Here is a 288358-nt window from a genome sequence, read left to right as displayed (position 1 = left end):
AATTCATCGAGGTATTACAAAGTTTGGGACTTTTTTTTTTTTTATCACAGAAAAGTAGAATCCAAGGTGGCTGTTTCCTGGGAGGATAATGTAGTCTCCCTAAGCAACAAAAAGGCCCTTTCCCATCTGTCACAAACCATTTTAGCAATTGAGAAGGATTCTGACAGTGTATGGAATACCGAACTCTTCTATTTGAAAAGCAAACAATTAGTTAATAACTTTGTGTATCGGGTGTTGGAATGCTCTCTACTAATTTTGAGCAGTAGCTGCCTTAGTGGAGATCAGGTCAGGTCCCAACACAACGATCATGTGAAGGCAGGTCCAAGTACTAAAGTTGGAAAAGGGCCAGTGAGGACGGCGACCGTTGGAAACTGACATTTAAAACTTTATAAATGACGGAAGAGGTGGTAGGATCTCATCACAACCTAACTGAAGAGGCAAATGGATGAAGATGTAATGTTGCGTGTAGAAGAAGCATAGTTATAGTTAAAGATTAAATTATTAGACTAAAAACATATTATAACAATTGGAAATATCTCTTTTATCCACAAAATATATCATAAATAGACTACCAACATTTAAAATAGCATAGTTACTGTGATCCCTAGGTCATAACACTCCATTCGCCTCTTCAATTGTTCTCCATGAGCAACTCAGAATGGAAGAATACAGTATATATAGTATCCATATAAGTGTGTGTATATATATAGAGAGAGAGAGAGAATGAGAATAGAAAGGTATCCTGCGCACTGGATGCTGGTAGTGTGGCAGGGAGTGCTGCAGGTAGTGAGGTCACCATGACCTAATAGGAGAATAGTATAGCAAATCTACTGTGCTCAATCCCTATCTGTGGCATGTGTAAATGTAATCAAAAATCTGATGAGAACTGGAATAGTTGAATATCTTTATTGGGAAATGTTATACAACTATTGATACCTCTAAATCTCTATACCCAAATGTCGCTGTTTAGCGCTACAAGTCGCCTAAGAAATAATTGCTTTCTAATCCAACTGTGGTTCCAAAGCACAAAAAGTTATATTGATCAATGAAAAGTATAAAGCGCTGTGATCTAGACAATTAGTGCAAAAAGCAAGTATATACAAAGGTACAAGCCGATACATACGCGTGCGCACTGGTCCCAGTATACAGTCGTCTATCCAGAAGCCTGTGGTCATCCAAGCAGAATGGCTGTATACTATAATCAGTACTCAGGTTATATACACCTTACAGAACAAAGAAACTAATTGACAGATTTCCATTGGGTCTTGCTCCTGGACATTCTGGTACGATGCAGGTCATAAGAGTTCATACAGCGTCAGTAGGGGTATGTCCCAGTTCCTCAGACGTTGCTTTGTGTGGTTTTCCCGCCGAAGAACTGGTTTAAATTAGTCAAAAGACATTACATACAGAAAAACATTCTAACCACTAATTTCCTATAATTCATAACTTGCAGGCGCATGATGCGATCTCCTTGCCGATTAGAACCGGAGATCTGCAAATAAACAGTGATTTAGAACGGTACCAAACATGACATGTCTACTAGCTTATGTACCTTAAATATCATATACATTACATTTCACAACATAAGTATTTGCTAATAAAACCTCTAATATTAACCTTAATGCTTGGGAACCTTGTATAAGTGATTGCATGTGTGAGAATATTGTGTAAATTCGCTAGTATGCGTTGTGCGTCTATGTGTTTTGTGCTTTTCTGCTTTCATGTACAGCGCAACTATGCGTTGTGCGCCTTGTAAGTTTTATATGTATTTAATGTGCGTATAGGTTTTGACTGGACTTTCAACATTATGTGGTAGCAAAACAGACACACGATGCTAGTAATCAAATATAGCATCATACACAATGGTATCATGCTGAGGACACAAAACGGCGTCGCCAGATATTCATTTACAAGATTTGGTCTCAGCCAATCATCCGGCTTCGACAGTCCACCCTTTGATAGCAACCAAAGTGCTATCACACTTAAGGCTTAATCTATTCAGTCATGCACTATAAAATATTATTTAAATGTTATATTATAGGATGGCACAATTTGGTCATCAAACCATCAATAATGCACCCTGGGGAGGGACATAAAACTACCCTATACGCACACCGTGGATATCTGAAGATTATGGGAAAGATGTGGGGATGCACCTAACCTATAAAGGAAGCCTTGGAGGGGATAGGGACTTCATTATTTAAGATGTTTAAATAACATTTGATAATATATTTCATGCATGGCTAAATCTATACATCATCTGATGGTACACTCTAATTCAGGATTGTAATGCAGTTCTTCATTTACCTTGGTATTCATACTATTACTACTAACCACCATCATAATTTCATTCTCCCGGTTTACCTTAGTATTACATTTTCCACACTTCAACACAGTAGGAACACATTGACACATAAGCCAATTATTAAGATGACAATCAATATGAGGATCAGGAGCTTACCTACACTAGCAACCATTTCCTGGACCCACTCTCCTAGACTGGAGAACCATTTTACAGGGTTCAACCATGAGAACCACTCTTCTACCTTTTCCTCAACCTCAGTCAATGAGGTATTATGGTTCTTTCGAAATTCCCATTTCAGCTGCAGAGTCTCTTCCATCTTCCGGTCTATCACCTCTTTGGGATCACTAGTATTATTTGTGATGTAAGTGCAACACTTGACACCAATTTGGGTGGCCAGAGTCACACAGTATCCACCAGTTACAGCTGTTAAACAATTTAACACTAGTCTATGTTGCACAAGTTCTTTTTTATAGGCCTGTAACTCCTTACTAGTGTACCTGAACGTGTCATCATACATCTCGGTGATATTATATATTAATTTAGCAAGGTCTTGGATGTATCTAAAATGTAAAGTACCCCGGCTGTCGAAGTCAGATAGTTGAGTATGATCACTGTACAAATATTATCTTGACGGTTTAGTCGTCTATGGTCTGATGACTAATTGCTTGGATGCTACTCTGCGTCAGTGCAATTCCAATACGCACAAATATATATATATATATATATATATATATCACTACAGGGTTTGGTCACAGTGTGGAAGACAGGTTTAATATGTATGTCTGTGGGTGTTTGCATATGTTTTGAGAGACTCAGCATACTGATACAGTATGCCTGGAACAAATAATTAAAAACGTAACACAGTCTAAATGCAAGGTTGGGAATCATTGTCTGGAACCTGCAGATCATTAACAATTGAATACCTTTTTGTTCGGTGCTGTTTTGGTTCATAGGAACTGACACCTACACTTTAATTAAGTGGAGAGGGTTCTGTCGCAAGCTACCAGACAATGCGGCAACAGCAAACAGCTGGGGGTCTCCCCTGCTTACAAATAAACCTTTATTTACAACTTAGAATTTGGTTCAGGCAATGTCTAAATATTAAAATAATGCCAGTAAATAGATAAAGCTAGGGATATATATATATATATACACATACATAATCCATCACAAATACACTGAATTACATAGCACACACACTTACACATATGAGATGTGTAACCATGTAAGTCTAACTATATGCACACACCCACATCTACACACAACGCATACTAGCGAATATACACAATTACTGTATCTTACACTCACATATGCACGTACTTATAAAAAGGTTCCTTCACAGTAAACGTGATATTAGAGGTTTTATTAATGAATAATTATGTTGTGAAATATATGTATATGATATTTAAGATACAGAAGCTACTAGACATGTCATGTTTGGTACCATTCTAAATCCCTGTTTATTTGTAGATCATTGTTTCTATTGGCAAGGAGATTGCAGCATGCATTCACAAGATATGGATTATAGGTTAGAATGTATCTCTGTATGTAGTGTTTTTTATTCTTCGGAGGGAAACCTACACAAAGAAGCACTTGGAAAGCTGATCCATACCTCTGATGACACCATATGAAGTAACCAATGAACAGAATGACAAGGAGCAAATGCCAATGGAATCATGCCAGCTCGTCTCTATTGTATATGTGATCTGTGTGGTATATAGGCTAGGGCTCTGTGAACTGTAAGGGCGTCATTCTCTCTTACTAGATGGCTGCAGGCTTCAGGATTGATGGCTGAGTACTGGATTCCAGAGCGCTAGCATATGTATCGGTTTGTACCTTTGTATTTACTTGCGTCGCCAGATATTAATTTACAAGATTTGGTCTCAGCCAATCATCCGGCTTCGACACAACCTACTGACACAACTGACGAGCAGTGTATGTAATGTGCAACCCTGCTTTATAGCACCATAACAGGGTGTGAGGAACAATGGGGGTAAAAAAAAGTTTCCACACTGGATAGAGAACTGAACAATGGTAACCTCTGGTCTGCGGTTTAAACAGTTCCTGTAGTATAGGAGAAAGTCACTGAATCTTCACAGAGCTGTTGGGCATCTGTGTGCCTTAAAGTTTCTGTGTATGTGTTGTGGTAAGTATAGTCTCCAGGTGAAAGAATGGTGGTCGCTACCCGGAGGGTAGAGGAAAGTTTAAACAGTACCTTAATGGAGTGCAGTAAGCGGCATCCCGCTTATCTGCTGTGCGTTCTACCTGATCCTGTGATGCTGCTTGGGGCTGCAAGACATGCAGTGGTGGATGGCAGTGTCGCCAATCAGATGTGTAGGTGCCATCTGGTGTTGAGTTTCAGCTGGTTTCACTTCTCAGGCAGAGCTGCTGCCGGCAGTTCTTTTTGTGGCAGTTACCATCAGGGCTTCGTTCTGGTGAGAGTGTCCACTTTTTGGATGGTGCTCGCTGCACCTGTCTCTAGTGCAGGACTGTATCCCCAGGCACACACCGCTTGCTTGGGCTCTGCTGGGCTTGTTAAAAACGTCTGGTGTCTTCCAGGTCTTGGTCACGTGACGCATATGCTGGTCATGTGTCCCCGCAATTTGGATGTTCAGAATGCAGGCGGCTGTAGCAGCACTTTCACAGGTGTGTGTGGTTTGGCGATTGTGCCATCCAACGCGTTACAGCCATGGATGGCATTCCTCTGGGGGTATAAGTTAAAAAAAGGGGTTGAGTGCAGTAGACTTGCTATACTATATATATATATATATTTATATTTATTGTGTGTATATATATATATATATATATATAAATAAATAAATATCTGACAGGCTTAATCCACGGCACTCAACCATCTGGGGTGCCCTTGGCATGTGACCACACCGTCTAGATAAAAAATATACAAACATATATAATTTGTGGTGAGAGGGGTGGTCTATCACCTAAATTGCCCACTTCCTTCTAGGATCAGCTCCATCCAAGGGAGGCTGGAGTGAAGACTGTGCGTTCTGTATTAGCAGTGGAGGTGTGGAATTCCAGGTTGTCACAGTGGGAGAGGGAGAGTAAAAAAAAGACCGGCACATTCTGCAGCTGCAACAGAATATGTAATTCTGTGTATTTTCCGGGTCACCCAGAGCCAGCAGGAAGTCAGCAGCACAGGAAGGGTTTAAAACTCTCACACACCTGATGCTCCTTGCTCCTGATGCTGGACAAACTGGCCAGGCAATAGGCCTGGGCTGGTGAATAGTATTAGGGTGCCAGGACCTGGAAGGTCCACAGATATTGTAACTATTGACTGATAAGTACAAGGAGTGCTGGGACATTTACTTTTATGTTTGTTTGCTTATTTTCTGTTATGTGCCTGTGTGTATCCAGGCCTATGCTCACGCATGCTAAAGTGCAGTGTTTGCTGCCATTACAAGCCACTGGCTGTCTGGACTGCTGTGTTGCAGTGCAATCGCTAGACGCCTACGGCGTAGTGAAGGATATGACCAGGCAAAGCTTTTGGTATACGTGAGTAAGGTTGGTGAACCCGAAAAACTGCAGTTATATTAAGGACATTGTGTAACTTGCTGTGCACTGAAAGAAAAGTTGTTTGTGTGTGTACTGAAAAAAAAAGTTACTTTCCTTTTTTTTTTTTTTTTTTACTAAGGTGCTTTAGACATATCAAATGCTAATTAGTATGTTAACCAGCTAATGCAATTTGTGTAATTAACTTCACCTGTTGACTGAGCAAAGCTCACATGCATTGCATTTCTGAAAGAGAAAAAACATTTTTTTCTTCTTCAGGGTCCACAGGGATATCATGGGGAATATTATGGTTGGAGACCAGGCACCAAACCGTTAAAGCTTCAGCTCCCAAGATGCCTTGGGTCCTCCTCCATATATACCCCGCCCCTAGCCATAGGACTTCCGTTGTTCATTTGGTGCGGCAGGATCAAGATGCACCTTTGTAACGGGACTGCTCTGGCAGTCCTAAGCTTTTATGATTTATTTTCTTATGTTTGAGTCAGCAGTACTCAGCGTCTGTATTAAGGCACAGATAATGCGACTCCATCTACCTCCGCCGGGCCGCAACATCAGTAACTGGGCTGGTGATTTTTGTGGATCGCTGCTGAGCTTGCTAGCAGCAATGCTGTGACCCAGACTGCAACCAAACCCACGGAGATGTCAGGTAAGGCAATGTCTCGCTTACGGGGAATCACGTGCGGCGGTCCTGCTGCTGTCAGGGCCCCAGATTATCTGCGTCCTCACTACACCACAGGGGGACTTATTGTCTAACGCTGGGGATCGGCAGCAGACACTTCTGCTGTCACGAGGCCAGTGTACCCGGCTGGTTAACGCAGCTTAGGGAGGTAGGTGCTCCACTGGCAGCTCCTCCCCCGACCCAGACGCAGTCCCTACGAAGGGTTTAGCATGTCTGGGTTGCTCCGCCTACCCTGAGACACTCATGGTAGTGCTCTATATCTTACCATTCCTTTGTGTAGTTGATTTAGAGTCGATTGCAATTTTATTACATATGCATTGTATGTGACTTTGCTAGCTGCTATATTGACACTGTACTTTATTTCTGTCTTTCAGTTATAACTATCGCTGTTATTCTCTCCATCCTCTTGAGGTGGAGGTCTATCTCTCAGTACTTCACATTCATTAAGATTTTATGAAGGCTGTCACATAACATTGCAATTATTGCCTTTATTTTGAACATGTCAAAAGATAAAGGGATACAAGAGGGGGAACCCTCTGTGCTGGTTTCATGTAAATCATGTATGGCTTATTTGTCCCCTCAGGACATTAAGGATGGTTTGTGTGTTGTCTGTCATAAAGAGCCCCCTAACCATGCCAGTTTACCTGTCCCTGGACAAGAGCCTTCTTGGGTATCCTCTTTGTCCTAGGTAATGAAGCAGTTTGTGGATCGTATGGCTGCTCCCACTGCCTCCTTGGATGGGGTGTCCACAGCATGCTATGTTTGCACCTCCTATGCATTTTTCCTGGAAGGATGTTGATGGCCATTCTAGTCAAAGTATGGCACCATCTAATGTTGATAGCAGACCGGTAGTTACTAAGGCGCCTCAGCTTTTTATCAGTCTGCTCAACATATGGATTCAGGTGCATCATCATAGGATTCAAATGATGCACAAGGTTCCTCTTCAGAGTCTAGCTCGGGGGAGGAGGAACATCCGTCCACAGTGGATGTTCCTTCTTTGCTGAAAGTGGTTAAATCAATCCTAGACATTCAGGATGATGAACCAACTCATAATAAGAAGGCTCCAGTGTCTAAGCAACACCGGAAGGTGGTCAAAATGGAGTATCCTGAATCTGAACAGCTCACTGAGCTTATGGATCAGGCATGGGTAACCCTGACAAATGTTTTTATGAAAATAAGAGAATAACATCGTTGTATCCTTTCCCGGCTTCTGTATGTACCAAGCAGGAGGTACTTTAATCAGAAATGCTATTCCGTCTGCATCTTCCCTGAAGGATTCCATGGATAAAAAGATTGAAGCGTGTCTTAAAATGATTTTTTCATCATCTGGAGTTGTTACTCGTCCAGCCTGGGTAGCCAAAGTGGTTGAAGAATGGATGGGAGCATTGGAAATTCTTTACCAAATGCTACCAGAGAACAAATGATGTATATCTCCCATATACGGGAAGCAGCTTCCTATCTGGGAGGAGATGCTGTAGATACTGGAATTTTAGCTTCTAAAGCATCAGCAGCTTCAATAGTGGCACACAGGGCCCTTTCGTTAAGATCCTGGAAAGCTGATACAGGATCAAAGAAGGCGCTGAAAGTTTTACCTTTCTATGGAAAAGTCCTTTTTGGAGCAGAGTTGGATAAAATAATAGCTACTTTGATGGCTTTAAAGTCAGCAGGTCTGCCATCTACGGTGACTATAAAGTCTAGGCAGGTTTCTTTTCGGTCCTTTGGTTCTCAGCTTTCCTCTGAGACTTATAGTTTTAGCAAAATATCAAGACGACAAACTAAGAGGTCTGGGCTGGCAAGACGTCCAGCTACTAAGCCGGACAACAAACCCTCTGATGGGGCGGACCTCCTCCTCGGGGATCACAGGGTGGGAGGTCAATTTCTTCAGTTTGCGGATTGTTGGCGTTAAACAACAACAGATGCCTGGGTCCGAGAAGTGGTCTCTCAGGGGTATGTCCTCACTTTCAGGTGGCATCCTCCTCAGAAGTTTTTTTCACAGATCCCCCAACAGATGCGGTCAAGGCCTTGGCTTTTGAGGAAGCCATTCACTCCCTGCTGCAGGTGGGGGTAATATTCCAATCTATTTCTGGTTCAGAAACCGAATGGGGCTTATCGCCCTATACTAAATCTAAAAACCCTCAACAGGTTTATCCATGTACCCAAGTTTCACATGGAAACTCTCCGATCAATTATTTTGGAAATGGAGCTGGGGGATTACATGGTTTCTCTGGACATTCAGGATGCATATCTGCATGTTCCTATTATAGCATCCCACCAGCAATTTTTACGGTTTGCTGTCCTTCAGCAACATTACCAATTTCAGGCTCTACCCTTTGGCCTATCTAAGGCTTCCCGGGTTTTTACCAAAATCTCAGGTGTCAGGGAGTCAGAATTCTGCCATATCTGGATGACCTTCTGATAATGGCACAGACTCCAGTTGTTTTACAAAACCATCTTCTACTCACCATAGTTTGCTTACCAAAGCATGGCTGGATCATTAACTGGAAGAAATCATCACTTTTTCCAACACAGCAGATGGTACATTTGGGAGCTCTTCTGGATTCTCGGGCACAGACAGTGTTTCTGCCAGAGGACAAGATTGTGGCCACATCATTGCGAATACGCAAGCTGCTTCGAAAGCGAAAGGTATCCATTCTGCTAGCAATACAGGTTTTTGGATCAATGGTATCCACCTTCAACATGGTGGGGTATGCTCAGTTCTATTCCAGGGTACTGCAAAGATTGATTCTCTCCAAGTGGAATGGACAGTATCATCGAATAAAGTCCCAAATGATCCTTCTTACTCCAGAGGTTTGTCACTCCCTCCTGTGGTGAGAAAGTATAATTTGAACAAAGGGCACCCATTCTGGATTCCAAATTGGGTGCTGCTCAACACAGACGCCAGTCTTCGCGGATGGGGAGCAGTGACAGGTCATTACACCTTTCAGGGAAAATGGACAAATCAGGAAAGTCATCTGCCAATAAACATTCTGGAACTGCAAGCAGTATACCAAGCACTTGTCATGGCAAAGGACCTGCTCCAGGGCAAGCCAGTCCAGATCCAGTCTGACAATGCGACAACAGTGACATACCTCAATCATCAGGCAGGCACAAGAAGTTTTGCAGCCATGACAGAAGTGACCAAGGTTCTGATTTGGGCAGAACGTAATTTTTTTCCGCCCATCTCGGCATTATTCATACCGGGAGTACTCAATTGGGAAGCAGAGTTCCTAAGTTGCCAGGACATACACGCCGGAGAGTGGTCTCTCCTTCCAGGAGTGTTTCAACTTCTGGTAAACAAATGAGGTCTGCCAGAGAGAGATCTTATGGCCTCACTTCACAACCACAAGGTCCCCAGGTATGGGTCCAGGTCCAGAGACCCATCAGGAACCTTTGTGCGCATGCTGGCAGTAAGATGGGACTTCAAGCTGGCATATCTATTTTCTCCAATATCCCTCCTCCCAATAGTTCTCAGGAAATTCAAGCAGGAAGGCGGAACAGTAATACTGGTGGCTCCAGCTTGGCCCAGATGTCATTGGTTAACTGACATACAGAATCTGTCAATGGACTGTCCGTATCCTCTTCACTGTGGCAGGATCTCCTAATGCAGGGCCCCTGCCGGCATCCGGAATTACCTCATCTGGCTTTGTCAGCATTGCTCTTGATTCTTCCATCCTAAGAGCAAAAGGTTTTTCCAATCCTTTAATTCAAACGATGCTTAGGGCACGGAATCCAGCCTCTGCCCACATCTATTACAGAGTTTGGCATTCTTTTGGTCAGTGGTGTTCCCACAGAAGGTATAATCCTAAGGTCTTTAGGATTTCCAGGATATTGGCTTTTCTCCAGACGGGTTTAGACCGTGGTCCCCGCCTGGCTACTTTTGAGAGTGCAGTTTCTGCACTGTCAGTCTGGTTCCAGAGGAAGATTGCCTCATTACCAGATGTTAGAATTTTTCTCCAAGGAGTTCTGTGGGTTTAGCCCCCTTTTGTTCCAACGGTAGCACCGTGGGATTTGTCTTTGGTTCTTAAGGGGCTTCAAGCTCACCCATTTGAACCTCTAGACTCTGTAGATTTGAAGTGGTTGACAGCGAAGACACTATTTCTTCTTGCTATCTCTTCTGCTTGTAGATTCTCTGATTTGGCAGCGCTTCCTTCTCTCTCTCCATTTTTGATTTTTCACCAGGATAAAGCTGTTCTTTGTACAAAGGAGTGTTCCCTTCCTAAGGTAGTGTCCCGTTTTCATGTAAATGAAGAAATTGTAGTTCCAGCTTTTCAGGCTCCAGACCTTTCTGTAGGTGAAGCCTCCCTGGATGTAGTTCGTGCTCTCCGTATCTATGTGGAGTGGGTAATGCGGTCTGTGCCACCAGGTATACACAAGCAGCTGACGCTGTAGTGCAGCCTGTGCCGCCGAGTTGACACAAGCAGCAGATGCTGTAGTGCGTACTCTGGACTCCTGCCCGTGCCGCCTGAATGACATGACTGGCAGAGGACAGATTTGCTGACCGTGCCGCCTGTATGATACAAATGGCAGGTAGATAAAAAGCAACACGGTGCCGCCTAGATGACACAAACGGCAGAACAACACTATAGGAGGCAGGAAAACTGGAGCTCAACTGGAAGACAGGAGACAAAACCAGAACCAGAAACACAAAAACTCTATCACCGGCACTGGGGCAGTGTTAGCGCCAGCAGGATATAGATGCAGGAGCCAATCTGGACTGATTCCAGGATGATAGACAGGAGGAAGGTGGACACTCAGCAAACGCTTGCCCGTCATTCGCTTTGCAAAATATTAGCAGTGCGGCAGCTTGTGATAGCCTGGTTATGATCAGACAAAAATATTGGCGGAGGTGTTATACCCAATACAGATGTTGCCATGGATGTGCTGGAAACCGCCACCCCTCAGTTTCCTAGGGGCTGCTCGCTTGGCCCTACAGACGTTCCACTGGCAGACGCCTTGTCAGCAAAACAGCAAAAAGCGAAAGCCTTAGTTTGCAATAATCAGGGTGTGTTTTCTACCCTGCCAGGGCACACTGCCTTAATAGAGCACAAGATAATTACACCGGGAGGAGTGGGCGTAAAGCAAAGACCATATCATATTCCCGAGGCACAGTGACAAGCTATCCGGCAAAAAGAAAGTCCGGTCTCTGTACTTCTCGCTAGACCACTTGAATGTCGCAATGGTTCTTGGAGGGATACGTTGTCCATGGAATGGCGGGAAAAAGTACAACCCAGCGTCCGAAGAAGACTATATGTCACTTTGTCAGAGCGTGCCACATTCAGGGAAAATAAAGGATATACGTCTGAGAAGGGTGAAGTGAAGTATCAGCCGGGGATAGTCGACACAGAATCATGAACATCTTCTCTAGAGGAAGTAAGGAGACTGAAGGTTGTCAGCCGTCACCAAGGAATATGTGCACTTCCCCAAGATTGGAAAAGCGAAAGGGTGGATGTGTGGTGAGAAGAGTGGTTTCTCCCCTGAATTTCCCACTTTCTTCTGGGATCAGCTCCCTCCAAGGGAGGCTGGAGTGAAGACACTGCGTTCTGCATTAGCAGTGCAGGTGTGGAATTCCAGGTTGTCACAGTGGGAGAGGAAACGAGACCTGCAGCTGCAAAAGAATATGTAACTCCGGGTTTACCAGGTCACCCAGAGCCAGTAGGAAGTCAGCAGCATAGGAAGGGTTTAAAACTCTCGCACACCTGATGCTCCTTGCTCTTGATGCCAGACAAGCTGACTAGGCGATAGGCCCAGGGGCTGGTGGTTAGCATTAGGGTGCCAGGACCTGGGAGGTCCACAGATATTGTAACTGTTGACTGTTAAGCACAAGGAATGCTGGGACATTTACCTTTATGTTTATTTGCTTATTTCCTGTTATGTGCATGTCTGTATCCAGGCCTATGCTCACGTATGCTAAGGTGCAGTGTTTGCCATTAAAAGCCACTGCTTTACCAAGTACATGCCTGTCTGGGGTCCTCATTTCTATACCCAGTGTTACATGATAAAGATATATAGATATTTATGAAGAAATTATAAATCACTTTCACTTTTCTAGAGTGTGCACACTTGTTTCTAATTGTTTCCCCTGTTATTTAGTGTGCATGTGATACATTTGGCCCAATAGGAAGTAATGAGGAAGTTGAGTTAAATTTTGCACTCAATTTTAATGGGTATCTGAGGTTCGATATTGGAAGGGATTTCATAAACTGAACACAATGGGCCTGATTCAGAGCCGTTCGCTATTTGTGGTCGTTCATTCAAAAACAAGGGGTGGCTATTCAAATGATCCGTTCGCAAATTGCAGTCTGTTCCCACCTCTAAGTCTGAACGAGCGAGCAAAACATACGCTCGTTTTTTTGATAAAAACGCCCCCTGGCCGCACGCACCATACGTCATGTCCGCTATTTATTAGATTAATCGAGTACATCGTACAGCGTATGAACTGCTCGCTATTCTTGTGGTTGGTGTTTTCAACCGCTATTTTGCGAGCAGTTCTGAGTTAAAAAAAACCAAGTGACGTGGTCAATGACGCTGCTGTATTAATTATGCACTCCCTTAAAACGCCCGTTTTGACCTTTAAGCACGCCTGCGTTCGGATCTCCACTTCCCGTTTTCAAGCACCTTCCCCTGTTACCACCCACATATGCCTCATTCTGTCACTCAAAATAGCAGGCCCTCGCTATATTGCGTACCAACGATTTTCGGCCGCACTGACTGGTTCACGCATGCGTACTAAAAACCGTACGCATGCGCAGATGTGCGAACATCGCTCGGAACGAGCGTACTGCCGCTAGCGAGTGGCTCTGAATGAGGGCCAATATCCCTTCTTAAAATCGACCAAAATTTGATTTGAAATTCGAATGCAAAATCGAATATTAGTAAATTAGGGATTTTGCAGTTCAATTTAAATTCAATTTCAGTCGATTTTTATTGATTCATAAAACTAAAACTGAATACCAAATTGTACTTTAGTAAATTTACCCCCTGGACTCTGAACTATCTCTTGTAAGATTTGAATAAGTGGGTAAGATGTGGTGGCGCTGCCTTTGGTTCCACTCAGGGAGTGAGGTGAAATTTAGAAAAAATACTTATCTGTTGGTACCAGATTCTTTGTATTTGGTTGATCCTCATGTACGTGAGGTTCCTCGTAGCATGTAGAAAAATGAGATAATAACACAACATGTGTAGTACTGATATTGAAGTGAAGCTATTTTCATAAAGATTATTCTACAAATCTCTTTATTTATTTATTTTTATGTGATTTTAATCTCTTTCAGGAAAGATATCTAACGTACCAAAGTTACAAGTAGATGGTACGTGGTAAAACTTTGAAAGGTATCTATATGTGCCCCGCACTTAATATTTTTCTTCTGGATAAAAAAGTGTAGAGTGGGGTTGGCGTACCCATACTTATGCCACATATGATGTTTTCAAGCACATATGGGTATCTTTATCTCTCTATTTCCTCCCAAAGTAGGCCCAGCACCTAAAGTGCGCTTCAACAGACACGATGGATAGAAAAAAGTTGGCGTACCGGTACTTATGCTGCAGATGGTGTTTTCAAATATGTAGAGGTTTCTTTATGCGAGTGGCTTCTCTCGAAAAGACATCCTCCATGATAAAGCGTCATTTTATTGTATGATAAAAGAATAAAAACTTTTTCTATCTCACAACAATAGTTGGATATTAACAATCTATGATATAGATAGCGAGGCAAGTGCAAAAACAATAGGTCCGGTTCCTATGTTGATGTGGAATTAAATAAAAGAAGCACTTACCTCTGAATAAGGGTACAGCACAGGGTCAACCAATCTGAGCTGCCAAACCAACGCGTTTTGAAATGTATAACGTCTTTATCAAGGTCCTGGGAGATTGTGTTTATGCCTGAGTTAAATAGTCACTTGCGGTTAAGCCAAGATGATGGTACTTACGGTTCCAGTCGGTGCGTGTCGTTCCTCATTCAGGTATTTCACTTTAAGTATTGTTCCCCACAAGATCCTGTTTGTCTTTTACTGTGACACAGACTCACTTCCTTATCTTTATCTTACCACCTGCTCCTCTGTGCGTTAGACTGCTGTGGTGTTCGGATCTGATGCGCATGGGGGTGGTAGGGAAATGTAGTTTTCCTTACTCCCTGTAGTTCTATTCCAAACAGGAAGTCCGGATCTTTCTATCATGCGCAAGGATGGTAGGGAAATGTAGTCCTTCTTATTATCGTGTAGTTCTGTTTGGACAGGAAGTCACATTTTAGTTTCCTCTGCAGTGGTTGTAGGGAAGATGGAAAATGTAGTTTTTTCAGTCAGCATGAATATCTAGAGGGAAATGCAGGTGTTTAGATGAATTTCTTACAGCACAACAAAACCCATGGATTTTTTCTTGTTATTAATCTGCTTGAAATTTACTCTGCTTTGTTTTATATGTTCATAATAATTATAAATAAGAATACATTTCAATAATTACATAAGAACTATAAACTAATAAAAGTTCATAAAAACATTCATGAAAATATTTTTAAACCTGCACAATGGAAGAATATGTATATAAACAATATATAAATATAAAAAACTAATGCTCTATTAAAAGTCTTTAATATGGGAGACACAATGTAAAATCCTATAAAAACCACTTGAGCTCAAAGTCCTGATTTAAGCCTCTGGGATTGAGGGTTTTGAGATTAAAAATGGTTTTCATTTCTGTAATAGCTAAATTTCTCTCTATATTCTTGTCTCTCCATGTTGCTTTTATGTGGTGGAGTCCCACAAACTTCTTAATTTCTCCATTTGAGCATTGGTGTGTGTCGTTCAGAAGTGATTGGACAGGTGATGCATTTGAATTCCCTTAATATGTTTCTTATATGCTCGGCTATGCGAGTTTTTAATGGTCTCGTAGTGCGTCCTATGTATGCCAGTCTGCATGAACACTCCACCAGATACACAACATTAGATGTGTTACATGTGATGAAGTCCCTGATTTTAAATTGGACTCCATTTACCTGTATTTCGTGACTCCTCGATGATCCTGCATGCAATACACATGACACAATGGTGGAACCCTTTGGTTCAGATCGAATGTTTGGAAGGGACAGGTAACATGCTTTTCACTAAATGATCTTTTAGATTTTTAGCCTTCCTATATATGAAGGTGGGTCTATCCAGAATCACCTTTCTTAAGATCGGATCCTTTTGAAGAAGATACCAGTGTTTTCTAAATAGAGTCTCAATCTGTTTATGCTGTGTGTCATACCTAGTGATAAGTGACCATTTTTGTTTCTCTTTTCTTCTATCTTTCTTCTCTTCTTTTGTATCCTCTTGGCCATCAATAAGTGTGACTCTTTCTCTTCTTAATGTTTTCTCTTCAGCTTTGTTTAGAAGATCCGAATTATAACCCTTCTCGACAAAATCTTTCTTCATTATGGCTAGTTGTTCCTTGCAGATTGCTTCCTTACTGCAATTTCTCTTTATCTAGAGGAATTGACTCTTAAGTACTCCTTTTAGCCAAAGTGTATGGTGTTGGCAGTCAGTAGGAATAAATGTGTCTGTATCTGTTGATTTGTGGAAAGACTTGGTATGAACCGTATCATCCTCTATATATATATATATATATATATATATATATAATGAGAGATCCAGAAAACTAATTGGGTGACCGTGAATTTTATGTTCATATCGTTGGTGTTGAGTGTAGAGAAGAACCCGTCTAAACTTTCTTCTCCGGTCCACAACAGAGTGATATCGTCTATATACCTGTACCATTTTTGGAGACTTGTGCCCCAAGCTACACATCAATAGATGTGAATATCCTCCCAATAACTCATAAAGAGGTTCACGTAGCTTGGGGCAGATTTTGTCCCCATTGCAGTCCCAGTTCGCTGCATGAAACGCATTGGTTTGGGAGCTTAGATTGGGGGACCCTGTGCTGTACCCTTATTCAGAGGTAAGTGCTTCTTTTATTTAATTCTACATCAACATAGGAACCGGACCTATTGTTTTTGCACTTGCCTTGCTATGTGTGCAGCACAGACCCCTACAACATACAGTCTGTCTATATCATAGATTGTTAATATCCAACTATTGTTGTGAGATAGAAAAAGTTTTTATTCTTTTATCATACAATAAAATGACGCTTTATCATGGAGGATGTGTCTTTTCGAGAGAAGCCACTTGCATAAAGAAACCTCTACATATTTGAAAACACCATCTGCAGCGCAAGTACTGGTACGCCAACCTTTTTCTATCCATCGTGTCTGTTGAAGCGCACTTTATGTGCTGGGCCTACTTTGGGAGGAAATAGAGAGATAAAGATACCCATATGCGCTTGAAAACATCATATGTGGCGTAAGTACGGGTGCACCAACCCCACTCTACACATTTTTATCTAGAAGAAAAATATTAAGTGCGGGGCACATATAAAGATACCTTTCAAAGTTTTACCACGTACCATCTACTTGTAACTTTGGTACGTTAGATATCTTTCCTGAAAGAGATTAAAATCACATAAAAATAAAGAGATTTGTAGAATAATCTTTATGAAAATAGCTTCACTTCAATATCAGTACTACACATGTTGTGTTATTATCTCATTTTTCTACATGCTACGAGGAACCTCACGTACATGAGGATCAACCAAATACCAAGAATCTGGTACCAACAGATAAGTATTTTTTCTAAATTTCACCTCACTCCCTGAGTGGAACCAAAGGCAGCGCCACCACATCTTACCCACTTATTCAGTTTGACAAATTTTCCTCAGAGACCAAAAGGTCTTAGTAAGACGTAGGCTGCAGTTTATGTTGTGTAGCGCCATCCTTTTCCTATATATCCATTTCATCTTTTGTGAGATGTCCATATTATACTTGGAGACTACTGGTGCTCTGCATTGTATATGACCGTTTTTTTGTGTGTGTATATACGGTATGTATATAATATAAATATATGTAATATTAGACTGGAGAAATCACACATGCCACATTTAATGTATTTTTAGGGTGCAGGGTCAGCAGCAATCCATAACACCAAATCCAACTTTAGCAAAGTGATCAAACAGGAACCAGGAGCAGCACACCAATTGAAAAAAATCAGGGTAAACATGCCATCTTACAGGTCACATAGCACAATACTAAGCATGGAGCATCCCGCGTGAATAAAATTTTCATGAGAAAGATCGAGGAGCCATGCTCAAAAACCTAGCGTGTTCATATAATGTGTTATAAGACTGTGCAAATGGTGATTTATTAGGTGTTCTCACTTTATTAGGTGTTCTGCGGCATCACTTCTGGCACCTGGGAACCATTGTGTTTTCCCTGGATGCCAATGCGATGCACTTTGCTGCAGTTGGATTTGATGTTATGGATTGCTGCTGACCCTGCACCCTAAAAATACATTAAATGTGATGTGTGTGATTTCTGCTGTCTATGATTTATATATACAGCTGCCTGTGCATTGGAATTGCTCCATGGATTATGGTTTACTAGTACAAAATGCCAAGTGATTGAAATGTTTGCCTTTTTTTGCTCATCTAAAGGACTCTTTTTCCACTTATCATGGAACCTAATATTGGGGGGATATCACTGGCATCAAGAGATTTATGGATAAGGATGTGTCAAAAATCTTGTTTGCTAATACGGCCCAAATGGACTTTGATATGGATAACCTGGCAGAGATGTATCCTGACCTCATTATATTGCGTAAAAGGATGGTGGAGCTTGAGTTACATGGCTTGACACTGTCACAATATCTCAAAGAGGGGTTGATTAACAGAGGTTTTAGAATACGTAATCAGCCTACGCTGGGGCACAATAACAAGGATGGTGCATGATTCTCAACCAATGCCGTTTTGACCTTACAGTTCTCGTAGTACAACAGGTTAGCTCTTTCGAATGTGTCAAGATGGAAATTGCGGCATGTGAGATTGGTGGTTTTGAGGTTATGAAAACAGACAGAATTGTGGATTGGTTGGCCAAGACAGCTATCGCGCCAGTCTCCGGATGCGTGTGTCCCTGGTGGTTGGGTGATGTCGCGGATACCTAATGGAATGCAGGTGTCCTGTGAGGGCTAATTTACATTGAGTAGGAGGGTATTTAAATTGGTCTCTGCTGCAGTCCCTTGACGAAGGTGGCAAACGAAACAGCTGTTGGGAAACACTGGGTTTTGAGCATGGCTCCCCGGTCTTTCTCTTGGAAATGTAATTCACGCTGGATGCTCCATGCTAGGTATTGTGTCATGTGATCTTTAAGATGGCATGTATACCCTGATTAATTACTATTAAATACGTGGCTTTTTTCAATTGGTGTGCTGGTCCTGGTTCCTGCTTGATCACTTTTCTAAAGTTGGATTTGATGTTATATATCTAGATAGATATAGATATCCATAAGTGTGGAAACATCCTTATAAAAAGGAAATGAGTAAGGAAATATTAATCCAGTGTCTACACATATGATATGAGAGTAGGGGAAAACTCTTTAGGGTATGTCACCAGTATAGCGACCATCATGAAGTCGCCCATCTTGGATGCAACTCTAATTTTTTAAATGGGAATGTAGTCGTGACATATCAAGCAGATGCAGAATTTCATAAGAAAAACAATGTTCTTCGTTTTAACGTATCTTTATTCATTCTTGAGTTTTAACTGAGTTTTCTTTTGCAGGTAGTGACATTAATGACAATGACACTAACACAAACAGAATGTGTTAAGATTGTCTTGATATCTGGAGAACAAAGCACACGTGCTATTCCAAATGATTTTAACCAACCTCACCCAAATAGGCCCCCCATTACTCACAGTGCAGTTGCCAAACTCCTTGTCCTATTTAATGAAACCGTATCAATTGCAGATTAACCAAAAAGTGGACGACCAAAAACTGTTACAGATGAAGCAACAACAAATGCTGTGCTGGCATCATTTTCAAAGAGCCCGCAATGTAGCACTCATCGTCTATCTCGTGAATGTGCAGTTAGTCATACGGCCATTTTGAGAATTTTGTCTACACATAAATGGCACCCCTACAAGAATCAGAGGATGACCCAGATCGTTGGATGGAGTTTGCACACTGGGTAACACAGCAACTTCAACTGAACCCTCATTTTCCACAACAGGTATTGTTTAAGTGATGAGACAAATTTCTTAGTCAATGGTGTGGTAAACAAACAGAACCACAGGTAGTGGTCAGAGACAAACGCTCACTGGATGGATGCCTGTAGGGTTGTAGCCTCGGAAAAACAGTCGGTTTGGTTTGTGGGGTACCCGTATTGTGGGACTATTCTTCATTGATGGAACATTAACAGCAGCACATTAGAGGTTGTTAGATGAAGAGATTTTTACCTCATTGAGGATGGGTCATATCCTAATTTCTTCCAGAAAGATGGTGCCCCACCTCATTATGGATTCATTTCAGGGAATATCTTGATGTGTAGTTTCCCCAAAAGTGGATTGGCCGAAGAGGTCCAGTCTAGTGGCCACCAAGATCCCCAGATTTAACTCCGTTGGATTTCTTTCTGTGGGGTTACCTGAAGGAAAAGGTTTATGCTGTGAAGATCGTTATCATCTGAAACAACAAATTGTTGATGCTTGTGCTCAGATTCAGCCAGACATGTTGGTCAAGATTCATCAGGAATGGGAAAAGAGAATAGCCTTAACACTGCAACATGGTGGATAACACTTCGAACATATCATATAAACTTTGTTAAAACTCAATTAATAAAGATACGTTAAAATGAAGAACACCATTGTTTTTGTTATGAATATCTGCATCTGTTTGATATGACATGATTGCCTTCCAAATTAAAATAATTAGAGTTGAATCCAAGATGGCTGACTTCAAGATTGCTGCCATACTGGTAACATACCTACTCCCATATCATATGTGTAGACACTGGATTAATAATTCCTTACTCATTTTCTTTTTATAAGGGTTTTGACACATGGACCACCCTGTATGTATATAGGGCCTGATTCACTATGCTTGCTATTGCGATCGCCGCTGCGATTACGCATGCAGACCAGCTGTAAAAATATGCTAATGTCTGCAATAGCAAAGCCAGCATAGAGACGCCCACTAACACTGTTGCACGTCCGTAATACCTTGCAGTGCTGCGTATTCATCGGGAACATTGAGTAACATTGGCCCCTCACGCACAATTACAACAGGTCTTACCTTACTCAAATTGGTAACCTTGTTGCACGCAGTGAGTATGCCATCGCAGTGGCTAATTTATGCACACCCATGCAACGGCGTTCAAACAGACAGGCATGTCGGCGTTTCTCCAACCACTCCCCCATCACCATCCCCAATTGCTGACATCCCGTCCCTTGATCTGCGATGGCTTTGTATCGGCATAGGTGATCGCAATGCCAACTCGCGCACGCGCACTGTGGTGCATGCGCTGTATGCACCATCAACCGATCTGCGTATGCTGTTGCAGTTGTGAGCCATAATGAATCAGGCCCATAGCCAGTAGCTGTAAACCAATCTTATTTTATATATATATATATATATATATATATATATATATATATATGTTATAAGGGCATAGTCGTGCCGGTATATTAAGGCTGACTAGAAAAATACGGAACTCTCTCATAGAGCACTTCTGAGGTGGGACATGGTGTTTAAGGGGCTACACCTCAAAAGCTATTGGAGGTAACTAGCTGACACGTACCACTGTCACTCGTTGCTGCATGCCAAATTTAAAAGAAATAGAAAATTAGGTTTTGGGAGTAATTTAAATTTCCAAATGTCAGTTTTTTTTGGACACTCTCAATTAGGACCACTTTTCTGCTGTTCTCAATGGTCCTAATTTTTTGGCGGCGGTGCGGGCGGCAGCAGACAGATGCAGGCTTGGATCAGGAAGATCCATGATGCCTGCGTGATAAAAATAAACACAGATGCACGGATGCTGAGTTTTAAAAGTGTTAAAATAAAAACAGCATGCCAAAGCACTGGGCGGGCTTTGCGGACCCAGTCCTGGTTGTGCTAAATACAGGGGACAAACTATGTAGGGGTCCCCCATATTAAGCACAACCAGTACTGTACTATTCAGAACCAGTCCTGGTTGCCAAAATAGGGGGGACAAATGACGTAGGGGTCTCCTGTATTCAGCTCAACCAGCACTGGGCTCTGAGACAGTTCTGGAAATACAGGGGGAAAAATGCATAGGATTCCCCTGTATTATTAAGAACCAGCACCAGACTTTTTCTAGCAGGGTGCTAATGCCACAGTCAGGGGAGCCCTTTTACTGGGTTCCCTCAGACGAAGCATCAACCCTGACTAATAGTCCAGGCCGGAGATCCCTGGGGAGCTGGGGAGCCCCCAATAAAGGGGTCCCCCTCTCCAGGGCACACCAGGCCTAGGCTGATAGCCGGGGGCTATCACCAGCACCCTTGGAGCAGTGGGTGCTGGGTTGATTTGTACATATATGTTCTAATAAAGTTTCATGGTGTGTATGTGTGTGTGTCCTGTCTTTTTTTATTATATTTCTTTTGCAGTGGAACTACAGGTACTAGCGGGCCCATAATATTCCACTTGCTGGTACTTGTAGTTCTACAAGTACCAGTATGCGGAGGAGGCTTTCTGGGACCTATAGTTCTACTGCAAAACACAATATTTTAACTCTTTACTTGCACCACATTTTTACACAAATCAACCCAGCACCCACTGCTCCAGGGGTCCCGGGGATACCCCTGGGCTATCAGCCTTAACCTGGGGTGCCCTGTATTGGGGGGGTCCCCAGCTCCCCAGGAATCCCTGACCTAGACTGACTAGTGGTCAGGGTTGAAAAAGTCCAGTGCTGGTTCTAGATAATACAGGGGAACCCTACTAATTTTTTTCCACTGTATTTCCAGAACCAGGATCGGCTCAGAGGCCAGTTACGCTGAACATGGGGGACCCCTACATTAGTTGTCCCCCATATTTTGGCAACCAGGACTAATTCTGAATAGCCCAGTGCTTAATACGACCCCTACGTCATTTGTCCCCTGTATTTAGCACTACCAGGGCTGGGTATCCAAAGCCATTTTTTTTTAAACACAATGCGATCCATACAAAGGAGAAGGTGAGTATGGATTTTTTTTTTACAGGTACCCATGGATTCTACTGGTGAAGAGGACCGATGAGCTACAGGGATACATAGGTGAGTATGTGAGATAGTGTGTGCGTATGTGTGTGTACATGTGTGCATGCATGTATGTGTTAATAAAGTTTTACTTTCTACGGTGTTGTGTTTATTTAATATTGCTTTTGCTGTGGAACTACAGGTACCAGTGGGCCCATAATGCCCCGCATGCTGGTACTTGCGGTTCTCCAAGTACCCACATGCGTGGGAGGCTTGCTAGGACCTGTAGTTCCACAGCAAAAGACAATATTTTTAACTATTTAGTTGGACCACACTCTACATAATCAACCTGGCACTCACCACTCCAGGGGTGCCGGTGATAGCCCCAGGCTTTCAGCCTAGGACTGGGGGGGGGTCCCCAGCTTCCCAGGGATCCCCGGCCTGGGCTGACTAGTGCTCAGGGGTAATGTTTCTGCCTGTTGGCCCAGTGAAAGGGTTCTCCTGGTTGTGGCATTTCTCCCCACTAGAAAAAGTTTGGTGCTGGTTCTGGAATTTACAGGGGGACCCTACTTTTTTTTCCCCTGTATTTCCAGAACCAGGACCAGATCAGAGCCCAGTGCTGGTTGTGCTAAATACAGAGGACCCCTACATCATTTGTCCCCTGTACTTAGCTCAACCAGCACTGGGGCTCCAAAGCCCGGTGCTTGTTGTTATTTTGTGCGGGGGGGGCACGCCATTTTTATTTTTACATGTTTTCATTTTTTAAACACAGCAGCACAGACGGATCTCACTGATCCGTTCGTGCATCTGTGTTTATATTTATAAATGCATACATGCAGGCATAACGGATCTCCTATGTGTGAGTGTGCATGTATGTCTTAATAAACGTTTAATGTCACACAAGTGTGTTCTGTGGTTTTTTAAATATTTATTTTGCTGTGGAACTACAGATACCAGCAGGCCTGTAATGCCTCGCATGCTGGTACTTGTGGTTCTCAAAGTACCAGCATGCGGAAGAGGCTTACAGAGACCTGTAGTTCCACAGCATAAGACAATATTTTTACTATTATCAATTGCACCACACTACATAATCAACCTGACACCCAATGCTCCAGGGGTGCCGGGGATAGCCCTGGGCTAGAAGCCTAGGCATGGGGTGCCCTGGAGAGGAGGACCGCATTATTGAGGGGGTTTCCACCTCCCCAGGGACCCCGGTCAGGGATAATACTTTGCCCCGGGGGACCTGGTAAAAGGGCTCCCCTGGCTGTGGCATGACCACCCCGCTAGAAAAAGTTTGGTGCTGGTTATGGAAATTACAGGGGAACCCTGTTCATTTTTTCCCCCTGTATCTTCAGAACCAGGACCGGCTCAGCCCAGTGCTGGTTGCGCTGAATGCAGGGGATCCCTACATCGTTTGTCCCCTGTATTTTGGCAACCAGGACTGATCCTGAAAGCCTGGTGCTGATTGTTATAAATACAGAGGACCCCTATTTTGTTTGTCCCCTGTATTTTCACAACCAGGACTGGCTGTGAAAATCCTGGGGCTGGTTGTGCTTTAGGAAGGGGGGGGGCATGCCATATTTTTTTTTTAGATTTCAAGGTTTAATTTTATTTAACACAGATGCATGGATGGATCTCACTGATCCATCCATGCATCTGTGTCTTATTAATTTTCTTTTCTCAGATGCATGCTGCACGGATCGCACTGATCTGTGCAAGCAGTCAGCAATATTTAGATCTTGCATGATAGTTCTTATGTCAAAATATTCTGTTTAAGCACCATATCGTTTCCTGGAGTGCCGGGGAGAGTTCAAGGGATGTCATATCATGAGCACATGTTCCCTGTATAGGGGCCTTAAGAAGAAATTCAGGGCTGGGACCCTTAGCGCCAGTGAGCCCCTCTGTCCCCCACTGCTGCCCCTGTGCACTGCTCTGCACCGCCGCTGCTGCCCCTGTGCACTGCTGCCACTGCCCTGCATGCCTGCAGCCTGCCCCCTCAGTCATCTCCCTCTGCACCCCTGAAACACTCCTGTGTGCTGTCTCCACCACCAGCTTTAGTTTACCAAATTGTTGCTCTTCTCCCCTGCAGGTGGCCTGATTTGCTGCTCCCATCCCTTATGGTTAATGAATTATAAAAAAAGCAATGAAATTCCATAGACAAAACACCTTGTGGTTTCACATGTACCACTGAATCTGCAGTTAACCACAGGGTGTGATGGCATACCATATCTGTATTCCACAAGGAACACGTCCATTAAGGCATCAGTCTTAATGATCGAATTTCATTGCTTTTTTAAGTTTCAGTGGCACAAATTTATTAGGTTTTGTGAAATTTCAGATCATGTCTAAGAAGCCCTAATGGGACATGTGAAACCGTAAGGTTTTTCGTCTATGGAATAAATATATACAGTATATGTATATATATTCGCCAACAGAAAACGACACTAGGAGACGGCATATATGCAAAAAACTTGTATTGACTTGTAACGTTTCGGAGCTATCGCCCTGTTGTCAGGACCAAAACTAGTGATAAAGTAACAAAAGACATAACACTTACCCACATAAATAGCTTCTCCACCCACCATATCTGTACGTTGTTGTCCCAGCACTCTATTACCGGGAGCACCACATCCAAGGGCAGACTTCTGGTAACCATCGCGGCAACACACCAGCTTGCGATCCACCTGGTCCATTCACGTGGTCACCATAGAATCCTCCTGTACATCCCGGACACGGGAACTGGACAACAAGAATAGATAAAGAATTATAAGATAGATTGAAAACATAACAGGATAGAACCCGGGATGACGCATCAATATACATATATAAATATGGCTTATATCAAACAAGAAACACCTATACGTAAATACATCCCAAGGTGCAGCCTATACCAAAATGGGAGTTATAATGAATGCCAGTTAATTTTATCACTATTCTCTTTGGAGCCATAGTACCTAATCTAACAATCCACCTAGCTTCTTTAATGAGCAACATCCTTGCACTATTGCCCCCTCTTAAAGATAGGGGTACATGATCAATGTACTTCAAGGAATCTACGGTATGAACCTTCTCTTTAAAGTGATGTGCTACTGACTGGTCTACGTCTTTGCTAGCCAGTGTCATCCTTATGGCCGACCTATGTGCAGCCATTCTATCACTAAATTTGCGAATGGTTTGTCCAATGCAGTGCAAACCGCAGGGTCAAACGATGACATAAATGACATATGTAGTGTTACAAGAGAGCACATATCTGATGTCAAATACCTTCTCACAGTGAGGGTACTTAAATGATTTGCACGCCACTGTATAGCGGCAAGTAGTACAGCTGCCACATCTGTAGCATCCTGGAGCTTTATAATACACATTAATATTATGGGGTCTATTTACTAAGCAGTGTTAGGAGAAGTGAAAAGTGATAAGGTGCCAGCCAATCAGCTCCCAACTGCCAGATATCTCACAGGCTGTGTTTGAAAAATCACAGCTGGGAGCTGATTGGCTGGCACCTTATCACTTTTCACTCTTCACTTCACCTAACACTGCTTAGTAAATAGACCCTATGTGTTTGTGGAGAAACCTATGTGTGCATGTCCTGAAGACGATCCCGCTGTGGACTGAAACGTCAACTTTTTCTGTCTTAAAGATAAGTAATAAAGATGTGATTTTAAATCTTTTACTACAATACCTAGTGAGTGCCCTCCTACTCTGTTTGTTATGTGTTTGGATACCTTTTGCTTTTGCTTTGAGTGCAGACATTGATATATTTTTGCATCCGAGGTATCCACAACTCCAGCACACTGTGCATTGCTACTCTCCGGGCGCTTCATTTGAACACCAACAGTCTCCTTTTGGAGCTCCCTGCCATCCGGCAAACGGCAGCCGCTTACCGCTCACCATCTACAGTCCTGCCCTTCTTCTTACAGGAGCTGGCATATCCCTGGCTGCGGGCTTTACGATCCAGGACAAGCTGAACCAGGACGGACATTCACGTGGAGCCGGCAATTTCCTGGCTGTGGCTATACGATTCAGAAAAGCTGAACCAGGATAGACATTCATGAGTTAAATGCTGCTTTCTTACTATCCTCTCACAAAATTTACCATTACAAGTGCGGACTATTGTTTCACACTGGGGCGCCAGTTGTGAATTACATACAGTAGCGGAGGTTGGCTGCTAAGGTCACTTGTCCGTGGGACTTTTACTATCGCCTGTAGCAACAGTGTCAGTTGCATTTTATAGACAGCCTGTGTTGTGGAACCTCAGTCTATTGTTACATTAGTAACTTTTTTAGTCAAGTATCTCTTATTTATCACATTATACCTGATACAGGTTGTTTGACACTGAATCCATTCATCATCTGCATGTGGTTTATGTTTTTATTTTCATGTATGTGTGTTTTTATATGTTTTTTGATGTCTCATTAAATATTCTTATTTTTATGGTTATAAACCTCCTGTACAATTCACAGACAGCAAACCATTTCTGTATTATCAGTAGACCATCATATTCACAGTGTTTAGCGCAGTAAGATCTGTTCCTATTGCTTTTTCTTTAAAGACTTTGATCTCTGGGGTTCTAACTAAACCCACATTACTTGCAGCAAAACTGAGTTTTATTTTTCAATCAAAGTTTAATTGAGCGCCGAGAATTGCAGTTTTATTACTCCTGTTTTTTTATTCTTCCCTTATATAAGCCCTTCATTGTCTGGCACTTCCAAAGACTGACAGTAGCTGCTGCAAGTGCCCTCACAGACATAAAGTGTAATTGCAAAAGGTGCGGCACTCCTGGTATTTGTAATAAAAAGCCATTTAAGCAGATCAACGTTTCAGTTTATGAAAACCTTTTGTCAAGGTAAAGAAACCTCAAAATTACATACCTTATATACACTAGACTGCACCACAAGTGAAGCTGTCTCCCCGGAGCCGGGACCGTTCTCCCGGAAGAGCATAAAACCCCTTCAGTAGCCATACCTGGAAGTGCCGTGAGTTAGGGCGGAAGTGGAGATTTCTGCCCACACTTTACCCAAAAATAAGAAAGTTGGCCCCTTGCGGGCTCGCTTCGTTCGCCACGCTGTGGGCACGGTGGCTCACTTTGCTCGCCACATGACTATATTCCCCCTATATGCCCCCTTGGATGGTAGGGAATAACATTGGACACTGGCAGATTATGTCATCGTACATCTATGGAAGGGGATCTATCTCTTCCCCCGCTCTCCCACCCGGCGGCTCATTTGGATGATATCACGCGCTCAGTGTGTGCTAGGTGCATCCGAACGTGTCACCATCATCAAGGCTACAATGTGTAAACAACATATAATCCGAATCTGTTCATACTCATAAGATATCCAGACGGAGGTCACATAGCTAAACAGAGCCATTACAATACTATAGCTTACTGGAAAACATAACAGCATATTCACAAGAAACTTGCATAAGACAGATTCTCATTTAAATACTCGGGAGGGTGGGTGTTAAGGTTAGGCTGTTGGAGGGGAGATGTTAGGGTTAGGCTACAACCATGGGGGCTAAAGTTAGGCATCGCCGAGGGTGATTAGGGTTAGGCACCACATATATATATATTAGCTACAATTTATACTTATGTTTGTTGTTTGGTATCTATTTGCAAGTTTCTTTGTGTTTGTTTTGTTTTCATGTCACTATGGAGTGATGAGTGAGGGGCTCCTACTCCTACTAATTCTTTTTTTTTATCACCTCGATAGTTGACCCTGTCTAGCTCCTTATGGCAGCTATTTCAGTTCCCTATCTCTGATCTGTTTGTTTGTCCCGTTTAATCATCAGAGCCAATTAGAGTTGGAAACTCAGATGGCTGACTTGGAAACTCGCTACAAGATACTAATCTTTTTAGAGAACTACTTCAGATGTGAGATGAATGGAAAGTTCTGATTAAACCTTAAACAAATTTTTATGTCAATGGCGACAGAATTTTAACTGTTTTTAACACTGTTGGGTCTAATGTGATCCCTCCTTGGTCACTAACTATTGTCCAATAGCAATATTCAATACAGATCTAAGCCAAATTAATAATAATACCCTCTCTGATCAAATAGGACCAGACTGGGTTTGTTCTTGGTAAGTAATCTTCAGACAATACCTGCCATGTTTTTAATATTGTGGAATCTTTCGCCATCTCTGGGGATCAGTTACTGTTGCTTTCTTTGGATGCCGAAAAGGCATTAGTTAGATTGCATTCGGGTTACTTGACCTCTGTTCTACAGTGTTTTAGGGTTGGTGATAGGTCACTAACTTCTATATTGGTCCTAGAAGACTAATCCATCTGCTTGGATTTTGGCAATTTTATTCTCACCTCTGCTCTTTCAGTATCTAATGGCACCCTTCACGGATGTCTGCTCTCCCCCCTGATTTTCGAGCTTGCTATTGAATGCTTTTCTGAAAACAGTTTGGACTACTGCTGCTATAGAAGGCCCACGGCTGTCTGGATCGTCCCATAAAATTTGTTTATTTGTGGACAATGTTTTAATGTGTCTTTATTAACCTTAAGTCTTCCTTACTGTCCCTACATGAAGTTGTAGAGGAATATTCTAGGGTATCCTGCTATAAGTTGACTACCTTCCACATGTTAGCCCTCCCGATAAATTTTTCCTCAGATCTGTTGAAGAGGATTCACAACACATACCTGGCAGGATAGAAGTCTCACTTATCTCGGGGTCTAAATTCTAATACGAAGTGAAGAGATGGTGTCATGTAACTAGTTCCCTCTTTTGGGGAAATTAACTCTCCTTATGGCTGACTGGATGTTTAAGGAAAGTTTGTGGCTAGGCCATATAGCTGCATTTAAAATGGTTCTGCTTCAGTTAATGTATTTATTTTGCACTATACCGAAGTTACTTCCCTTGTCCCTCTTCACTAAATTTTATGCTATATTAACCATGTACGTTTGGAAGCCTCGCTTAGCTAGGCGTATTATGAGAAGGGGTGTTTAGTGTTTCCATACATGGAACTCTATTAAATGGAATGCATTTTGTGCCAGTTTAGAGACTGGGTTGTTATTAATAACCCTGAATCATGGATTCCCTTAGAGCAGAGCTTGTCCCATATGTTTTTATTGACTGATTTACTATGGTTACCCTTGACAAGTGGATATCAATTGTTATCTCATTCTGCGACCGGTTTGGCCTCTCTTACTGCATGGCATAAAGTCATTTTTAGCTTACCTACTATGGACCTTACACTGGAAGGTATAGCTACTCTAATTCCTAACTTGAGGTTTGATCATTGGAAGGTAAGTGGGGCTACCACGGCACGCTCCTTCCCTTTTCTCAAATTCAGGACAAGTTTTCGATCTCCTCTAGGGATTTTTAAAAGTATCTACAATTGTGTCATCAGGTGCAAATGGGATCACAAACATTAAGTCACCCCAAAATATATCCTTGAGAGATTTGCCTTAGCTGGGTTCAAAAAAAGTTATTTCCTGTTAGTATAGCCTATTACAGGCCAATAAACATATTTCAGAGCAACTTCCTGTCCTATTGAAATGGTATGCTGGCCTACCCAGGTCCCCCTCTAAGGGTGAATAGAGCTCTGTTTTTTGAACTGATAAGCTTCATAATATCTGGCTTCCTCTTTCTAACAAATTGTAGCCACCACCAGTGAGCCAGTGAATCCACGTACTGACTATACCTACAGTGACTTTCCATTGCAAGCACTATCTGCTAATCATACGCAGGAAAGGACAGTTCAAGCCGTGATTAACCGATAGAGCACTTCCAATAGGAAGCCACAAGTTTGCCTTTCCGACAACTCTACCTGGCTTCTAGGGGCTGCAGCTGAAGCAGTCCCTAGAAGCTGGTGTTTGGGCAATTGCACCAGTCCCACTGCTGATTGTGCAAATATGCCAGTCCTGGCATCTGCCAGATCAATTGCGCAGGTGCCAGAACTGTTTTCGGACTACAGCATGGGCAGCCCCCCTTACCCAAGAGGGTAGGAGCCGGTGCTGTTTACACCTATGATCCGAGGTAAAACTGCCACCTTGCTTGATTAAATTCAAGTGTATGAGAATAAATTTCCAGACACAGATGTTAACTTGCGCTAGTAGTGTAATCAAATGAATATCAATTAAGACAGGAATATTATCACTAAATGAGATATACTTCAATACACATTTATATTTATCTAAGCGCCTAATTGTCACTTTTTTCTGTATGTTTTTGCTCACCTTGTTTTTACTCCTTGGTGGAAATATAGCCACACTTATGCAAACTGAGGAGCACAACAACTTAGCAGGGTTTCATGCCAATGGCAGAACTAGCAAGTGGTGGGACAATGTGTAAAATATGTTCTGGGCCCACCCTACCCTCCCCCCACCCCCCCACTACAGAAAAACAGAGGCAGTACCTTGTTGCACTGAGTGCCTGTGGCTGTGCAACATCACAGTACTACATCCCCCCCTATATGCTGCACTATACTACACTACATCGCTGCACTATATCACTACACTGCATCACCCTAACTACTGTATATGCTGCACAACATCACTACACTACAATGCATCACTGCACTACATAATGATACATCTCCCCTATACGCTGTACTATATTACCACACTACATCGCTGCACTGCATCCCCCCTATATGCTGCACTATACTCCACTATATACTACAGTACATCGCTGCACTATATCACTGTACTGCATCACCCTACCCTACTGTATATGCTGCACAACATCACAACATTGCGCTGCTGCATTACTACACTACATCACCCTATATGCTGCTCTACATCACTACACGACATCACTGCACTACATCATGATACATCTTCCCTATACGCTGTACTAATTAACACACTACATCGCTGTACTACATCCCCCTTATATGCTGCTCTACATCACTACACTACATAACTGTACAACAACCTTCTATAAGCTACACTAACATCACTGCACAACATCCCCCCTAATATGCCGCACTACATCACTACAGTAAATCCCTCCTACAGGATGCACTACAACACTAAACAACACTACTCCTTCGTTACGACATGCAGTGACTGGTCGATTGTCGTACTACAATTAGTCACTCAGACTCAATATTAGTACTGATAATGCCGCTTTCTACGGCCCTTTCATTGCCGCGGGCACTGGTGCAGTTTACAGGCTGCACCGCCAGTAGTTCTGCCCCTGCTTCATGCTTTGCACAGTAAATGTGGGCATATGTGTGTAAAAACATGACAATTATGATTTAACTAAGGAGTGGATGGAGCATGAAAAGTAACTGAAAAGTAATTGTGTTTTATATTTATTTGTGAAATGTCATACCTGTTATATATTAAAAATGTAACGCTTAACTATATATTTATAAAGTATTGTACACACACACGGACACATGCATGTCAATGAGAGCTCCCTGTCTTCTCTACTTAATGTGCTCTGACAGCTGGACAGTAATAATTAAGGTTGCTTGGTTACTGAAAATTACAGCCAATGTTAGCATTGTGTAAAAGAGGGATGGGTCTACCCTCAGGAAATTGAGTTGTGATCTATAACTGGGCAACATGGTCATCCAGAGGTGCTGAAAATGAGGAGCTGGTTGTTGTCCAAACTTAGTAAGCAATATTGTATAACAAACAAAATATTTAATTGATTATAAAATATACTTGTTCTAGACCTTTCACACAATGTCCATGTTCATTTAGGCAATATATATATATTTGATATAATTTTAAATAGGTAATTATGTATATATATATATACAGTATACAGTATACAGTATTTATATATATATATATATAGTTACTATATCCTATATATTTAACATTTGTGTAATGCAAGCCTTTTTAAATTTGATTAAAAAAATTATACAAATATTGTAAATGACTAATTATAAGGTAAAAAATAATATCTGCACTACAAACATATCCAATTACATTTCTTAATTACAATATACAGTAGTATGAAGCCATCTTAAATTGTAATACTATTAAACATTTCATGAAGCAATATTACAAAGTGTTTTTTTTCACAACAGTAACTAGTGAGCAGGGCTGGTTCTACAGATCTTTGGGCCTGATTAAGAGATATACGTTCATTGGACGATGAACATACATCTCTGATTGTTAGGGGTCTGCATCTGCGCAGGACCGGTTCTACTCATGTGCAGAACAGGTCCTGTAATCTCGCTTGCAGATCCCCCAAGCCGCAGCATGATTGACATGTTGCAGTGTTTGGGTGCAGAGCGGGGCTGTGCCTGGTCACTGTTCCCAAAACTGGGGGTGCTTTGCCCCCTTTTTCCTGGGAGGGACGAGGCCAGGGTCTGCGTTGATGGATGCAGATTCCTGGCCTCTTACATGACCAGCACCTGGTTATGCTGCGGAAAGCTTCAGCTCTCGCAGCCTAACCAAAGGAGCAACATTGGTTGCGATGGTGTTCTGAGTCTGCGATGTCCATTGTAGTACAAGGATCGAAAATTCACCATGGAGGTGTCTGACATCTTCTGCATTTGCATTGGAGATGGATGGATTTGCATAGCCTGTGTGCGGCTCGGAAAATCCGTCCATCTCTGAATCAGGCCCTTTGTACGATCCTCCTTTATAATACTACCACTGCTTACTATCAAGCATTTTCACTGCACAAAAGTGCATTTAATTATACTAAAAGCCATGATATTAAGCTATTATTAACTCTCATTAACACCAATTAAAATACACACATTACAGCTCATCCTGCAGGGGATTCAAACTCCAGAACACATGGACCACAGTCAGAAATTTGGCTGGTGAACTATATCTAATTATGTAGTACAGCATGTGCCTGCATCATGGTAATTATAACCTTGACTCAATCCCATTGTATTAAATTATAAAACACTACCCCCCACCCACCCACCCCCGACTAAATCCATACCCAGCCCTGGATTAATTCAGCCTGTCTGGTCATGTAAAATCCAGGCAAAATACTGCATGGGTTTCCCCCTTTTTTGCAATGAACCAGCCAGCGGCTTACGCCATAGCAAAGGAATACACAGCGTCCCCCACTGGTAATAATCCAGACGCAAGCGCAGTGTGACTCTGATGCATGCGCAGTACAAAATAAACTTTGGGCAACATTTGGAATTGTGTCCACCTTTGAATCAGGCCCACAATGCTATGCAGGGGACTTGAACTCATATACTGCAGTCAGACACTTAACACGTAAGCTATTTTTTCCTATCTAGCAAGCCTAGTAATTCTAACTATATGTAAACTAGTGGTAATTTTTACCTTAGACCACTGCATCTAAACAGATCTAGGAAGTGTGTGGCTGCAGATTAGTAGGGGGAAACAGGGACTAACTGGTTACTCTGTACCTCCTTCTAGCATGCAGCTGTAAACTTCATAGCTGCCAAGGTCTAAGCTAAGAAAAAAACTATCTTACATATAGATAGAATTACTGAACACAAAGGACAGACAGAAAAACTCTTTCTGGAGCATGCTTAACATAGATTGGTGTATATGTTAAAACATAACTTTTATTGGGTATAGTTAATAGGTTTATAACAGACAAAAAGTATCTAAAAATAAATCAGATGTATGATATTCTCATCTGAGAAATGACAGTAGCCAAATTAATCTATAATATGGCTAATAATAATATATGATTATTCAACAATAATTTGTTGTCTCTTGATTAAATACTGTATATTCACTCAGACATATTCTGCTGGTATATAATCATTGTTATACGCTTGGTATTAACAAAATCCTAAAATTTGAAAATAGAAAATAAGTATTAAGTGCAAAATTGCTTAATGATGTTACTTAAAGGGAAACTAAACTAATTTGTAGGAGTTTATGTGGTATTCTGTGCAATCACAAGGAAAAGGGATTAATTGCCTGATAATCGTGGAGTTTCATAATCACAGTGGTATCATATTTCTAATGGGCAGCACAGATGGTGTAATGGTTAGTACTGTCTCACAACACTGAGTTTGTAGGTTCAATTCCCACTACGCTCCCTAACTGTTGAATTTGTATAATCTCCCTGATCCCTGACCCTAGTGTGTATGTGTGTGAGCATGTGGTAGGGAATATAGATTGTAAGCTCCACTAGGGCAGGGACTGAGGTGAATGGCCAAATATTCTCTGTAAAGCACTGCGGAATATGTGTGCGCTATATAAATAACTGGTAGTAAATAATAAAATAATAATAATGAATATATCATCATCATACAGGTTAATTTAACGCAAACTGTAGAATCGCTTACAAAATCCTTGCAGTGATATTTTTCTGGTAAATGGCTAAAGCTGGCTACACAATGACAGCTATATTGGCCGATCAATTGATCGGCCAATGTATCTGCTGCCTGTCGGGCACCGAATACCCGCGATATGTCGGTGAATGTTGGTGACATATCGCATTATCTGTGCTGCATAGCAGATGGACAGATATGTCTGCAGATGTGTATGGGCGGTCAGCAGACCTCCCGTACACACACAGCGGCAGCCGTGAGGAGGGGGGGTGGGACACACCCCCTACCTGCCGGGACATGCCCCCTGGTCACTGGGACTTGCGGGCAGGCACAGATGATGGTTGTTCAGTGTGTACGAACAACCATCTGCAGATATATCTGTATAGTGTGTACCCACCAAAGTTAGTTTTTCAGTTCAAAAGGGAGCTAACCAGATAAAACCTTAATAGAATTAATAGTTGATCAATAAGTACTATAACATAGTTGTTTACATATACATATATCATATTAGCACATTCATTATGTCAAATAAGTACCATGAATTTTCAAAAAACATCCAAGATACCTTAATCTGTCACATGCCATTAAAATATGTGACAGTATATATAAGTAACTGGCAGCCTTTTCTTTACTTATTTTCATGATCAGTCATCAGAGTGTGCATCAATGTTTCATTGTTTTGGCATCATTGTCACAGAAGCCAAACAAAATAGCCATTTAGTGTGCAAAGAGATACATAACAATCAGCAATTATCCCTTATTAATACAAATACAAATAATATAGTTAGAATTACCAGGCTAAATAAACAAGAGCAAATAGCTGATGTGTTAAGTGTCCAACTGTGGTACACATGGTTGTGAGCTTGAGTTCCATGCAGAAAATGCTGAACATTGTATGTTTTATTACAGGAGGTTTTAACTGAAAGTTATTGTTAACAAGATGTACACATCTCCTGTTTGTTGGGCTAAGCTGACTCAATGGGATTTCTCAGAAACATCATAGATGGTCTCTGCTAGAGAGGAACGGCCCATCTAGCATTTGCCAGAACTGCCAGATGGTCAGTCTGGCTCTGGGGCATAGTACGGGCCCAGGGAATACCAAACATTCCCTCAACCATAGGAGGATTGCAGAATCTAGTGTGGGGTGGAGCTGTGTTAGCTAAGTAACTCCCCTATGCCTGTAGGAGTATTTTCCCATCACACCTGGTGCAGTTTGCTGGTAGAAAAATGCTAAACAACCTCATTGGTAGTGGAAAGGTATAAGCAATATTATTTATTTATGAACAATTAATTATATAGCGATTACATATTCTGCAGTGCTTTATAGAACATTTGTCCATTAACATCAATCCCTGCCCCAGTGGAGCTTACAATCTATATTCCCTACCACATGTACTGTACACACACACATATACACAAAGGATTAATTAACCAATTGACCTACCAATATATTTTGGGATTGTGGGAGGAAACCCACATACCTGGAGAAAACCCATGCAAGCCTGAGGAGAATACACAAACTCCACACAGTTAAGCCTGTGGTAGGAATCAAACCCAAGAACTTGGTATTGAGTCAGATATTCATAATAATTTAATTTATTGTTTAAAAACACTATATAAAATTGCTGCATAGAGAAGCACAACCATGCACGGTAAATCCAGAAAGTAAAAATCGTTTGCACTTTCCCTGCAGGTCATTCACCCTCCCCAATTCATGGGCATGCAGTCTCCCAAGTGAGTCTTTCCAAATTTGATATACCATTAAAGCATGTGTATGGTGATGTGAGAAAGTGTGAAATGTTCAATAATGGACGAACAAACGTGCATGGTGAAGATCGACTGGGACGCCCATCACTTATCACAGTTTTGTATGGGAAGTTTTCGATCCACCTAATAGTCCTGACCTTTCACTAAGTTCAATGAGTTCTTGTGTGGAAAATGTTTTGGAAGTGATAATAAGTTGAAGCTTGCAGTCAACAACTGGTTCAATGGACTGGAGGCAGCCTAGTACAACAAGGGGATTACAAACCTTGTGGACAGATATGATAAATACTTATATGAAATAGGTGATAGTGTGGAGAAATAGACAAAAATACTCTGTTTGAAAAAAAAACAAATGAACAAAAAATAGTTTTCTTTCTTTTTTTTCACAGGCAAATGCTGGGTACACACTTAAGAGACCTAGCGGCTGGCTGACCGTCTCCACATAAAAAGGGACCGATTTGGTAGGCAGACACACTTACCAATCGGCCACTCTATATGTCTGGTCAGACATCACAACTGGGCGGGCATTTAAATGACCGCCCAGTTATGATATCAGTGTCGGCAGTTCCTGCGGCCAGTGTATGGGTCAGTCGGTGGGTCACCCGTACACACTGGCAGATGTGCACGATATCTCCAAGATATTTTGCATCTGCTGTGCTGCATGACCGACACGATATATCTGTGAATGACGTCGCACACGGATATATTGTGTGCACACACGAGCCGCCACAGTTAACAGTATATAGTTTGTCGGCTGTATGAATGATATATCACATAGTGTGTACCCAGCAAAATGGTCTTTACTTTCTGGATTACCCTCATATGAGCAAGATACAATGTATCCATGTCATGTCTAGGAAGGCCGCAACATAAATGAAAACAATTAACACATATAAACATTGACAGAGGCAATTTGAAATAAATTGCCACTCTCTTTTTCAGTGCAGAGGAATATTATCGAGCTCTAGGATGAATAACCCAACATTAGAAGAGTCCTCCTGATCATAGATAGTGTGCAATCAGTTACGAGCAGCAGACAATCATAACAAATATATCAATCCTCTGCTGAAGTATTCTGGCCCGGATGTAGATGGGACTCACAGACAATTTAGGATGCATTGAGATTATAATGTGCCTGAACCAATGGAAATATGAAAGCCCTGCAGCTGTGGTAAACCTCATGGATTATTTACCGTTGCCATGTCAGCACTAGGAGCCCAAAGGCTGATTTAATGTATGTGGTGATATAAAAAGTAAAATATTAAATTCTCAACAGTCACAAGCAATAATCTATAAGAATAATAGGATCTGGTCAGGATCTTGCTTTTAATTAGGGATGTGCAGGCTTAGACAGGTTAAAATGTTCCCATCAAGTTCGGATTTTTCCCGCAAAAAATCGGGTCTCGGAGAAAGGCAAAACGTCAACTTTCATGGAGAAACATCATCTTCCATGGACTTTTGTCCAGGAACGATGATGTTTGTCCATGAAAAATCCAAATTTGGCGGGAAAATTTTAACCTATCCAAGCCAAGCACATCCCTACTTTTAATACTTGCCCAGACCCCTGTAGATGGAGTGGGGATAGATAACACATGGAATAGTCCTATGAACCGTTTATCAAATTTCTGTGATGGCCTTTTGAGATTCATCAATTTCATAAATAGCCATTCCTTATTGACATTGCTAAAATTACACCATATCTCTTTGAAATTCTTCTTTAAGTGCTTTTTAATATATTGAAGAAATTGATGTCATTGTTTCACTTCTGGAACATACATCTCATATAGGACCTGATTCTGAGATAAACCCTTAAAACTCGTACAGTACATGGGTGCGTACAGACAAACATATGCAATTAAGACACACAGTATCGAAAATGTATGGAAATGTGCTGGATTTTCCTCAGCGACGACTGGAAGTTGGCTATTCTGATGCAAGGAGATGAGCAGGGCAGGGGCGTTGATCGTGGGGAGGACGGGGACAGGTATTACTTGCCCGGGTTTCTGATTATGTGTAAGCGCTCTGTGGTACTACTGATTACCAGATATTGATTTATATTTAGATAACGTGGTGTGTTCTTTATGTAGATTTATCTTATTTAACTTCGAATCCCAGTGTTGAACAGTCTTTCTATATAATTGTCTCTTTATCAATTAGTCCAAAAGCTGTAGGTAGGGTGTTCTTATATATGAAAGTCCTTTATACAAATGTCCTCTATGTAAAGAAAGGTCCCATGGGCAATAACTTGGGGCTGGTTGTTCCTATATTTGATTTGGCTCCTTAGATTAATTCCCAGATGTCTTGTGTCAGCATGTTATTATCTACGTCATCTCCACCACCTCCACTGTTGTTGCACATACTGTATGAGTACAGTCACTCCACCCCAAATACAATACGCAGGGTCAGGAACTTAGGACACTATTATGCAATGACGATTTTAGGTAAGAAATGTCAACCTTACCCAGATTCTGTCGTACTGCTGCTGGTCCATGGTTGACTTTTGACCCTTGAAAAAGTCCCCAACGGGGACTTATCTACATTATCTACATATAAATCAATATCTGGTAATCAGTAGTACCACAGAGCGCATACACATAGTCAGAAACCATTATATTTCTAGAGGTGGGGACCACTCTTACGTGTAGAGCAGCTAGAGTTACTAATCAAACCCTAGTGGCGCTAGCCTATATTCATTAAATAATTACTTGCCCGGGCCAATTGAGGGGACCCAGCAGGGGCCCGGGTCAGCGACCTCCCCCTATGCTCTGCCTACTAACGCTGGCTGTGTCTGTATAGCAGCACAGCAGCACATCAGGCAAAAAGAGAGAGCAGAGAATGCTTCAGCAGCGGTCTCCTCTCACTGCCCGATGTACCACTGTACACAGGCGCAGCACAGGCTGTTTAAGAGAGGAGAGGGCCTGTGTGCTATCCTTTCCGGCAGCGCAGTTGCCAGTAGCCTCTGGCTTTGTGCCAGTCTACTGTGCATGGGCAGGTTTCTGGGAACATGGTACCAAGCAATGTTTCTGGCGACATCTTTACTGCGCAAGCACAAGTATTCAATAAAATGACCACTGCACCATTTTCCCTGTGATTTCAATTTGCAGTGCCAGCTGACACGACAGGACTCCAGAGTGGTAAGTATAATTATAAGGGTGCAGGGCTGGTGCAAATTTTGATGGTGTGACCGATGTTGCCGTCAAATATTACATCACCCAAATATATTTAAAGTGCCTGATTCAGCGTTGAATGCTAATGTCTCCACAGCTACTATGTGAAAATATGCAAATGTCGCAAAAGCTGGAGATGTATTGAGACTCCCACCTGTGGTTTTGCAAATCCAAGCGTAAAATGTCACAGCATCTACGTCCAAAGACGCAGCATCGATCGCAGATCATTAGATTATTGCAGTCTCGAGTAAGCCTATGGTCCAGCAAAATGGCCATGGAAACTAAGATGCAGGAGCCATATTCCTTGTGTATGGGATCGCAGTCGCAGGGTGTGACGTACAGCCTGGTGCTAGTCATTGGAAAATAAGATGAACCATGTGCATTTTGCCGCCAATGTGCTTTGGTCCTCTCCGTGCAGAGTTGCGGCTGTGATCTTTGCACCTTCAGCAGCGGCGAGTGCCAATGACTGATAAGCATAGGGAAAGATCTATGCATACCATCTGCCATTCTTTCAGGCTGGAGTCCATAAAATATATGAAAAAGTATAAACATTACAATAGCCAGTTTGTACCTTAATGTTTATTTTTATTATTTTTTTATTTGACCTTATTTGCTAATTTATTTATATTTTTTTTCCTGTCTAACATCTAACTCAAAGACCATGTTCCACATATTGTGTATTTGCCAGCGCTCAGTATTACCTCTAAATTGTTTATCCATTTAAGACTGAGCAGCTCTATAACATAACATTCACAGGAGCGCAAACCACCTAAGATTCTCTAATTAGCAGTTTTGGATGGCTTTAATCTTAGCAGTATTCATATTTAGACCCCTAGATTACACAATGGGCCTGATTTAGAGTTGCACGCTATGCTAATATGAGCGCAATTTATTGATGTTTGATGATAGTGCACATACATTGGAGGTGTGCTGCATATGTGTCCCAATTGTTACAGCACTGGATGCAGGGAAGTGTGGTTTTTAGTGGTCGTTCCTGGGATGTAACTGGGTGGCTAGGCAGACACAGGTGTGTCAGTGACAGTGGGTGCATCTAAAGATAGAGAACCGCTCACACATACTCTGATGGAGATACTGTGCCTGTCATAGGGCTTGATCAAGTTTCGATAGTGTGGCCGAGGGATTTCCATATGCTCAAGATGCTTTAAGTGGGAATCTCAGTTTTGAAGAAATCGGCTGTGGCATTAGCATAAAGAATGCATGTGACTCAGAATCAGGTGCCTTAAGAATTGTCTTTATTCCCATGTGTGTATGCGCATGAAGTACTGTACCTGAAATGAGGTTAACACTACTGACAGAAATAATAAAATAAGGCAAACCTTTTTATGTCCAGATGGGAGGAATCCCATGTCTGGTGAGGGCATGGCTGGTGCGTGAGTCTGGTGCATTGGTGACGTTACATAGACGATATATAGTTTGTGTGCAGAGGAAGTGAGAACAGGGATTTTTGCTATTACCTTAATGATAATACCCTTGATACTAAAATCACTTTCTCCATCAGCAAAAATGAAGTTCATTTCCTGGATCTGAAAATTAACATCATCAAAGGAAGGGTTGTCACGAGCAATTATGTTAAACCAATGGATTGTAACACCTATATTGATATAAAGAGTAACCATTTACATCAGTGGCTTAATAGTATTCCTAAAAGTCAACTATTAAGATTACGGCATAATTGCTCCAAAGATGACATATATAAAGAACAGGCTAACACCATGATTAAAACGTTTGTCAAAAAGGTTGTAAACAAACCACTTTACAAAACACTTTAGAGGAAGTGGGTACTGTGGATAGAAACCAACTACTAAAACCCAATAAAGAAAAGGACAAAATTAATGACAATTCTACTTTTCAGCTAGCTTTTAATACACAATATAATAAACATCACAAGAAAATCAAAGGTATCATTAGAAAAAACTGGGGCGTCCTTCTAAAAGATTACATTTTGAATAAAATATTACCAACTAGACCTAAGTTCATATATAGGAAGGCTGCAATTATATAGAACAACCTAGTGTCCAAGCTGACAACTTACGTTTCCTTCCAAGGAACAAAGGATTTTTCAGGTGTGGGGACTGCAAGATGTGTGGGCCATGCAGTAGCCACAGTCTAAGATTACTGAATTTATGACCAGTAGGAAAACAATAGCCATTAGTGATTTCCTTACATGCCACACTTGTTATGTAGTATATGCCATCAAGGGCACTTGTGGCTTACTATGTATAGGGAAGAGACAACTGAAGGTTAGGTTAGCGGAACATGTCCGAAATATCACCAATGGCAATAAAAATCATCCCTTCTCATTGCATTTTAAAGAGAAACACAACCAATCGCTTCACTGGGATTTCTTTATTAAAGATAATTGGTGCCAAAGATAGGTATATTAGATTAGCCAAAACTGAGATGCGCCTCATTCATGATTTGAATACACTCAAGCCAGCCGGCCTTAATCATGAATTTGGGCTTAGATGGTTTTTATAGTGTTTCATTCTCTGCCAATATTATATACAGAGGTACCCACACTTTTCATATATCTATTATGCATTAGTATGGTTTTATATTACATTGTTTTATATTATGTTTTTATAGGTTTACATTTTTGGAGGAGGGTATTATTCCCCCTGCTCTACAACTGTTTAGCAATTTTGTTAAATAGTATATATTTCTTTGTCTCTAGGTTATACCTGTGGCTATTAGTAACATTGCAACCACTAGATAAACATCACAGTGCTTTCTGTGACATCGTTAATATCCCTGCTGTGGCTGCTAGTAATATTGCAGCCACTTGGTAAACATTACAATGCTTTCTGAGACATCGTTAACAACCCTGCTTATGAGGTGCTGAGCTCCCATTGTATAATCTTACCATGCCGTTTGGTAGATGGCTCTTGACGGAGTTATATACCACGGTATATTTAAAATGCCATTCGCAATGTACATATATCTAGATGCCCGTCCATGACATCGCTTAAATATAGGACCTACTGATCCCTCTCCCATGTTAGTTTTTTATGATCCCAGTATATCAGCATTACTGAGCGCATCTTTGGTCTCCTGGCAACTGAGGTAGTTGTTAGGTGGCACCGTATACCATTGTTCGGGACGGAGCCACATATTGCGGTGATGCTATTTGGTCATCATCTTTGATCGAGATATATAAGTAAGCCTGCACGGAACATTTCTGGCATATGGGATGTAACAATCTTTTAGTAAAGGTTTCTATTGCATCAGTATATCAGTTGGTAATGGTGCGTTGCTTAGCTGTCGGCTGGTGCTAAGCACCTTGATATAATTTTTGTGAAAACTTCATCCATTAGTGACAAAATGGTGACTATACAAACGTGGCTTGTTACTGAGGACGGGATGTACTAACCTTGCAGTGTACAGCCCACCAGTCACCATAAAAATACTAAACGCATATGTACTAACATATGCAATTAGTATCGCAAAGGACAGCTCTAAGCTGCCGCTGCCGGGTGAGGAGGTCTCTGCAGGTCTCCTCCCCATCCTAGCTGGGGAGCTTCCTGCTGGTGACCTCTGCAGGAAGCCCCGGGCTCCTCTTCCTCCCTGCACCCGGAAGAAAATTATTAGAAGGAGGTGGGGACCCAGGAGGAGCCTGCAGGAGGATGAAGTAAGGAGGGGCTAGCAAGGAGAGGTGCTGGGCGACTGTGGCAGGGAGCAGGATGCAGTAAGAAGCCCATAGGCTTCTACAGGGTATAGCCAGAAAAACCTGGCATTACCCTCTGCATCGAATATCGGGCGGCCGGGGCTTAGTACATATGAAAATGCGGTAAAACCCCTGAAAACAGGGTTTTTACCGCATTTTTCCTTTAGTACATCCTGGCCTGAGAGTGTTGAGTTTTGTTCTTATCCATTACACTGTCTGTTTTATGGATAAATTTTTATATCGCAATGTTTTTTACACATTGGTAAAGGATTTGTTTTTAACTTATGAATAACTTGTGTATGTTTGATACAATAATATAGTGTCATTACTGCGCTAGTTTAAAAAATATATATATCTCTGTTTGGAAGACGGCAGAAACAGATACCAGTCAGAACTTATTTTATAAAAACTAACATTTAATCACAAAATTATATAGTAACAGTAATAATAAGATAATTACAATAATAAAACTTTGTGGTTGTATCTAATTATTCATATAACTGGAAAAAATGTCCCAAATAAGTTTTTAGCAACATTTACTACTCCTGCGGCAAGATTCTTTGATGCTATAATGATATTCAAAACAAATTCTAGAAAAAAGTTTAACTAGCCATAGGGCTATAATCCAGAGCTGAAACACTTTTTGGTGCCCTGTGCCAGAGAGAGCATTGGTGCCCCCCATTTTTTAAATAGGTTCATAAGATAGTGTATCTGAAAAGGGGCCAGGAGATGCTGGGAATAAAAGAATAAAAGAAGAGAGAATAATAATAAACAGGGAAATTGTCAGGCCCAAACAGTGCCCCCTGCCCTGCGGTGCCCTGTGCCATGGCACAGATCGCACTACCCTAGTTATGGCCCTGCTATAATCAACTGTATCCAAAGTCCCAGATGACATAAAAGGATATAGAGATTCTCAATAGCATGCCCACATTGTTATACTTATTGGCTTAGGTGCATTAATAATTACCCCATCCTGGTTATATACTGTCTGTCTAGCAGCAGTCCAGATTACAGAGAGCAGCATCTCTAGTATGTACTCACAGTGTACTCATAGCTCATCAGCTTGAGACCGGAGCGTGTGACCCACTTCTCCAATAAATGTCCAGGCTGCTGGAACCACAAAGGGGAACTATCTGGGTTACTAACGCGTTTCACCTCTGACAGGCGGAGGCTTTCTCAAAGAGTGAAGGTACCCTGATTAAATTGGCCATATATCCCCCATGTCCAGAATCCAATTGGATGATTCTGTTCATTAACTTTAATGAGCTCAGGTGTGTTGATGACACACCTGGGTTTAGATCCCAAGCTGCTAAAGACTGCTTCACATAAAAAACTAGTGCATTTACTTTTTCCATAATATAAAAATCTTCTTACTAATACAACACTCAATAAATCCATTTATAATACCTATATAGGTATTATATATGGATTTATTGTGTGTTGTATTAGTAAGAACACACCTGAGCCCGTTAAAGTTAATGAACAGATTATCCAATTGGATTTCGGATCTGGAGGATATATGGCCAATTTGATCAGGGTACCTTCACTCCTTGAGAAACCCTCTGACTGTTAGAGGCAAAATGTGTTAGAGAACTCTGATAATACCGGTTCCCCTTTGTGGTTCCAGCAACCTAGACATTTATTGGAGATGCGGCTCACACTGGACATTTTTACGCTGAAGCGCATGGACAGCTCTTTCCCAGGGCCGGTGCAAGGTTTATCGGCACCCTAGGCATAACTGCATCCTACTGAACCGCCCCCCCGCCACCGCCACCAATACCCACTTTCCAGCCTGTCAGGTGAAAGTGAGGAAGTGTCATCATAGTTTCAGAGTTGCCACCTGATATTAGTACAACAAGAATGTCTCTCTCAGACACATCCTTAATATTGTGATGGGTAGACTCTGTGCCCCTGACTGGGATATATTTCTGCCGTCTTCCAAACAGAGATATATATATTTTTTAAACTAGCGCAGTAATGACACTATATTATTAGTTCTTCTTATTTCTGTCGAGTTACCACAGCTCACCTTATTCACTGCAGCTGTACATGTGATCTTTTAAGTGGATTACAGACACTCTGAATTATTTGTCATTGTTTTTTATTTATATCATTATAGCACCATTAGTTATAGACATTTATGTTTGATACAAGTCTGATATGATCATGTATACACATTATTTAAGAAAGATGACATGATGTATTTATTCACATTATTTTAGAAAGACACTCATCTTGAAAAAGGCGTAGCAGCGCGCTGAAACACATTGAGGAATGTCTTTTTTTTACTGATTCATGTGGTGCCCTGTCCATTTGTATGTCATACCCACGAGCCTGGACTGACCCGCGTTCCATCTTCCAACTGCAGTGGGAGTAGCACATTTCCATCCTTCGATGGTATGGGCATGTTTATTAATAAAAGCATACATTTATATACCTATCATACTATAGCTTTGTTCTATTTTATTTTGGTTTACTGGGAAGTATATTCCATTATATGAAGAGCCCAAAGCGCTGGTATAGAAGATAAAGATACCTTTATGTGCATGTGCTTTGCTGATAGATGTAAGCATCCATGTAAGAATTTCCACACAGCATTTTATCCATCCATGTCTGAGTGATATCTAAGGCGCTGTGGTTACCTGGAGCTGGGAGAGGACCCACACACACGATCATTCTACTATGTGCACACATGCCTGGGGTGCTGTGCCTTTGTGTGACATTATTACACTATTGTGTTTTTATATTTTATTTTATGCTTTGGATGATCACATCTGAGCTATTGGACATTCGCTATAAGGATTTATGACAACCATTTGGAAGAATTCTTAGCGCAAGTGAGGTTGTAAACTTTTTTCTTGTTTATGATATAAGTTGGTGTCTTATTGTCAACCTGTGCTGCTTTGAAATGCAGCACCGTTGGTGTTATTCCTTTTTTATTTCTGCTGTAATAAATCAAGGTTTATTCGGAACATAAAGGGTGTGGTACAGAAATGGTCAGGTTTAATCAGAGCATTACTGAACAGTACTTGAATATGCAGATGCTTGAAATATGCAGATAAACAGTCACTGGAAATAGACAGTTCTAATTGCTGAGAAACACAATCAGTTCTTGAAAATAGGTAGAAGGGGTACAGGCTGAACCGGATGGAACCGGACTAGACGCTCACAGCAGTACTTGAATACCAGTGACGTGCGGTGAGGTCAATAACTGGGAAGCCACACATGGAGATGGGTCTGAGTGCTGGGTACCTGTCTCATCCCCTACTCACTGTAACTCTCCCCTCACTACACTAAGCTTCAGTGTCCATTTATTCTACTACTTGCATCACTGTGTCTTCTCTTGCTGCTACATTTCCTGGTAACATGACACATCCAAAGTGTCCATCAGTGCTCAAGGCACGCCCCCCCATACTCAGAAGCATGTCTCTTTTAGCTCTCTTTCTGTGCAGTTTACAGCCTGTGGTGTGGCCCCACCCTCACCTCTGCAAGCAGTGTCTGACTATACAGAAGCGAGGCTGAGCTGTTGCTGCCTCATCTCTCATCTCCCTGCAGTCCCAGGGAGCTCCACAAATCAGGTGAGTGTTAATTATAAAAATGATTACAATAAACAAAGTTATAAGTTATAAATATCTTCTTTGTATTCTAATAATTTTTATATCAAATCTCAGGAGTATGACATGGGTGGCTCTGCCTGGATACAAGGTTATAAAAGCTGGACCAGATGGTACCGAACTGGATGCTCACAGCTTGAACACAGGTTGAAGATGTGCTGGGTGGATCGAGTGGAACCGGATTGGATACTCACAGCAGTGCTTGGACAAAGGTAGAGGTTATGCAAGCTGGACCGGATGCTCACAGCAGAGCTTGAATACAGATTAAGGGCTGGATTAAGGGGGGGCAACAGGGGCGGTCATCCCTGGGTCCCCACACACGGAGGGGCCCCCACACAGGGTTGGTGTGGCACTGCAGAGAACAGGTGTCCAGTGGCACCTGTTCTCTGATTGAGGCTCACTGCCATGATCCGGTGTTACTGTATGCAGCAGCACAGTCATCATCATGGTGGTGTCATCATCAGATTCTGCTTTTCCCGTATACCAAGAGATAACATGGAAGACATAGTATAGGCTTCATCTTCTCACCAGGAAGCAGGAAAGACACTCCTTATCTGATCTCTCTCTCTCTCTCTCTCTCTCTCTATATATACAGGTTGAGTCTCCCATATCCAAATATTCCAAAATACGGAATTATTTTGGCATGACCGAGATAATGAAACCTTTTGTTTTTCGGTAGTTTAATGTACACAAACTTTGTCTAAGGCACAAATTAGTAAAAATATTGTATAAAATAACCTTCAGGCTGTGTATAAGGTGTATATGCAACATAAATGAATTTCATTTCTGTACACAAACTTTACTTGAGCCACAAAATTATTGAAAATATTGTATAAAATAACCTGCAGGCTGTGTGTATAAGGTGTATATAACACATAAACGCATTCTGTGTGTATATTTGGGTTCCCGTTCCCAAGATATTTCATTATGATATGCAAATATTCCAAAATACAGAATATTCCGTTATACAAAATACCCCTGGTCCCAAGCATTTTGGATATGGGAGACTCAACCTGTATATATAAATTTATGCATACTACCGTCTTGCAGAGTGTTCAAATTGACATCTACTCGCAGATGATTCGCAAATGTGGTCAGAGTGCATGTCTCCTGTGTAGTAATTTAGGTGAAATGTTAGCACCACACAGGAGAATCCCACTCTGCCCACTTTTGCAAATCATCTGCAGTCTGGGTCAGAATCTGCCTCTGCACCCAATCGCCAGAGCTATTCACTTTTATCGATACCTGATTTAAAACTCTATTCAATCCTACCTATACCTTCTAAAATCCTGCCTATACTTTCTAAAATTGTCGCAATTTTAGGAATTGGCAATACAATAGGCAAGTTTGGCATGATTCCATTGGTTATTCTTAAAGGTGTTTCTGTTACAGGATAGTTTATTGGACAATTTCAAATGGACACAAACAACTTCCAACCGCCCTCTGTGTCCTTCTTCCCGTTGCATGCTAACCTAAGCTGCTAACATTACAGAGTACATTTTAATGTTTTAACTCTCTATAGTCCATAGTTTGCAGACGCAGGTTCTGATCTTCTCACCAATGGTACCGGAAATCTGTGGAGACACAGTGGATCAGTACAACACCAGACACGGTCTGCTTACCATGTACTAAACCTTAGATATCAAATAACCTTTATTACACAACATTAATAATCACTGAATAAACCTTGAATATTACACTTTAATACTAGGGAACCTTTCATGTAAGTTTGCAGTTTGTAAGTATTAGGGAATTGGGAAAAGACGCTAGTTAGCGTTGTGCGACTATGTGTTTTGTGGAGTACATTATGGTACATGTTTTGCAGGGATAATTAGTTTATATGTTTTAGCGACTATCTGTATTTATGTGGTGAGGACTTTTAACTTCTTTCTATTGCGTGGGAATTGCACAACGCTAAATAATAGCATTGCCGTATGTACTTATAGTGGCGAGTTTCCCTAAAATGGCGCTGGACGGCCAGCCGCAAAATGGCGTCTCATTGCCATTTGCAAAATGGCGTTGCGCAGATCTAATTTTAAACCGATCCTGTCTCAACCAATTATCCGGCTTCGACACTTTTCATATAAAAAGCAGAGGCTCATACACTAAGGGCTAGAACCTGATGCTGATTTCAACACTCTGCATTGCATATACCTAGTAAGACATCTCCAATTAGCTATTCTTGGCAACTTTTAATTTTTCATTATTTATTTCATTTTTTATCATACTAATATTTTTTTTGCATTATTATGCTGCCACTTTGTATACCACCTTGATATTTTGATTCATTGATATATTTTTTGGGTACTGTTTTCCCCTTTTGATTGGATCATTTTTTTAAATATTTAAAAAAGTATTTATAAACTATGATCATTCTCATACTTAATTGCTGGGTACACTACAAGGAAAAAGTTTTAGAACATCCCTATTTTCCAGTTTTTTATTGACATTTACGCAGTTTAATTCCTCAATGTAGTCTGAAATGAAAGAATAGAACAAAGATAAAACAGACATAATAGAATTTTATCTAAATGGTTGACTCATCAAAGTGGCCACCGTTTGCAGATATAAACACATTGGAGACTTTCATTCTACAATGGAAATCAAATATTGTTTGGAAAGTTCTTACCAACACTGTTGCAGAAGTTCCCCCAGATTTAAGTCTGGAGATTGTGCTGACCATTCTTTAAAGCCTATCATCTTATTATATTCCTCGAAGGCAGTTCTGACAGAGGGCCTGATTCAGAGACAGTTGCAAATGCCATCGCAGCTGCAAACCCATATGTAGCAGACGTGTAAAAATATGCAAACATATCGGCCACTGATATATTTACTGAGACGCCTACAGTCAGCATCTCACATCTGCCGTTTTTGCCCGAGGAAGCAACCATCGGATGTACAATGGTGAATCATTGAATGGCTAAGTAACCCTCTAGCCGCGCAGAATGGCCGTCGGAAGTAAGACACCAGAGTCATTTTTATTGCATACAAGATTGCAGTCCAATCCCCCCCCCCTCCCGAAACGGTAGTGACATGTATGCGTCTGAGTCACCACCACCCTCTGTTGCTGCCCACAAACGGTTCCTGTCTGTCAATCACTTTGCAAATAGATCCTCATTGCGTCCACCGTCACAGGACCATTGCAGCACTTGCACAGTGCGACTGATATGCAAGCGTAGTACTCCAAAAAAAATAGCCATTTGCGAAACAGCGTCATTGTAACTGTCTCTGAGTCATGCCTCTACCCTAGAGGTATGTTTTGGGTCATTATCTTGTTGTAGGCTATTGCATGGCACTGCAAAATGCTGTAGTAGCACTTTCAGTTCAGGGTACCAGTCAGTTTGTGTAAGTTGCAGACTAAGGGTTCAGCCCTAGACTATCATATCAGTGTTACAGGGATTAATTTATGAAAGGGTTTATTACAGTTACTTGGTGATTTATTTACCCTGTGGTGTTTCGCTATTAAATGCATCACCATTTTACATTTTGGGCTTAAACATGTTGGGTAGCAGTTGCTTTTATCAGCTGCCACTTAGTAAATAAACCCCACACACTGGGGATCTATTCTTACGCCTACACTACAGCGTACAAAAAGATTTCAAATTTTGATTCATCAGTTCTTAAGAGCTTTTTACCATTCTTCTCTTCAGTAGTCCACTAGTGGTGCTTCATGGCCTCCTTTTCCTTGCCACCGAACAGCTGTAACATCTTAGCCCATGTTTTTATAATACTGAAATGTACAATATTTTCAGTACATAAAATGTTTGCCTTTCAACCTCTAACAGTTTACTACTTACTGTACCTTTGTACCATTTTAGGTTATACACTGGACTTGGATTCAATTAAAACTGGAAAAATAGTGGTGCTCTAAAGCTAGTGTGTGTATAGTAGATAGATAGATAGATAGATAGATAGATAGATAGATAGATAGATAGATAGATAGATAGCAGGGGCGTTTTAAGAGAGGAAGGAGCTCATGTGCAGCCTCTGTTTGGGCCCCCTCCTCTCTGACTGCGGCTCAGCGGCACTGAGCGCTGTAGATTCTGGCTTCAAGCCAGAATCTACAGCGCATGAGCGGGTCTCTGGGAAAACAGCACCCGCTCCTACTTTCCCGGGGACATCTTTTCTGCGCATGCCAGATCACTGGGAAAATGGCTGCCGCCATTTTCCCAGTGAGTGTTTGCTGCTCTACAGTGTTGGTCCGGCGCTGCGGAGCAGCACTTCGGGAATCGGCGGAGAGGTAAGTATAATTACCCATGGGTGCAGGGTGTGCGGTGTGGGCCCCCCTGGACCCGAGGGCCCGTGTGGCCCGCACACCCTGCAGCCTTTATAGATACGCCCCTGATAGCTAGATAAGATAGATGGCCTCCTATTTCGTGTAGCTTTCATAATATAGTGTTGGAGCCTTGATAAGGCTAATTTAGTCCCTGAAAGAAACCTGGACTATTTACAATCTGTACGCAGCATCTTTTTGTGCTGCTTTCAGATAAGCTTATTCCATACTTGCCGACATTTGAGTTTTCCTCCCTGGGAGAAGCCCGGGGAGGAGAAGCAGGTGGTAGGTGTTGGGGGCGGGGCTGGATGGGTCACGTCATTAAGTCCCGCCCCTCTTGACAATTTGCCGCAAACGGTGTATATATAAATGAGGGGACGGGGCCAAACACATTTCTCACAGAATCGCATCATTAGGTCACGCCCCCTATTCGCGGTCCGCAGGAAAATTCTCATTATTCTGCCCACTTCATTAGGAAGTGGGCAGAATGCAGTAGAAGTGCCTACCCTTCCAGGGAGCCTACCCTTCCAGGGAGCCTCCCGCGACTTCCGGGAGGGTATGTATGTATGGCTTATTCACTGTTTTTATGTTTTGAGCAGTATATGGTTGCTTTTAGAATTCAATATATTTGAAAACTTCATATACTACACTATAGAGACTATAATTCCCTTTGAAATTAGTAGCTGTGCTCCAGTGCCGTAGCTAGCGCGCCTGGTGCCCGATGCAGGTCACGCTCCCTCCGCATGATGTCACGTGGAGGGGCGTCGCCTGCACCCGACTTCGGCAGCGGGTGATTACAGCAATGCTCAGAGCATCCTCAGGATGCTCTGGGGTGCTGTAAGGGCAGTATTGTGACCGTCTGGAACATCCCAAGGACGCTCCAGGCGGCACTGCTGCAGAGATTCTGCTAGCCAGATGCAGGAGCTGTGGGTGAGCGGCAATGCCGGCCACAGAGCGCTGCGCTCTGTGTGGCGGCACCGCTTGCACACCCCTAGTTATGGCCCTGCTGTCTCTGATTGGTCAAGTGTTTGGATAGCAATTCTGATTGTTTGTTCACCACATGTAGGGTTTAATTCTTACTAATCACAATGGCTGTTCTCACACTCTACATAAGGTGGATATGGGGTGCGCTCTTAGATGGATGCTTACAAGTGGATGGCTTTGGGAGCAGCTATGTGAATAAGGGCCTGATTCAGAGCCGGACGCTATTTACGCTCGCTCGTCCAGAAAAAGGGGCTGGCTATTTAAACTAACCGTTAGCTCTTTGCGGTCTGTTCACGCCTCTATGTCTGAACGAGCGAACAAAACATGCGAACGTAATTTTGAAAAAAACGCCCCCTGGCCGCTCGCATCATACGTCATGTCCGCTATTTATTAGATTAATCGAGTACATCGAACTGCTCGCTATTCTTGTGGTTGGTTTTTCCTACCACAATCATGCGAGCAGTTCTGACTATAAAACAACCAAGTGACGTGATCGATGACGCTGCTTTAGTAATTATGCACACCTTTAAAACGCCCGTTTTGACCGTTTGGCATGCCTGCGTTCGGATCTCCACTCCCCGTTTTCAAGCACCTTCCCCTGTTACCACCCACAAACGCCTCCTCCTGTCACTCAAAATAGCAGGCATTCGCTATTTAGCGGGCACACGATTTTCGGCCGCACTGACTGGTTCGCGCATGCGTATTAAAATCCGTACGCATGCGCAGTTGTGCGAACATCGGTCGGAACAAACGAGCAGCCGCTTACGAGCGGCTCTGAATCAGGCCCTGAGGTCACCGTCCTCACAATAGATTTACAGTAAAAGAGAAATAACACTAACTGCTAGGGTATAAGTTTGATAAGGATATCCAAGGTATGTGATTATTTTAAAATAATCCTAAAATAATATGTACACGATTAGGGTTTCTAGGAAATGGTTCCCAATAAGAAGTTCTAATCAAAATATTTTAATTAAAATGTTTAATAAAAATAGCCATTCTGATTGGTTGTTCCCCATGTATAGGGGTTAATACTAATCAGAATGACTGTTCTCACAAGCTTACCAATCAGAGGGCAGATATTAATTTTAATGCAAATAACAAGTGCTAAGTTCAGCATAGTTTTATGTGGTTTCTTTTTTTTTTGGCAATCTAGGACATGGATGCTAGATGGATCAAAGAGGAGTGTTATTTCCATAAAATACTTTTACCTTCAGTGTGTGTGTATAGGTGTCTTTGTTTTAATACTTTTTACAGGTGTATTGCAGGACCCAGGTGCATTATCCCACACCCACTGCTAACCAGGTGTGGGAAGAACCCTACTAGAGCCATCAGCACAGGGCTGGTTTCTCCTACTGTAGGGACATCCTATATTTCTCATTGTAGGCAGATTCCGTAGAGAGTCCAACACTGTGCTGACTAGCCTAGGGCTGGTTGAACAATAGCGTGGGAGCCATATATTGTTTGGCCCCTTGCTATAGTCACATTAGCCCTGGCTGGTAAAGCCTAATGCTGGTTCTAGCAAATTTAGTGGATCGTGCAATTTTTGTCACCCCAATTTTGCTAATATCAACCTATGCTACAAGGGATAGTGCTGGTGCCACTTTTGGGGGGGACCTCATTTCACTCTTTACTTTACATTTTTTTTTAACAAAAAACATTACTCATCCATGGATCCATGTTATACAGGCAGCTCTTTATCATTAAATATTTGCGGCATATTCCCCGAAAACATAATTTTTTGCGGCATAACTGCGAATATTAATGCCCAATGTATGAAGGAGGTCTGCTGCGGTCCTTCCATTTCCGATAGCATCCGTAACCCCCATTGGTTTCTATGGGGGATGCAAATCTGTCAGCTATACCAATTCCAGAGTTTGGCCTCCGCAGCTAACGCCATTTGAAGATGACGTTAGCCACTGTAGCCTATACACTACACTTCGCAATATTTACCAGAAAAAGATTCCCCTAGAACCCTCTCTGGCAATGGCCGCCACACAGTAAACCGCGCATGTGCCGGAGTCCTGGTAGAGGAGTTAAGAGACCGCTCATGCAGTCACTTCACTCCAAACACATCCCAGGGACAGGCTCCTTTTGGAGCCCTTGCACTACATGTGGTATTTGATACACTTCGGTAGTATTATCAGGGCAAATGCAAGGTTTTTCTCGGCACCTAAGGCAAATCTTCATCGCACCGCCCCCACCACCTATAACCACTACCAAGCCCCTCTGGTGAAATGTGGAGGCAACATCTTATAAGTTCCACAGCCCCTACCTGCTTTGAGTACAAGGATGTCGCTAATACCCCTTTTCCACCAAAATTCCGGGTCTGACCAGGAGTTGGAACAGGGTTCCTATCCGGATCAGACCCGGAATTTAGCCGGCGCCGACTCACAATGCAGTCGGGTCTGCTGAGACCCGGCTTTTCCAGCGTGAAAGTGGACGCTTTTAGATGACGTCATCTCCAAGTGCCACTGAAGCCGGACCAATCGGCTGGCTTGCGGTGCACTGCAGGTCATCGTGACCCGGAGTGCGCCGTACACACAACAGGGTTTCACGGGCTACGCTACGCTATTTACCTGGGTTGGATTGCCGGGTCACTCAACCCGGCGATCCAACCCTCACCCCTTTTACACCAAGGAACTGCCCGGGTTAACCCTGCAATAACCCGGGTTTTAGTTCCGGTGTAAAAGGGGTATAAGAGACGTTCTTAATAATGTGATGGACAGACTCAGTGAAGCCCCCCAGATCCTGGCACACTAAACCTGCCTAATGGCAGAGTAGCCCTCAGCAGCCCCAAAAGAAACCTATTGGGGCTGCTTTTGCCGGCAGAAGTCAGACTTCTTTAAAGATCTGTCCCTGCCGGGTAGGCTGGTGAAACTTTATTGTTAAACCAGTAGTAGATCAACTTCCCGTGCTTTTCAGTCATTTAGGGGCCCATTTATTATTGTATATTTGCGCCTTAATCCCCCAAAACACTGCAACCCTCCCCGGCAATCAGTGGAAAATGCAGGATTTCTAGATGAGGGTTTCCAAATGCTTGACTTTAGAGCGAGTATGGCCAGTCCATGAAGAGGGCATAATTAGCACTTAACCAGCTTTAATATGTATCACACATAGTGTATTGTGTGTCATAATACCAGCATATACAGGACCAGTGATCACAGTAAGCCATTAAATATGGCGGTAGGGCCATCGTGTCTGAGTTGAATGTTTTCATTTCAGATGTGGGCTCCATTCCAAAACACTAGAGCAAGTCTGGGCATCTGGGGGAGCAGCAGAAGAACCTAGCACTGCCCTGGACATATATGTACATATTGATCTTGTCATGCACTGAATAATGTATTAATATATGGTATTAATAATTAACCCTATTGATGGTCTATAGCAGTGCGCCCTTGACAGTGCATGTTTTCCAGATCTCCTAGCTGGTACACAGGTGTATGTTAAAAGATCCACAGGTGGTGCTAATTATTTAATTTGTGATACTGAGAAGGACATGCAGCACTAGAAAACTTCTATATTACTATTTCTATTGTGGTTATGGTGTAGGCTGGGGAGGGAGGTTTCCAGGCAACCCGGAAACCCCCTGCGTTTGCCTACGGCAATGGCGGTCACGCATGTGCAGTCAGCGGGACTGCGCATGTGCAGCAGTCCTGGTTGATCTGCGGGCACATCGCGGGGACAGGCTACTTTAGGAGCCTCTATTCCTGCGGGCGCTCATAGGCAAACGCAGGGGGATTTCCGTCTGCCTGGAAAAAGCCCCCTCCCCAGCCCACACCACAATAGATATAGTAATAGAATAGAATTTTACTAGTGCTACATGTTCTTCACAGTATCACAAATGTAATAATTAGCACCACCCGTGGATCTTTTAACTTGTATCAGTCAGTAATAAATAACCTGTGCACCAACTAGGAGATCTGGAAAACATTCACTGTTAGGGATATGCTGCTATAGAGCCCAATATGTACATATGTCCAGGGCAGTGCTAGGTTATTCTGCTGCTCTCCCAGACTCCCGGACTTCCTCTAATGATCTGGAATGGTGCCCACATCTAAAATAAAACCATTCAGCTCAGGCAGGATGGCTTACTGCCTCATTTAATGGCTTACTGTGAACACTGGTCCTGTATATGCTGGAATTATGACACACAATATACTTTGTATGACGCATATTAAAGCTGGTTAAGTGCTAATTATGCCCTCTTCATGGACAGGTCACACTCGCTCTAAAATCAAGCATTTGGAAACCCCCCTCTAGAAATCCTGCGTTTGCCACTGGCGCTGGATGATGCATTCCAGCTCTATGATCGCATTTTGCAATGCATTCATGGTCACTAATGACATGCTCAGATCGCATTGCAAATGCGATCATGAATAAATGGCCATGATGTGTGTGTGTTTATGTGTGATTTGGTAGCAAGCTGCTAAACTGGACTCTCAAGGCAAAAACTATGTAAATGTGTACATATGTACTACTCTTTTTTAGCTATATATGATATGGCAACTTGCAGACATGCTTCTGTAATTTATTTTAGGCTTGTCTTTAGTCCAGTTTAGCAGCTAGTTCACCCTTGATAAAATGCCTTCTGGCTTCTTCTACTAGCGTTAGTTCCTGGCTGGTGTCCACCAGATGACAGTAGAGCAAGACCCGGGAAGCTGTATGCGATGCAGTTTACTCCCTCCACTAACAGCCCCCTCCCACCCTAGCATGTACTGTACATAAATCACACTTACCGAGTACTCAGTCAGAGAGGACGTGCCCCGAAGAAAAAAAAGACAGAAAAGGATAATACATAAAATATAGCAGAAAAGGAAGAAACTGAAGTTACTAAACCAGGAGGAGTGCTCTGAATGGGTTTTTAACAATATATCTGTTAAAAAAAATCAATGGATGCGAACAAGAAAATGGACATTATATATGCACCAAAGTTTCAAGAATGAGCCTCGATGAGAATTATTCCTCGTTTAACAATGAGTAAAGGACTAACAAAGGAGAACGCAGGATTTGCTCACATGAGTAGTCATTAATGCTTCTTTCTGACCCTCCTGGGTAAAGCTTGTTCCCTAAAACTGATCCTAAAACACACCCTGGATCACTTTATTCCTAGTAACTAGAAGTTATACCTGTTCTGCAAGTTTGAAAAGATATAGTTTGGAGGAAGCTTCGGATGGAGATTATTTTGTGGCTTGGGCTATGTTGGTTTGCGCTGTTGGATCCCTACTGGGTGAGAGCCAGGACCCCGAACACTAAGGCAGGTCTTGAAGAGGAGCCGGTCTACGGAACACCCAAAGCTCCTGTTCCTACAGAGCAACCCCCAGTAGCTGACCGGTGTAGAGGTTACTATGATGTAATGGGTCAGTGGGACCCACCATTTAACTGCAATGCCAGCAGTTACTTGTACTGCTGTGGTACCTGTGGCTACCGCTTTTGCTGCCAGTTCAAACACGGGAGGTTGGACCAAAGTATGTGTTCCAACTATGACACCCCAAACTGGGCCAACACAGGAAAGCCACCTGCCCGAGGTGAGGACTCGGTTGACGACCCGAGCAAGGACAAGACCAACATGATTGTGTATATCATATGTGGTGTGGCTGCGCTCATGGTGCTGGTGGGAATCTTCACTAAATTGGCTGTGGAGAAGACGCAGAGGCCTCAGACGGATATGAATGTGTCCAGGTAAGGAGAAAGTAAACGCGGCTCTAGTGGGGAAAGGAAGAAAATGTTCTCACAGTTAATAAATTCTGTTGTGGGTTAAGGAAAACTATTGTAAGTGATTAAATCTAGGGAGTAATAATTCCAGTGATAACTGATAAAGCATTGCAATCATTTATTTATTTATTTATGTACATGTTGTTTTTTACGCAATGAGAACGTGTCTTTTTATTATTAATAAACACTTGCAACCAACAAGAAGCCTAGAGCTGTGCAGTCAGCTGGTGCATTGTTTAGTTACAAACCTAAATTCTGTTCATTTGTTTATACTCGTATGATTCAGATCGTCCTCTCCTACACCAGACTGCAGCTTCATTCGTGTATAGTAGCTCCAAATACAGTAATAGTCCACCAATGGCACAATGATCAGCATCTGCCACAAATAATGGTATGTCCTAGAGTGCTAGATAGTTTGGTACTCGCAGGGTTCTAAGTCAGGTCAGATGTTTAGTTCATTTTGCCTAAATCTAACAATATAGTGGCAACATACTCTAGTACAGTATATATGTTATATGTTAACATACGCTTCCAAAGCAAATGGCACCTGAATAATTACCAGGTTCGGATCATTAGGTTTAGGGATGTTTTCCTGTTTTCAAATGGAACATTGATAATTATTGATAAAATCAATAAATAAAAATGTAGTTTTCTTAAAACCACATGTGCACTTTTTGTAAAAATGTTAAAAATTGTTTATTTTCTTAAAGAGAAGGGAGAATACACAAAGGGCTCTATTCCGCAAGAAAGACAATGTTGCCCCGAATATTAAAATTTTTATCAATTATGAAATTTTATGGCCCCTATTCAACATTTTTTTTATGTAGGGACAGCGGTTGCATTAACACGCTGTCCCTGGGATGTTGTTTTGTTTTCAGGATTTAGAAAACAAAACCTTCTGATTCTTCTCCTGCACATGCTCAGTCATGCGTTTGTGAATTTTCTCCGTCCCTGCTTTGCTGTGACCGCTGAGGGTAAGTCCAACGCCAGCTTGTCAGAGGTTTACAAATAAATGTTACATATAAATGCACATAAATATCAAATGTATACAGACTAATATAAAGCCTATGTACACATTTAAATAAATGTAGACAGTTTTGACAGGCTGGAGATGGACTTACAGTCAGCGGTCACCTCAAAGCAGGAACGGAGTTTCAAGATCCTGCAAATTTCCCTCTGTTCCTGCAGTTTTCGGGATAATTAAGGATTTTCTTTATATAATGACATTCTGAGATGGAATTATATAATGTAAACGTTTTTCGAGTAATTTAACGCTTTTTGCTTTGCTGAATAGAAAGAAGCGTTAAAGCACTGTAGAGAGCAATGGCTGTACTGCGATACTCTGCAAGATGGGAATTAATGGAGAAGAAATACTTAAAAAATGTGGAAATACTTAAAAAATGCAGAAATGACAGTTTCCGCATGTTTTAAGTAAGAAAAAAAATCATTGCTGAATAGACCCAAAAAGTAGAGGGAAATGTCACTACAAAATAAGTGTAATTGTTGTTTGTGCAGAAATGTCTACTTAGAATACCTAAAAGAGCATTTAACATATTGATTTTTTTTTTATAAATTTGAGAAATGCAGATCATTTTTCAGTTTTTAAAAGCATGAGAAGAATTAATGTAGGAATGGTTGCTGAATGCTGAAGTGGTTCTGATACGATGTACATGTATAACATATGCATATTCACATGAACTGCAGCCAATGAGGTTACAGCTTCTTGGACGCTAATTAATTGGTTACCGCCACACTGTAAATATTATTGGGGTAAATACTATTGGGTTCGAATAGGTAAGGAGGTAGTTGCCTTTTTATACATAAATGGTACTATCTATCGATCGATCGATCGATCGATCGATCGATCTGTCTATCTATCTATCTACCCACAAACATACAAGTATATCTGTATATGCATATATATATCTGGAAGCAGCAGTGCTTCCAGCAAGGGGAAGTATGCATAGTGAACTCAGCTCCTCAATGGATAGGACGGGTTCAGTACCAGAGCACTGACAGCTTTTCTCTTCCCTCAGGCTGCATCACAGTAGAGGAGAGCGTCAGGATAGAGAGGAGGGGGATATAGGGAGAGATATGCCTAGGGGGATATAGGGAGAGATATGCCTAACTGACTAGGATTGCATGATGGTGCACAATCCATATAAAGGGAAATGCCATATTTTTACCTTAAACTTGGTGTTGTAAGGGCCCCTATGTAACACCCAATGGTGAAAAATTCATATAACATATGTAACTTTGACAAGGAAGATGCCCCCCCGCCCCCAAAGCTCTCAGCCCCACAGCAGCTGCACCCTTTGCACCTATGGTAGTTACGCCCATGGTCATATACATTCATCAACGGACCAAATGATTATAGTACATACTTTACATGAGACTATGGACCTCATTCAGAGGCGGTCGCACGGAGCGATTGGATGTAGCGAGCGATGTTTTTTTCAACTGCGCATGCGTATGCCTGGTAGTGCGCGTGCGCAAGCCTGTCTTCCCGACTGCAATCCTTTTGCTCACTAGTTAACAATGTAACAGGTGTTAATCGTGCTGACGTAGGTTGCCGCCTGCGACCGACTCTGAATTAGGCCGTAGAGATAGGAGGTGTGCTTTCATTGTTGTGGGTGTTTCCGCGCTTACGATGTGCTTTGCGACTGAGCACTCGTTTTGCATATTCTCGGTCACTTTGGGTGCGACCGATCGCTCCTGAGCGACCGCCTCTGAATGAGGGCCTATATGTAGCTACAATTACATGTTGCTATACAAATGACATCTGCTTCAGGACAGAGGGCCTGATTAAGAGATGGATGGAGTTTTGATGCACACACAAGTGGTCAATGTTTTCAGACTGTGTATGCATCTGAGCCACACCACCGTGCATGTGTCCCATTGGCTTCTACCGGGGGGCTGGAGAACGAATTTAGGCGCAGAGAGAGGCAATTTCAGTAGATTTCTCTGGGTGGTTTTAGTTGATGGCTAGCCAGATGCAGCTGTATTGTGGTCAGGGCCGCCATCAGAGGGGGACTGCCGATAGTCCTGGGCCCGAACTCTCTGGGAGCCCGCCCGCTCCTACCCCGCCGCTGCACAATAGCCATGACTCCAGTGAGTAGCTGACAGGCCCAGCCCAGGGACACCCTCCCGCTCCACCTCCTACCGATGCTGTTGCCACTGCCGGACACTCGGGTGCCTGCCTGCTTGCTCCTTTTACAGTCCGCCGCGTGCTACTTCTGTCAGTGGCATAACAAGGGCGGGATGAAAGCTGCACAGGAGCCCAGCTCTCCTTCCTAAAATTAGCCAGCGCCGAAGATCTCTGCAGTGTTCACTGCAGACCAGGCAGCTGCACCTAGCTCTCGGCAGTCGGCAGTGTTCCGCCCATGATGTAATCATGACGCAATGACAATGCCTCAGAGGAGCCGCCCGGGTTTTTACAGAATGAACTGGAATGCTTGGCAGGTAAGTAGGCTACAGTCCTGAACCCTGGGGAAGTATGATACAAATCGCGAGTGGAGGAAGGAGAGCCCTATCCGGAACATACAGGAGGAGGGGAGCAGAGTACACATTGCGGCAGTTACAGACGGGGAGGGTGTGTGTAAGTGCGTGTGTGTGTGAGGTAACTAAGGTAAGTGTCTGGGGGTGTGGTGGGGCCGGGGCTCGAGGGGCCCTGCCTATTTTGTTTGTCCTGGGCCCCATATTTTCTGATGGCAGCCCTGGTTGTGGGCAGCGATTACGTCTTTGCACTGTCACCGGCGGCCATGTTAAGACATAATCTGGTCTCCAAAGAGCTGGTGTGACTGATAGTGTTTATTAATGCTCACAGCAGCAGATTAGCGCTGTAGCCGGTGGGCATCTTTGTATGAAGTCAATCAGCCACAGCATTAGCATGAAGATGCAGTCACGGCTGCAATAGCGTGCACCTCTGAATCAGGCCCAGAGAAAGAGAGGGGAAGGGCAGGGAACAAATCATTGTCTCTGCAGTGCTTAATGCTCAGCTGCGATGTTCCATGCTTTTGTTCATTTCATTGGACATAATAAAGTAACTTCACATAGCCTACATAGCCTACTATAATTATAACTAGCAACAGTGAGTGACTGTGCCATTATCCTGTGGGAAATTGTTCTTATTCCTGAAATACAGGCGTCAGCTACATTTTTCACGATCCTGCATAGTTCACTTTGTAGACCTATAAAGACAAATCGTAATAACGTACTTTAATTTACATTTATTTTCTAAAGTGTTAAAGTAGATTAAGTATAATATGCTGGAAAATGGCATATAGGGTAAATTTACTAAACTGAGAGCTTTTAGAAGTGAGTTTTAAAAGTGATGTTGCCCATAGCAACCAATCAGATTCTACTTAACATTTAACTAGCACCTTCTAGAAAATAATAGTTAGAATCTGATTGGTTGCTATGGGCAACATCACTTTTAAAACTCAATTCTAAAAACTCTCACTTTAGTAAATTTACCCCTGAATTTCTGTATATAGTCTCTGGTATTATACATGTTTAAATCTATTATTATTTTTAAAAATGTACATATGTTTCTTAATGAAAGATGGTGATTATGGGGGCCATTTATAAATAATCTCATACTCAATGTGATCTGGGCACGATATTTGCAGCCATGATTGCATTGCAATCTGCGACAATGCCACCTGAATATATTAAATTGCATACAGGGACAGAGATTCAGAAAAGAACCCATCCCTGCGATGTGTTCGGAGAGAAGTGACCGCATCAGCAGTGAGTATGCATATATACATAGAATGTGACAGAGGGGCAAATCCTGTGCTTTCCTGTAAGTGCGGTGTATACTGTAATGTGTTGGCCTAGTGATGTTTTGTTGGTATTTGAGGAGATACTACTGTATAGAGGGATTCGGTATATTATGTTGACATGGTAAAATGTCAACATGGTCATTATATCTACAGTCAGCATGTAAACACTGATGAAATGTTGACATGATCAGAATGATGACATTGTGTTTTTAGTAGAGATGAGCGGGTTCGGTTCTCAGAGAACCGAACCCACCTGAATTTTGCAGATCCGAGTCAGATCCAAGGCTGGCTCGGGTTTTCCCGCCTGACTCAGATCTCAAAGCGAGGCAAAATGTCTTCATCCTGCTGTCGGATTCTCGCAGGTTTTGGATTGTATAAAGGTTCCCCGCACTCGCCGCCATTTTCATTCTGGCTGTGGAGAGTGAAGAGGATGCAAGGGAGGGGGCTGTGTGGCTGTGCTATGCATAGGGGCTGGCTGCTGTTGTCATAGGGGCTGTCTGGCTGTTGTCCATAGGAGCTGGCTGCTGTTGTCCATAGGGGCTGGCTGGGCTGTGCTGTGCTGTGCTGTTGTCCATAAGGGCTGTGTTGTCTATACTTTATAGGAGCTGTGCTGCAGATAGAAGAGGGGGGCTTCAGTGTTCCTGTGTCACTGCAGTCCATAAAGGGGTGCTTCTGTATTGTCCAGAGGGTGCTCTGTCCATCAGGGGTGCTCTTCACCCCCAGTGTGAAAAGAATTAAAATAAAAAGTGTTTTTTTATTCTGTGTGTGGGTGTGTGCGCGTTAGCCACACTTATCAGCAACATAGCCGCTCAGGGGTGCTGCCTGTGTTTTTATCAAGGGGCTGCTGCTTCTTTCAGGGGAGCTAAGTGGCAAAAAAATTGTAATAAATTAATAAAAGTGTTTTTTTTCTGTGTGTGTGTGCATGTTAGCCACACTTATCAGCAACATAGCTGTGCAGGGGTGTGCCTGTGTCATTTATCAAGGGGCTACTGCCTCGTTCAGGGGTGCTCACCCCCCCCAGATTAAAAATAAAAAGAGGAATTAATCAAAGTGTTTTTTCTCTGTGTGTGTGTGCGGCCGCACGTTTGCCGCACTTATCAACAACGTAGCTGTGCAGGGGTGCTGCCTTGTTCAGGGGTGCTCTCCCCCCCCAGTGTAAAAAAAAAAAGAGAAATTAATCAAAGTGCTTTTTTTCCTGTGTGTGTGTTCGCGCGTTAGCCGCACTTATCAACAATGTAGCTGTGCAGGGGTGCTGCCTGTGTCATTTATCAAGAGGCTGCTGCCTCGTTCAGGGGTGTTCTCCCCCCAGTGTAAAAAAAAGGAAAATAACTAAATCAGTGTTTTTATTTTTCTGTGTGTGTGCGCGCGCGCGCGTGTTATTCACACTTATCAACAACATAGCTGCACAAGGGTGCTGCCTGTGTCATTTATCAAGGGTCTGCTGCCTCGTTCAGGGGTGCTCTTACCCAGTTTTAAAAATAAATATATATTTGCTTGGTTGTGTGCATTAGCCACAACTTAGCTGCGCTATAATTGTTTGTTGACACTGCTGCAAGACCGCAGTGAGTATGGAGGACAGTCACATAACAGGAGAGCAGGAACTACATACCAGGCCATTCAGGCCATGTAAAATCAACTTTTACCCTGTTAAAGAAAAAAAATCTAAAGCTAAGTTAGCTTTAGAGAAACAAAATATTGGCAATATGCCATTTACTACATGAAGTGGCAAGGAAAGGATAAGGCCTTGGCCTTTATTTATGACTGGTGGTTCTAGTTGTGATGATTTAAGCCCTTCTGCTTGTAGTAGAGGTATAAAAATAACTTAAATTGTTAAAACTTTTTAAGCTGGGAATCCACTATACAATTTTCTGTCAGATATCTGTCCAATCTGGCTGGTTGGAATGAAAACCTGGGAGCAAATGACAGTTGAACATATGGTTTTAAACACTGAAAAAAAAGACACAAAAAATTGTTCAAATTGGTTAAATTTGTGTGTTTTTAACCAATTTGTCTGAACAACCATTTTTGGCTATTTTCCAGTGTTTGTGAGCAAATGGACGATTGTCATGTGCTCCCATACATTACCAGGGTTACATTCCAACCAGCCAGATTGAACAGATATCTGACAGAAAATTGTATAGTGGATGTCCAGCTTAAGACACAAGGAACCAACTGTGTGCTCTGAAAAGTCACTGATCCCCGAGGAGAGTCCAAATGTGTCCACGGTTGCCATGTGTGAACCTGACCTTTCTAATGCTGTACTTGAAGAGGATCCTTCCACCATTGGTGTGCCCTCTGCAAATGTGGGGATGAGCAGCACAAGTCAACATGCTTATTTAGAAATTGAGGATGCTTCTGTGGAATTGCACTAGGAGATGAGGTGGATATTTATGAAGTTGGCGATAACAAGGACGATGAGGATGTTGATGATGATGAGGATGTTGATACCGAGGATGTTTGTGTAAAAACTGTAAATCAGGCAACAGTTGCCCATGGTGGAAAAAATCCCATTGTTGTCATGCCTGGGCAAATGACCAAAAAATCCACTTCTCATGTGTGGAATTATTTCCGCCCAAAACCGGACAACCTTTGCCAAGCCATTTGTAACTGTTGCCAAGTAACAGTGAGTAGATGTAAGGACCTTAACCATCTAGGAACCTCCTCCCTGGTATGTCGCTTGCAGCGCATTCATCAAATTAAAAAGGTTTTTTTAAAATTCAGAAACTTTGGCTAAAAAAAAGTAACAACAAACAGTCCAGTGTCACCTAGCTGCTCCCTTCTATCTGGATCCCAGAGCCTGCAATCTCAACCGCCAACACCTACATCATCATCAACATCCTCAATCGTGATCAGAAGTAGTCTTGCATCCAATTTCATAAGAATGACTGACTCCTCTCCTATCCGTGGTTCCTCAGAAGGATCCTTGAGTGCTATGCCTGTTGCTGCTGCTGGGGGTGGATCCTCATCCCAGAAAGGGCCCAAGAAGACTACTACTATTAGGAATTTAAAAAAACAATTGACTATTAAACAATCATTTGATAGAGGCAGCAGTTCTTGCTCATGATCAAAAGAAAGCCAGAAAAGCCACGTCTTGGGTGTGGAATTACTTTAACCTAAATCCTGACAACAGTTGTGAAGGCATCTGTTCCATTTGTAAAGCCAAAGTTAGCAGAGGAAGGGACATTAACCATCTAGGCACCTCCTCCCTGTTACGTCATCTGCAGCAAGTTCATAGAATTTGTTTAACAAAATTATAATAATTTGTAAATTAATAACTAGCAATCCAGTATCAGCTACCAGCAGTTTGGACCACCTCATGCAATCTCCACCACCAACACCCTAATCATCAACCTCCTCCTTAATAATTGAAGGTAGTCTTTCCAAAAAATTTTTGTGGGGGCCCATACAGTTCAGCCACAAAAGTGTCAGTCCTTGTCGCTAAAGTACTTGGTTTGTTAAACTGTGCATGCCCTTTTTAATATCCCACATGACAGTGGGTGCGAAGGACAATTCCTTCTTGCACCTCTTTTCTTTACATTTTGCACATTTTGGGGCATTACCGACTGACATTATTATAGTTTATTAAACTACCACCCTGTCTGCCACTGCTGTGTGGCAATTTTTAATAGATCCCCTACTGTATATTTTTTTAAACGGCCGTGTGTTTGTGCCACTGCTCTGTCGCTTACTTTAGCCAGCCAGCTCGCTGCAGCCTTTGGCTTATATTGGTGAAAAATAGTGAAATCAATATTGTGAGCTGTGAGGTGGTTAAAAATGTCTAGCAATGCCTGAAAATTATTGTTATTAAGGTTAATAATACTGTAGGAACAAAAACACTCCCAAATTATGTGGTTTTAGCTGTTTATATCATTTTTTGGAAATAAATACAGGTCCAAAACCAAAACCAAGGGTGGTTTGCAAAACCAAATCCAGAGTCAAAACATTGAAGGAAATACAGATCCAAAACACGGGGATCCGGCGCACATCTCTAGTTTTTAGTCTATACCTAACGCTAATCCTAACCCCTAACCCTAACTCTAATCCTAACCTCTTATCCTAACCACAATACCTATCCCCTAACCCTAATCCTAACCTCATACTAACCCTAACCCCTAACCTCTTATCCTAACCCTAACTCCTATACCTATCCCCTAACCCTAATCCTAACCTCATACTAACCCTAACCCCTATCCCCTAACCTCTTATCCTAACCCTAACTCCTATACCTATCCCCTAACCCTAACTCTAATCCTAACCTCTTATCCTATCCCTAACCTCTATACCTATCCCCTAACCCTAATCCTAACCTTTTATCCTAACCTTAACCCCTATACCTATCCCCTAACCTTAACTCTAATCCTAACCTGTTATCCTAACCCTAACCCCTATACCTATCCCCTAACCCTAACTCTAATCCTAACCTCCTATATCTATCCCTTAACCCTACTCTAAACAACCCTAACCCCTAGAACAGTGTTGGCTAACCTTGACACTCCAGCTGTTATGGAACTACATAACCCAGCATGCACTGCTACAGTTTTGCTATTAGGGCATGCTAAAACTGTGGCAGGGCATGCTGGGATATATAGTTCCACAACAGCTGGAGTGTCAAGGTTAGCCAACACTGCCCTAGAACTATCCCCTAACTATAATCCTAACCTCTTATCAGGACCGGTTCCAGGGGTCTGAGCACCCTGTGCCGGCTCAGTTAATAGCGCCCAATACTCGCATGCGTCCGAAAATGGGAGCATGGCCTAATTACCATAGGCCACGCCCCCTAAGGGATGTTATTTGGAGGCGTACCCGCATGGCATGCCTCCAAATAACGTCAGGCTGGGGGTAAACCCAGCACTTCGTCACAGCTGGGCTTCCCCCAGCCCTCTCCCGGCACTGAATGGATGCCGCACACATGTGCGTAGCATCCATTCAGCTACTCCGGGGTCCGGCACTGCCGCACAGCTGTGGCAGTGGGGATCCCCAACATCCCGATTTGATTACTCGCGGGCCACTTCGGCCCACGGGTGGAACAGCGGGACAGGACTGTTCCACTGAAATCGGGTTGTTTTGGAGAGGTGCGCCCTCTATGGGGTGGCGCCCCTGTTCGACCGCACTGGTCGAACACCCCAAGAGCCGGACCTGCCTCTTATCCTAACCCCTCTACCTATCCCCTAACCCTAACTCTAATCTCTTCTCCTAACCCTATCCCCTATACCTATCCCTTAACCCTACCTCTAATCCTATCCTCTTATCCTAACCCTAACCACTATACCTATCCCTTAACCCTAACTTTAATCCTAACCTCTAATCCTAACCCCTATACCTATTCCCTAACTCTAACCCTAACCTGTTATCCTAACCCCTATACCTATCCCCTAACCTATTATCCTAACCCTAATGCCTAAACCTATCCCCTAACCCTAACCTCTTATCCTAATGCTAACCCCTATACCTATCCCCTAACCCTAACTCTAATCCTAACCTCTTTTCATAACCCTAACCCCTACACTTATACCCTAACCCTAATCTCTTATCCTAACCCTAACGCCTAAACCTATCCCCTAACCCCAATATCTGTCCCCTAACCCTAATCCTAACCGCTTATAGTAACCCCATCTCCTAACCCTAACTCTAAATCCTAACCCCTTATCCTAACCCCTATACCTATCCCCTAACCTATTATCCTAACCATATCCCCTATACCTATCCCCTAACCCTAATCCTAACCTCTTATCCTAGCCCTAGCCCCTATACCTATCCCTTAACCCTAACTTTAAGCCTAACCTCTTATCCTAACCCCAACCCCTATACCTAACCCTAACCTTTTCCTAACCATAACTCCTAGGTATTCAGTCGGGAAGCCGGCGGACCTAATCCCGACAGCCGGCAACCCGAATGCTTAATCCCGGCGAGGGTTAAATGACAGGCATCTAAATGTAGACGCCTGTCATTTTACTGGCGCCGGGAGACCGGCGCCCAACATCCCGATCGAAGGGACGCCGGGCGCCGAGCGTGGATAGCCGCGGGAGGGGGAGGGTTAGGTTTAGGGTTCCTGGGGGGGATTTAGGGTTAGGCATCCCTCGGGAGTTTAGGTTTAGGCTAGGGGAAGGGGGGTTAGGCACCCCCAGGGAGGACTTAGGGTTAGGCACCACCTCGGGGGACGTAGGTTTAGGCGGCGGGGAAAGGGGGGTAAGGTTTAGGCACTTAGAGGGGGGATTAGGGTTAGGCACCCCTAAGGGAGGGTTAGGGAGGGAATTAGGTTAGTTAATACTTACCTTAGGGACGATAGGGATTTTCACCCATGTCGGGCAGCCGCTATCGGGATTCCAAAGGCGGTAAATCATACCGATTCCAACCCCAACACCTATACCCTAACCTCTTTTCCTAACCCTAATGCCTAAACCTATCCCCTAACCTCTTATCCTAACCCCTATACCTATCCCCTAACCCTAACCACTTATCCTAACCCTAACTCCTAAACTTATCTCCTAACCCTAACTCTAAATCCTAACCTCTTATCCTAACCCTAACCACTCTACCTATCCCCTAACCCTAACTCTAATCCAAAACTTTTATCCTAACCCTAACCCCTAAACCTACAACCTAACCCTAACTCTAATCCTAACCTCCTATCCTAACCTGAACCCTTATACCCATCTCCTAACCCTAACTTGAACCCCTAAATCTAACTCTAATGGTAATGTCTACATCTTGACAATGTCAACATTTTACAGGTGATTGTTAAAATTTCAACATTTAATATACAATGTCAACATCATAACTATCAACATTCTGGTGTTCACAACATAAATGTTGACATTGGGGCTGATTCAGAAACTCATTGGTTTGCGTACAACTCAGATGTTTGAAAATCTGCAGCACCCCGATTGACAGGCTGTGGCCATTTGGGGGCAGAGCTGGGGTAGCTCCAGCATTCTAGAAATGGAGGGGGCTGTCGGCCCTGTTTCCTGGGCGTGCTGTAGCCAGTGGCTGCGTCCTTTTATGCAACTTCACTGACTTCAGCTTGGTGTAAACACTGGCCATCCTGAGTAACCCGATGCTCATGATCACAGAAGCCAACAGGAGCCGTCTTATTACACAAGATGCCTTCCGCAGCATTTGCATATTTTAATACAGCAGCTGCTTGTGCTAGTAGCATACAACTCTGAATCAGGCCCATTGTCAATGTAGGCAAACTGACTGCATGCCCTATAGAGGTACAGGTAAAGTAGTTATGTGGGCAGTTTAGTTAGCCATGCATATGGGTGCAAATAATTTGCTAATGAAAAATGTTTTTCTTAACATTATATGATTAAGTTTACATACTGTATATTTCATGCTTTTGTGCACATACTGTAGTAAAAAGTTGTACAATCAACTTTAAAAGAAAAATTTAAAACTTTTACACAGCATGTGAAATACGGGTTCCAGTCAAACTCCCTGCAGTTGGGCTGCTGGAGCTTAGAATGCCTGCGCCGGAATCCCAACACCTGTCAGAATCCTCGCGAGTCACGCTGACATCCTGATGGTATGTACTGGGGTTAGGGGGTGCATTAGGATTAGGGGTTAGGGTTAGGCATTGGGGGCAGGGTTAGGGTTAGGTACTATGGGGGAAGGGTTAGGTTTAGAGTGCGGGAAGTTGGATGTTAGGTTTAGGCACTAGGGGGGAAGGTTAGGTTTAGGCACGAGGGAGGGAGAGTTAGGGGTAGGGAGAGGGGGATGGTTAGGATACTGACCGACAGGTGTCAGTATCCTAACCTTGTTGGGATGTCGGCGTTGGCACTCTGACCACCAGGATCCTGAATGCCGGCATCCCATACCCAACCCTGAAATACATCTGCTATCATTTATTTTAGAGTTTAATATGTGTTGGAGAATAGATTGTTCAATAGGTGATATTGATTTTTATTATTATTAGCACAGAGAGGGGTTTATTTCTGATTCTTATGTTCTTATATGTTTAAATGAAAACAATATATATATATATATATATATATCCAAATCAATAGGTCCGGCTCTCCCAGGTATCAGTTAATATGCCTTGGTGCCTGCATTTAAAAATTAGTTACTGATCGGTAATATGCAGCACTCATAGGACTTGTGAGAAATATTTATTCCAAATTAGACAATTTGTCTAACTTTTGAATAAATATTTCTCACAAGTCCTGAGTGCTGCATATTATCAATAAGTAGATATATATCTATATCTGTATCTCTGTGTGTGTAATAAATATATATATATATATATATATATATATATATATATAAATCCAGAAAGAACGGTACTCAGAGATATTAATTGATGGCAACAAATACTGTGTATTGGGTCTACGACCGTTTCTGGGCCAAAGCCCCGTCTTCAGGACCACAATAGTTACAAAAAGGTAACTGTTGTGGCAGCTGTGTGTTTGTTATAGCAGCCGATGAGAGTCAGACAGACGGAGTGAGCCGGCAATGCATAGGGGGGGACCACTAATGGGGGCACTGCATAGGGGGGGTGGCCGCTATTGGGGGCACTGTATAAGGGGGGTGTTACCAGGGCACTGTATAGAGGGGCGCTACCAGGGGCAATGCTTAGTGGGGACTACTACTGGGGCACTACTACTGGGGCACTACTACTGGGGGCACTACTGCAGAGGGGGCACTACTACTGGGGCCACTTCAGAGGGGACACTACTACTGGGGGCACTACGACTGGGGCACTGCAGAGGGGGCAGAGGGGGCACTACTACTGGGGGCACTACTGCAGAGGGGACACTACTACTGGGGCCACTGCAGAGGGGGGACTACTACTGGGGGCACTACTACTGGGGCACTGCAGAGGAGGTACTACTACTGGGGGCACTGCAGAGGGGGGACTACTGGGGGAACTGCAGAGGGGGGACTACTGCTGGGGGCACTGCAGAGGGGGGACTACTGCTGGGGCACTGCATAGGGGGGACTACTACTGGAGGCACTGCATAGGGGTGCCCAAAGCATATTCTTGCATCTGGGCCCACCACTCTCTAGTTCAGCCCCTGCCGGTGGTGGCTTTGCTTGCCTGGGTTTTTTTTATCTGCAGAGGGGTGGTCTTTCTGGGGGTTGGTTGCCTGGAGAAGGGGGTTAGCTGCTCAGCAATGTGGCTGTGGGAGGGTGGTTTACCTGGGGTACCCCGTTAGTGGTGTGGCCATGGGGGTTGGTTGACCGGGGCGTAGGTGCTCAGTGATGCTACCCTGGGGGAAGCGGGGGTCTGGCTCCTACACTTTCATCCTGGCTCCTAGGTTTTAGAAAAATTTGTCAAGCCCTGTATAATGGTTAGCATTGTTGGCAAACATTAACCCTAGTGTGTATGCGTTGTCGAAGCCGGGTAATTGGCTGAGACCCAAATTGTAAAATTAACATCTGCACAACACCATTTTGCGCTGTCCGCCCGACGCCATCTTGCGGCGCCTACACGATACCTTCGTGTAAGGCACTATGCTATGTTATGATTATTAGAGTCGTGCGTCTGCCATTGCCCCAGGTTAAAAGTCCTCATTATATAAATACATTTACTAAAACATATAATATGAACAACCCCGCAAAGCACGTACCATGCTGTACTCCACAAACACATAGAGGCACAACTCATACTAGCGTCTTTTTTTAATATCCCTACACTTACACATTGCACACTTACACAGAAAGGTTCCCTAGCATTAAGGTTAACATCCAAGGTTTTATTCATTATCAATTATGTTATGGAATGACTGTATTTGAGATCTAAAGTTTAGTACATAATAAGCAGACCATGTTTGGGGTCATTCTAAATCACTGTTTATTTGCAGATCTCCGGTTCCATCGGCAAGGAGATCGCAACATGCGTCTGCAAATTATGAATCATGGAGAGTTAGGTATTGAAATGTACTCTGTAATGTGAGGTTTACTAGCCAGTTTAGACTTGTTCTTCGGCGGGAAAAGATACACAAAGAGCTGTTGGAGGGCTGAACCCCTACTGTACAAACTGACCTATGAACTGCATCGTTACAGAAGAACCAAGAGGAAGAACCAATGGGATTATGCCAACTCATTTTCATTGTATTGCTACTCTCTGTAAGGGTACATATACGGATGCTCTATTTCCAGTAGTGAGTCAGCTTGTTCCTTGTGATGGAGGCTTCACCTTTGATGCCGGGAAATCTGGATCCAGAGCGCCTGTGTATGTATCGACTGTACCTTGTGATTGTATAATCTGTTTGCGCTAATTGTATATAGATCACAGCGTGTAACTAAATGCTTTTATGTGAATAATATCTTTTTGTGCTTTGGAACCACAATCAAAGTCTGGAAAGCAATTATTTCTTGTGCGACTTATAACGCTAAATAGCGACATTTGGGTATAAAGATCAATAGGTATTCATAGTTGGGGGCTCGTAGAGTGAGATCATGCTACCAATTTACACGGTAACACACGGTTATCGGTCTCTCACCAAAGGGTGGAGGCACCATACGCAGGAAAGAATGCACTGCCTTCGAAAACCTGCTACCACTTGATGCTGAGAGACCGCTATACGTTATTGTGTGAGTTCAAGGAGCACTGATTAGAATCCAGGGACAAGGAAGGAAAAAGTTTGTTTTCCTTCTTTGATAAAGTTTTGTGTTAAAAGGGAAAGTCGCACAATAGCGTACGCATATTTCCTGTATTGCTGCCACGTGTTCAACCAGTCATTGTATGCATAGCGTGATTGCTTGTTAAACCTCTGAATTATACTGCTAAATTAAGGGAAAAGGTTTTATTTGTTTTCTGCGCAGAAAAGGAGTGTATGATTGAAACATGTGATTGCAAAGTGGAAGCTACTGTCTGGTAAAGCCTAAGTGTGAAGTGGAGGCTACTGTCTGTTAAGCCTAGGTTGAAACTCGGTAGGTGCCTGATGGGGCCGTGCAAACTACTGGGCCAGTGTACAAAGCAGGTACATTGTGGTTATCGAGAAACTAAGGGGTTTCTTGGTCCAACACCCATTAATCGCAAAGTCCATTGATCAGTTAGGTTCTTTGGGCAATGCGATCGAACCGCATGGTTATATAAACCGTGATCGTGAAGTGGGTTGTTGTTGGAGTGAAACTGCTGGCAAGGTTAGGAGTTATTGAAAATTCGAGATGCTACCAGCTGGGAGTAACTCAAAGTAGGAAGCGAGTGGTGATTCTGCTCCTCGTTGTGCAAGCCGACTGTAATGCCAGGCGTGCCTACTGTGCATAACAGGAGGGAGTGCGTGAACGTAGCTCACTGAAAATCGTTCACCAATCGAAATTCTCTAGAAATTGCTAAGCGTTTTCTCAGATGGGTGCGAAGCAATCTCTGGAAATGGTCGATGATGTGCTGCTGATGGAAGGGCCGGTTGGTTCGGCCAGGTATGTTATGTTTAATAAGTATGGTGCGTATGCTATGGCATACTGTGACAAATGGGTCAAAATGACCAAGAAATGTAGAACACCTTCTATTAAATGGGTAGCTTTGAATTGGAGGTCTGAATAATGTTAGAGACAGTATATGTTTAGAAAAATCTCTAAAGAACAGGGTAAAGTTTAATGATTGCTTGAAGTTGTGGCAGCACGAGGGGAACATGTGGCTTAGTAGTGTGCACCCGATGCAAGCTAGCATCGCACGCATGACGCAAGGGAGCACGCACGCGATGCTAAATGGCGTTCTATGTGTGCCGCAAAGTAGCACGCACGGAAAAGTACCGTTGCCGAAGGTAATGTTAGTAGCTCACGCACAATACCACCGCCCTATGCGGATGGGGTGAAGGTACAGTCGTTCTCAAAAATCATAAAAATGTAACAAGTAACTTGTACCCTCTCCTGAGTAACTATAAGGAACATGTTTATGATGTAGATGATGAACCTGTTGTAATGTCAGCTCTTTCCCATGTTGCCCAAATGTTAAATGTACCATCACAGCAAGCACAGGTAGCTGCCCTACTAGTACCAGAAATGGAGGTAGCCCCACCAGTGCAGGAAGTATTAACACCCGCTGTAACAGTAGTGGAGATTGCTAATACCATATGTAGTAGCAATAGGCTGAACCCTCAAACAGTTAGCAAGGCCAAAGGTAGCAGTGTGGCAGGCATCCATCCCGTCCGGACAATAACTGTTCCCAATGGGAATCCGGACGCACATGGTGTAGTGGCCACAAGGAATGTAGCGATGCATTGTCCATGGACAAGAGCAGAGCTACATTCCATATTGACAGATTTCCCCGACCCTAGGAAAGAACTAGCAAAGTGCCAGAGATTTGTAAAGGATTTAGGTAATGCTCATGAGCCAACCAACAAAGATTGGCGAGTGGTATTACAGGCATGTCTTCCACACAATACCGACGTGAAAAAGTTTATCACGGCCTGTGTATTGGATAGAGATAGTCCCATAACTGATGAAGGCAATCAGGACAACATAGCCCGCATTGTCACTAGGGATGTGCAGGCTCGGATAGGTTCGAGTTTGCACGTTGAGTTCGGATTTTTCCCTCCAAAAAAACGGAACTCAGAAAGAGGCAAAACGTCATCTTACATGAACGAACATCATCATTCCTGGACTTTTGTCCAGGAATGATGATGTTCGTCCATGTAAGATGACGTTTTGCCTCTTTCTGAGTTCCGTTTTTTTGGAGGGAAAAATCCGAACTCAACGTGCAAACTCGAACCTATCCGAGCCTGCACATCCCTAATTGTCACCCAGTTGGCCGTCTATATTTCCCAGTAGTAGTTAACTGGAGTAAGACTTTTACAATCATACAGAAAGAGAGTGAGTCTGCAGCAGATTATTTCACTAGGGCACTGCAGACTATTACCCAATACACAGGTATAGAGGATGTAAAAGACAACACACATAACAGGGAAATGACAATCACAGTGCTTATGGATGGTCTTAAAGACACTCTAAAGGCCAGGGTTCAGACCTCACTTCCTGGTTGGAGGGGAGGTACGGTAGACACACTCAGGGAATCTGCAATTCAACATGATAAAAACATCCTTGGGAAGAGAGAAATGCAGAGCGAGAAATGTCTGTTAGTATTCAAGCTCTGGAAGGAATACAAATAACACTGCAGCACTCTTATCACACACAGCCACAATACACTCATGCCATACAACCTCCAAACCCTTATCCCCAGACACAACCACAATCTTTTCACACTCCCCAACCCACACAACAACAACCTTTCAATAAACGTCAACCACGAAGGTGTTATAGATGTAACAAGGAAGGGCACATAAGTAGGTTCTGTAAAGCTAGACCGTGGGAAACCCCAAACCAGGGAACACCAAGATACCCACAGAAGGGACCCCCACCACAACCAGGGCATTTCCAGCCATCACCTGCTCACATCGTAGCAGTGAATGCTTTACTGGAGGAAGACAGTCAGCTCTAGGGGTCAGGTCACACGTGTAGTCTACAGCCAGTCAGGTTAATTGGGAGTACTAGGGAAGAACCTGTAATGACGGTTGATGTAGCTGGTACTAAACATTCTTTTCTTGTAGACACAGAGGTGATCAGATCAGTGATAAAATCTAATTTACAGGTGACCAGCAAGACAGTACCAGCAATGGGTGTAACGGGTAAAGTGCCACATTATCCTTTAACCAAATCTGCAGAGGTTACTATTAGTCCATTGCATACTAGGCATTCCTTTCTCCTGGCAGCAGCGGCCCCTACTAACCTACTGGGAAGGGATTTGTTATGTAAAATGGGATGTGTCCTTTATTGTACCCCTGATGGTATATTTTTAGATATCCCTGAGAGAGTCGCACACGAGGTGAGGGATATACTGGACACTCCACAAAGGTTAATGCTTCACTCTACCATCCTAGAGCAAAGTCCATCACAGGTAAAGGAGATGTTATCTCAAATACCGGGTTCCCTTTGGACCAAAGATGGACAGGACACTGGATTAATGGCAAATGTAGCTCCTGTAATGATCAACTTAAAGGTGGGAAGCCAGGCTCCAAAAATCACTCAGTACCCTTTAAAACCAGAGGTGGAGCTAGAAGTGTATCCCATAATTGAGAGATTGCTCCAGCAGGGGATTTTAGTCCGTACAGCTAGTGTAGCCAACAGTCCCATCTTTCCTGTGAAGAAGAGTGGTGGGAGGGGTTATAGGCTAGTACAGGACCTCAGAGGGGTTAATAAGGTAGTTGAGAGCCAATTCCCTGTAGTGCCAAATCCAGCTGTCATTCTCAAGCAGATCCCTCCAAATGCAACCCATTTTACTGTTATTGACCTTTGTTCTGCCTTTTTCTCTGTCTCTCTTCATCCTGACAGTATTCGCCTTTACATACAAGGGGGTACAATACACATGGACATGGTTGCCCCAGGGCTTCATAGACAGCCCCAGTATCTTCTCCCAGGCCTTACACGACTGTTTACAATCTTTTCAACCTGCCAATGGATCTGTTCTAATACAATATGTAGACTATTTGTTGTTGTGCTCTGATTCATTTATGTCATGTTTAAATGATACTAAACTTTTGTTGCTTCATCTCTCGCAAACACGGCACAAGATTGCAAAGGACAAATTACAGCCATGCCAGACCAGGGTTAAATACTTGGGACACTGCCTAACTCAGGGGCTACGACATCTGACTACTGACCGAATCCAGGCCATACAGACCATGACACTGCCGCAAAATCAACAGCAAATCCGTACCTTCTTGGGAATGTGTGGATACTGCAGAATGTGGATCCCAGGTTTTTCTATTTTGGCTTTACCATTGCAGGACTTAGTTTATTCCTCAAAACCAGATTGTGTCATACACACTGAGGAAACAGAGCAGGCTTTCCTTAACCTTAAGGATAGTCTGACAAGAGCACCTGCATTGGGAATGCCTGATTACGAAAAACCTTTTGAGTTATATTGTACGGAAGCTGATGGTTGCGCAGCAGGTGTCCTCACACAAAAACATGGTGATGCCAGTAGACCAGTAGCATACTACAGTGCCCAATTGGATGCTGTGGCAAGATCACTCCCAACGTGTTTAAGAAGTGTTGCTGTAACCGCTCTTCTGGTAAATAAGAGCGAGGACGTAGTGTTAGGGCATGATATGACTGTCTATACACCCAATGCAGTATCTGCTTTGTTAAATTCAGCCCAAACCAGACATGTCTCCTCAGCTAGGTTCACGAAATGGGAACTAGCCCTGATAGCACCTGCAAACATCACCATAAAGCGGTGCAATATACCTACCATATGTGCCTCGGGATGTACAAAGGGTGGAAGGTAAGTCGCTGTCTCTGGTGGAAGGAGAGTTTTGCGGGGATACTGATATACATGACTATGGATTATTTGAATCAAAACTTTACAGCTAGGCCTGACATACATGACGTACCATTAGAAAATGCAGAGTTGACATTTTACATGGATGGGAGTTGTCATAGACAGACTGACACTGGAGAGTTATGTACAGGTTATGCTGTTGTAAATGATGAGGACGTTATAGAAGCCGAACCCCTTGGTCCACCTCACTCGGCCCAAGTGGCATAGCTAGTGGCACTAAGAAGAGCCTGTGAGTTGGCAGAAGGCAAATCTGCTAACATATACACTGAGTCTAGGTACGCCTTTGGGGTCGTACACGATTTCAGAGCTCTATGGCATCTTAGAAATTTTATGATTGCAGCAGGCACCCCAGTTGCACACTCAAAACATATAAAAGGACTATTGACAGCGATTCAAATGCCAAAGGCAGTGGCCATCATTAAGTGTAAAGCCCATACATGTGATGACAATCCGGTATCACTGAGCAATAATAGAGCAGACGAAGCTGCCAAATGGCAGCAGGGTTAAGAATGAATACACAAATTGATCAAATGATGTTTCAGGCAATTGACACGTAGAAGTTAGTTGAGATGCAAAATTTGTGTTCCATTCAGGAAAAGGCAGTTTGGAGATCAAAGGGATGTGGACAGGAGTTCTCTGGACTCTGGAGAGATGGACAAGGTAAGCCAGTGGCACCCAAGGCATACTATCAAGCTTGGCTGAGGCAGTGCACGGTCTGACTCAGCTGGGAAAGCAAGGTATGTGCAAGTTGGTCAGGGCGTATTGGTGTGCACCAGGTTTCTCTTCCCAAGCCGAAAAAGAGGGCAATGTCCTGCTTGACATGCTTGAGGAAGAACGTTGGAAAAACAATACCAACCGAGCCATCCCATATCCCTCCGACAGACGGACCTTTTCAGATAATACAAATTGACTTCATCCAATTACCACCCTGCAGGAACCTCAAATATGTATTAGTTTGTACAGATGTGTTTTATAATTGGGTAGAGGCATATCCAGCTGCTACTAATACTGCTGCATTTACTGCTTTAAAAATTGTTCAGGAATTTGTATGCAGGCATCCCTAGAATCATAGAAAGTGATAGGGGTACTCATTTCACTGGTGATGTCTTCCAGAACATGTGTAAGTTGATTGGTATTAATAGTAGACTTCACACCCCTATTGACCGTAAGCCAGTGCCAAGGTGGAGAGGGTAAACGGTACTATTAAGAACAAACTGAGTAAGATCATGGCTGAAACTGGATTAGGTTGGCCAAAAGCCTTACCGCTAGTCCTTCATAGCATCAGGACAACTCCTAGACCCCCTCTTAATTTGTCGCCCTTTGAGATACTGTTCGGGAGACAACCTCATCTGATTGTAAGTCCACAGGAAAACTTGAAGAGTAACAACGAGGTTACTGTAAAGTATCTTATAACAATGAGTAAACAGTTGAAACAGCAACAGCAGAAATTTAAATTGTTGTCACCTGATATGCCAGAAACAAACTGTCATGCTGTTGAACCTGGAGAATTTGTTATGATCAGAAATTTCTTACGTTCAGGTTGTCTGACAGATCGGTGGGAAGGTCCGTATCAAGTGTTGCTGACAAGTAAAACATCCTTGAAAGTGGCAGAGAGAGATACCTGGGTCCATTCCACTCACTGCAGAAAAGTCAATCAACCAGTGGAGATACAAGGCAGAGTCGAGGCAACTAACGTAGACCTGTCAATTGCAAGCTTATTCCGGGAGAGTTAAAGACTGCAGTGAGATACCTGAGCTAGAGAAATTTGCAGTCCACTATTCCAGCAATGGAATGGCGGGCTGGGTTTGCGTTCCTATTTTCTTCCAGAATTCTCATCTTCCTTGTTTGGTTCGGGATGTCCTGTTTCTGTAATGGTGGGCAGATGATGGAGGGAGAGGTCGATGGTGATATTGATGAAGTGGAGTCAGGAGAGGGAGCCATACATTCACAAGGGCGGTATCTGACCAAACTCAGTACAGTAATTGCTAAGAGATCTGTTAGCCTGGAAACTTGGAGACAGTGTGAAGTGTTATCGTCTGAGGAATATTGTATGTGAGTTTTGTGGGTCCCTAGTCGATGAGAGATGCATCCAACGGTGCCAGCCTAAGTATAACCAGTATTGGGGTGGGTATCCTTTAGAGGATTATCATACCATGATGGGCAAAGTTTTAAACCAGACTGACTGTTGGGTGTGCTCTCACATGCCTCAGGGACAGCATAATGTAGGGTTAGTGCCATTTCCATTAAATGTCTCTGAGGTTTTAGAATTGCAAACAGGGAAGACGCTGGATGGAAAATTTCTTATTTCCAAACCACCTCATTTTAAACTCCACCAGTACCAAGTAGATAGATCACTTTTGTGTTTGAACATCACCAACTTCAACAAACCAGGAAGTTGGGAGGTGACTGGGAATAACCAGACGATGACCTTTTCACTAAGAGCTGATAATGAACCTATACATTTTTAACTTTTACGAACAATTAGATTAAGTAGGAGACACTTCCGGTATTGGTATACACGTAGTGACACCAAAGAAATGGTTGGTAGGGTACCAGAAGGGTACTGTGCCAGTTTTATACAACCAGAAATGTGTGTTAGTCAGATGGGAGAACCTGAGATAGGATCATTTGCTAGGGAAATGTGTTTGATGATTATGATGCATTCTATTACTTACATTCTCCCCAATGTTGTGTATTTTATATGTGGAAGGAAAGCGTATAAGTGGCTCTCTCCGAGTTCAGAAGGTTTATGCTACCTGGGAAGGGTACTTCAAGAGGTTATGACCCTTACACATGGTGAAATGCTTGGTACCCATAAGAATACACCATTTCCATATCTTCATACACAGTATGACCACCGAGACAAAAGAAGCATGATACCTGGTGATGTACATAAAGCCACACAGTTGATTAGTGAAACAACTGGCTTTCAAGTTTTAGTAGCATTGGATCCCACCAGGATCACTCGGGGTACTTTAAATTTTAGATATATACAAGATCTTGCCAAATTGATAGATAATATGACCGATATGTATGAGACATTTAGGTACACAGGTAAGGAGTTACAGGCCTACAAGAAAGAACTTGTGCAACATAGGCTAGTGTTAAATTATTTAATGCCTGTCACTGGAGGGTACTGTGTGACTTTAGCCACCCAATTTGGTGTCAAGTGTTGCACGTACATCACAAATAGCACTAGTGACCCCAAGGAGGTGATAGACCGGAAAATGGACAAAATTCTGCAGCTAAAATGGGAATTTCGGAAGAACCATAATGATTCAGTGGCTGAAGTAGAGGAAAAGGTAGAAGAGTGGTTCTGTTGGTTGAACCCAGTGAAATGGTTCTCCGGTCTAGGAGAGTGGGTCCAGGAAATGGTTGCGAGCGTAGGCAAGCTCCCTGATCCTCATACTTATTGTTATCCTAGTAATTGGCTTATGTGTCAGGAGTGTTCCTAATGTCTTGAAGTGTGGAAAATGTACAAGGGCAAACAGAGAAACAGATGATGGTGGTAAGCAATGATATTATGGATACCAAGGTCAAGGAAGACCTGTATTACAACCCCGAATTAGGGTGTACCATCAGATGATGAAATATAAAATCATATGGTCATGCATGAATGTTTTGTTAAAGTTATTTTCAAACATCCTAGATAATGTAGTCTCAATCCCCCCAAACTTCCTTTATAGGTTCGATGAGATCCCACATCCCGCCAATGATCCCTATAGATCCGCATATGGCGTATAAGGGTTGCTCTACCCTCTTGAAACGCATTATTTAACGGTTCAGTGACCTACTTGTGTCACACCATTTATAACCTTGTATAATACATTATTATGCATGACTACAAAAGGTTAAGATCAGAGTGTGATAGTGTATTGTTTGCTATCAAAGGGTGGACTGTCGAAGTCAAATAATCGGTTCTGATCGTTTGTAATTATTATCTGATGATCTAGTCATTTATGGGCTGATAAAGAGTAAAATTGGACTCTACTCTGCTTTGGAAGCAAGCCGATGCGCACAAATGCATATATATATATATATATATATATATATATATATAATGATTTGGAATGGAAGCTTGATAATTACAAATTTAACCGTACATTACGACGCAAAGAGTTCTTCCAACACCAACCTCCTACCATACAAGATCCAGCGATGCACCAGCCTTTACCACCACATATAGGTCCGCCTTCTACCTTCGATCCCCACTCATCAAATGCATCTATCAAAACCTTTTCTAGGCTTATGGACGATGCAGTACAAAAATACAACACTGCTCAAAAAAAGATTTTCCATAATTTAACGCCAGTGGAACAACAGGCATTAAAAAACTTGTCTAAAAGAACTGACATAACCATTCGCCCGGCAGACAAGGGTGGAGGAGTGGTAGTCCAGGACCTTACAGATTATATCAAAGAATTGGAAGGACAATTATTGGACTCTACAACGTATGACAAACTACCGGGAGATCCCACAAGTAATTACAAAAAGGAACTGGATTCCTTGCTAGCTGAGGCCGAATTAAATAAGACACTAGCTTCCAAAATTGTCAAATCTTTAACCACGGTTAATCCCAAGGTCCCTTTAATCTATACAGTCCCAAAGTTACACAAGGACCAACAAAAACCGCCGGGCAGGCCTATCATTTCGGCCCGCGGTTCCCTATACCAGCCCATTGCACAATACCTAGATCGGCTCATACAACCCCTTGTGATCCAACAAAAAACTTACCTTAAGGACACTACCTCGTTTTTGATCAAACTAAAGGATCTCACTGCCATACCTACAAATGCATTGTTGTGCACAATGGACGTAAAGAGTCTTTACACCGTTATCCCTCAGACAGAGGGTCTACAAGTAGTGGAACGGTTTCTACTTAATCATGCCTTCGATCAGTGTAATATTGCCTTATACATTAAACTACTAGAATTGACATTAACGCGCAACTATTTCTACTTTAATGGATCGTTCTTCAGACAGAAGAAGGGATGCGCGATGTGATCGAATGTAGCGCCATCGTTCGCGAACATTTACATGTTCGAGAAAGAACATGAATTATTTTTCTCAGATCCCAAAATTTCCAAACATATTTTTACATACACACGGTATATAGACGACCTTTTTCTGATATGGAGTGGCAGTGAGGATCAGTTGATTGCTGTCATCAACAGGATTAATGAAGACAACACTCCGATTAAATTTACCTTTAATTGCAGTCCAGCCTCAGTACACTTCCTTGATGTATGTATTACCCTTAATCAGGGCACCATATTTACTTCAGTGTACTCAAAAGAAACGGATAGAAACACTCTCTTGGTCTCTAACAGCTTTCATCCGCCAGCTCTTAAAAATGGTCTTGCCAAGTCCCAGATGATGAGGGTGGCTAGGATCACCAACACCTCCACTCAGATGGAGATTGAAATAGACAAAATCATTCAGAAGTTTCAAGCCAGGGGATACAACAAGGGTACACTTTTAAAACACAAGCAGGAGGTACTGATGACTAGAGATCAATTACTATATCCAACAGCAAAATCCACCAAGAGGGACAGCATCCCATTTGTTACTGAGTTTACCCTCAGCAGTCCGGTGGTTTCTAAAGCTGCGAAAGCTCTATGGCCGATAGTGCGCACAGACAAAGATCTCATTATCTACAACCTCCCTCTCATCAGTTACAAGAGAGGTAGAAACCTTAACGACATTTTGGTGAAGGCAGACATAACCTCACACTCTCTAACGTCCACTTCAAGCGGCATTATATACTAAAAACCTGGTTGTTATCGTTGCGCCTCTTGTGTCACGTGTAGCTATATGGTACCCTCTAATTGTTTCAGTCACCCTCACACTGGGAAGAAGTATTATATACAGCACGGTGGCTCGCCATTTCAAACTTGCCGGCCACCCACTTAATAGTTTACGATACAAGATCATAGATCACGTTGCCCCTTTATTATTAGGAGGTGATCGAGCTAAACTTCTGCGCCTGGAAACCAAATGGATTACTTTATTGGACACAGTACACCCGCGTGGACTTAACGAGAAGATATCCTGGGCATCATGTGTTTAAAAACATAATACATCTTACACTGTTGCCTTCTTCTGTTTGACAATAATCAACAATCCATAGCATAATTTAATGCTCCGATATCGTTGTTGGGACTTCTTATGAGTTGATCCGGTCCTATGTTTGTCAGTCAAGGATGTATACGTTTTATATTGAACAGTAACCTTGGAAGGGGGATTTGTTATATATATTTAGCATGTCTGCATCACAGCTGTTCCATCTATCTATGCTTACACCATATGTTTTTAATACCATTTTTAGTATGTTCAAGCATCCATTCACTTTGCATTGTTTCACTTTGTCCCCCAGCGCTTCCCTCCGTGCGCAGCGTGAGCCGCTCACATTGTGGTACTGTATTTGTCAGTTTCCATGGAGACAGCTTTGGCACTGCCTCCCTTTCTTCTCTACCCGACGCCGCTTGATGACGTCACACAACAAGCGACTCCCGCCGCACGGAGGCGCGCTGCTGGACCAGAGACCTCATTTGGTGATCACTAGATTTAAGGTAAGCACGCACTTATCTCTTGTTATTCACACCTTGATAAAAAGGCCGTTGGGGCTTTGAAACGTTGGTTCATGTTGGATTAAAACCACTAACTTGTTTTACCAAGTCCGGACGAGTGCCGCCTATTTTTGTTCCACGGAGCAGGAGACATGCCATATATAAATCTTTAGGCAGGCACCCCGGCAATTCACCTATATATTGAGTGCCCGTCTACATGCTACTATATATATATATATATATATATATATATATATAATTCAAGATTTAGCCAAGTGTGTGAGAAGCAGGAGTATGTCTGAGAAAAGTAATTAAAGATACACAAAGATACTGTGAGTGGTTTTGCATATAAATTGAGAAGCTCTGCATACAGATACAGTATGTCTGTGGCAATTGAAATATAACCCAGACACTGATATGCACAATTGAAGTGTTCTGAATGTAGAGTTAGAAACAATTATCAGAAGTTTGAATATCATTAGGAATTGTTTGCCTTGTGTCCAATGCTGATGTGGTTAAGTTGAACTAACAATTGTATTCTAAATAAGCATAGGAAAGCCTTTGTTAAAGTTATCAGACTTCTTGCCAAAGCTTGCTCCACCTGTGAGAAGGGCAAACTTAATTTTATATGACCTTTTGTAATTATCTTCAGACGGATATAATAGAATAAAACAGTTACTGGATGAAGCTAGATATATGTATATTAATATATATATATATATATATATATATATTAATCCATGACACATATTCAGACACACATTAACGAATAAAACACATACAGCACATGTTTGCATGATACACCACACATGCACACAGCGCAGCGTTTGCGCTGCGTTCAGACGCACAACACACACTGCTGAATTCCTGTAAATATCTCACTATTACTTATGCAAGCACATATAGAAAAGATTCCCTAGCATTAATAGGTTTTGTTAGACAATCATATTGGTATAAAGTGTACATATATGATATTTAAGGTATACAACATGGTAGACATGGCATGTTTGCTACTATACTGACACCCTGTTTATTTCCAGATATTTGAGTCTATCGGCGAGGGAGTCGCATCTTGCGTTCGATGGTTATAGATCATAGGAAATTATTGGTTAGAATGTATACTCTGTATGTAGTGTCTTAAACCAGTTAAAGAAAGGCAATGTAATCTCAAGACATTGTTGGAGAATTGGGACATACACCTAGTGACAACATATGAACTGTCCTATGAACTACAGCGTACTACAAAGACCAAGAGCGAGAACCAATGGAATTATGTTTGTCTGTCTACATTGCTGTTATCTGATCTGTAAAGTATATAGCCTGCTTGCTGATCCCAACATACAGTCATTCTCTTTGAATGACCACAGGCCTCTGGACTGATGACTGTATCCTGGGACCAGTGCGCACGTGTATGTATTGGGCTGTATCTTATTTTCTGTATTTAATTGTCTGCGCTAATTGTGCTAGATCAAAGCGTGTACCTTTCTTTTTGAATGTATAAGAATTTTTGTGCTTTGGAACCACAATTATTGTCTGGAGAGTGATTATTTCTCTCTAGCAATTTAGGGGTATTAATAAAGGTGTATGTGGACACATCTTTATGTGCTTTGGTAGCTAATGGTCTGTCCACCTGTAACATCTGTTGAAAGGTGGGAGATGTATGAGCCATAATCTGAATAGAGTGGGTAAAAATATCCATCCAGGAAGAATGCATAGGTGGCACCGACATAGCAAGTTGTAATGGCTGTGGGTTCCCCATGGTAGGAGGCAGCTAGCAAATAATCCACTAGCTGCGACCTAATGTGAGATAAGGAGGACACCCAAGGTGGCTCCTGTACAGGGACTGGTAAGTTGGGCTGTTGTGGAACAAACTTTTTGCACACAGACCATCCTGCGCAAAATCCTAAGGGGACAAGCCCACTGACAGGATTTGCAAGAAACCAGCACATGGGCCGCAGCCTCCTACTTCTTCAGAAGACATGAAAATAACTAGCAAGCAGTACACTATCAGTGTAAGGCTAACCAGGGCTGCCATCAGAAATTGTGGGGCCTGGTACTGGCAAAATAGGCGCCCCCCCGGGATGGATGGATAAGTATGATATCAATTGGCATGTAAACCAGTTTAAAAACTGCTATAAAATACATATACCAAATTATATATATATATATATATATATATATAAAATCTCTGACATAAAAATACACTGTAAAAGCTGGATCCACATACAAGGCCAAAAGGGAGGGTAAGTGTAGGACACAGGGAAGGGAAAGGCTGGCTGGGCAAGGGAGAGGGCGTGGGGGGGGACAGGGTAGGCTGGCCTGACTGGGGGGGACTGGGCAGGGAAGGCTGAACTATGGGGGGGCAGGGAAGGCTGGCTGAACTATGGGGGGGCAGGGAAGGCTGGCTGAACAATGGGGGGGCAGGGAAGGCTGGCTGAACAATGGGGGGGCAGGGAAGGCTGGCTGGACAATGGGGGGGCAGGGAAGGCTGGCTGAACTAAGGGGGCGCAGGGAAGGCTGGCTTAACTATGGGGAGAGGTACAGGGCAGAGAAGGCTGTAACGGGGGGGGGGCAGTGCAGAGAAGGATGACTGGACAAGGGTGAGGCACAGGGCATTGAAGGCTGGCTGGAACAGGGGTGGACAGGGAAGGCTGGCTGAACTATGGGGGGAGGTACAGTGCAGAGAAGGTTGTAACAGGGGGGAGGGGGCAGTGCAAAGAAGGCTGGCTGGAATGGGGTGGACAGGCTGGCTGGAATGGGGTGGACAGGCTGGCTGGAATGGGGGGGTAGCACATGTCAAGGTCAGGGAGTACCTGGTTAGTGGTGTGTTCAGCTGGCTGCGCTGGTGAAGCCAACCAGTTAGAATCCACGCTGGCTGCTTTTGAAGAATGGAGAGAGATGGGGTCCCGGGTGGTAGCGGTTCTGCAGCGGCAGCCAGGACAGCAGAGATAGAATAGGATGCTGACTTTTGCAGCTAATTGCGCGGGGCCGCGAGCCAATCAGCTCGCGGACTGGCGGCCAATCAGGAGCGGCCGCTACAGCCGGTTCGATTGGCTGCCGTTCGCGATCTCACTCAGGCTGGCTGCCTGGCTTGCAGCTGCCCTGCTTATATTTTCCTCCCTGCCATCACTTGCTGCTGCTGCAGCTGCGCTGCTGCCCGGGCCCCCCTCTCTACCCCCTCCCTCCGGGCCCGTGACTCGAGGCCCGGCGGGGCCCCCCTGATGGTGGCCCTGAGGCTAGCAAATGCAATTGTGACACCCTTCAGAAAAATAAATAAATGTGCAGTACTATTTTTAACCCCTACACACCTGCTAGGAGGCTTGGAGTTGCAGCTCCATCCGCCCCATTGTTAATCCATTGTTTAAACAGTGCATCTTAATGCCGGGGACACACTAGATAATGTCATCTGATCCAGTGGATCGGATGACATAACAGGCACATCGGTCAGTGTATACCTACTATGTCACTCCAGCGCATCGTCAGCGACATTGCCCATCGGGCCTGCATGCAGGTTCAATGGGCAATATCGACAGTGGGGGCTATGCTGTCAATTACAACATGGCCCCCGCCGTCGCTGCCAGCAACTGCAAGTGTGTATATACGGGTCCCGCTGCTCACGATATAGCACTGGGTACACATTGTTTAGTGCTGATAAGTAAAGCTGTCTTGTTATTTGTTATCCATTGTACCCTCACGCCCTTGCTTCGCTTGTTAATAAATGTTACCACATACATGCCTGCTCTCCCGGGAATCGCGGGAGGCTCACAATTTTTTGGGCAGGGCTAAATGGTGCATATCACGGGGCCTAATGCAGTCTATCGTCTGGCCCCGCCCCCCGAAGAGGAGAGCAGCAGGTCCCCTCCTGCTGTTGCCAGAAAGCTGCCCAGGAATGTCGGCAAGTATGTGTTAACATTGCCCAGTGGCCTGATGGGAAAGGTCCTTTCGGCGAAGGGGATCTAAATGCCACCCTTATTATTGCCCACCCCTGGTAGGAGGCCACTACATGAAGCCTCAGTAAAATAGGTAACTCCAATATAGGCAGGGCCACGGAAAGGATAAGCCATTACTTATCGGCCAGTCTCTGGACTTGCCCCCCAAGCTAAAAGTTGCCAGCCAGCCCCTTCTGTGTTCTGCAATGTGTTTTCATAATTTTAATGAGCTGTACTTTGCTGGAAGCTTAAGGTGCATACACACGTAACGATTTTGTAACCAACGATTACTTGTCAGATTATCTGCCAGATTTTCATTTGAAAAGTGAACGATTTTTTGAAGTGTAATGAACGATTTTTACAACGATGAATGAAAAATGTTCCTTCCCTTAATGAAAATCGTTATGTTGGTCAGTCTGATATGTACTACAAACTACATACAGGAGCGCGCTTGAACGATTTTCGTTCATCATTATAACTCAGAAACTGAAAGATTTTTTGAACGATAACGACGTCATTATAGTTAAATCGTTCAAAAAATCGTTACGTGTGTACGCACCTTTAGAGTTTAAAGTTAAAGCTAGCTACGTTAATGTTAAAGGCAGGGGTTGGCTGACAACTTGTATGGGGAACAAACAAATCCGGCTTTTCTTTAAAATAAAAAACACAACAGAAAACATATACATTTGATATATATATATATATCCAAATGGGAAAATCACACACACTTTCAGCAAATATTGGGTTGCTGCAATTACATAATGTAGTAAATATAGTCACCACCAACCTCAAATGAGATAAAAAAAAAGAAACCAGCACAGCACACCACTTTCTTAATGCAAAAAAGTAATAAAGTGTATTTTAAAACACAGCCATGTCATAGTGCGTGTCACATATGCAATGTAATCAGGCCAATAGAAGACTTATTAATTCCTGGTGACCATATGCAAGGATGCATTATAAGCTTGACCACCATTTCAGTGGAAATCATGATCAAGATTCCCACCTTCATCATGATTCCCACCAATATGGGAAGATGTGCATATCTTCCCCCATTGTGCTCCCTAACCTATACTGTACATCTCATTCCCTATTCCACACTATGGGGCATATTCAATTAGTGGCGAAAAGTCCGAATCCATGAAAAAGTATCGCGAGTGATGTAATTTCGCCACCTGAAAAGTTTCCTCCGTATTCAATTCTGTCGAATTTTGCACCCTTGGGACAGTCCCCCAAAGGTAAACTGCATCAAAAAAAGTTTACAATACTTTAGTTCACCCCAAAAAAGTACTTTCATTTGGGGGGCAAAAAAGTCCAAAGTTGGGGGACAAACTTAAAAACTAGCGAAATAGACTCCAGGGGACCCCCAAGTATGCCCCAGGTGTTTTTAAGTTTGCAGGTGGTTGTGGCAGGTGTATTTTTTACGTTTTTTAAAACTTCACTTTAGCAACTTTAAAATATGCTAGCACCCTTTTTCATCTACCTCAAATTTGCTGGGACTGCTTATTTTCACACAAAAACCCTGCTAAATGCTATTCCTCACCACTTATGCAAAGACGCTAAATAGCAGCTATTGAGATCATTTAAGTACCCCAAATACCTTCAGCAGGCCTATTCGGGGGTATCTACAGTGATCCCCAATGTCACTGCATCTTTTGGGGGGTGTCAGGCTGATTTCCCCAAATCTGACAGTACTTTTCGCATGTTACAGTTTCGCTGGGTCCCTTTTTCACGGATTTCTTATTGGATACGGGGATAAGTGGGGACGAGTGCAATACTTTTTCGCATTGAAAACCAGTGATGTCGGCGAAAAGTCCGGCATGCGAAAAATACGGGACTTTTCATGGCTAATTGAATATGCCCCTATGTATTTCACTCCCCCATCCCACACTGCACACCCCATCCACCATCACACACTATGCACCCCATCCCCCCCTCCACGCTTCACTTACCTACAATGCCAGCCAGAAATGGAAAGGCTCCCAGTGCTGTTTACTGTCACATACTCAGAGAAAGCCCTGCTCACTGACAGCTGGCTCCTCTGAGACTGACTGAAGTCCACTGCAGTGCTACTGTCTGTGTCATCATTCTGCAGGGACTGTGCTGAGCTTGCTGTCCACCTGTAAATTTGTCATTTAAAGTTTTTGTTTTAGTTACTGATTGTATTTCACATTTCCAAGGCTGGTGCAAGGTTTCTCGGTATCCTAGGCAAAACTTCTGCCTACTGCTCCCCCATCACCATTACCACCATCAAATACCTACTATTCAGTCCCTCAGGTGAAATTGTGTAGATGGTATTATAGAAGTTCCAAAAAAATATGTTTAAAAACACTGCATGACATTTGTGGGGACCCTATTCAGGCTTTATATAATATATATGGACCTGGGGTTCTAAGATGGCACTAACCCATGGAGAAAGCAAGTAAGACAATGCGAGAACCAACAGGCAGGTTGGTCAGGGTGTTGATCATGACCTGGGCTGGGCACTCCTACAGCTTCTCCCACCTCCGGCTCTGCTTGTCCAACATGCAGCAGCACCACCAGGGCCACAGACCCCTGGCCATCCCTAAGCCAGCAGCAGGCCCCCCTTTTGGCACCAAAAAGTGCAGGGTAGCAATGCCAGGTGCAGGGGGGAGTAGCCACGCATGCTGGAGGCCTGAAGGGCAGGTAGGGATAAGGTACAGCAGCAAGCAGCAGGCACAGTCCCTCCTTCGGCAGCGGCACAGGCAGCAGCTGTCGATGGAGGTGACCTTCCTATGGGCTCAGTGGCAGCAGCAATCAGCACTGGTGTACGCTACACTTCTGCCTCTGGGCTATCCGCATGCATAGGTTGCCCCTGATAATTTTAGACCCCATAAGGACCTTAAGCAAGACACCAATATGGGGCCATCATTCTCCGGACCAGCCACCACCACTGCATACACCCTCCCCCCCAGACTGACTACCGATAACAACACCAACTCCACTCCCAAACTGCCAATGCTACCACAAAAGGAAACAGAGGACACTAGACATAGCGATGGATAACAAATTATTAACAAATATTAATATAAATGCATAAGTGTGCACTGTAAAATGAAAAATAAAATATCTGTGTCACTAATCTTATGATCTGAGCCGTATATTCCTGTAATGTATGTTAATTCAGGAAATGTATATGTACTTATAATGTATTCAGTAGATAAAGGCTTATCTTAGGGTACTTTACAAGCATGAACACAGGATCTTAAACATCTTTGCCCTCATTCAAAATATATTATAGCACTAGTCTATAGGTCAGCACTAATTCCCGACTGCTAACACCTACCCCCACTGGAACAGATGCTGCTAACACTCTGCCCCCAGGACCTGCTACTGCTGCAGACACAAGCACCCCCCGGACCCTCCCTCAGGACTGTCCACCGCTAACAAGGGAGTAGCCTCTGTTGCTAACAGCCCTCCTCCCAGGACCTGCTGCCGCTGTTGACATTCTCCCCACTCCACGGACCGGTGGACCTGCTACCACCGTAAACTCCCGCACTGCCCATAACCAGCTTCTGCAAACACGCCTGCTACCCCAGGACATGCCACGGCCGCAAACACCCCTACACCTTCCTTACCATACATTCTTGTATATACTCCTGTGTCCTCTGGAATATCATACTTATTTAACCACTTAACTGACAATTTTTTTCCAAAAACCGCTCAGAAATCATCGATTTGTTTTGTATTTAATTAGGTTTAAAAAGTACTTTTTAAAGTATATTTAGATATTTTAAAAAAATATACCTAGGAGATCTTTTGCATACCCTCCAACCCCTCTGTCCATAGGTCCCCATTGTAACTTACTGTCCCACCCCACATCAAAAATAGACCCCCCCAGTGTCAAAAGATCCCCTGCATTAACAACACCTACCCTCCTAGTTATGATAGGTATATGTCACGACCAGGGTTTCGCGGCGTGGAGGTTTGCGGTCCTTACCGGTGAGGGTGCTGTGGCACGGTCCTTCTGGCGGGAGAGCTGGCGTGTGGAGACTGGCATTGAGTGTACGCAGAGGTTTGCCAGCGTTGGGCCATCCTGGCAAGGGTAAGTATAGTGGCGTCTCCGCATCACAGCTGTCTGGGTGCCACCATGTTGTCTTTGGCCATGTGACATAGCAGGCCAATCGTCTGTGGGTCACCTGCTCTCTCTGGCCTACCACATTCCGTTACTGGGTACGTAAGGGTGTTTGGAGTGCCCTGTAGCTGCCAGTGCAAAGTGTTTACAGCATCAGCTGTGAGAGAGAGTTCTCTGCACTCCTGTACCTTAGACTTGTGCTCCGGTGCTTGCCCTAGCTCCTTGTCAGCCTTCGGCTCCCTGCATAGCCTGCATCGCTCTGCCTTGCCTCGCACTCCACCGGGATCAGCACTGCACCTTCCACCAGACCCACTCCTGTCTGAACCTGGCTCCTCAGTTAACCCATTCCTGTGCAGCCATCATCACAGCATTACCGGATTCTCCTTTCAGTCATCACAGCATTACCGGATTTCCCTTTCAGCCATCATAACAGCATTACCGGATATCCCTCTCAGCCACTATTCAGCATACCAGGATATCCACTTCACTCTTAGGGGTAAATTTACTAAAGTGAGAGTTTTTAGAAGTGAGTTTTAAAAGCGATGTTGCCCATAGCAACCAATCAGATTCTAGCTATTATCTTCTAGAAGGTGCTAGTTAAATGTGAAGTAGAATCTGATTGGTTGCTATGGGCAACATCACTTTTAAAACTTACTTCTAAAAACTCTCACTTTAGTAAATTTACCCCTTACAGGCTATCTGGATTCCCTTCATCCATCTCTGTCACTGATCTGGACGTTCGTTTATTCCCACTCACTATAGTTCTCTGCTGCCATATATATTAGTTTGTTTATTACTGGACTTTAGTTTATCTTATTGTTCAATTCTACCAACATTCACATTAAACAACCCACCTTTCAGTTTAAACCTGTTCGGGTGTCTACTCCTGTTACCACCCTGGGTCCACAACAAACACAGGCCCTGATTCAGAGCCTGACGCTATTTGCGCTCGCTTGTCCAGAAAAAAGGGGCTGTCTATTTAAATTAACCGTTCGCTCTTTGCGGTCTGTTCACGCCTCTATGTCTGAACGAGTGAACAAAACATGCAAACGTAATTTTGACAATAACGCCCCCTGGCCGCTCGCATCATACGTCATGTCTGCTATTTATTAGATTAATCGAGTACATCGGACGGCGTATGAACTGCTCGCTATTCTTGTGGTTGGTTTTTCCTACCACAATCATGCGAGCAGTTCTGACTATAAAACAACCAAGTGACGTGGTCGATGACGCTGCTTTAGTAATTATGCACACCCATTAAACGCCCGTTTTGACTGTTTGGCACGCCTGCGTTCGGATCTCCACTCCCCGTTTTCAAGCACCTTCCCCTGTTACCACCCACAAACGCCTCCTCCTGTCACTCAAAATAGCAGGCATTCGCTATTTAGCGAGCACACGATTTTCGGCCGCACTGACTGGTTCGCGCATGCATATTAAAATCCGTATGCATGCGCAGTTGTGCGAACATCGGTCGGAACGAACGAGCGGCCGCTTACGAGCGGCTCTGAATCAGGCCCACAGTCTCTAACAGTATACACATACATATATATGTGTGTATATACAGTGCCTTGCAAAAGTATTCACTCCCTTTGCATTTTTCATGTTTTGTTGCCTCACAACCTGGAATTAAAATGGATTGTTTGAAGATGTGCATTATTTCATTCACAGAACATGCCTACAACTGTGAAGTTGTGTTTTTTTTATATTGTGAATCAAACAACATTTAGTGCAACATAACAGAAAACTTCAGCGTGCATAACTATTCACTCCCCTAAAGTCAGTACTTTGTCGAGACACCTTTTGCGGCAAATACAGCTGCAGGTCGCTTTGGATAAGTCTCTATGAGCTTGCCACATCTTGGTCCTGGGATTTTGGCCATTTCTCATGGCAAAACTGCTCCAGCTCCTTCATGCTGGATGGTTTCCGCTTGTGAACAGCAATCTTCAAGTCTGACCACAGATTGTCAATTGGATTGAGATCTGGGCTTTGACTAGGCCATTCCAACACATTTAAATGTTTCCCCTTAAACCACTCGAGTGTTGCTTTAGTAGTATGCTTCGGGTCATTGTCCTGCTGGAAGGTGAACCTCCATCCCAGTCTCAAATCACAAGCAGACTGAAACAGGTGCTCAAGAATATCCCTGTATTTAGCACCATCCATCTTTCCCTCGACTCAAATCCGTTTCCCAGTCCCTGCTGCTGAAAAATATCCCCACAGCATGATGATGCCACCACCATGTTTCACTGTGGGGATGGTGTTCTTGGGGTGATGGGATGTGTTTTGTTTGCGCCAGACATAGAGTTCCTTGGTGGCCGAAAAGTTACATTTTAGTCTCATCTGACCAGAGCACCTTCCTCCATACATTTGGGTAGTCGCCCACATGCCTTTTGGCAAACTCAAATCGTGTCTTCATATTTTTATCACTAAGTAGTCGTTTTTTTCTGGCCACTCTTCCATAAAGCCCAGCTCTATGGAGTTTACGGCTTATTGTGGTCACATGCACAGATACACCAGTCTCTGCTGTGGAACTCTGCAGCTCCTTCAGGGTTACCTTTGGTCTCTGTGCTGCCTCTCTGATTAATGCCCTCCTTGCCCGGTCTGTGAGTTTTGGTGGGTGACTCTTGGCAGGTCTGTTGTGGCACCATGTTCTTTGCATTTGATGATGATGGATTTGATAGTGCTCCGGTGGATCATCAAATATTTCGATATTTTTTTATAACCCAACCCAGAATTGTACTTCTCAACAACTTTGTCCCTGACTTGTTTGGAGAGCTCCTTGGTCTTCATGGTGTGATGCCTCTTACTTAGTGGTTTTACAGAGTCTGGGGCCTTTCAGAAAAGGTGTTTATACTGACAGATCATGTGACACTTAGATTTCACACAGGTGGACTTCATTTTCACTAATTCTGTGACTTCTGAAGGTAATTGGTTGCACCAGAACTTTTGAAGGGCTTCATAGCAAAGGGGGTGATTACATATGCACTTGCCAATTTTCAGAATTTTATTTATAAAGATTCTTTTTTAAATATATTTTTCTCATTTCACTTCATCAAATTAGACTGTTTTGTGCAGATCCATCACATAAAATTCAGATAAAAAAATAAATAAATTACAGATTGTAATGTAACAAAAAGGGATATATATATATATATATATACATACGCACCGCTTAGAGAGGAGGGCTGTGCGGGCTGGGGACAAAGAAGATACACAGGGCAGCCTCTGACAGGATAGGGAGGAGGTGCTGGAGGAAAGCCACGATGGTGGCAGGAGGTGGGGACGCTGTCGGCTTCCCGGGTCGGGGACAGAGCAGCAGCCACGCTGCTGCAAAGGTAAGTGACAGCGTTGGGGGGGAGGAGGCAGTGGGGGTGCCGCCAAGATAGAGCAGGCAGCCACACTGGGAGAGGGGTTATGTCGGCTGCCTGATCACTGCTGCCACAGTGATCGGGACACAGCTGCAGCCATGCAGCTGCTGCTACCCGACTGCCTGCGGCCGCGCACGGTGGAGGTCTCGCTGGGTGCCCAATCACTGTGGCCAGCAGTGATCTGGACATATAGGTGGGGAAGCCGCAGGTATATAGGGACCAGCAGGTCCCTCTGACATAGGCGGCTGTGGGAAGATTATCTTCCAGCAGCCGCCTAATGGCCGTTTCTGACTGGGCGTCACCATGACATCCATGTCAGTTCAAGATAAGCCTGGTGTGGGCGTAACTGTTACTCCAATGCCAGGCAAGTTGTTAAGCTTGTCAGCTCCTCTCCATGTGAAAAACACAGTGACAGTACAGTGTGCAAGAGTGAGGCTGCCAGGGAGTCTTTGGCAGCCTAAGCGGGCTACCACCCAAGTCCTGGTGCACCTTTGTCAGTTGCCTAAAGCTGCCTAATGGAAGCGCCGGTCCTGCACATTTCTCTGAGAAGCATTTTAGTCATAGGGCTTGATTCAGCAAGGACCACAAGTGCAAAATACACACACAGCCGGTCGATGTTTGTGTTTTGCACATGCGTATGCATCGCAGTACGTGTTCGTGAACTGCTCACTGCGATCGGGTAAGGGATCGGTGTGTACGCAGAAACATCGGAGATTGATTGACAGGAAATGCCGTGAGTGAGAGTGTTGGGGGGGGGGGTAGTAAGACACTGGCATGACACGGCATTCCATTTCTGTTTCAGTGGCGTGCATATATTAGCCACTGCGATTGCATATGCAGCCTAGCGTCTCACTGCGTGTAGGAAGTTTAGCTAGATCTGCGGCAAGGTCAGGTCAACCACTATTTTGCGTTGGCAATCGATTTTACTCAATATTACCGATGTTTTTAGCAAAAGGTAAGGCATTATGTAGTGCTGGGTGTCTGCATTTTGTGCTGTAAAAGCAGTGTGAATTCATTCATTCATTCATTAGCATATTTTCGCAGCAGACGGGTGTGTACGATTGCAGATTTGCGTTACAACCTGAATCAGGCCCATAATCTGTGGTTTCTTTACTCTGTAAATTCACTTAAATGCAACATCACTACAAATATTAATCCTGAATCATCATAGTAAAAATTTACATCATACATTAAAAATTAACAGACTCAATTTCACCACATGCCCTTTAAGAGCAGTCAGTTAGGCTAAAGATTTAGCAGTGTCTACTTAGTCTGCATAAACTACTTCACAATGAATTACATGTAACTAGCTAGTTGGGAAAACAGTACAGGTTGAGTCTCCCATATCCAAATATTCCGAAATATGGAATTTTTTTTGGCTTGACTGAGATAATGAAACCTTTGATTTTTGATGGTTCAATGTACACAAACTTTGTCTAAGACACAAATTATTAAAAATATTGTATAAAATTACCTTCAGGCTGTGTGTATAAGGTGTATATGAACCATAACTGAATTTTATGTATGTACACAAACTTTGAGCCACAAAATTATTGAAAATATTGTATAAAATTACCTGCAGGCTGTGTGTATAAGGTGTATATAAAACATAAATGCATTCTGTGTGTATATTTGGGTCCCATTCCCAAGATATTTCATTATGATATGTAAATATTCCAAAATACCTGTGGTCCCAAGCATTTTATATATCGGAGACTCAACCTGTAAAACATTTGAGGCCTACACTTACTGTAACCACTGTATTTAATTATAGCTAGCTACCTAACCTGCAAAATAATTAACACTAATTCAATAAGAATTGAACTGATTTGTTATACAAATATGCATACCTTGTATTTCAGTTTTGCTCAATGCACAAGTTTTTAGCATCTCCTGGAAATAATCTATTGTGGATTGCCATTCCTAACACAGAAAATGTCTTTTGCTGTTAAAATCCATCCTAACGTGGACCAGGAAGTGGGTGGTACCCTACCATATATGAAATATGTGGGTGTTGGGGAAGTGACTGCAATACCAGCCAGAAACTATAAGGGGGAGCAGCTGAGCACCACACACACACACACACACACACACACACACACACACACAGGTGAACATTTTAGTGGGTGGGATGCAGTCAGGAAGCCAACAGTTTCAGTGCTGACTACCGGCTTCCCGACTATCTAATCCCGGCAAGGTACAAATGACAAGCGTCGAAATCCCTACGCCTTTCATTAGACCTATGCCGGGAACCCAACATCCGGCTTACCAATCGAAGGTAAGCCGGGCACGGACAGCCATGGGGGGAGGTTTAGATTAGGGGCTCCCCGGGGGGGACTTATGGTTAGGCACCCCCCCGGGAGATTTAGGTTTAGGCTGCGGGGAAGGGGGGTTAGGTTTAGGCACTTAGAGGGGGGTTGGGGTTAGGCACTTGAGGGGGAGGTTAGGGTTAGGCACCCCTAAGGGAGGGTTAAGGTTAGGGGGTAAAAAAAGGTTAGTTAATACTTACCTTTTGTAGCTTCGGGATCTTCACCCCTGCCAGGCTTCCGCTGTTGGGATTTGAGCGTTAAATCATACCGATTTCATAGTGGGCCAATGCTAAAAACCACACCAGCACCTTTAGAATACCTCTTGTATTCATTTGAAAGGGTTTCCCTTATGGGGACCAGCTTTTTGGTCGCCACACCCACGACGTATATATAATAGTCAACACATTTGACACTGTGTAAAACTTTTTTCAAAATTGTCAATTATGTTTTTATTATCAAATTATGTCAATAATACCTATGTACAGTTCAGTATAATTTTATTGACAAATCTGCAGAATTGTTAAAAAATATATACATAATCATGTTTAAATAGCTATTATTTACATAATTTGATAGTAAAAAAAAATCAACAATATTGGGGGTATTTTTGAAAAAAATATTAGCCAGTTAAGTGGTTAAAAATGCAGCTGGTAAATGGTAATGGTAGATATTAGTCATGTTGATTCTAATATGTAAATAATAAGCTGTATAAATTTTTGGAAGATCTTTCTTAAGCTGGGTACACACTACACTTCATTGTTAACGATTTGGCCGATTCCGACGCATCAGAATGACAAATCGTTAATATTGTGCAGTGTGTATGCACTACATTGTGTAGTGCATTCTCCCGTGGGGTCGTCAGCTGAATCTCCTGATCTTTTGTACATGCAGTAAAATCAGGTGATGCGGCTGACGATCCCATGGAGTGCTATGCAGCGGGGACCGGCATATCAGGTGGTCGGACACTGGTTCGCCCAGTGTGTACGGACCACCTGATAATTCGGCCCGTCGGCATCACACATGTCGTTTAGTGTGTACCCAGCTTTACAGAACTCCTTACGGCTGTGATTGGCCCCCCCATAGGGGGAATGAGTACCTCCAGAAAGCCGGATGAATTTGTCATCAATGGTATCTTTAAACCCACTGGAATATATGGCTCAGAGTGGTGGGTTCACCAGGTCAGAAGACTGGATCAGCGTAATAGTTGCCCACAGACTGCAATTCAGAAAATTAGCAATATAAAAATAGCGCTCCTCTCCTGATCGCAGCCTAGTGCCTGCTACACTACACAAATCGAAATAATGGTCTTAATAATACCCATCAGTGGCCTTTCTAGGGGTGTATGGGCTGCACCGGGTGACACCATCCAAGGGGCTGACACCAAAATAGCAGAGCTGCTTTTGGTGTAACCCCATTGGATGGTGTCACCAAGCAGAGCTGCAGTGGTGATGGATGACGCGCGCATACGCGTGTTATGCACACTGTGCTGGAATAGGCTTCCCAGCAGCTCCAGGAGCACTAAGCAAGCCCCCAGCTTGATGAGGATGAGGGCATGACACGTGGTCACACCCCCAATATGGCACATATCACACTACTCGCTACACTATTAACAGTAGGCCCAAGCACATCCTATGTGCCTAGTAATTGGCCATAGACCTAACCTCACACCTCTTTTTACCATTTGTATCAGAGGCGTCACTGAGTGTGGTAACATGCGGTGCGGCACCACCAGTCCCATCGCTTGTGCAAATGGGGGTGTGACCTTGTGCCAGTGAGCTCACACCCCTATTTGCGCAAGTCCATGTGTCACCACACTCGGTGATGCCTCTGATACCAATAATAAAAAGAGGTGGAAGTATAGGTCTATGGCCAATTACTAGCGACATAGGATGTGTTTGGGCCTACTGCTCATAATGTAGCACTTGATGTCCTGGTCTATTGCCCTCAGAGTGGCTCTTGCAGAGAAGGTAGGCATACTGTAGTTTCTACCTCCACATAATTACGGCTGGGTCTTAATAACTAAGCGGTAAGGCCCATAAACATTGGTGGCCAGTGAGGTCCCTAAGATAACAGGTGTAAGATAAAACAAGTGTCCACTAGGGCTTTACCTGTTCCCGATGATGGAGCCTTCTCTCATGATCTATCTGACCCCCTGGGGTAAATTTACTAAGATGGGAGTTCTATTTAAGAAGTGATGTTGCCATAGCAACCAATCAGATTCCAGGTATTATCTTCTAGAAGGTGCTAGAGAAATGAGAAGTAGAATCTTTTTCAGTCATCACAGCATTACCGGATTTCCCTTTCAGACATCATAACAGCATTACCGGATATCCCTCTCAGCCACTATTCAGCATACCAGGATATCCACTTCACTCTTAGGGGTAAATTTACTAAAGTGAGAGTTTTTAGAAGTGAGTTTTAAAAGTGATGTTGCCCATAGCAACCATTCAGATTCTAGCTATTATCTTCTAGGTGCTAGATAAATGAGAAGTAGAATATTATTGGTTGCTATGGGCAACATCACTTCTTCATATCTCATCACACATAGTGCTCTCATATCTCATCCCCTATTGTGCCCTCCCATCCCCCAATGTGCCCTCCCATCCCCATCTCACAATGTGCTCTATCATATCCCACAGTGCCCTCCCATCATTGAAGTCCGTATTCTGATCCATATTTAAAAAATACTGTACTGCCTTAATCCCATAATCATAGCTGATACTTGTGTAGAGACTTTCCACATCACAAGTTATCAACCATGTGTCATCATCAAGGATAACGTCTTGGATTTTGTTCAATACATCAGATGTATCTCGGGTAAAGGATGGTAAACCCAAAACATAATCCTCAAATGGGAATCTAAGAATTTACTTACATTTTCAGTAAGGCTACCCATCCCGGAGACTATCGGTCTCCCGGGTGGGTTGTTCTCATTTTTATGGATCTTGGGTAGTAGATACAAAGTAGGTATCTTTGGATATTCTGTTTTTAAGAATTCATAATCTCTTTTTGTTATGATACCTTCATTTTTAGCTCTTAAGATGATTTTATTGTACAATTCCAAAAAGTCATTGGTAGTGTTAAAGGTTAAACGCTTATAGCATGAATGATCTTCCAATTGTCGATTCAGTTCTTTCACATATTGCTCTCGGGACCACAGGACCACATTACCCCCTTTATCCGAAGGTTTAATTATTGTGTCTTCCCATATTTGCATTTCTCATAATGCTCGTCTTTCTTCTCTTTTTAAATTATGGTCATTTTCCATAATCCTTTTGCTCTATTTCTGGGTTCTCATGTAAATTTTATGCACTCATACAAACACATGTATTTTTGGGCTGTATTCTGAAGATATTAATGATGTGAAATAAAAGATAACATCAGCCATTTATTGTGACATGATAGAGGCAGACACATGCACCGCAATTAGTTTTTAATCACATTTTCTTTATCTTTGTGACACACCTATATATTTTTTAACCAATTTTCGCTGTTCTTCCTTTGATATTCGATATTAATTCTATAATAATAAATGTTAAGTTTTATTAATTAGTGCACCAACTACGACATTTCATCTTTCCTCTTTTTGTTTTTGAATATAATATAGATGTCTGTGGTAGCACCCCTCAGTTACACTATTTGATTCCTATAATATAGTATATGAGGGTTCTTGCCTTCTCTTTTTGGAGAAGAAATATATTTTCTCTTGTGCGACTGTAATTGCTTTACAGGCCTCCCACGAATAGGCCTCGCCCCTCCACCCGGGCCCGGCTGTCAGCGTGACTGCATGCATACCCATGCGCGGGCGCTCGACTCGCACCATGTGTGGCGCGATTTGCCGCAAAGATACAACTGGTCATATCTTTAGTTCATTCCTATAATTTCCTTGTACATATACTGTACATACCCTCTAATAGTATATAGGTAATATAAACCATTCAAGCAGATTGTTAGACACATAGCAGACTATAGCAAATTAGAATTTTAACTAATCATTCTGTTTGGTAGATGGAGATATTTAATCTTATCGACTATTACCTTATAGTTTCACACATATACATTTTTATATACCCTTTGTTTTATATTTATGCATTCTGATATATACAGTGTAGTTCAAGTCTATACTTTTATAAGGACTCCACAATCACCTATAATTGATTTGATTTTTCACAGTAATACAATCTACTACACACTCCTATTTTTGATCTAGTTATATTGTTTGTAACACATATTCTTTTCACTTTATTGATATAATCTGAATCATATAATATCCATTTTCAGAGTCATCTTCCTTGTCTTTATACTGATATTACTGGTATATATATTTTTATTAAATATTCAGTTACACTATATACTATACTCCTTGTATAATTTTTTTTTTTTTATAAACACTTCATAATGTAATATATTTTGTAAGAATTATATTTTAAATTGTTTACTCATTTCACATCTTTGACTCACTGTCTTATATTGTTACTCCCTCACTTTTCTTTAATACACCTTGATTCACATAACTATACCTATGTTAGTATTGCTTGTTTTACTATATTAATAATATACACATTATAACATGATATCTTATTATAATAGATTATTCTACATGGCCATCATTTCATTAAACATGAATCTGTTAATACTTATCGAACTAACACTCTATGGTAGTGTTTACTTATTTTTCTTTCTTTCCCTACATACCTGCCCACCCAGTCCATTATAGGCTGTATATATTCAGTAGGAGTGGCTAATATGGCCCCATTTACCCTCTTCCATACCAACTAATAAGACTATCTTAATGTTGGTTTTAATAAGCCAAGTTTATGGTCAGTTATTTACAGGGCTATTTTTCTGGAAAAAAACAGGTTCAGGAACTGTGGGTGGAGCTACTGGGGGTGGAGCTATAAAAAAAACAATTATTTATATATATATATTTATATAGTATTTAGAAAAGAAGGCAGTCAAACGGGCCTTTAAAATAGAACTTATCTTATGGAAAATACATTTTGGCCCAGGACATTAAATCATAGCTATTGATTCCTACTTGTTCCTGCTGAAAATTATCACTGGTTATATACTCAGGCTCATCTACAGACCAATGTTAATCTTACATACTCAATTGAACAAGTGGTTAGCTCATCCTTACCTACAGTACTATCCGGGAACCTCTGGGAAATTCCTGGATTTTCAGATAGTCCCTTGGGCTCCTGGAAGAGTGGGTGAGTCAAGAGCTCTCATTTTCCAGAGATGGACTGAATTGCAGAGCTGCATACAAGCAACTGCAGCAGGAGGTGTCTATAGCAAACAGTGGCATAACTAGGGTTTGAGCAGGGCACATGCGCTGGGTGCCATGGCAGGACCAGCGGTGGGGGTCACCGGCGGCAAGGGCATCCTACCCGCTGCTTCCCCCCACCGCGCCACCACTGCTGCCGCCTTTGCGGCCGTATCGAAGATTTTGATGTCACTTCAAAGAGCGGGCTAGTGTGCCTGCTGGTGCTGGCTGGGCTGCCTGTAGAGGGAGCTGCAGCAGAAGTGCACAACCCCTCCAAGGCAGTCTTCCCATATTGTATCCATTCCTGACAGCTTCCACCGGGTGACAGATTCTTCCTTCCCCAGCGCTTTCTCCGCACCGGAGCAAGTGTGTGTTAGTTTTTATTGCCACAGGGGGAGGGACTGCCATGAGGGGGGGCGGACTGCTGTGGGGGGTGTCTGTATAGGCTTTGTCAGTGTGTGTATGTGTCAGCATGTGTGTGTGTCAATGTATATCTGTGTCAGTGTGTGTACGTGTCATTGTGTGTAAGTGTGTGTGTCTGTGTCAGTGTGTCTGTGTATCTGTGTCAGTGTGTGACAGTGTGGCTGAGAGATCATGTGGGGGGGAGGTGATGGTGTGGCTGAGAGACGAAGCGGTGGGAGGTGATAGTGAGCTGAGAGACAACACAGGCAGGTGATAGTGTGCTGAGAGGCTACGGAGTGGGAGGTGATAGTGTGCTGAGAGACAACACAGGGGGCAGGTGATAGTGTGCTGAGAGATGACACAGGGGGGAGGTGATGGTGTGCTAAGAGATTACCAGGGGAGAGATGATGGTGTGGCTGAGAGATGATGCAGCGGAGGAGGTGATGGTGTACTGTGAGATTATGCAGGGGAGAGGTGATAGTGTGCTGAGAGATGATGCAGTGGGGGAGGTGATGGTGTGGCTGAGAGATGATGCGGTGGGGAGATGATTGTGTGCTGAGAGATGATGCAGAGGAGAGGTGATGGTGTGGCTGAGAGATGATGCAGTGGGGAGGTGATGGTGTGCTGAGAGATGACATGGTGGGGAGGTGATGGTGTGCTGAGAGACATTACGATGGGGAAGTGATGGTGTGGCAGAGAGATGTTATGGTGGGAAGGTGATGGTGTGCTGAGGGATGATGCAGGGGAGAGGTGATGGTGTGGCTGAGAGATGATGCGGTGGGGAGGTGATGGTGTGCTGAGAGATGATGCAGGGGAGAGATGATGGTGTTGCTGAGAGACGATGCAGGGGGAGATGACATGGTGAGGAGGTGATAGTGTGCTGAGAGACGACGTGGTGGGGAGGTGATGGTTTGCTGAAACAATGCGGTGGGGAGGTGATGGTATGCTGAGAGACAATGCAGGGGGAGATTGTGTGGCTGATAGACGCAGGGGAAAGGAAGTTACACAGGGGGAACGAGTCTTGTTGAACTGCTGTTGTATGATAACCTTGTTAATATTCCTACACAAACAGGCATCATCCGGATGATGTGACCTACATGAATAGTGAATACTGACTAAAGAATGCGTCTTTCCATGGAGGATACAATTCTTCAGAGGTTCCACATTGTGAGAAACCACCATATAGGTAAGGTGCATATGAAATGTAAAGGAATGTTCCCAGAGTGACGAGAAATGGGTGGCGTGTCATGTTGGCACCCTCAATTTTCAGTGGCCACACCCGTTCGGCATATTTCACTTTGTTGTTGGGGGGGGGGGGGGCGCTGTTCTTAAACTTGCCCTGGGCTCCACAGACCCTAGTTACGCCTCTGAAAGGAAACAGACCTCTCCTTGCTGCATCTGCGATCCAAGCACTGTGACTGAGGTCACAGCCTGGGATCACCATTGCGACCAACAGTTGCGATGGTTGCCCTTTTGGCCAGGCTGCAGCAGCTGAAGCTTACCGCAGCCTGACCGGTTCTTGACAGTTTGTGAGGCCAGGAAATCTACATCCACCAACTGTTAATTATAACAAATCCATCTTCAATTCAATGTAGTGTAATTTTACAAAAATATTAAAAATGTTTAAACACAGAATACCATAAAAATTCTAACTTTTATGATATACTGTAGTGATGGTCATCGATAGCTGTACTATCGCCATTTAAACCGTCGCTAGAAAACCATTGATGGATAGGGGATGCCATTGATGGAAAGATCACTTGCCATCGTCCATAAACCATACCTAGTATGCTGTGTATGAACTTGAACTTTAAACACTTTTGAACTATTTAAGATAATTGGTCAGCCCTAATTGCAGGCCCGGTATCCATAGCCTTGATCGATACAGGATTTGTATAATCAAAATTATTGATAAAATTAGTTTTTACAATAATACCAATATTAAGAAAATAATATAAAAATAAAAATTAATTTTCCAGATGTACCGGAATATTGATAAGTATTGATGATCATAAATGGCTGGGGGAAAGAGGCACTACAGGTTGAGTCTCCCATATCCGAATATTCCGAAATACGGAATATTTTTAGCATGACTGAAAAAGTGAAACCTTTGCTTTCTGATGGTTCAATGTACACAAACTTTGTTTAAAGCACAAAATTATTAAAATACAGTATAAAATAACCTTCAGGCTCTGTGTATAAGGTGTATATGAAACAAATTAATTTCATGTATGTACACAAACTTTTATGCACAAAATTTTTAAAAATATTGTATAAAAGGACTGTGGGCCAGATTCAGACCCGCTCACAAGCGAAGGATGCTCGCAAGCGGGTTGATGTTGGCCGCATGCGCACGACGGAGGGAGCTCCGTCGTGCGCATGCGCAAGACCCGGTGAGGTACGAGGAATACGTCGCTCGGGGTCTCGCACCAAAGGGGGCGTGCTGTCGATGGTAACTGATAGCACGCCCCCTTTGGTGGCCGTGCCGGGGGCGTGGCTGCCAGACGGAGGCGTTCCCATGGGAACGCCTACCGTCTGAGTCCGGCCCCACTGACATCAGTAGCGATGTCAGTGGGAGTGATTCTTGCTCTGATAGAGCCAAAATCACTCCAGGGCTTGCGGCAGCGAGACCCTACCGCAGGGTCTCGTTGCAAGCCCGATGGTCGCGATGGTCTTGACGTCCAAGAGGCCGCTCCATTTTTAGGGAGGAGGGCCCTGATTCAGAGCGAGCGCTCTGGTCAGAGCGTTCGGCTCTGAATCAGGCCCTGTGTGTATAAGGTGTATGTAACACATAAATGCATTCTGTGTTTAGATTTGGGTCCCATTCTCAAGATATCTCATTATGGTATGCAAATATTCCAAAACATGGAATATTCTGTTATCCAAAATACCCCTGGTCCCAAGCATTTTGGATATGGGAGACTCAACCTGTACTATGTTTATATTTCCCAAGTGGCTGCTCCTCTGCAGCCACCGGGTATACATACTGGAGGCAGGCTGGGTTTCCCCGGTGGCTGCCCCTTTGCAGCTCCTGGGTACACTCAGTGGGGGCAGGCTGAATTTACCGGCAGCTGTTCCTCTCTGCAGTTGCTGGGTGGGAGTTGCTGCCGGGCTGCTCGATTACTGTGACCAACAGTCTATCAGCAGTCACTGTGGTAGGAGCACTGGATGCAGAGGCACCATGCTGGGCTTTCCCTGACATGGTTGCACTTTCTGGCAGCTACCCACTGGGTGTTTCTGACTGGTCGCATCAAATGCAACTATATCAGGGAAAGCCCAGCAAGGCATGGTTGCATCTGATGAAACCATGCTAGGCAAGTGGTGAAATTAACATAAACATCAAAGTTAACATCATACATCACTGAAGTGCCCACAGTTCATATTATGCCACACAAAATGAAGTAACTCCAGTTCATATTACACTACATAGCATTCAGTAACTCCAGTTCATATATTATTTCACACAGATCTAAATGCCTCAAGTTCATATTATACCACACAGAACTGAGGGCCTGATTCAGTTAGTGCACTGCTGATTCCCGATGTTCAGGAATCTGCACAGGCACCTGACCCGTTATGCGCATGCGCAGAACTGGTCTGTGAGCCTGCACGGAAACTGGTGACAGACTGTCAGTGATTGACAGTCTGCTGCCGTTTGGGAGAAGGGAGAGGGCGGAGATAGCCTCCGTTACCTGAAACGGAGGCGTGTCACTGCTGTTGGGGGGGGGACAGGCCAGGATCTCCGTCGGCTAATGGAGATGTCCTGGCATCTTCCTTGCAGCTGCAACGGCCATGGGGTACCGCAGCCGGCTGATGGTTCACAGCATATTCAATGCTGTGTTGGACAATGCTGCTCGGATACATAAAGCAGCAGGAGACATGCCTCCTGCTGCATTAGCATATTAGCACAGACGGAATAGCTAAGCTGCTTGCGAGCAGCTTAGCTATTCCGACTGAAGCTGAATCAGGCCCTAAATGCTTCCAGTTGAACATTATGCCAAATGGTAATGCCCACAGTTAATATTATGCCAAACAGTGATGCTTCCAATTCATTTCATGTCAAACTGTAGTGCCCACAGTTTATATTAAGCTGAAACGTACTGCCCCCAGTCATATTGCCAAATTGAAGTGCCCATAGTTCATATTATGCTCCACATTAGTGGCTACAGTTCATATTATGCCAGGGCTGGACTGGGAATCAAAATAGGCCCTGGCATTTAAAGCACACAGGCCCACCTTGCATCAGCATCTGGCTCCTGGCATAGACCCCTCCCCTTACTATTCCTGTCTCCACCCGCTTCTTAATCTATGCTGTTACAAATATAATTAATATTAGAACAACATACATGTTATGCAGCATTCTCTGTATTGAAATACACACAACAGAGCACATCTTGCAGGGGATTCAAACGTGCCATAGAGATTTGGTATTTGATTGCTTCTGTTAGGTAATGGTGCATACACACGATCAGATTTCTCCTTCAGATATGAACGATAACGATTTAAAAATCGTTCAGTCGTTCATATCTGAAGGAAAATCGTTCATATCTGAAGGAAAATCGTTCATATCTGACATGCCTGAACGATGGACGATCAACGATGCGCGTTCCCGTTTGTCAGATAACGATATCTGACATCTGATGGGTTTGCAGTCAGACTTGGACGATTCCATTCATTTTAATGCAGTCAAAAATCGTTCAAATCGTTCAAAACTTTGGTAAAATCGTTCAAATCGTTCAGTCGTTCATCTGACAAATCTGACAAGTCTGACAAATCTGACCGTGTGTATGCTCCATTAATGGAGCGTACACACGGTCAGATTTGTCAGACTTGTCAGATTTGTCAGATGAACGACTGAACGATTGAACGATTTGAACGATTTTACCAAAGTTTTGAACGATTTGAACGATTTGAACGATTGAACGATTTTTGACTGCATTAAAATGAATGGAATCGTCCAAGTCTGAATGCAAACCCATCAGATGTCAGATATCGTTATCTGACAAACAGGAACGCGCATCGTTGATCGTCCATCGTTCAGGCATGTCAGATATGAACGATTTTCCTTCAGATATGAACGACTGAACGATTTTTAAATCGTTATCGTTCATATCTGAAGGAAAAATCTGATCGTGTGTATGCACCATAAGCTCACACCTATTCTTTGTGTAGGTCACACACAAAGAATAGGGAAGCATTTTCCCAACTGATCAAGCCCTAGCTTAGCAGTTGTAGAGGATTTTATAGTGTTCACTATAGGATTTTTTTAGGGCAGGGGTGCTGAACATAGAGGACAACACATCTGTGCACACCAAAGCAGAGCCATAATTACACATTTTAGTGCCCTGTGAACATAAAAAGCATTGGTGCTGCCATCCATAACAGAAGCAGGGAGAGCCAGCGCATGCTGAAAAAAACCAGGTGCGGTCTACCTTGGAAGGGGCATGAACACACAATAGTACCCACAATTTAAGTTATGCCACACAGTAGTGGCCCTTAGGCACATTACACTGCACAGTAGTGCGCCTTATTCACTTTATGTCATACAGTAGTGCACCTTATTCACATTATGTCACACAGTAGTGCCCATTATTCACTTTACGTCACACAGTAGTACCCCTTATTCATGTTACGTCACACAGTAGTGCCCCTTAATAATGTTACATTACTGCCATGGCCAAAAGTTTTGAGAGGTACACAAGTATTGGATTTCACAAAGTCTGCTGCTTCAGTTTTTATGATGGCAATTTGCATATAGTCCAAAATGTCATGAAGAGTGATCAGATGAATTGCAATTAATTGCAAAGTCCCTCTTTGCCATAACAATCCCAAAAACATTTCCACTGCATTTCAGCCCTGCCACAAAAGGACCACCTGACATCATGTCAGTTATTCTCTCATTAACACAGGTGAGAGTGTTGACGAGGACAAGGCTGGAGATCATTCTGTAATGCTGATTGCGTTAGAATAACAGACAGGAAGCTTTAAAAGTAGGGTGGAGCTTGAAATCATTGTTCTTCCTCTGTTAACCATGGTTACCTGCAAGGAAACACGTGCAGTCATCATTGCTTTGCACAAAAAGGGCTTCACATGCAAGGATATTGCTGCTAGTAAGATTGCACCTAAATCAACCATTTATCAGATCATCAAGAACTTCAAGGAGAGAGGTTCAATAGTTATGAAGAAGGCTTCAGGGCACCCAAGAACATCCAGCAAGCGCCAGGACCATCTACTAAAGTTGATTCAGCTGCGGGATCGGAACACCACCAGTGCAGAGCTTGCTCAGGAATGGCAGCAGGCAGGTGTGAGTGCATCTTCACACACAGTGAGGCGAAGACTTTTGGAGGATAGCCTGATGTCGCAACAAAGAAGCCGCTTCTCTCCAGGAAAAACATCAGAAACAGACTGTTATTCTGCAAAGGGTACAGGGATTGTACTGCTGAGGACTGGCGTAAAGTTATTTTCTCTGATGAATCCCCTTTCAGATTGTTTGGAGCATCTGGAAAAACACTTGTCCAGAGAAGCAAAGGTGAACACTACCATCAGTCCTGTGTCATGCCAACAGTAAAGCATCCTGAGATCATTCATGTGTGGGGTTGCTTCTCAGCCTTCTCAGCCAAGGGAGTGGTCTCACAATTTTTCCTAAGAACACAGCCATGAATAAAGAATGGTACCAAAACATCTTCCAGGAGCAACTTCTCCCAACCATCCAAGAACAGTTTGGTGATGAACAATGCCTTTTCCAGCATGATGGAGCACCTTGCCATAAGGCAAAAGTGATAACTAAGTGGCTCGGGGAAATTTTGGGTCCATGGCCAGGAAACTCCCCAGACCTTAATCCCATTGAGAACTTGTTTTCAATCCTCAAGAGGCGAATGGACAAACAAAAATCCACAAATTCTGACAAACTCCAAGCATTGATTAGGCAAGAATGGGTGGCCATCAGTCAGTATGTGGCCCAGAAGTTGATTAACTGCATGCCAGGGCGAATTGCAGAGGTCTTGAAAAAGAAGAGTCAACACTGCAAATATTGACTCTTTGCATAAACTCTAATTGTCAATAAAAGCCTTTGACACTTATGAAATGCTTGTAATTTTACTTCAGTATAGCATAGTAACATCTGACAAAAAGGTCTAAAAACACTGAATCAGCAAACTTTGTGAAAACCAATACTTGTGTCATTCTCAAAACTTTTGGCCATGGCTGTACACAGTAGTGCACCTCATTCATGTTACGTTAAGTACCCCTTATACCACATTATGCCATACAGTAGTAGTGCCCCTTATAACACAGTAATGCCCTTACACATTATGCACCCCATCCCTCCAGCAACCTCTCACCTTGGCTCCGCTCCTCCTTTGTCTGTCCAGCAGTCTATGTCCACCCCTTCAGCACGCAAATTTTGTGCCAGATCGCCAGCGCACCTGCTTGAAGCTGCAGACATGGGGAGACAGCGCCACCAGCATTAGAATCTGGCGCTGCTTACCAGCCAATCAGAGCTTGTGGACTGGCAGCCACTACTAATTGGCTGCCGGTCTGTGAACTCCAATTGGCTTGAGACTGGCACCAGATTAAAAATGACACCTCTGACACCTGGGCTCTTAGATTAGACTTGGTGGTACTGGCTGGACCAGCCCATCTGGCCATCGGCCCTTCTGACATTTGCCAGAACTTCCAGATGGGCAGTCCAGCCTTGTATTAGAACTCACTTTTTATATTATGCCAAGCAGTAGTGCCCAGCATTTATGTTATGTAAAAATGGAAAGTAATTATACAAGCTTGTGGCAAAATTAATTACTGTGAGATAAGAGCTTTGATGAAAAAGACAACTCAAGAGTATGAAAGCAAGTGGATTTGCCAAACACTACTTTCTGGCCATATATTGCCAGATGGGCAGTCCAGCCTTGTATTAGAACTCACTTTTTATATTATGCCAAGCAGTAGTGCCCAGCATTTATTTAATGTAAAAATGGAAAGTATACAAGCTTGTGGCAAAATTAAATACTGTGAGATAAGAGCTTTGATGAAAAAGACAACTCAAGAGTATGAAAGCAAGTGGATTTGCCAAACACTACTTTCTGGCCATATATTCACAGCCATATATTTTAGTTTCTCCAAATTCACCAACATATCACAAAACATACAGATATTGAATTCATGTTTTCATAATCGAAGCGGTGAGTGGACGAAGGTAACAGTGCATGTTTTCCAGATCTCGTACTTGGTGCAAAGGTGTATTCATTACTGTTACCCACTTGTTAAAAGTTCCACGGGTGGAGCTAATTATTTCACTTGTGATACTGAGGAGAACATACAGCACTAGTAGAACATTTTCTTATATACTATTTCTAATGTGGACATGGTGTGGGCTGGGGAGAGGGTTTCCGGACAACATGAAACTCCTATTGTGTTTGCCTATGGTTTATATTGGTGAGATGTAACAAGCATGTGCCACTGGTGTTCTCCAGATAAAGTTTCTAGCTCAAATGGGCACTTGTAATATGTAGGTAATCTACTATTATTACTCTCCTCTCAGGCCGATCTTTCATTAACAATAAATCATGAACTATGCATTGCTTTTTCAGATTTGTGGTCTTCACTGAGCCTTCTTTGTTTATTCTCCTCTCTCATTATGGGGTCTATTTACTAAGCCTTGGATGGAGATAAAGTGAACGAAGATAAAGTCCCAACCAATCAGCTCCTAACTCATTTTTCAAACACAGACTGTGAGATGGCAGTTGGGAGCTGATTAGTTAGGACTTTATCTCCGTTCACTTTATCTCCATCCAAGGCTTAGCAAATAGACTACATGCCTCCAAAGAGGTCTAGGATACAAGTTCCGCCACAGCTTACCATCAGTGGTCCGAATGCTACACAGGGCGTTAGCTGTCAAGCCTCTGTTAGTGCAGCTGCTTAACTGTGCTTGGGGGAGCCTCTAGCCTGTTATTGGACTCTGGTGTGGACCCGGACTCTAATGCTCCACTCACTGTTAAACCTCTGTGTCAAGTGTTGTCAGTCTTTAAGACAGATCTCACTCAGGACCTCATGGCAGTTAAGTCCGACTTGTCCACAATTGGCGGGCAAACAGATGATTTGGAATGTAAGTTGGATGAACTGGTCATCTCCCATAATGACCTTATCTCTACTCATGACCACCTGCAGACTGAAATGGAGGTATTTCAAACAAAAACATAAAGCCAGACATGAAGGACCGTTCGCAGAGATACTATATCAATTTCCAGGGAATTCCTGACTCCAAGTCAGAATTTCAGGACTATGCTATGTTGTTTTTTCTATAAATTATTTCCTAGTGTTGAGGATAAGGATCTCCTTATAGACCATATTCACCGCCATCCTAGGCCTTGGTGAGTCTTGAGCTCCCTCCCCAAGGATACTTTGCTTTGTGTCCATTTCTTCCCGGTTAAAGAATGCATCTTACAAGCTGCAAGGGTGGCTGGGGAGACCAACACTCTGGATGGCCTTTAACTTTTTCTCATCTTCTTTGCCATGACCACCTCTAAATGCATGGATCTGGACTTGTATAACAGTGGGTTTCATTCCAATCAAAGTGAATAGTTTTTACAATGTAACCAATTGAGTGAGTACAAATGAACACACTTTATTACAAGTAACAAGCAAACAATTAACAAACAACACACGCTTGTCCTAGTATTCAGACAACACTGGTAATTCATCATCTTCATAAGATGTAGTTCAACTGGGGAGCCCTCATTCCACAACACCCAGGTCTTTACATTGTAGGCACCTTACTGCAGTCTCAGGTCCAGACACGAGCTGAAATGCTTTTGTCTAGATCTTGAATTGGGTGTTGCCGTCCGAATATTAAGCCCATATTAGTTGCATACTGGATACCAAGCACTGGCTGGTACAACATAGCATGGACCATTCTTATCTCTTGCACATGCACAGTAAGCACTAGCATGTACCCAAGACAAAGAAATACAGTTATGACATGTCCTAGGATGTCTAGAGTTACACTATGTTCCAAAGCCCCTTTGTCTAGTGATAAGGGGTAGTTCTTTCCTTTTCCTTGCTTGTTCTGTTTGTTTGTAAATGCAGGCAATTGCCTGTTTAAACCTCATATATCGGAAGCAAATATTCTATATTTTTATCATCTAACATCAGGGTATTATTATTATATATGAACTTGCAAAGTGTTGCCCTAGATTATATACCTTTTTGGATCATTAGGATAATTTCATTTGAATAAAGACATTACACACCAGATATGGTAAGGTAAATGTGTATTTAAAATAATCAAATCTATGCTTATATAGTTCATATACATAAAGTATATCAGAAAACAGTATTTAAACTTCACAATGTTAGTCAAAATACAATATAAGATATAGAGATGATAACAGAGAGAATGAGCGAGAGAGAGAGATGATTGTAAGAGGTATGTATATTGTGTTTTGATTATGCATGTTTATAGGGGATAAGAATTATTCTTGCAATATGCAGATACTATACCTATTAGTGATATGTGGAGCTCATCGCACCTAAAATAACACTTAAGGGTGTGTGTGTGTATACAGATATACAGAGAAATGTAAGAGGGATGTGAAGACCGCATGGATCCTATTGTTTACAGGACTCATGTTGGCAGCCATTTTCCTTCAGACTCCATTTTGAATATTAGAAAAACTCCCATAATTCTGTAGAGCTGTAATATCAACTTAATACATCCAGTAATTTACCTAACTTCATCAGACATTTTTTGCAATACTATTATAACTATACATTATATAGTATGCCAGAATGCATAACATAAGCTGATTCCAATGTCTAACAATATCATCTTAATACAGCTAGCAGTCACTATATTCAATGGGGGAGGGGAGAAGCCGTGGACTTCCTTTGTTCAAAGGCCTAAACTCCCATAAGACTAGGGGTCTATATACTGCGAAGCAGGAGCTGGCTAACGCAGCAGTTACTAAAAATAGACCGGCCAAGGAGGGTGAACGTTAAGTCACCCTCTCGGCGGTAACAGCTGAGACTCCCTTCCCCTACAGCCCTGTGTTACTCACCATCTCAGGGCTTCGGCCGGCAGCAGCAGCGACTTTTTTTTTCAACAAACTTTATTTACAAACAGCCAACCTGACACAGCTCGAGTGCTGCTTCTCCAGGGAGGAGAAGCAGATACCGGCAGTTACAGGAGGCGATATCAGCGCTGGAGAAGTCAGCAGATGGTAAGTGACATCCCTGGGACACTTAGCACTGCAATAGGTGTTTACGGCAGCGCTAAGTGCCCCAGGTGCAGTGTGATATTGTAGCACTGCACTTAGCGCTAGCATGCTGCAGGCAGAGAAAATTCCTTTAGTACATACCAAAAAGTGGTATGTACAGGGATTTTCTCTCCCTTTAGCATTTTTCCCCCTTTTCTCCCTTTAGTAACTAGACCCTTAGATCTCTTTAAATCATCTATCCATCAATGATCATAATTATAATAACTATAACAAACCTTATTTGAACTGTAAAACACCAATACTGTCTAAGATTATATCTATTATCACAATACTAATAATTTACAACTTCCAATTGAACTAAACACATGGTTCCATGCCTTCTCAGAAAGAGAACAGCACATGGAACCTCCATTTTCCTTCAACACAACCGCAATCACCAGCTGACATCAAACTGAAATATATATTCTACAGCAAACAGCTCCATTCTAACTCTAACCATACAATCCCTTCCAAACCCAGTCAGCATTCACAACTCCCATTGAACCAAGCACAGGTTTCAAGGCCTTATCCCATAATAATACAAAAACTTCATTCCGAATTTCCTTACTGCATGCTGCACGTTTAACCATCAACAATACATATAATAGACCAAACTCCACTATAAATTACTTTACTGTATGCTGCCCACAAAATGCCACAACAAATACTATAGAATCTACTGCATGTTAACAGACTTATGAATTTCTTACCAAATCACTACAAACTTGCTACATTATTAAATCAATCCTTAAACATGCCATTTAAACCATTTTACACATATTTCCTATGCTACCGGTATGCCATTAATCCATTAAATATATTTCTATCTAGTCAGATACTTAGCATATATTGAGAGGATAAATCTCCATGCCTCCTGGTGATTGAAGTTGCATCTTTGCAGCCTTCTGAGGGGAAGTCTGCTGTCCTTCGTGTCTCTCTGCAAGTGTGTTTGTCTCTGCCTGTGTACCCATTGTCTATTATTTTCCCCATCCTCTTTCTCACCTGTGGAGTCTTGCCTATAAAAGGGCATTTCAACTTGTCTGCAAGGATCTCATGCCCAGAGGACACTTTTGATCAGTTGAAACTAGTGGTAGTACAACAAAAGGTCAGAGCCATATGTGTTGAGAATATGTGTGAGCTAGCTATATGTATTCAGGGGCATAGAGAGCGCCGCTTGCGGACTAAATGCCGCCGGTCTATATCCCGACAACTGAAGCTCGACAGTGGACTTAAAATATGGGGTACTTAAGATGGGCGTCTATCTTAATCCTGACACCGGAATACAGAAAGACGCTGGACTGATCGAGGTTAGTCTGGGCATCTTAGCACTTAGCCGTGGGGGGGGATGGTTAGGCTTAGGGTCTCCCGGGGGGACTTAGGGTTAGGCTTAGACTAGGGAGAGGTTAGACGCCACTGGGGGGGAAGTTAGGATTAGGCACCCCCCGGGAGGGTTAGGTTTAGGGTGCAGGAAGGAGGGTTAGATTTAGACACCTCCAGGGGGTGAAATTTAGGGTTAGGCACCACCCTGGGAGTCTTAGGGTTAGACACACCTAAAGGAGGGTTAGGGTACTTACCAGCCCTAGTCGGGATCTTGTCCTGTCGGGATTTGAACCGCCGGTATTTCATACCCATTCCCCACTGGGGATTTCAAGTGAAACTGATACTGTTCAGTACTAAGGGTCAACATACACCATTTCCTTGTTGGATGCTGGAGTCAAGCTTCTTTTGGATTGGGACATTACTGTCACACTGCCTTTGGCCATTGGGAAGCATGGAACAAGCAAAAAAAAAAAATACCCAAGTGCGTATAGACAGGCACTGAAATGTGTTGCTTTCCTAGCAGCTACTAAGAAAAAGGGGGAGTCACTCCATAAAGATACAAAATCACATGCAAAAGAACAAGTAGCGCTGGTGATATATAGATAATATGTATGACATATAAACTGTGGTATTGAATATATAAAAGAATTTATTATAAAAAAATGCTGCTGATTCCACAATAGGATATAGACAGTCAGCACATAACATTAAATCATGAATTCTCACCCATAATCTCAAGTCTGTAATAAAACTTTCATATAAGATCTTAGTAGGGTACCATCGATGTTGCATCAAATGGGGACTGTTCTTTAGATGTTATCCCTGGCTGCCGCTAGAGGAATGTCCCTTAAGATATTGTAATCCAATTAGTGGGTCCTCAAATGGTGCGGTCTCCTGTATAGTACAATTTACTGCTTGATGATATGCCTAATTGCCGCTAGAGGAATGTCCCTTATGTATGGTAGTTCCAATAGTGGGTCCTCAATTCATGCGGTAGCTGGGCAGCAGATTCCTGGATGCAGCACAATGATGTTTCTCATATTACTTAGTCCTCGGCTTCAAGGACTAGTGTGGTGGATAAGCAGCAGTAAGAAAGTAGTCTCCCAAATCGCTGAGTCCTTAGCTCCAAGAGCTGCTGGAGTGAAAGTGATGGTACAGACGATGTCCCGACAAAGATCTATGAAGTGGGGTGATATCCAAGAAAAATCCTGACGCATTTCCCTGCGTCTAGGCGCAGCTTTATCAAAGTTTTGATAAAGCTGCGCCTAGACGCAGGGAAACGCGTCAGGAATTTTTCTTGGATATCACCCCACTTCATAGTTTCTTGCCTTTTTCCTTTACTGCAATGTTTTCTTTTTTTTTCTCCCTGCTTACTATGTTCTGTATGTTGGATTTCCCATGTGTACCCTTCGCTTTCCTCTTTTTTTTTCTGTTCGAATAATTTGCTTAATTCTTAATGAAAATTATTGATGATAAAAAATATTGACCCTTAATTGTTAGTTTAAAGTGAATTGTTTAAAGGTAAGTTTGCAGGGATGTTTGAAAATTTGGATGCAATTTTAATGCAAGTCTGAGGGAACTATTCATCATCGGAGGCCGCATGGCCTCCGCTGATTAAGTATTGATCTTGCTGCGAGAGATACTTAAGTATCCAGCTTGCAGTGGGGGATAGTTTACACCGGAACAAAATCATCATTGCTTCGGTGCAGGGACAGCTGCACCGAAAAGCAGCTGTCCCCTCGGTTAGTATCGCAGCTACAGATGTAGCTATGTTACTTACTCCTCCCCGTCGGCATGGCTACATATGCATGAACTGAGGTCACACATGCGCACAGCCGCCAGGGAGTCCGTGAGAAGGCAGTGGAGGGATCCCCTTTTCGCATCCCCGGAACTCCTTCCCATAGGAAGGAGATGGCACTTGTTCTTGTGAGCAAACTCTGAATACTTTCCAGTTTTCGGAGTTTGCTGAATATCAGGGGGTCCTATCGGGCCCCTGATGACGAATTACCCAGTAACTAAATTATGCAGAAACTAGTGTTTCTGCATGGTTACTGGGCCATTTATCGATGATAAATAGGCCCGTGAGAGAGGAAACTCCACAGTGTTGGTGCAGCCTAGAAAAATTACCTGGAATAAGTGAGGATGAGAAGTGCAAATCTTGGACACAGCAAGTTTAGACATGGGAAGAAAGTGTACATTTTGCAAGAAAAATTAGTCTAGCCCAGAGGCTAGACCAATCTCCGCTATAACAGTCCAGGTTTTAAGGATATCCATGTTGAGTCCAGATGGTTAGATCAAATTGACTGAGGTATTAATTAAGTAATCTATTCTCAAACATAGATATCCTTAAAATGTGGACTGTAAGGGCAGAGTTTGGGAACCTCTGGTCTATACACTAATATTCATAATAGATTTTAGGATGAATGTGTGGTTAGGGGACCACCAGTAAGAAAGGAATTGCAATAGTTAATGTGGGAGATATTGAGAATTATTTGTACCTGTTTTAATGCACCTTATATTTCCATCCCCATTATTGGCACTTGATATGCACTAGCTTTGTGAATACAGATTGTGGGCCTCGAACAGGTGATTTCTAGAATGTCCACTGTGACACTTGCAGTCTGGGTATATTCCAACTCATCTACTGAATTATTGAAGAGATAAATGCATTAAGAACTGTAAAGCGCAATTGAATATGCTGGTGCTATATAAGTAACTGTTAAAATAGAAAATTGTGTTTGTTAATTATTAAGTGATTTACTGTATTAAAATACATATTGTGATTTTTATTGACTGAAGAAGAAGGGATTTTCTATGATAGTCGGCTGTTTTTTTTTTCCTCAAAAATTATAGTATATCAAAATTATAATATATCAATATCTTGCGTTTCAGCTACAGTGTTATTACAGTGAATGTTTCTAAAATCCCACACTGTAATGTAGGTAATATGCCATGTCTTTTGTGATAATAGTTTTGTGATTTTTAATGCTTAATTTTTAGGTAAATTTTTAAGTGTTTGTTCATGTTTTGGTGTTTTAATATTGTTTTTTTTACAAGGTATTATTACGTTTGTTATATTGTTTTAATATGTTTTTTTACAGGGTTTTATTGTTTGTTATGTTGTTTTAATGTTTTTTTTTACAGGATTGTAATATGTTTGCTATGGTATTTTAATTAGTTTTTTTTACAGGATTGTAATATGTTTGCTATGGTATTTTAAATTTTTTTTTTTACAGGATTGTAATATGTTTGCTATGGTATTTTTTTTTTTTTTACAGGATATTATATTTGTTTATAGTGTTGTAATATATTTGTTTAAAGTGTTGTAATATATTTGTTTATGGTGTTGTAATATATTTGTTTATTGTTTTTTAATATGTTTGAGGTGCTTTCATATTTTCTAGGTATTTAATAGGTGGACCGTGACATTGGTGGGTAGGTGGCTGGCTCACATTGGGGGACAGGGTGTATAATGCATGACCCAGCCACTGCACGCCTCATATAAGTGTGCGATGGCTGGGTCATGCATTTATAGGGGGACAATGGGTGGCTCACATTGGTGGGCTGTGTTGGGTAAGTGGATGGCTCACATTGGGGGACAGGGTGTATAATGCATGACCCAGCCACCGCATGTCTCATAAGCGTGCGGTGGCTAGGTCATGCATTTATAGGAGGACAGTGGGATGCTCACTTTGGTGGGCAGTGGATAGGTGGGTGGCTCACATTGGGGGACAGGGTGTATAATGCATGACCCAGCCACTGCAGCAGCAAATTACAGGGATCTGCCAGTGAAGTTACGCGACGTACGATGAATTGTTAGTTAAAATGTACTCATGATCGGCACCACATTGTGTCCCAGATTGGTACGCGCATCGGCATTGTGATCGTGAGTGGAAACTCATGATTTGGGCATATTTTACATGATTGTCATCACAATTTGTCGAAATCGGGTAAATCGTGTAAAAAATCGCCAAGTGTGTAGTCACCTTTAGATCCACCAAGATGCATTCTAAAAAAGCTTTCAGTAATTTGTGTACCTCTGTCACTCTCTATTACCTAAAGTACTTCATATATACAAATTACTTCTGCAATTTATTTCCTTTTTTCCTATTGTTCTTTTGTGTTTGCTACCTTGCAAAACCATAGTCAATTTGACAATAGGTCTGAGCACAGAACATACCCAACACTTAACTAACCGGATGAAATCAATCTTTAGAAGAGATGAGCGGGTTTGGTTCCCTGAGAACTGAACCCACCTGAACTTTGGGGATCCAAGGCAGATCCGAGTGGGCTCGGGTTTTCCCACCTGACTTGGATCTGAAAACGAGACAAAACGTCATCATCCCGCTGTCGGATTGTCACGGGTTTTGGATTCTATAAAGGTCCCATGATCGCCGCCATTTTTCATTCCGGCTGTGGAGCGTGAAGAGGGAGGGAGCTGGGATCTGTTGCTGATGCTGACCATAGGGGCTGGCTACTGTTGTCTGTATAGGAGCTGGCTGTTGTCCTGTCCATAAGGGCTGGCTGTTGTTGTCTATCCTGTCCATAAGGGCTGTTGTCTATAGAGGGGCAGGCTGGGTGTTGTCCTGTCCATAGGAGCTGGCTGTAGTGCTGTGTTGTCGAGGGGGTGCTCTGTCCTTCATGGGTGCTCTTCATCCACCCCCAGTGTGAACATTTTTTTATATTTTTTTCTGTGTGCATGTTAGCTACACTTGTCATCAGCGTAAAGCTAAGTCACCTTTAGAGAAACAAAAAATTGGCAATATGCCATTCACTACACGAAGTGGCAAGGAAAGGATAAAGCATTGGCCTGTATTTATGATGACTGATGGTTCTACCAATTTAAGCCCCTCTGCTTGTAGGAGAGGTTAAAAATATTAAAAATTGTTAAGACGCATAAGACACTGGAGCCAACTGTGTGCTCTGAAAAATCACAAATCCCGAGGAGAGTCCAAGTGTGTTCGCTGTTGCCATGTGTGAGCCTGACCTTTCTAGTAATTCTGTACTTGAAGAGGATCCTCCTTCCACCATTTGTGTGCCTTCTGATGTAGAAATCGAAGATGCTTCTGTGGCATTGCACGAGGAGGATGAGGAGGATATTTATCTAGTTGGCGATAACAACAAGGATGATGAGGATGTTATTGATGATGAGGATGTTGATGGCAAGGATGTTTGTGTAAAAACTGTAAATCAGGCAACAGTTGTTGTTGCCCATGGTGGGAAAAATTCCATTGTTGCCATGCCTGGGCAAAGAACCAAAAATCCACTTCTCATGTGTGGAATTATTTCCACCCAAATCCACACAACTTTTCCAAAGCCATTTGTCACCGTTGCCAAATAACAGTGAGTAGAGGTAAGGACCTTAACCATCTTGGAACCTCCTCCCTGTTACATCACTTGCAGCACATTCATCAAATCGGAAAGGGTATTGAAACTTTGGGGATAAAAAAACAAATGGCAATCATCCAGTGTCACCAAGCTGCTCCCTTCTATCTGGATCCAAGCGCCTGCAATATCCACCACCAATACCTGCATCATCATCAACATCCTCATTCTTGATTGGAAGTAGTCCTGCATCCAATATCATAAGGACTGACTCCTCTCCTATCCATTGTTCCTCAGAAGGATCCTTGAGATTTATTCCTGGTGCTGCTGCTGCTATAAGTGGATCTTCATCCCAGAAGGGGACCAGGAAGAAGACTACTTTTAGTAGTTCAGGAAGTTCAACCAAACAATTGACTGTCACACAGTCCTTTGCATTGGCGAACAAGTGTGACGGCAAACACCCAGCTGCACAGCGGATTACTGACACCATAACAGCTATGCTGGTATTAGATGTGCATCCAGTGTCCGCCATTAATGCAGTGGGTTTTACCCAGTTAATGGAGGTTCTGTGTACCCGCTACAATGTCCCTTCTAGATTCCACTTATCTAGAATAGCAATTCCCAATCTGTACAAGGGCATTAAAAGAAACCTTATTAATGTCCTCCGAATTGCCATTATATCCACTTAACCACAGATATGTTGACAAGTGGGACAGGGTAAACTAAAGATTACATGACTGTGACAGCCCTCTGGGTAGGTGTATTGCCTCCAACAGTGCAAACAGCAGCAGCAGCTAACAAACAACAGCTCGTTCAGAGGCAGGCTACTCTGTGTATCACCGGTTTCAGTAAGAGGCATACCGCTGAGAACCTATTAGAGAATCTCAGGGAAATCATTCCAAAATGGCTTACCCCACTTGGACTCTCCTCAGGATTTGTGATTTGTGACAGTGCCCGCAATATTGTGCGAGCATTACATGTGGGCGAATTCGATCACATCCCATGTTTTGCTCACACAATAAATCTGGCGGTGCAACATTTTGTAAAAAAAGACAGGGGCATGCAAGAGATGCTCTCGGTGGCCCAGAAAAAGGCCATCCACGGCTACACTACGGCCTATGACATAGGCAGAGGAGCAGGAATGCACCTTAGTCAGGTGCAGTGGATAATAATTTCTGTGTTGTGCAAGGTTCTCAAACCCTTTGAACTTGCCACACGTGAAGTTATTTCCGACACTGCTGCTTGAGTCAGGTCATTCCCCTAATCAGACTTTTGCAAAAGCAGCTGGAGAAACTGAAGGAGGAGCTGAAATGGAGTGATTCCGCAAAGTATGTGGGACTTGTAGATCAAGCCCTTCATTCGCTTCGACAGGATCCAAGGGTCGTCAATCTCTTGAAATCAGATCACTATATTTTGGCGACCATACTTGATCCTAGGTTTAAGTCGTACCTTGTGTCTATCTTTCCGACAGACAAATCTGAAAAGATGCAAAGAGCTGGTGGTGAAAAAATTGTCAGCTCAAGCATAATGTGACACGGCAGCAACTCCTCCTTCAGTTTCTGCAGCTGCCAGGAAAAAAATAAAATTTTCCTAAGAGACCCACTGCTGTTGGTGATGCAGATCAGTCAGCAAAATCTAATGACATCTGGTTGGATCTGAAAGAACTGCCTACAATGAGTGACATGTCTATCGTGACTTTGTCTGATACGGTCACCATTCAGAGAATGGTGGATGACTATTTTAGTGATAGCACCAAATAGGCATGTCAGACAGTCCGTTTCATTACTGGCAGGAAAAAGAGGCAATTTGGAGTCCCTTACACAAACTGGCTTTGCTGTACTTAAATTGCCCACCCTCCAGTGTATACTCTGAAAGACTTTTCAGCACAGTCGGGAAGCTTGTCATTGATCGTCATAGGAGGTTACTTCCCCAAAATGTGGAAAAGATGATGTTCATCAAAATGAATTACAAATTCCACGAGAAAGACCTTTACCAGCACTTAAGTCCAAAAAATACAGAAGCATCTGTAATGGTGGATTCCAGCGGGGATGAATCAAATTGTGTGAAGAAGAGGAGTATGCACACATTGATGGGGATGACGATGATGACATCTAATCTAATGTATTGTAAAGCCAGTTTGTGTATGGGATCATTACCACCAATGTCCACTTCATATTGGCAGCTTGTTTTGTGGGGGGTCCAAACAAACCAATCATTTCAGCCACAAGTGGCAGTCTCTGTTGCTGAAGTGATTGGTTTGTTAAACTGTGAATGTCCTGTTTCATATATACAACATAAGGGTGGGACTTGTAGATCAAGCCCTTCATTCGCTTCGACAGGATCCAAGGGTCGTCAATCTCTTGAAATCAGATCCCTATATTTTGGCGACCATACTTGATCCTAGGTTTAAGTCATACCTTGTGTCTTTCTTTCCGATGGACATAAATATGAAAAGATGCAAAGAGCTTGTGGTGAATAAATTGTCAGCTGAAGCGTAACGTGACACGGCAGTATCTCCTCCTTCAGTTTCTACAGCTGCCAGGAAAAAACTAAATTTTCCTAAGAGACCCACTGCTGTTGGTGATGCAGATCAGTCAGCAAAATCTAATGACACCTGGTTGGGTCTGAAAGAACTGCCTACAATGAATGACATGTTTACCGTGACTTTGTCTGATATGGTCACCATTCAGAGAATGGTGGATGACTATTTTAGGGATAGCATCCAAATAGGCATGTCAGACAGTCCGTTTCACTACTGGCAGGAAAAAGAGGCAATTTGGAGTCCCTTACACAAACTGGCTTTGTTGTACTTAAGTTGCCCACCCTCCAGTGTGTACTCTGAAAGAGTTTTCAGTGCAGCCGGGAACCTTGTCATTGATCATCATAGGAGGTTACTTCCCCCAAAATGTGGAAAAGATGATGTTCATCAAAATGAATTACAAATTCCATGAGAAAGACTTTTACCAGCACTTAGGTCCAAAAAATACAGAAGCGTCTGTAATGGTGGATTCCAGCGTGGACGTATTCATATTGTGTGAAAAAGAGGAGTACGCACACATTGATGGTGATGACGATAACAACATCTAATCTAATGTATTGTAAAGCCAGTTTGTGTATGGGATCATTGCCACCAATGTCCACTGCGCATTGGCAGCTTGTTTTGTGGGGGGTCCAAACAAACCAATCGTTTCAGCCACAAGTTGCCGTCACTGTCGCTGAAGTTATTGGTTTGTTAAACTGTGAATGTCCTGTTTCATATATACAACATAAGGGTGGGTTGGAGGGCCCAAGGACAATTCCATCTTGCACCTTTTTCCTTTCCATTATGTGATGGTTGGGGCATTGCTGTCTGACATTTTTAATGTTATGGTTTATGAATGTCCAGAAATTGGAATGGCCACAGACAGCATCTCCTGCATGCCCCTTTCATTTTTTTTTAAAGAAAATTCTGAACCAATTGCTGCTTGTTGTGTCAACCCAACGGCACAAGTCACACAATAGTGACATTCAGCCAAGGGTTCTCATCTCTTAAGGCTGCTACATGGCCCAAAGGCCGCATCCTGCTTCACAGCCCAAAGGCCACCTGTCGTCACTCCTCACCAGTCCTCAAGGCTGTAATGGTCGCAACTTGCCAAGAGTTCCAGGCCTCGAGACTGTTGTAGGACTAATCATAGCTCTGTCCACTACTACTCAGCCCGGAGGCTGCATCAACAATTAACTATCAACTATCAATTCTTCAGCCAGTGGCTGCACCAATGATCAATTCTTAAGCCAGGGGCTGCACCAATGATCATTTCTTCAGCCAGGGGCTGCACCAATGATCAATTCTTCAGCCAGGGGCTGCACCAATGATCAATTCTTCAGCCAGGGGCTGCACCAATGATCAATTCTTCAGCCAGAGGATGCACCAATGATCAATTCTTCAGCCAGGGGCTGCACCAATGATCAATTCTTCAGCCAGGGGCTGCACCAATGATCAATTCTTCAGCCAGGGGCTGCACCAATGATCAATTCTTCAGCCAGGGGCTGCACCAATTATTAAGTATCAACTCTTCTTACTTCAGCCAGGGGCTGCGCCAATTATCAACTATCAATTCTTCAATCCTCAAGGGGTACCCCAACCATCATCTTTGCACAGTCCTCAACTCTATTTATCACTCAGTTATGAGCCAGCTAGCTGGATGCAACCATTTGGCCCTTAACTAAAAAATCAATATTGTAAGCTGTGAGGAGGTCAAAATTGACTGGAAACGAGTGGAAATAAATGTTATTTAAGTTAATAATACCGTAGGATCAAAAAAGGCCAATTTTATGTGATTATAGCTGTTTTTATGATTTTTTTAAGCAAAAATCCAGAACCAGAACCGAAAAACAAAACACGGAAGTGAGGTTTTGGCAAAACCAATCCAGATCCAAAACCAGGGGTGATCCAGATCCAAAACAAAAACACGGGGGTCAGCGCACATCTCTATTTTTAATGTTGCTGCTTGTCTCATTTTCCTCTCCCCTCTGCAACCTGCTTCACTGGCACTCATTCCCACTCAGAATTCAGTACAAACTACTCATGTAACATGGAGTTACTCCTCCTCTCCCTATATCTCTAACCTCATCTCTCTCTACACGCTCCCCTCTGCTTCTCCTATAAATTCCTCCCCTCTACCCTGGTCATGTCATTTCACACTTGCTTCCAAGTTTTTGCATGTGGTGCCAGCATCCAATGGATCTCACTCCCTTGCATAATGTCTCTCAACCAGTCTTATGAGCCCAAAACATGCCCATAAAATGTATTTTTTTATTAAGTGCACCAGCCCCCCTTATGTAAAAAAGTGTGCATCACACTCTTACTCATATGTTAAAGGTGCTAATTATTTTAGTTAATATCAAGTATATTAGTGTCCCCACTGCAGTAGTTGGAAAATGTAGTTGTCTTTTAATAGTGATACAAACTTTCTGTCTTAATATGGGTACACACCATACTTACCAACATTCCTCTGCAGCTTTCCGGGAGCAGTAGGAGGGGACCTGCTGCTCTCTTCGAGGGCAGGGCCAGACGATAGATTCAATTAGGCCCCGCCCCTTTACAGAAAACATTCGCAATTCGCGGGTCCATGTGGAGGGGGCAGGGCTAAATGATGCAATTTGCGCCATTAAGCTCCACCCCTTCCCTATGGACCCAAAAATTCCAGGTAAAATTTCCCCATCCTGCCCACTTCATTAGGAAGTGGATGAGATGCAGGAGATATTCCTACTCTTCCGGGGGTGCGGGGGGTTACCCTAAATATTGTGAGCCTCTCTGCGATTTCCCGGGAGAGTAGGCATGTATGGTACACATGGTATGATGTAAGCAACGTTACGATCTCATTAAAGATTTCCCTTGAACTCTCCCCGGCAACTCCAGTGCAGGATTTGCAGCAAAGCCTGCACGATGTACACAAGATCTATCATGCACGATCTAATGAATTGCATATTCACTAGATTGTGTGCAATAGCCGAAAGAGGCATACACGGATCAGGGAGAACCTTGATGCATGCATCTGTGTGTTAAAAAATAAATAGACACAGATGCACAAACAGATCAGTGAGATCTGTCCATGCATCTGTGTAAAAAATAAAAACCTGTGTAAAATAAGAAAAAAAACCCAGCACAACCAGCACTGGACTTTGAGCTGGTCCTGGTTATGGAAATACAGGGGACAAAAAAGTGTAGAGGTCCCCTGTATTATCCATAACCAGCATCAAACTCTTTCTAGTGGGGGAGTAATGCCACAACTAGGGGAACCCTTTCACCGGCTCCCCTAGCCAAAGCATTACCCCTGACCGCTAGTCAGCCCAGGCCTGGGATCCCTTGGGAGTTGGGGACCCTCCCAATAAAGGGGTCTTCGTCTCCAGGGCACACCAGGCCTAGGCTGATAGCCCGAGGCTATCCCCGGCATCCCTGGAGCGGTGGGTGCCGGGTTGATTTGTGTAAAATTTGGTGCAAGTAGAGAGTAAAAATATTGGGCCTGATTCAGAGCCGTTCGTTAACAGCAGTACGCTCGTTGCGTTCCGATGTTGACTAACCGCGCATGCGTCGGTGTAACACTGCGCATGTGCGTACGGCAGATTGCAAGTTTTTTTTGTCTCGTTCATCAAATAGCGTACAGGAAGTGACATGTCAAATGTGATTGACAGAACAGGGCGTTTTTGGGTGTTGATGGGGGAGGAGATGGAAAAACGCAGGCGTGGCGAGGTGTTTTTGGGGCGTACATACATTAACAAATGCGAACGTCAAATGTGTTCGTACCAACTCATACGTCACTGGATGATCCTCTTTCCCTTCAAAATGCTCGCACAGCTTAGGGTCTGGATAACTCGACCACATTGGCGATGGCCTTCTCCTCCGTCCCGGCACTCCACGATGTAGCATCGATTAATCACGGCTTGTCTGAAAATCAATTAGTGTTGGATTGAAAATCGGCTTGGTATGTGTTTGGAAAGCAGTTTTTTTGGATAGCACAAAACCGAACGCAGGTGGAAATCATAGCTGCTAATGTCTGGATTACACAATCAATTAGCGTACATTTGTGGGGGTTTATTTTGGCCTCAATTTGTGGTTTTTGGACTATTGTAACAATAATGTCATCATGTTTAGGTTTTTGGGCTCATTTTGTTTTTGCAAGGTGATTTTGCATCCTTAGGTAATGTTTTAAACGTTCCTTAAAGAGACCTTTTTTTCCAATGTAAAATGTTTTTGTTGAACGTTGTTGCCTTGTGGGCCCGGATTAAATGTAACCCATTTTGACACTAATGTCAGAATACAAAGTCGTACATTTGATGTAAATTTATTGCTATCCACAAAAAAAATCATGCACATATTTTACACAAACATTTTTGGCAGTGTTCATTCCACAATATTTATTAATTGTGCAAACAATACATTTTTGGTAAACGTAAATCAAAAAATGAAAAACAATTCACAAGAAAGGAGTGGGAAGTTTTGGCCAGAAAGGAATATGAGGCAAGCACAGAAGGAGTGTGGGAAAAGTAGCCAATGCTGTCAACATTTTTTCGCCCGTTTGGCTGGGGGAGGGAGGGCGCCAGACCGGGTACGGGATGTCATCGGGCTGGCCTGTCCAGAGGCAGATGTTGTGGCCTCTGGACTAGGCACAGGGCTAGGCACATTTGGAGGATTGGCTGATGTTGTGCCAGAGGTGGAGGATCCTGATGTTACGGCAGGAAGGGAGGTCGGCTCCACCATGTGCTGGCGAACGAGCTGCTCCAGGGCATTGGCGATGCGGATGTTGGCCCTGGTATTTTCCGCCAGGGCCTGACCAATGGTCACGTTGGCCGCAGCATTTTGCTCCAGGGCCTCAGCCACCCGTACCAGACTGGCGTCCATCCTCTGCAGAATCTCCGTATGGAAATCCGATTTAAAATTGAGTTCTGTGAGGAAGGACACTGCCTGCGAGGGGGATTGCCCTGGACTGGCTTCTGCAGGGTCCTCAGCTGGATGTACTGGTTCCTCCCCTGCAGAGCCAGCAGAAATTCTGCGGCCAAGGCTCCCCTCTGGAGCAGACTCGTCCGCCTGTGTCTCTGTTTGAAAAATGAGAAAAGAGTCGCATTAGAATCTACATATTGGCACAATAACATTTCAGAGTTGGTTACATCACAATATTTACCTGGGACAACATGAGGAGCCGCAAAGTCTGGCATGTCCGTATCTATCTTGGACACGCCAAACACCTCCACAGGCTGCACACACCCCTGTGCTAGCTCTTCTAAATCATTTAACTCCAATGACACAGGGGTGGGACCCCCACCTGTCCCCCTTGCATGCCTAGCCCTGTCCGCCAGTTTTTGCTTTAGGCGATATTTGAAGTCGGCCCATCTGTGGGTGAAATTGGAACCATTATCCTTTTGTTTAAAATGGGTTTTGGTTTTAGGGGGGGGCAAGTGTTTACTTACCGCCGTTTGACATCCCGGGCTAGACGGACATAATCACCCACCCTATTGACAGCAACGGCTACCTCTTCCCACATTCTCCACTTCTGGCTTGCACTCATATTCCTGTCTGCCTGTGGCAGGATGTCCACACACTTCTGAATCAAAACCTCCATCTCCTTTCTTGTGAATTGTGGCTGCCTTTTCTTTTTGGCTGCTTTGCCCGGAATACTGGGCCCGGCAGCCTCTTCCATGTCATCCTCCTCACCTATTTGTGTAAATTTGGAGAATTGTCAACTTCACAACTTGCACAATATTATGTTTCTAATTAATCATTGAGTCAAAATGCCTGAAATACTTACCGCCAGACTGTTGTCCATTGTTTCCCTGGTCTGTAGCCATGTCTGAGCTCCAAACAAGAAATACACCAGAATGTTTGGTTTGGCTCGTGACGTATTTATACATGCGTCCTCATTTTTCGGCCGCATCATTGATTGTGCGTTCCTATGATCCGTCCTTAATTTGTGCGGAAACCAAACACTATTTATGGCTTGGGGCGTCTCGAGTCGAGGTGGCGTTTTTTGATTGTTGGAGGTTACGTTGGTTGGAATTGATTGTTGGCGGGTTTTGGAGTTGGCATTGGTGGAAGTAGTTTATTTTTGATATATTTGCTTTTTTTATTTCCGTTCGCATTTTTTCAGTTGGATTTCTTTTTGGCGTTTCTTGTTTTGGTAAGTTTTTGGAAGTCTAACTTTGGTTCAATTTGTGTCTCCTTCTGTTTCTGAATTTTCTAAAGTTTTTTTCTCGTCATTTCATCTCTCTTAGGTTTTTTTTTGGCTCTGCCCCAAAGACCTTTTGATCCGGAATCTTATATATTATCTCTTGGTAAGTTCATTTGTTTAATTGTTTTGTAAATGTTCATGTTTGTCTTTACGCAACTTTGGGTGGCCTTACACTTGTTACCTTTGTTTTTCTAACTCCGAAATGTTTTAAAATTGCTTTTTTTTTGTAGCTGCGTATTTTTTAACTTGTATTTGCGAACTAATTAGCGCATTTTTATTAGTTTCTATTGTGACTTGTATTTGCGAACTAATTAGCGCATTTTTATTAGTTTCTATTGTGACTTGTATTTGCGAACTAATTTGCGCATTTTTATTAGTTTCTATTGTGACTTGTATTTGCGAACTAATTAGCGCATTTTTATTAGTTTCTATTGTGACTTGTATTTGCGAACTAATTAGCGCATTTTTAAATACTTATTCATCCCGTTAAATTGTTTTCCCTTTAGCATTTGTTGCTTACATTTGGCCCCAATTTGACGTAGTGTGCACAATGTCGTTTTGCTCTTTGGCCAAATGTGTGTTTCTCCCCTTTTATGTTTTGTCTTGGCCCAAATTTGGAAACAGAAATGCCCAGCATAAAATGATGTATATTTATGTTGTGATTATTTCCAGTTTGCACGTATCATGACAATACCCCGGCATGTAAGCATCAATAGATGGTATCATCAAGCTAAGTTTTTTTTTTTTTTTAGGGGGGGGTTAAAAAGCCTTACAGTCCAATCTTGCAATTTCAGGTTGATCTGGGTCGGATTGTTCTGGCCATGCTCCCGGAAGCCGACCAACCTCAATCTCGTCCCAGGCGTAGGCATCGTAGGCGTGCAAGGCCCCAGATATTTCGAACACGTGTCACCCTTTTTGGAATGCCCGATGATGAGGTTTTAAGACGCTACCGTCTTCCTCCCAAAATCATCATAGACACTCTCTCATTAATAGAGAGTGATCTTGAGCGGCAAATTGACAGTCCTACAGCAATACCACCACTTACGCAATTTATGGCGGTGTTACATTTCTGTGCCTCAGGATCGTTTCAAACAACGGTGGGAATAGTGGCGGGCATCTCACAATCCTCCTTTTCCCGGATCCTGAGGGCAGTGATGGAGGCACTTTTCAAGCACCTCCATCATTTTATTCAAATGCCTTTGGATATGGGTGCCCTTAGTGTGGCCAAGGCCAATTTTTACCAAATAGTTGGCTTCCCACACATCATAGGGGTTGTGGATGTGTGGGAAGCCAGCTATTTGGTAAAAATAGCCAGCCACATACCACTTCAGCCTCCAGCACGGCTGGAGGCCATATTTAGAAACCGGAAACACTATCACTCCCTGAATGTAATGGTGGTATGTGATGCCTCCCTCCAGATCCTGTCCCTGAATGCAAAATTACCAGAAAGTGCACATGACTCCTTCGTCATCCGGCAATCAGGGATATGGCACAAATTAACCAACCTACAAGCTGGTGATGCGTGGCTTCTGGGTAAGTGGAGACCTTTAGTACATAACAATGTTAAGCTTCATACAGAGTGATCCTGATGTTGTCTATTCTTTTTTACAGGAGACAGTGGCTACCCTTGCACGCCCTGGCTGCTCACTCCTTATTTGGCTCCCACACCAGGGCCACAAAGTGTGTTTAATGCCGCACTTACAGCCACCAGGCAAGTGGTGGAGCGCTGTATCGGCCTTTTAAAAGGCCGATTCAGATGCCTCCACCGCTCTGGTGGCGAGCTCATGTATTTGCCGGATATGGTTTCGAAAATTGTGGTCCTGTGTGGGATATTTCACAACATCGCCATAAGGAGTGGTGTCCCAATGCAGCCAGAGGATGCCTTACCTGAGGATGGCCCCCCCGAGGTTGGTCGGAGGTCAGTATGTGGGGGGGCCATACGCGATGATGTGGTGGCCAGATTTTTTAGGTAATTATTGTCAAAACAACAGTGTTTATACCCAATGTGGTACGGTTTGTTTGAGAACATCTAATTAATTTTTTTTTTTTTCTCCATCTTCTGTTTTTTTCCATAATGTTTGGCACTCCAACGATGACTACTTCCTGCTACCCTTAAAAAACCTGTATGTGGAAATTTTGGGGATATATTATGGAACCCATATTGCAACGCCATATTTGTGGAATCATGTTGGCATGGTCCTTTGTCAACCAGTTCTTGATTTGTTGTGTTTTTTATTTGTTTTTTTGGTATGTGTTGTATTTATGATTATCACTGTGTGTTTTGTTTGTGAGTGACCACTTTGATTTTGGAGTTATGTTGTGAATAAATGTCTTGAGAGTGTAATGTTGTACCTTTTTTTGAACGTTACAAGCAAGTGTAACCAGGTTCACACATGTTACATTTGCCTAAGGGGTAATCCAGTAATGATGCAAGTTGAGCAAAAATGTAATATGTTTTCCGGGTCCAAACTAACACCCAAAGGAATCCTGTACAATCAGTTGGCTTCGTAATATCGGCCTAAGCAGCTTGCACCCCAAATAGGAACCTGTAAAATGTAGTAATATCTAATTGTGACTACACCAAAAAAGGGAAATGAGATTGTTACTGTTAGGTGTTTCTTGTGCCTGTTTTCCATAAAAATACAACACACAATCTTAGTGACAAAAATTGCATATCCTTGCCGGAAGAGTCTACTTATGTCAGTGTAAACAATCTCTGATTTTGCAACAACGAATGAGACAGAACGTTAATTTGCAAATATTAATTTATTTAAATTTAGCACAAAAAACAAAAAAAACTAGTCCCTAAGGAGGACCGACATATTGTCAAGGACCACCAGCAGACAAATTATATTTTCCCGCATACGGGCCACACAGGCGGATAATTCAGCCCTACGCCTCTGTTCCTCTGTGGGTTAGAAAAGGGTGGGGATTAATACAACAATAATGAAAGCACATTAAAAAACAAGCCAAAACAAAAAACCAACAATCAATATATTTGGCAACAAAGCATAATTACACCATTAAAACCCATCCCCCCAAAATAGTGTAGCCCAAAAATACAAGGCCAATAAACAAATTCCGACAGGTGTGATATGTGTATGGTGAAATCAGCAGTAGCAGGTAAAGGCAACCCGAAAAATCAGCAAAAGTCTACCCAAAAACTCAAAAAAGGAACGACACATGATTACATACAAACAGTTTGTGGCGAAAAAGAAACAAAAACACAAACATACCGTTAGAAAAAACGGCAGCTCCAGAAGGCCCTCCCTCGTCCTCCTCGGAGGTGCCTCCATTCCCCAACAATCTGGGCGGGGTAATTTCAGAATCCAGGGAGGGGGTAATTCGAAGAGGGGTGGTTGGAGGAGAGGGGGAATTGGGACGGAGGGGAAGGAGCCCAGAAATATCCGCCTGAGGGTCTTGGCAGGCTGGGGAGGAGTGGGAAATAGGGGAATTTGGGGTTGTGGAGGGTTGGCTGGGGGTTGGGGAGAGTGGGCGTGAGCGCTGTCTGGGATGACGATGACGCCGTAGTCTTCGCTGTGCCCCTAAAAGATGTGAAGCAAATTGTGGTTAGTTTCAAACCAAATCCGAGAAAAACACTATTTTATGACACCAAAAAAAAAAAACCATGGCCATGCAGATATGAGTACAATGCATAAATAGGACATACATGAAAAACATGGCCATGCAGATATGAGTACAATGCATAAATAGGACATACATGAAAAACATGGCCATGCAGATATGAGTACAATGCATAAATAGGACATACATGAAAAACATGGCCATGCAGATATGAGTACAATGCGTAAATAGGACATACATGAAAACATGGCCATGCAGATATGAGTACAATGAATAAATATGACATACATGAAAACATGCACACGCAGTTAGGGCCACAAAGACAAACATGAAAACCACAGTCCATAAAACTTACTTTCTGCGATCTGCATGCGAAAGCATGCCAGCAAGCGGGGCGTCCGCCGTTGCAGGTCCGACCACCTGCGCTCCAGCTGGCCGATCTGGCGGCGTGAGCCAAAGGAGCGCAGGCGGGCCCGTACCTCCGCATATGCGGAACGCTTTTCGCGGTTGGTGATGGGTGGAGGCTGGCTGGTGATCCGCCTATCCATCACCTCCGTTAGCACCAGCAGCTCGCGCCTGGTGAATGCAGAGGCTCTCATGATGGCAATGGTGTATTTGTTAAAAATCATTTTTAATAAAGTGCCAAAAAAAAATATGATTGGTTAATGTATTTGGGTAATTAACAGGACCAATTCTATTGGTTAGTGTATGAGTCATGTGTTCGACAGGGCCAGAAATCTCTTGAGAGTTATGATAGGCTTGATGCAGTGACATGCGTAAGCAAATTTAAATAAAGAAATGAACCCCGGGAAATATGCGGGTAGAAAAACAAATAGAACAATTGTTTAATTGGGGCTAACATGTATTTTGACAAATAAAAGCGAATGTTTAAGCCGTACGTATTCTGCGGGTAAACACAAACACGGACAAGATTAAAGTTTATTGCATTGTGTTAAAAAAAAAAAAAAAAAACAATTAAGCTAATTGATATATTGATTGGCATGATACGATTGAGGGAGGTAGGCAGAATAAACGAGCAGTTAATCGAAATCTGACAGTCCCACTTCCGGGTTGTACTTGTGCGTGCGTTCCCTTCAAGCCATTTTGGGGATGTACGCTCGCTATTTGGCACGCTCGTTAGTTAGAGGAGGGGTCGCTTGAGTTTGGGGAGGATGTTTGGCTGCATTCGAAAATACGAGCGAGTGCTTGAATTAAATTTTTTTTTTTACGTACGCCGAACGTACAAACGGCCACTTGCGTCCGGGTCTGAATGGTCCCAGCAAGCCTCCCCGCATGCTGGTACTTGGAGGACCACAAGCATTCAGGGCATTATGGGCCCTCTGGTACTTGTACTTCCACTGCAAAAGAAATATTAAAATAAACACAGTACGCACACACCATAAAGTACAAGTTTATGAACACATACATTCAATGCACTCTCACACTCACTATCACTCATACTCACCTAGTATCACATGCACACTCACTATCACTCATACTCACCTAGTATCCCTGAAGCCAATCACGTCCACTTCTCCAAGTACATAATCCATGGGTACCTGTAAAAAAAATTCCATACTCACCTCCTCCTATGCTAGGATCATGTCCTCTTCTGTCCATACAGGCATCCAGGTTCTTTGCAAAATAAGAAAACTAACATCCCAGTACAGCGGACATTAATAATAATAATAATAATAATAATAATAATTTTATTTATAAAGTGCTTTTCTCCCATAGGACACAAAGTCGCTTTACAGACATCAGAAAACATGGTACATTGTACAAGGATTTGGTGTTGCAAAAAAATAGAAAACCTCACCGAGATAATTAAAATCAACCGAAACCTAGAGAGCACATTAAGCATATTGCAGGGTTGGTGCAGATATTTTGGGATATAACTTCCATGGGTTATATATTCCACCCACAAAGGCACCAAATGAGGCAGCCGTCTTGGGCACATTAGTACCATCCTCTAAGGATGGTACTACCCGAATGACAACTCAGCGGCGGGATGTCACTATAGAAATCCCGATGCTGAGCACTCATTGGCTAAGAGAGGTGAGCTTTCCCCTCTCAGCCAATGAGCGGTTCCCACCATTGACACGGAAGCATAGACAGTGTAATGGTTAGCATTACTGCCTCACAGAACTGAGGTCGTGGGTAAGATTGCCACTGCGGCCCTAACTGTGCGGAGTTTGTATATTCTCCCTGTGCTTGCGTGGGTTTCCTTCGGGTACTCTGGTTTGCTCCCACACTCCAAAAATATACTGGTAGGTTAATTGGCTCCCAACAAAAATTAACTCTAGTGTGTATGTGTGTGAGCATGTGATAGGGAAAATAGATTGTAAGCTCCACTGGGGCAAGGCCTGATATGAGTGGCCAAATATTCTCTGTAAAGCGCTGCAGAATATTTGTGCGCTATATAAATAACTGGTAATAAATAAATAAATAAATTGACTTCAATGGTGAGAACCGTGAAACTAACCTTGCGGTTCTCACCATTGTCTTCAATGGTGGGAACCGCTCATTGGCTAAGAGGCGGGAGGCTTGCCTCTCTCAGTCAATGAATGCTCAGCACCAGGATTTCTATAGTGCAATCCTGCGGCTGAGTCATCATTCGGGTAGTACCGTCTGTAACAGACAAGCGATACTGGCTCAAATCACATCTGCATTCACTGCAGGAGGTACAAGAAACATATCCAGCAGGACAGTGCAGCGTTCTTTAGCTTCCAAGAGATATGGAAGCAGAAGACCCACCAGAGTGCCCCTGTTAACAGTACAAAACCGGACACAGCGCCTCACCTGGGCTTGTGACATTGCTAATTGGACCATGGAGGACTGGCAACATGTTGCATGGTCCGATGAGTCATGGTTCTCGTTGTTATGGGCTGATGGGGTGATTCGGTTGTGGCACAAACCATAGGCCAAGGACCCTAGTTGTCAACAAGTTGTTCCATAATGTGGGACGTGTTTACATGGCATGGGTTGAGTCTGCTTGTTGCATTGCTTGATGATCATTTGCAGCCCTTCATGGACTTCATGTACCCCTACAACAATGAAATATTCCAGCAGGATAATGCACTGTGTCATCAGTCCCATGTTTTCCTGAATTGGTTCAAGGAGCATTCTGGAGAGTTCTAACGAATGGTGTGGCCACCACGTTCACCCAACATGTGGTAGAGAGGTCCATTTGCACCTAAAATCCTGCACTTACAAATATCAAGAAGCTTTGGGAATATATCCAGATGGAGTGGGTCAACGTCTTTCCAAAGGCCTTCCCTCCACTTGTGGAATCGATGCCACATCGAGTTGCAGCACTTCACCGAGCTAGAGGGGGTCCTACACAATACTAGGCACCTATCCCATGACTTTTGGCACTTCAGTGTATTTAGCAATATGGACTTTTATATCTTTCCACAGAATTATACATTTAGCACCCCCCTCTTTTTCAATCTCTCACAACATTCCATAGTACATTTTTATTTGACTCATTATGAGCAATATTTAACAAATTCCACATAATGCCCTAAAAATAAGTATCCCTAATTGTGATGTGGAATGCTTTATCAGCATTAGGAATCAGATGCCGAGACACATGCTCCGATGAGATCCTGTGTCCGCGAATACTGAAGAGTAAAGTGATCTCTTTTGCAATCACTTTACTTCATGGTTCAGACCTGGACATGCCACTGCACATATAGATTGCACTATGGCAATGTCTGCAAACATTGTATGGAGACCAGGGATGTGCGCCGACCCACGTGTATTGGTTTTAGATCTGCATTTCCTTTGATGTTTTGGATCTGGATTTGGTTTTGCAAAATCGCCCTTGCTTGTTTTGGTTTTGGATTTTCTTTCAAAAATGTATAAAAACAAGTAACATCACATAATTTGGGCTTTTCTTTGTTCCTACAGTATTATTATACCTCAATAACATTAATTTCTACTCATTTCCAGCCAATTTTGACCACCTCACAGCTCACAATATTGTTTTCATCCAGTTTAGGCCCAAAAGTTGCACCAACCTAGCCGGCTGACAGTGGGTGGCACAAACACATGGCCGTACAACCCCCAACATGGCACATAAGGAAACATATGTTTTCATTAATCAAGAGGCTTGAGGGAGACCTGACCAGATGTCAAAATTTGGTTTTGTTGACTCATCTGCATCACCAGTGGGTCTTTTTTTGGGAAAGTTTAGTTTTTTCCTGGCAGCCGCACTTGCTGAAGAAACTGAAGGAGGAGCCATCGCTGCATCACGTGCCGCTTGAGCTGACAATTTCCTTACCAACAGCTCTTTGCATCTCTTCAGATCTGTGTCCGCTGGGAGAAAAGACCTTCATGTATGACTTAAGCCTAGGATCCAGTACGGTCGCCAAAATGTATTGATCAGATTGTAAGATCCTGTATCCTGCCAAATAAAGTACTTGATCTACAAGTCCGACATACTTAGCAGAATCGCTTTGTTTCAGTTCCTACTTCAGTTTCTCAAGCTGCTTTTCCAACAGTCTAATTAGGGGAATTACCGAACTCAAGCTGGCAGTGTCTGAACTCACTTTTTGGAGGACACTAATTAAGTTCTTTTTAACGTCCCTGTAAAGGCTGGGAATTGCTTTTCTAGTGAAGTGGAACCTAGATCGGATTTGGTAGTGGGGACACAAGACCTCAATTAACTGTCTAAAACCCACTGCACTAATGGTGTATATCGGAAGCACATCTAATACCAGCATAGATGTTATGGCGTCAGTGATCCATTGTGCAACTGTGTGACTGCTGTCATACTGGCTCCCCCTTGCAAAGGATTATTTAACAGTCAATTGTTTTCTAGAATTACTACTAGTAGTTTTCCTGGTCCCCTTTTGGGATGAAGATCCACTCCCAGCATCAGCAAGAGCATGCGTAGCGTTCCAGGGTTCTTCTGAGGAATCCAGGATAGGGGAGGACTGAGTTAGCCTTATTAAATTATATTCAGGACTACCTCCAATCATGATTGAGGATATTGTTGATGAAGGTGTTGGTGGTGAAGTTGCCAGGTGCTTGGGTCTAGCAGAGAGAAGGGAGCTAGCTGACGCTGGACTGCTTGTTGTTAATTTTTAGACAAAGTTCCTGAATTTTGCAAACACTTTTGATGGATGCACTGTAGATGAAATAACAGGGAGGAGGTTCCTAGATGTTTAGGGTTCCTACCTCTACTTACTCTGGCATGACAACAGGTACAGATGGCTTGAAAATTGTTGTCCGAATTTGGTTAGAAATGATTCCACTTAAGAAGTGGATTTTATGGTTTTATGCCCAGGCATGACAATGGTCTTTTCCTTATCATGGGCAACAACTGTTTCCAATGGGGCCTGATTTACACAAACAACATCCTCATCATCAGCATCCTCATCATCAACATCCTTATTAGTGTCAGCTACATAAATATCCTCCTCATCCTGGTGCACTTCCACAGAAGCATCCTCAATTTCTACATCAGAAGGCACACAAATGGTGGAAGGAGGATCCTCTTCAAGTACAGTATTACTAGAAAGGTCAGGCTCACACATGGTAACAGCGAACACACTTGGACTCTCCTCGGGATTTGTGATTTTTCAGAGCAGCATGTTGACTTGTGCTGCTCATCCCCACATTTGCAGAGGGTGCACACATTGTGGAAGGAGGCTCCTCTTCGAGTACAGTTTTGGAAAGGTCAGGCTCAAACATGGCACCCGCCGACACACTTAGGGCTCGATTCAATTGAACGCAAATTAAAAAGCGTTGGGAGCGAGCTCCCAGAGCTGTTCAATTCTGCGCGCTGTCAAGGATTTCTTCTCGCACCCCTCCAAGTTCTGACAAAATCTGACAAAATTACAGGCGCAATGCTGTTTTCTGCACTAAGCATGGCGGAAACAGTATTGCGACAGGAAATTTAGTCGGAGAATGCACATTCTTGTGACTAAACACCCTGTTTATGGTGTGAGGGGTGGAAGAATGGGCATTCACTGACCTAACAGGTTGCAGAATTTAATAGCTTCGGGAGCTCCCTCCCGGCACTATTTAATTTGCTTTCAATTGAATCGAGCCCTTAGACTCTCCTCAGGGATTTGTGACATTTCTGAGCGCGCAGTTGGTTCCTGTGCCTTAGCAATTTTCATTTTCCTGAAATGTCTACAGGGAGAAGGGTTTACGTCATCATAAGAAGCAGAACCACCAGTCATAAATAAAGGCCAAGGCCTTCGCCTTTACTTGCCACTTTGTGTGGTGAAAGGCATATTGCCAATTTTATGTCTTTCTGCAGCTAACTTTCCCTTTGTTGTTTTTTTCTTTACCAATGTAAATGATTGGTTCTTTGATTTTAGAACTTAAGTTCTGTATTCCCTTGGGCATCGGCTTTAGTAGATGACGTAGACAGACTAGTATCGTTATGACGGGTGGCACTGGCAGCAGCTTCAGCCCTAGTATGTTGTTCCTGCTCTCCTCTCAACTGATCACTCTACATATCAACAAACACAAATTAAGTGGGTTACAAACACATCAATTTGTACCAATTTTAAATATTACACTGCAGTATCAATGACCTACAGTGTCACAATATTTTTTATGAATAAGAAAAGAATAACACAATGCGCTACCACTTACAGTGTCACAAGATTTTTTATGAGTAAAAGACTGCGCTACCACTTACAGTGTTACAATATTTTTTATGGATAAGAATAACACACTGAGCTACCACTTACAGTGTCACAAGATTTTTTAAGTATACTGTAAAACACTTTGCTACTGTCACAGTTTGCTGGACATCTCTTACTGGGTACGGCAGCACTGGTTTCCCGGTGAGCAGCGGGCGTGGAGAACACAGCACACGCTGGCGACAAAGCCTCCCCTGGCTCTCTGTTACATCCCTCGGCGGGCAGCAAGCGAGGAGACCCTGGCGCTTGGTGCTTCTGGCTCCTGCTTTTGTGGCTGTGTGCAGGTTGCCGCGTCTCCCCTAAGAGCACGCCCTCCATTCTGCAAGATTATTTAAAGGACCAGGCATGCCAAATGTGATTCACGAGATTTGAACTCCTCCCTATAGAGGGAGTCTCTGGCAACTGACAAGTGCCAGAGCAGAGGCTCCAATACCAACTCCAGTGTTCCTGTGCATTTCATGTTGTTCCATTCCTGACCTTGGCTTGTTGTGACTCCGTTTTCGTCTGATCCCTGGTACTTCATTAGATATCTGGTTGTGACCTCGGCTACTCCCTGTGACCCGCTAACGTCTGCTCCCTGGTACTGTTACGTCTGTTTGGTTTGACCCGGCCTGTCGACTACGCTTAAGTCCTCTGCACTCCATCCAGAGCTCGCCAGCACCTGTATAGGGAAACCTTGCCTGAGGGCTGCAACCTGTGTGTCGGACGCAGCCAAGTCCATACCTTCTTGCGAGGGTCCCTGGTGAATACCGCCGGCACATTAGACTCCATGCCTCAGGCATAGGTCACGTCAATTCCCTAAATACGGGCCGCATCTACAATCCATCCAAGAGTTGTGACAGAATACTCTGGCTAAAAACATGGATGCTGCTGGTAATCTGTCAACGCAAGACCTACTTGAGAATCTACTTGGTAGAGTCAAGAAACAGGAACAAGACCAGGATCAGATTATGCAGTGTCTGCAGACCCTAATGCAATGAGTCGGTGCCGCTCATCTGCCTCCCGTACAATCTGTCCCACCTCCTATGGTGACTGTACAAGCTGCAGGTGCTTCCGCACCATTACGCTTTCCGAATCCTACAAATATGATGGTAATTCCAAAGACTGTCAAGGATTCTTGAACCATTGCTCAATTCAATTTGATATCCATGCGGCAAATTTCCCTTCAGAAAGGATGAAGGTGGCTTACTTGATCTCGCTACTGTACGGTCAGGCATTGGCTTTGGCCTCACCATTGTAGGAGACGAGTGATCCCCTAGTCAGCAACAGCGCTGAGTTTCTGAAAGCTTTTCTGAAGGTCTTCGATGAGCCTGGGCGAGTATCCTCCACAAGGTTGGCCATTGTGCAGCTGAAACAGGGAAACCAATCTGCAGGACAGTATGCTGTGCAGTTCTGAACGCTTGCTTCTGAGTTGGGGTGGAACAATGAAGCCTTGGTTGCCACATTTATGCAGGGGCTGTTGGATCACATTAAAGATGTCCTTGCATCTAAGGAATTGCTGACTTCCTTGGATGACTTAATCTCCTTGTGTATCAGAGTAGATCTTCACCATAGAGAGAGAGCACGTGAAAGGGAACAGTCTCGCCGCTTCACCTTTAAGCTTGCTCCACATTTCACAGCACCTACTGAGCCCCCAGAGGAACCCATGCAGACTGGGAAGTCTCGCCTTCCTACCGCAGAAAGGGATAGGAGGTTTAAAAATAAACTTTTGTTTGTACTGTGGCGAACCCTGTCATCTTCTCTCTGGCTGTCCAAAGCGTCCGGGAAACGAGGAGGCCTAACTGATCAAGGGGTGGTCAGGTTAGGTGCGTTTCACTACACCCCAAAAAATAGTGTTACTTCCCAGTTTTCCATCGATGTAACTCTGGTCATGGGAAATTCAGCGGAAGTCATCAAGGGCTTCTTAAATTTGGGTGCCAATGGCAATTTCATTACGGCTAAGAAGGTCCAAGAGTTAAGGATTGCAAGTATGCCGCTGTAAAACCCCCTTTGCATCATTGGAGTGGATGGGAATCAACTTCCTACGGCTACCATTCACTTGCGGACGACAGAAGTCACCATGCAAATAGGGGTTCTTCATCGAGAATTTATAACATTCTACATTCTACCATCAGCCGAGAGTCCGATCATTCTAGGTCTTCCCTGGCTCCGCAAGCATGCTCCTGTTCTAGGTTGGAAGGAATCTCAAACCCTGTCATGGGGTTCTCAATGCCGTGGGTCCTGTTTATCATCTGTTAAACCTCCACACCGTGTCATTCAAAGCTCAATCGTCTCTCCAGAAGACCAACTTCCATGTCCATGTCAATCCTTTAGAGACATGTTCAGTAAAAAGTCCGCAGAGATGCTTTCTGCTTACCGAGAGTGGGATTGTGCTATAGACTTCCTACCTGGGAAGTTGGTGCCCCATGGAAGAATTTTTCCCCTTTCACTTCCAGAGTCCCAGACTGTAACCGAATACGTTAAGGAAAATCTGGAGGGTGGGTTTATCAGGGAGGCTAAATCATCCACCGTCGCTGGTCTGTTCTTTGTTAAGAAGAAAGATGGAGGTTTGAGACCATGTGTTGATTACCTGGGCCTGAATACAATCACCATTAAGGACCGGTATCCTCTACCACTTTTTGGAAACAGTCCAAAATATAAAACTAAGGGATCTACATTACTCGCTTCTATATTAGAGATGTGCGCCGACCCCCATGTTTTGGTTTTGGATATGGATCTCTCCTGGTTTTGGATTGGTTTTGCCAAAACCTCACCTCTGTGTTTTGTTTTTTGTTTTGAATCTGGATTTTTTAGTAAAAAATCATAAAAACAGCTAAAATCACATAAAATGGGTCTGTTTTTGTTCCTACAGTATTATTGACCTCAATAACATTTATATCCAATCCTTTCTAGTCAATTTTGCCCATCTCACAGCTCATATTGTTTTCATCCAGTTTAGGCCTGCAATTTGCACCAAGCTAGCTGGCTGACTAAGTCAAGCAGCAGCAGTGAGTGGCACAAACACGTGGCAGTTCAACTTCCAACATGGCACATCAGGAAACAAATGTTTTTATTATTCAAGAGAGGCCTGAGGGAGTTGGAATATGTACGTAGTTGAAGGCAGGGCAGGGACAGGAAGGGTTGATTGGTAGTAAATTTTATTTAAATTTTTGATTCCGATGAAAATTTATGAGGGAGAAGGGGTGGGGAGGAGGCATTTACATAAAAATATTTGACACATTCACATCAGTCCTTGCCACAGAAAAATCCTTGAGCGCCATGCCTCCTGCTGCTGGGAGTGGATTTTCATCCCAGAAGGGGACAAGGAAGAGTGCTTTCCAAAAACAATTGACTTAAATAATCCTTTGCAAACCTTCTGTAAAGGCATTTCCCATCCTGTACAGGGACATTAAAAAAGTTAGTGGCCTTCAAACTTCCGTTGTTCCCACTGTCCACTTAACGATATCAGATATGTGAACAAGTGGAACAGAGCATTAAATGCAACATTTCAGATTTAAGGTTTAAGTCTTATGTTGGGTCTTTCTTGGGAATTCTTGAGCGCTATGCCTGCTTGCTGGGAGTGGATTTTCATCCCAGAAAGGATGAAGACATTGTTTTTTCTTCCCAATGGACACAGATCTGAAGAGAAAGAGATACATGTAAATAACTACTGGCAGGAAAGAGGCAATTTGTGGTAATTTTAGTTTTACTAAAGTTTCTAAAAATGAAAAGTGTTCATGTTGCCCATAGCAACCAATCAGATTGTAGTTATCATTCTAGAAAATGAAGACAGGATCTGATTGGTTGTTATGGGCAACATGAACACTTTTCATATTTAGACACTTTAGTAAATAAATATACCCCTTGGAGGCCCTTGCACAAAAAAACTTTACTTGAGCTGCCCACCTTCCAGAGTGTACTCAGAAAGAGTATTCAGCACTGCCGGGAACCTTGTCAGGGATCGCCCCGAGACTACTTCCCCAAAATGTGGAAAAGATGATGTCCATCAATATGAAATACAAATTCTACAAGAAAGACCTTTACCGTCAATTACGTGCAAAAATTACAGAGGCATCTGTAATGGTGGATTCCAGCAGGGACAAATTAATAATGTGTGAAGAAGATTATGGATACATCACCCCAGATTATACCATCACCCAAGCCTATATAGTCATCCCATCTGTGTTGTGTAATAATTACAGATGTGCTCCCTGTTAGATTGGGGATTCATTGTCCACTTTAGTTGATGTGAGCTCCATTTTTGTCCAAATCATCACCACACCTATTGATTCCTATAAGTCGCTATTTAGCGCTGCAAGTCGCTTAAGAAAGAATTGCTTTCCAGTCCAATCGTGTGGTTCCAAAGCACAAAAAGTTATTTATTTATGTAAAAGGGATAGCACGATGTAAGATTTAACAATTAGAGTAAAAAGCAATGAAAATAGTACAGCCCGATACATACGCGTGCTCACTGGTCCCATTATACAGTCATCAATCCAGAAGTCTGCGGTCGCAAGAAGATGTGTACGCTGAGATTGGGACACAGCCTATATACCTTATAGGTTTCAGAGTTCACAATGGGACAAATTGACAGGTTCTCATTGGTTCTTGCTTCTGGTCAATCTGGTCATTGGTCAGTTCATACGGTGTCATCAGGGGTATGGCTCATTCTTCCAACAGTCACATTGTGTAGCTTCCCGCCGAAGAACTGGTTAGTGCTGGCTACAACACTGCATACACATAAAAACATTCTATGCAATAACTCCCTATCATCCATAACTAGAAGACGCATGATGCGACTTCTTTACCGATAGAAACGGATGTCTGCAAATAAACAGGGATTTAGTATGATACCAGACATGACATGTCCACTGTATTCTGAACCTTAGATCTCGTTTAAGTACATGTTACATCATAATTATTAGCTAACAAAACCTTTAATAACCATTTTATGTGTATGCGTTCATATATGTGCGTCTGTGTATTGAAATAGCAAATGTGCATATGTATGTATGTGACTACGCATATGAGCGTCTATGTGTATGTATATATATATATATATATATATGTGTGTGTGTGTTATGTGCATCAGTATATGTGTGTTGTGGATTCGCATTTGTGCGCATTGGATTGCGCGATACAAAGTATCGTCCTAGTAACACGTCATCCGACCATAGACGACTATATCATCAGATAATAATTGTAAGCGATCATATCCAATTATTTGACTTTGACAGTCCACCCTTTGATAGCAAACATAAAACTATCACATTCTATTCTTAACCTTTTTAGTCATGCATAATAAATTAGTATTCAATGTTCTAAATGGTATGACACAACTTGGTCATTGAACCGTCAATAATCCGTTTCAAGAAAGGGTAAAAGAACCCTTATACGCCATCTGCGGATCTATAGGGGACCATTGGTAGGATGTGGGACCTCATCGAACCTATACAGGAATTTTGGGGGGAATTGAGACTACATTATCTATGATGTTTAATGGAACATTTACAATACATTTTATTATACATGACCAAGCCCTATTCACATGTTATTATCTGATGGTACATTCAATTTCAGGATTTTAATGCAGGTCTTTATCCATCTTAGTACCTATACCACCACCACTCACCACCATCATGATTTAATTTTCACAGTTATCCTTGGTGGTACGTTTTCCACATTTTATCACAGTAAAGTATAAGAATAAGGAGCTTACCTATACTAGCAACCATCTCCTGTACCCACTCTCCCAGACCGACGAACCATTTGACAGGGTTTAACCACGAGAACTATTTCTATACCTTTACCTCAGTCTCATACAAAGAAGTATTATGGTCCTTCCAAAATTCCCACTTCAGTTGTAGGATTGCATCCATTTTCTGGTCAATCACCTCTTTGGGGTCACTAGTATTATTGGTGATGTACGTGCAACACTTGACACCAAGTTGGGTGGCCAAAGTCACACAATATCCACCAGTAATAGCTGTCAGGTAGTTTAACACTAGCCTATGTTGTACCAATTCTTTTTTATAAGCCTGTAGCTCTTTACCCGTATACCTGAAAGTGTCATGTGATGTTGTCTATTAGTTTAGCCAGGTCTTGGATATATCTAAAATTTAAAGTTCCCCTAGTGATCCTGGTGGGATCTAATTCTACCAAAATTTGGAAGCCAGTTGTTTCACTAATCAACTGTGTGGCTATATGTTCTTTACCAGGGATCATATTTCTTTTGTTATGAAGTTCATACTGCGTGTGTATGTACGGAGGTGGTGCGGTTTTATGGATACCAATCATTTCATCATGTGTAAGGGTCATGATTTCTGGTACCACCCCTCCAAGTTAACATGAACCTTCAGAGTTTGGAGAGAGCCACTTGTACGCTTTCCTTCCACATATGAAATACACATTATCTGGGAGCACGTAAGAAACAGAATGCATCATTATCATTGAACACATTATTCTGATAAAGAATCCTGCCCCCCTTTCCCCCATTTGACTGGTACACATTTCTGGTTGTATAATATTTGCACAGTACCCTAATGATACTCTGCCAACCATTACTTTGACGTAACTACGCGTTTACCTATACCGGAAGCATCTCCCATTTGCAATAATTCTGCGTACAAGTTCAGAATCGATAGGCTCATTATCAGCTCTGTGTGAATAGGTCATTATCTGATTGTTCCAGTTCACCTCCCAATTTCCTGGTTTTCTGAAATTTGTGAGATTTAAGCATACCAGGGATCTATCTACATTGTACTGGTTGAGTTTAAGACTAGGGGGTCTAGATATATTATATTTATTGACCACCGGTCTTCCCCCATGTAATTCAAGTACCTCTGCTAACTTTAATGGGTATGGCACTAATCCCGAATAACTCTGTCCTTGAGGTACTTGTGACCACACCAAACATTCTGTTTGGTTAGAACCTTACCCACTAAGGAATGGTAATCCTCTATAGGATGTCCGCCCAAATACAGATTACTCTTGGACTGGCATCGTTGGATGCATTTCTCATCAACTAGGGATCCACAGTACTCACAAATACAATATTCCTTAGACAATAGCCTCTCACACTGTCTCCGAGTTACATGGCTAACAGATCTCTTAACAAGCCCTAAACTGAGTTTGACCATAGGTTTCCCTGATCGTTTTATTGCTCTCTCTTCCGACTCCACTCCATCGACATCACTATCGGCCTCCCTCTCCGTCATCTGTCCTCCGTCACAGAAATAAGACATCCTGAAACAAATAAGAATAAGAAGCACCCTGGAACAAAATAAAGAAACAGAAACAGATCGCCACTCCATTGCTGGAATAGTAATCTGACAAGGCATTGGCTAAGGTGTTTTCACTGCAGTCTTTAGTTCTCCCGGAACAGGCTCGCAATCGACAGGTCCACGTTGTCTGTCTCGACTTCGCCTTGTACCTCCTTTGGGTGGTTGACTTTTCGGCAGTGAGTGGAATGGACCCAGGTATCTCTTTCTGCTACCTTCAAAGATGTGGTACTTGTCATCAACACCTGGTAAAGACCTTCCCACTGGTCTGTCAAACAACCTGAGCGTAAGAAATTTCGGATCATAAGATATTCTCCAGGTTCAACATCATGATAGTTTGTTTCTGGCATATCAGGTAACAACATTTTCAGTTTCTGTTGCTGTTGTTTCAGCTGTCTACTCATTTTTATAAGATATCGCACCCTAACCTCATTATTACTCTTCAAATCATCCTGTGTACTTATAATCAAATGAGGTTGCCTCCCAAACAGTATCGCAAAGGGGGACAGATTAAGAGGAGATCTGGGAGTGGTTCTGATGCTTTGGAGGACAAGCGGTAGGGCTTCTGGCCATCCTAATCTAGTTTCAGCCATGATCTTACTCAGTTTATTCTTAATGGTACCGTTCACTCTCTTCACCTTCGCACTGGCTTGTGGTCGGTAGGGGGTGTGAAGTCTACTATTGATTCCCATAAGCTTACACATGTTCTGGAAAACATCACCAGTGAAATGAGTACCCCTATCACTTTCTATGATCCTAGGGATACCGTATCTGCATACAAACTCCTGAACAATCTTCTTAGCAGTAAAAACAGCTGTATTAGTGGCAGCTGGCTATGCCTCTACCCAATTAGAAAATACATCAGTACAAACTAATACATTGAGATTCCAGCAAGGTGGTAATTGGATGAAGTCAATTTGTATTACCTGAAAAGGCCCGTCTGTCGGAGGGATATGGGATGGCTCGGTGGGTATTGTCTTCCCAACATTTTTCCTCAAACAAGTCAGACAGGACATTGCTCTCTTTCCAGCTTGAGAAGAAAAGCCTGGTGCACACCATTATGCTCTGACCAACTTGCACATACCTTCTTTTCCCAGGTGAGTCAGACCATGCGCTGCCTCAGCCAAGCTTGGGTAGTATGCCTTGGGAGCAACAGGCCTACCTTGTCCATCTCTCCAAAGTCCAGAGGACTCCCGACCACATCCTTTCGATCTCCAGACCGCCTTTTCCTGTAGGGAACACAAATCTTGCATTTCAATTAATTTCTGTGTGTCTATTTTCTGGAAGACCTTCACTTTGTTAGTTGTTATGTTTATGCGTCACCCTGCTGCCCATTTGGCAGCTTCATCCATCTGTTATTGCCCATTGACACCGGGTCTACTTCGAATGTGTAGGCTTTGCATTTGATGACAGCTACTGCCTTTGATAACTGAATTGCTGTCAGAAGTCATTTTATGTGGTGTGAATGTGCTACTGATGTGCCTGCTGCTGTCATAAAGTTCCTAAGACGCCAAAGAGCCCCAAAATCATGTACTACCCCGAAGGCGTACCTAGAATCAGTGTATATATTAGCTGATTTACCTTCTTCCAACTCACACGCTCTCATTAATGCCACCAGTTCAGCCACCTGAGCTGAGTGGGGTGGACCAAGTGGTTCAGCTTCTACAACATCCTCATCATGTACAACAGCATAACCTGTGCATAATTCTCCTGTGTCTGTGTCTATGGCAACTACCATCTGTGTAAAACGTCAAATCTGCATCTTCTAATGGTGTGTCACGTATGTCTGGTCTTGCAGTAAAGGTCTGATTCAAATATGCCATACAATCATGTGTGTCAGTATACCTGCAAAACTCACTTTCAACCAGAGACTCACCTTCCTCCACCCTTTGTGCATCTCGAAACACATATGGTAAGTACGTTGCTGGATTTAACGTATTGCACCATTTAATGGTAATATTTGCAGGTGCCATCAGAGCTAGTTCCCATTTCATGAACCCTGCTGACGAGACATGTCTGGTTTGGGCACAATTTAACAAAGCAGATACTGCATGCGGTGTATAAACAGTTGTATCATGCCCTAATACTACATCCTCACTCTTATTTACCAGAAGAGCAGTTGCAGCTGCACTTCTTAAACACGTTGGGATTGATCTTGCCACAGTGTCCAATTGTGCACTGTAGTATGCTACAGGTCTGCTAGCGTCACCATGTTTCTGTGTGAGGACACCTGCTGCGCAGCCATCAGCTTCCGTACAATATAACTCAAAGGGTTTCTCATAATCTGGTATTCCCAAGGCAGGTGCTCTTGTCAGACTATCCTTAAGGTTAAGGAAAGCCTGCTCTGTCTCCACAGTGTGTGTGACACGGTCGGGTTTTGAGGAGGAAAATAAGTCCTGCAATGGTAATGCCAAAATAGGAAAACCTGGGATCCACATCCTGCAGTATCCACACATGCCCAAGAAGGTACGGATTTGCTGCTGGTTTTGCGGCAGTGTCATGGTCTGTATGGCCTGAATTCTATCTGTTGTCAAGTGTCTTAGCCCCTGGGTTAGACAGTGTCCCAAGTATTTAACCTTAGTCTGGCATGGCTGTAATTTGTCTTTTGCAACCTTGTGCCCTGTTTGTGAGAGATGAAGCAACAACAGTTTAGTATCATTTAAACATGACATAAATGAATCAGAGCACAACAATGCAGTACTGGACACCCCAATGCCAGGTTTTGTATCCATGTAACGTTTGTTTAGATACTAAACTTTTTTCAAACATGTTACTGTAGGATCCGTGGCGACTAGGATTAACCTCTCACTGCCAATGCATTAATTGCTTTTGCGGACACAGCATGTTTGATATTGTGTAACAGCACAGCATTATTTACTGACAAGTTGTTAGGATTTGCGGTTAGCTTATCATCTTGATGGTAGTTCCCAGTCTTAGTGTTACTGGGATACTGCATCATGTCCTGTCCTTTTTCTGGCTTTTTGCAAGTAGCTGGAAATCCTGTCTTGTCTGTGTCCGTTCATGGCCTGTCATTCATGTCTGTCTGTGTGTTGTTTCATGTGTTCACTATTAACTAGCTCTCTCTGCAGAGCTCAGGTGCACACATGCCTTTGATTAGGAAGTGCTCTCTCTTTATTAGGAAGCAGGTTCTGATTGGACCCTGCTTCCTTTAAGTTTCAGCCAGCCTTTCACTTCACTGCCGGTTATATTGCCTGACATCCGGAGAGTGTTTGTGCTCGGAAGTCTGAATCCTTTGCCGGTCTTACCTTGTTCCACAGTTCCTGTATGCTGAGTTATTCTTCCAGTATCCTGCACCTGTCTGCCTGTTTAGGATTAGTCTGTGGAATATAGCCTGCTGCTGCCTGTGGACTTTCATTCCAGAGTCCAGCCTAGCTGTGTCAGTCTGCTTCCAGCCTGTGTTCCTGTCATGCCAGAGTTCATCTGTCTGCCATATTGCTCCAGACACACCTCAGCCTGCATCTCATCTCGGCTCTCAAGCTGCGTCTCGGCTATCATAGCTACACCAAGTAGCATCTGTGCTACCACCAGTCTCCATATGGCTTCCGAGCCGAATCTATTAGCCCCTGTGCTGCCAACATTCATCATACGGCTTACTAGCTGCTCCAGCGCCGCAACATCGGCACAAGTACTGCACCATCGCCACAACATCGGCACAGTTGCCGCACCATTGGCTCTCAAAGCCATTTCCAACCCCTAGGCTCTTTATCTACGGCTATTGCCGCAACATCGGCACCATCGCCGCAACATCAGCACTATAGCCGCACCATAGCCCGCAAGTGCCGCACCTTGAACTTGTTGCTTCAGCCACTGGTCCTGCCACTTCATTGTTCATTATCTGTCTAGTCTTAGCTTGTGTTTTGTCTGTCTAGTTCTTATATGTAACTTGTCTGCCCAGTCCTTGTTTTGTTTTTCTGTCACTGTTGTTGTAGTCCATTCTTGTCTAGTCTTGTCTTGATATCCTGCAGTATTGAGTCCTGGCCATTCCTGCTGTGCTGCCTGCTTAGGTTGTCCTCTCGCTTCTTGCCTGACTACCCAGCTGCACCATTGCCCCTAGACATTCCTGAGACCTATCATCTGCCGCTGCTAGAGTATCCTGTCACTCACGTCAGTCCCTGTACTCATTATTTGCAGCCTCACTCCAGCTAGTACCAGTACAGGAAGCACTGCCACTCCTCAGCAGTCCTGCAGTCTCTCATTGGTTGTGTAAGCCTCTACTGCTGGAGGCGTAAATCCAGGCGGCCACTTAAGTACCGGTGTGTAAATAAAGCACTAAGGGAACAGTGGGTGGCTGTTAATGGTAGAAGATCCTCTCTCTGGCTCTAGAGGTCTTACACAACCGTGCGAGTATCGTAACACAAGTACACTACGGCAATTGGGACTACCCTTTCGCTGCCAGTGTGTGATATGCTTCTGAGATATGCTCTATCAGGTACAATCTGGTATCATCTAAACAACATGTTATTTATTATCAGCTATGAATGAAAATTATGTTACATCTATCAATCGATTTAAATTACCCCTTTTTTTCCTTTGTGGGATTTACCCATTTATTACTGCTACTTGTACTTGATGTTTAGGATTTACCCATTTCTATTATTATTATTAGCGATCTATGAGGCCATTTGTATTGAACTTCTACTGTTTGCACCAGTCAATTGTTTATCTGGGATATCTTGTTCATACTAATGATAGACAGATGGTCGCTTTCAATTAAGATTAATAATCAGATTCTTATCTGACGTATCATTTCGTTTTGATATATGATTTAACTAATACGTTTCTCATGCCATTTATCATGATTGGGTGCCAAGACTACATCCACTGTTGAGATATATACCTTTGATTTAGATTTTGATTAGCCTCTACTTGTATTATTTAATTGTACCAATGCACATCATTTATGAGGTTTTTCTTTCACATTATTTTGTTATGTGACCAATCATTCTGGATATATCTCGCATCATATTTTACTTTTATATATATATCTATTTTCTAAGAGGTTCTCATACCAACCTGATGATTCTCTCATTGGTTGTCCAAGGCCCATTGGGTATGACAACTAACAGCAGAAATTGGGGTTGAAGACGGGGACCTCTCTTAAACATCCTTTTTTTCACGGGACTACTACACCAGCAGATCTCTCACTCCTCCTCCTCTGCAACAGTGCATGAGACTGAGCAGCAGAGCCTGGTTGTAGAATCTTTAGCACCCACTTATTGTTAACTTGCATTTCCTTTACTCACTATATTTTGTAATCAGAGCATTTCAATGCAAATTGGATGTGATATATTTATCAAGTGATTATTTACTCCCCAAACTGGGTATCTCCTACCTTATCTCAGGTTTTATTTTATGATTACTTACCTGTCTTTCCCATTGGCCCATATCTTAAACCTTATATTTCACTATATTGTTGTCCAATACCATTTGGAATGACAGCAAGTAGTAGTGATTTGGTTACAAGATGGACCAGTGTTGACTACTCATTCTAGGGGTCATATTACTAGGAGATCTCTCACTCCTATTCCTCCACTTTTTGAAGTGTGAAAGGAGCAGCAGAGCCTGGTTTTGAATCTGGTACCCCTTTTCTTTCTATCCTTTCATTTTGCTGGTAACCCAAGCAGGGTGTTATAAGATCGTATTGATATTACATTTATTTTGTACAATTAACATCATTTGAACCTGGTGTTTTTTTTAAATACATGTTTCATGTTGTATTGTCTATTATATGTTTTTTTTCTGTATTTTGCCTACTGTATCTGGGTTATTTTAACCAAGATTTCTTTATTCACTCTTTCACTACATCTGTCAAATCTTTGACATCGTTGTGAGTCCTTTTACTCTGATAGGTTAGATGATATTAATAAAAGTTTTGTTTTAACTATTGTATTTCTCAAGCTTTTGGAGTGCACCACTATATAGAGTCTCTTAGGTTTAAGTTTCTTTTGATTTATACCTTTTGTTTTTCGTAAACCCTTGTATTACTCTAGGTAGCACCACCACCCAGTATTACTAAGATACTACAATACCGTAATTTATGTCAGAGGTGGCTATAGCATTTTTTGTTTTTTCTTGCCTATGATAATCTGTTAATCTGTGCGGTGAATATTTGTCCCCTTTTACCCTGTCCCTTTTCTATTTTCACAACAACAAATAGTCTTAAACAATGTATTATGCATATTCAGCATATCTTCAAATCATAATCAGTTATAACTGCAATATTATATGTGGTTTACTTGCGATGTAATACACAGATAATACAGTAGAACACACCACCTGTTATAACTTACTCAGAAGTGAATTCCTTAACTGCTGTATTGCAAGGATTTTCCAGAAGTACATACAAACTCCACACACAAATTTTTCATATGAAGCACATACAAATTATACACAGAGAACTTTCATCCACAATTTCTTTAACAATAGAGCCTGCTGTTCAGTGTGACTTCAGTCCTGTGAAAATACTCTTTTTGGAAAGAAATCTATTACATAACCTAGAATCCTAATTTTGGTCAATACTTGATCAAAGTAAACCTCCTGTTAAACAACAAATGGATCTATTGTCTAGACTTCCCAGTAGATCAAAGAAAAACCTGTTCTTATTAACATATATAGTAACTATTCTGACTTCAGTTCTCAATCTCAATATTTACTGTAAACAAGGACACCTGATCTTACCAAAATGCACAATGACTAAGACTGTGGGCCTGATTCAGAGCTGAACGCTCTGACCAGAGTGCACGCTCTGAATCAGGGCCCTCCTACCTGTTTTTGGAGCGTCCTCATGGACGCTCGCATAGCTGTGGGTTACCACCCACAGCTTATGCGAGCGTCCATGATGATGGTCGCGATGGTCAAGACCATCGTGACCATCGGGCTTGCGATGGAGACCCTGCGGTAGGGTCTCGCTGCTGCAAGCCCTGGAGTGATTTTGGCTCTATCAGACGGTATCAGGCCGGCTTCAGACGGTAGGCGTTCCCATGGGAACGCCTCCGTCTGGCAGCCACGCCCCCGGCACGCCCACCAAAGGGGGCATGCTATCACTCAACATAACCAGCACGCCCCCTTTGGTGCGAGACCCGGAGCGACGGAGAGCCCTCCCTCCGTCGTGCGCATGCGCAGTGGGGCAACATCGACCCGCTTGCGAGCGTCCTTTGCTCGCGAGTGGGTCTGAATGACCCCCTGTGTACACTTAACACATACAGTACATTCAAATTATGTATGTAAAACATCCACTATGGTCAGAATCACCTTTTAATGTGAACATTCCAAAATTATGAATGATTGCCCCTTTATGGCCATGATACACTTAATCTCACTAATTTCAGCCGCTGCCTTTTCCTGTCTCTGTGGAACATCTAGCATATGAACAGCATGAGCAATGGCTGAAATTACAGTGGGTTCATCATCTTCTACAACAACATTTTCCTTAAGGTGACTTAAAAAAGGATATGTTACTTGTTACTAATTTTTTTATTTTTGGTATCGGCTGTACTTTCACCTGTGGCTGCATATGGCGACGGAGGTGTGCATGCGCTCTCTTCTTTATGTGCGGTAACGCTACCTTGCAGCTTGGGTACGCTACTTGGCAGCATGAGTACGCTGTTTTGCGGCGTGCTGCTTTGCCACGTGTGTGCGCTACTTTGCCACGTGAACACGCTACTTTGCGGCATGTGCACGATGCCATGCGGTGTGGGTACACTGCTTTGCGGCATGCACACACCACCTTTCCACGTGTTCCCCCTCATGCTGCCACAACTTTAAACAATCGTATTTTACTCTTTTCTTCAAAGATTTGACTAAACATAAGTTATCTCTAACATTACTTAGCACCTCCGAATCGAAACTGCCAAGTTTGGGAAAGGGTTTCATACATCCTTTGGTCATCTTGATCTATATGTCGCAGTACGCTGTTGCGTATGCGCCATACTTCACATACATTATATACCTTGCCAAACTCGTCGGCCCTTCCATAAGCAGCATCTCCTCGACCATCCCTACCGACTGCTTAGCTTGGTGGACGAATTCACAAGCTGTGTCCACTCACTTCCTCCCACTGTGCAAAACTGACCGCTAAGCATTTTTTTTTAAGTTTTACGCACACAATGAGGAGCAGAAAATAGCCTATGCAATTATTCTGCCTTCAGGACAAACTTACAAGCTACAGTATACCTGCTGTGTATACTACCTACTCGGTAGTAGTTGTGCCTCGTCAGACACCTACCAGGTCTCTCCTGTCTCGTTCCAACAGTGAAGAAAAACCTTTTCCGTTTTTCTTTTTCCTTATCACATCACAAGCATACGTTCACATTCATATACCTTTGTTTTCTGGCCAGAAAAATGGTTTCCCTAGTGGGAATACCTATTCATAGTCTTGCATCACTTGTTAAAACCTATCTATCAAAATGATTGCTTAAACATGTGGCAGTAATACAGGGAAGACGCATACGCTATGTGCGAATCGCCTATTGCAGCACAAAAAATTACAATAAAAGAAACAGACTTTTATCTCTTGTCCCTAGGTCCTAGTCAGCGCTCCTTATATCACACAACATGGACATTCGGTTTCACAACATAGAGTACTAAACAGGTTTTAAACACATTGCGTTCTTATCCGTATATGACGCGTCCACCCTTTGTTGAGGAACCGAAATCCGGTCGCTTCACACAATTTGTGGTAGCGTGACTTCAGCTGCGAGCCCCCATCTTTTGTTTCCTGTAAGTCACTATTTAGTGCTGCAAGTCGCTTAAGAAAGAATTGCTTTCCTGTCCAATCATGTGGTTCCAAAGCACAAAAAGTTATTTATGTAAAAGGGATAACACGATATAAGATTTAACAATTAGAGTAAAAAGCAACGAAAATAGTTCAGCCCGATACATACGCGTGCGCACTGGTCCCAGTATACAGTCATCAATCCAGAAGTCTGTGGTCGCATGAAGATATGTACGCTGAGATCGGGACACAGCCTATATCCCTTAAAGGTTTCAGAGTTCACAATGGGACAAATTGACAGGTTCTCATTGGTTCTTGCTTCTGTTCAATCTGGTCATTGGTCATTTCATACGGTGTCATCAGGGGTATGGCTCATTCTTCCAACAGTCACATTGTGTAGCTTCCCGCCGAAGAACTGGTTAGTGCTGGCTACAACACTGCATACACATAAAAACATTCTATGCAATAACTCCCTATCATCCATAACTAGTAGACACATGATGCGACTTCTTTACCGATAGAAACGGATGTCTGCAAATAAACAGGGATTTGGTATGATACCAAACATGACATGTCCACTGTATTCTGAACCTTAGATCTCGTTTAAGTACATATTACATCATAATTATTAGCTAACAAAACCTTTAATAACTCTGGTTATTAACTATAATGTGTGGGAACCATTTTATGTGTATGTGTTTGCATCTGAGTATTGAAATAGCAAATATGCATATATATGTATGTGAATACACATATGAGCGTCTATGTGTATATATATATATATATATATATATATGTGTGTGCATTATGTGCGTCAGTATATGTGTGTTGTGGATTCGCATTTGTACGCATTGGATAGCACGACGCAAAGTAGCATCCTAGTAACACGTCATCCGACCATAAATGACTATATCGTCAGATAATAATTGTAAGCGATCATATCCAATTATTTGACTTTGACACACCCCCTACACATCTTCTGACCTGGGCTACAGGAGAAGCAGCTGCACTCTGGAATACGGTTTCATGGAGTTGCCCCTCTGACTCACTGAAAGTTAGGTAGAGGGGCCATGGGTAGGGAGTAGGGACACTATAATCAGAGAACTCAAATTTAGCTGCTTTATTCCATTTTTTAAACCATATCCTCTATTTTCACCTTTGAAAATGTTTATGCAAATCTCAGCAGAGGTGTTTGTGATGCCATGCCTAACGAGCACACGCACACACACAGAAAAAAAAACACATTGATTAATTGATTGATTAATTAATTTTTTGGGGGCACTTGGGAGGGAGAGTACCCGAACGAGGCAGCAGCCTCTTGATAAATGACACAGGCAGCACCCCTGACACACACACAAAATAAGATTGAGTGAATTAATTTTTTTTCGGCACTTGGGAGGGAGAGCACCTGAACGAGGCAGCAGTTTCTTGATAAACAACACAGGCAGCACCCCTGACACACACAAAAAAAAGATTGATTGACTGACTGATTTATTGATTGAATTAATTTTTGGGGGGCACTTGGGAGGGAGAGCACCCAAACGAGGCAGCAGCCTCTTGATAAACGACACAGGCAGCCAGCACCCCTGCTTATGTACGATGCTGATAAATGTGGCTAATGCGCACACACAAAAAAATTGTTTTTATTTTTTCACTGTTGGTGTGGCTAGCACGCACACACAATTTTTTTTTTTTTCACACTGGTGGTGTGGCAGGCTAACACGCACACACCAAAAAAATTTTTATTTTCACACTGGTGGTGTGGCTAATATGCAATTACGCACACACAAAAAATTGTTTTTATTTTTTCATTGGTGATGTGGCAGGCTAACACGCACACACCAAACAATTTTCTTATTTTCACACTGGAGGTGTGGCAGGTTAACACGCACACTCCAAAAAAATTGTTTTTATTTTTACACTGGTGGTGTGGCTAATATGCAGTTACGCACACATAAAAAATAGTTTTTAATTTTTTCACTGGTGGTGTGGCTAACACGCACACACAAAAAATTGTTTTTATTTTTTTTACACTGGGGGTGAAGAAGAGCACCCCTGATGGAGAGAGCACCCCTGGACAACACAGCAGAACAGCCAGCCAGCCCCTATGGACAGGACAACAGCCAGCCAGCCAGCCCCTATGGATAACAGCCAGCCCATATGGACAGGACAACCTCAAACAGCCAACCCCTATAGACAACAACCAGCCAGCCCCTATGGACTACAGCCAGCCCCTATAGACAGGACAACAGCCAGTAATAGCCAGTCAGCCCCTATGGATAACAGCCAGCCAGCCCTGAATTATGCAGCACAGCTCCCAGCACAACCTAGTAGTAGTCACAAGACACAATGCACAACAACAGCCACACAGCAGCGCAGCACAGATCCCAGCTCCCTCCCTCTTCATTCTCCACAGCCGGAATGAAAAATGGTGGTGATCGCGGGACCTGTATAGAATCTAAAACCCGCGAGAATACGACAGCGGGATGATGACGTTTTGCCTCGTCTTCAGATCTGAGTCAGACGGGAAAACCTGAGCCGACTCAGATCTAACTCAGATCCCCTAAGTTCTGGTGGGTTCGGATCTCTGAGATCCGAACCTGCTCATCTCTATTCTATATTACTGTTTATAAGGAGAAATTTCAAACTATGATAGATTTATTTGGACCTATTTATATGACAGAAACTATTCATCACCTGTCTTTGGAGAGTTGTAGCCCTTAAAATGAATGTGTTTCCCCAGTGCCTAAGCCCACTCTAACTCAAATACATAAGTGGTTTGTTCCATCTGTTTGGAAGAATAAACCCCTAAGAATGTGTTCTATAAATGTAAGATGTGCCACCTATAATTGTGGCAGAGGCATCTTAGATGTTCCTCCCTTGTTATAGATGGGCTGTTGATAGATGGGTGGCCCTGCACAGTCTTACATACATACACTGGCTGGAATTACCTGCCCCAACACTGATATATTAAACTGTCCTTTAAAATATTTCTTTATATTACTGAACTACAGTATGTGGCTGCATTAATTTCTTTAGTGAGCAGTAGTACTAGAGACAGTGCTGTGTGATATTTTGCCATTGCTTTCAAGATGCTTCCAATTAAGTGCGTAGCATGACACATTCACACATGTTAATACCGCCGGCCACATGGCTGCTTGGTTCGATTCCCGGCGGCACCTGGCCGACCAAAGCAGAGTTCCCAGCAGCGGAAGCCCGACAGCACTGGAAATCCCGATTGTCGATAGGTAAGTATTGGGTAACCTAACCCCCTAATCCTAACCCTCCCTTAGGGGTGCCTAACCCTAGCCTCCCCCCAAGTGCCTAACCCTAATCCCCCCTCTAAGTGCCTAACCCCCCCTTCCCCGCTGCCTAAACCTAAGTCCCCCAGGGGGGTGCCTAACCCTAAGTCACCCCCAGGGGTGCCTAACCCACCCTCCCCCTAGCCTAACCCTCCCGGGGGGTGCCTAACCCTAAGTCCTCCCGGGTGCCCTAAACCTAACCCTCCCCCCCTGCGGCTGTCCGCTTGTGGCGCCCGGCATCACTTCTATCGGGATACCGGGCGCCGGTCTCCCGGCGTCGGGGAAATGTCAGGTGTCTGCAACTAGATGCCCGGCATTTCACCCTCGCCAGGATATGACAGTCGGGAAGCCGGCTGCCGGTATTAAGGCAGCCGGCTTCCCGATTGTATACCGTAATGTTTATGCATTGTGGAGTGCATGAGCAACAGTGTTTAATAAAATGAAGCTCAAACATCCATGATTATAGAGTTGTGTGCGTACCCTCATGTTTTGGTTTTGCCAAAACCACCCTCAAATGTTTTGTTTTTGGATCTGGATTTCTTTAAAAGATTGATAAAAACTAGAGATGTGCGCCGACACCCGTGTTTTGGTTTTGGTTTTGGATCTGGATCTCCCCTGGTTTTGGATCTGAATCTGGTTTTGGATTTTTTTCCTTGGTGTTTTGTTTTTAGGTTTTGGATCTGTATTTTTTCCAAAAATTGATATAAACAACTAAAACCACATAATATGGGCCTGTTTTTGTTCCTACAGTATTATGAACCTTAATAACAATCATTTTCAGGCATTTCTAGGCATTTTTAACCACCTCACAGCTCACAATATTGATTTCACTATTTTCACTAATATAGGCCAAAGGCTGCAGCGAGCTGGCTGGCTAAAGTAAGCGACAGAGCAGCGGCACAAACGCACGGCAGTTTAAATAAATATAGGACATCTATGAAATAATATGGCAGAAGCGGTTAGGATGGCAGTTTAATAAACTATAATAATGTCAGTCGGCAATGCCCAAAATTGTGCAGAAAGAGAAAGAAAAGAGGTGCAAGATGGAATTGTCCCTCCCACCCACTCTTATGTGGGATATTAAAAAGGACATGCACAGTTTAACAAACCAAGCACTTTATCCTCTAGGGCTGACACTGTCGTGGCTAAAGTCCTTGATTTGTTTGGGCCCCCACAAAACATTTTTTGGAGGGACTACCTTCAATTATTAAGGAGGAGGTTGTAGATGAGTGTGTTGGTGGTGGAGATTGCATGTGCTGGTCCAAACTGATGGTAGCTGATACTGGACTGCTTGTTATTAATTTACAAATGATTATAATTTTGTTAAACAAATTGCATGAACTCATTGCAAATGATGTAACAGGGAGGAGGTGCGTAGATGGTTAACGTCCCTTCATCTGCTAACTTTGGCTTTACAAATGGAACAGATGCCTTCACAACTGTTGTCAGAAATTAGATTATGTAACCCTGGTAAAGGATTAAAGTGAGTAGGGTATTGATTAAAATACATGTATATTTATTGTTAAAAGGGGATTATCTACACAGTCATATGCAATTAATTTATGTATATGTTCTGTGGTAAAATGCTAATGAATTCATGTGAAATGTGAAAATATGTGAAATATATATTTTTGGTACTTTTTTCTCTGTGGTTAGGATGTGCCCCAGTGTGTGGGGTGGGATGCACCTGGACCAGGCTTGCCTACCCTCCCGATTTGGTCGGGAGCCTCCCGAATATGGGGTGCCGCTCCCGACCCCCCGGAAAGGCAGACAAGCCAATATTTTTGGCATTGTGAAGAGGGGGCGGAGCCACGATGACGCGATTGTGAGGCTCCACCCTAGCTCCACCCCTAAAACCGCGTCAGCACCCGGCCACACCCCCCACTGTGCACAGACATTCAGCTCCCTCCCGGAAGGAGGGAACTGAATGTCGGCATGTATGACCTGGACTGGAGAGGAAGGGGCTGAGAGTGATTTGGTTCCTGTCAGAAAAAAAGGCCCCATTTAGAGAGTGGTAGATGAGAGCTGTCAGTAGTAGCTGAGAGAGAGTCTGCTGATCCATCCCATAAGTGCCTGCCCCCCTGTGTCCCAGGCAGCAGGTGAGCTGTGATATGCTGCTGGGTACAGGGGGGCACAGCCAGAGAAAAGCTGTGGAGGTCAGTGGGCAGGAGTACTCACCCTGCTCTTTGAGATGTCAGCTGGTGCAGGGCAAAGTGCTCTGTGGCGGCCATTGTCCGTGAGCATGGAGACTGTGTGGGAGGAGCAGAGGCATGCCCAGAGCCACAGCAGCAGTAGTGGTGAAGCAGTGAGGCTTTGCAGAGTCCTGCTGTATAGCATAGTGGAGGCTGATGTCGTGCACTCACAGGCAGCAGCCAGCTGTTTCTAAAGAGCCGGACCTCCCTCCTTCAAACATAGCTGCTAGAAGAGCATCTCATGCATGTGAGCAGCGGCAGTAGTGCTGAGCCCAAAGTGAGAAGAGTAGTTACACTACACTCACTTGGAAGCTCTCTAGTCTCACAGATATCATACATAGTTATAGGAAATAATAGATGCAGAAGTGTTACATAAGAGACAAGAAAGGCAACTCAACAGAGTAGAACTGACTATGGAGCAGCTGGAGCATAAAACCTACTACCTCCCATGTACAGTACTGTAATATCTTACCATAGGAAAAGTTTGGGGGAGCAGGTTATTCATATGTACAGCGCCTAAGGATTCCAAACACTGACTTAGATATCTCTTATTACTTTAGTTATTTAGCAAAGTAACTACCTGGATAGAGCTATTTCAGTGACCGGCATTTACAAGTAATGTGTTACTGGGATAATTATTACTTGTAGAATTGGAAGAAATATAACGTTAACTAGTGAAACTTATAACTAGAATGCTGTAGCCGTAGTTTTTACAGCAGCCAAACTAGAGACTCTTCTGCTGCTAATTACAAGAGATACTTCTTATAAGAAAAGGATGAGCAGTAACTCATTGCACTTTCACATCAGTGGTATAACCACTTTAATACTTATATACTGAGGTTTGGGAGTGTGATTATCCATTATAACTTCAATGAAGTTATTCATCTGAAATACAGTTACAACACTTATTGAGACTATAATATTTATTGGAAATGATATAATTGCACACGTCAGAGAGGGAAGTGACATTGTTCATTTATATTCTGGAAAATAATATACAAGGAAGTGCAATTAATTAACCCTTCTGGAGGATAACTGTTGTAAGAGTCTGAGACTTCTCAATTTGTTAGCAGTATAAGACATCTGGACTTTATTATAGGTAAAAGTGAGGGTTACACTTTGATGTAAAACACTGTTATTGTATAAGCTGTGGAGGGTGAATCAGAACTAACATAGTAATATCCATATAGTTCTCATCAATAAGATGATTACAATGGTCTCACCCTCATTCATCCCATTTGTATATAAGCATAGCAAATATTATGGTCATTGATGTAAAGTCTTGGAATAAAACACTGTTATTATATTTAGCATTTGCTATAAATTTAATGTACTGTATGTAACTTTAAAATTGTTTTCTATATTTATGCATACTTTGTTGTATTGCTATGTATGTGTAAAGCATTAACCATTATATTTGCTTGTCAGTTTATGATAACTTAGTAGATATATAAAGTGTTAAATGTATCTACTCATGTGTTTGCTTACCTCGGAGAGTGTGGAGATTATAATATATCATATGATTTTAGGTAAGGTAAAGAAACATACTTACCTCAGGCTTATCCAGGCAAGCCTTAATACTACATACTATCCAAGCCAATGCATAATAGGGTTTTCCCAAGTAGGCCCAGACTACTATTGATACTTGGTTGGAGGCACTGAATTGATAAAGAAGAGGTACCCCACTTAACATGAGTTTAAGGGTGGGTAAAACAAGATTACATAGGAGTTAGTAACCTGGTGTCCCTTTAGAGGGTAAAGGGGGGTTACAATTAAAATAATTCCACACCCAAGATGTGGCTTTTCTGGCTTTCTTTTTATTACAAGCAAGAACTGCTGCCACTGGTGGCTGATTTACGCAAACAACATCCTCATCATCAACATCCTCATTAGGGTCAGATGGGAAACATCTTCCCATCATCCTCCTTTTGCACTTCCTCTACACTATCATCCTGATTTTCTAGCACAGCCGTCATGGTGTCAGTTATCCGCTGTGCAACTGGGTGACAGCTGTTATACTTACTTGCTCTATCAAAAGATTGTTTAATAGTCATTTGTTTTTTTTTTAAATTACTATTACTAGTAGTCTTCTTGGTCCCTTTCTGGGATGAAGATCTACTCGCAGCAGCAGCAACAGGCGTAGCACTCAAGGATCCTTCTGAGGACTCACGGATAGGAGAGGAGTCACTAATGCTTATGAAATTGAATGCAGCAGGACTACTTCCGATCACAATTGAGGATGTTGATGATGCAGTTGTTGGTGGTGGAGATTGCAGGCGCTTGGGTCTAACAGAGAGAAGTGAGCAGCTAGGAGACGTTGGTATGATTGTTACGTTTTTAGCCAAAGTTTCTGAATTTGAAAAACACTTTTGAATTTGATGAATGCGCTGCAAGTGACGTAACAGGGAGGAGGTTCCTAGATGGTTATGGTCCTTACCTCTACTCACTCTTGCTTGGCAAACGTTACAGATGGCTTGACAACTGTTGTCCGGATTTGGGTGGAAATAATTCCACACATGAGAAGTGGATTTTTTTGTCTTTTGCCCCGGCATGACAACAATGGGCTTCTTCATACCATAGGCAACAATTGTTGCCTGATTTACACAAACAACATCCCCAGCATCAACATCCTTATCATCAACATCCTCATGATCCTTGTTAGCGCCAACTACAGAAATATCCTTATCCTCATGTGCAATTCCACAGAAGCATCCTCAATTTCTATATCAGAATGTTGACTTGTGCTGCTCATCCACACATTTGCAGAGGGCATACAAATGGTAGAAGGAGGATCCTCTTCAAGTACAGTATTACAAAGGTCAGGCTCACACATGGCAACCGAGGACACACTAGAACTCTCCTCGGGGATCTGTGACTTTTCTGAGCACACAGTTGGTTCATGTGCCTTAGCGATTTTAATTTTTTTGACACTTCTACAGGGAGAAGGGCTTACATCATCATAAGATGCAGAACCACCAGTCATAAATAAAGGCTAAGACCTTATCCTTTCCTTGCCACTTTGTGTAGTAAATGGCATATTGCCAATTTTTTTTCTCTGCTGCTAGCTTAGCTTTTAAAATTTGTTTCTTTAACACTGTAAAACATTCCTTACTTGATTTTAGATGCCCTGTACTAAGCCCTGTATGCCCCTGGACATTGGCTTTAGTAGATGATGTAGATGGACTAGTATCGTCATGACTGTGGCACTGGCAGCAGCTCCACCACCAGTATGTGGTTCCTGCTCTCCTCTCAACTGATCATTCTCCATATTAACAAACACGAATGAAGTGGGGTACAGCACACACGTCAATTTGTACTAATTTTAAATATTACACTGCGGTATCAATGACCTACAGTGTCACAAGATTTTTTATGAATACACTGTGTTTTCCACTTACAGTTTCACAATATTTTTTTATGAATACACTGCGTTTCCACTTACAGTGTCAATATTTTTTATGAATACACTGTGTTTTCCACTTACAGTTTCACAATATTTTTTTATGAATACACTGCGTTTCCACTTACAGTGTCAATATTTTTTACAAATACCCTAAATTTTCCACTTACAGTGTGACAATATTTTTTACGAATACACTGCATTTTCCACTGACAGTGTGACAATATTTTTTATGAATGCACTGCGTTTCCACTAACAATGTCAATATTGTTTATGAATACACTGCGTTTGCCAATTACAATGTGACAATATTTTTTACGAATACATTGCGTTTTCCACTTACAGTGTGACAATATTTTTTATGAATACACAGTGCTTCCACTTACAGTGTCAATATTTTTACGAATATACTTTGTCTTCCACTTACAGTGTGACAATATTTTTTCCGAATACACTGCATTTTCCCCTTACAGTTTGACAATATTTTTTACAAATACCATGCGTTTTCCACTTACAGTGTGACAATATTTTTTGCGAATACACTGCGTTTTCCATGTACAGCGTGACAATATTTTTTACGAATACACTGCATTTCCACTAAGAGTGTCAATATTGTTTATGAATACCTGCATTGCCACTTACAATGTGACAATATTTTTTATGAATACACTGCATTTTCCCCTTACAGTTTGACAATATTTTTTACGAATACCATGCGTTTTCCACTTACAATGTGACAATATTTTTTGTCAATACACTGTTTTCCACGTACAGTGTGACAATATTTTTTACAAATACACTATGTTTCCACTAACAGTGTCAATATAGTTTACGAATACACTGCATTTTCCACTTACAATGTGACAATATTTTTTATGAATACACTGCGTTTCCACTTACAGTGTGACAATTTTTTTTACAAATACAATGCATTTTCCACTTACAGTGTGACAATATTTTTTACGAATCCACTGTATTTTCCACTTACAATGTGACAATATTTTTTATGAATACATTGCGTTTTCCACTTACAGTGTGACAATATTTTTTGCGAATGCACTGCGTTTTCCACTTACAGTGTCACAATATTTTTTACAAATACAATGCATTGTCCACTTAGAGTGACAATATTTTTTACGAATACACTGCGTTTCCACTAACAGTGTGACAATATTTATTACAAATACATGTGTTTCCCACTAACAGTGTGACAATGTTTATTATGAATACACTGCGCTTCCACTTAGTGTCAATATTTTTATGAATACACTTCGTCTTCCACTTATAGTGTGACAATATTTTTTACGAATACACTGCATTTTCCACTTACAGTGTCACAATATTTTTTACGAATACACTGTGTTTCCACTTACAGTGTGACAATATTTTTTGCGAATACACTGCATTTTCCATGTACAGGGTATCAATATTTTTTACGAATACACTGCATTTCCTCTAAGAGTGTCAATATTGTTTACCAATACACTGCATTTGCACTTACAATATTTTTTATGAATACACTGCGTTTCCACTTACAATGTGACAATATTTTTTATGAATACACTGCGTTTTCCACTTACAGTGTCACAATATTTTTTACGAATACAATGCATTTTCCACTTAGAGTGACAATATTTTTTACGAATACACTGCGTTTCCACTAACAGTGTGACAATATTTATTACAAATACATGTGTTTCCCACTAACAGTGTGACAATATTTTTTATGAATACACTGCGCTTCCACTTAGTGTCAATATTTTTACGAATATACTTCGTCTTCCACTTATAGTGTGACAATATTGTTTACGAATACACTGCATTTTCCAATTACAATGTGACAATATTTTTTATGAATACACTGCGTTTCCACTTACAGTGTGACAATTTTTTTTACGAATACACTGCATTTTCCACTTACAGTGTGACAATATTTTTTACGAATATTCTGCTTTTTCCACTTACAGTGTGGCAATATTTTTATGAATACACTTCGTTTCCACTAATGTGTCAATATTGGTTATGAATACACTGCGTTTGCCACTTACAATGTGACAATATTTTTTATGAATACACTGCGTTTCCACTTACAGTGTCAATATTGTTTACGAATACACTGCGTTTTCCACTTACAATGTGACAATATTTTTTATGAATACACTGCGTTTCCACTTGCAGTGTGACAATTTTTTTTACAAATACACTGCGTTTTCCACTTACAGGTTAACAATATTTTTTATAAATACACTGCTTTTTCCACTTACAGTGTGACAATATTTTTTACGAATACACTGCGTTTCCATTAACAGTGTCAATATTTTTTACGAATACACTGCGTTTTCCACTTACAGGTTAACAATATTTTTTATAAATACACTGTGTTTTCCACATACAGTGTCACGATATTTTTTACGAATATATTGCGTTTCCACTAAAAGTGTCAATATTTTTTACGAATACACTGCGTTTTCCATGTACAGCGTGACAATATTTTTTACGAATACACTGCATTTTCACTAAGAGTGTCAATATTGTTTACGAATACCTGCATTGCCACTTACAATGTGACAATATTTTTTATGAATACACTGCATTTCCACTAACAGTGTCAATATTGTTTACGAATACACTGCGTTTTCCACTTACAGTGTCACGATATTTTTTACGAATATATTGCATTTCCACTAAAAGTGTCAATATTTTTTACGAATACACTGTGTTTCCACTAACGGTGTCAATATTTTTTACGTATACACTGCGTTTTCCACTTACAGTGTGACAGTATTTTTTACGAATACACTGCATTTTCCATTGACAGTATCACAATATTTTTTTATGAATACACTGCATTTTCCACTGACAGTGTAAATATTTTTTACGAATACAATGCGTCTTCCACTTACAGTGTGACAATATTTTTTACGAATCCACTGTATTTTCCACTTACAATGTGACAATATTTTTTATGAATACATTGCGTTTTCCACTTACAGTGTGACAATATTTTTTGCGAATGCACTGCGTTTTCCACTTACAGTGTCACAATATTTTTACGAATACAATGCATTTTCCACTTAGAGTGACAATATTTTTTACGAATACACTGCGTTTCCACTAACAGTGTCAATATTCTTTACGAATACACTGCGTTTCCACTAACAGTGTGACAATATTTATTACAAATACATGTGTTTCCCACTAACAGTGTGACAATATTTTTTATGAATACACTGCGCTTCCACTTAGTGTCAATATTTTTACGAATACACTTCGTCTTCCCCTTATAGTGTGACAATATTTTTTACGAATACACTGCATTTTCCACTTACAGTGTCACAATATTTTTTACGAATACACTGTGTTTCCACTTACAGTGTGACAATATTTTTTGCGAATACACTGCATTTTCCATGTACAGTGTGACAATATTTTTCACGAATACACTGCATTTCCACTAAGAGTGTCAATATTGTTTACCAATACACTGCATTTGCCACTTACAATATTTTTTATGAATACACTGTGTTTCCACTTACAATGTGACAATATTTTTTATGAATACACTGCATTTCCACTAACTTTGTCAATATTGTTTACGAATACACTGCATTTTCCAATTACAATGTGACAATATTTTTTATGAATATACTGCGTTTCCACTTACAGTGTGACAATTTTTTTTACGAATACACTGCATTTTCCACTTACAGTGTGACAATATTTTTTACGAATATTCTGCTTTTTCCACTTACAGTGTGGCAATATTTTTATGAATACACTTCGTTTCCACTAATGTGTCAATATTGGTTATGAATACACTGCGTTTGCCACTTACAATGTGACAATATTTTTTATGAATACACTGCGTTTCCACTTAGTGTCAATATTGTTTACGAATACACTGCGTTTTCCACTTACAATGTGACAATATTTTTTATGAATACACTGCGTTTCCACTTGCAGTGTGACAATTTTTTTTACAAATACACTGTGTCTTCCACTTATAGTGTGACAATATTGTTTACGAATACACTGCATTTTCCAATTACAATGTGACAATATTTTTTATGAATACACTGCGTTTCCACTTGCAGTGTGACAATTTTTTTTACAAATACACTGCGTTTTCCACTTACAGGTTAACAATATTTTTTATAAATACACTGCTTTTTCCACTTACAGTGTGACAATATTTTTTACGAATACACTGCGTTTCCATTAACAGTGTCAATATTTTTTACGAATACACTGCGTTTTTCACTTACAGGTTAACAATATTTTTTATAAATACACTGCGTTTTCCACATACAGTGTCACAATATTTTTTACAAATACACTGCGTTTTCCACTTACAGTGTCACAATATTTTTTACGAATATATTGCGTTTCCACTAAAAGTGTCAATATTTTTTACGAATACACTGTGTTTCCACTAACGGTGTCAATATTTTTTACGTATACACTGCGTTTTCCACTTACAGTGTGACAGTATTTTTTACGAATACACTGCATTTTCCATTGACAGTGTCACAATATTTTTTTATGAATACACTGCATTTTCCACTTACAGTGTCAATATTTTTTACGAATACAATGCGTCTTCCACTTACAGTGTGACAATATTTTTTACGAATCCACTGTATTTTCCACTTACAATGTGACAATATTTTTTATGAATACATTGCGTTTTCCACTTACAGTGTGACAATATTTTTTGCGAATACACTGCGTTTTCCACTTACAGTGTCACAATATTTTTTACGAATACAATGCATTTTCCACTTAGAGTGACAATATTTTTTACGAATACACTGCGTTTCCACTAACAGTGTCAATATTCTTTACGAATACACTGCGTTTTCCAATTACAGTGTGACAATATTTATTACAAATACATGTGTTTCCCACTAACAGTGTGACAATATTTTTTATGAATACACTGCAATTTCCACTTAGTGTCACAATATTGTTTACGAATACACTGTGTTTCCACGTACAGTGTGACAATATTTTTGGCGAATACACTGCATTTTCCATGTACAGTGTGACAATATTTTTTACGAATACACTGCATTTCCACTAACAGTGTCAATATTGTTTACGAATACACTGCATTTGCCACTTACAATGTGACAATATTTTTTATGAATACACTGCATTTCCACTAACAGTGACAATATTGTTTACGAATACACTGCGTTTTCCACTTACAATTTGACAATATTTTTTATGAATACACTGCGTTTACACTTGCAGTGTGACAATTTTTTTTACGAATACACTGCATTTTCCACTTACAGTGTGACAATATTTTTACGAATACACTTTGTTTCCACTAACAGTGTCAATATTGGTTACGAATACACTGCTTTTTCCACTTACAGTGTGACAATATTTTTTACGAATATACTGCGTTTCCATTAACAGTGACAATATTTTTTACTAATACACTGCGTTTTCCACATACAGTGTCACGATATTTTTTACGAATACATTGCGTTTCCACTAAAATTGTCAATATTTTTTACGAATACACTGCGTTTCACTAACGGTGTCAATATTTTTTACGAATACACTGTGTTTTCCACTTACAGTGTTACAATATTTTTTTATGAATACACTGCATTTTCCATTGACAGTGTCACAATATTTTTTAACGAATACACTGCGTTTTCCACGTACTGTGTGACAATATTTTATATTATTATTAGCTTTTATTTTTTATACACTGGGCAGCCTTGGATGGACAGAGCACCCCTGGTTGGACACAGCAGCCCCTGCCCCTGGATGGACACAGCAGCCCCTGCCCCTGGATGGACACAGCAGCCCCTCGATGGACACAGCAGCCCCTGCCCTGGATGGACACAGCAGCCCCTGGATGGACACAGCAGCCCTTGCCCTAGATGGACACAACAACCCCTGGATTGACACAGCAGCCCCTGGATGGACACAGCACACCCTGCCCTATTTGGACACAATCCCTGGATGGACACAGCAGACCCTGGTTGGACACAAAAGCCCCTGCCCTTGATGGACACAGCAGCCCCTCTTGGATGAAGAACAGCCCTGACAGCCCGGGGCTCACTTTTATAGAATCCTAAACCCGCAAGAATCCGACAGCGGTATTATGATGTTTTGCCTCGCTTTGAGATCTGAGTCAGGTGGGAAAACCCGAGTCGGATTCGGTTCTCGCCTCGAAACTGGAATCTCAGGGACCGGAACCTCTCATATTTAATAAATAAAGCTAAAAATCAATTAATTTTTGGTCCCACAGTTTTATAATCCTCAATAACATTTATCCAGTTATTCCAGTCAATTTGATCACCTCACAGCTCACGATATTGTTTTCACCAATATTGGCCAAAGGCTGCAGTGTCTGACTGGCTAAACTAATACCCCTTTTCCACCTAAATTCCGGGTCTGACCCGGTGTTGGATCAAAGTTCCTATCCGGATCAGACCTGGAATTTTGCCGGCGCCGACTCGAGATATTCCCGAGTCGGCTCCGCTCACACCGGAGTTGGGTCTGCATAGACCCGGCGTTTCCGGAGTGAAAGTGGTCGCTTGGAGATGACGTCATCTCCTAGAGCCACTGAAGCCGGACCAATTGGCCGGCTAGCAGCGCACTCCAGGTCATCGTGACCCGGAGTGCACTGTTCTCAAAGCAGGGTTTCACGGGCCCCGTGTTAAACCCTTCTAGTTACCTGGGTTGGATTGCCGGGTCACTTGACCCGGCGATCCAACCCTCTCCCCTTTTACACCAGGGAGCTGCCTGGGTTAACCCTTCAAAATCCCGGGTTTTAGCTCCAGTGTAAAAGGGATATAAGTAACAGAGCAACAGTACAAAGAAATGTCAATTTTAAATATATATAGCACATCTAGGAAACATAGTGGCACTATAGTGGCAGACAGGATGGCAGTTTAATATAAACTATACAATGCTACTGTATAGAATGTTTTCATTAATCAAGTACTAGAATAGAGGTCTGAGGCCAGCACAGGTAAATTGAAGTTGTAGTATGTGAAGCCAGGAAACTGATTGATTGATTGATACATTGATTGATTGATTAATAGATTGATTAATTGATTGATTACATAATGTAACTATAAAGAAAAAAAAGAGACATGGGAAACACTATCATAAAATAAGCATCTAAAATCCCAATTAGATTGATTGATTAATTGTTTGATTACAGTACTAATATATATAACCATAAAGGAAAAATACTATTAACAAGCTAGCATCCAAAATTCCAATGAGAATGATTGATTAATTGCTTGATAACAGTGTTAATATAACTATAAAAAATGAAATCAGAGAACTGGACAACACTATTACAAAACAAGCAACCAAAATCCCACTTAGATTAATTGATTAATTAATTATAACAGTACTATTTTATATTACTATAAAAAATTGATAAATGGAACTATTAAATAAAACTAGCATCCACAAAAATATAGTAATATACTGTACACTGCCTATCAAATGCACACAATCTTCTCAAAGCCCATAACGAAAAATGCTGCAAATTATTTATACTAAAACAAAGTGAAAAAGGGTGTTTTCACTAGAGATGAGCGGGTTCGGTTCTCCTATATGGGATCCGAGTCGGATCCAAGTAAGCCTCTGGTATTCCCGCCTGACCCAAAATTCAAAACAAGTCAAAACATCATCCTCCCGCTGTTGGATTCACGTGGGTTTTGGATTGTATATAAGTCCCTCCCCGCGGTGATTGGTGCCTTTTGCTTGCTGAGTCCTGGGCTGTCGAGCTGTGCTCTGCTGTGCTCTGTCCAGGGGGGGGCTGTGTTGTCCATCCAGGGGTGTGCTGTGCTTTGTCCAGGGGACTGTGATGCTCATCCAGGGGTGTGCTGTACTCCATTCAGGGGGCTGTGTTGTCCAATCCATGGGTGTGCTGTACTGTCCGTCCAGGGGTGTGCTGTCCAGGGTTGTGTTGTCAATCCAGTGTGCTGTCCATCCAGGGGTGTGCTGTCCATCCAGGGGTGTGCTGTCCATCCAGGGGTGTGCTGTCCAGGGGTGTGCTACCCATCCAGGGGTGTGCTGTCCAGGGTTGTGCTGTCCATCCAGTGTGGTGTCCATCCAGGGGTGTGATGTCTGTCCATGGGCTGTAAAAAAAAAAAGTAACTAAAAGTTTAAACAAAAAATAATAAGTTAAAGAAAAATGTAAAATATATTTTTTGAGCTGTACCTCAGTTTATCCATAACCACTGTGACACTGTATGCCATATCCCCCCCAGTGTTTTCCATATACATACAGTATAAGCACTGTGATGCTGCTGGCCATATCGCAGTGTAATATTCATAGGTATACAATCGGGAAACCGGCTGCCTTAATACCGGCAGCCGGCTTCCCGACTGTCATATCCCGGCTATGGTGAAATGCCAGGTATCTAGATGTAGACACCTGACATTTCCCCAACGCCAGGAGACCGGCACCCGGCATCCCGATCGAAGGGATGCCGGGCGCCGCGAGCGGGCAGCCGCGGGGGGAGGGTTAGGTTTAGGGCACCCGGAGGGGACTTAGGGTTAGGCACCCCCCCGGGAGTGTTAGGGTTAGGCTAGGGGGAGGGAGGGTTAGGGTTAGGCACCCCTGGGAGGGACTTAGGGTTAGGCACCCCCCCGGGGGACTTAGGTTTAGGCAGCAGGGAAGGGAGGGGTTAGGGTTAGGCACTTAGAGGGGGGATTAGGGTTAGGCACTTGGGGGGAGGTTAGAGTTAGGCACCCCTAAGGAGGGTTAGGGTTAGGGAGTTAGGTTAGGTTAGTTTATACTTACCTTAGGGACAATCTGGATTTCCAGCGCTGTCGGGCTTCCGCTGCTGGGCTCTGCTCATCTGTCGGCCAGGCAGTGTCGGGAATCATACCGATTCCTATTCATAATAGTATTGTGACACTGTTGGTCAGTAATACCGCAATGTAATATTCATAAATTATTGTGATACTGTCGGTCAGTAGTACCGCAGTGTAATATTCATAAAGTATTGTGAAGCTGTCGGTCAGTAATGTTGCAGTGTAATATTCATACAAGTATTGTGACACTGTAGGTTCATTAAAAATATGGTGACACTGCCATCTGTACCGCAGTGTAATATTCATAAAAAAATTGTGACGCTGCCATCCATAGCGCAGCGTAATATATTCATAAAAACATTGTGACGCTCTAGGTCATTCATACTGCAGTGTAATGTATTTATAAAAATATTGTGATGCTGTAGGTCATTCTCATACCACAGTATAATATTCATAATGTATTGTTACGCTGTCGGTCAGTAATACTGCAGTGTAATATTCATACAAGTATTGTGGCACTGTCGGTCAGTAATACCGCAGTGTATTATTCATAAAAATATTGTGATGCTGCAATCTGTACTGCAGTGTAATATTCATAAATATATTGTGATGCTGCCATCTGTACCACAGTGTAATATTCATAAAAATATTGTGGTGCTGATCGGTACCGCAGTATAATATTCATAAAAAAATTGTGACGCTTCTACCCGTAGCACAGTGTAATATATTCATAAAAATATTGTGATGCTCTAGGTCATTCATACTGCAGTGTAATATATTAATAAAAATATTGTGACGCTGTCGGTCATTCTCATACCGCAGTGTAATATTCATAAAGTATTGTGATGCTGTTGGTCATTCAGTGTAATATTCATAAAAGCATTGTGAATTTGTGACGCTGCAGGTTCAACCTCAGTGCATTCACACAGTGTCGTTTGTGAACAAAGTTTAAAATAAAGTTAAAGTTAAAACTTAAAAAATTTGGTTCAAATTGACATGTGTGCTGTACCCCACTTCGTTCATGTTTAGAATGATCAGTTGAGAGGAGAGCAGGAACCACATACTATTGCTGGAGCTGCTTGCTGCCACCTGTGACGATACTAGTCTGTCAACGTCATCTACTAAAGCCGATGCCCAAAAGCAAGGAGTGCTTAAGTCAGGGCATCTAAAATAAAAAAAACAATCTTTTACAGTGGTAAAGAAAAAAAATGAAAGGGAAAATTAGCTTCAGATAGACATAATATTGGCAATATGCCTTTCACCACACAAAGTGCCAAGGAAAGGCTAATGCCTCGGCCTTTATTTATGACTGGTGGTTCTGCCTCTTATGATGATGCAAACCATTTTCCCTGTAGAAGATTAAAAAAAATGAAAATTGTTAAGGCACAGGAACCAACTGTGTGTTTAGAAATGTCACAAATCCCTGAGGAGAGTCTAAGTGTGTCTGCGGGTGCCATGTGTGATCCTGACCTTTCCAATACTGTACTCGAAGACAAGCCTCCTTCCACCATTTGTGTACCCTCTGCAAATGTGGGGTTGAGCAGCACAAGTCAACATGCTGACATAGAAATAAAGGATACTGCTGTGGAAGTGCACCAGGATGAGGAGGATATTTGTGTAGTTGACGCTAATAAGGATGTTGATGATGAGGATGTTGTTGATGAGAATGTTGTTCCATGATAAGGAAAAGTCCATTTTCATGCCTGTCATAAAACAGAAAAAAATCCACTTATGTGTGGAATAATTTCTACCCAAAACCGAACAACAATTGTGAAGCCATCTGTACCCTTTGTAAAGCCAGAGTAAGTAGAGGTAGGGACCTTAACCATCTAGGAACCTCCTCCTTGTTACATCATCTGCAGTGCATCAATCAAATGTTTTTGAAAAATTTAGAAACTTTGGCTAAAAAAGTAACAACAAGCAATCCAGCATCAGCTAGCTCTCTTCTCTATGTTAGATCCAAGCACCTGCCATCTTCACCACCAACACCTTCATCAACAATATCCTCAATCGTGATCGGAAGTCGTCCTGCATCCAATTTGATAAAGCTAACTCAGTCCTCCCCTATCCAGGATTCCTCAGAAGAATGCTTGAGTGCTACACCTGCTGATGCTGGGACTGGATCGTCATCCCAGAAGGTGACCAGGAAGACTACTAGTAGCAGTTTAAAAAACAATTGACTGTTAAGCAATCCTTTGCAAGGGGGAGCAAGTATGACAGCAGTCACCCAGTTGCACAGTGGATCACTACACCATAACATATATGCTGGTATTAGATGTGCGTCCAATATCCGCCATTAGTGCGGATATTGGATATTGGTTTTAGACAGTTAATTGAGGTCCTGTGTCCCCGCTACCAAATCCCATCTAGGTTCTACTTCACTAGAAAAGCAATTCCCAGCCTGTACAGGGATGTTAAAAAAAACTTACTGTCCTCCAAAATGCCATTGTCCACTTAACCACAGATATGTGGACATGTGGAACAGGGCAAGTGCAAGATTACATGACTGTAACTTCCTACTGGGTGGGTGTATTGCATTCAGCAGCACCAACAGCAGCAGCATCTAAGAAACAGCAGCTCATTCAGAGGCAGGCTACTGTGTGAATCACTGGTTTCACTAAGTGGCATACCACTGACAACCTCTTAGAAAAACACAGGAAAGTCATTGCAAAATGGCTTACGCCGCTTGGACTCTCCTCGGGATTTGTAATTTCTGACAATGGAGCATATTCAATTAGGAGCAAAACATCAGTTGCTGGACTTTTCGCCATCATCGCAGGTTTTCAGAGCAGAAAAGCATTGCGCTCGAGCCCGCGTATCCCCGTATTCAAATCCAAATCGGCAAAAACAGGATCCGGCGAAAACGAAATGAGCGAAAATTGCTGTCATTTTTGGGGAAATCAGCCTGACACCTCCCAAAAGATGCTGTAACATGGGGGTTTACTTTGGGTACCCCCGAATAGCCCTGCTGCAGGTATTTGGGGTATTTAAATTGTCTTAATAGCTGTTATTTTGTGTATATAATTAAGTGGTGAAGAATAGCATTTAGCAAGTTTTTTTGGGGGAAATAAGTAGTCCCATCAAATTTGGGGTACCTGAAAGTGGGTACAAGCATATTTGAAAGTGGGTAATGTGAACTTTTAAAAAGCATGAATAATCCACCTTCCACAACCACCTGCAAACTAAAAAACACCTGGCACATACTTGGGAACCCCCCCTGAGTCTATTTCGCTAGTTTAGAAGTTTGTCCCCCAACTTGTTTTTTTCACCCTCAAAATGAGTACTTTTTTGGGGTGTCATGGGTAATGTTTTTAGATTTTTTGACACAGTTTACCTTTGGGGGACAGTCCAAGGGGTGCTGGATGGTTTCTGGAAGTTTGGACCCCGAAACCCCAATTCTGCACTTTTATTCAATACCTATTCATAGGTAATACTTTATCGCTGGGTCGAACCACTGACTTTCCGCACCAGCAAAAAGCTGAATTGAATACGGGGATAAGTTCAGATTGGCAAAATTATGTCATCAGTGGAAAAGTATCGCCGATAACGGCTTTTCACCGGCATTTGAATATGGTCCAATGCCACCAATATTGTGAGATAATTACAGCTGGGTGAATTCCAACATATCCCATGTTTTGCTCACACAATCAACTTGGTGGTGCAATTTTTTTTTTTAAATGACAGGGCTGTGCAGGAGATGCTCTCTGTGGCTCGCAAAATTTCTGGACATTTTCGCTATTCAGCAGGTGCATGTAGAAGATTGCAGCACCTGCAAGAAATGTTGAATTTGCCCTGTCACTAGCTGAAGCAAGAGGTAGTTACACGGTGGAACTTCACACTTTATATGCTTCAGCAAATGGAGGAACAGCAAAATGCCATCCAAAGCTACACAAGGACATAGGAAGAGGGGGGGGATGTACCTTACTAGAGCTCAGTGGAAAATACTTTCCGTGTTGTGCAGAGTATTGAAACCCTTTGAAGTAGTCACCTGTGAAGTGAGTTCAGACACTGCCAGCTTAAGTCAGGTAATTCCCCTAATTAGACTTTTGGAAAAGCAGCTTGAGAAACTGAAGGAGGAGCTGAAATGAAGTGATTCCGCTAAGTATGTCGGACTCAAATCCTTTATTCGCTTCACCAGGATCCAAGAGTTGTCAGACTCTTCCAAGCGGATTAATAAATTTTGGCGACCGGGACCTGGTTTAAGTCATACATCGTATCTTTCTTCCCAATGGACACCGATCTGAAGAGATGCAAAGAACTGTTGGTAAGCAAATTGTGTGTTCAAGCGGCACGTGATGCAGCAAATGGCTCCTCCTTCAGTTTCTCTAGCAAGTGCTGCTGCCAGGAAAAAACACATCTTTTCCAATAGACCCATTGGTGATGCAGATGAGTCAACACAACCAAGTTTTGACATCTGTATGGATTACACATATACACACAGTTCCCAGTTCGGGTGGCACTCACTGGTCTGATAATTCAGTATAATAGAGGCACGGATGCCTTAATCCTTAGATCTAAGGATTAAGGCATCCATGCCTCTGTTATACTGAATTATCAGACCAGTTTGTACTGCCCGTGCTGGGAACTGTGTATCTATTACTGTTAGTGGAGGGCTCTCTGGCACGTTGGAGATTAAATTTAGGAGTGCCAGTCCCAGTGACTATATATATATATATATATATATATATATATATATATATAGTGCAAATAATATGTAAACTCCTAAAACTTGTATACCCATGAGCACTCTTGGAAATGTACTGCCAGATATTAATAGGAATAAGGACACATCAAGCAGGGGGCAAGACACGGACACTCAAGTCTCCTCCACATGAAAGTCTTCTACAAACAGATAAGCAGCAAACATCCTGGAGTCCCACTTTGGTCCGCACATTTCCTAATGATCTTAATCATGGAGCAGACATTTGTGTTTTGTCCATATGAATATGGTATAAACTACTGGGGCTAAACTCCGAAAAGTTTTTTTGGAGTTTAGTATAAAAGATTCAGATTGTAGTCTCATCTATATAATAAGCAAGAAAATATGGTTTCTGTGAAATATCCTGCATTGTACCATTAGTACATACTGTAGGAACAATACATAAAATTATGAAGAAACTGCACAGCTTGATACATAGGCCCCTAAGAGACAAGTAGCTTATGCCTCATGTGCCTTATGAAACATGTGCAGAAGGATGCCAGAGGGACTTCTGGGTGTTAAACCCTGAAGTCCTTCTGTCTCTCTGAACAGCGATATGTACCTGAAGACAGGAGGGATGTACCGCATCGCGAATGCGATGCCTAGCACATCCCGCCCTTTAAACTATACTTGCCTACTTTTGATAAAGCATTTCATGGAGATTGTGAAAGCAACACCTATGAGCATGTTGTTAAAGTGGACATGTAATGCTACATCTGAGAGACATGCCATAAAACTGACTTACATCCAAATGTAAATAAGCCCCAAAGCAGTTTGTAAGATCTGCTTATTGATGAAAACACACTGATGCTCTTCATAAAATGCATGTAGATCATTGTGCCTTATACCCAATGTAGGGAAATTATACTAATGATTCCATTGGAATGTATATATCTCTGGGTTTTTCTTTATATAACAGCCTCATAATGGGGTTAAGGTGCAATGAGGGAGATTGCTAGACTCTTCAGGGAGTCAGGGAGATTGCTACTATTTTAGGGAGACTCACTGACAATCAGGGACAGTTGGCAAGTATACTTTAAACCTCTTCTTATGGCTTTCATACACTAGCGACAGATTGTCGCAATCCTACGATCCTGAGATGCTAGGTTGGAGGATCAGTGAAATCCAACATGTTGGATTTTACTTATTTGCAGATCATGATCAAAATATGATCATGATTTGCAAATATGTGAAATTTAACATGTATAAATTCACCGATCCACCGACGGATTTCGGAACATCGATGGTCGCTGGTCGGCATTTCGGATCGACGTTTCCGTTCCGATCCGATCGTAGGATAGACCAATCAGTCATTAGGTGTATGTGGGACTTCAGATGCCCTCAACAATTAAATGCTTTCCAGATCGCATCACTGTTAAAATAATTAATAGCTCATGTGGCTTTTTCACAAGTCAGGCAGTAACCTGACTTGATTTGATTGTCTCTGGTTGACTTGATAGCACTACTCTTAAAAAGACTTTTTGCAGTATTTGCAGATATTGTACATATATAATCTAATCACTAATATTTTTTTCTGTTAGAAATATATTCTATTTTACATTTTTACATTATTTCTTTTTGTTTTCTGCATTTTCTTTAAATTGTATTTCTGCATGTTTTTGCTTTCAGGACTCTTACAGACCTTCTAAAGCAACCAGCCCAGGTTGATCTGTTAAATGATGGACACAGAGGCAGCATACAGGTTCAGATCACAGAGGTTATACCAAGAATATCTCCGCGAAACAGTATAGGTGAGATGTATCATATAATTTCCTGTTACATTTCCTGTTGAAGTTCATCATTTAACTCTGATATTGGCACTTTGGGGCATTCTTGAAGTGCAGATAAGGACGGAAGGGTGGTAAATGAATGTCTTAATACTCTTTAATTGTTTCAAAGGTAACATTTTTGTGTCTATACTTTGAGTTCTTGTGCTCAGTAGATTTATGAGCTGTGACACTGAGAGGGGCTTGTTTGGGACGTGTGAATACAGTATGTGATGTACTTATGAACCTCTTGTCTGTATGCTATAGAATAAAAAAAAAGAAAACTAGAGACGAAAGCCACCTAAGGTGACACAGGGCACCTGACATGCAGGAGCTTGGGTTAAAATTAAAATAGATTTCAGGTGGAGAGTAGTAAAGTTCTCTTAGGTCAGAAGCAGGTGTGGAGGCAATAAATAAGAGCCTCTGGGCCTTATTTATTACCGAGTTTTATCATTCACAATGAGTGCTAAAACTTGTTACGAATGATAAATGGTGCTCTAGCCAATCAGCTCCCAACTGTAATTTTTCGAACAGATGATAGTTGTGAGCTAAACTTAACCCTCCCAAGGGGGGTGCCTAACCCTAACCATCCCCCTAGGGGTGCCTAACCCTAACCTCCCCAAACCTAACCCTAACCCCGCTACGCTCCCTAAACCAAACCCTCCCCCCCCCCCGCGGCTAACGCTAAGGGTACCCCGGAACTTACCTCGTTCGGGCTGGTGCCCTTCGGCGTTCCGGCATCAGGATAAGGATAGGCGTTGAATCCTTGTCAGGATTCCGATGTCGGTATTGACCGGCGGCCGCATAACTACATCCCGTGTGGTACACCACAGTCACTATTTATTTATTTATTTAAAACAATATCGTAGTGTGGAAGTTTCAGTCATCATTAGCGACCTTATTGAAGGCAGAATAACTATCTAAATAGTAAAAATTAACCTACTTTTGTTATTAGCCCATAGAGTTTTTGACGTGAGCCTTTACCAATAAATAGACTCTGGGCCTGATTCAGAGGTGGACGCGATGTCTATTTTGGTCACAAGCAGGTGATATTTTCAGTCTGTGCATGCGTCAGTGTTGCACTTTGCATGTACAGCGATTGTCTTGCGATGGTGGCTGTATTGTGGATTAGGACACAGAGTGATTGACAGGCAATTTGGGGGAGGTGACGTAGAAGTGTTGATTAAAACGCAAGCGCGCCGTGACCTTTTTGGGGGCATGTCACAGCCAGCGACTGAAAATTTGTACACAGTTGTTAAGGTCTGAGAGATCATAGGGTTTAGTCAGATGGTGTGACCGATGTGCTTTGTACGCAAGAGGTCGACTTGAGATGCTGCTAGTGGGTGCCTCAATACAAATCCTGGTGGCTGCAATATTTGCATATTTTCTCACAACCACTGCATACAGGATCGCAGTAACGGGCATTGCACCCAGGCCCTTTATCAGGTACTGTGGAAATAATAGGTGTGTTCGGCTAAATATGAATAACTACTTTTGAGCAATTATTTATAGACAAAAATAGACTCATATTACCAGAGCTGTAACTAGACATTCTGGTGCCCTGTGCGAGAAAGAGCATTGGTTCATCCTGTGTCTTCATTTAAATAAGATGATGGCAAACAAGAAGGCATTATTGCTTATTGGTCACCTGCTACATTAGAACCTTATACTTGACACAGTAAGGATATTATTAATATAATATCAGGTCATGATGTAAACCACCCCCCCCCCCCCCCCCCCCCACCACACACACACACTCCTCACTCCCCCTGCCTCCCCGGGGCTCTCTCACCTATATGCAGTCAGCACTCACCTGGTCAATAAGGTGTGAGGTGGTCAAAATTGACTGTTATTGATGTTAATAATACTATAGGAATAAAACCAGGTCCAAGTTACATAATTGTAGGTGTTTTAATACATTTTAAAGAAATCAAAACCGAACCAAAACACTCGACAATAGTTTTGCCAAAACCAAAACACTGCTCACATCTCTACAAATAATGTATTTTTTATCTATCACAGCTTGTTAATATACAAATTTACGGTGTATATTCTTAGTAGTATATGTGGACAATGAAAAAATGTTTTACAGCTACCAGTTTTGTTATTTTATTCTTAAAAGTTTGTACACACAGTATACTATTTCTAACACATTTTCAGATATTGGTCACATTTGAGAATATGCTATTTGGTTTTAGTGTTTTTAATAGTATGATGAGCTGATAATTACAAAATCACTCATTGAAAAAGGTTATCATTATGTGCCTTAGATAATTAAATTGAGTGACTTACATTAGTATGTAGTGACTATTCTGATAATATGTCTATTATCACTTGGTGCATAAAAAGGTGAGAAACTCAAATACCTTCAACAACTGTCACAATCAATATAAGGTATTTAAGAATTGTTTTTGCTAAATTTGAGCTCCCCTTTATTAGCAACTTCATGTTGGATAATTTTCCCTTTATATATTCAAGTATATATGTATAGCACTTTTGTCCAAAAAGAGCACATGGCCCACCTTTGGCTGCCAACAAATACAGTAATCTATTGCAAACCTGTTCTCTAAGGCAACATTCTGATTTGTCTTTGCTTATTATTAATATTGACAATAGCATTAATAGCTTTGACTATGTCACACGTTGTGGCAGGGGCATAATAACACAAGAGAGGGACATGTGTAGTGGTCTCCCTTCACTGAGCAGTGGGCCACCAATTCCCTGCATTTTACCTTGCTCTGGCAAGTGAAGTGGGTCCTCTTCCTCCATGGCACCATCGTCCCAGTGATATTCAGGAAGATGGCACATCTCCAGAGTATTTTCTTTCAATGTGCAGTGCCATATTCTCGAATATGTCACTGGGAAGATGGTAGGAGAAGGGACCCACTTGCCGGTGCAAGGTAAGTATACTTTGGGTCAAGGTGTGCAGTGTACACACATTGCACCCATTATAAATATGCTTATGCATCATGAGGATTCCTTACCAGGTCCGGCACTGTGCTGCGTCCTCTCCTTCACTCCGGTTCTAGATAATGCACTTTCTGCAAGATTTATCCACACGTATGGATGCTCTCAAAGTTACCTTGACAAACCAAGCTACACCACCTCAGGTTTTTTTCTCATAATTCTCCAGTGGCAGTCTCCAATCTTCACATTCTGAATCTAGCAAAATATGATGAGATCTTTAGTGGTTACCTTAATTGGTGAGCAGGCAGGAAACGTTCCTACCAATAGGAGCAATGTGGCATATATTTACTTTCTTTACAGTCAAGAGCTTGCTTGGGCATCAGCTCTTTAACCCCATTTTGTAGAATTATACTAATTTCCTTGCCACATGCCATAGAATATATGGTGAGCTGGGCCAAGCTCCCTCTTCTGCTACTGACATTGTCTCCCTCTGGAATCGATCCCAAACTGTCATACTGTATATTATGCATTCCAGGTTCATAATCTTCATATTTGGGATGGAATAACGAGGCACTGACCAGCTTCTTTTGACAGGGCCTGTCAGACAGGATCAAGAATGAATTGGATGCCTGTGAGCTCCCTAATTCCCTTGATACATTCAATTCCTGTGCAACAAGGTAAATCTACGTCTTTGTGAAAGGGCACAGGAGAGATGCAGAATAGATCGACCCAATGATAGACTTGCGCCTCGTTTCTAGGCCTCGACTCCGGTTGCAGCTGGATCACTCTCATTTGATCCCATTAGAATGTTAATGAAGATTTTGAGAAATAGTATGTTTGTATTGTGCTGGTTCTGGTCATCCTGGCTTAGCATTATTTTCCAAATGCTCAGGAAACTCCATTATAATTGGTGTTGGATGTGCCAAATTAAGAACGAATACAGACTCTCCTACCGATTTCATCTGCCAAGATTGCTCCATCCATATCATATCACAGTGCACTGGAGGCCACAGCTCACTTACCGGGTCCGGTAGCGCTGGTCTCCCCAGGCTGGGTCACTTGCTACTACTGCTTACTCATTTACATCTCTAATTTAATTCATGAATATGGTAAATACTGCGCTTGGTATTAAATTGTTATTTCTTTATAATACTTAGGGGTCTATTTACTAAGCAATCAGCTCCTAACTGCCATTTTTCAAACACAGCCTGTGACATGGCAGTTAGGAGCTGATTGGCTGGTACCTTATCACCGCTCACTTTATCTCCTAACACAGCTTAGTAAATAGACCCCTTAGAAGCGAATGCTTGCTCTCTGTTAGTAAACAGTAGGCTTGTTTTAATTTCACCAGTAAATGGTTTTTATTAAAAACATAAATACATACTAAAAACACACAAACAAACATAAGAATTCACATGTATAGCTGCAGATTTTACAATGTATATGTATATATAAACCATAGAAACTTAAAAAAATCATATAATATCTATTTTCCTTTGCAATACTTGGAATCCAAACCACACGTAAAGTTACTTTGTTGTTATAGGTAAGTCCGCAATTTTGTTAGTTGTCTAGTTAGTTGGTATGTGACATTTTGTTGCCAGCTTAGAGTTCTACAACAAAAGGAATCTGTGCTACTGCTGTTGAGGGATATGATAACTGTGCTTGATTGATCCAATAAAAAGGCTTCTCTGAATCATTAATACACATTTATTAAAACAGACAATAAGATATGAAACACTGTATAATGTATCTACATGTGATAGCAATTTATCCAGCACACTGCTACACTTAAAAAGGTTCTCTTCAAGGATCAAACCAATACTTATTAGGCCAACAAATGATGTGCAGAGGGGTCATATAATTATGTATAATTATTTGTATAAGGCAATTTTTGTGTACACTGTTATCCATTTACCTAATATACAGTCCCAATCAATCGGGTCTAATTTATCTTTACCCAGAATATTATTTTATTTATATATGTGGTCTTTGGATAATATATTGCTAATAAAATTATTTATTTATTAACAGTTATTTATATAGCGCACACATATTCTGCAGCGCTTTACAAAGCATATTTGGCTACTCACATCAGTCCCTGCCCCAGTGGAGCTTACAATCTATATTCCCTACCATATGTACACGCACACACATACAAACTAGGGTTAATTTTTGTTAGGAGCCAATTAACTTATTAGTATATTTTTGAGGTGCGGGAGGAAACCGGAGTACCCTGAGGAAACCCATGCAAGCACAGGGAGAATATACAAACTCTGCACAGTTAGGGCTGTGGTGGGAATCGAACCCACGACCTCAGTGCTGTGAGGCAATAATGCTAACCATTACACCGTCTGTGCTGTATGATGTAGTATATATATTTCTTGTCCCCTTTCTATCTAAATAATATAAAATTAGTATTAGGCACAATTCTAGGTAAGTCCTAAAAGTTATATATTGTAGTGCAATTTTGGTTCATTTTTGGGGCGTGGGTCCCCCTGGATTGCATTGGCTGGTTTGTCTCAGGGCACTGCATTATAACACATTTTCCATTATAACACATTTTAACCCTTCACTGTGTGTTTAATATATATGTGCTTCACCTTTTTTTATTTTCATTCCTTATATGCAGCTGTAGCTGCTCTTAACTATCTCTTTACACTGCACTTTTCTTACTATGCTGGTGCCCAGGGGCAGCTTGGCTGGGGCATTTTTTGGGGGGTCCTGCGCTCTGGATTTGAACCTTGGTATGTTAGGGACCTACCCGAAAGAGGTTACCTGGATATTGGTGGGTAGGCCCATAAGCTTGACCATGATTATGCTAAAAACCTCTATTGATTGCAAAATTTTATTGCATTTATATATATATCATTAATAATTTGGAGTTGTGCACCTGAGATTTGTCTGTTTCTGTGTCTGCAATTAGTCTCATCAGGTAGCACCTCCCTTAATATATAGAGTCAGGTTGTGCAGCCCAGAAATCTTTCCCAAAATCTTTCCAATATAAAATTACATTAAATAGAACATAATTAAGATTATTTTCAATATAGATTAAACTTGAAGCTTGTCTAAACAATACTATGTATATATATATATAGAATTTTCACCTTTATTTTTATCTATATATTGGGAAAAGATTAATAATTATATTTATAATTGGTTAAATTGTGGGTATGTCTTTCCAAGTTTTTTTTGTTTTATGCCTATTTATTTTTAAACATTTTCCTATATATATATATATATATATATATATATATATATATATATATATATATACAATGATATATGTTTTTATAAACTAATCAATAGGGACACAGAGAGAGGATGAAAACCTACAGCACAAATTAGATAAAGGTGCTACTGATTAACTAATGAGAACCTGGAGGGATTTAAGGAAAGACCAGAGGCTCTGGTCTTCAGTCTTGAGAAAGGGACGAAACGCGTTGACGTCATAATCCTCCAGACATCCTTGGTTCCTGCCACTGCTCCGTTTACATGCTGTGACTCATCCAGATCTATATGCCGAGCAGCCGGGAACAGACTGTAGCAGCCGCTGCATACTGCCGCGAACATCACTCCTACAACTAGCCGCTGCTCGCAGACCTCTGCCTGGCCTTGCAAGTACAGGGGGCATTTTATTGTGAGAACTCTAAACTGGCAACAAAATGTCATATACTTACTAACTAGACAACTATTAACTAACAACAAATTTGCAGACATACCTATAACAACAAATTAACTTTACGCGTGGTTTGGATTCCAAGTAATGCAAAGGAAAATAGATATTATATGAATTTTTTAAGTTTCTGTGGTTCATATATAAATATGCATATACAATGTGAAATCTGCTACTATACATGTGAATTTTATGTTTATTTGTGTGTTTTTAGTATGTATTTATGTTTTTAATAAAAAACATTTACTGGTGAAATTAAAACAAACCTCCTGTTTACTTATAGAGAGCAAGAATCCACTTCTAAGTATTATAAATAAAGTACCAAGCGCAGTATTTACCATATTTTATATATTTTTGAGATTGCATCTTTATGGTCCTAACTAGACCTTAATTACTTGCAGCAGGTATTAAGTATATATTCATTACAAAATAATAGTGCCAGGAATTTCAGTGCATCATTGCCCAGTTTGTTCTAATCTCATTCAGCCTCCTACCAGTGCCTACCAGCTCCGTACAGGGAGGTATTAGTCAATCCCCTAGTATGGGCCAGCATCCACACTAATTACCACTGAGTTCACAACAGAATACTTTGGCCGTAACAACATGGATGCTGCTGCTAACCTTTGGCAAAGGAGTTTCTGGACTCTTCTTCTTAAAAGAGTGGAGAAACCGAAACAAGATCAGTCTCAATTAATGGAGTGCCTGCAAGCACTTATGCAGCGGGTTGATGTATTACAGCCTCCTCAAGTACTTAATGCACCGCCTGCTGCAGCACTTATTCAAGCTTCAGGGATATCATCTCCACTACAAATCCCTAACCCTGCAAAATTTGAAGAGGGTTCCTAATTCAGTGCTCAATTCAGTTTGAGGTACAGGCTGCCAGTTTCTTCTCTGAAAGAACCAAGATAGCTTACACAATTTCTCTATTGTCTGGTCCAGCCTTGGCATGGGCCTACCCTCTGTGGAAATGAAATGATCAGTTAGTACATCATTTTGTACATTTCATGGCAGCTTACAAAAAGATCTACGATGACCCTGGACCAGCACGTCTGCTGCATCACCTATTTTGTGTTTGAAACAAGGAGCTCATTCCGTCAGACAGTATGCAGTGGAAAAATTACTTCATGGAAAGGGTAGTGGATAAATGGAATAGCCTCCCATCAGAGGTGGTAGGGGCTAAGACAGTAGAGCAATTTAAACATGCTTGGGATAGGCACAAGAAAATCCTTACAAAGGACTAAGGATCAAATAGGGTTGAGGCTACCAAAAGGTTAAAAAAAATGCAGACGATGGTCCAAGTAGTTCTTATCTGCCATCAAATTCTATGTTTTTATGTTGTCAGAACACTTGCTTCCGAAATTGGTTGAAATAATGAAGCTTGAGTATTTCCATCATCTTTGAATGAGGAGTTAATGTTTCTATGCGTCATGGTGGATCTCCACCATAGAGAGCGCAAGAGAGAGAACAATCAAGATGCTTTAATTTCAAGCTGGCTTCTTATTTCACAGCTTCTGTCGCAAGTCCGTAAGAACCCATGCAACATGGAAGATTGCATGTGCTGGTATCTATCCATGTTACTGGATGCTGATGCTGGATTATTTGTCATGTTTTTCCAGATTTTGATAAATAATTTGCATGAACTCCCTGCAAATTACGTAACAAGGAGGAGGTGCCTAGATGGTTACCGTCTCTACCTTTACTTGCTTTGGCCTCACAAATGGTACCTATGCCTTCACAAATGTTGGCAGGATTTGGATAAAAATATGTCCAAACGGACGAGGTGGAATTTGTGGTCTTATGCCTAGGCATGACAATGTCCTTGTTTTTTTTATCACTGGCAAGAAATACTGCCACTGGTGGCTGACTTACTTTGACACAAACAACATCATCTTCCTGAATATTATCAAATTCTTCTTCTACAACACATTCATCATCAACATCTTCATTAGTGCCAGATACACAACCCCACCCTCATCCTGTTGCACTTCCACACAAGCATCCTCAATTTCTTTGACATCATCATTACTTTTACTACTACTCCTCACATTTCCAGAGGGTGCAAAAATAGTGGAAGGTGCTTCGCTACAATTACAGAGTCAGACATGTGAGACTCACACACAGCACTCATGGACATTCTTAGACTCTCCTCAGGGATCTGTGAAGTATGTGATCACACAGTTTGTACTTCAACATTAATGTTCCTTTTGTGCACTGATTTGATTGTTTTAAAGGTGATACATCTAGAATCAGAGTGAGAAGGTGGTGGATGGGAAGTTAAAGAAGATGCCTGATTATGTTTGACCCCAGCTTTCGCAATACTCATTCTAGTGCATGCAACAGCAGTAGCAAGACCACTACTAAAAAAGAGAGGTTATGGTCTGAGCCTTTCCTTGCCTTTCCTTGTTTGGCATGTTGGCAATTTTAAGTTTTTTAGCAGTAATTTTTCCCTTCACAGTTAGAGGTGATGTGTTCTTTAAGATTATGAAATACTGTTTAGATTTAAGGTGCCCTTTCACCTCCTTTCCCTTTGACCGCCTTCAGTAGTTGGTAAAGAAGTACTTTCACTCCCAGCACTAGTACTTGGTTGCTCCTGATTTTTTATCAACTGATCCATGATTTATTTTATTTTTTACACCAGGACAGAAGTAAAGCTACTGTAGTTGAACTGAGCTGCCACCACGCTAAGTGAAGGTATAATGAGGAACTGTTACCGTGCAGTTTAATTATTAGAGTAGAGATTTTTGTTAACACCAAAAAAATGCCTCTTTTCTACTTCTTTATTTTGGGGTGCAGCTGACAGGGACATGTCTACACCAGCTAAGTACAGGTATATATGCTGCTTCTAAGAAACACACACTTTTGCAAAAATACAATTTTAATTGAACTATAATAAAAGACTTGAAATTTTTTTTAACACCAGCAAAACAATGCCTTGTTTCCATTTATTATCTTTGGGGTGCAGCTGACAGGGACATGCCTACATGCCCACTAAGTACAGTAATATATGCTGCCTCTATAAAACACACACTCTTGCAAATATACAATTTTAACAGAATTATAATAAAATACTTGAAATATTCTTTTTAAGAACTGTAAAAAAAAATTTTTTTTTGCAATTATAATTTTTTTAATAACAGGAAAAGAGGTATTTTCCCAGTCATCTTTGGACAAATAAGCTTGAAGTTGAAATCACACTGTCTCTGTCCTCATACACAAGTGACTTGCACAATATAATATATTAGATACTGCAGTGTAGAGATACTGATATATCGTTGTGTAAAACAAGTGCAAGCTCACTTTAACAAACAGACTGCTGCTTTGCAGTACTATATTGCAGGTGCTTCTAGGTCTGGCAAACACACAGTAGCTTATTTGCACTGCAGTGTACTGGATTGCAATAGTTGCATACTTGCCTACTTTTTTTATCTCCTCTCCAGGAGAAGCCCGGAGAAGAGATGCAGCTGGCTACTTTGGCGGGTGGGGTTGGGCTTTCATTCAGTCACATAATTTTAGTCCTGCCTCCTCCTTACAGACCACGATTCCCAGTGGTATTATCTCCCTATCCTGCCTTCTTCACTAGGAAGTAGTTAGGATGCGGGAACCTGGCCACTCTTCTGGGGGTTTGGTGGGACTACCTAAAAAATTGGGAGCCTCCTGCACCTTCCAGGAGAGTAGGCAAGTATGAGTATTTTGGCAGCTAGTGTGTCTGACAAACACACATACTATACATAGTGACAAAGTTGCCTGCAGTCAGTCACCCTTCCCACCTACTCTCCATCTACCAACTTCTCTCTCCTAATGTTCAACAACAATCCCAAACCCTTTCCCTACACGCTACTGTGTGAAATAGTGCCTAAATAAGAGGGAGGGACTGTTATATGCAATCCAAAAGACGCAAGATGCGACATTTCCGGGAAAATTCCATTTTACCTCGGATCCACTTGGAAACCCCAAGTTTGGGTGTGTATGAAAAACTGAACCGCTCATCCCTAATAAATATATATATATATATATATATATATATATAGTATGCATGTAGATGGGCACTCCAGGTATATAGTCACATGCCACGGTGCCTTCCTAAACAAAATTCACAACAAACCAATCTTCCATATAGAAGGAGGCGGCACTCATCTGGACTTATTTAAAAAAATAAATAGCATAATTTATTGAGCCGACAATTTCAAAGCCGGAGCGGCTTTGTCATTAGGGTGCAGAGGTGAAAAAATGTACAACAGTGTAAAGTGCTTACCTTTTATAGAATGCATACACGTAGTGTAGTGAAGCGCTTCTCATGCTCCCACAGACAACGCGGCGCGGGACTGCGACGTCATCAACCTGGGACCCGGCGCAAGGCACTATGGGATAGTAACCAGGGACGCTGTCGGGTCCCGATACTGACACTATTGCATAGCAACCATGTTCAGTGCCGCGGCTGTGGGGAGAGAAGAAATTACGTGAATCAGTGTCAAAACATTCAATATTAACAGATCGATAAATAGGCTATACAGTTAACTATAATTAAACACAATAACCCTATACTCATTCATGGCAACGATATACATTGCAACTAGTAAATGGATAAAAATGCAGAGCGATGTCTATATGTGAATAGGCAATAAATACTGAAGCACAGTGAGTTATATATCAATATATACTAGTTTACCTCACTTACTAAGCTCCAACAGTAGATAAGGGACACATCAAGAATAGTAAAAGCTTAGAAGAAACACTTAGTAGAGACATTTAGAAAAACAATTTAGAAAAAATATTTAGAAAAAACCCCCATGGTTACTGTCACAATAATTACAACCCTCCAAAAAGGGACTTTACAAAAAGGCGGACCACATAATTTTGTCGTTTAAGCCTTTTGGGTGGAAAGTTTCTAAAATAGAAATCCATTTTGACTCCATACGTAGAAGTTTATTGGCTCGATCCCCTCCCAACTTCAACGGGGGAACGTGGTCGATTATTTTGTATTTCAAACTGGCAAGTTGATGATTGGCCTCCTTGAAATGCCTCGCCACAGGCTGGTCGGAATCTCTTCCTTGAAGCGCTAATTTGATGGAAGAGCGATGGACGGCCATGCGCTCTTTGAACATTCGCGTTGTCTGGCCAACGTAACTTAAACCGCATGGACAAGTCAATAAATATAAGACAAATTTTGAAGTGCAAGTTAATACATGCTTGATGTTAAATTTTTTACCAGTGTGAGGATGAAAAAAATGTGGCACTGGGTCCAGGTATCCACAAGTCATGCATGATGCGCATCTGTAACAATCCGGTTTTTTATATGTGGTTCCTGTGTGTTGTTGTAGCATGGGAGTAATATCCGTTTTCAATAGTATATTTTTTCAATTTCTGCCTCTCTTGTGACTTATAAGGGGAAACTTGTCATGCAATATAGGTAAGTCCTTATCAGACCGTATAATGGGCCATAGTGCTTTGGTGGCTTGAGATATAACCGGGCTTAACAGTGTGTACTCTGTAACAAACGGAATCCTAAGGTCCATTTTTACCTTAGGTTTTTTTGCAAGTAGCTGGTCTCTTGGTATTTGTAATACCTCCTGTTTTTGCTGTATCAATATTTGCCTATTGTATCCACGTTGTACGAACTTGTTGATGATACAATTAAGAGCTTCGTCTACATCCTCCAGGTACTTGTGATGCGAGCAGCTCTCATCATTTGCGATTTCGCCAAGCTCCTTTTCAAAGCTGGAGGGTGGAAACTGTTAGAAGTCAAAAGCGTATTACGGTCTGTTTCCTTTGAATATAACATGGTGCTAATTCTACCTCCTCTAAGCATGACTTTAACATCCAAGAAATGTATTTCTTCAGCGTTATAGTTACAGGTCAATTTGATCGGAGAGTCTCTCAGATTAATATTGGTATAGTAGAGTTAAGGAGAACTTCATCTCCTGTCCATATCAAAAAAATGTCATCTATGTAACGGACGTATGTGAGGATGTTGCTTTTGATGTTAAGATCCATGAAAAAAAAGAACTTTTCCTGTTCAAACATATATATGTTTGCAAGGCTTGGGGATACATTAGAGCCCATCGCACATCCTGTCAGTTGTCTGTAGAAGGACCCATTATAGTAGAAATAATTACGAATAAGTGTGAGATGTAGTAATTGCACAAAAGTATCAATATCGCATTCCTGGAAAGAGTTAGCTATAAGGAAACGTTCCACCGCTTGGAGACCTTCTTGTTGGGGAATCACGGTGTATAAGCTTTTGACATCTAAAGTGCAAAGTAGTGCTTGTGGCGGAATTTCAATAAGATCCTTAAGTTTCAATAGGAACGCCGTAGTGTCCTTAAGAAACGTAGTCTGCTTCATTACATATGGCTGGATTAAGAAATCTAAAAACTGGGAAACTGGTTGAAACAGAGAACCCATAGCGGAGATGATCAGCCTCCCCGGTGGTTTATGTTGGTCTTTGTGTACCCAAAGACCAACATAAACCACCGGGGAGGCCGATCATCTCCGCTATGGGTTCTCTGTTTCAACCAGTTTCCCAGTTTTTAGATTTCTTAATGCTGCCATATGTAATGAAGCAGACTACGTTTCTTAAGGACACTACGTCGTTCCTATTGAAACTTAAGGACCTTATTGAAATTCCGCCACAAGCACTACTTTGCACTTTAGATGTCAAAAGCTTATACACCGTGATTCCCCAACAAGAAGGTCTATAAGCGGTGGAACGTTTCCTTATAGCTAACTCTTTCCAGGAATGCAATATTGATACTTTTGTGCAATTACTACATCTCACACTTATTCGTAATTATTTCTACTATAATGGGTCCTTCTACAGACAACGAACAGGATGTGTGATGGGCTCTAATGTATCCCCAAGCCTTGCAAACATATATAAGGTTTGAACAGGAAAAGTCCTTTTTTTTCATGGATCTTAACATCAAAAGCAACATCCTCACATACGTCCGTTACATAGATGACATTTTTTTGATATGGACAGGAGATGAAGTTCTCCTTAACTCTACTATCACCAATATTAATCTGAGAGACTCTCCGATCAAATTGACCTGTAACTATAACGCTGAAGAAATACATTTCTTGGATGTTAAAGTCATGCTTAGAGGAGGTAGAATTAGCACCATGTTATATTCAAAGGAAACAGACCGTAATACGCTTTTGACTTCTAACAGTTTCCACCCTCCAGCTTTGAAAAGGAGCTTGGTGAAATCGCAAATGATGAGAGCTTCTCGCATCACAAGTACCCCAGAGGATGTAGACGAAGCTCTTAATTGTATCATCAACAAGTTCGTACAACGTGGATACAATAGGCAAATATTGATACAGCAAAAACAGGAGGTATTACAAATACCAAGAGACCAGCTACTTGCAACAAAACCTAAGGTAAAAATGGATCTTAGGATTCCGTTTGTTACAGAGTACACACTGTTAAGCCCGGTTATATCTCAAGCCACCAAAGCACTATGGCCCATTATACGGTCTGATAAGGACTTACCTATATTGCATGACAAGTTTCCCCTTATAAGTCACAAGAGAGGCAGAAATTAAAAAAATATACTATTGAAAATGGATATTACTCCCATGCTACAACAACACACAGGAACCACATATAAAAAACCGGGTTGTTACAGATGCGCATCATGCGTGACTTGTGGATACCTGGACCCAGGGCCACATTTTTTTCATCCTCACACTGGTAAAAAATTTAACATCAAGCATGTATTAACTTGCACTTCAAAATTTGTCGTATATTTATTGACTTGTCCATGCGGTTTAAGTTATGTTGGCCAGACAACGCGAATGTTCAAAGAGCGCATGGCCGTCCATCGCTCTTCCATCAAATTAGCGCTTCAAGGAAGAGATTCCGACCAGCCTGTGGCGAGGCATTTCAAGGAGGCCAATCATCAACTTGCCAGTTTGAAATACAAAATAATCGACCACGTTCCCCCATTGAAGTTGGGAGGGGATCAAGCCAATAAACTTCTACGTATGGAGTCAAAATGGATTTCTATTTTAGAAACTATCCACCCAAAAGGCTTAAACGACAAAATTATGTGGTCCGCCTTTTTGTAAAGTCCCTTTTGGAGGGTTGTAATTATTGTGACAGTAACCATGGGGGTTTTTTCTAAATATTTTTTCTAAATAGTTTTTTCTAAATGTCTCTACTAAGTGTTTCTTCTAAGCTTTTACTATTCTTGATGTGTCCCTTATCTACTGTTGGAGCTTAGTAAGTGAGGTAAACTAGTATATATTGATATATAACTCACTGTGCTTCAGTATTTATTGCCTATTCACATATAGACATCGCTCTGCATTTTTATCCATTTACTAGTTGCAATGTATATCGTTGCCATGAATGAGTATAGGGTTATTGTGTTTAATTATAGTTAACTGTATAGCCTATTTATCGATCTGTTAATATTGAATGTTTTGACACTGATTCACGTAATTTCTTCTCTCCCCACAGCCGCGGCACTGAACATGGTTGCTATGCAATAGTGTCAGTATCGGGACCCGACAGCGTCCCTGGTTACTATCCCATAGTGCCTTGCGCCGGGTCCCAGGTTGATGACGTCGCAGTCCCGCGCCGCGCTGTCTGTGGGAGCATGAGAAGCGCTTCACTACACTACGTGTATGCATTCTATATAAGGTAAGCACTTTACACTGTTGTACATTTTTTCACCTCTGCACCCTGATGACAAAGCCGCTCCGGCTTTGAAACGTCGGCTCAATAAATTATGCTATTTATTTTTTTAAATAAGTCCAGATGAGTGCCGCCTCCTTCTATATGGAAGATTGGTTTGTTAAATATATATATATATATATATACATATATATATATATATATATATATATATATATACACTTATTGTCAGGTATAAGCACATTCCAGGTAAATGCTGAAATGGTTTGTCAGCAGGTTACAGAATAGAGGAGCGGCCATGGAGGAGGAGAAGTTTACTCAACTGTGCAGAAGGATGAGCCAGCACTGTTTAAGGCATAGATTTGAACCTCCTGCTTTTTTGTTTCATATATATATGTATATACTGTATAAATATATATATATATATATATATATATATAAACAATACTGTGCAAAAGGTTTAGGCAGGTGTGGAAAAAATGCTGCAAGGTAAAAATGCTTTAAAAAAATCGAAGTATTAATAGTTTATTTTTAGCAATTTACAAAAATGGAAAGTGAATGAACAGAAGAAAAATCTAAATCAAATCAATATTTGGTGTGACAACCCTTTGCCTTAAAAACAGCATCAATTCTTCTAGGTACACTTGTACAAAGTCAGTGATTTTGTATGATTATAGTCAGGTGTATGATTAACAAATTATACCAAACAGTTGATAATGATTATCATTTTCATATGTAGGTTGAAACACAGTCTTATTAGCAAGGTCTCTCCCAGTCAAAGAGTTCAAAGCAGACTGGTGTTTCAAGTTGTGCCGTTGAAGCTCTTTTGAAGAAGCGCAAAGAAAGGGACAACGTTGAGGACCATAGATGCAATGGTCAGCCAAGGAAACTTAGTGCATCAGACACATCATGCTTACTTCCCTTCTGAATCAGAAGATGCCCAGCAGTGCCATCAGCTCAGAACTGGCAGAAACCAGAGGGACCTCAACCAGTGTGACCTAGGTACACCTTACCACTGTTCAGAGAAGTCTGGCCAGAAGTGGTCTTCATGGAAGAATTGTGGCCAAAAAGCCATACCTTCGATGTGGAAACAAGGCCAAGTGATTCAACTATGTATGAAAACATAGGAACTGGGGTACAGAAAAATGGCAGCAGGTGCTCTGGACTGATGAGTCAAAATTTTAAATATTTGTCTGTAACAGAAGGCAGTTTGTTTGCTGAAGAACTGGAGAGCAGTACAATAATCAGTGTCTGCAGGCAACAGTGAAGCATGGTGGAGGTTGCAAGTTTGGTGCTTCATTTCAGCAAATGGAGTTGGGGATTTGGTCAGGATTAATGGTGTCCTCAATGCTGAGAAATACAGGCAGGTCCTTATCCATCATGCAATACCATCAGGGAGGCATTTGATTGGCTCCAAATTTATTTTACAGCAGGACAACGACCCCAAACATACAGCCAGTGTCATTAAGAACTATCTTTAGCGTAAAGGAGTCCTAGAAGTGATGATATGGCCTCCACAGAGCCCTGATCTCAACTTCATCGAGTCTGTCTGGGATGAAGAGACAGAAGGATTTGAGCAAACCTACATCCACAGAAGATCTGTGGTTAGTTCTCCAAGATGTTAGGAACAACCTCCCTGCAGAGTTCCTTCAAAAACTGTGAGCAAGTGTACCTAGAAGAATTGTTGCTGTTTTGAAGGGAAAGGGTGGTCACACCAAATATTGATTTGATTTAGATTTCTCTTCTGTTAATTCACTTTGCATTTTGTTAATTGCTAAAAAATAAACTATTAACATTTCTATTTTTGAAAGCATTCTTACTTTGCAGTATTTTTTCCACACCTGCCTAAAATTTTTGCACAGTACTATATATATATATATATATATATATACACTTATAATCAAATGTACTAACTCACTGACTCATTACCGACCAGCCCACCAAACTCCTGGACCTAGAAACATGAAAACCGGGGAGTATATGCCTTCCATGGTGTAGGTGCCCACTAAGCAGGGATTTTTCAAAACTCGATTCCTAAGGGGGTAAAAAGGGCTAACATTTTCCTCGCATGTGCAGTGTCCTGACTGACACCAACTGTCACCCCAAGTGCTGCCAACTATCACTGACAGTTGGTGTGACTCCCCTATTTGAATAGCGAGGGAAGGGAATGTGTTACTACACAGGTATGGGGGGGTGAATGTGTTAGTACAGGTGTGAGTGAAGGCATTTGTTATTAGAGAGGTGAGAGAGGAAAATGTGTTACAACAGTAGTGAGAGTAGAATGTGTTACTACACAGTTGAGGGAGGGGAATGTCTAATGTGTTACTATTGGGTGAGGGAAGGAAATGTGTTACAACATGGATGAGGGAGGGAAATGTGTTACAACATGGGTGAGCAGGGGTCATGTGTTACTACAGTGGTGAGGGAGGGGAATTTGTTACTACAAGGGTGAGTTTGGATAATGTGTTACTAGAGAGGTGTGGGAAGGGAATGTGTTACTCCAGAGGTGAGGGAGGGGAACAAGTTACCTACAGTTGTGAGTGAAGGTAATGTGTTACTATTGGTGTTAGTGAGTGATTGTATTTCTACACATGTGAGGGAGAGGAATGTCAAATGTGTTACAACACAGGCAAGGGAGGGAAATGTGTTACTACGTACGTGAGTGAGGATAATGCATTACTACAGAGATGAGAGAGTAGGATGTGTTAGTACACAGTAAGGGACGGTAATGTCTTACTATAGCAGTGAGGGAAGGGATGCAATACTTTAGAGGTGAAGGATTACTGGAGTTGTGAGATCAAAATGGAAACAGCAAATATCTACAGTAAGGTCTACCTGGGTGAAACCAGGTGCATCAGCTAGTATTTAGTATTTCTTCTTCGGGGTCCATAGCCAATACGTTGGGTATATGATCCAGACACCAAACAGTTAAATGAGCTTTCAGCTCCCAGGATGCACTGGGTCCTCCCCACATATACCCTGCCCCCGGCCCCATAGGTAGCAAGTTCTTCCTGTTTAGTGTGATACACCACATATACAGTAAAAAAAAAAGAAAAAAAGAGAGTTTTACTCTCCATCTGGGCGGGCGACCCGCGCTGACTGAGAAGCAGCCTAGCGTCTGATGGGAGACACACCGGTCGCCCGCTACATATACCCCTCTGGCGCCGCAACACTGGTGACGAGCCAGTGATTTTGGTAGGAGCACAAGGCCCTGGGATTGCAACCTGGACAAGGGGATGCAGGTAAGAGGTGGGATCGGCGGCCATTGGGCCGGGACCACATGGCGGTCCGGCCTCGGGCGGTGGAGACTGGCCGGGGGCACGCTGCAGTGAGGAGGCAGAACAGGCTGTCTCCCGCACTAGACCACTGGGACGTGACAGATGTCCTGACAGCCGGGGGTTAGTTGTCAGCGGCCATGTCAGTTTGCTGGGTGGGTCCAGGCAGCATAGGGGAGGTTCGCTTTCCCCGGCGACCCCTCCCCCGATCCACACGCTGGCCCAGCTAGATGTTCACAGCGTTCTCTTGCTCTTCCCAGCTTCCCCATATGAGTCAGCCTCAGAACACTTTCAGGTGCTCTCAGTCGCTGCACACTAAGGAGGCTGGATCAGTCTCCCTGTTTACCTCTCCTACGGGACATGTTTTAACAGTGCTCTCTATCCTACTAAGCCTAGGGCTGTTCATAGTGACAAGAGCGTAAAATTGCATATGCTCATAAGGGTGTTTTATGCATTGCATGTGATTTGAATTTGCTGTGTATGTTACTGCCTTTTATGCCTCAATAACTGTCCGTTTTGTAACCTATCACTGCTGTTTCTCCCTATAACCCTCTAATACAGAGGTGTGGGTAGTTGGGGTGAAACAAAATCACATGTGTACACAGAACTTGTCATTTTTACATCTAAAGAGTCTGAAAGACAGGTGGCAGAAGCCCCTGTGCTGGTTGTATGGCCTGCAAAGCGGGGTCCCCCACAGGTTTTCATACAAATCAGAATTATGTGGTCACTGTGTAGGAGTCACCACATCAGGCAAACCTTCCAGCTTCTGGACAGGAACTCCCTTGGGTTTCCTTTTCCTAGATTATTCACCAAAATACCTATGCTTAGTGGCCAGGTTGTACAGAGCTCAATATCCTACTAAGCTGGGTGCTTTTGTAGTTGATTAAGAGCCTATGGCAAATATATTGCTTGAATGCATTAAGTTTTGCTGAGTTATGCTGCCTTTGTTTTCTGGAAAGTCTGTCAGTTATAATGGTACTTCTCATTTACTAGATATGTGTGAAGGTGAGCACATTACATTGTTGTAAAGGAAGTGCTCCACTTGGCCCCCAGCTGCAGGCTATAGGGGCTAACTTGTATTTTACATGTACTGGTGTAAGCTGGGCTGCCCATCTCTCCATATTAGGAAAGCTCAGCTGCAGATGAGTCAGCCAGAGAACACTTTCAGGTGCTCTCAGTCACTGCACACTAAGAAGGCTGGATCAGTCTCCCTGTATAGCTCTCCTATAGTGACAGGTTTTACAGAGCTCTCTATCCTTCTAAGCCTAGGCTGTTCGTAGTGACAAGAGGTTAAGATTGCATATGCCCACAAGGGTGTTTATGCATTGCATGTGATTTGAATTGCTGTGTGTGGTACTGCCTTTTATGTCTGTATAACTGTCAGTTTATAACCTATCACTGCTGTTTTCTCTAATACAGCAGGTGTGTGGGTAGTTGGGGTGAAACAAAATCACATGTGTACTTAGAACTTGGTATGCCTTGTTACTGGGAAAGTGTATAACACTGGAATCCTACCAACTTTGTTGCTTGTGATTCAGGGGCCTGATTCAGAGCCGGACGCAATTAGCGCTCGCTCGTCCAGAAAATAGGGGTGGCTATTCAAATCAACCGTTCGCTCTTTGCGGTCTGTTCACGCCTCTAGGTCTGAACGAGCGAACAAAACTTGCGGTGGTTTTTTTATAAACTACGCCCCCTTGCCGCTCGCATCCTACGTCATGTCCGCTATTTATTAGATTAATCGAGTACATCGACCAGGGTATGAACTGCTCGCTATTCTTGGGGTTGGTTTTAGCTACCACAATTTTGCGAGCAGTTCTGGCTATAAAATAACCCAGTGACGTGGTCAATGACGCTGCTGTTTTAATTATGCACACCCATAAAACGCCTGTTTTGACCTTTAAGCACGCCTGCGTTCGGATCTCCACTCCCCGTTTTCAAGCACCTTCCCCCGTTACCACCCACATACGCCTACTCCTGTCACTCAAATTATCAGGCATTCGCTATTTTGCTAGCACATGAATTTCGACCGCACTGACTGGTTCGCGCATGCGTATAACGATCCGTACGCATGCGCAGTTGGGCAAACATCGCTCGGAGCGAACGAGCGGCCGCTTACGAGCGGCTCTGAATCAGGCCCTCAGTACCTATTTGACTTTTTTCTTCCTAAACCCCTAAACTGCGGTTTAGGGGTTAGAGTGCTTCACATGTACTGTATGTTTTTTGTGAAAGTGGTAACTTGGTATTTTTTTTAACCCTACACTTGTGGGTTACTTGCAAATATACTGAGGAGGCTTGGTTCATCTCCCTGTATACCTCTCCTTGGATGGCCAGGTATACAGAGCTTGATGTCCTACTTAGCCTTGTGGGCTGTTCGTAGTTGACTAAGAACTTATTGCATATATATATGTAAAAGGGAAGAGAACCTCCCTCTATTTGAGTCAGCCAGGGAGCACTCCCGCGGGCTTTAGGTGGCTGTGTGCTCAGGAGGTTGGGGCAGTCCCTGTATGCCTCCCCTGCGGTGATCAGGTCATACAGAGCTCTAGGTCCAAACACCTACCTGGTGTTTGGTAGTTGACTAGAGAGCTTAGTGTGCATGTACATATGGATATGTGTATATAGATGTATATATCGAATTATATATCCGTGTGCATTGCATGTGACTAATGAAATCTGCCGTGCTATGCTGCCTTGCAACATAACATATCACTGCTGTTTCTCCTCGTTTAACCCTCTACAAAGATGTGTGAGGATATATTGGGTATGAAACGATGGTCACATTGATACTTAGACATTGGATAACTTTGTATGTCCAATGAAACAGAAAGACAGGTGGCTAGAGCCCCTGGGCTGGTGTCATGTATGACCTGCAGCAGCAGCCCCCATTGGTTATGCCCTCTATGTTTCCATCATGGATGGACATGGCGTCGGCACCTCACGCAAGCCAGGCCACAGAGAGGGGCGATGGGGGTGTCCTCACAGGATTTAATACAAGTGGGATGTTGTGGTCACTGTTTTAGTCACCACAGTAGTCAAATCTACCAGATCATGGCGCGGTTGCAGACAGATTGGCGGCTCCTACGCCGGCCCTGATAATGGGGTACCTTCAGCAGCTGCAACCTACCATGTTTAGGCCCCCTATGCATCCATCCCGGAGGGACATGTGTGCTCTTTCGAGTCAGAATGTGGCTTCTTCCTCAGCAGCTTTCCAGCAACTACGGCCAGCAGCTAGGCCAGTACAGCCAAAAAACCAGAAGGCGGTCGGTCTTACGCGCTGTCCAGCGCTCAGATTCTGGTACATCTTCTGGTGTTTAGGGGGTACATGGGTCTCCCCCCAAGAGTCACTCTCAGGAGAGGGAGGCCGTCTTCCAACAGTACGTCTCCTCCCTGATCAGGGGGGTCAAAGCTGTGCTAAACATAAAATGATGTGGAGCCGGTACAGGGAAAGGCTCCAGTATTCAAACGCCAGAAAGTTGTGAAAGCTCAATTTCTCAATTCCGAGCACCTAATTGGAACTTGGGGAGGAAGTATGGAGTTCTCCAGGCAGGAAAATCCATATTACCAGAAAGGGTTGAGGCCTTATATCCCTTTCTAGTACCATCGGCATTCGCCTTTAAATGTTCCACTGATGAGACTTGAAGCCGGTCTCAAGGCAGTCTTTCTCTGTCAGGAGCTGTTATTTGCCTGGCCATGGTACGGCCGGGATTTCCAAATAAAAGCACAGATGATCTGTCTCTCGGCAGAAGAGCGACTATCCCTGTCATGGTGGTTGCAGACGTACTGTCGCAACAAGGGTCGCCCGTTCTGGATCCGGATTGGGTACTCCTCACGAATGATACCAGCCTCCACGGATGGGGAGCAGTGACAGGTCGAGACACGTTTCAAGGAAAATCGATGACAACGGAAAGCAGTCTCTCCATAAACGTCCTGGAACTAAGGGCAGTATTCAGGAGCGCTTGTTAAAGCTCAGGAAATACTAAAGGGGCATGCTGGTCTAGGTACAATCTAACAACGCCACAGCAGTAGACTACCTCATCCATCAGGCAGTCACGTGGAGCCAGGCTGCCATGGCGAAAGTGGCAAACATTCTGTTTGGGCAGAATGTCATTTTGCAGTGAGATCGGCTGTGTTCATACCAGGAGTCCTCAATTTGGAAGTGGACTTCCTAAGCAGCAGGATATATTTGCCAGAGAGTGTGGGCTAGTCATCCACAGGTATTTCAGAGCCTTGTGGATGGATGGGGTCTTCCGAGGTAGACCTCATGACCTTGAGTCACAACCACAGGGTCCCCATGTATGGGCAGAACCAGGAATCCTGCAGCAGAGTTTGTGGATGCTCTGGCAGTAGAGTATAACTTCAAACTGTCATATTTGCTTCTTCCACTGTCCCTTCTTCTAAGGGTTAACAGGTGAGTGCAACAGTAATAAAGATAGCCACTGCTTGGCCCAGACGCCGTTGGTTCACCAAGCTACAGAGTTTGTACCTTAGACACTCCGCAGCCTCTTCTGCCAAGGTCGGACCTGTTAATACAGGGTCCCTTCCTGTATCCAGACCTTCCTCGTCTGTCTTGGACGGCATGGCTCTTCAGACCTCCATCTTAGAGGGAAAGGATTTTCCAATTCTGTAATTCAGAGGACACAGAAACCTACCTCTGGCTGCATTTATTACAAAACTTGGCTGTGAGGTTCTGGCTTTGTTGTGGACCCGGGGTGGTGATAGGAGCAGACACTGAAGCAGATTTAAATGAAAATGAGGAACTTTTAATGAGTGGCTTAGTAGACATGGAAATGGCAAAAGAAAAAGTCCAGGTATAGCACAGAAGTGCACTTGAGAACTGTAGTGAAGCTAATGGGAGAATGTCCAGACAGTGACAGTCAGGAACAATCCAGGATGCAGGTTTTGTGAGGCTGAAATGAATTTGCAGGCTGAAGAGAATTTGCAGGCTGAAGTGAATAATGTCCAGAGGAAATGCAAGTGGAGGCAGGGTAACTGCTGACACAGGTACTCAGGCAATGGGAGAGGTAATTGGAGGAGGCAGGGGAATCCAGCAGGGTAAGGAGCAGGTTAGGTGAAACAGGCTTAGGTAGCTTTTCCAAGGAGGCAGGTAACGAGCTCAGGAACTCTCTCTCAGCTGCTGCTGAGAAACACATTGCACTGGCAATGCAAGGGAATTCTGAACTCCCTTAAATCCCCAGTGCTCAGCCGTGACTGGTCAGAGAGGAGCATGTGACACACCAGGATAGGGCGACTAGGTCACATGACTGGAGGCAAGATGGTGGCGCCCATGCCAGAGCGGAATGGAAGCACCACCAGGCCTGACCAGACCAGAGTGACAGTATGCCCGCACAGGGCTACACACAGCCAATGCACCCCACAAGGCACCAGCGCCACCGCCAGATGCCCCACGCCATAGCGTCCTCACAGGTATCACCGGCCAACCGCCATGCCGAGAAACCCTGGTCGTGACATTGGCACTCGTAGGTTCAGCAGTGTGAACTGGAAAAAATCTGACTCTAAGGTGGTTAGGGTTTCTCGAGTGTGTTCTTTCGTCAGGCTGGTTTAGATCGGGGTCTTCATCTGGCCACCCTGAGAGTTCAGGCTCCTGCACGTTCAGTTGGTTTTGCGAAGGATCACCACATGGACTGACGTTAGAACATTTTTTCAGGGTGTTCCAAGGGTTCAGCCTCCCTTCGTCCCCCCGATAGCCCGTGGGGTCTGACATTGGTTCTCAGGACTTTGCAGGCTCCTTTATTCGAACCCCTGAAATCAGTAGACCTAACGTGGTTGACAGTGAAGACAGTTTCTCCTGACTATTGCTTCTGCCTGTAGGGTCTCTGATCTGGCAGCGCTTTCCTTCCGCTCCCCCATTTTAATAATTCATCGGGATAGAGCGGTACTTCATACTAGTGCTGGATACCTTCCAAAAGTGGTATCTCGGTTCCATATGAATGAAGAAATTGTGGTCCCAGCTTCTCAGACTACAAGCCTCTCGGTAGGTGAGGCTTCCTTGGATGTTGTCCGTGCACTGCGTATTTGTGTGGGTCACACCAACAGCATGAGAAAGTCTTGATTCCTTTTTTGTACTGTATGGCTGTCATAAGCATGGCTGGCCAGCCGATAAGCAGTCGCTGGCCAGATGGATTCGTATGACAATTTCTCAGGCTTACACACAGGCTAGTCTGGTGGTGCCGGACTCTGTAACGGCACAATCCACACGGTCAGTGGGACCTTCGTGGGCGGCTCGCTGGGGCACTTCTGCTGAATAGTTGTGCAAGGCAGCCACATGGTCTTCCGTCCATATTTTTGTCAAGTTTGACACTTTTGCTTCTCAGGATGCCTCCTTCGGGCGCAGGATTCTCCTTTCTTCCGAGACACAGGAGCGTCCCCGCCCCTAGAGATTTTTTCTTTGGGATATCCCCAACGTATTGGCTGTGGACCCCAAAGAAGAAAATAAGGGTTATGGTATAACATACCTTCGTTAACTCTTCTTCTTCTTCGAGGTCCATGGGGTCCACAGGAAACCCACCCTAACGCACCTGTGGTTTTGGGTATCTCTAAAATGTCCCTCCTCTGTGAGAGAGTGGTCTAGAGAATATGGGTTCTTCCTTCTTATCTTTTTTCTTCGCCTGCTTGGGCTTGGTAATGAACTGGCTACCTATGGCCGGGGGCGGGGTATATGTGGGGAGGACCCAGTGCATCCTGGGAGCTGAGAGCTCATTTAACTGGTTGGTGTGTGGATCATATACCCAATGTATTGGCTGTGAACCTCATGGACCTCGAAGAAAAAGAGTTAACGAAGGTATGTTATACCATAACTCTTAATATAATGCCACAGACAATTTTATGTAGAATCAAGATGAATTTTACCAGGTTAAAGAATGCAGTCTCTTGTAATAGTCTACCAGTATATCAAAGCTACCTATGTGTTTACAAAATATTAAAAATACCATTAAAATTTTAGTTAGTGGATCCATCACTCTTTAAATAAACCCACATATAAAACAAGTTGGTGATTCCAGTCCAAATAAAAACACATGTGGAGTTACTTTTAAACTGCCTAGATGGGTAAGAAGACAGGCTTGTACTTTTTATACAATATTCTAACTTTTTATATGTTGCATCTCAACAGATCACACAAATTTCAATAACATGGGGCTGACCTCCCCTTTAATTCCTCAAATTGGTATGTCACTAACTCATAACAACCGAACACAGTTGGCCCCAGGGATTCCCTTACAAGACCAGGAGTTCTCCACAAAATATGCTACAATAACAGTCACTGGTAAGTCTGTATTAAAATATAATAAAGATAAATCAAATTACATAGAAAAATTGTATTTGATGTTAGAATGATATTTAAAGTACCATGGAGAGTTAGTTGTATAAAAATATATATTATTGTTTTTATATTTTATACCTCTCATTTATATAGTACTATAGGGGTTCTTTAGTGCCATTAAAACCACTGACAGGTTAAGTAAATAACATTGATTATCTTGTTACAATTGCACATGTCAATCGGTGGGATATATTAGGCAGCAAGCGAACAGTCAGTTCTTGAAGTTGAAACACAGACAGATCCCGATCAACCATGATTAAAACCACTGACATGTGAAGTGAATAACATTGATTATCTCATTAATGGCACCTGTCAATGCGTGGTATATATTAGGCAGCAAATGAACAGTCAGTTGTTGAAGTTGAAAACAGTAAAAATAGGTAACTATGACAGAAAGGTGTCAGAACACCCAGTGCATCGCAGCTTACTGCACATGAGGCTGTGTAGTAACAGCTGATCCTTGCCCACTGCAGAAAGCGCCTACAATGGGCACATGAGCGTCATAACTGGACCATGAGGCAATGGAAGAAGGTGGCCTGGTTTGATATATCACATTTTCCTTTACATCATGTGAAAAGCTGAATCCATGTGAGTCGTTTGCATAGAGAATAGATGGCACCAGGATACATTATGGAAGAAGGCAAGCTGATGGAGGCAGTGTGATGCTCTCGGCAATGTTCTTCTGGAAAACCATGGGTCCTGCCATTCATGTGGATGTTACTTTGACATGTATCACCTACCTAAACATTGTTGCAGACCAAGTACACCTCTTCATCGCAACAGTATTCCCTGATGGCATTAGCCTTTTTCAGCAGGATAATGTGCCCTGCCATATTGCAAAAATTATTCAGAAATGGTTTGAAGAACATGACAAGGAGTTCATGGTTTTGACTTGGCCTCCAAATTTCCCAGGTCTCATTTGGATCAAGCATCTGTGGGATGTGCTGGAAAAACAAGTCCAAGCCATGGAGGCCCCCACCTCGCAACTTAGATGATTTAAAGGATATGCTGCTAAAGTCTTAGGCCCTCATTCAGAGCCGTACGCTCTGAGCAGAGCGCACGCTCTGAATGAGGGCCGGGCTCCATTTTCATGGAGCATCCTCCTGGACGCTCGTATAGCTGTGGGTCACCACCCACAGGCTATACGAGCGTGCTTTGTGATGGCCGCGATGGTCGAGACCATCGCGACCATCGAATTTGCGAGCCGGAGCCTGCGGTTGAGGTTTTCAACCGCAAGCTCCGGAGTGATTTTGGCTCTATCAGAGCCAAAATCACTCCCACTGACATCACTAGTGATGTCAGTGGGCCGGCTTCTGACGGGAGGCGTTCCCGTGGGAACGCCCCCGTCAGGGAGGCACGCCCCCGGCACGCCCACCAAAGGGGGCGTGCTGTCAATCAACATTGACAGCACGCCCCCTTTGATCGGACACAACGAGCGAAGGACTTTCCTTCGCTCGTCGCATCTGGCGCATGCGCACGACGGAGCTCCCTCCGTCGTGCGCATGCTCAGTGCATAACATCGACCCACTTGCGAGCGGACAGCCGCTCGCGAGTGGGTCTGAATCAGGCCCTTAGTGCCAGATAGCACAGGACAAGTTCAGAGGTCTTGTGGAGTCCATGCCTCGATAAGTCAGAACTGTATTGGTAGCACCTACACAATATTAGGCAGGTGGTTTTAATGTTGGCTGATCAGTGTATGTGTGTGTGCACAAAGGCAGCACTCCCCCTTTCATATATAAAGCCTGGTGCCAGAATATAAATAGTAATGCAAAGAATAAATAAGACAGCACTTCTGACCTTCAGAAAGCAGGAAGGAGATTTGTTCCATTGCAGCAGCACGATTTCGAGACCTATTCAGCCTATGTTTTGTGCCGCTAAACAGCTGATAATGGGGCATATTTGGGAAAAAAGGGAAAAAAAACAAGTAACTTTTTATCTGGAACAAACCATGTTGCAATACTGCAAACACATTTTTTTTTGCATACAGAGTGAATACTGGCTGCTTTTGTATCTAGTGTACCTCACAAATACTGGACAGATTTATGTCTATGCTGCAATTTTAGATTTGAATTTGGACAAATCCAAGGGGCATATTTCTAAATAATTTTTGCCCTTAAAATATTTATATCCCTTAAATGTACCAAAGAGGAAAGCAGAAGATATTGGAGATCAGCTGTCGCAGCAGCCATCATATTCTACTATGGACATGGTATTTAACAAGATCTGCAAAGCTAAGCTTTGCGGATCTTGCCTGCCTTAGATGATGTCCAAAGTGCATTGTGGCATTTGCTGCATTGTACATGTGCAGCTGGAAAGCCACACATGCGCAGAAGGTGCAAGATGGTCCGTAGGTAGGTAGATCATGGATGTGATAACTTTTCCGCTTTCAGATTAATGGAATGGGCTCTTAACAGAGCCTATGTCCTGGTGATTCAAATGGAGCAGACTGTATATTTTAATAATTTGGCCCTAAATCTCTCTGCATATTTTAAATCTGTCACACCTGCGTTGCAACATGGATTTACCAAGGTACACCCTTAATTGCTCTTTTTTGCAGTCCTCCTTCCTCTATAACCATACTTTCTCTTTCTCTTCTCATGGCTCCACTTCCCCCTCATTTCCACTAACGGTCTTGGAGTTATCCTTGACTCCTCCCTCTCCTTCAAACAGCATATTTAATACCTCTCACAGTCCTTCCGTTTCCATCTCAGAAATATTTCCAGGATCAGACCCTTCCTCACCTTGGAGATAACTGACCCTCATCCTTTCACTGTCCTCTCCAGCTTGGACTACTGTAAGCTCCTCTTATTTGGTCTCCCTGACACGCACCTCTCTTCACTCCAATCTGTCCTCAATGATGCTGCCAGTTCATCTTCCTCTCCAAATGTTCTACATCTACCTCCCCACACTGGCTTCCCTTCCTCTTCAGAATCCAATTCAAGCTCTTCACACTCTCCTTCAAAGCCCTCTATCATTTACATCCCCGGCCTTCTCTCCCTTCATACTCCCGCCAACCCACTTTGCTTCACAAATGAATGCCATTTCTCCTGCCAACAAATTACTTCCTCCCACTCCCATTTCTAAAAGTTTACCCATGCTCTTCCCTACCTCTGGAATTCATTCACTCTGCCTATCAGTCTCTCCACCTCTTTACAAAAATTCACATGGCTTCCCTTATTTATACCATTATCTACTCCATAGTACCTACAACAGCAATGGTTTCTGCCACCCTGCTGCTTATAGGAGTATTATGACCACTAATGCAGCAATGTTTATAAAGCATGTCCTTGTACTGCAATGTTTTTTTACTGAAAGTCATTGTTTTGCTTTTCTGTTTATGTACTTTGTTAGGCACTGAGGAACCCTTATGGTGCCATATAAATAAAGATAATAATAATAATAATTAGGGATGAGCCCACCCCAATTTTGCAGAACCGAGTCAGATCCAAGCAGGCTCGGAGTTTCCCACCTGACTCGGATCTCCAAACCGAGGCAAAACCATAGAGTCGGAAATCTCGTGGTTCGTGAGCTTACGTCTCTATGATCAATGTACTATATAGGGACCACACGGCGGAAGCCATTTCACTCTGGCTGTGGAGACTGAACAGGGAGGGTGGGTAGTGTAAGGCTGGGAGAGTGGTGCTGTGTGCTGTGCTGTCTGCTATGTCCTGTGTCCTGGGTTGGTGCACTGCTGATCCATTCTGGGCTGGTGCTGCTGAGTTCTGATCCATTCTAGCCTGGTGCTCTGCTGTCTGCTGTGTCCATCTGGGCTGGTGCAGAATACATCTGGGCTGGTGCTGCTTCCATCTGGGCCCAAGTTCTGGACTCCCAAAAATATATATATATATATATATATATTGGAAAAAAATAAAGTGTCTTTTAGTGTAATATTTTTCTGTGTGTGCGTGTTAGGCTTAACCACACAAGATCCAACCAGCAATGCAAGTTGCAACCTAGTGCTGCCCCACTCCAGTCATGATCAATCACTGCTCTGGGCCCAAGTTCTTGAGCATAAACAAAATTAAAATCAATTGTCTTTTTTTTGATCTTTTACTGTCTGTGTGTGTGCGTGCATCCAGCCAGCAATGCAATTTGCAACCTAGTGCTGCCCCACTCCAGTCTTGATCAATCGGTGCTCTGGGCCCAAGTTCTGGAGCTGAAAAAAATAAAAATCAATTGTCTTTTTTTTATCTTTTACTGTCTGTGTGTGTGCGTGTATCCAGCCAGCAACGCAAGTTGCAACCTAGTGCTGCCCCACTCCAGTCGTGATCAATCGCTGCTGTGGGCCCAAGTTCTGGAGCTGAAAAAAAATAAAAATCTATTTTTTTTTTGTCAAATATTTATGTGTGTGCGCTCGACTGCACGTGTGTGAATTTTGTAACCGCACCTCGGCTACAATATTGGTGCTTGTGACACTGCTTCAAGACCGGAGCAAATATGACAGGAGAGCAAGGCCAAGAACCACATGTTGTAGCTGCTGCCAGCACTGCAAGCCCGTCAACTTCCTCGTCCTCTATGAAGGCCCATGCCCCAGGGCTTAAGTCACGCCATCGATATGGTAAAGCAAGTTTTACTGAAGTTAAAAAAAATTTAAAGGAAATTTGCCTTTAGATAAACAAAAAATTGGCAATATGCCATTCTCTACACGAAGATGCAAGGAAAGGATAAGGCCTTGGCCTTTCTTTATGAAGACTGCTGATTCTGACAGCCCTTCTGCTTGTAATAGTAGTGGTGGTGGTCCAATTAAAAATGTGAAAGTTGTTAAGACAGCTCCAGAAAAACCAACTGTGTGCCCTTAGAAATCGAAATCACAAATCCCAGAGGAGAGTTCAAGTGTATCCACGGTTGCCATGTGTGAGCCAGACCTAAATACTAGTGTACTGGAGGATCCTCCAAGCTCCAACATTTGTGTGCCCTCTGTAAATGTAGGGAAGGGCAGTCAACATCTTGCAGATGTAGTCATTGAGAATGCTTCTGTGGAATTGCACATGGAGGAGGAGGATATTTTGGTAGTTGAAAGCGCTAAGGATGATGAGGATGTTGATGAAGATGTTGGTGATGAGGATGTTGATGCCGAGGATGTCCTTTGTGTAAGTAAAGCAACAGCTGTTGCCCATGGATTGAAAAAGCCAAAGCCCATTGTTGTCATGACGGGCAAAAGACAAAAAAATCTACTTCTCACGTGTGGAATTATTTCCACCCCAATCCGGATAACAGTTGTCAAGCCATATGTGACTGTTGCCATGCAAGAGTGAGTAGAGGGGGAACCTAAACCACCTAGGAACCTCTTCCTTGTTACGTCACTTGGAGCGCATTCATCAAATATCAAAGTGTTTGGCGCCAAGTTCCAAAACTCAAAAAGTAACAAGTCCTGTATCACCTACCTGCTCGCTTTCTGTGAGATCCAAGCGCCTCCGATCTCCAACACCTGCATCATCAACATCCTCATTCGTCATCGGGAGTAGTCCTGCTGCATCCAATGTTGGTATTCAAAGCATGATTGACTCCTCTCCTATCCGTGATTCCTCAGAAGGATTCTTGATGACTACGCCTGTTGCTGCTGCTGTTGCTGTCAGTGGATCTTCATCCCAGAAGGGGACCAGGAGGAAGACTACTTGTGGTGTATCCTCCAAAAAACAATTGTTTGCAAGGGCAAACAAGTATGACAGCAATCAGACAGTTGCACAGCGGATTACTGACGCCATAACAGCTATACTGGTATTAGATGTGCGTCCAGTATCCGCCAATTACCGCAGTGGGGTTTCAACAGTTAATTGAGGTCATGTGTCCTCGCTACCAGATCCTGTCTAGATTCCACTTCGCTAGAACAGCAATTCCAATCTGTACAAGGACATTAAATAAATCCTTATTAATGTCCTCGGAAATGTTGTTGTACCCACTGTCCACTTGACCACTGATATGTGGACAAGTGGGACAGGGCAAACTAAGGATTACATGACTGTGACAGCCCACTGGGTAGGTGTATAGCCTACAACAGCAACAGCAGCAGCAACATCTACCAAAAGACAGCTGATACAGAGGCAGGCTACTCTTTGTATAACTGGTTTCACTAAGAGGCATACCGCTGAGAATCTCTTAGAAAAACTCAGGGAAATCATTGCTAAATAGCTTACCCCACTTGGACTCTCCTCGGGATTTGTGATTTCGGACAATGCCAGCAATATTGTGAGAGCATTACATCTGGGCGAATTCCAACACATCCCATGTTTTGCTCACACAATTAATTTGGTGGTGCAATGTGTTTTAAAAACTGGCACGGTCATGCAGGAGATGCTCTAGGTGGCCTGCAAAATATCTGGACATTTTAGACATTCGTCAACCGCTTGTTGAAGATTGCATGACCAGCAGGTACTGTTAAATTTGCCCTTCCATCAGCTTAAGCAAGAGGTAGTAACTTGGTGGAATTCTACCCTCTATATGCTTCAGCGGATGGAGGAACAGCAAAAGGCCATCCAGGCCTATACAACGGATACACCTTACTCAGACGCACTGGAGGATAATTTCCGTATTATGCAAGGTTCTCAAACCCTTTGAACTTGCCACACGTGAAGTTAGTTCAGACACTGCCAGCTTGAGTCAGGTCATTCCCCTCATCAGACTTTTGCAAAAACAGCTGAAGAAACTGAAGGAGGAGGTGAGACGGAGTGATTGCGCAAAGTATGTTGGACTGGTGGATCAAGCCCTTGATTCACTTCACCAGGATCCAAGAGTCGTCAATCTATTGAAATCTGAAAAATATATTTTGGCGACCATTCTGGATCCTAGGTTTAAGTCCTACCTTGTGAGTTTTATTCCAACAGACAAAAATCTAAAATTGTGCAAAAAGATTGTCAGCTGCAGCCGCACGTGAAACGCCATCATCTCCTCCTTCAGTTTCTGCAGCTGCCAGAAAAAGACTCAATTTTCCTGCTGATCGTTCACCAAAAAATGACATCTGGTCGTGCCTGAGAGAACTTAATTAACAAATGGGGTCTTAAAGGGCGCACAGATGGTGTTTATGGCAAATGAGGTGTTTGTTTCTTAAGATATATAGGAAATGGCAAACTATTAAATTTGAACTTATTTAATATGTAAATATTGTATATATATATATAAAAATGATAGCATGAATGAACAAATAATCTTTAGACGTACATGGGTATAGAATAAAATTGGCAGCAATTTAACAGATGTGAATGTATCACAATAAAGAAAAAGAAAACATTGTTGAAACACTGATAAATTGGTTTGCAAAAATGAAATAAAGTGAAATAAGATAAAATAAAATAAAATTCAATAGGTGCACACAGGTTAATGTAAAATCCTTAAGTAAGGAAAGTTCCTTTAGAATGAACTCTGTATACCAGGAAAAAAGCATGTGAGTAAATCCGTAAAAAAATTGTCCTGGGGTGCGCGCACCTCCTACCTTACTCAATGCTGCTATACCAGTTGGTGAGGGTGGTTAATTCTGATTGTGGTACCGTTGCTGCAGTAAACTATATTACTCAGTCCTTGTTGGTTCCTGTGTTCAGTGGCTGTAAACCTTGCGGATGAATAAGAACAGCGGGGTGATGGTTGCGGCGGCTATTGCCGTCAGAGCGGTCCCGTTCGGCAGAGCTCTTGCCTCGCGGTCGGCCTTTCTGCTCCCGTGCTTCCTGTGTAGTCTCAGCTTCAATAATGAATTGTGAACTGATGCTGATTAGATGTGGAGTAGGTGTGTCCAACGCGTTTCTCCCGGTCGGGCTTCGTCAGGGACAGTGATCCATGCTGTGGGTGTCTTCTTGTTTGTTTAAGTAGTTGCTTCTAATTGTGTCCAGCTGGCAATAATTAGCTCCTAAATGAGAGTGACTGAGCTTGATACTGCTGAAATCCCTGGCGATAAATGTTTGTTAAGGGAATTAAGTCCCAGCAAATGAAATAAAGATTTTCATTCAGGGGTGCTGATATGAAGACATTTAGAAGTAGATGTTCTAGGTAAATCACTTGCTAAAATAAAGACATTTACAGACAAAATAGGACAGGGAAAGTGCATACAATGATCTGATAGCAATTTGATAGATATACATTTCTATTAGTCTGAAAAGGTTAGAATGAAGAAGGAAAGAACAGAAATGTAGTGTTGCTAGAGTTCTTATATATTCATTGTTTATTCATTTAGGTTCTCCTTCTTTCTTCTCCTTTTTCTCTCCAGGGATTATCCTTTAAATGTGATATGTATATGTTCCAAAATAAATGAATAAATAAGTGAAAATTATGAAGCGAAATAATGAATGCTTATAAACATTGTGCAATTCCTAAGTTTGAAAAAGAAGTATTTCAATATGTATTAGGCAGGTTCTTCGGTGAATGGTCTGTAGTTTGGAGAGAGGCGCTCTTATATTGCAAAAAAAATTAGCTCATTAAAGTTTCACATTGCCTAATGGGTTATTATGACCTGAGGTCAGGATCCCAAAGTGCCATCCCGGGGGTGGGATCAGGGGGGCAAGTCCTATTCCGCCCGCTCCGGGCTATAGAGAGATGGTGTCCCTTACAGTACCTGTGTTTCCTGGGGGGGTCTCCCAACCCAGTACTATCCAGGCCCAACCCTCCTTTGCTTCCAAGTTCTGATGGTATTTATTGGGCGTATCTAGGGTGGTATGACTGTAAAAATCTCTCCATCCGTTGCGACCAAGGACAGACTTAGCCCCCCGGCCCCCCGAAGCGTCACTCAGCAATCCTCGTTTAAAAATTGGGAAAGTTCAAAATCTATGTTAAGGCCGTTTGGTATTAAGGTCTTCATTTCAAATATCCACTTGCTTTCTTCCCTTGACATGGATTTAATATAATTACCTCCTCTCCAGGATGGTTTAACTAGAGAGATAGCTTGAAATGAGAATAGGGAGGAGTCTTTGTTGTGATGTAGAAAAAAATGTTCGGACACACTGTGCGTCCTTAATCCATTTTCAATATTCCTCATATGTTCTCCGAGGCGTGTGCTAAGTTTCCTAATGGTGTGACCGATATACTGAAGTCCACAGGGGCAGGAGAGTAGGTAGATGGTCCCCTTTGAATCGCAGCTTAATTTGTCTCTCATCCTGTATTCCTTTTTGGTCGTAAAGGAAATAAAGTGAGTGATGGGAGTGGTTGTTTTCTTAGTAGTGGTTCTACATGCTCTACAGTGGTTGCAATAAAAGAAGCCTTTTCTCTTATCATTAAGCCAGTTTAGATTATTGACTTCAAGATTCTTCTTTGGTGACAGATGGCTCTTAACCAATTTTTGTTTAATACTGGGTGCTCTCCTGTAGACAAATGTTGGTTTGTCCTTAAGTATTCCCTTTAGAATGTCATCTTTCAATAGAATGTGCCAATTTTTGTTTATAATCCGTTCTAGATCTATATGTTGATTATTGTATTGAGTAATGAATAAAGGTTGTTGCTGATCCGAGCCCTTTTTGTTTTTGTACATAAGAAGTGTGTCTCTCTCAGTATCTCTTGCTTCTTGCAAGGCTGTTTCAATCAGGGTTTTTTCATATTTTTGTTCCAAAAACTTATTTTTAAGAGTAGTGGCCTGGTCCTCAAAGGATGTTGTTTTGGAACAGTTCCTTCAAATCCTTTTGAATTGACCTTTTGGTATGCTCTTAATCCAATTTTGGTGGTGGTTACTGGAGGGTGGGATGAAATTATGACAGTCGACCTGTTTGGTGAAGGTTTTGGTATGAATCCTATTGTCTTCTATGAAGATGGTGAGGTCCAGAAAATCGATGTATTGATTGCTAAGTGTAGCAGTGAATTCCAGATTTCTATTATTGTTGTTGATGTAGATTTTGAATTCTTCCAATTCCACAAGAGTGCCTTTCCAGATGAGGATGATATCGTCTATATACCTTCTCCATATCACAATTTTTTCTATATAACGGTTGTTGTTCCAAATGGCCTGGGACTCCCAGAAAAGCAAATAAATTTCATCATCAAAGGAATACAATTCATCCTACAGCATAACTATTTTTGGTATGGGGGCTCCCACCATAGACAGGTTCGCGGAACAGCCATGGGGACAAAATTTGCCCCTAGTTACGCGAACCTGTTTATGGGACACTGGGAGTCCCAGGCCATTTGGAACAACAACCCTTATATAGAAAAAATTGTGATATGGAGAAGGTATATAGACGATATCATCCTCATCTGGAAAGGCACTCTTGTGGAATTGGAAGAATTCAAAATCTACATCAACAACAATAATAGAAATCTGGAATTCACTGCTACACTTAGCAATCAATCCATCGATTTTCTGGACCTCACCATCTTCATAGAAGACAATAGGATTCATACCAAAACCTTCACCAAACAGGTCGACTGTCATAATTTCATCCCACCCTCCAGTAACCACCACCAAAATTGGATTAAAAGCATACCAAAAGGTCAATTCAAAAGGATTTGAAGGAACTGTTCCAAAACAACATCCTTTGAGGACCAGGCCACTACTCTTAAAAATAAGTTTTTGGAACAAAAATATGAAAAAACCCTGATTGAAACAGCCTTGCAAGAAGCAAGAGATACTGAGAGAGACTCACTTCTTATGTACAAAAACAAAAAGGGCTCGGATCAGCAACAACCTTTATTCATTACTCAATACAATAATCAACATAGAGATCTAGAACGGATTATAAACAAAAATTGGCACATTCTATTGAAAGATGACGTTCTAAAGGGAATACTTAAGGACAAACCAACATTTGTCTACAGGAGAGCACCCAGTATTAAACAAAAATTGGTTAAGAGCCATCTGTCACCAAAGAAGAATCTTGAAGTCAATAATCTAAACTGGCTTAATGATAAGAGAAAAGGCTTCTTTTATTGCAACCACTGTAGAGCATGTAGAACCACTACTAAGAAAACAACCACTCCCATCACTCACTTTATTTCCTTTACGACCAAAAAGGAATACAGGATGAGAGACAAATTAAGCTGCGATTCAAAGGGGACCATCTACCTACTCTCCTGCCCCTGTGGACTTCAGTATATCGGTCGCACCATTAGGAAACTTAGCACACGCCTCGGAGAACATATGAGGAATATTGAAAATGGATTAAGGACGCACAGTGTGTCCGAACATTTTTTTCTACATCACAACAAAGACTCCTCCCTACTCTCATTTCAAGCTATCTCTCTAGTTAAACCATCCTGGAGAGGAGGTAATTATATTAAATCCATGTCAAGGGAAGAAAGCAAGTGGATATTTGAAATGAAGACCTTAATACCAAACGGCCTTAACATAGATTTTGAACTTTCCCAATTTTTAAACGAGGATTGCTGAGTGACACTTCGGGGGGCCGGGGGGGCTAAGTCTGTCCTTGGTCGCAACGGATGGAGAGATTTTTACAGTCATACCACCCTAGATACGCCCAATAAATACCATCAGAACTTGGAAGCAAAGGAGGGTTGGGCCTGGATAGTACTGGGTTGGGAGACCCCCCAGGAAACACAGGTACTGTAAGGGACACCATCTCTCTATAGCCCGGAGCGGGCGGAATAGGACTTGCCCCCCTGATCCCACCCCCGGGATGGCACTTTGGGATCCTGACCTCAGGTCATAATAACCCATTAGGCAATGTGAAACTTTAATGAGCTAATTTTTTTTGCAATATAAGAAGAGCGCCTCTCTCCAAACTACAGACCATTCACCGAAGAACCTGCCTAATACATATTGAAATACTTCTTTTTAGATCCAAACTTAGGAATTGCACAATGTTTATAAGCATTCATTATTTCGCTTCATAATTTTCACTTATTTATTCATTTATTTTGGAACATATACATATCACATTTAAAGGATAATCCCTGGAGAGAAAAAGGAGAAGAAAGAAGGAGAACCTAAATGAATAAACAATGAATATATAAGAACTCTAGCAACACTACATTTCTGTTCTTTCCTTCTTCATTCTAACCTTTTCAGACTAATAGAAATGTATATCTATCAAATTGCTATCAGATCATTGTATGCACTTTCCCTGTCCTATTTTGTCTGTAAATGTCTTTATTTTAGCAAGTGATTTACCTAGAACATCTACTTCTAAATGTCTTCATATCAGCACCCCTGAATGAAAATCTTTATTTCATTTGCTGGGACTTAATTCCCTTAACAAACATTTATTGCCAGGGATTTCAGCAGTATCAAGCTCAGTCACTCTCATTTAAGAGCTAATTATTGCCAGCTGGACACAATTAGAAGCAACTACTTAAACGAACAAGAAGACACCCACAGCATGGATCACTGTCCCTGACGAAGCCCGACCGGGAGAAACGCGTTGGACACACCTACTCCACATCTAATCAGCATCAGTTCACAATTCATTATTGAAGCTGAGACTACACAGGAAGCACGGGAGCAGAAAGGCCGACCGCGAGGCAAGAGCTCTGCCGAACGGGACCGCTCTGACGGCAATAGCCGCCGCAACCATCACCCCGCTGTTCTTATTCATCCGCAAGGTTTACAGCCACTGAACACAGGAACCGACAAGGACTGAGTAATATAGTTTACTGCAGCAACGGTACCACAATCAGAATTAACCACCCTCACCAACTGGTATAGCAGCATTGAGTAAGGTAGGAGGTGCGTGCACCCCAGGACAATTTTTTTACGGATTTACTCACATGCTTTTTTCCTGGTATACAGAGTTCATTCTAAAGGAACTTTCCTTACTTTAAGGATTTTACATTAACCTGTGTGCACCTATTGAATTTTATTTTATTTTATCTTATTTCACTTTATTTCATTTTTGCAAACCAATTTATCAGTGTTTCAACAATGTTTTCTTTTTCTTTATTGTGATACATTCACATCTGTTAAATTGCTGCCAATTTTATTCTATACCCATGTACGTCTAAAGATTATTTGTTCATTCATGCTATCATTTTTATATATATATATACAATATTTACATATTAAATAAGTTCAAATTTAATAGTTTGCCATTTCCTATATATCTTAAGAAACAAACACCTCATTTGCCATAAAAACCATCTGTGCGCCCTTTAAGACCCCATTTGTTAATTATGTTTATATCCTAGTGATTCAGGAAGGGATCACTAAGGTCTGTGGCAGCCAAAGAGTTACACCAAACCTAATATTGTTTTCCATCTACTTTGCCACTTTCTAACCCCCCCCCCCTTTTTTTCTTTCCCCCCTCCCCGTTTCCCATTACAACTAAGGAGATAGCGCAGGTACACCTGCATTGTGCCTGAGAGAACTGCCTACTAGTGATATGTCTCCTACCGTGACTATGTGTGAAAAGGTCTCCATTCACAATATGGTGGAGGACTATTTCAGAGAGAACATCCTAATAGGCATGTCAGACAATCCCTTTCAGTACTGGCAGGAAAAAGAGGCAATTTGGAGGCCCATAAACAAACTGGCTTTGCATTACTTAAGTTGCCCACCCTAAAGTGTGTGCTCTGAAAGAGTTTTCAGTGCAGCTGGCAACCTTGTCAGTGATCGGCGTAGGAGGTTACTTCCTCAAAATGTGGAAAAGATGATGTTCATTAAAATGAATTACAAATTGAAGGCCTCTACCAACAATTACATCAGAAAATTACAGAGGCGCCTATGGTGGATTCCAGCGGGGACAAATTAATATTGTGTGAAGAAGAGGATGTACACACTGATGGGGATGACGAGGACGATGACGACAACTAGTAATGTAAAGCCAGTTTGTGTATGGGATAATTTTCATTTCCATGTCCCTATCACATTGGCAGCTTGTTTTATGGGGGTCCAAACAAACCAATCATTTCAGCTATGTCCTGTTTAGTATACAACATAAGGGCCCAAGGACTATTCCATCTTGCACCTTTCTCCTTTCCATTATGTGCTGGTTGGGGTATTGCTGCCTTACATTTTAAATTAATGTTATGGTTGGTTTAGGAACCAATGATTTGTTTTTAAATTCATTTATTATCAATTTTACAGCAAGGGGCTAAACCAATTAATTTATTATTATTAATTATTCAGTCCGGGGCTTCACCAATTAATTATTTTTTATTAATTTATTATCAATTCAATGAATTTCTTTTTATTAATTATTCAGCCAGGGGCTGCACCCAATGAATTGTTTTTTACTTTCTTAATTAAATTATTAATTATTCAGCCTGGGGCTGCACCAATGAATTGTTTTTTAATTAATTTATTATCAATTATACAGCCAGGGGCTGCACCAATGAATTTCTTGTTATTATTAATTATTCAGCCAGGGGCTGCACCAATGAATTTTTTTTAAGTTATTATAAATTTTACAGCCAGGGGCTGCACCAACTATCAACTATCAATTCTTCAATCCTCAAGGGTATCCCAACCATCATCTTTGCACAGTCCTCAACTCTATTAATAATTATATCAATCAATTTTGAGCTGGCAAGCTGACTCAAAACCTTTTGGCCCTTTAACTAGATGAAAAGAATCAATATTGTGAGCTGTGAGGTGGTTAAAATTGACTGGCAATAAATATTATTGAGGTTATTAATACTGTATGAACAAAAAAGACCCATTTTATGTCATTTTAGCAGTTTTTTTTATTTTTTAAGAAAAAAATCCAGATCCAAAACCAAAAAACAAAAACAAAACATGGAAGTGAGGTTTTGGCAAAACCAATCCAGATCCAAAACCAGGGGAGATCCAGATCCAAAACCAAAACACGGGGTTCGGCACACATTAATAATAATAATAATATCTTAAAGCTCCACTGAAGTGTAGTATGTACTTAATGAGCTTTCTGATATAATAGCTTGTTACTGAGCATTAAAACGAAAGAACATTGCAGGCAACAACTAAATTTTCACAATGCAACCAGAACACCTATCAGGGAGTGTATGTATTCAGGTACATACACATTATTGGGCCTGATTCAGCAAGGACTGCTATTGCGATTATGCATGCACTCGGACGATTGTTGCGTCCTGCGCATGCTTATGCATTGCAGTGTGTGAAGACCCATCGCAGAGTGATTGACAGGAAGAACTGTTTGGGGGAGGTTATAGAGGGGTGGTTGGCGAAAAGCAGGCGCTCCAGTGTGTTTGAACGCCATTGCAGAGGCATACATAAATTAGCCACTGTGTTGCCATATGCAGCTTGTGCTTTCACTGCGTGTGATGAGGCTAGCTATTCCTGAGTAAGGTCAGACCTTGTGTAAGTGTGCATGAGGCTCTGATTGTAGTCAATGTTACCGATGGTTTAGCAGTCTTGCTAAGGATTAATGATGTGTGTAAGGTAAGGGGGTGTCCATATGTGAGACTGCGTGTGTAATCACTATTGCGATCGCAATAACGATCCTTGCTGAATCAGGACCATTGTCAGCAGTGGTTCCTACCCTCTTGGATGAGGGGGGCTTCCGCTGCTCGTGGAAAGGAGACAGTCCCGGCACCTGTGCAATGGACCTGGAATGTGCTGGGACTGGTGCATGTGCATGAGTGGCATGTTGCCTCACATGCGCAAAACACTGTCCTCTTGGGACCCCATTGGCTGCAGCCCCTGGAAGCCGGGTAGGTCTGCCCAGTAGGCAGAGGAGTAGCATCCCACTGAAAGCACGCTAATTGCCAGAGCCGTAACTAGACTTTTTGGAGCCCTGTGCCAGAAAGAGTATTGATGCCCCCCATATTGTAAACAGGGAAGGCGTGCGTTGTAGGTGCGTGGCCGAATAAAGTTTTTGTGGGGAAAGGGCGTGGCCACACTATAGTACCACCAATTCACATTACAAGACACAGTAGTGCCTCTTATACACATTACACTACACAGTAGTGCCCCTTTTTCACATTACACTACACAGTAGTGTCCCTTATACACATTACACTACACAGTACTAATGCCCATTATACAGAATGACCACACAGTAGTAATGCCCCTTACAGATTTCGCCACACAGTAGTAATGCCCATTACACAGAATGATCACACAGTAGTAATGCCCCTTACAGATTACACCACATAGTAGTAATGCCCATTATACAGAATGACCACACAAAAGTAATTACCCTTATATAGTATGACCACATGGTAGTAATGCCCCTTACAGATTATGCCACACAGTAATAATGCCCATTATACAGAATGACCACAAAGTAGTAATGCCCCTTACATATTATGCCCCACAGTAGTAATGCCCATTACATAGTTTGATCACATGGTAGTAATGCCCCTTACAGATTATGCCACTCAGAAGTAATGCCCATTACACAGAACGACAACACACTAGTAATACCCCTTACAGATTACGCCACACAGTAGTGATGCCAATTACACAGAATGACTACACAGTAGCAATGCCCCTTACAGATTACTCCACCCACTAGTAATGCCCCTTACACATTATGCCCACAGTAGTAATGCCCCATACACATTATGCCACACAGTACAAATCCCCCCCCCCCCTTACACATTAAGCCACACAGTACAAATTCCCCACTGCCGCCGGGTGTCTCTCCTAAATGAAGCACACTTACCTGTGTAACAAAGCTCCTCAGAGCATCACTGTGGGAGCCAGGGGAAAGCCACAGTATCTGTATCCGCCAGCTGCATGCTTGCAGCCCAACGCCAGAGGAAAGGCTCCTCGGCGCAAGGCACTGTGGGACTGGATTGGGAGAGATGTGATTATGTCTCTCCCAGTCTCTCTATGACACTACAGCAGACGGGAAGGGGCGGACCACAGGGGCAGGCAGCTGTAGCGCTGCCCTATGTAATGTGTATTAGTAGCGGTGCGCCCAGTAGATAAGGAGCCGGGCACACCGCTACTATTATACATTGTAGCGGGCTGTAGAAGACAGGTAGTGGCTGTGATCACGGGTGGAAGTGGCCGGTTCCACCCATAGGGCATGTGCGCTCTGTGCGGGTGCACCTACCACACCAACCTAGTTACGGCCCAGCTAATCGCAATATGGACTGGCAGTGCACAAGGGGAGAGAATACCTCGCCCTGTAACTGCTTGTCCTGTGTGTGACTTGTTAATGAAAACACACTGATAATTTTCAGAAAATACATGTAGACATATGGATCATTGTGTCTTATAACCCATGGAGGGAAATTATACTAATGATCCCATTTGAATGTATATATCTCTGATTTTTTTTGATATAACAGCTACATAATGGGGTAAGGTGTAATCAGTGAGATTGCTAGACTCTTCAGGGAATCAGGGAGATTGCTACTATTTCAGGAAGTCTCCAGGGAGGTTTGGCAAGTATGTTTTAGAGTGAGTATGGCTTGCTCATGACAAGGGCATAATTATCACTTAACAAAACTAAACTCTGTCTCATACAAAGTGTAGTGTATGTAATACTACAGACATATACAGAGACAGCGATCACAGTAAGCCACTAGAGAGGGCAGTAGTGCCAGCAAAATTATTTTCTAGGTTTGAGAACCAGGGGGGCCCACAACGCACACCCCCCTGCACCAATACTCTTTTCTACTTACCTCTCCCATGTCGGCCGGAGTAGAGCTACACAAAACTCCTGGAAAATGGCTGCCGCCGTTTGTGCCTGGCGTCTACTGCGCATGTGCAGGACACCGGGAAAATGACGCGACAACCATTTTCCCAGTGATTTCCCTAATGCACATGCTTCTGTCAGTTCGCTAGAGGAGGGGGCCCCGAGAGGGAAATGCACACGGGCCCCCTCCTCTCTTTATCTGCCCCTGGTGAGCACCATTCAACAACCCAAGTCCTTTCTCTGCATTGGAGCAAATCTGGCCCTGAACACACTAGAAATAGTATATAGTATAGAAAACAATAACTTTCTATAGCAAACATTTATGTAATCTACTCTAAGGGCTCTATTTATTAACATTATTTGTACTAAAATAAAGTGAAAAAGGGTGTTTTCACACCCTTTTCACATTATTTTAGTATCACCTATAGTTATTACAGGGCAATTGGAGTAGAATTCGTAAAATTCTACTCCAACCCCTAAGTATCACTTATTTTTAGTAAGCATATCGCATTTCCCATAATTGTAATGGGAAATGTGATCCGACCAGAGTTACTAAAAATAAATTGTAAACAAATATCAGGGAAAGCCCTGTGATAATAACGCCACCTGGAGCTGGCGTTATCCAGGGTCTCCCCCGGTTACCGGACTCCTACTCTGCTCTAAAAGGCAGAGCAGAGCTCGGGGCTTAGTGTCGGGGGGGGGGGAGCAGCGGCGGACGGTCGGCGCATGCGCGGGCACTTTGTCACGGTATTTTTTGCGAAAATACTGTGACTAGTGTGCGGAGGGGATTCAAAGGGACAGAGCTTTATCGCAAGCTCTGTCCCTGCAAGGTACTTGTAGTAAATCCCTATGATATTACCTGCGAATTCAGTCGATAATATCACACTACAATCTGCATTACAAATGCGGATTGTAGTAAATAGAGCCCTAAATAACATACAGTCAGGTCCATAAATATTGGGACATTGACAGAATTTTCATATTTTGGCCTCTATTCACCACCACAATGGTTTTGAAATGAAACAAACAAGATGTGCTTTAACTGCAGACTTTCAGATTTAATTTGAGGGTAATTACATCCAAATCGGGTGAACGGTGTAGGAATTACAACAGTTTTAATATGTGCCTCCCACTTTTTAAGGGGCCAAAAGTAATGGGACTATCAACTCAAAAGCTATTTCATGGACAGGTGTGGGCTATTCCCTCGTTATTTCATTATCAATTAAGCAGGTAAAAGGTCTGGAGTTGATTCTAGGTGTGACATTTGCATTTGGAATCAGTTGCTTTCAACTCTCAATATGAGATCCAAAGAGCTGTCACTATCAGTGAAGCAAGCCATCATTAGGCTGAAAAATCAAAACAAACCCATTAGAGAGATAGCAAAAACATTAGGTGTGGTCAAATCAACTGTTTGGAACATTCTTAAAAAGAAAGAATGCACCGGAGAGCTCAGCAACACCAAAAGACCCGGAACACCACGGAAAACAACTGTGGTGGATGACAAAAGAGTTATTTCCCTGGTGAAGGAAAACCCCTTCACAACAGTTGGCCAAATCAAGAACACTCTCCAGGAGGTAGATGTATATGTGTCAAAGTCAACAATCAAGAGAAGACTTCACAAGAGTGAATATAGAGGGTTCACCACAAGATGCAAACCATTGGAGAGCCACAAAAACAGGAAGACCAGATTAGAGTTTGCCAAACAACATCTAAAAAAGCCATTACAGTTCTGGAACAACATTCTATGGACAGATGAGACAAAGATCAACTTGTACCAGAGTGATGGGAAGAGAAGAGAAGGAAAGGAACTGCTCATGATCCAAAACATACCACCTCATCAGTGAAGCATGGTGGTGGTAGTGTCATGGCGTGGGCATGTATGGCTGCCAATGGAACTGGTTCCCATGTATTTATTGATGATGTGACTGCTGACAAAAGCAGCAGAATGAATTCTGAAGTGTTTCGGGCAATATTATATGCTCATATTCAGTCATGCTTCAGAACTCATTGGACGGCGCTTCACAGTGCAGATGGACAATGACCCGAAGCATACTGCAAAACCAACCAAAGAGTTTTTTAAGGCTAAAAAGTGGAATGTTATGCAATGGCCAAGTCAATCCCCTGACCTGAATCCGAATGAGCACGCATTTCACTTGATGAAGACAAAACTGAAGGGAAAATGCCCCAAGAACAAGCAGAAAATGAAGACATTTGCAGTAGAGGCCTGGCAGAGCATCACCAGGGATGAAACCCAGCGTCTGGTGATGTCTATGTGTTCCAGACTTCATGCTGTAATTGCCTGCAAAGGATTTGCAACAAAGTATTAAAAAGTGAAAGTTAGATTTAGGATTGTTTAGTTTGTCCCATTACTTTTGGCCCCTTAAAAAGTGGGAGGCACATATAGAAACCGTTGTAATTCCTACACCATTCACCTGATTTGGATGTAATTACCCTCAAATTAAATCTGAAAGTCTGCAGTTAAAGCACATCTTGTTTGTTTCATTTCAAAGCCATTGTGGTGGTGAATAGAGGCCAAAATATGAAAATTCTGTCAATGTCCCAATATTTATGGACCTGACTGTAGGTGATCAGGAAAAGGGTAAACATCCCATAATAAATATACTTACATAATAAAACCAGTAGTTGTGGCCATAGCTCTAGTATATGCTGCTGCTATTGTGGTCATGATTTGAGCAGCTGGCCAAGAGGGATGGGGAAGGGTTTTTTGGGGGGACAACTGGAAACCCTCCCCTGTGTTTGCCTATGATTAGACCCTAACCAAAAATAATAAATATTATATAAATATTATATAACCTTGTGAATTGCTAAACACAAATATTTACACATGTTAACACTTTAGTAATAAAATACATAGATGTAAGGTCTGCAAATTATAAAAAATCAAGTAAAACCAATGTACGCATTGATGTTCATAACAACTGCTGGCTTTATCCTCATAAAAAAAATGAGATTTACAGTATCACTCTGTATGTAGACCTCAAAGCAATGACACAATAACATGCATGCACTGATTGACCATACCAGTGCATGAACCAGCCTTAGACATGTCATGTCAGACATTAAAGTAAGATTATATAATCACAATAGTACATGCAACTCAGTATAGAAGCATCATCTATGTTCTAGAGATCTCACAGTCAGATACAATTATTTCATAATCATCCAGTTTGAATGTAGTAACTAAAAATGTGACTCATGAGTATTACACCTGTGCCATAACAATTTCTCTAACGTGTCTTCAAAATATAGTATAGGAGTTGTAGATGCATCTACTCTACTTCACCAGTGTTTACACAGCCCTTCCTACCCCCATATGGCCCCCTTCATGCAAGTAGTCCAGTGCTAAGACCTGGTCTGCATGTGCAGTGCTGAGATGCATTTGGAAAACAATAAACAAAATGCATGAGCCCAGTGTGTTTGCAGCTTCAGTAATCAGTACATACCTCTGTTCATACCTATCTCATGCAGAATAGTCAACAGAGGGAACTGGCTATTCTGCATAAGATAGGTATATAATCAATGATATTATACTTCAATGTAGACAAATTGGGGATGATTCAGAGTTGAGTGTAAGTCAGTTTTTATGACAAATCTTTTAGTATTGCATATGCGCACACGTCTATGGGTGATTCAGAGTTGTACACATCTCAGTTGCATCATTACTTGCAGCTGAATGGGCATAACTGGGTGGCAAAAAGACTTTCACATGTAGGCTACACATAGTGAAGTCGCGTCAAGGGCATGTCAAGGAAAGTATGGGTTATGCAGAGTTGTGCATACATGTAGAGCAGTCTCATATCCCAGACAGATCTATTGTCAGTGCGCACTGATGGTGATTCACACTATTTGACCAAGAAGGACAAATAGGGTTGATGCAGTCACATAAATGCTTATATGAGAAAATATCCTAATTTTTCTGTGTGCATGCAAGTAGTTGTGCGGCCAAGTTGTTTCAACTCTGTAGTATTTAAAATCTTTCAAATGTTTTGCAACAGACTGGTCATTGGGTTTTCCTTTCAGTATTCATTTAATTGAGGACTGGTGCTTTGCAATTCACTCTTTAAATTATCTCATAGTCTTGCTTGTGGAAGAGCAGGTTTTTTTTAAATAACTCTCAGCACAAGGCAATCTAGCAAACTACCCATGGTAGATTATTATTTTTTTAATCTGTTATTTTAAAAAAAAGAATAAATACACAAAAGGGCAAGAAGATACGATACATATGCGTACAATAAGAAAACCATCCCAAAAATCATATAACACCATAGTAATACTTTGAAAACAGAAAACTGCAGAGCATACTTATATATAGAGATGTGTGCCGACCGCCGTGTTTTGGTTTTGGATCTGGATCTCCCCTGGTTTTGCATCTGATTCTGGTTTGGGACTTTTTTTCCTTGGTGTTATGTTTTTAGGTTTTGGTTTTGGATCTGTATTTTTTCCAAAAAATTATATAAACAGCTAAAACCACATAATTTGGGCCTGTTTTTGTTCCTACAGTATTATTAACCTTAATAACAATCATTTTCAAGCATTTATAGGCATTTTTAACCACCTCACAGCTCACAATATTGATTTAACTATTTTTCACCAATACAGGCCAAAGGCTGCAGCAAGCTGGCTGGCTAAAGTAAGCAACAGAGCAGCAGCACAAACGCATGGCAGTTTAAAAAAATATAGGACATCTATGAAACATTGCCACACAGCAGTGGCAGACAGGATGGCAGTGTAATAAACTATAATAATGTCAGTCGGCAATGCCCCAAATTGTGCCAAATGTAAAAGAAAGAGGTGCAAGATGGAATTGTCCCTCCCACCCACTCTTATGTGAGATATTAAAAAGGACATGCACATTTTAAAAAACCAAGCACTTTAGCCACTAGGACTGACACTTTCGTGGCTGAACTCCTTGGTTTGTTTGGGCCCCCACAAAACATCTTTTGGAAGGACTACCTTCAATTATTAAGGAGGAGGTTGATGATGAGGGTGTTGGTCGTGGAGATTGCATGTGCTGGTCCAAACTGCTGGTAGCTGATACTGGACTGCTTGTTATTAATTTACAAATTATAATTTTGTTAAACAAATTGCATGAACTCCCTGCAAATGATGTAACAGTGAGGAGGTGCCTAGATGGTTAACGTCCCTTCCTCTGCTAACTTTGGCTTTACAAATGGAACAGATGCCTTCACAACTGTTGTCAGACTTCAGATAGGACACAAATTTCCTCCTCATCCTCCTTTTGCACTTCCTCCACACTCCCCAGAGCACAGATTGATGACGACCGGAGTCGGGCAGCACTAGGTTGCGTTGCCGACTTGCTAGATCTTGTGCGGCTAAGCCTAACACGCACAGACACACAGACAATTATTTGAAAAAAAAGACAATATGTTTTTATTTTGTTTCCAGCTCCAGAACTTGGGCCCAGAGCACAGATTGATGACGACTGGAGTCGGGCAGCACTAGGTTCCGTTGCCGACTTGCTAGATCTTGTGCGGTTAAGCCTAACATGCACACAGGCAAATATACTGTATAATACACAAAAAAATATATTTTTATTTTTTCGGGGGGTCCAGAACTTGGGCCCAGATGGACGCAGCAGACAGCTCCAGCCCAGGTGGATCAGCAACAGCCCAGATGGACAAAGCAGACAGCACAACAACACCAGTCCAGATTGTGTTTAGCTGATCCCAAGTGTCTAATGTAAAATGAACAAATGGAACAGCATAAGCAGGGGCCAGCCACATTTGGTACACTAGGAAGCTAGTAAAGAAATCATACTTCCTAGTCCTTCACAAGCAAATGTTCAATATCTACCTATTGTTTTCATGTTTGGTCATGACTACCAGTACAAAATGCGACTAATTTGAGAGGCCTGGTAATATCATTCAAAATAGGGAATCACAGACCACCATCAGCAGTAGACCTTGCGAGGCATGCCTTATCTCAGCCTATTCCTCTGCCAGATGAACTTGCCACAAAGAGACTGAACAGGTTGGAAGTCAGACCCTAATTGGTAGCTTTTGAAATAGGTATAACAATCTTGGTAAAATTTTTATTTTTACCGAATTATTTCTGCCAGAGAAGTCCCACCCAGAGAGGATCTCACCCAGCTGAATTCCCCCAATCACATTTGGCAACAGGATGTAGTTAGCCTGAAAAATTTGCCTATAATATTTATCAAAGGAATTGCAAAGATAATGAATTTCTAACAGCCTTTACAAGAATTCCAAATTTAGCTCTAAGAGCTTCAGGGTGTGAGGGGGTAAATGAAAAGTCGCCGACTTAGTACTGTTGATCATATGGCCTGAAAGTTTGCCATACGTGTCAAGATCCAAAGGGAGATTAGAGAGTGAGGTATGCAGGGAAGACAAGGTCAACTGCTTGTCATCAGCAAATAGGGAATTTTTGTAAGTGGAATTATCAATTGCAACTCCGTTAATATTGGGGTTAAGTCTGATTCTGGCAGCTAGTGGTTCAATGATGAGGGCGTAAATTAGTGGGGACAGGAGGTAACCCTTAAGTGTCCCATTTCTCAGGGTAAAGCAGGTACAATAGCCTGCAAACAATTGCCATAGAGGTCATAATTACTAAGGGATTGAAACTTAAATGACCAAGAAAGCCAGTCAAAGGCCTTCTCCGCATCTAGAGTTAGGACAACAGATGTAAGACAAATTTAATTTATGTGGGAGATCAGGTCTAAATCAACCATTCAGGGTCAATAAGCAGAGGCAAATATGAGTTAAGCATGTTCACAAAAACTTTTGTAAATAATTTGAAGTACAAATTAAAAAGGAAATGGGCCTATAAATAGAGAAAATTGTGGGGTGATTTACGTTTCTTTGCTGTTTCATCTGTTTATTTTACATTAGACACTTGAAATCAACTAAACACAAAATCAGGCGTCAGTATAACAACTATTACCAAACAAGCTGGGTAAACATTGAAGGAGTAATCTTGCACCTATTAAACAGTGCTACCAAGTAGGACACCAGAACTGGAGAAAATATTTTGTTATAAGATATGGGTTGGCTATGAGGGCCATAGAGTTTAGAAGAATTTTTGGATTTCAGTGCAACCATCACCTCTTCCTTTGAGATGTTTGAAAAAGGAGAAGCTGTCCAGTTTGGGGAGATTACAGCTTTCCAAATACTGTTGGATACTGGAAAATTGGAATGGAATGGAGGAAGAGTCAGCTGAAAAATTATACAAAGATTTGTAAAAGGCTTAAAAGGAGTTATTGATGATACCCGGGTCACAACTTAGATTAAGTATTTTTTGTCTCTGACTGCAGTGGTAGTATGGGTGGCTCTATTGTCATTCAACTGATTAACCAAAAAAGAAACAGCTTTGTTGCCTCTTTCAACATTTTTTTGATTGACTCAAAGTAAGAACTTTTGTCTTTTCTTCCCAAGGATGACCTGAAGTTCCCTTAACCTTCTGTAGGTGCTGAAAAAATAAGGGGGAGTGAGATTGTTTTTGTAATTGTTTAAATTGACATAAATTGGTGGTGAGGGATTTCCAACTGTTGACATTACCTATGAGTAGCATAGCAGATAATATCCCCATGGATAACCAAGTTGTAGGCCTACCATAGTGTGCAAATGAAATGTTAGGGGTCTAGTTGAATTCAAAGAATTCCTTAAGATGGAAAGTACTGTTCTTTAAAGTGGGGCTGTTTAAACAAGGTCTCATTCAGACTCCAAGTAGGGTGCCCTCTGGGACTGCATCTAAATGTGAAAATCAGCACAAGTAATCAGACAAGCTATTGGGAACTATATTTGTTTTAGATAATAGCTGCAATAAGCCACTTAAAACCAGGAGTGTATGGATATGGGAGTAGCTGTTATGGGGGTAGGAGAAAAATGTTTAGTCCTGAGAGGTGTAATTATGGGCCCAACAGGAGACTCGACTCGTGTGACATATGCACGATGACAATCGAGCGCACTCATCATCACATGTGTACACATGCGTTGTTCATTAGCCAAGTCCTGCTGCATCCGTTTAGAAAAGGATGTTGCGCTCCTCTTCAGTGAAGATTGCAGAAGTGTGTCCATCACCCACTTTTATTCTCCAGGAGCCCGGAGTGGATCTCCAATGATGACCTGACATTATTGCAGGGAACGTGGTTCATCCAATCACAAGGCAAGGAGAGAGCAGGTACAGGATGTGACATCACTCACAGGGGCATAAGTTCATACTAAGGGGTAATTTTTAAGAAGTGGAGTTGGTGCCCATAGAAACCAATCAAATTCTAGCTATTAATTTCTAGAAGGTGCTAGATACATGATAAGTAGAATCTGATTGGTTGCTATAGGCAAAAACTCCACTTCTAAAATCCCGCAATTTAGTAAATATACTCCTAGGTGTCTGGAGGCAAGATAGTGGTTGTTGCCCCCTACCAACAAGCCATCCCCTTGACTACACAGAGACACATTCCTCCAACCAACACCCCAAACTCAGTGGCATCTAGAGTTGCTCTCACCCCACCCTAAGCAGCACCGAGTTACACTCACCCCCGACCAATACCCCAACCCTAGTAGCACCCAGAGACACACTCCCCTACCTACCAACATCCCAATAACAGCAGCACCGAGAGACACAGTCCCCTACCTACCAACACCCCAACTTCAGCAGCACCCAGAGAAACCCTTACTGGCCCTACCAACACCCCAGCAGACCCAGGATTACACTTCTACCCCTCTGACCAACACCGCAACACCAGCAGCACCAAGAGACACACCTTAACCCCAGCAGCACACAGAGACACACTCCCTCATACCAACACCCTAACCTAGGAAGCATCCATAGTTACCCTGCCCCCTTGACCAAAACTCCATCCACAGTAACACTCATAGTTACATCCCCTTTCATAAACTCCCCAAATTCAGAAACACCCACAATTACACCCCCCTTGACCAAAACCCTAAATTCAGCAGAGCCCAAAGTTACATCTCCCCTTGACCAACACCCCAAATTCAGCAGCACCCAGAGTTACTGTACGTCCTCTCCCCCCTTACCAACACCCTGACCTCAGAAGCACCAATAATTTAACAGTAGGCTTGATAAAACAAAACCCTATCCTTACATGATGCTGCTTATTGCTTGTGTTATATTCTACATTGTCTATGTGCTGTGAATTGTGAGTTACAACTTGTTGTTGATCTGACCTGGTGTCTCTGGGGGAGCTGCCTGTGCTCACTGCTTAACCAGGCTCTGGGGCACCTAAAGTGGAACCCAGGGTAATGGAGGAGGTCAAGGCGCCCCCTTCAGTGCTCGCGTCTGCAGGTAACCACCTCCATTGTCTCCAGCAGTTCTGTCACTGGTGCTCCCTATAGGTATGGTGGAGGGATAGAGACACGGGAAGGAAGAGAGAGTGTGACACAGAGGAGGGACAGACAGAGTGACATGGGGTGGGGTTAGAGTGAAATGGGGGAGGGAGAGAGAGACACGGGGAAGAGAGAGATACATGAGGAATGAAAGTGAAATACAGAAACATGGAGGAGGGAGAGCAAAGAGAGAGAGAGAGAGACAGGGAGGGAGAGTAAATCAAAGACATGGGTAGGAAGAGCGAAATTGAAAGAGAGACACAGGAGAGGGAGAGTAAGGGAGAGGAACACAGGGAGGGAGGGAGATATGGGAGAGGGAGAGAGACACAGGAAAGGTAAAGAGAGAAAGATACACAGGGGAGGGAGAAGGGATGGTGGAGGAAGAAAAGAGCAGAAAGCTAGTGACCCAGCAAATGATGGGTCTAAAATTCTACAGTAGTAGAGGATATAGGGCGGAATTCAATTGTTTCCAGCCCCTATTGCGCCCGACGGAGCTATTCAATTCTTGCTCCTGTCGGGCGCGATCAGCTGCCAGCGCTACATTTCAGCTCGCAGCCCCAGGTGGATGAGAGCTGAAATGGTTGAAAAGTGACCTGTTTGGGCACCCAAACATCACTTTTCACGGTCGCGCCCAGCATTTAGTCGGGTTTAGCTGCTTTACGCAGCTAAACCTGACCTCTATGGGCGCGATCAGCGCGAAAAAAATTGAATAGCGGCCCGCAATCTCCTGTCACTTTAGACCGCATAATCAATTGAATTCCGCCCATAATTTGCTTCAAGAATCCATTGCAAACATCTATTGATTTCTGGGCCTGATTCAGATGTGGACGCAAACGCCATAGCAGTTGCGATTTCTCACGGATTGCAATTGGGAAAATATGACTTACTCGCCAGTTCAGTACTTAGAGACGCCCACTGAAAGTATCTCACATCCACTGCTCACACACGAAACATCGGAAACATTGAAAGCAGATCACCAGGCAGAAGAAAAGAAGTGCAAAATTCATATTTTGGGGTACAGATGTGAAGACATGGTTCAGAACCCTTTGGACACCCCCTAATTACTAATAAGGCAAATAAAATAACTTCATTCACCCCAAAAAAGACATGTCATTATTGGGGTGAAAATAAAAAAGGTATTGGAAATTGGGAAAAAAGTAGGGGCCTGGTACTTAGGGGGGCTATATAGTTGGGATAGGTGTTTTTGGGATTGCACATTTTAGAGACATCAAAATATACTGGTCAGTGGCAAACGCAGGATTTTGAAAGGGGGGTTTCCAAATCCTTGGTTACCAAACCAATGAAAATACAACTAGCCACTAATAAATAGATATACAGACAGACAGATATATATAGTCAGGTGCATAAATATTGGGACATTGACAGAATTTTCAGATTTTGGCCTCTATTCACCACCACAATGGCTTTGACATGAAACAAACAAGATGTGCTTTAACTGCAGACTTTCAGATTTAATTTGAGGATAATTACATCCAAATCAGGGGAACGGTGTAGGAATTACAACGGTTTCTATATGTACCTCCCATTTTTTAAGGGGCCAAAAGTAATGGGACTATCAACTCAAAAGCTATTTCATGGACAGGTGTGGGCTATTCCCTCGTTATTTTATTATCAATTAAGCAGGTAAAAGGTCTGGAGTTGATTCTAGGTGTGACATTTGCATTTGGAATCAGTTGCTGTCGACTCTCAATATGAGATCCAAAGAGCTGTCACTATCAGTGAAGCAAGCCATCATTAGGCTGAAAAATCAAAACAAACCCATCAGAGAGATAGCAAAAACATTAGGTGGCAAATCTACTGTTTGGAACATTCTTAAAAAGAAAGAACGCACCAGAGAGCTCAGCAACACCAAAAGACTCGGAAGACCACGGAAAACAACTGTGGTGAATGACAGAAGAATTATTTCCCTGGTGAAGAAAAACCTCTTCACAACAGTTGGCCAAATCAAGAACACTCTCCAGGAGGTAGGTGTATATGTGTCAAAGTCAACAATCAAGAGAAGACTTCACAAGAGTGAATATAGAGGGTTCACCACAAGATGTGAGCCACGGAAACAGGAAGACCAGATTAGAGTTTACCAAACAACATCTAAAAAAGCCATTACAGTTCTGGAACAACATCCTATGGACAGATGAGACAAAGATCAACTTGTACCAGAGTGATGGGAAGAGAAGAGTATGGAGAAGGAAAGGAACTGCTCATGATCCAAAACATACCACCTCATCAGTGAAGCATGGTGGTGGTAGTGTCATGGCCTGGACATGTATGGCTGCCAATGGAACTGGTTCCCTTGTATTTATTGATGTTGTGACTGCTGACAAAAGCAGCAGAATGAATTCTGAAGTGTTTCGGGCAATATTATATGCTCATGTTCAGTCAAATGCTTCATAGTGCAGATGGACAATGACCCGAAGCATACTGCAAAAGCAACCAAAGAGTTTTTTACGGCTAAAAAGTGGAATGTTATGCAATGGCCAAGTCAATCCCCTGACCTGAATCCGAATGAGCATGCATTTCACTTGATGAAGACAAAACTGAAGGGAAAATGCCCCAAGAACAAGCAGGAACTGAAGACATTTGCAGTAGAGGCCTGGCAGAGCATCACCAGGGATGAAACCCCGCGTCTGGTGATGTCTATGCGTTCCAGACTTCAGGCTGTAATTGCCTGCAAAGGATTTGCAACAAAGTATTAAAAAGTGAAAGTTAGATTTAGGATTGTTTAGTTTGTCCCATTACTTTTGGCCCCTTAAAAAGTGGGAGGCACAGATAGAAACCGTTGTAATTCCTACACCGTTCACCTGATTTGGATGTAATTACCCTCAAATTAAATGTGAAAGTCTGCAGTTAAAGCACATCTTGTTTGTTTCATTTCAAAACCATTGTGGTGGTGAATAGAGGCCAAAATATGAAAATTCTGTCAATGTCCCAATATTTATGCACCTGACTGTAGATAGATAGATAAATAGATAGATAGATAGATAGATAAATAGAAACAGCTTACACAGGATTTCTGACCACTACAGTATATACCACTCAGCCTATGAACGGGTACACACACACTGACTGACACAGACAAATACACACACCCTTATCATTAAAAAACATGAATGTACCAGGCAAATAAATACAGCCAGCATGATTTATTAAAGACCCCCCTCCCCAAGTAGTGGTCTCCCCTTTGCAGTGCCCCCAGTAGTAGTCCCCCTTATGCAATTGCCTCAGTAGTACTCCTTATATAGTGTCCCCAGTAGTAGTCTCCCTTTGCAGTGCCCCCAGTAGTAGTCCCCCTTAAGTAGTGCCCCCTGTAGTAGTCCCCCCTTTGCAGTGCCCTTTATATAGTGGCCCCAAGTAGTAGTTCCCCCTTTGCAGTGCCCCTTAGATAGTGGCCCCAAGTAGTAGTTTCCCTGTTCAGTGCCCCCAGTAGTGCTCCCAGTAGTAGTCCCCCTTATGTAGTGCCCCTTATATAGTGGCCCCAAGTAGTAGTTCCCCCTTTGCAGTGCCCCTTATATAGTGCCCCCAGTAGTAGTCCTCCCTATGCAGTGCCCCCAGTAGTCCTCCCTATGCAGTGCCCCATATAGTGCTCCTTATATAGTGCCCCCCAGTAGTAGCCCTCCTATGCAGTGCTGCTTATATAGTGTCCCCAGTAGTAGTCCACCCAGAAGTGCCCCTTATATAGTGCTCCCAGTAGTAGTCCCCCCAGTAGTGCCCCATATATAGTGCCCCCAGTAGTAGTCCCCCCAGTAGTGCCCCATATATAGTGTCCCAAGTAGTAGTCCCTCTATTCAGTGCCACCAGAACGGGCCATCCCCCTATTCAGTTCCCCCAGTAGCTGCCCCCCCTATACAGTGCCTCCAGTATTGGCCAACCGCTCTATACAGTGCCCCCAGTGGTGCCCTCCTATACAGTGCCCTCAGTAGCGCCTCCCTATACAGTGCCCCTTGTAGCGGCCATCCCCCTATACAGTGCCCCCAGTAGCGCCCCTCCTTATGCAGTACAAGTATCAGTGCCCGTGCCCCTTACACACACAAAAAAAACACAACTTACCTTAATCCCCGCTCCTGTCACGACCGCCACTGTCCGCTCCTCCCGGTCCGCTCTGCACTATGGAAGAGACGTCATGACATCACTCCCATCACCCGCTCGGAGGGAGCCGGAAGGCGGAGCTCATGAGTGAACTCCAGCTGGCTCCCTCCGTGCATGCAGCAGCCAGTGAGAGTCTGTCTGACTCTCATTGACTGCTATAATAAACACACTGCCACTGGTGCCGGCAGCGGTGTGCCTGTTAGTGTGTTGTGCGGACCGCACTCTCTGCGGTCTGCACTACACTTAGTGATCGGCGGGCAGGGGGTTTCTGGGTACTCAGAAACCCCTCTCCATGCGCGCCTGCTAGAACCCTTTTTCAGGTACCCCAAATTTAACCTTTGTACTTATTTTCCTGAAAATACATTACTTTCTATAATTTTTTTTACACATAGGCAAAAATGCATATAACAGCCCTCTGCAACAAAATAAGGACCTGATTCAGACCCAGTCGCAAGGCTGCGTTCTCACGCAGCCAGCTGTTGCGAAAATATGCTAATGAACCCATACGCAATTTAACCGCAGCACAATAATTAGACACCCAACACTACATAATGCCACCTGCTTCCCTTTACTTACGACCATCGGACCCACACGCACAGTTGTGGTTGACCTGACCCTACCGCAGACATTGCTAATGTTTGTATGTGTAACTAGACGTTAGGATGTGCATGCCATTGCTGGGGCTTAAATATGCATGCCCCTGTAATGGCGTTGAAATGCACAGATACGTCTGCGTTTCTCTGACCGCACCCCGTCATCACCCTCAAACGGTCAGGTCCTGTCAATCACATGCTAGCTGCGGTCGATTTCCGATCGCAGTGGCTGGTCCACACATGTGTACTGCCTGTTATACGCATGCGCAGAATGCAAACATCAGCTGAATGCGGCCTTGCAATTAGGTCTGAATCGGGCCCTAAGTTCACTAATTACCTTTATTAGGGCTACTACTACTATTCTATTTTGATTCCCAGGGTCACTGAAGCTTTTTATGGGGTACAGACTGATTTCCCCCAAAAAAGAGTTCCTTTTTGCTTTGGAGAACATTCGCATATCCGCGTTTTCGCGTATTTTACAATTGAATAGGGAGAAAAGCAGGGACTCTCATGGAGAAAACATTGCGGCAAAACAGGCGAATGAGGCAAATTCCGCTCTTCGTCAGATGGAACTTTTCGCGGCTAATTGAATTTGGTCCTTAGGGTCTGATTCCTTACAGATTGCAATTGCAACAGCGTACGCAGATCGGCCGATGGTGTGTACTGCGCATACGTATGCACTGCATTGCGCATGCGTGAGTTAGTATTGTGATCGTACTGCGATCACTTACGCAAATACAAATCTATCGCTGATCGAGGGATGGGACGTCAGCATTTGGAGGTGGTGACGAGAAAGTGGTTGGAGAAACGCAGGCCTGTCCGTTATGTCGAAGCCGGATGATTGGCTGAGACCAAATCTTGTAAATTAATATCTGGCGACGCCATTTTGTGTCGCCTCTGATGCCATTTTGCTTCGTCAGCATGATACCATTGTGTATGATGCTATATTTGATTATTAGCGTCGTGCGTCTGTTTTGCTATCAAAACCTATACGCACATAGATAATACATATAAAACATACAAGACGCGCAACACACAGTTGCGCTGCACATCAAAGCACAGATAAGCACAAAACACATAGACACACAATGCATACTAGCGTATTTACACAATATTCTCACACTCACACATGCAATCACTTATAACAAGGTTCCCAAGCATTGAGGTTAATATTAGTGGTTTTATTAGTAAATACTTATGTTGTGAAATGTAATGTGCATGATATTTAAGGTACAGAAACTAGGAGACAAGTCATGTTTGTTACTATTCTAAATCACTGTTTATTTGCAGATCTCCGGTTCTAATCGGCAAGGAGATCGCATCATGCGTCCGCAAGTTATGAACTATAGGGAATTAGTAGTTAGAATGTATATCTCTGTATGTAGTGTCTTTGGCTAGTTTAGACCAGTTCTTCAGCGGGAAAACCACACAAAGCAACATCTGAGGAACTGGGACATACCCCTAGTGACGCTGTATGAACTGACCTATGACCTGCATCGTACCAGAATGTCCAGGAGCAAGACCCAATGGAAATATGTCAACTAGTTTCTTTGTTCTGTAACCTGGGTACTGATTATAGTATTATAGTATACAACCATTCTCCTTGAATGACTGCAGGCTTCTGGATTGATGACTATACTGGTACCAGTGCGCACGCGTATGTATCGGCTTGTACCTTGTATTTACTTGCTTTTTTGCGCTAATTGTCTAGATTACAGCGCGTTATACTTTTCATTGAATAATATAATTTTTTGTGCTTTGGAACCACAATTGGATTGGAAAGCAATTATTTCTTAAGCAAATTGTAGCGCTAAATAGCGACATAGTATAGAGATTTAGGGGTATCAATAGTTGGGGTCTCGTAGTTTTGGTAGTCATGCTACCAAGAATTCACACTATAGCCTATGGATCTCGATTTCGCAGCAAAGGGTGGAAGGCGCCATAAGCAGGAAAGAACACACTGTGTTCAAGACGTGTACCAAGGGCCGTAGCTAGGGTAGTGCGGCCGGTGCCATCGCACAGGGCACCACTGGTCAGAAGGCTCTGTTTGGGCCTATCAAATTTCTGTTTATTATCACTCTTGCTTGTAGCTTCCTCTTATTTCATCCCCAGCATCTCCTGGCCTCTCCTATCTCTTCCCTGACCCTTCCCCATGAAGCCATGGCCCTTTTTTGGGTGCATTATGTCCCTTTGAAAAATGAGGGGGACGCCAATGCTCTTTCTGGCACAGGGCACCAAAAAGTCTAGTTACGGCTCTGCCTGTACCACCTAGTGTTGTGAAACCTATTTCCGTTGTTGTGTGATTTCAAGGAGTGCTGACTAGGACCTGGGGCAGGAGAGAAAACTTAGTTTCTTTCATTGTCTGTCTTGGTGCTAGAGTGCGAGTCGCACAATAGCGTATGCGTATTTCCTGTATTGCTGCCATGTGTTCAAACAATCGTTCTGACAGTTTTGTTGTATTGATAGCATGATTACATTGTTTAAAACCTCTGAATCCTACTGCCATATTAGCGAAAAGTCTATTCTCTGCGCAGAAAACTAAAGGTGTATGAAAGCAAACGTGTGATTGTAATGTGAATAGGCTACTACTGTGTGTGGGGCCTATGCTAGGTACTGTGTGTCGGACCTAAAGACTCAGTAGGTATTTGACGAGGGAGAAAGCTACTGAGGGTGTACACATAGCAGGTGTATTGCAGCGAAGACAGGGATTTTGTACCTCGAAGAAAACAAGGGGTTTTCGAAATTCGTCCCCCGATAGTAGTCGCAGAGCCCATTGATCAGTAAGGTTCTCTGGACACTGCGACTGGACCGCACGGTTGGCTAGACTGTGATTGTGTCTTGGGGTGTAGTGGAGGAAATCACTGGAAAGGGTGAGTGTTATTGGAACACTTAAATGCTAACAGGGGAGAGTACTCAAATAGGGATAAGCTTACCGGACAAGGGCTTAAAGGTGTCCGGAAAGACAGTATAGTCGCATAGGCGTTATTCTGTGCCTCGTGCATGCTGTCCACAATGGTTAGCGGGCCGGTTGTGCACAAAGGGAAAGGAGTGCGTGAACGTAGCTCCATAGGAATCGTTCACCGGTCCACATTCTCTAGTGATAAGCTGCTTAGCATTTTCCCAGATGGGTGCTAAGCAGATGCTGGGAATGGTCAACGATGCGCTGCTTGTGGAAGGGCTGACAGGTTCGGCAAGGCATATAATGTATACAAAGTATGGTGCATATGCAACTGCGTACTGTGATGTATGGGTTAAGATGACCAAGAGGTGTGTGAAACCTTTTCCTAAAATTGGCAGTTTTGATGTGGAGGTGTTGAATAATGTTAGAGATAGCATCTGTGTGGTGAAATCTGTAAAGAAACGAGTAAAGTATAATGATTATATGGGAAAGATTTCTGGACTGCACACCCTGAATATATATATATATATATATATATATAATGGGAGGTGCTACCTGATGAGACTAATTGCAGGCACAAAAACAGACAAATCTCAGGTGCACAACTCCAAATTATTAATAATATATAAATGCAATAAAATTTTGCAATCAATAGAGGTTTTTAGCATAATCTTGGCCAAGGTTATGGGCCTACTCACCATATCCAGGTAACCTCTGTAGGGTAGGTCCCTAACATACTACGATTCAAATCCAGTGCGCAGAACACCCCCAAACTAGCCCAGCTAAGCCGCCCCAGGGCACCGCCATAGTAAGAAAAGTGCAGTGTGCAAGAGATAGTTAAGAGCAGCTGCTGCTGCATATAAAGAATGAAAATAAAAAGTGAGGTACATATATAATAAACAAACAGTGAAGGGTTAAAATGAGTTATAAAAGAAAAATGTGTTATAATGCAGTGCCCTGAAACAGATCAACAAAGGCAATCCAGGGGGACCCACGCCCCAAAAATGAACCAAAGTTGCACTACAGTATATAAAACTTGTAGGACTTACCTAGAATTGTGCCTAATACTAGTGTGCATATTCATTACAAGACTCCATGCTTTTAAACCAATAGGGTAGGGGTGCTAATCCAGACTGAGGGTGTCTCCTTTCAGTCAGGTGTGCAATAAAGCACATTAAATGGAGTATATGGGAAAGATTTCTGGACTGCACACCCTGAATATATATATATATACCTGATGAGACTAATTGCAGGCACAAAAACAGACAAATCTCAGGTGCACAACTCCAAATTATTAATAATATATAAATGCAATAAAATTTTGCAATCAATAGAGGTTTTTAGCATACTCTTGGCCAAGGTTATGGGCCTACCCACCACTTTGGTTCATTTTTGGGGCGTGGGTCCCCCTGGATTGCCTTTGTTGATCTGTTTCAGGGCACCGCATTATAACACATTTTTCTTTTATAACACATTTTAACCCTTCACTGTTTGTTTATTATATATGTACCTCACTTTTTATTTTCATTCTTAATATGCAGCAGCAGCTGCTCTTAACTATCTCTTTCACACTGCACTTTTCTTACTATGGCGGTGCCCTGGGGCGGCTTAGCTGGGCTAGTTTGGGGGTGTTCTGCGCACTGGATTTGAATCGTAGTATGTTAGGGACCTACCCTACAGAGGTTACCTGGATATGGTGGGTAGGCCCATAACCTTGGCCAAGATTATGCTAAAAACCTCTATTGATTGCAAATTGTTTGAAATTATGGCAGCATGAGGGGAACACATGATTGAGTGGCATGCTCACGTCGCTAAGTAGCGTCGCGAGCACTACGCAAAAGAGTGCATGCGACTCAAAACAGCATTGCGCACACACCACAAGGGAGCGCATATGCGATGCTAGTTAGCGGTGAGTGTGCGCCGCAAAATAGCATGCATGCACCGCAAGGTAGCGGTGCCAAAGGTACAGGTATTAGCGCATGTGCACCTTCGCCACCCTTTGTGGCTGAAGGTGACGGTACAGCCAATACCAAAAATTATAAAAATTTAAAAAGTAATTTGTACCCTATCCTGAGTAATCATAAGGAAAATGTTTGTGTAGATGATGAACATGTTGAAATGTCAGCCATTGCATATGCAGTAAATCTGTTAGAAACAGCACTGAACCCAGAAAGGGAAGTGATCCAACCAGCTGTATCAGCAGAAGGGATCCCATCAGTTGTACTAGCAGTAGAAATTGATGAAGGTAGTACAGTGCGTTGCAGTAACAGATTGAACCCCCAGAGTACTAAGGTAAAAGTTCCCGTAGGTAACCTTAAAAACAGCAAAGTGGTAGGCGTCCATCCTGTCCGGACAATAACAGTTCCCAATGGGAATCCAGACAGAAATGGTGTAGTACCCACAAGGGATGTAGCAATGCATTGTCCATGGACGAGAACAGAATTACATTCAATAATGACAGAATTTACCGACCCTAGAAAAGAATTAGCTAAGTGCCAAAAATTTGTAAAAGATTTAGGTAATGCTCTTGAGCCAACCAACAAAGATTGGTGAGTGGTATTACAGGCATGTCTTCCATCCAATAGATAATATAAAAGACAACACACACCACAGGGAAGTAGCTGTCACAGTAATTATGGATGGTCTTAAAGACAATCTAAAGATCAGGGTTCAAACCTCTCAGCCTAACTGGAGAGGAATTACTATAGATGCCCTCAGGGAGTCAGCTATAGAACATGATAAAAACATCCTCATGAAGAGAGAAACACAAAGTGAGAAGCTAATTGCTGTTAGCATTCAAGCTTTAGAAGGAATGTACACACAGTCACAAGACCCATACCACACGCAACAACAAAACACATATCAACATACCCAGCTACAAACCTCATACCACAAACAACCACAAACTCTTCACGCACAACAACCTACACAACAACAACCTTCCAACATAAGATGTTACAAATGTAACCAGAAAGGACACATAAGTAGATACTGTCAAGAGAAAAATTAGGGGACAAATAATAAGAAAATACATAGGTTCACACCAAAAGGATATCAGCAAAATGTAGGAAATTCTCAGCAGTCGCCAGCTCACATAGTGGCCGTGAATGCTTTACTGGAGAATGATAGTCAGCTCTAGGGATCAGGTCATACCTGTAGTCTACAGCCAGTCAGGTTAACTGAGAGTACTAGGGAAGAACCTACAATGACAGTAGATATAGCTGGTACTAAACACTCTTTTCTTGTAGACACAGGGGTGACCAGATCCGTGTTAAATTCTCCATCCAATTTACAGGTGACCTGCAAGACAGTACCAGCAATGGGGGTAATGGGTAAAGTGCAACATTATCCTTTTACCAAATCCGTAGAGATTACTAATGGGCAGCTGCAAACCAAGCATTCCTTTCTTCTGGCGGCAGCGGCTCCTACTAACCTACTGGGAAGGGATTTGTTATGTAAAATGGGATGTGTCATTTACTGTACTCCTAATGGCATATTCCTAGATATCCCAGAGAAGATTGCGAATGAGGTAAGGGATATATTGGACACTCCACGAAGGTTAATGCTTCACTCTACTGTTTTAGAACAAAGCCCATCCCAAGTAAAAGAGATGTTATCCCAAATACCGTGTTCACTTTGGACGAAGGATGGACAGGACACTGGATTGATGGCAAATGTATCTCCTGTAATGGTAAATTTAAAAGGTAATAGGCAAGCTCCAAATATCCCTCAGTACCCTTTAAAACCAGAGGTAGAGCTAGGGGTTTATCCAATAATTGAGAGATTGTTACAACAGGGGATTTTAATTCTTACAGCTAGCCCAGCTAATAGTCCAATTTTTCCAGTTAAGAAGGCTGGGGGGAGGGGCTATAGGTTAGTACAGGACCTTAGGGGTGTAAACAAAGTAGTTGAGAGCCAATTCCCCGTAGTGCCCAATCCAGCTGTCATCCTCATGCAAATTTCACCATCTGCAACCCATTTCACTGTCATTGACCTATGTTCTGCCTTCTTCTCTGTCGATCTTCACCCTGACTGTCAGTATCTCTTTGCATTCACCTACAGGGGGGTACAATATACATGGACATGATTTCCCCAGGGTTTCATAGATAGCCCCAGTATTTTCTCTCAAGGCTTACATGACTGTTTGCAATCTTTTCAACCAGGCAATGGATCTGTTCTTATTCAATATGTAGATGATTTGTTGTTGTGCTCTGATTCGTTTATGTCATGTTTAAATGATACTAAACTGTTGTTGCTTCATCTCTCTTAGACAGGACACAAGGTTGCTAAGGACAAATTACAGCCATGCCAGGTAAATACTTGGGACACTGTCTAACCCAGGGGCTACAACATCTGACAACTGACAGAATACAGGCCATACAGACCATGACATTGTCGCAAAACCAGCAGCAAATCCATTCCTTCTTGGGCATGTGTGGATACTGCAGGACGTGGATCCCAGGTTTTTCTATTTTGGCATTACCTTTGCAGAAATTGGTGTCAACCTCAAAACCCGACCGTGTCACACACACTGAGGAAACAGAGCAGGCTTTCCTTAACCTCAAGGACAGTCTAACAAAAGCACCTACATTGGGAATACCAGATTATGAAAAACCTTTTGATTTATATTGTACACAGGCTGATGGCTGTGTAGCCGGTGTCCTCACACAAAAACATGGTGATGCTAGCAGACCTGTAGCATACTACAGAGCACAATTGGACACTGCGGCAAGATCACTGCCAACGTGTTTAAGATATGTAGCAGCAACCGCTCTTCTGGTCAGTAAGAGTGAGTATGTACTATTAGGTCATGAAATGATTGTTTATACACCACATGCTGTATCTGCTTTGCTAAATTCTGCCCAAAAAAGACATGTTTCATCAGCTAGGTTCACAAAATGGGAACTAGCTCTAATGGCACCTGCAAATATCACCATTAAACGGCGCAGTTTGTTAAACCCAGCAATGTATTTACCATATGTGCCTCAGGATGCACAAAGGGTGGAGAGAGGTGAGTCGCTGGTTGAAGGTGAGTTTTGCAGGTATACTGATACACATGATTGTATGGAATATTTGAATCAGCCCTTTACTGCAAGAACTGACATACGTGATACACCATTAGAAAATGTAGATGTGACATTTTACATGGATGGGGTTGTCAGAGACAAACTCACAAAGGAGAATTATGCACAGGTTATGCTGTTGTAGTTGATGAGGATGTTGCAGAAGCCGAACCACTTGGTCCACCTCACTCAGCACAGGTGGCTGAACTGGTGGCATTAAAGAGAGCATGTGAACTGGCAGAAGATAAGTCAGCTAATATCTACACTGACTCTAGGTATGCCTTCAGGGTAGTATACGATTTTGGGGCTCTTTGGCATCTTCGAAATTTTATGACAGCAGCAGGCACACCAGTTGCACACTCACATCACATAAAAGGACTCTTGACACCAATCCAACTACCAAAGGCACTAGCTGTCATCAAATGTACAGCCCATACATGCGAAGAAGATCCGGTGTCACTGGGAAATAACAGAGCAGACGAAGCTGCCAAATGGGCAGCAGGGTTAAAAGTAAACATGCAAATTGATAAAATGATGGTTTTTCAAATGACTGACACCCAGAAATTAATTGAGATGCTAAATTTGTGTTCCCTACAGGAAAAGGCAGTCTGGAGGTCAAAGGGATGTGGTCAGGAGTCCTCTGTACTCTGGAGAGATGGTCAAGGTAGGCCGGTTGCTCCCAAGGCATATTACCCAACCCTGGCTGTGGCAGCGCATGGTTTGACTCACCTAGGAAAAGGAGGTATGTGCAAGTTAGTCAGAGCATGCTGGTGTGCACCTGGATTTTCTTCTCAAGCTGAAAAGAGGGTTATGTCCTGTTTGACTTGCTTGAGGAAAAATGTTGGGAAGACAATCCCTACCGAACCATCCCATATCCCTCCAAAAGACGGACCTTTCCAAGTAATACAAATTGATTTAATTCAATTACCACCCTGCAGGAATCTCAAGTATGTATCAGTTTGTACCGATGTGTTTTCTAATTGGGTAGAGGCATATCCAGCTGCCACTAATACTGCTGTTTTTACTGCTAAAAAGATTGTTCAGGAATTTGTATGCAGATACGGTATCCCTAGAATCATAGAAAGTGATAGGGGTACTCATTTCATTGGAGATGTTTTCCAGAGCATGTGTAAGTTAATGGGTATTAATAGTAGACTTAACATCCCCTATCGACCGCAAGCCAGCGCGAAGGTGGAGATAGTGAACGGTACTATTAAGAACAAACTAAGTAAGGTCATGGCTGAAACTGGATTAGGATGGCCAGAAGCCTTACCGCTAGTTCTCCATAGCATCAGGACCACTCCTAGACCTCCTCTTAATCTGTCCCCCTTTGAGATACTGTTTGGGAGACAACCTCATTTGATTATATGTCCACAGGATGATCTGAAGAGCAATAATGAGGTTACGGTGAAATACCTTATAACAATGAGTAAACAGTTGAAACAGCAGCAATAGAAATTTCAATTATCACCTGACATGCCTGAAACAAACTGTCATGATGTTGAACCTGGAGAATATGTTATGATCTGAAATTTCTTATGTTCAGGTTGTTTGACAGATCGGTGGGAAGGACCGTATCAAGTGTTACTGACAAGTACGACATCGTTGAAAGTAGCAGAGAGAGATACCCGGTTCCATTCCACTCACTGCAGAAATGTCAACCAGCCGGAGGAGATACAAGGCGGAGTCGAGACAGAGAACGTGGACCTGTCGATTGCGAGCCTGTTCCGGGAGATTTAGAGATTGCAGTGGAACACCTGAGCTAGGGAAATTTGCAGACCACTATTCCAGCAATGGAGTGGCGGGCTGGAGTTGTGTTTGTGTTTCCTTCCAGGGTTCTCATCATACTCATTTGTTTCGGGATTTTCTGTTTCTGTGACAGATGATGGAGAGGGAGGTTGTTGGTGATATCGATGGAGTGGGGTCAGGAGAAGGAGCGATAAAACAATCAGGGCGGTATATGGCAAAACTCAGTGCAGTAATTGTTGAGAGATCTGTCATCCTAGAAACTCGGAGCCAGTGTGAAGGTCTATTGTCTGAGGAATACTGTATATGTGCGACCTGTGGATCCCTAATTGATGAAAAGTGCATCCAACGGTGCCAGTCCAAGAGTAATCTGTATTTAGGCGAGCATCCTTTAGAGGATTACCATTCCTTAGTGGGTAAGGTCTTAAACCAGACTGAATGTTGGGTTTGCACTCATGTGCCTCAGGGACAACATAATGTAGGTTTAGTACCACTCCCGTTAAATGTGGTGCAGCGAAGAGCCCCGGGCTTCAGCATAAAAGCCTTGGGTGCTCAGGAGAGGGGGGGACCCTTTATTGGGTGGGACCCCAACTCCTTTGAGATCCCCAGCTTGTGCTGATTAGCTTGGGGTGTTAATGCTTTGGCTTTTAGCCAGGTGAAAGGGTTCCCTGGCTGTGCAATTACAACCTGGCTAGAAAAAAAGGCTGGTGCTGGTTTTAAAATTAGGGGGAACCCCACACTTTTTTTCCCTCTATTTTTAAAACCAGGACTGTCTCAGGGAACCATTTAAACACTTTAATACAACACAAGCAGCCTGCACATATTTCACTGATATGTGCAGGCTGCTTGTTCGGGAAAGAAAAATAGGCAGGAAACTCTGGGATTAGACATATGTAGGAGTGATCAAATACACCATTGGAAAACATGGGAGCTTGGTAAATACCTGATTTTTTTTTTTTTAAACTCATGATTTTGATCGTTCCTACCCGTGGTTAAAAATGGATCAACACTTATCTAACACGATTCTTAGTAAATTTACCCCAGTGGCTCTATGAAGTCTGTGCTGTACATGTGAGGGGTGGCTGACCAAGTTAACTCCTGCTGTGCCTTTACCAAGGTCACTTTGAAATGGGATACCCCTGTAAGTACAGGTGACCAGACCCGAGGATCCAAGCGATAGCCTAGTGGGGTACCACAGTGGGGGTGGGTGGATGTTAACCCGCCAAATGCACGCCAAAAATAGATATATAACAACCCTAGGGCAATAGTGATGATTACTCACAGTGTTGTATTGCTGCAGGTGATGAACGGTGCACAAACTGTGCTCTCATCCTTCTAAAACTTGGGAGTGGGAAGCTTTGTAGCCCTAACACAAGTACTGTGATGCTGCAGGCCGTTCCCCAAATATCCATACTGCACAAGTACGGTGATGCTGCGGGCGATACCCCAGTGTATCCATGCAAGTACTGTGATGCTGCAGGCCGTACTTCAGTGTGTATCCCTAACACACACAAGTACTGTGACGCTGCAGGCTGTACCCCAGTCTGTATCCATAACACAAGTACCGTGACACCTCAGGCCGTACCCTTAGTGTGTATCCATAACACAAGTACTGTGATGCCGCAGGCTGTACCCTTAGTGTGTATCCATAACACAAGTACTGTGATGCCGCAGGCTGTACCCTTAGTGTGTATCCATAACACAAGCACTGTGATGCCTCAGGTCATACCCCAGTGTGTATTCATAACACAAGTACTGTGATGCCACAGGCCATAATCTTAGTGTGTTTTAGTAGTTTATTAAACTGCCATACTGTCTGCCACTGCAGTGCCACTCTGTTTCCTAGATGTGCCATGTTGGAAGCTGAACTGCCACATGTTTGTGACACCCACTGCTATCGCTTAGCTTAGTCAACCAGCTAGCTCAGTCCAACCTTTTGGCCTAAACTGGATGAAATCAATATTGTGAGTTGTGAGTAGGTCAAAACTGACTGGAAATTAATGCTACAGAGGTTAATAATACTGTAGGAATAAAAACAGGCCCAAATGTTATGATTTCAGCTGTTTTTATTAAGGATGTGCGCTGACCCCCTTGTTTTGGTTTTGGATCTGTATCTTCTTTGTGTTTTGGATCTGGATTTGGTTTTGACAGAACCACCCTTGCGTGTTTTGGTTTTGGATCTGGATTTTTTCTAAAAAAATCATAAAAACAGCTAAAATCACATAATTTGGGACTATTTTTGTTCCTACAGTATTATTAGCCTCAATAACATATTTGTTTAAAGTCATTTCCAATCAATTTTGACTACCTTTCAGCTCACAATATTGATTTGATCCAATTTAGGCCAAAAGGTTGCAGCTGGCTGACTAAGCTAAGCAACAGCAGAGGGTGGCACTAATAATAACCTTCCAACATGGCACAGAGTGGCACTGCAGTGGTAGACAGGATGGCAGTTTAATAAACGATACGATCCCATAGGAAGTTTAAAAACCAAGAATATGTTCATTAATCAAGAACTAGGTCAGAGGCCCGAGGGAGATAGAATATGTTCATGGACTGAAGACAGGGAAAGGACGGAAGGATTGATTAGTTTTTAATTTATTTGTTTTAATGTTTTGATTCCTAAGAAAATTTAGGTCGGAAGATCAATGTAGGATCAAGTTCTTCAGTTCCTGAAAGACATCTTAGATCAGGAGGAGGTTTTCTATACATCTAATAAAAATGCGGTGGACTTGCTTGTAGAGGTGCTGCTAAATAGTACACACTATAAACAGACATTTACTTTATGCTCAGGGAGGTTTTTAGGTATAATGGAAGAAAGACTTGCTGTTTACATCAGAGGAAAGGAGCCTGTAGCTCTCCGGCTGAACTACAACTCCCAGCATCCAGGCTGTGTGCCAGTCCTACTGGAAGTTGTTTGTCGTGCCTCAGGTTACCTCAGCCTGCTTTACGCACTGTATGTAATATGTAAATATGTATGTAATGTGACCAACATAAACAAAACAACTAATTATTGTATCTAACTCATTTGCACTTTATTGCACACATCCTGGCAGGAAGGTGCTCTCCGCTGTTGCTCATATTTCTGGTCTCTCTCATGACACCCACCATCTACATTATCCAGTTATTCTTCTTAGAGTCACCTACATACAAAGGAGGCAGGCGTTTATTGAGCAGAACCGTTATTTCTAACAGCCTATCAATTTACCAGTCCTGGTGCAACCAATTGGGGTTGAGAGCAATTAAAAAAATCGGTAATTTTGAAAATCTACCACGTTTTGCCCACCCAATCAACTTGGTGGTTCTAAATTTTTTTTAAAAATGAAAGGGACATAGAGGGGATGCTGTCTGTCAGGGGCGTATCTACCCATTGGTCAGGATGGCACTCGCCAGGGGCGCCGGCCAAAGGGGGGGCGCTGTCCAGCAGTGCCACCAGTAGCCAATGGGTGGACTACCCCGCTAGTCCCCTGGGCCCCACAAGTGTAGGGCAGACCACAGTGAGAGTGGTCTGCCCTACACAGTTTACAAACAAGCTTTAATGTCTGTTTGTTATAGCAGCCAGCCAATGGGAGTCAGAAAAGCTCTCATTGGCTGCTGCGTCCACGGAGGGAGCTGCCTGGAGCTCACTCATGAGCTCCATCTTCCGGCTCCCCCCGCAGCGAGTGATGGGAGAGACGTCATGATGTCTCTCCCATCCCAAAGTGCAGAGCGAGAGCGGGCCCGGAGGAGTGGACAGTGGCGGTCATCGGCAGGAGCGGGGATCAGGTAAGTTGCTTCTTTTTTTTTCCTGGCACAGCACTGTGGGGGAGTGTGGCTACTAGGGGGCACTGTATAGGGGTGGCCACTACTGGGGGCATGTTATGGTGGGGATGGACACTACTGGGGCACTGTATTGTGGGGGCCGCTACTGGGGGCACGTTATAGGGGGGCTGGCCACTACTGGGGGCACTGTATAGGGGGGACTACTACTGGGGGCACTGCATAGGTGGACTAGTACTGGGGGCACTGTATAGGGGGACTACTGCTGGGGGCACTGTATAGGGGGACAACTACTAGGGGCACTGTATAGGAGGACTACTGGGGGCACTGTATAGGGGGACTACTACTGGGGACACTGTATAGGGGGACTACTACTGGGGGCACAGTATAGGGGGACTACTGGGGGCACTGTATAGGAGGACTACTGGGGCACTGTATAGGGGGGACTACTACTGGGGGCACTGCATAGGGGGGACTACTACTTTGGGCACTGCATAGGGGGGACTATTACTGGGGGGAACTTCCTGAAATTATGGGAGGAGGGGGGCACCAGTCCATTACCTTGCCAAGGGCACTCGGATCCCTAGATACACCCCTGCTGTCTGTGGCCATAAAATTTCTGGATATTTCTGGCATTCAACAACTGTATGTAGAAAATTTCAGCAGCTGTGGCAGTTCAACTTCCAACATTGCACATCAGGGAAACAAATGTTTTTAATTAATCAAGACTGAGGCCGTGATGTCCTAAAGGAAAATTGCAGTAAAAACCCTGTTCATATGTACTGAGCCCCGGCCGCCTAATTTTAGATGTGGGGAGTAACGCCAGGTTTTTCTGGCGTTACCCTATAGAAGCCTATGGGCTTCTTACTGCATCCTGCTCCCGATGCTTCGCCGCTGTGGAATTTCTCAGTAGGACTGCTTGGTAAGCTGAATATGCAAATTAGAATATGTATCCTTTTCTGAACGGAAGGTGCGGCTCTTCTCCCTCTCCTTGTATCATTTATGACTGTTTTTTGTACAAAAGCATGCCATCTAGTGAACGGATATTGTATTTTCCCATGAGCTTGTAAAATAATGGAGAATTATTATTACAAAAATATACAGTTCTTCAGTGTTTGTAGACATTTCTATATCTAATGATACACTCCCAACTTTAGATGATGGTAGTATCTCCTAATTGACAGCCTCTATAAAGTTTTTAATATCATTGCGTTGTTTGTATCATTTATGTCTGTTCTTTGTACAACCACACACAATATAATGATATCCACTGAGAAATTCCACACTGAATAAATATTTGTTTTTTTATTAAAACAATTTGGCTGATTTACAGGGAGAAATACAAATACTAATTTCTCAGGGACTAGCATCTATCTGGGAATATTTGTGATTGTCAGTCTATATATTTTCATATTCTCCATTATTTTACAAGCTCATGTGAAAATGTGATATCCGTTCACTATATGGTGCAAAATTGTACAAAGAACAATAAATATAAATGATGCCAGCGATGCAATGCTATTATATGATATGCTATGTTGATCATTGTGCAGCTCCTTCCAGTTAGGAAAGGACGCATATAGTAATTTGCATATTCAATTTACCCAGCAGTCCCACTGAGAAATTCCACCCTGAATAAATATTTGGTTTTGGATTAAAACAATGTGGTTGGTTTATTTACAGGGAGAAATGCAAATACTAATTTCTCAGGGACTCGCATCTATCTGGGAATATTTGTGACTGTCTGTCTTTATATATTCATATTCTCAATTATTTTACAAGCTCATGTGATATCTGTACACTATATGGCGCAAAATTGTACAAAGAACTGACATAAATGATACCAGTGATGCGATGCTGCTCATGATCATGATCATATACTGCGGCTCATTCCAATCAGGAAAGGATGCATACTGAAATTTGCATATTCATTTTACCCAGCAGTCCCACTGAGAAATCCACCCTGAATAAATATTTGGTTTTGGATTAAAACAATGTGGTTGATTTACAGGGACTAGCATCTATCTGGGAATATTTGTGATTGTCTATATATTTTTATATTCTCCATTATTATACAAGCTCATGAAAAAATATGATATCCGTTCACTATATGATGCATGGTTGTACAAAGAACAGACAAATGGTTACTAACAATGCAGTGATATTAAAAACTTTATAGAGGCTGTCAATTACTAGATACGTCCATCATCTAAAGCTGTACATCTGTATCTTCAGATGTACAGTAGAAATTTCTACAAACACTGAAGATATTGATTGTGTATTTTTTGTAATACTTCGCTACATATATTGGTTCACTAGCTGACCCATATGAACCTTATCTAACCAGATATAAATATAACCTAGATAATTTATTAACTTTCGGCTGATATTTTGTCTTACATTTTATGTGGCCCCAGTCTTACAAATATAGTGTTATGAACCTGAACTAAGGGGTCTATTCAGCAATTACTTTTGTACATAAAAAATACGGAAACGATGATTTCCGCATTTTTTTATGTAAATCTCCAATTCAGCAATGAGATAATGGAAAAGATAACACAATTATCTTCTCCATTAATTACCATATGTAGAGATCAGCCATTGATCTCTATGGTGCTTTAACGCTTTTTGCTATTCAGCAAAGCGTTAAATCACTCAAAAAATATTTACTTTATATAATGCCATTTCAGAATGGAGTTATATGAGGAAAATACTTAAATATCAAAAAAACTGCAGGGACAGAGGGAAATTTTCCCATAAGTCCCTGCAGCATCTTGTAAGCCTGCCCAGTCTCTGTGCCTGCTTTCCGGTGACCGCCGACAGGTAAGCTCAACTAGAGCATGTTAACCCTGCCTAAATTGATTGACATGTGTATACAGGCTTTATACTAGCCTGTATACATTTATATTTATGTGCGATTATATAATTGTTAAATATAAAAGCACATCAATATACATGTATACAATAACTTTGGACAGGCTGGAGATGTACTTACCCTGTCGGCAGTCACCGCAAGCAGGGACTGAGACTTCCTGAGGACATGACTGAGCAGAGACAGAAGGTATTATTTTCGGAATCCTGAAAATAATACCTTCTGTGACATTACAGGTACAGAGTGTTACCACAACCACTGTCCCAGCACAAAATATTGCTGAATAGCAGCCATAAATTATCATAATTGATAAATACTAGTGATGATGTTGCCTGATAATATTCTGGGCAACATCATCACTCTTGCTGAGTAGACCCCTAATAGAGGTTCTGGATGTGGAATGACACCATGAACTGTCCAGAAATTTTGCAGGCCACAGAGAGCACGGCTCTGTCATTTTTAAAAAAAAATTGCACCACCAAGTTGATTGTGTGAGCAAAATATGGGACATGTTGCAATTCACCCAGCTATAATGCTCTCACAATATTTGTGGCATTGTCAGAAATCACAAATCCCAAAAGTCCAAGCGGGGCAAGCCATTTTGCAATGAGTTTTTCTAAGAGGTGGTCAGCGGTATGCCACTTAGTGAAACTGCTGATATACAGAGTTGTCTGCCTCTGAATGAGCTGCTGTTTGTTAGATGCTGCTGTTAGTGCCGCTGAGGGCAATACACTCACCCAGTAGGCTGTTAAAGTCATGTAATCTTGTGTTTGCCCTGTTCCACTTGTCCACATATCTGTGGTTAAGTGGACAGTGGGTACAACAGCAGTTTGTAGGAAACTAATAAAGTTTTTTTTGACGTCCTTGTACAGGCTGGGAATTGCTTTTCTAGTGAAGTGGAATCTAGATGGGATTTGGAGGCAGGGACACAGGACCTCAATTAACTGTCTAAAACCCACTGCACTTATGGTGGATATTGGACGCACATCTAATACCAGCATAGGTGTTATGCTGTCATACTTGTTCCCTCTTTCAAAGCATTGTTTAACAGTAAATAGTTTTTTAAAACTACTAGTAGTAGTCTTCCTGGTCCCCTTCTGGGATGAAGATCCACTCCCAGCAGCAGCAGGTGCAGTGCTCAAGGTTTCTTCTTAGGAATCCTGGATAAGGGAGGACTGAGTTAGCCTTATCAATTTGGATGCAGGACAACTTCCGATCATGATTGATGATATTGTTGATGAAGGTGTTGGTGGTAAAGATGGCAGGTGTTTGGATATAGCAGAGAGAGGGGAGCTAGCTGACACTGGACTGCTTGTTGTTACTTTTTTAGTCAAAGTTTCTGAATTTTTCAAAAAACTTAAATAGATGCACTGAAGATGACATAACAATATACAAATTCCACAGAGGGAAAAGAAAAGAATGTCCTATAGTGGCGCACATTGAATCAATTGTTGTAACTAAAATATAACCTTTATTGGATTGATTAAAACCTTAGTGAAATATAAATAAAATCAAAGAGTACAAGAAATGTGAAAAAAAGTCAGAAAATTGTGAATAAAATTGAGCTGACACTCTGGGCTACTGCTATCCTATGAATAGTAATTATAAATCATATTGTGAGTCTTCATGCCTCTATTATTAGTTGTATGTATGTTGTAAATTGCTATACATCACTGAGGGAGTACATATGAATAAAAAGAATATATATCTCACAGCTGATATATTGTTGTTAAACATACATTCACCTTAACATGTATATGAAATTATTTAATAAATGTAGTGATGTCAGGGGGATAGGACTGTTCTAAATAATAGAGGATCCAAATATCAGTCTATTAGAATTGTCTCCCTCCTATACACCTCGTACTGTATCGATATTTGTGAAAGGGATAGTATGTTCCCTTCCTCTTGCAACATTTGTTGCTAATCACAAACAGTACGAGTTCACATCAAGGATGAGTATTCCTGTTCCTCCTACTAGATCCTGATAAAAGGGGTTTATACAGCATTTATCTCATCGTATTATGACCCCTTAATGTTTCTTGTTTGTGAAAGTAGCAGAGGAACGTTTAGCCCGCGTCCTGTCTATAGACCTGTGCACCGGCCTCAGACAAGGAAATGTGACTTAATTAATCAGCTGGACTCCCTATCAGTGTTAAATCAATATTTAGTGTAGTATATCATACGACAGCCTTTATAGTCGGCATATTTTGCAGGATTGGTAACTTAAACTTAAAGTAACTGCTGTCAGTAATTAAATGGTTTATATTATACCACGTTGAAGGATAGCATTTATAATTATCATATCAATCCCGCGGACAGCGGACTAGAATCATATAACTGAACGTGCTACAGCCACCTTGTTTGTCAGTTACATTCCCTATCAGTAGTTAGTCAGTATATATTAGAACACAACATGTGGTATCCTTTATCATCAGCATATTGTTGCCCTAAAGAACAGGACAGAATCAATGACCTTAAGCCTACAACGGTCGCTGTAATTAATTACGTGGTTATTACCACATTCTAAGGCAGCATTTCATAGCTCATTATCCCTGCAAACAGCGGACTGAAAACATATATTCCTGAGCGTGCTGTAGCTGCGTCTCAGGAGTAATCTGTGTTCTAAGGCAGCGTTTCATAGACAGCTCATTATCCCTGCAAACAGCAGACTGAAAACATATATTCCTGAGCGTGCTGTAGCTGCATCTCAGGAGTAATCTGTATTCAGGCTGAGTTTTACTGTCAGCATTATTCACATACAACAACATGCAATTTTAAACAATCATTAATAGGAGCAGTGCCTCTTAGTCAGCATCCAAACAGACTGATGTACGTTTCACTATTAAGTTTTGTCAAGGCTAACCTGAGCATCCTGTTCACCTGGGTTAAAAGGATTCATGAGATCCAATCAAATCATTCCTTTGAATCACGTGGTCCAATCCTTCAATAAGGATCAGTTCAGTATAAAGCGTGTATGAAATTAAATTAATAAAGAAATGGATATAATTATTCACATAATTCAATCAATATAAATATAAAATAACCTATATAAATTAGTAGTAAGAAATTATGTGTCTAAATAAAGACAATATTAACCAATTTAAATAATTGTTCCATAAACTAATCCTTAAATTCATATAAAAAAATTACCAATAAATTCAGTGTGTCGTTTGAAACATTAATTGAAATTAATAAAAGAGTAGTACATTAACATATTAATTGATAATTTAATACGTGAAAAAAGAAAGAAAGTGAATGGATAAAAGTGCAAAAATAAAACCTATTAAAATGAGTGATTAATATAAAATGACAGAAATATGTGATATGAGTGTGAGAATGTGAAATATATGTAATTATGTGAATGTAAGTGAAATGTGTACTAAATAATTAGTTACATGTTATTCCTGATGGACAAATATCCATGCAAACATTAAAATATATTGATCAATAAATATATATAGTGACATAATAGACTAAATGTTATAATCTAAAGGAAAAATTATATTAACAAAATATACTAAATATCATGTGTTGTGTACAGACAAATATTATTGAAAAAAACTAATAAAGTGAATGAAGTGAAAATTAAAAACCAATGTTAATGCAATAACATCACTAATCAACATGTGTGAATATTGTGATAATGCTATTCACATGTTGTGGACGCTGCAAAGCATGCAAATTTATGCCACCAAGGGAAATTTTTTTTTTATAAATTTGGTAAAAAATGGACCATTAATGATTACATTTGTTGTACTACCATGGGTGTTATACACCAACTTGAGTGCCCTTGTGGCAAGAGATATGTTGGAAAAACAATCAGACCACTGAAAGTACGTATATTAGAACATGTGAATAGCATTATCAATGCCAAGAAAGACTTGGCTAGATTCAAAACCTTGACATCAGTGGCTAGTCATTTTTTACGTTTTCATGATGGCTGTCCATCAGGATTAACAGCCTTTGGGATGCAGCATATAACAATGGGCATAAGAGGGGGTGATTTGGATGGACTTTTGTTGAAAGCAGAGACTAAGATCTTTCTTATGGATTGTATATCCCCATGGGGATTAAATGAGAACAACAGTTACTTACCTTTTTTATGCATTAGATATATGAATATTATCCAGTCCATATACATTCAAATAACCCGTATGGTATTTATCATGTGATGTTTGTCTCATTGATTCCATATACTTAGAACTTTGTAGACTATATTTTCCTATATTCATGTGATTATGTATTATATATTCAATTGAACATGTTCCGTCTAAATAAGATATTTTCTCTAACCTAATGTTCCTAATTTATTCTCTAATTTTATTTTTTTATATATTTTTTAGAGATATATGATTTTGTATGGTTAATTATTTACAATTATTAGTATTTTTATATATATTTAATTTTTGTCGATTGTATTTCACGAGTCAAATGGTTTGTTTATATGCATTATACAGTACACATTCACTTACATCATACACAATATTCACACATGTTGATTAGTGATGTTACTGCATTAACATTGGTTTTTCATTTTCACTTCATTCATTTTATTAGTTTTTTCAATAATATTTGTCTGTACACAACACATGATATTTAGTATAATTTGTTAATAAATTTTTTCCTTTAGATTACAACATTTAGTCTATTATGTCACTATATATATTTATTAATCAATATATTTTAATGTTTGCATGGATATTTGTCCATCAGGAATAACATGTAACTAATTATTTAGTACACATTTCACTTACATTCACGTAATTACATATATTTCACATTCTCACACTCATATCACATATTTCTGTCATTTTATATTAATCACTCATTTTAATAGATTTTATTTTTGCACTTTTATTCATTCACTTTCTTTTTTCACATATTAAATTATCAATTAATATGTTAATGTACTACTCTTTTATTAATTTCAATTAATGTTTCAAACGACACACTGAATTTATTGGTAATTTTTTTATATGAATTTAAGGATTAGTTTATGGAACAATTATTTAAATTGGTTAATATTGTCTTTATTTAGACACATAATTTCATACTACTATTTATATAGGTTATTTTATATTTATATTGATTGAATTATGTGAATAATTATATCCATTTCTTTATTAATTTCATACACACTTTATACTGAACTGATCCTTATTGGAGGATTGGACCACGTGATTCAAAGGAATGATTTGATTGAATGTCATGAATCCTTTTAACCCAGGTGAACAGGATGCTCGGGTTAGCCTTGACAAAACTTAATAGTGAAACGTACGTTGGTCGGTTTGGATGCTGACTAAGAGGCACTGCTCCTATTAATGATTGTTTAAAATTGCATGTTGTTGTATGTGAATAACGCTGACAGTAAAACTCAGCCCGAATACAGATTACTCCTGAGATGTGGCTACAGCACGCTCAGGAATATATGTTTTCAGTCTGCTGTTTGCAGGGATAATGAGCTGTCTATGAAACGCTGCCTTAGAACACAGATTACTCCTGAGACGCGGCTACAGCACGCTCAGGAATATATGTTTTCAGTCCGCTGTTTGCAGGGATAATGAGCTGTTTATGAAATGCTGCCTTAGAATGTGGTAATAACCACGTAATTAATTACAGCGACCGTTGTAGGCTTAAGGTCATTGATTCTGTCCTGTTCTTTAGGGCAACAATATGCTGATGATAAAGGATGCCGCATGTTGTGTTATAATATATACTGATTAACTACTGATAGGGAATGTAACTGACCAACAAGGTGGCTGTAGCACGTTCAAAGTTATATGATTCTAGTCCGCTGTCCGCGGGATTGATATGATAATTATAAACGCTATCCTTCAACGTGGTATAATATAAACCATTTAATTACTGACAGCAGTTACTTTAAGTTTAAGTTACTAATCCTGCAAAATATGCCGACTATAAAGGCTGTCGTATGATATACTACACTAAATATTGATTTAACACTGATAGGGAGTCCAGCTGATTAATTAAGTCACATTTCCTTGTCTGAGGCCGGTGCACAGGTCTATAGACAGGACGCGGGCTAAACGTTCCTCTGCTACTTTCACAAACAAGAAACATTAAGGGGTCATAATACGATGAGATAAATGCTGTATAAACCCCTTTTATACTTCAGGGTCCATAGGGTATCCACAGGATACCTTGGGGTATAGGCAATGGCGGCGGACATCCAGGCACCACAGAGTTAAAAACTTCTCCATCCTCCCAGGATGCACTTGGGTCCCTCTTCTATACCCCGCTCCTGAGCCTCAGGCACCCAGTTTTCGTCGGTGCCTGGCCGAAGTCGGATGCACTGTACAGAATGGGGGTCTGCACGGCCCCTGAAGTTCTTCAATGCAGCTGTGGCTGCACATCTAACAAGCAGACAACATGGACAGTCTGTACTGACGTCCATGTCATCGCTCCTACACCCCGCTGGTACCAGAACGCCGGTACTGATCCGGGAATGCTGGTGGGTGACTGGGGTCACAGCTAGCGGTGGCCCCGGTTGCCTGGACTGTGGCCGGATTTACGGGGGTTCAGGTAAGCGGCAAGGTCCCGCGGTGGGTCCCAGTCGAATAGCACAGTCATTAGTCCCCAGGAAGGGGGCTCCCTGGGGACTGGCTGCAGTGTGGAACCAGGCTACTGATCCCTGCGCTTTCCACTAGCCCCTGGGACTGAGGACTGGACATAAACAGTAAATGTCCAGCGTCCCAGGGGTTAAATGCATGCCAGGGGAGCGCGCTTTCCCTGCTAAGCAGCCGGCGCCTCCCCCGCTGCACACGGCCTCTCCACAAGGTGGTTAGGCATCTGCATGCGCTCCGCCCCCGGACCAGCCCTCCCTCTCCTCCACGGTGGCCATTTTAATACATGTGGCAAACGCTGCTGGAAGCTGTTAACGTGGGCATCATGGTCTAGGTCCCCCTGCATACCTCTCCCGTGCAAGGTCAGTGTATGCAGCACTGTTTCCTACCAGGCTGAGGTCTGGTTAGTTGATGAAGCGCAGATACTGCAGGGTTTTCAATATTCTGCATTGTGACTTTGGGCTAGCGCTGCTGTCTGTTACTTTCACTTTCACATACTGTCAGCTATTTTCCCTATCCCTTTCTTCTCTGCTAACAAGCCCTTGCGGTGCAGTGTTGCAAGGGGGATTTATACCTCACTATACAACTTGTGAAGTGCGGTGGTCACATACAGCTCCGGGTCACACACTCAGTATGTCTGACAGTTAGCACGATTTCCCCATTCCGCCTAAGTGTACTGTATGCAAGGTACCATTGGCAGAGGGTGATGGTAACTCTGATGGATTATGTAAGGCGTACCTGCAGTTGACACGGCCGACTTCTGTCACTACACCTGTGCAGGAGCTACCATGGGCTTGTTTTGCTACGGTACTTACTATCCTGCTGGGCCAGTTAACGACAACCCCTGTGTGTCCCCAGATGGGGGTCTCACAGCAGTCTATGGTGTCATCCCCTATGCAGGGGTTTCCTAAACAGTTAATAGTACCTCAGAGTTTTCCGTTGTCACCCCCTCAGGTCTAATTCACTGCATGGGCTAATTCACTGTCTACCTCAGTACAACAGCTATCAGAGGTGTTACAGGGCAAATCGTCTGTGCGGGCGCAGAAGCATCAGCTGCAACCTCATCAAGATCAGGATGCTGTGACGACAGATGATGGCTCATACGTGCAGTGCGTACGGCCTTGGTTATTGAGGATGACGCTCCTCCTGTAGCTAAAGTCCCCTAGACGGTTTGCGGTGGCATACCCTTTTGCATATAATTATTTTGCAAAATGGGATAACCCGCCACAAGTGGATTCACACGTCTGGTAAAGAGTGCTATGTTGCCTATGCCCTCTATGTCCTCCTTAAAGGATCCAATGGATCGCAGGGTAGAAATATGTTTGAAAATGATTTATTCCCTTGCAGGAGGCGTGTCCAGATCGGCTTTGGCCGTGTGATGGTGGCAAGAGCTATGGAGCACTGGGCTGATACCTTGGAGGCATCCCTGGACCCAGACACGTCACCTGAACAGGTGGAGTTGGTGGGTAATTTAAGGGACTCAGCTATCTTCATTAATGAGGCAGCTTTAGATATGGGCCTCATGGCATCCAAGATCTCCTCGGCAGCAGTGGCGGCTCGTCGTATCCTGTGGCTGCGTTCTTGGAAGGCGGATGCTGATTCCAATAAAGGGTTTGGTGGGGTTACCCTTCAATGGAGAAGTGCTGTTTGGCCCTGATCTAGACAAAATTGTGGATACTTCGGCAGCAGCTAAGTCTGCGTGTCTGTTTTCCACTACTGTCCCATCAGGAGCGGGTTCTTCGTCCTTTCGGCCCTACAGAATGCAGAACAGACCCAGGGTACAGTCCTTTCCTAGGAGGACTGCCGCCAAGAAACCTGCAAAGCCCAGGAAGCAGGCCTGGAGTACCAGACATCCCACTCCCAAGTCCGATGACAAACCTTCGGCCTGATGGGATGGGCCTCTCTTTGGGGGACCTCAAAGTGGGAGGCCAACTTCTGAAATTCACCCAAAGCTGGTGTCTGACCACTTCAGACACATGGGTCAGAGAAGTGGTCTCTCAGGGGTACGCCCTCTCCTTCCGCAGGAGGCCTCCAAGCCGGTTTTTCACCATGGGCCTTCCGTCCAATCAGGACAAGGCCCGGCAACTCAAGAAGGTAATGCACTCGATGCTCCAGAATGGAGTTATAGTGCCAGTTCCTTTGTCTCAGAAGGGATTGGGGTATTACTCCAATCTTTTTCTGGTGCAGAAACCCAATGGGTCCTACCGGCCAATACTCAACCTCAAATCCCTCAACAAATTTCTGAGGGTTCCTCGGTTCAGGATGAAGACCCTGTGTTTCATTATTTTAGCAATGGATCCTGGGGATTTCATGGTGTCACTGCATATTCAGGATGCTTACCTGCATATCCCTATTGTCCCAGCACACCAGTGCTTCCTCAGATTTGCAGTGGTCAAGGACCACTTCCAGTTTCAGGCTCTGTCCTTCGGTCTGGCTACAGCACCTCGGGTGTTCACCAAAGTTATGGCCATCATGGCAGCCCACCTGCGGTTGCAGGGAGTCCGCCTATTACCTCATCTGGACGATCTCCTGTTACTGGCGGAGTCCTCAGAGAAACTTCAGCGCCATCTGCAACTAACAGTCTCTGTATTGCAGTCTCTCGGCTGGCTGATAAATTGGTCCTCCCTGGTACCATCACAGAGGATTCCCAACATCAGAGGATCTTGGTGACGGGAGAAAAGATCTCTGCGTTACAGGCAAAGGTCTGTCTTTGCCTGCAGAGTCGCCGGGTGTCTATTCACTTGGCAATGAGGTTACTGGGATCCATGGTATCCATGTTCGACATGGTGGAGTTTGCCCAGTTTCACTCAAGACCTCTGCAGAAGTTGATCCTTTCCAGATGGAATGGGTCGCCCCAAAAGATAAAGACACAGACTATGGTGCTTTCCCCGGAGGTGCGATTATCTCTGGCCTAGTGGCTACAGATGCCTCACCTGAACAAGGGGCGCCCCTTTTGGAATGCAGACTGGGCCCTTCTGATGATGGATGCCAGTCTCCGAGGCTGGGGAGCGATGATGGGTCCACACTTCTTTCAGGGAAGGTGGACATCGGTAGAAGCTGCTCTTCCAATAAACATATTGGAACTTTGGGCAGTATTCAAGGCTCTCCAGCAAGCAAGACAGGTCCTGCAGGGTAAACCTGTACAGGTACAGACGGACAACACCACCACGGTGGCATACATAAAGCGCCAAGGAGGGACTCGCAGTCAGGCAGCTCTGACAGAGGTGTCCCGCATTTTAGTATGGGCGGAAAAGCATCTCACCACAATATCAGCAATGTTCATACCAGGAGTTCTCAACTGGGAAGCAGACTTTCTTAGCCGTCAAGACGTGCATCCAGGAGAGTGGTCTCTTCACCAGGAGGTGTGTCAGCTTACTGGTGAACAAGTGGGGCCTTCCAGAGATAGATCTCATGACCTCACATCACAACAACAAACTGCCAATGTTCGGGTCAAGAACAAGAGACGCAAAGTGTTGTCCAGTGGACGCTCTGGCGGTCAAGTGGACCTTCCAGTATGCGTACCTCTTCCCTCCGTTCTCCCTTCTTCCTCGAGTGATACGCAAATTCAAGCAAGAAGGCGGCACGCTACTGCTGATTGCTCCAGCATGGCCCAGGTGGCACTGGTACACGGATCTTCAGAGTCTCTCAGTGGACACTCTGCTGTTGTTGCCTCAACGCAGGACCTGCTATCTCAGGGTCCTTGCCTTCATCAGGACCTGAGTCGGCTGTCTTTGACGGCGTGGCTATTGAGACTGCCCTCTTGAGGTCCAGAGGTTTCTCCAGTTCAGTGGTCAACACCATGCTGAGCGCTCGGAAGCCTTCATCTGCCAACATCTACCACAGAGTGTGGCGGGATTTCTTCCAGTGGTGTCGCACTAGAGGTTATGCTCCTCAGGTGTTCAGATTGTCCAGGATTCTGGCCTTCCTACAGGCGGGTTTAGACCAGGGTCTTCGCCTAGCTTCCCTGAAGGTACCGGTGTCTGCACTTTCAGTGTGGTTTCATCATAGGATTGCAATGCTTCCTGATGTCCGCACCTTTATGCAAAGGGTGCTTCTTATTCAGCCTCCCTTTGTTCCACCTGTGGCACCATGGGATCTGGCTGCGGTCTTGAAGACTCTTCAAGGACCGGCATTTGAACCACTGGGCTCAGTGGATTTGAAATGGCTAACCATTAAGACTGTTTTCCTTCTGGCTATTGCTTCGGCCAGAAGGGTTTCGGTATTGGGAGCTCTCTCATGTAGACCTCCATTTCTAATTTTTCATAGAAACAGGGGTGTGCTGCGCACTCGTCCTGGGCTTCTTCCAAAGGTGGTATCTAGTTTCCATATCAATGAGGAAATTATTGTACCATCATTTACTTAACCGGACCGTTCGGTTGGTGAGGCCACCTTGGATGTGGTGCAGGCCTTGAAAATCTATGTGGACCACACTTCTGTCTACTGGAAGTCAGACTCTTTGTTTGTCCTTTATGGCTTCCATAAAAGAGGTTGGTCTGCCACTAAAGAAACATTGTCAGGATGGATTCGACTGGCTATCTCTGAAGCATTTGCTCACGAGGGCCTTCCTGTTCCATCTTCTGTTAAGGCTCATTCCACTAGGTCTGTGGGTCCTTCGTGGGCAGCTCGATGTGGCGCCTCAGCTGTTCAGCTTTGCAAGGCGGCCACGTGGTCATCTGTCCATACTTTCGTACAGTATTATACTTTTGATACCTACGCCTCTCAGGATGCTTCCTTCGGGTGACGGATTCTCCTCTCAGCACAGGAGCATCCCCACCCTTGAAGGATACTGCTTTGGGACATCCCAAGGTATCCTGTGAATACCCTATGGACCCTGAAGTAGAAAATATGAGATATGGTAAGAACTTACCCTTGTTATCTCTATTTCTACGAAGTCCATAGGGTTCCACAGGATTCCCGCCCTGTTGCACTGCAGATGGGCTGTGATTCTGGTCACCGGTTTTTCCGTCTCCCTCTGGTGAGAATGTAATTCTTGTGTGTTCCAGACTTTCTTCTCTCTCTATTTATCCTCCTCCGGCCTATGGCTTGTGACGAAACTGAGTGCCTGAGGCTCGGGGGCGGGGTATAGGAGAGGGACCCCAGTGCATCCTGGGAGGATGGAGAAGTTTTTAACTCTGTGGTGCCTGGATGTCTGCCGCCATCGCCTATACCCCAAGGTATCCCGTGGAACGCTATGGACTTCGTAGAAATAGAGATAACAAGGGTAAGTTCTTACCATATCTCATATTTTATCAGGATCTAGTAGGAGGAACAGGAATACTCATTCTTGATGTGAACTCGTACTGTTTGTGATTAGCAACAAATGTTGCAAGAGGAAGGGAATATACTATCCCTTTCACAAATACCAATACAGTATGAGGTGTATAGGAGGGAGACAATTCTAATAGACTGATATTTGGATCCTCTATTATTTAGAACAGTTCTATCCCCCTGACATCACTACATTTATTAAATAATTTCATATACATGTTAAGGTGAATGTATGTTTAACAACAATATATCAGCTGTGAGATATATATTTTTATTCATATGTACTCCCTCAGTGATGTATAGCAATTTACAACATACATACAACTAATAATAGAAGCATGAAGACTCACAATATGATTTATAATTACTATTCATAGGATAGCAGTAGTCCAGAGTGTCAGCTCCATTTTATTCACAATTTTCTGACTTTTTTTTCACATTTCTTGTACTCTTTGATTTTATTTATATTTCACTAAGGTTTTAATCAATCCAATAAAGGTTATATTTTAGTTACAACAATTGATTCAATGTGCGCCACTATAGGACATTCTTTTCTTTTCCCTCTGGAATTTGTATATTAGATTTCTCTCTTTGTCCTAGGCAGCACCCCCAAATAATGTCTATTTGATAGGATTATTTCTAATGGGGTTTACCTACAATTCATCTTGCTAGTGCAGTGGTTTCCCTTCCCCTTCCCCCTGATTTACGTTAGATGACATAACAAGGAGGAGGTTCCTAGATGGTTAAGCTCCCTACCTCTACTTACTCTGGCTTTACAAAGGGTACAGATGGCTTGATAATTGTCTGGATATGGGTAGAAATAATTCCACACATACAGTAATAAGTGGATTTTTTTGTTTTATGCCCAGGCATGGCAATGGTCTTTTCCTTATCATTGGCAACAACTCTGGGCCTGATTCAGACCCGCTCGCGAGCTCTGAGTGCTCACAAGCGGGTCGATGGTGCCCTAGTGCATATGCACATGACGGAGGAAGCTCCGTCGTGCGCATGCGCGAGACCCGCATAGGGCGGCCAGCCGTCGCTATGGGTCTCACACCAAAGGGGGCATGCTGTCGATGGTGAGTGACAGCACGCCCCCTTTGGTGGGCGTGCCGGGGGCGTTGCTGCCCAGACAGAGGTGTTCCCATGGGAACGCCTACCGTCTGGGTCCGGCTCCACTGACATCACTAGTGATGTCAGTGGGAGTGCTTTTGGCTCTGACAGAGCCAAAAGCACTCCTGGGCTTGCAGCAGTGAGACCCTACTGCAGGGTCTCGTCGCAAGCCCGATGGTCGCGATGGTCTTGACCATAGCGACCATCTTTTTGGCCGCTCGCATAAGCTGTGGGTGATCACCCACAGCCATGCGAGTGGCCAGGAGGCCGCTCTTATTTTAGGTAGGGGGGCCCTGATTCAGAGCGAGCGCTCTTGTCAGAGTGTCCGGCTCTGAATCAGGCCCAGTGTTCACTGGTGCCTGATTTACACAAACAACATCCTCATCAACAGCATCCTTATCATAAGCATCCTTATTAACTTCAGCTACACAATTATCCTCCTCATCCTGGTGCACTTCCACAGCAGCATCCTTGATTTCTATGTCAGCATGTTGACTTGTGCTGCTCATCCCCACATTTGCAGAGGGTGCACAAATGGTGGAAGGAGGCTCCTTTTCGAGTACAGTATTGGACAGGTCAGGCTCACACATGGCCTTTCCAATACCACTTAGACTCTCCTCAGGGATTTGTGACATTCCCTCTCCTCAGGGATTTGTGACATTTATGAGCACAAAATTGACAATTTTCATTTTAAAAACTTCTACAGGGAGAAGGGCCTTCATTATCATAAGAGGTAGAACCACTAGTCATAAAGCCCAAGGCCTTAGCCTTTCTTTTCCACTTTGTGTGGTGAAAGGCATATTGCCAATTTTATGTCTTTCTGCAGCTAACTTTCTCTTTGATTTTTTTTTCTTTACCACATTTGTACAAATATTTTCTTAGAACCAGTTTATTTTCAGAAAATGGTCCTTAATGTTTAGCACAGTTATTTATATGTAGTAAACCCGACCATACATGGCAGAATAAGACAAAATGGTGTATGTATTTCATTTGGTTCACAGTTGAAAGCCAATCTATTAATTTTAGCCACATCTCAAAAAGATAGGTTAGGGCATATTAAATATGCTTATCTACGCAACTTTAAAATAAAGAATGAATTGCTTTCGGAAATATTTTATTTCATAGAGTTCAGTATTCTGGAGTTGAATGATGAATCTAACAGACATTATATATATACACAGGGGTGCCGAGAGGGGGGGGGGGCTGGTAATAATTACCCGGGTCCGGGCTTGCTGTAGGGGCCTGGCGGGGGCCTGGGTCCGGCACTGCTCTCCCCCCTCTTACATCACAGCTGCACTGGGAGACTGCTCACGGCTGCTAAGAAGCAGCCACAGCAGTCTCCTATGCCTCAGCTTGATCGCTCCCCCCACTTTTTATGTGCCGGGCTGAGGGGGCTCACTGCGTAACCCTCGTCAGTGCACAGCGCCGTAATTTTTTTTACCTAATGGGGCGTGGTCACGCCTCCTGCGATTAGGCCACTGGGTACAGTGAAATGGAGATCTAATAAATATTTTGCCGTATTTTCTTATCATTTAACCACATGTATAACAGATGAGCATTATATATCATCTGTTAATTGTGGTTAGTATATATAGTGCCGCATTATTTTATTGATGAATATTAAAAGTTATATCTTAATATATATATAATTATTCATAAGAGTGCCCCAGCGACTAGCCCTACTTTTCCTCTTTGCTTTTGTAGATAGTAGAATATGTCTGGTACATTTCTTGGTTCATAATAAAATTATTAGAGGAAGCAACAACGCACAGATTGTATACATCTTCAAAACAGTCATAAAATGATATAATAATAATACACAGTAATAAATATTTAATTGTGTTGTAATTGTTTAGGTCAGGCCTGATGAAGCGGTCAAAGCACAGTTAGCAGATTTTTTAGTTTTACTGTTTATTATGGTTTAATCTATACATTCTTGATTTTAAGATATGCACAACTGTACAATGTGTGCACTATTACTCCCTCTAATAAATGTATTGTGAAGCAACAAATTAACCTGATATACTACATGATATAAGCTCACTAATACCTACTTTAGGTTCATTATTAGTTTGGAGTATACTATATTATTTGCATTTTTTGCACATCCGTGTGATCCATATGTGATGAGGATCAGAAAGGAAAGAGGAATTACATATATTTCCTAAAGGTGATCTTCACATTAATAACAACAAAGTCCACATCAGCATTAATGGGACCACCAATTCTGATATCATTTTTTTATTGCCTGGAATAATTAATGGAAGTGTGGGTACAATAATTAACACCTTTTTAGAATATATATCTCTGTACAGTACACACAATATTTATTTTTTCTGGGTCTGGTGGCTCTGGATAAACCACTCTATTCTCCATGTATCTTCAAGAGCTGACTTGGGAAGCACTTGCTTTTCCTGGCTGCACCTACAGTGTAAGGGCTTATTTACCACTACCCCCACAATTAATTCAGATAAACCTATTTTTATACAGGATGCAGTAGAAGAAGTGTCTTTAATACAATAATTCTCATTGAAATATCTTTTCTTCACAGAAACTGCATCAGATGACTTTTACAACAGATTTCCAGTGGTGGACATCGCTGGAGCTTCGCCATGCTACCAGCCTGGTGTAGTGATTACCCAGGACAACTCTTTACCAGATAACTCCCCTCATATACTTCCTAAGTCAAATCACAAAGTTAAAGTCTCTAAGACCAACACGCACCCTCTTGCAGGGGCTGCATTTCAGGGATGGGACCCAAATCATCATGATGTTCGAAGACAAGTTTTTGCCAACAAAAGGCAGTTCAGCATTGAAAAGCTTCCTGAACTGTTCAGTCATCAGGGTCATTATAGCAAAACACCCCAACGCCACTTCTCTAGCAACAGCAAGACAGAGGTCACTGTCTGAAAACTGCTATGTTCTATATTCCGTCACTTAGATGACAAATATGTGGATGGAAATTCTATTATTTTAACATATGTTTTCTCAATTTTAGTTTTGTGAAAATGGTGACAAATTTAAACTGAAATATGAAAAGAAGGGAATTAAAACAGCAACAATCAAATAAAGTGCTGGTAAAAATAATTCCCATCCATCAAAGGCCAATGAGAAAGAACAGTGATGCAAAGAAATTAAGAACCTCTTCAAAGATTCTTTATACAAAGACTCAAAACAGGTCAAGTAATAAAACCCAATTGGTCTTTCTCAAAGTTGACCTAAACAGTTACGACATCTATGCCAAATATAGGTTTAGGTTAATATGATTCTGAATCGTATTACCTCTGAAACCTGTTTGGTTATTAGTAGCTTAATACAGTTAAGACTGTTTAATACTGTTGTTTATTAAACCTATTGTGGAATGATGGGTTGACCAGGGTTCTTAAATAAAACAAAGCATTTGCAATGATGATTCACAGCTGGAACAACTGTAATATTCCTAATGTAATAGCACATAATCATAAAGTTTTAAAGTGGAAACATCATTTTATATTGCACTGGTATATCAGATTCATTGTGCCTGATTTTTCTGTATTTATTAACCTTTTTATCTGGCAATCTTATCACCTTTGCTGTGGGCATATAAAAGAAAGCTAGGAAACAAACTTTACTTTTGAATATGGAAAGAACAGTCTCATTACTCTAGCTTAGTGGTGGGCCACTCCTGCTCTAGCTTCTAGCGAAAAGTTTGCACATATGACAGGTAATTAAATTGTTAAATAAAGAGTCCAGATTTAATTTGACCCCCCCTAATAATATAAACTAATTTAAATTGTAAGATCCCCCCTTAAAGCAGCGAGGTCTCATTTATAAAAGGTTGTGACTCATAAAAGTAATAAAACATATATATATATATATATATATATATATATAACACAGTCCCGGCACTCACTGAAATATCTGATAAATGGCGTTGGTGCCTTCCATGGACCACCAGGTCCCTTACAGCAGATAGGAAGAATGGCAGCACTCAAACGCCTGGTAATGATGATGAGAAAATTTAATCCATAATCCAACGTTTCGGGTTAACGCCCTTCGTCTGGGATACAAACATCACAAATATCAACAAATCCATATATACACACATAATTAAAATTACCTTACTCAGGTGATCCGACACATCAGCGCCTGCCCCCATCAGCCACACGCAGCATGTGCTCACCAAAGGGAGTCGCAGCCTGCGTGACGTCATAGGTCCGAGACACCGGCGTCGTCCGATCACACGAGCGCTCTCCATTGCCACAGCAACAGCCACAATAATGAACAAATATGAACAAACACAATAAACATGTGAAACCATGTACAAAAAATCACCAGTAAATACATTTCTAACCAATCCGTGCGGTTACCAAATACATAAATGAAAAAACAGGTACACATATATAAATTACATTATGACAATGCAAAATGTCTTTACAGATATTAAATTTTATAAATAACACTGTAACCCAAGGGATTCATTCAACCCCCTGGGGGCCATAGTGTCCAATTTAAAAATCCAACGGCATTCAGCCTGCAAGAGCTTTTTGGCCCTATTACCACCGTGAATGCTTTGAGGAATATGTTCAATGATCTTAAACCTTAAATCAGCCACCCCATGTTTGTGGGCTATCCAATGTTTGGCAACTGGTTGTTTGCTAACACACACATTAAGACCAATCTGTATAGCCGAACGGTGCAAGGTTATACGTTCCTTAATCTGATTTTCCTTCTTGCCCACATAGCAAAGGCCACATAATTCACTATCGGTGTTTACTATAGACCACAAGTTTTTCACAATCTTAGTGGTATCAGTACTTTTAAACACCGATAGTGAATTACCTTAATGAATTCTAAAGTGATGCCTTGTTATACTAGGGCGAGAAATCTGAAGGATCGTTTGGCCAAATTGGATGTTGCCAATATAAAGGAAAAGAGAAAACCACAAAAAATTTTGTCCCAAAAAAATGGGTACTACCGGTGCTTTGGGTGTATCACTTGTAGGTCAGTTATTTTGGGGGATTTCTTTAATCACCCTTATACAGGGAAGAAGATCTTTATTAACTCACCTGTTACATGTAGTACTATGTTTGTGGTATACCTACTGTCTTGCCCATGTGGCCTTTGCTATGTGGGCAAGACGGAACGTCAGATTAAAGAACGTATGGCCTTGCACCGCTCGGCTATACGGATTGGTCTTAATGCGGGTGTTAGCGAACAACCAGTTACCAAACATTGGATAGCCCACAAACATGGGGTGGCCAATTTAAGGTTTAAGATCATTGAACATATCCCTCAAAGCATTCACGGTGGTAATAGGGCCAAAAAGCTCTTGCAGGCTGAATGCCGTTGGATTTTTAAATTGGACACTATGGCCCCCAGGGGGTTGAATGAATCCCTTGGGTTACAGTGTTATTTATAAAATTTAATATCTGTAAAGACATTTTGCATTGTTATAATGTAATTTATATATGTGTACCTGTTTTTTCATTTATGTTTTTGGTAACCGCACGGATTGGTTAGAAATGTATTTACTGGTGATTTTTTGTACATGGTTTCACATGTTTATTGTGTTTGTTCATATTTGTTTGGGCAATACTGTGGCTGTTGCTATGGCAACGGAGAGCGCTCGGGTAATCGGATGACGCCAGTGTCTCGGACCTATGATGTCACGCAGGCTGCAACTCCCTTTGGTGAGCACATGCCGCGTGTGGCTGATGGGGGCAGGCGCTGATGTGTCGGATCACCTGAGTAAGGTAATTTTAATTATGTATATATATATATATGTATATATATATATATATATATGGATTTGTTGATATTTGTGATGTTTGTATCCCAGACGAAGGGCGTTAGCCCGAACGTTGGATTATGGATTAAATTTCCTCATCATCATTACCAGTCGTTTGAGTGCTGCCATTCTTCCTATCTGATATATATATATATATATGGTGTTATGTTATATGATGTGAGTGAAAAGCCGTAATTTATTACATCTCATTTTCTGTGTTAAAGGAATTATATCAATGCGGTGTATCTGATAACGTATAATACATTTTAAAAAATTCAATAATATACTTTTAAAATCAATGCCCATGTTCAAGTGCAAAAATTATCAACTTTAAGGACCCTAATACTTCAGACAAGTGTTTTAAGGTAGTTTTCTCACTGGTCAATAAACGTGGTTGATAAAACACAATACAGAGTGGAGAAAACAGTCAGAACATACTGCAGACACTGGTATCATTGGTAAAGAAAAGGGATGTCAGCACTGGACAGAGTTTATTTTCAAAGCTGTCCTAATTGTCTAATCAGGGCAATGTTTATATGAGGATTTAAGACATTAATACAACTAGAATAGTGTGTACTACATTATAGTAATCTTAACTGCAATTTATTTGAACTGATTGTATTAAAAATGCAGGAATGAGCAGATAGAGGTCTGAAATTTCTGGTAAATCATCTATATACCACCAAAACTGTAGAATGTTTTGGCAAAAGGTATTATCATCTGCAAAAACATACACCTCCTTTTAATAGATAATACAATGATTTAACAAGGAAAGGTAAACTGAAAACTCCCATTAATGTGCCATATTTTTTTAAAACAGTAGATGCAACCAAATGTGAAACAAAAAAACTGTATTTCTAAAAATTTGTCAAGATTTTTGGGGAATAATACTTATATTAACATACAGTTAATTAAACCATCTAAAATGCTAGAAAATGGCAAATGCAAGAATATATTGTACTCGTTTTGAAAGTACACTAAGTATGTCTTCTCCAACATTTTATTTAAATAATCGAGTCTCACAAAAGTAAAAAACATTTTTGCTTGGCTTGGAAAAAAGCTGTGGCAGTTGCATTGTAGCACTTCACATGCTGATTGAGAGACTAAGGGGTAAATTTACTAAAGTAAGAGTTTTTAGAAGTTGAGATATTGTCCATAGTAATCAATCAGATCCTAGATATTGTCTACTAGAATGTGCTAGTTAAATGTTAAATAAAATCTGATTGGTTACTATGGGCAACATCTCCACTTCTAAAAACTCTCACGTTAGGAAATATACCCCTAAGTCTCTTCATCAAGATATATCTGATCAAAACCGCCAAATATCACTAATGGGCACACTGCAGGCACATCATTGCTGTGCTATGTAAGTATCCAGTAAAATAAACAAGAAATTGAACAAATAACCACAACGGGGATGTAGTTTCAATCCAGGCTGTCGGGATGCTGGTGCTCAGAATGCTGGCGCCGAAATCCCGACACCAGTCAGAATCTTGACGCCAGCATCCCGACCGCTGGCAACCTGAAGGTAAGTAGTGGGATTAGGAGGAGGGTTATGAGTTAGGGATAGGCACTAGGGGGAATCTTAGGGTTAGGCACTAGTGGGGAAAGATTAGGTATAGGCTGCGGGGAGGGGGGGAGGGTTAGGTTTAGATTGCGGAGAGGGAGGGTGAGGGGTAGGTTTAGGATACTTACCGACAGGTGTTGGTATCCTAACTCTGTCTGGATGCTGGCATTGGGATTCTGACCACCGAGATCCCGAGCATCGGCATCCCGTACCCCACAATGTGATAAAAATTATTCATTCATAGACATTTACAGGATTGTTCTCTGTTTCTGGGAAGGCAGACAAATGTGCCCCTGATGCCTGTACATCGTTCCAAGAATTGGTGAGTGGGTCTTGGCATATTTTGTGCAAACTTCACATAAACCATCAAGCACTCCCCTATGGGGTATGTAAAGCTGCTTCTAATCACAATTTGAAATTAACACATATAATAAACACTAAATGAAAGCGCTTATGACTGTGAACAGATGGTTGTGTGATAAATCGTAGTCTGTAAGAGATTGGACCTAAAATGCCATATAAATATAGATGCATAGACTTAGAAACAATGCTCTCTCTGCCCCTGGCCAACACCACCAGTGATCCCGGCCAACCACAGCAGTGCAGAGAACACACATGGATGCCACAGCCAGCGTTGGCTGGTGAGAGATGCAACCATCACTGCCTGCCAGCTCCCAGCTGCAGATGCCATTCTCAAGTGTGCGTTTTAAAACTACCAGCTGCTGAGAACCGGTGGAAGATCTGCGCATCAGTACCATCTTTGGGGATCAGCAGAGCAGCGCACGGGACAGCAGGTAGGGAGAGCTCTCTTCCTCCTATAATCAAGCAATGGGTGACTTCCATTTTTCACCAAAATAACTATAACATTGTTTCAATGTGTTGTCTATGTCTATGTATCTATATTCATATGGCATTTTAAATCCAGTCTCTTACACACTCCCATTTATCACACACCCATCTTTACACAGTCTTATGGAGCATACACACGGTCAGATTTGTCAGACTTGTCAGATGAACGATTGAACGATTTTACCAAAGTTTTGAACGATTTGACCGATTTTTGACTGCATTAAAATGAATGGAATTGTCCAAGTCTGACTGCAAACACATCAGATGTCAGATATCGTTATCTGACAAACGGGAACGCGCATCGTTGATCGTCCATCGATCAGGCATGTCAGATATGTCAGATTTTCCTTCAGATGTGAACGACTGAACGATTTTTAATTCGTTATCGTTCATATCTGAAGGAAAAATCTGACCGTGTGTATGCACCATTAAGCGCTGTCATGTATTGTGTTTATCATAGCATATATTAAATGGAACATATTTTATACTGTTTTGGGAAAGCTTATTTCAAGGAATTGCTGTACCACTGTACTGTAATATAAATATTCAAACATAAAGATAACACATCATAAAGACAGCCCTAATGACCGTTCACTTTAATGATTATCTTAATGAATGGATTAAGGTAAAAAGAGTAGTTTGGAAAAATAAAAAAAATGAAATTAATAATCATGGTTCTATATTGATGGAAAGTTGAATTTTTGAGTGACGTTTCACTTTTGTAATCACAATTATTTTAAAGTGGACCTGGAAACTCAAAAAGGTTGGTTTCAAATTGATTTTCCAGGGGCAATTTCTCTACCTAGGAAGGTGATACATACCTTAAAAGCATTAGGAGGGGTAAGTACTGTAGGTGAACTGTGGCTTGCAAATAATTATAATAATAATAATTATTATTATTATTATTATTGTTTTCTTTTTAAGGAAGATTGAACTCCTGTAACTTTTGACCTACTGAAGAGGTCAAGACTTGTGCACTTTAAAAAAAAAAAATGGAATGCTGCCAGAATGTGATTTTATACAAACAGATTCTCATACTCATTTAGTGAGTGCTCATTCACACATACATCATAAGCAAACGCAGGGGGGTTTCTGGTTGCCTGGAAACCCCCCTTTCCAGCCCAGTCAATGACCGCAATAGTATATAATACAATTTTACTAGAGCTGCATGTTTTAAAGATTTCCTTAGTATCACAATTTAATTAATTAATACCATTGTGGATCTTTTAAAATGTGTCAATAAGTAATGAATGTAATTGTGCACCAACTAGGAGATCTGCAAAACGTGCACTGCCATAGACCATCTATAAGGTTATTTATTATTACTGTATAACTTACACTATCCAGTGCAAAAGGAGACCTATGTGTACATATATGTCCAGGGCTGGTGCTAGGTTCTTCTGCCGCTCCCCCAGACTTGCTCTAATGCTCTGGAATTGTGACCATAAATAAAAACAACTCAGGCAGGATGGCCCTACTGCTACAACTACTGGCTTACTCTGATTGCTGGCCTCTATATGCCGGAATCATGACATATACATAACTTTGCATCATGCATATTAACTGCTAATTATGCCCTCTTCATGGACTGTCCACACTCACTCTAGAATCAAGCATTTGAAAACCCCTCTCTACAAATCCTGCATTCATCTCTGTACATGCTGGATACACTGATAAAACATGAAATTATGCATGTTATTAATGCTTTTTCAATGCGCTTCACATACAGTAAGTTATGCTTTTTAAAAGTAAACAATTGTCCTCGTAGCTTACATTATTGGATGAGAAAAGTATTGTCCCACTTTCTATTATTGCCATCAGCATTAACATTTTGGGGGCAGATTCAATAATGCCCTGAAGCTGTCGGAATGGGTCCTTGTGGCTTCCGTATGTTAACCACTGAAGACAGATCTAGCTCACAGCCTACAAAGGCGCAAGAACCTACTTATTGTAATCAGGGCCGGCCGGCCCATTACGCCAGATACACAGCCGTGTACATCGCCAAGCTGTAAGGGCGCCATCTACTGAGCCCCCCACAGCAGCCGGCATTACAATAAGTCACACTGACTTATACTGTATGCCGCTGGCCTGCTACGTTGCCCGTCCCCAGTGCTACAGCCGTGGCCTGAACACTGTCACCCTTTGCTGTCACCCTCTCCCTGTCACCCATTGCTGTCACCCTCTTCCTATCACCCACTGCTCTCACACTCTCCTGACGTAACCCTCTCCCTGCCACCCAGTGCTGTCACCCTCTCCCTGTTGTCTCCCTCTTCTTGTCATCCTCTCCCTGTCACCCTCTCCCTATCGTCAACCTCTCCCTGTCACCAAGTGCTGTCACCCTCTCTCTGATCAAGCTGTATAAGGGCCCTATAACACTTCATACATTTTCATATGGGGCCTATGTGTGTGTTTAATTATTTTCATGTGGGGCCCTATGTGTATGTTTAATTATTTTCATGTGGGGGCCTATGTGTATGTTTAATTATTTTCATGTGGGGGCCTATGTGTGTGTTTAATTATTTTCATGTGGGGGCCTATGTGTGTGTTTAATTATTTTCAAGTGGGACCTATGTGTGTTTTTATTTTCCTGCAAAGCGCTATGTGTTTTATTTTCACGTGTGGGCTAATGTGGTTTTTTTTTTCATGCAAAACCTGTGTTTTATCATTTTCATCTGGGGGCCTATATGTTTGATTTTTTCATGTTGTGGCCTATGGGTCTGATTCAGAGCCGCTCGTAAGCGGCCGCTCGTTCGTTCCGAGCGATGTTCGCACATCTGCGCATGCGTACGGATTGTAATACGCATGCGCGAACCAGTCAGTGCGGCCGAAAATCGTGTGCTCGCTAAATAGCGAATGCCTGCTATTTTGAGTGACAGGAGGAGGCGTATGTGGGTGGCAACAGGGGAAGGTGCTTGAATACGGGGAGTGGAGATCAGAACGCAGGCATGCCTAAAGGTCAAAACGGGCGTTTTAAGGGTGTGCATAAGTAATAAAGCAGCGTCATCGACCACGTCACTTGGTTGTTTTATAGTCAGAACTGCTCGCATGATTGCGGTAGGAAAAACCATCCACAAGAATAGCGAGCAGTTCATACGCCGTCCGATGTACTCGATTAATCTAATAAATAGCGGACATGACGTATGATGCGAGTGGCCAGGGGCATTTTTTTCAAAATTACGTTTGCATGTTTTGTTCGCTCATTCAGACATAGAGGCGTGAACAGACCGCAAAGAGCGAACGGTTAATTTAAATAGCCACCCCTTTTTTCTGAACGAGCGAGCGCAAATAGCGTCCGGCTCTGAATCAGGCCCTATGTGTGTGTGTTTTTTACTTATCATGTGTGGCCACTCGCAGTGGGGGTTAATGTGTGTTTATATTTCCCTCTGGGGCCATTGTATATGTGGTACCCCGCCAAGGTGAAGATAATTAATGGAGTGGGTGTAATCTGGAGTTACCTCTGTAATGGAGACACCTCCTCACTTCTTCCTTCTGTGGCAACTCTTAGCTAAGACCACACCCTGGCAGAGAGGCAAGGACCCCACCATTACCCCAAGCTCAGTGACCGACAATTGTTATGAACAAAAAGAAAAGTTTATTTAACTCCAGTCCAGGACTGCAATGCTGGGATACCTGTTCTTTTTAAATGTTGTATTTCAGTTAAACAAATATACAAACTACCTCCACAGTTCTGCAGTACAATGTATAAATGAATTAACTATACTACTATCTATTGGTTTTGATATCCTTGGCTGCTAACATTTATAACTGCTCCCTTTTACCTTTACTTACTCACTATATTAGTAACACTTTATAGCACATGTAAAACAATACTAGCAATACATTTTGTTTAGATCCTTATAAGCTTATATGCTGTCTTGAAAGTCCATATCACCATTTATGACAATAGTCCTATTAGCTGCAACTAAATAGCTGATGCGGTGGTGCACATACTTTAGTATAATTTACTTCTTGTTATTGTCACAAGCTGATAACTGGCTGTGATTCATAAGTTGCTGCAGTTCCTTATAGAAACAAAGTCACTGTTGGGATACAGTTGTGTCACTATCCAATTTTAATATTGAGGTGAAAACTTTGCCTGTAAACTACAGCCTTCTCCCACTGCCAGTCACTGGGTCACTGCACTGTATGGATGGGGCAATTTACCTCAACTCTCACAGAATAGGATGAAGCCTCAGATACAATGAGGGGTGGAGCGGCTCCTGTGATCAATTCTCTGGCGACTCCCACCTTAGACTTTGGGTCAGCCTCAGCCCTCCGTTCCTTGGCAGCTTTGGTATCCCTCAGGTCAGTTGCCTGTATCAAAGTTCTGATCTCTGCAGACCTGACAGGAGCGCTGGGGACTCAGATGCCTCCGCCTGAGGTACATCTCCAAAAAACCGTCCTCAGCACCACCTCACAGCATCGCTCTGGCCAGACTAACTGCCACTAGCCTCAAATTGTCACTTCCCTACCACCTGACCCTGATCATGTGACATGCTCCTGTCCTCTTGACCATCTGCAGAGGTTGCCGATATGACAGGCACATGCAGTGCAGAAGTGATGCACAGTGTAAGGTGTAATATTTCACATAGCAGGGTATTACATATATTATTACTAAAGCTAACTACTGATGCAGGAGAAGGTCCATGTGGGGTGACACCATGAGTTACTGCCCTCGGTTACACCAACCCTAATGACGCCACTGAGTACAGTATTAAATTATAATCATATGTAGGTCTTTTGATCAGATTCCCTTTTGTAATTGTTACATCATTACATGTACTCCTGATATTTCACACACTGAAATATGAGGGTTAATTTCACCAGGGGGCGAAAAAATCTATAACCGCTTACCAAAAAATTAGGCTTGGGCCTGCCCTGATTGTAATACAGTAGGTAGAAGAATGTGCAACACATGCTGTCAATGGCAGCTAATGGCTAATTGAATCTGCCCCATAGGGGTAGATTTACTAAAGTGAGGGTTTATAAAAGGGAAGTTGTTGCCCATAGCAACCAATCAGATTCTAGCCATTATCTTCTAGACACTGCTAGATAAATAAGTAGAATCCGATTGGTTGCTATGTGCAACAACTCCACTTGCTTCCAATTGCTTAATTAGTCCTAGGGGGAGGGAGGGGGTTGTGCCGCTGGGGTCCCAGAGCAAGTCCCGCTGATATTTCCTAAAATTAACGATTTTAGGAAAAATTAGACTTGCTCTGGAGATGCGAGAAAAAAAACGCTGTGATTTCTATATAAATAACCGCGTCCTATTTTCAGGCATCTAACTGAATTGCAAAACCCCGTGGCTGAAGGAAAAACCCTGCAACGCAGGTTTTTTTTAAAAAGCCCGCCCGCAATTGGATTCCCCCCTTAGATGGTGAAAATAGATCCATAGGAACCATTCATCCTTTATTTCTGGCATTAGCAGCTGAAGAAACTTTAAAAGCATATACAGTAGGTGGAAATGAGACTTGAAGACACCAATTGAATATGTATCTAGGTTATTCAGTTGCCACATAGTTGTATTGCTATAATCCTCAGTATTGAGCAATGCTAACTGCTTTATTTGCATTTTATATGGAAAATTATATGTTATTTTAAAATTCTTGAATAGATTTTCATCTCCAAATATCAAATTAGGTTTTTTTTTAATAATCTGGGTTTGCTAATTTCCTTGCATTTCTTTTAACAGTTTTAGTAAAAGGAATCCAAGGCAAAGTATTTGGAATGTGTAGAATTAACATCTGACTGAGAATTAATGCTAGAATTGGAAGCCAGACTCATGAGAAATGTCATCAGTGAATAATCTGTGACTAAAATCGGTGAATAAAAACTGTGAATAAAAGAAATAGAATGTGCATAATAGTGTATTTTAGATACACCAGTAGAAAAGGTGCATTGTATTTGCGTACTAAATAGATATAAAAATAAAAAAATAAATATAAAAAAATAGGCTTATCTAAATAAATTCTGACAAAATTATCTATGTCAAAATGTCCTCTTGCCACAGATAATAATCATGGTCGCACACCTAAAGATGATATTTCCTACCAGCCAGCTAGTTGGTAATGTATGAGGCTAAATGACAATCAAAAGTTTGCTCCCAAACAGGTCTAGATTAAGGTTTGTGGAGGCATTGCCTGAGAGTAAGTATTTATTGAGGACAGACCATCCAGGTGCAGCAGTGCAAAACCAAGGCAGTTTTAAGTGTGCACTCAGTGAGCTTATTAAATAAGGAGCTTATTATTTCAAATATTATGGGGGAGATGTAAAAAGCTCTGAAAAGTGGAGAGTGATAAATTGCCAGCCACTCAGCTCCTAACTGCCATGTTACAGGCTGTGTTTGAAAAATGACAGGAGCTAATTGGTTATTAGTTTATCACTCTCCAATGTATCACTTTACAGAGCTTAGTATATCTGCCCCTAAGTAACACTATGGTACTACTATTTTAATAGTGTACATCCGAGGTTCCCATATGCGGTCCTCAAGGCACCCCAACAGTCCAGGTTTTAGAGATATCCATGGTTGAGCACAGGTGGTTAAATGAAATTGACTGAGGGCACTAATTAAGTCACCTGTGGTCAAACATGGATATCCTAAAAACTGGGACTGTTATGGTGCCTTGAGGACAGAGTTTGGAAACCTATGATGTACATGCTGTAGCTTTGGCTGGTGCAAGGCTTCTAGGCGCCCTAGTCAAAACTTCACACTACTGCCCCTGCTCCCTTCAATACATAAAACCATACTCACAAGTCTTGGGCACAATATTTGTGTGCAGTGGAATCCGCCAGAGATTTCCCTGCTTGACCATTCTGACAATGACTATTTGTACTTTATTTTTTCTGCTCTAATTTAAGGGCAGCTAGCCAGCTACTAAGCACTACTTTACAAAAAGAGACTGCTGAGACTAGGGGGGGGGGAGTTTTCTTAAAGAGAGGTCAGGAATACAGAACTGTGGAGGACAAAACCACTGCTCCTCAAGTTGAAATGCCTTTTGAGAGCTACTGTACTATATACAGAATCTAGAGTGTCACCAGATGTGACTGTGTACAAGATATGCTGCTACTTTCTTTGCGGGTCTGATTAGACTTCCATTCCTGACCTCTAGTGATCTGCTGAGTATACTGTGAAAAAAAAAAGACTGTAGTTGGAAAACTGGCAGGTTGGCACTGACCCATTGTCCTCTATTAGAGGTCTAGGCAGTCAAAAACGGATCAGGAAAAGAGCCTCAGAGGATCATGAAGCAGTCAAAGAGGAACTCTTTAAAAGTAAATCAAGATGGAGTTTAAACTGTATATATGTGGACAGCAGCTGTCACAGGAGCACTAGCAGGCACAGGGGCCCATACAAATCCCATGTAAATCATAGAGCCTGTGTGGTCTGATAGAGTGCTGTAGGAGACCACCATCTCAGGATTTTCATGCCTCCTTGCAGCTATGAAGATGGAGGCAAGACTAAGGGCTGAATTCAATTAGCAGGGAAATGTGCCGTCTGTCGAAAAGCGGATTGAATTTGTCTTATTTGCTTGTTTTGATGCAATGTTTTCTCCATGCACATCCCCGCTTTTTACCATATTCAATTGTAAGACAGGTGAAAACGCAGATAGGCGAATGTTTTACAGAGCGAAACTAGCGAAAAATACCTATTTTTTGGGGGAAATCAGTCTGTACCCCATAAAAAACTTCAGTGACCCTGTGAATCTATGTAGAATAGTAGTAGTAGCCCTAAGACAAGTATTTAGTGAACTTATTTTGTTGCAAAGGGCTGTTATATGCATTTTTGCATGTGTGTGGAAAAATGATAGAAAGCAATGTTTGGGCCTGATTCAGAGCCGGTCGCTATTTGCGCTCGCTCGTCCAAAAAATAGGGGTGGCTATTCAAATGAACCGTTCGCTGTTTGCTGTCTGTTCACGCCTCTAGGTCTGAACGAGCGAACAAAACTTGCATTCGTTTTTTGGGAAACTACGCCCCCTGGCCGCTCGCATCCTACGTCATGTCCGCTATTTATTAGATTAATCGAGTACATCGAACAGGGTATGAACTGCTCGCTATTCTTGTGGTTGGTTTTTGCTACCACAATTTTGCGAGCAGTTCTGGCTAAAAAAAACCCCAGTGACGTTGTCAATGACGCTGATGTTTTAAATATGCACACCCATAAAACCCCCGTTTTGACCTTTAAGCACGCCTGCGATCGGATCTCCACTCCCTGTTTTCAAGCACCTTCCCCTGTTACCACCCACATACGCCTCATTCTGTCACTCAAAATAGCAGACATTCGCTATTTTGCGAGCACACGATTTTCAGCCGCACTGACTGGTTCGCGCATGCGTATTCCGAACCGTACGCATGCGCAGTTGGGCAAACATCGCTCGGAGCGAACGAGCAGCCACTTGCGTCCGGCTCTGAATCAGGCCCTTTGTTCTGAAAGATAAGTAGGGTACCTGAATATGGGTACTAGTATATTTTGATGGCTCTAAAATGAAGATTTAAAAAATCTCAAAAATACACCTGCTGCAGCCTCCTGCAATCTCAAAAACACCTGTATCATCCATATAGCCTCCCAAAATATCAGGCCCCCCACTTTTTACCCATTTTCAAACACTTTATATATTTTCGCCCCAAAAATGACATGTATTTTTGGGGGTGAATTAAGATATATTTTTTTGTCATTAGGGGGTGTCCAAAGGGTTCTGAACCAAGTCCCCACATTTGTAGCTCAAAATATGGATTTTGCACTTCTTTTCTTCTGCCTGTTGCTGGAGAAACTTTTTGCCTGTTTTTGCCTATGGAATCTTCACCTAGGTGAAAACTCCAGGGAATTGAATACGGAGATACTTTGAAAACAGGCGAAAAGCGCAAATCATAGAAAACTTTTCTCTAAACGGCGCTAATTGATTTCGGCCCAGGAGAGTCGTGAAGAGCACGACCATTGTCTGGTGGTCTGGGGAAAAGCTGGGTGAGGTCTGGAGGTGGTTATAAGGCAGCCTGCTATGTGTGAAGCCTGACCATATGCAGCACTGTGCAGCAAGTGTATCCGCGCCTGCGGTGAGTGGCTTCTCGGGTGTCAGGGATCTGCGGGGAAGCCCACACAGGTTAGTAAATGGTGGTTGGGGAGAAGTTTAGGAGGTTGTTAAGAGACAGGAGTCATGAAGCTCCAGACAGCAGCATCCGTTTGAGATGGCCACATACTGTAGCTGCACTTATGATTCCCATTTGTATTCCCTTTGGTGATCTGCATGACAAAACTGTTCCCTGACTGGACCTCTGCTGTGGACTCGATCATTCATTGCCACGGGCACTTCTGCAAAAGTGACACTGCTGGTGTCTTCTGTCCCCTGCAGCTCTCCAGGCAATCCTCCTTCTGTCATCAGCCTCCAGCTCACACCAGTGAATCTTGCCGACCCAGGTGCCTCTGTGTAGTTACCCTACCTCATCCCTTCTGTATAGTGCCCCTGCACTGAACTTCTGTCAACCCAGTGCATCAGCTCTGAAGCACAACAAGCAAGGAAATTCCTATTCATACCTGCAAAGCTACACTACCACCCCCAAGGTCCCGGTGCCCTAGGTAGCTGCCTTAAGCTATCTAATGGAAGCGCCGGCTCTAGCTGTAGTACTAACTCAATTTTACACAATTTTTCCAAATTATGATATGTTACATGAAACGTAGATAGACTATATATGAAATATTCATCATTTGGTGAAAAGCAAAAATGGAATCCCCTTTGAAAAAAAACCTGTGTCTATCTGTGAATAACTATATAGTTATTTAGTAATATAATTAATGTTATAATCCATGAAACATAGATTCCAAAAAATTGAAAGTGCAGTTTTGGCAAAACGTTTTCTTTAAACCCAACAATTTTTTGTTGTATTGAACTCTTTTTTTCAGAAGTTTGAATTCAGTCACCTAAATGAGGTCAGACACTGTCTGTAACTTGGGTTTGAATTGTTCTGGATTAAATTGTCTCTTGCCTGATTACACAAATCAATAGCCCACATCCCTCTCCCTCCCCCTAATACTATACTGCTGCTCTGAAGCCTGTTAACCCCATATCTCGCTGCCTGTGCACAAGTTCACACAATCTCTCTCTTGTCATTGAAAAGCTGCTGTTAGCCTTTGCCCATTGATTTCAGCTTTAAATATCTTTCCTGTTCCCCTGAACTGGCTGAGAGAAGGAAGAATGAAGGGCAACAGCTGAAAAATATATGCTTTGTGCCATTGCATCCATGGTACAGAAACTTCATAAACATTCCAATTAGAAAGTGATCTCCATCAATGCATTTCCTAAGCACTCAAGCTAGACCCAGGCAAGGACATTGCCTATTAACTACTGCTCCATTCTAATAGTTCGTTCTTATTTTCCTACTTGGAGCGACAGCCAATTGCTACAGATAGGTAAAGTTGGATGATCGTACACATTAGAGTCAGTGCAGTTTTCGGAGAATACCCCTTAAATATTTAGCATCACCCCGATGTATTATGGAGGAATCTGCTGCAGTCCCTCCATTTCTGTCAGCCCCCACTGGTTTTTATGGGGAATGTGATGCTGTTGTATTTACCAAGCTTATTCTGGAGCTTGGACCCCAGCTAACATGTTCTACTGCTGTAACCTATGGGCCACTCTTCAGAAAATGTACCAGGAGAGGGTTCCTGAGCTACCCTCCCCAGCAATGGCTGCCACACATGCGTGGTCAGTAGACAGCACATGCACAGGAGTCCCTGCACAGAAGTGAAAACAATACTGATGCAGTCTCTTCACTCTGAGCACAAAGCAGGGACCGGTTCCTTTAAGAGCCCCTGTCCCTGCATGTGCTATTTAATACTTTTCAGTGGTATAAACGCATCCTGCAATGCGATTTTGGGTGCTAATATCGCACTCAGATCACATTGCAAATGTGATTATTGATGAATGTCACCCAAATGAAGATTACTGTGCCCCAGTCTTCTAATCCTGCCAATTGTGTATAATCTCCAACTCCTTCTCCCCAGTCCCTTCGCCCAGTTCTCTCCAGCCTCATCCCCCTGTGCCATTCCAGCCTCGTGCCCCCTGTCTCACTTTCAGTCTCATGCCCCATGCCAATTACAGCCTTATGCCCTTAGTCACTTCCAGTGTCATGCCCCCTCTGTCACTCCAGGCTCATGCCCAATGTTACTCACAGTCTTAAGTCCTCTGTTACACTCCAGTTAAATACATTGCAGTACCCACAGTTTACATTACGCCACACAGAAGCCCCAGATTACACATACGCAGTCAGGGTTGGTGAGAGTTGTGTCGGGTCCAGGAAGGGGGTGTGGCCTAATCATGGGAGGCGTGGCCACAACATATAGCAGCGCTGCACACTGGGGAGAGGAGCACTATGAGCCCCTCAGACCGGCGCAAAGTCAGGGGGGGTGGCGTGATTAGAGTGATCACTCCCCCCCTCAGGCATAGGAGACTGTTGTGGCTACTGCTCAGCAGCCGCGAGCAGTCTCCCACTGCAGCCCTGCACACAGCAGCATGTACTGGGCTACTGGTCGGGATGCACTAACGGAAAATGCGGTAAACCCCCTGTTTACCGCATTTTCCGTATGCATCATTCTCCTAGCCGCCGGGCTCCGATGCGGAGGGTGACGCCAGCTTTAGCTGGAGTTACCCTATAGAAACCTATGGGCTTCTACTGCATCGCGCTGCTATGAGGAATCCGATCGGATCCCTCCCAGCATGCCTCGCGGCCATCGCGTCACTCTGCGCATGCGCAGATGGACTCCCGGGTGATAAACCCGGAAGTCCATGGCGCAGGGCAGATCGCAAAGGACAGCTCTTATCGGAAAAGCTATCCTTTGTGCTGCTGATCGCATGTGTTAGTACATATGTGATCAGCAGGGAGGCGGTGTCCGGTGGTAAGTACTGCGAGGCATTAGTGCATCACGGCCACTGTGAGGTAAGAGGGGCAGTGCTGGACCCGGGCCTGCTGGAGGGGCCTGGCGGAGGAGGGGGCCCGTGTCCGGCGCCACCCCTCTTACCTCACAGTAATTAGTAGCCACTTTTTCCCCTCTCTGTGTCCCTGACCACAGTGCCTTACCTAACTATGGATGGGGTCCCTGGGTGACAACCACATTTGTCCTGTTTTAAATCTGGCTCTGGGTATCCGGGTGGAGGCAAGCGCCACCCAGCAAATGACAGCGCAGTGCCACCTGCATAATCTATTGTGCTTGACAGCGCTCAGCGGGTACTGTAATCCTGATCTGTAGTGTCAGGGCTAGCCAGGCCACAGTGCCTCCTGCATCCAGGTCATAGTCACTGTTTATTTACATATTCTCAGCAGGGGGAGCGATGCCTGCACCCTCTTCCATAGGATATCCTCTGCAATATGTCTGCAGCAATATACGGACAAAGTTAACATGCTGCTTTATCAATTGATTACAATGGGCTCTATTTACTACAATCCGCATATTGAATGCGGATTGTAGTGTGATATTACCGAGTGAATTCGCATTGCGAATTCAGGCAATATCACAGGGATTTACTATAAATCCCTTGCAGGGACAGAGCTTGCGATAAAGCTCTGTCCCTGCGGATCCCATCCGTAC

At 42.5% G+C, this 288358-nt stretch overlaps 1 protein-coding gene and 1 pseudogene across 2 annotated transcripts; both read left to right on the top strand.

The window, feature by feature from the left end:
- Nucleotides 1-57004: 57004 nt before the first annotated feature.
- On the top strand, nucleotides 57005-271048 carry LOC148532226 (protein shisa-9-like). 2 transcript variants are annotated; one of them, XM_088468100.1, is made up of 4 exons: nucleotides 57005-57916; nucleotides 180828-180949; nucleotides 206590-206742; nucleotides 270152-271048. In XM_088468100.1, exons 1-4 carry the CDS (start codon nucleotides 57408-57410, stop codon nucleotides 270508-270510), a joined length of 1143 nt encoding a protein of 380 aa, XP_088324226.1. In that variant the 5' UTR covers nucleotides 57005-57407; the 3' UTR covers nucleotides 270511-271048. The 2 variants fall into 2 exon arrangements, with proteins under 2 accessions (XP_088324226.1, XP_088324225.1); XM_088468099.1 differs by lacking the exon at nucleotides 206590-206742.
- On the top strand, nucleotides 218153-218275 carry LOC148532227 (5S ribosomal RNA; annotated as a pseudogene).
- Nucleotides 271049-288358: the final 17310 nt, after the last annotated feature.

Source organism: Taudactylus pleione, unplaced genomic scaffold, assembly GCF_031769625.1.
Source record: "Taudactylus pleione unplaced genomic scaffold, aTauple2 ptg000080l, whole genome shotgun sequence".
NCBI classification, from domain to species: Eukaryota; Metazoa; Chordata; class Amphibia; order Anura; family Myobatrachidae; genus Taudactylus; species Taudactylus pleione.
The sequence above is the reverse complement of the archived record's forward strand: the minus strand, read 5'-3'. Positions and strand labels throughout refer to the sequence as shown.

Coding starts and splice junctions, on each gene's coding strand:
- LOC148532226 (XM_088468100.1), top strand. CDS start 57,408: ATGGAGATTATTTTGTGGCTTGGGCTATGTTGGTTTGCGCTGTTGGAT. Junction 57,917..180,827: donor ACGGATATGAATGTGTCCAG/GTAAGGAGAAAG, acceptor TTTTGCTTTCAG/GACTCTTACAGACCTTCTAA. Junction 180,950..206,589: donor ATCTCCGCGAAACAGTATAG/GTGAGATGTATC, acceptor GCATCTCAACAG/ATCACACAAATTTCAATAAC.